Source organism: Panthera leo, chromosome D1, assembly GCF_018350215.1.
Source record: "Panthera leo isolate Ple1 chromosome D1, P.leo_Ple1_pat1.1, whole genome shotgun sequence".
Taxonomy (NCBI): domain Eukaryota; kingdom Metazoa; phylum Chordata; class Mammalia; order Carnivora; family Felidae; genus Panthera; species Panthera leo.
In genome coordinates this window covers 71953189-72241546 of record NC_056688.1, presented here as the reverse complement: position 1 = coordinate 72241546, position 288358 = coordinate 71953189, and the positions used below count along the sequence as shown (strand labels likewise).

General features: G+C 43.6%; 1 protein-coding gene and 2 long non-coding RNA genes across 17 annotated transcripts in view; 2 read left to right on the top strand and 1 right to left on the bottom strand.

Annotated features, from left to right (window-relative positions):
- The window catches only part of SOX6 (SRY-box transcription factor 6), a 377057-nt gene extending 328360 nt beyond the window's left edge, over positions 1 to 48697 (top strand). For 5 of the 14 annotated variants that reach the window (XM_042907313.1, XM_042907307.1, XM_042907312.1 and 2 more), the window contains 4 exons: positions 2472 to 2580; positions 27448 to 27681; positions 30334 to 30550; positions 41903 to 48697. In XM_042907313.1, coding sequence (XP_042763247.1) covers positions 2472 to 2580; positions 27448 to 27681; positions 30334 to 30550; positions 41903 to 42206 — 864 coding nt within the window. In that variant the 3' untranslated portion in view covers positions 42207 to 48697. Of the gene's footprint in view, positions 1 to 2188; positions 2270 to 2471; positions 2581 to 27447; positions 27682 to 30333; positions 30551 to 41902 lie in introns of all 14 variants that reach the window. The other 9 variants (XM_042907310.1, XM_042907309.1, XM_042907303.1 and 6 more) reach the window with 3 other exon arrangements.
- A 34146-nt stretch (positions 48698 to 82843) lies between these two features.
- LOC122200918 lies at positions 82844 to 237809 on the top strand. 2 transcript variants are annotated; one of them, XR_006193988.1, is made up of 5 exons: positions 82844 to 83020; positions 97242 to 97312; positions 222485 to 222632; positions 237018 to 237217; positions 237602 to 237809. It is a non-coding gene; the product is annotated as an uncharacterized LOC122200918 (long non-coding RNA). The 2 variants fall into 2 exon arrangements; XR_006193989.1 differs by lacking the exons at positions 82844 to 83020; positions 97242 to 97312 and adding an exon at positions 159236 to 159306.
- Positions 203130 to 208554, bottom strand: LOC122200919. Its single transcript, XR_006193990.1, has 3 exons — positions 208334 to 208554; positions 204747 to 205085; positions 203130 to 203908 (listed from the first exon to the last, which is right to left on the bottom strand). It is a non-coding gene; the product is annotated as an uncharacterized LOC122200919 (long non-coding RNA).
- Positions 237810 to 288358: the final 50549 nt, after the last annotated feature.

The window sequence follows — 288358 nt, the reverse complement described above, 5'->3', positions numbered from 1 at the left end:
AGACTAGGTAGAAATTTATATGAAAGGGCATGGCTTTGCAGGGTCCTTCTTTAATCTCAAACACAAGTGCTTAATATTACCAACTATAAAATGCAGCCCACTGCCCAAAACAATTTTTACCATTGATTTATTTTCTGCCTGTTTAACGAGTGTTTCATGGGATATTCTTCCTTGACTTCTACTCTGTCAAAATATTGATATTTTATAAGGAAAGTAGCTCTGCAGAAGAATGTTTTTTTTCAATGAAGTCAGAAAAATGTATGACTTCAAAGGCACTGTGAATGTGTTGTTGAATGTTCCGAATGTTTTTTGTTATGATTAAAAGCAAGCTGATAATACTGAATTGTGAGTGCACTTCATTTTTTGTAAAAGAAAAGATATTATCATCATGTAAGCTTTGTTGTCTTAGGATTTTACAAACCATGGCATGTAATTTTCCCTCTTCTCCTTCCTTGTCAAAATATTGATATTCTTTCAGGAACTTTATTTTTTTTTTACTGAGAATATTTTCCGGTAAAATCAAAGAGAATGAATGACTAGAAAGATACTTGAAATATGCATATTGATAGGTAGCACGGTCTGTTGATTTTCAGAGAAAGTTGTTTTCCCCCCATGAAAATACAGTTAAAGGTTGTTCTTCCAAGAAGATTGCAGGTGTCACATCAAAACTCCTTTTGCATTTAACATAGGGAGAGCATTCACATGCAAATATTTGAAATGCGAAACAATGTGATAAAACAAAGGTTGAATATTTTGCTTTCCCTGGTACTACTCATCTTCACTTTAATTCTTTTTCTTTACATCATGACAACCGAAAGTACTACTCAAAAATAGAAATTGGCTGATTAAAAGCAGCTGTCCTCCCCCCTCCTCCCCCCCCCCCCCCCCCCGCCCCCGACAATGTGTGAAACTCCCACATGGCTTGTGGTTGCTTTTTGTTGAGGCCTGCATCTGGGTTAATTTGTTCTCGTGCAGCGGTGTTTTCACATGAGAAAATATTGGGGAACTGTGCCTAATTTGCTTTTTATTTTCCATTCTGATTTTTATAAGTGTGGTACTTCGGAGGTTTCCCCATATCCCACTAGTGTAACTAGTTAGGATTGCCCAGTGGGGGAAACTCAAGATTACAATTTTGTTGCATATCTTTCATAGAGTTGGTGCTACATTAAAGCAAGGTTTATGCTGCGTTTTCTTCCAACACAGATTTCAAGATATTCCATGATGAAGGGGAACTGGAAGACTTCCTGCACAATTTGACTGATGGGAATTAATTATAGAAATATAATGATATTCAAAAATAATCATATTAGAAAGCACAAATGTAGTGAGGCTGTACAAATGAGACACAGCCTCTATCAAGTAATTGTATGTTTGCTCTTTAAGAATATTTCCAAGTTTCTAAACATCTTACAGAAGAGAACACTCTGAGTGTTTCCATCTAATGCCGAACATGCTCAGTACAGAACTAGGTCATTGAACAATAGACTGAACAGCAATCAGCACTCTACTGCTGCATAATGCATTAAGTATAACATGCAGAAACCATTCCCGGAGCTGGAAGCTGCTATTTCATGTCTGTAAATTCAAGCTGACATGACATTTAATATTGTTTCATAGTAATGAACAACAAGGTTTCATTCATTCATAAGCACAACACAAAGCCAAGTTTGAGTCTGGAGAGTAGCAAGGAGGCGAGAAGGGGACACGTGCTCTGTTTTTGCAGACAAGAACACCGTATTAGTGATGGTCAGTGAGCCCTCTGCCACTGATCCGGAGAGCTGCAGAGGGAGAGTTCACTGTGATATTTCAGGCTCCCTGTCCTAGAGGACCTGGCTAATAAGGCAAACGTGTTTGAGTTTCCCTCCTGTAACGGCACAGATATTTAAATTTCCTGACTCCATGGCTGGCTAGGAGTAATCTTCTTTTTACTTCCCCAGAAGTTACAGTTGAAACTCCTAGGCAAAATAATAGCATCAATGCCATCATCTAGTCTGCCCGCTCTGAAACATTTGTTTTTGAAATCCTCCTGCCTAAAACTCCGATTTGTATTTTCCCAGGAATACCAATGCAAACTGCGATCTCCAAATGAGACAATTCCTCTCCCGTTAACTAGCAGTGTATTTTCACGGGAATTGCTCTTTCAAGTTTTGCACTTTGGGCTCAAACCTTTCAATTGCATTCCTTTTAGATTACTGGAGCAAATCCCACTGAGAGAAGATGCGCAGTGCCGCCCGGCAGGCTTCCCGGCACAGGTTTCCTTTCCTTACAGGTACTGTGCTTTAGACGCTGTCAGCGCTCTCAGTGCCACCACCAGGCTTTAGTGGAATCTTCCTGAAAGATTTTCTGATCCCCAGTTGGTCAGAAATGATGTTTGTAAATCCGAGTTTTGCCCGCTAAGCAAGATAGAAACTGGAAGGAAAAAGTGGCTGCTTCGGAAGCTAGAATAAGCCTCTGATTATTCTTTCCTCTAGGAAAGAACACGCTTTGAGAATTTGGGGCCCCAGTTAACAGGAAAGTCAAGTGAAGATGGAAAGCTGGGCCCAGGTGTCATCGATCTTACTCGGCCAGAAGATGCAGAGGGTGAGTGGCTTTTCCGTAGCTCTTTTCTGCTGCTCCGGGCGTTTGTGAAGGTGCATCTGAGTTAGTTATAGGATTATACAGTCTTTCTCAGGAGTACCAGCTGGGATTTTTTTTTTTTTTTTTTGGCAAAGCAGAGGAACTCTTAGCCTTCATTATATATTATAGTTGAGGACGTTGAGATGTAGCTAGATCCTATATTACCGAACACGTAGCAATTCACGTACTTCAAGGTGCCATTTCAAAGTTTTTAAATAAAATGACCCTCTGCGTTCCCATGAATAACAGAATTCTGTGTTTCATCCACGTCATTGCATACTCGTTTAAAAAAAAGGGCTAACCTACAAAGGAGGATTTTTTAACCCTGAATCAAGTAAGTCCCAGGTGCAATCAAACCTTTTTGGGAACTCAGTGATGGTTTGCAGCAGATTTAGTGTAAAATTAATAATTGCTCGGCCTGTGCCCAAGCACTATCCATTACTAAATTCTTGTGAAAGTCTGGATAGAAAGACCAGCTTCACTCTCAGTGGGTTTATCCACAGCAATGTCAATGCCTGTCCACTCCTTGTCCCTTTTTGTTTGTTTGTTTTAAATGCACAAGCAGCAAATCAGCAGAAATTGCTCTCCAGAGGCTGGGTACAATTTATGAGTTGGGTCAGCACTTCAGTAGTAATGTTGCCTGGTTATTTACTGTGTCATCACAGAGTAAGGACTGGTTTTCCCGTTAGCTGTTCCTTTGGCAGAATCCCTCCCACCAGTCAGGGAAGATTAATTTGTTCTCTTCAGAGTAACACAATACTTTGCCCATCTTGGGTCCCTGCTAAAGTTCTTCTTTAGCTTGAGGACAAGAATCTTACTATTATCGCTTTTACCGGCAGAATTTCTTCCAGGACCCTAATCCCTCGAAAACACGCGGAGACATTTCATAGCCTCATCTGAACTGGACATGACTTCTGGTGATAGCTTGGGGCCGTCCCAGGCAGTTCAGAAATCCCTGGCATGAACACTTAAAGATGACCAATTACAGGCTTTAGGAAGCACTTCACAGAGTATTCAAAAAGCAGATTTTTTTTTTTATACGAGTAGGAGAGACTAATGGTTAATGATAGTCCTGGGGACAAGGTGTTAAATTCTGATTGTTGTGTGTGTGGGGGTGGGGGCAAGGAAAGGGAAGAGGAAGGGGAAGAGGAAGAAGAGGAGGAGGAGGAGGAAAATTAGGAGAAGGAGGAAGGGAAGGGATAAAGAGGATTTAAAACCAGAAATACACTTGCTGCCTTTCCTGAAGAATGTGTACCGAGAGCACAGTGACATTGAGGTTTTATAGGCACTTAGAAGTGTAGGTTTTTCCTCATGAGGGTTGAGGTTCCTTGGCCTAGGGAACCAATTTATTCAGGCCAGGCCCATCTCAATGTTGTTGCAAGATTGTACCATAGAGTACCTAAATCTTTGACCATACACAATGAAATAGCATTTTTCATCACTTCGGAATATTCAGTCTGTTCATTTTTCCATAGACTAGGAGGTGCAGAGTTCTATCACTCTACCCTCGTTCCGACAGTTTTCTTAATCTATCATTCTTCCTTTTTCATTTGGCTTCTTGACTGTATAATGGGTATACATATAGTCAGTTACCTCTCAATAATGCTAATAATTAATTGATGATATTATGTGCCTGGTAAATTAAAAAGCCTGATCGGAGTTATTAACCATTATGAAAGGAAAAAATGAAAAACTTAATTATAGAGCACAATATTGTATAGAAATATTCTTAGAAATTCCATTTAATACCCAGATTGTCTGGATTCAGACCAATTTCCTGGTTAATTTGTTTTTTGTTGTTGTTGTGTTGTTTGTTAGCAAACATTTCTGAAGCACTTACATGCAAGAGAATGTGCGAAGCTTTTTACACATTTTGTCTCATGTAAACCTTATACAACTCTGTAAAGAAGGTATTATTATTTCTTTTCCATTTTACAGATGAGAATATTAAAGACAAGAGTAATTAAGTAACTTGCCGTAGGTCACATAGCTAGTAAGCGCATTGCTGAGAGTCGATCCCAGGCAGCCTGGTTCCAGAACCCAAGCTTCTAAATACTGTGCTATACGGCATGCCCTGCATATAAGATAAATCCATGGTGCCTTCACTTTTCTGAACAAACTCCTTGTGACCTTCCCCAGTATGGCCCATTTCCTCTCCCCTAAATATAGCAAGTCATGCCATACACCAGCTCTCGTGTTACCCTGTCACACACAGCAGCAATGCCTGATGAGTGTAACAGTAGAAGGGCTGTAGTGGCCCAGGAGCTTAAGGAGCGTGTGAAAACCTCCCTTCAGAAGCTTGCCCAGAGTTGCCATTGAGACCTCATGTGCTTTTGGGGGACTGTGAGTTCATGAATGGAGTCAAGTTACTGGCTCTAATATCGACAGAAGCACACTGCCTTTGTGAGGACTGCTGGGATGGGTAGCAGCCTTCTGCTGACTTTAGGATATTTCCTGGCATCTTTTCAAGTAAGAGCTGATTGCAAAGCCTGCTGGAGTTACAGTTCATATGCAAGTCAGAGTAGATAACAGGTACACATAATACTTTCTCTACTTTGCTCCTTCATATTTCCCTTCACAGGAAGAGTAAGAAGGAACCGTAGTGAAAGAATAACTACAGCTTGTAAACTCCTTCAATCAGTGTGTGGTCTCAACAAAACGAAATGAAATGAAGGAAAACAAAACATTTCTTAAGCATCTACTGTGTGTCAGAACTAGACATTAGATAAACCGAGGGAAGCAAAACGGATATGTTCTTGACCTCTTGGAGTTTAAAGTCTAGCGAAGGAAGACAGAAGATTAAAAGGGAAATGTGTATGACAGACAGACAGACAGACAGACAGGCATAATTGTCATTGAGAAAAGTGTTAAAAAGATCAAGACTTGGTTGTGCTGCCCAGAGCTTCAGAGCGAAAGCTGTTTAGGTGAACTCAATGGCCAGGTGAGTTCTGCAGCTCTAGCCTAGCTCGCCACCTCTTCTCAGTCCATGTGTGATCATGTCTATGTTTCCTCCGGCTTGGAACAGCAATTTAAATGTTTTTCCCAGCTTTATTCAGATGGTGATATATGGCACTGTGTAAATTGAATGTGTACTATGTGATGATTTGGTACACATGTATATTAGGAAAGGATTACCACAAGGTTAGTTAACACATCTGTCACCTTCCATGATTGCCTCTTTTTTAATGAGAAAATTTAAGATCTACTTTCTTAGCAACTTTCAAGTGTATAATACAGTATTGTTAATTATACTCTCCATGCTGTACATTAGCTCCCCAGAGCTTATCCATCTTATAACTAGAAGTTTATACCCTTTGACCAACTTCTCTCCCCTTCCCCTTCCCCCTAATCCCTGGAAACCACGACTCTGCTCTGTTCCAGAGCTTTTCCTTTTCCGATTCCACATATAACTGAGACCATACAGTATTATTTGTCTTTCTCCGTCTGATTTGTTTCACTTCGCATAATGTCTTCGAGGTCCATGCATGTTGTTGCAAGCGGCAGGATTTTCTTCTCTTGTGGATGAATAATATTCATCTACAAAAACGCCTTCAAGAGGAGTGTGTGTGTATCACATTTTCTTTGTCTATTCATCCATCGAGGTACACTTAGGTGGTTTCCATGTCTTGGTTATTGTGAATAATGCAGAACAGCAATCTTAAGGGACTATGCCCTCCTTCCACTTGCACCCCATCCTCCTGTGAGGCTTCTGAAGTGACTAACGTACGTCAGCCTAGGAGATGAGGGCCTGGTCCAGCTGGGCTTCCCAGGAAAATGTCTGGCAGTCATGAAAATGCCAATATCACTTACTAAGCAACTTGAGGACCTGCTTCATAGCTCTGAGCATGGAAGCCGCAAGGGAAAGGTCACCCAAAGAGGCAGCTGTGCATGTGTGTATTAAACACTCATCAAAATCAAATGACAAAACCATAAGCCAGGAAAACAGAAATTAAAAATATAAAAGGCAAATGCCTTCAAAATTTTATTTTTAAAGTCCAGCTGTTATTTGGCTTGAATATGACAAGACAGCATTTCTTGTTCACCATGATATTTATAAATCTACAAATTCATTGGTGCTGGGGGCTTAGGAAACATGTGTAAGGTCTTGTTATACTTTGAAGCAGTTGAAGGCTTACTATGTACTGAGCACATAAAATGTGTTAGCTCCTATGCGGGACATGGAAGAGAGGACTTGATTAGTGGAGTCAGTCACCATGTATTAAGAATGATGAACAGCTGTTTAACTTCTTATCGACTTTTCCCCTCTCCTTGTTCTCTTCAGGCAAGATGCGATGGTTGTCCCAACTCTCCTAATTTCAAGGTTGCAAAGTACAGTAGGAGGGGTGATGGCCCAGTTATTGGAAGGTTTGGATTAAGGCTCTTTTACTAAAGGATGGCAAACAAGTGACTAATGCCTCCTTATCTTTTAAAAGATGTGTTCTATATTCCATTATCTCTAAAAATGGTCCCTTCCAATTCCAAGATTGTCAGTAAGGTCTTTTTGGACACAGAGTGTGTTTCTTATAAGAAAGATGATCTATGCACAATAGCTTCCACTTAGTTTTTTTCCAGAGAAATAAAAGAGGAGACCAGTACCTTTGAGAGCATATTTGTGCCACTTGTTGAATCCAGTTTTCACATCCCTTTAACTTTTCTTTTTTATTAATGAGCAGCTGTCTCTCATTGTATTTCACAGATGGGCCCCTCCTTTCTCTCTCTCTCCTCTCCTTCTCTTCTCCCAGCGATAACTGTTGTGACTTGCCTTCTTTTTCATATTCTTTCTATCCTGTTTCTTCTCTCTCTCTCTCTCACTGGGGATCTCTAAAGAGATACTTTTTTTTTTTCCATTTTGCAGACTATCTTGAGTAAGAAAACATTTTCCTAACACCTCTTTTAATTCCACAGTTCAATCATTGTGTCCCAGCCTCAGAGGAAGGCTGCACCATATTTTGATGTGGGGAATCAGGGAATTTGAGCTCCTAAAGGGATGATCATTGGCCAGACTTCTAGACCCTGGGTTGAAAACTAAGTGGAAGCTATTGTGCACAGATCATCTTTCTTATAAGAAACACACTCTGTATCCAAAAAGACCTTCTGGACCCTGGGTTGAAACTGTGGTGATGATCATTGGCCAGACTTCTGGACCCTGGGTTGAAACTGTGGTGATGTGTCCTCCATGTATAAAAAACTTGCATTGATTTGAGTGGAAATGGATACATGCACCCAGAATAGTCCCTTTTAGAACTGTTGCTCTCAGATCCTCAGATTTGCTTAGAAGACTTTTATAGATTTGTACTGAATTGTGAATTGGATCCCAGCCAACATGGCCTTAACCTTTCTGAAAGCTTTATTTTTTGGCAAACTTCTGATTGCTTCTATGTTTTATACCTCAGGTTAGCTCTATTATTGTCAACTTAAGCTCTCTGATTGTAGACCAATGAGAGAGAATGCAACTTTTCCTCTTTTTTCTTAAAAATGCACCACTTAATACTAATGTTTTTCTCTTAAAAATTCTACTTACCCTTTGATTCGCACTCTGATAAACCTGTGAAACTTTTCTCATTCCCTTTCCCCTCCCTGGGTCCTTCTTATTCCTGGTGGAAAGGGAAGATTGGTTTGAAGATACATGGCTCATTCAAGGCAGCAGAGGGGGGCTGTAGTGTAATCTAGGGTGGGGTGCAAGGGCTACAACTGCTTATACTTTGGAATATGAAAGTCATTATTATTTCAAGTCCAGAATACAGTGCTTCCCATGCAACACTTAGATTCTCAGAATTGGAATAAAGGAGTGGCATCATCAAAATCACAGTTCCAGCCAAGAAATCCCTTCATAGAACCCTAACAAGTGGCCATCTCTATTCTGTTCAAACGCACCTATTAGTCTATTAACAGAAAGCTACTTCTTGAGAAGCTCATTCCAATTCTAATTATTAATTCTTTGTTATTGGGAGCCAGAATTTGTCTCTGTTTCCTTATAACCTCTACCCAGTGGCTCTAGTCTGACTTTTAGGTTCCAAAAAATAAAGCTTACCATTTCTCCACATGACACCCCTTCAGATATTTGCTCACGGACTAGGAGACTTAAATTCCAGTTGTTCCACACTTGGCAGGTCACTTTCCATTCCTGAGTGTTCTCATCTGTAGCTAAGGAAGTTGGTCTAGGTTATTTCTAGTTGGCAGTTTTTTAACTGTCTTATTATACTGCCATGTAATTGAAATCATTCACCTTTAAGTCAACTAGAATGTAACAAGTATCAATTCTGGACTACACCATCCTTTAAAGAAATGAAATTATTATAGAAATATCCCATCTCTATAATGAGATGTCTTTGCTTACGAAGGAATCCAAACACTAGAGTACATATTAGGCAGATAAGGTGAGGAATCCTATATATTAAAAGAAAAGACTGAGATAAATCAGAAGGGAGCACTAATCAGAGCTGTGCTTATGGGTCTGACCTTCCATAGCTGCCTAACACAGTGTTTCCAGGAATCTTAGAGAAATGAATAGACAAAGCATTTTCTATGGAACCAGCAGGCTGGGGTCTGAAACCAGGATCAGTAGCCAGGGAGGCCCAAGGCCTGATGAGGAGTGAGTAACAGCCACAGGCTGGGAGATAAGCAGAGTTCACAAAGCCCTTGGCTCTGGACTAACTCTGTTGTATGAGTATCACAAAAATGTATTTTACTGTGGATATAAACAGTTTTAGAGGATCCTGTGCACCAGTTTATATCAGCACTATATATAAAGTACCGCTCTCTTAAACAAGCAAATAAACTTCTCTTAAAGAAATATATTTGCTGTGTCTTAAAAGCTCCCAAATAACTTTTAATGTTGGTGGAAAACAATTTCCATTGAACTCTCCAAGTGATGGATAGTCCTGATGGGGCAAGAGAGTGAAATGTCAAGATTCTTGTATAACTCCATCCCCTAATACTTCATAAAGGGAACTCAACCTGCTTCTCAGAGTTGCTTAAGCTAGAAAGCCCAAAGAGCTAGCCTTCCTTTACTGAGGAACCTAGCTCTGGCCAGTAGCTGGTTTCTCACTGGCCTGGCTTCTTCTCTAAAGAAGTGTCAATGGCAATATATATATATATATATATATATATATATATATATATATATATATATATATATATAAAACCAACGCCGCTGCCATCACCACCACCACCACATGCACACACACTCAAACACACACACACACAGTCTAGTTTTCTGATTGAATATCATCCACCCTAGTCAAGAAATGCTTGTCTATGCTATTACTGAATCACACAGAAGGACTTCCCCAACTTGTCTCAGAAACTGGGCCACAAAAGATTAACAACATCTTCCATGAAAATTAGACCCAAGATAAGAACAGCCAGCATATGGTCCCAGTGGGACTGCAAAATCAGTCCATGCTTCCTCAGTATTATGTATGTCTACTTCACATATATTAGAGTAAACCCTGGCTGATAGAGGTCTCTCTGTCATGTTTGGACTGACTATGTAGCCCTTCGGCTATGCACCTTGTCTGGTTACCTGTCCCAGAATCATCTTCTCTTGGCAGCAAGAGCCATTTGACTTGCTGTCTACAGGCTATTGAATTCAGCCCAACATTAAGCTGGTGGAATTTAAAGAGCACCAGGCCAATTTGGAATACTTTTTAAACTCTTTCTGCCAAACTTCCCCCCGCCCCACCCCCCAATTGGTCCTTTCCTTTTTTTCAAGTTCTGATAATTGTGCTTATAATTTATTTCAAAAAGTTGATAACCACCTAGCTAGCTCTTTCTCATTTTCTCTTACTGACTTCTTAGCTTTTTTCTTTAAGATATTTTTATTTTTGCATATATCCTTCTTTCATATTCATTGTCTCATTTTACTCTGCTTGTCTAACACTGTTTGCTTGTGCCCACTACCTATCATTTCGTACTCTTTAGCAATAGTTCTTTGTAGACTGAATTGCCAGTACCAATAGCCAGGCCTTTCTAAGCAGGATCTGCCCATGTTCGGGGGCCCCCAATCTTCCATTTTACCTTCATGTTTAAGTTATAATTTGCTGATTACCTCTTATGTGTACAGCACATATGGGCATGGAGGGAAGGATTTCTTAACAGATGGACTTCACTCTATTGTCCAAGAGCTAGTAATGTGGTTGGGATTATAATATTAGCACACACAGAAAGCAAAGCAACCTAAGGTGTTACATGTTCAAGTGCATCATTAGAGAAACAGAAAAATAAAAGTGCTATTTAGAGGAGGAAGCTACAGTGCTTTGTGAAAAACAGTGATTGTTGGAGTCCTGATAGAAATATAGGTAGAGATAAGCCCAGGTTTGGATGAGCAAAGAGAAGGGGAAGAACTTTCAGTTGAGGGAATAATCCAAGCAGATGCAGGAACAGTAAAGCATACAGATATTCATAACAAAGTTCCAGAAGGGAAGAATGACTTTCCTCACCCTTGTGTTCCCTACCAAGCCCAGCAAAAGTCGTGCATATATTCATACTCAGTAAATACTTAAGGAATTGAGCAGGTTATAGAAATACCTGGGTTCCATATTGTGAATGGCCTTGAATGTCAGGCTCAAGAATTTGAACTTTGCTACCAAATAAACAGCCATTAACCTTTAATTGTTCAAGATTGACTTAGACTACAGAAGTTAAAAATAATGGAAAAGCAGCAGTTCATTTAGTCTGGGGAATCTGTTAATCTCTTTATTCTTGTGTTTTGTTTAATATTGTTTCCGGGCGGATGTTCAATGGGCATCTTTTCATATAGCATCATCAGAGAGCTGAGTATGTGTTGGGAGGGTTTTCATTCAAGTCATATTAAAAACACTTCTTTTCTTCCTGGGTATATTACTCATTAAAGTATGATTTCACTTAGTCTGATGGGACTGATGGATGTCTAACAGATTGTTCTCTCTTGTACTTACTAGTGGAGAGGGTTTTTTTCAGTTGTTTTTGTTCAATGAATACTTACCCGTAGACATGATGCCCCATATTGGGTCTTGGTACCAGAGGGAAGCAAGTGTGTAAGAATCCATTGACATTTGCATTATACTGTAGACTGTTAAATTTAGGAGTAGGCTGTAAAGAAGTAACTCCGAACTAAAACTTAATATCCCAAGTCTCAGCCCCAGAGATAATTTCATAAGCAATGTATTCAACCATTTTAAATTTATACTAAAAATACAAATTGCAGTTTACTGGTTTACATATATATTTCATGGGAGAGAAATCATTTTGTGCTGCTTCAATATAAGCTCACTTTTCACTGGGAAGGCCAATCATACCTGAGGACAAAATGGAAAAGTCTACTCCATGTTGCAGACTTACAGAACTACTAGTAGAGGAAAAAGAAAAACAATTGTCAAATGTCCCTGAAACTACCTTGCCCTTCATTTATTACAGTATCTCGATCAAGAATCCTAATCCTTTGTTATTCCAATGAGTCCTTTATAAAAAGCTGATCCATAAATTCTGGCCAGGACTGAGCAGCATAGTCAGGTTATAGTTTCCACATGTGGGAACTGGGGGATATGAGATGGTCTTTTGAGGTTAGGTCCTATGCATATTCAGTACATTTTAGCTTTTTATCATAGAGACTGTTTTAAATATTTTTAACTTTGGGGCAGAGGACACTCCATTAAGTAGTAAATTACACTCCCCAGCTAACTTGTGGGTCGTTTTATAACTACTCTGAAGGACAGGACTATGTAGTATAGGACACATCACTCAGGTATGGGGAAAGACTGGAAAGGGAACAAATATGAGTTGAAAGCACTTGATATGTCCTAGGTACTGGAATAGACTCTATTACTTCTCTCTTGCCATTATTACTGCTACTATTTCTACGGGCGACTACTGTTTAGTGAGTGGTTCCTGGGATCCAGTCACTGAGCTAAGAAATTTTACATTCCCATTTAATCTTTACAAGGATCCTGCCAAGTAGAAATGATTAACTCTCTTTTGTAAGGAGACGAGATTACCATTTTAGAGAAAGGAAATAATTTTCCCAACTTAGGGAAGATCAAATATAGAGTTAAAACCCAGATCTAAGCCACACTGACTCCCATTTTTCTGCAAGATGAGCTGATTGAGTTGGTTGCTTTTGTTGGAGTAGCTTTTCCCTGTTGGTTTTCATTAAAAAGAAGGAAAAAAAAAGAGAACTAGAAACTTTTATTTAAGCTTATTTATTTATTTTGAAAAGGAGAGAGAAAAAGAGTACAGGGGAGGGGCAGAGAAAAGAAGAGAGAGAGAGAATCCCAAGCAGGCTTTGCACTGTCGCACAGAACCTGACACCGGGCTTGAACCCATGAACTGTGAGATCATGACCCAAGCTGAGACCGAGAGTCAGATGCTTAACCAACTGAGCCACCCAGGCACCCCAAGAAATAGAAACTTTTGAAAGTTTTTTAAATCTTTCAAACCATACACATATTAAGTACCTTTCAAATACTTTCACCAGATTCTCGGGGCAAAGAAGTTTTGGCAGATTATGGAAATGAGTTGAGTGGCCAAAATCCTTCTAATATGATTTCCATACAATAACCTAATAAAAAATTTAGTTACTACTGCACCCAGTATCTACATCTCTCATTCTAATAAAAGGAAAATTCCCTGAAACAAATGAAATGGAGAAGAGAAACCAATTAAATGAATTTTGTGGAGTTTTAAAAGCCAAGTCTAGATGCTATTGAAGCAATTCAGTTGACCGTTTTAGACATTTCTTCTGATGGCAAGTGTGAAACTTAAGAGATAGTTGCATCTGAGTTTCTTGTGATATTTGCCAGTTACTAACTGTGAGACCTGGACAACTTAACCTCTGTAAATCTCAGTTTCCTCATGTGGAATAAGGAATGTGAATTAGATGATCTTTAATATCCTTCTCGTGTTAAAATTCTCTGATTCTATGAGCATGTTTCATCTATTTCCTAATGACTCTGCTATCTAGGGAAGCTCCCATCATAGGTCTGTTTGAATACCTGCTTCAGTTGTATGTATTTATGCACACCCTACAATGTTAGAATAGCTTTCAGATTTAATATTTCCAAAAAAACTCATCCTTTCAAGATTACCCAGGAAGTGAGGAAGCTGGGATTTCAGGACTGTATAACAGGGCAAGTCAATAAAAGAACTAAGATCGGAACCAATGATCTCGGAGTCCCAAACAACTATGGGTATATTTTCCCTTCAAAGCCTTATTATTTTACAGATGCTCAAGTAAGGCAAGGTATTTTACAGAATATAAGAAATAAAATAGGATTTATACAAAATCCGATTTCAGAAATTATCAGTTTCTAATGCAACAGGTAGCCATCTGAGTCTCACTCTAAAATTTTCACAGTTGAAGATGTCTACTTCTCTCCATTGTGACATATGAGTACTTACCATATGCCCACTTGTGTACCAGACCTTGGGGAAGCATCCCTGCCCCTTTTGGGGCACACAGTCTTGTGAAGAAGGTGGGCACACACAGTTGATAATTTGGGTAAAACATGGTAAATGTTAAAATAAAGGTATGCATAGGATGCCATGGGAGCCTAAAATACTTAGCCCAAACTGATACACTAGGCAGGACTGCCTAGAGAAGATCATCCCTGTCCTGAGTCGAAGAATAAGTGATTTTAAAGGTGGACAGAAAATTCTAGGAAAAGAAAAGACTGAATGCTTAGTATGAAACAACATGGGGTATGGATAACTAAAAGTAGTTCAATATTATAAATCAAACAAAGTTTGAAGTGGAGAAGCCAAAGTTGGAACTGGAGACATAGGTAGAGGACCAGGTCATGGAGAGCCTAGGACTTCATCTTTTGGGCAACGGGGAACCATTGAAAACTTTTACATATAGAGTAGTCTGGTCAGAATTGCATTTGTGATGGTATACTCCGGCTGAAATTAGGAAGAAGTATGTAAGTAGGGACTGGAGACTCAAATCTGGAAGTAAGCACATCAGTTGGAAGGCTAGTATTTATAACAGTCCAGGAGAGACAGTGAGGCCAAGGCAATCGATGAGTAATAAGGATGGAAACAAGAGGATGGATTTAGTAGTATCTTTGTTAACTAATTCTGAGATTTCCTTCATCTTGGTTTGTGCTCCTTAATTTCATGTAGAGTCTATGGTAGTATATTGAGTTGGATGAAGCCAGAAGCCTCTGAGCAACATGAATTATTTAGTCTACCAGCTTTTTACCAGCTTCTGTATTCTCCAAGGGAATCTACTTGAATCTGAGCCTGGTGCTCCTGAAAACTTAGGAAGCCAGAACCTATTATTGTCTTATTTCATCCACAGTGGTCTCTGGTTCAGACTTAAATGATGTCTTTTTGCCTGGGCTCAACAGCTTGTAAGCTGTCCTCCTGTGCATACAAATAGCAAACAGATAATAAGTAGAATATTTGATGTTCTCTGCCACTTTCAAGTCATTAAAAAGAAAGAATCACATAAGTTATCCCAGTTGCCCTTGGATCCTACAGTTGAAACAAGATAAAGGGCTCTGTTTAGCTATCTGTGTAAAGCAAATATAACTTGAGAATTAAAAAAAAAAAAAAAGTAAACACGGGCACCAAACTGAAAGCAAGAGACTCTTGAAAATACAGACTGGTATATCACTGGTTAGAATTTCCTTCATTTTGCAAAGCCACGAGCCACATGCATCAGCTCACCACAAAGTCATTAAGCCTTTTTAAGCTCAGATGAAAAACATTAACAAATACCACAAAAGGCTTTAGTATAGCCCCTTTGTTCATTCACATATGGCACTTTATAACTCCTGCGCCACTCTGGTCGTGTGTTTGTTTAAGCTGCCTCCATCAGGCTGGTCCTGAAAGAACAAAAGACATCTTGAGCAATCCTAAGCAGGAAATGGGCTAATCTAAACATGGTTTGTGACACTTTAAGTAGAATAGAAAGGGGAGGGATTGATTAGTCATTAATGTCCAATTGGCTCCATATGGATGTTGCAATAATAAAGCCTTTTTTCAGAGCAGTAGCAGAGTTATTGAATTAGAGGTTTATGTTTCCTCAGAGCTGACCTTAGGGAATTCCCTTTTGGTTCTTCTTGTTGATCTTTTAAAGAGAATGGAGTTTCCAATAGGAAAAAAATAGAAGCCTTCTCCACAATAACACTTGCTCATAATCCCGCAACTAAGGAATGTATTAATACGGCATCATTTTAATTCCTGCTATAATTTCAGTCCTTCGTGCTTTCTTTGCATCTTTGGTGGGGCAGTATTTCAGAGACCAATTAGACAGTGGCATGAACTTCATAACTGGTAATGGACTCCTCTAATGTGCTTAGGGAATGGTGGGCTTTGACATTCGGTTATTTCAGATCACTGAAATAATCAGTGACTGGGGTAGCTTTCGGGTTGGGGAAGTGAACTCGACTGAAAGTCAGACGGCCTAAGTTCTAGATCTGGCTCCACTCCTTATTAGCAATATATCGTTAACTGGTTATTACAGAGGAAGGTAGCACAACCCTCTGAGCCTTGGTTTGCTCATCTGTCAAGTGAGGCAAATATATCTACCCTCCTATCGATTTCAAAGCATTGTGAGGAGAATTCAGATAATGTATTTACTGAAAGCACTTTGTAAATATCATTGTATGTAAAACAACTTAAAACGCATGGTATGTCTGTCCTGGAAACTGACCTCCAGTTTAGTCTAGTGAAATGTCTGTTTCCCAAATTCCCAATGGAATTTTTTCATTATGTGTATACTATTCCTATCTATCTATCTATCTATCTATCCATTTATCATCTATCTATCATCTACTTATCTATCTAGTTTATTCAGTGAATTACTTGCTATAAAGTTCAATAGTTGAACTTTAGATTCAACTTAAGTAAGGTAGTTGTTTTTAGTGGGATTAAGGAACTTTAAGATGAAATCAAGGAAATGAAAATTTACCTGTGGACTTCCCCCACATTGAACAAATGAAGAATTAACACCTTAATCAAAGTACCACAGGTAATTTATCTTTTGTTCTTGTGCCACTGGTTCCTATTTTTATACCAGGCTCTAGCTCAGAAGACCTATGCATCCATATTTTGTATTTGCCTTCTTCAAATCATGGCACCCATCAGTAGGTTTCTTTGCTAACCTATCCAGCTAATCTTGTATAAAAGACACAAAGAACAAACCATAGTCTCTACCCCTGGCATCCCTTCTCAGAAGATGAACACATCACCCTAATGATTAAGACTCTTGTTCAGCCATGGAATGTCTTTTCCTGCCAAGTAAACCACTAGGATAGTAAAATTGTTTTGTGTTTCATTTTGTTTTGTTTTTGTAAGAAGAAATCAAATTTGAATTCCAAGCAGCCTTCATATGATGAAAGTAAATTCACTTTCTGGCAATAAGCAGGAATGTGAAGTTAGCGGAACTTCCATAATCATAGACAGACAGTTGTCAGCCATTCCTACAGCACAGTGAGTTGGATTTCTACAATAGTAAGATTTGATGGGATAAACATGATGAAATTAATACCCTCCATCTTTCTTAATTTTTCAAGCCCCCTTCTAAAATTCCTTCATCTTCTATATTTTTGTTTCTGATGCACTCATTACCATTATTTCTATTAACCCAAATAAGGGACTATTAACTGTATCATGTAACTCTTTCCAGAATCCCACATGTGAAAATCAACTATTCTGTTGATAGACTGAAGTAGCCTAAAATACTGTGATTATCAAGCAACCCAATGGTATATATTTATGTTGCTTTTTACCAAGATGCTTTTTGCCCTACTGAATATATATACATATATACATATATATTTATCATCACTATCATCATCATTATTTTAGTCAATGAGACCAACTTTTTGAGTTCACAATGGCCAGAGTATGCTAGGTCCACAGAGGGGAAAAAAACCTTCAGGAAAAATCACTTTTGTTTCTTTGGTTTTCTACTTTATTTTGGTTCTTTGTTTTTGCTTTTTTAAAAAACTAAGTGTTAAAACAATTTTATTTTGAATAATGTCCCTTTGCATGAGAATACTACAATTTGTCCATTCTCCAGTTATTTTCATTATTTGGTTATTATGAATAAAACTGCTATGATATTCTTGCATAAATCTATTTCTGGACAAAGTTTTTATTTGTTTTGGGTAAGTACCTACAAGTGGAAATCCTGAGTCACTGGTAAGTATATATTTTACCTTATAAGAAACTGCCAAGCCGTTTCCAAAATGGTTACACCATTTGACACATTCACCACCAATATATTAAGAGTTCCAGTTGCTCCATATTCTTGCCAATGTTTAGTGTTGTAAGCCATTCCAGTGTGTAGAAAGCGGTATCCACTGTGACTTTCATTTGTATTTTCCTGATGACTAATGATATGGAATACCTTCTCATGTGTTCATTGTTATCAAAAGATAACTATATCTTTTGTAAAGTGTTCATGTCTTTTGCCATTTTTAAATTAGATTGATATTTTTCTGTAGTTCTTCATCTATTCTTGATATAAGTTCTTGTCAGATATGTGTATTCTGAATATTTCTTCCCAGTCTGGGCTTTGACATTTCATTTTTTAACAATGACTTGTGATGAGCAGAGTCTTAATTTGGTAAAGTTAATCTTATCATTTTTCTTATATATATAGTGCTTTATATGCTGTATCTAAGAATCTTTGCTTATTCCAATGTTACTAAAATATTCTCTTATGTATTCATTGAGTTTTTGCTTGTGGTTTGTTATGATTCATCTCAAATTAATTGTTGGGAGTAGTATGTGATAAGAGGTCAAGGCTCACTTTTTTCCACGTATTTATCCACTTGTTTTAGTACTACTTGTTGAAAAGACTATCATTTCCCACTTTAACAGCCCAAGTCTTTATTGAAAATTGACCATATATGTGAAGGTTTAATTCTGGACTCTCAAATTCTGTTCTAGTGGTCGATTTGCCTATGTCATGCTGTCTTTTTAAGTCTAGTTTGTTTGTTTTTTTACAAATGTTACAAAGTATTTGTACTGTAAATCTTGAAATTGAGTAGTGTGACTCCTCCAACTTTTTCAAGTTTGTTTTGGCTGTTCTTACTGCTTTATTTTTTATGTAAATTTTAAAATCAAGTTGTCAATTTCTAAAAGAAATTGTCTTTCAGAGATTTTTTATTGAGGATGGGTTGAATACGTAGATAAATTTGGAAAGAATTAATATCTTAACAATTTGGACTCTTTTGATCTACGAACATGGTGTATTCCTCCATTTATTTAGGTCTTCTTTAACTCAAAAATGTATTGTTTTTAGTGTAGAGGTCTTGCATACTTTTTTGGTTCTATCTATTTGTGAGTGTTTTATTTTCTGATGCTATTATGAATGAAAACCTAAAAAAATTATTTTCTAGTTGTCTGCTGCTAGTATATAGGAATACAATTGATTTCTGTACTTTTATATTGTATAATGCAGTATTGCTAAATTCACTTACTAGTTTTAGTAATTATCTTGCAGGTTCCTTAGGATTTTCTATATAAACAATTATATTATCTATGAATACAAATAGAATTACTTATTCTTTTCCAATTTGATGCTTTCTATTTCTTTACCTGCAGAAGTGTGTTGATAAGCGATGGTAAGAGTAGACATCCCTTGCCTTGTTCTTCACTCTTAGGGGAATAAGTATGATGTCCTACAGGTTCTTTTTAAATGCCCCTTATCACACTGAGGAGGTTCTCTTCCATTACTAGTTTCCTGTGGGCTTTTAACATCAGTGGGTATTGAATTTTGTTAAAACCAGTTTCTGAATCTATTGTGATGATCATGTTTTTTCCCTTTGTTTTGTTATATAGTGAATTACATTGCCTGATTTCACAAGTTAAATTAATGTTATATTCCTGAGATAAATTCTACTTAATCATGATTTATTATCTCTTTTACATATTGCTGGATTTAATTTGCTAATATTTTATTAAGAATTTTTGCATTTATGTTCAAATCTTTGTCAGGGTACGATGCCACCTCATAAAATAAATTTGGGGCCACTCTTTCCAACTCTACTTATCCTATTTTGTATAAAATTATTTTAATTTTTCTTTAAGTGTTTGAAAGAGTTAGCAGTGAAACAATTTGGGACTGAATTTTTCTTCATGAGAAGGTTGTTGGTTATAAATATAGTTTCTTTATTAGCTATACTAGTATTTAGGTTTTCTATTTGTTCTTGAGTAAATTTTAGTAGTGTGTGTCTTTCAAGAAATTTATTCATTTTATCTGTTTTTAAGTTTATTGGAATTAAGTTATTTACAATAGTCTTTTATTATTCTCTTAATGTGAGTAATATCTATAGTAAAATTCCCTCTTTCAATCCAAATACTGGTATTTTTGTTTTCTCTCTTCGTTGATCAGTCTTACTAGGGGTTTATCAGTTTTATTGATCTTTTTGAATGATTAATCCTTGGCTTTGTAAATTGTCTTTATTGTATCTGTTTTGTATTTCATTGATTTCAACTCTATCCATGCTGAATCTGTGATTTTATTTGAATTATTTAATTTGTTTATATTTAAGGTCATTATTGAATTTGATGGGCTTAAGTCTTACAATTTGCTATTTTTTCTTCTGTTTTTGTTATTGTTGTTATCATTATTATTACAGTTTTATTTCTCTAGAGCAGTAAGATTCACAGTAAATTTGAAGGAAAGATACAGGGATTGCCCTTTCCCCCACACATGCATGGGCTTTCCTGTTGTCAACATACGCCACCAGAGTGGTACATTTGTTGCAATGGATGAACCTATCTTGACATATCATAATGACCCAAAGTTCATAGTTTATCTTAGTGTTTACTCTAAGTATTGCACATTCTATGGATTTGGACAAATGTATAGTAACATATATCCATCATTAGGAATCACACAGAGTATTTTCGCCGTGCTAAAAATCCTCTGTGTCTTGTCTGTTCATCACTCCTTCCCTGACCCATGGCAACCACTGATCATTTTACTGTCTCCTTTTCAGTCCTTTTTCAGTCTTCCATTTGAATTATTCTACTGGCATGTTAGCTATACCTTTTTGTATTTTGTTTACTTGTTGTTTCTAGTGATTTACTATGAATCTTTGAGTCTTCTTACAGTTAAAATTATACCACTTTTTATAAAATAAACCGTTAACAACTTAATACCAGTTAGTACCTTATCCTTTGTGCTAATGTGCCATTGTTCTCATGTTTTACTTCTTATAAGTCCCACAGTACAGTGTTATATTTTATATTAAATAGTTCCTTGTCTTTTAAAAACATATACAAAATCAGCTGTTTATTAATGAAATCCAGAGAGGAAACAAAGAGGGATTTTTTTGTTTTTATTTTTTTAGTCACATTTATCATTGTTGATGCTCTTCCTTTCCTCATGAATATCTAAGTTTCTGTCAGAAATTATTTCCCTTCATCTTGAATGATTTTTTTGAATATCTCTTTTGGTATGAGTCTGCAAGTAATACATTTTTTCAGCTTTTATTTATCTGGAAATATATTTCACATTTGTCTTTGGAGAATATGTTCTGAATTTGAGCCATCTCTGAATTGATTTATTTAATTTCAGCATTCTAAAGATGTTCTTTAGTCTTCTGGCCTTCATTGTTTCTTATGAATAATTAGTGATTATTTATATTATTGTTACTTTGTATGTAATGTGCCCTGTTTCTCTGAAATTTTCCCTTTGTCTTTGGTTTTCAGCAGTTTGACTAGTGTCTAGGTGTGGTTTTCTTTGTATTTATTCTAACTGCACTTACCTGAATATCTTGAACCTGTAAGTTGATGATTCTCACCAAATTCAGATAATTTTCAACCAGTGTTTCTTCAGATATTTTTCAGTCATGATTCTCTCTCTCTTCTACCTGGAACTTCAGTTACACATATTCTAGGACTCTTAGTGTTGTTCTACATATTGCTGAGTCTCTGTTTATGTTTTTAGCTTTTTTATTCCTTTTGATTTTGATGTTTTTTCTTTTTTTTTTTTAATGTTTGTTTATTTTTGAGAGAGATAGAGACAGAATGTGAGCAGGGGATAGGCAGAGAGGGAGGGAGACACAGAATCCAAAGCAGGCTCCAGACTCTGAGCTGTCAGCTCAGAGCCCAACGTGGGGCTCAAACTCACAAACTGCGAGATCATGACCTGAGCTGAAATCGGAAGCTTAACCGACTGAGCCACCCAGGCACCCCTCTTTTGTTGTATTTTCAACTTCACTGACCCTTTATCTGCACTCCAAACTTCTGTGAAATCCAGTGAATTTTCATCTCAAATATATTTTGCAGTTCTAGAATTTCCATTTCTCTTTCAAGTTTCATTTCCCTGCTGAAGCATCCCCTGACCCTGTCTATGTATTCATTATGACAATCTTTTCTTTTAAGTTCTCAAACATATTTATAATGGTTACTTTAAAGCTCTTGTTTGTTAATTACACTATGTGAGTCATCTCAGTTTCTCCTTCTGTTGAGGTTTTATTTGTTTGTTCTGTTTTGTTTGGTTGTTCTTATCTCTGGGTCATATTTTAGTGGTTTTTTTTTTTGTACAACTAGTAATCTTTTACTGTATATTGCATATTGCAGATTATAAATTATAGGTTTATTATAAGTTCATTAGTAATCATTGAGATTTATTGAGAATTATTCAGAGGTAATTTCTCATTTGATTTCCATTTTGATGTCTTCTTGAATATATTTGTTCATGTCACTACCCCACTTAAAAACTTTGAAGACTTCTTCACTTGGCATTCAAGGTACCTAGAAATCTGTCTTCTACTTCTCTAATTTCATCTTTTGGTGCTCCCCTATATTCTTCTATAAGCCCAAGCCAGAGTCAGCTTCTTTTTATTCCCTAAAACTCTACCACCATTTTGTTGTATCTCTGTGTCTTTATTCACACAGATTCTCCAGCCTAGAATACTTTCGCACCCATACCTGCTGGTAAATTTTTCCTCTTCCTTTAAGATGCTGCTCAAGCACCACTGCATCTCTGAAGCCTCCCTGATATTCATCTCTGTTCCTTCCAACAACATTAGTAGCCCCTCTCCTCTGCTTTCATAGTACTTTTAAATTACCTTTGTTGGCACTTATGCTGTTTTGTAATTTTCTATTTATGTGTCTGTTTCCCTCACTGGACCAAATCCCTTTTAAAAAAGGCACATGTGTTATCATTCTTTGTATACCCAATCACAATGTTGGGTCTATCTGAAATTTGTCAGAAGTGTTTGCTGAATTAATGCATAAATAAATGATTACTAGGCACATTATAGAATTAGCCAAAGTTCTTCTTTAGGGAAGAACACACATACCAAACACTTACCACTTACTCATTCACTCACATAACCCTTGGAATTTACCCAGGAAGGGGGCCTCTCTAGGATTAGTTCAGGACCATTGCCATAGGCTATGATGGTTACACTGGCCTTCTTTCCAGCCCACCTGGAAAAACTCAACTTTCTGTCTTCATTTTAAATCATTTAAATCACAGATTCCTAAGGAGGTCTTTGCCTTGGCAATTTCTGTTTTCTACCCATAGACTATCTTTCTTTGTCTAACTGAAAGTTTGCCTTTACTGAACTATGATATGGGAGACAAAGGATGAATTAATCAAACCAAGCCCCCTGGAGAAGTTGAAGAGAGCAGGAATTCCTGGTGTACAGGGAACAGTTCTTTCCCGTGGTGCCTAGTGTGGTGTTATTGACCTCCTGGCCTTTCAGTACCTGTCATTTATGATTTCTATTGCTTTTAATTAAAGACACTTAGGTCGGCCTGAAAGTAGTAGTCTCTAGGTACATAGCTTTTGGTCTAGGCTTTCTCTAACTGCTTTCCATGAGGAGATGTATCATGAACATTGAACTCACAAATGATTCCTCTGCTCTTAAAAGTAAAAGGCACTCCATCATAGAATTGTGAGACATTCCCTAGGACCATTCTGGATTCTGACGGAGAGCACTGACTATTTATTTATTTATTTATTTATGTTTATTTATTTTTATGAGAGAGACAGAGTGCAAATGGGGGAGGGACAGAGAGAGGGAGACAGAATCTGAAGCAGGCTGCAGGCTCCGAGCTGTCAGCACAGAGCCAGACATGGGGCTCGAACTCATAAACTGTGAGATCATGACCTGATCTGAAGTCGGACACCAAACAGACTGAGCCACCCAGGCACCGCTTATTTATTTATTTTTGAAGTTTGTTTGTTTGTTTGTTTACTAAGGGGGGGGGGAGGGAGGGCAGTGGGGGAGGGGCAGAGATAAAGGGAGAAAGAGAATCCTAAGCAGGCTCCACACAGCACAGAGCCTGACACAGGGCTCAATCTCACAAACTGTGAGATTGTGACCTGAGCCCAAATCAAGAGCTGATGCTTAACCAACTGAACCACCCAGGTGCCCTAGTATTGGCTATTTTAGAATGAAGTGCTTTTTTTTTTTTTTTTTTTTTAGCTTGGTGTTATTTTCAAAAATGAATGAAGCAGTATGAAGTTACACTTGATATGTAGATTTTAATTATAACAGAAAGTGGATTTTAGTCTTCAAATGTTCAGACTAATAATAGCACACCTTTTGAAAACAATTCTATAGTATCCTATAGAATCTTCCTCATGTGTTTAAAAAGGTTTATATAATATACAATCTTCATTTTAAAATTTTGGACTTTATACACACATATCCAGTCATATGTATTTCTACTGCTGCCACAATAATTCCCTAATCATTTTGTCTTATGAAGCAAAGTTTAGGTAAGTTAAGGAGCACTTTCTAAATATTCTTTTGGTTTTGTGCCCTCTTAATACTTTCTTAAAATTCTGACTCTGATCACATATCAGTCCAGTATAAAAGTGGTTTCAAACCTTGGTCTCCCTGGATAAGTCTCTACTCAAGTCTTGGTTCATTGATACAACATTCCTAATTTAGCTCATTCATTTCTATGTCCTCATTCATTTTTACTTGACTTTCCTTGGAAGAGAGGAGAGGAGGCAAGATAAAAGAGATGCATTTTCTATTTTCTATTTCTTCATTCACATTTTTATACCTTGTACTGTGCTTGAATTTCTCAATTTATGGTGAGTCCCAGATATCTGCTCTGTAAATGAATTCAATGTCATGTAGACAACATGCACTATGGGAGAAAGGGGCAAGGTTGATGTAGGGTAGTTGGTGGGGTGAGACCTGAGCTCTGTTCCTTGAAAGAAGAATAGGAAGTGTTTGTTAAGACTGAGGTACAGAATGAGAGGGAGAGAGATTGGGCATATGTATGGCATGTCTGAGAGAATCAACTGGTATGGAGTAGAGGATCTACTAAGAGCCGAGTCTGAAAAGCCACCATGATTTCCATCAGTCCATAGGAGACTAAAACTTCCCATTCACAATGAAATACATCTTTTAAATGAACAAATAAATGGAAGCTGACTATTTGGTTTTGCTAGAGGTAGAGAGAAAGCTATGACGGTAAAAGCAAATCTCAAATGTTAATCACCTGTGGCATAGTAGTTACCTTAGAATACTATTGAAATGTTTTTGCCTCTGACATTCTCCACAAGCCTGTCTCCTTTTATGTGCATGCATGCAAGTATATAAATTGCTGAATCCATGTCAGTTGTAAACTAATGGCACTGAGGGCATCATAAATTACCATGGTGATCCTCAGGAGAAGACACTGTCGTATCTGAATGAGTGTTTCACTTCCAGAGTAATGTATGCCTTCATCTGGCCCAGCAGTCAGCATATTGCCCTGTGTTGATGGATATTGTCAGCTGGAAGCTACACTACATTTCACTGCACAATAAACATGGCTGTCAAACCCATATAAAGTGAAATCAATTTATCCTGTATGGTCAGTGCATTTTAAATGAAATTAATGTACTGTGGGTATGGTGGCAAAAAGGTAGCAGATTAGTTATGCATCTTGGGATCCGAGACGTTTCATGTAAGGGATCATTCTGTCTAGTAGGCCTAAAAGAAGGGCTGTTTATAAAATATATTATTTTTGCATGGTCTTCGCAAAGTGGCCCCTCTGCCCTCTTTCATGTTTAGAAAAGAATTGAGAATATTAGCCAGTCGGGGCCCCTTTATCCTGTCTTTTGTTTGCTATAAATGATGATCATATTTGTCAAATAATAGTGCACTTTAATGTTCTAATTTATTACTAGCTCTGACACAAACAAATTTCTACTTAATCAAGGTATCTAGAAATAGAGTAGAAGGGCCAGAGATTGATTGGGTCATGTTGTTCCTGTATAATCACTCCACTGAGCTGAAAGGCTTTACTTTTTCCAGAAAGTGGAAATGTTGGTTTTAATGTGTATTTTGCTTCTAAACTTTTGGGAGTTGGCTTTCCTGTTTATACAGCAGAAAACCTGGCTGAGGCCATCAGTCGAACCACTTTACGTTTAACTATAGAAGTTTTCAATCTATAGGGGGATATGTCGTAGATGCCACACTGCAAAGCGTATATCAGTATGTGACACTAGCAGCGTTCTTGAAAACAAGCAAGAGCTGTGTCCATTCATTTATTCACTCATTTACTCATTCACCAATTTAACATATTTTACTAATTCAGTCTCTATATGCCAAGTGCTTCACCAGAGCCTAGGGAGACAGCAGTTGAAGGAGAGCCAGTTCCTGCCTTATTGTCAAGGAACTTTCAATCTAGCATGTTACTAGCTAGAGTCATCCCTTCAGAAACTATAAAATATCAGAGGTTTAGATAGAGTTTTATAGGGGAATGTTAAAGGACTATGCTTAAACAGCAGACAACTGTATCAGGACCCTTGAAATAAATGCCTTTGAGTCTACTAGTTTGCATATAAGTTGAAAACCAATCTTTTACTTAATAAATATTTATTGAATATCTACAATGTGGGAAATCCCGGGGATACAAGAATGAGTAAAACAGAAACACCAACTTTAGGGGTTTCATATTCCTTTGGATGGAGTGGAAAGATTAGAGAGAGATAGTTACATAAACAAGTAATTTCATGTAGCATAAAAGAAAAAGGAACGAATGCAGCCTGGGGAACGTCATTGTGAATGCTGCTCCAATGGCTTGAATTACCCTTCCCGTCTGCCTCCCCCTATTCACGCGATAATTTTTATTCATCCTCCACAAGAGAGCTTACCCTTCACCTTTCCTAAGAGGCATTTGCTGACTGTCTTGTCTGATGCCCTTCTGGTACCCTGTATACTGCAGTATTACAGCATTTATCACACACTATTATAACTGCCTGGGGCCCATATCCCCTCTGATCTGTGCGCTCCTTAAACGCAGGGATTGTTTTTATTTACCTTTACATCCCTAACCGCTGCCATAATGCCTAACTCATAGTAATTGCTCAATTAATATTTTCTATTGAATTTGCTAATTCATGAAGCACACCACACGTGACTAGGTCTTGAAGGATGAGTGGGACTTAGTGGGACCTAGTGAAGGAGTAGAAAGGGCTTCCAGGCAGCGAGAGGAGTGCTGGAGAGGGCACAATATTGTGAAAGAGAATTCTATTTGAGGTAAAGAGATAGTTTGAAGTGGCTGCGGTTTTTGGCAAATGAGGCTAAGATGATAGGTGAGAGCCTGCTTTTGAAGGGAAGACTCGCATCAGGAAAGGTTACCATAAAATAATGCCAGTCATTGCACAATCACCACCTGCAAGTGCCTGTAGTAAAAATGTACTAGGTGCACAAAACATACAAAATTAATTCTGCCCAGTGTGTCTTTGAGGCCTCCATCAGAAGGGCCTATAGAATTGTCATTTGAAACTGTCTTCTTCCAAGAGGTCACTTAAAACGAAGAGAAGGGCGTAGGGAAAACAGCTGAACCAGGCGGCAAGCTGTGTTACGTTACTCAGATAATAATGTTTGCACCCATCTTGTTCTTCCTGCCCTGACATTACAGGAAGTAAAGCAATGAATGGCTCTGCAGCTAAACTACAGCAGTATTATTGTTGGCCAACAGGAGGCGCCACTGTGGCTGAAGCACGAGTCTACAGGGATGCCCGCAGCCGGGCCAGCAGCGAGCCACACATCAAGCGACCAATGAATGCTTTCATGGTTTGGGCGAAGGATGAGAGGAGGAAAATCCTTCAGGCCTTCCCCGACATGCATAACTCCAACATTAGCAAAATCTTAGGTGAGTGCAGTCGCTGATGCTGACCTCCTACCCATCGAGTGCCCCCCAGAGTGGAAAACAGGGGCATAACTTGTCACCTAAGGGAGACCGTGGTTTGCAGAGGTTAGATGTAGCTCAGCAAGCTGCCACAAGAGACTTCGTCACCATCTCTGTGTCCCCCACCCTTCAGTGTGGCATTTAGGTTTAGGGGTTGTGTATCCACGAGGTGCCAGGGAAGGACTGACTAAAAAACTTATTTTAGAGACAAAACTATTTATAGTGTGTTAATACTGTGAATTTGGCAACTGTGAAAGGTACTGCTAAACCGGATTGGTGGAGACAAGCCTTATCTCCTTTTCTTATTCAGTCTTCTTAAATCCCTAAGTTGCTCCGAAACCTTGGAAACATTCACAGATCCTACAGTTTTCTGCTTTAGTGTTCTTGGGTTCATATATCCTTCTGAAAGGACTCGTCAGGAACTAGGGTGAGCCCCAAAATAGTGTGAAATTCATGGAGTGTTGAACAGTGCCTCTAATGATAACTTTAAAACTTGTAAAATGAAACTACATTTACTTTAATAAGATATGACGAGTTCAAATTTCATAGCAGTGAGTTGAACACATAGACCACAGGGCAGAGGCCCGTTTTGTGGTAAATTGCCAGAGTGATTCTCCCGTTTCTCAGGATTAAACTCAAACCTCGTTCTATTAGTGTAAAGCTTGCTAGTGCAGATTATACAGTTTGGAATTATTACGTTCAACATATTGAACATATTTTATTCAACATGTAGCATTACAGTCAACATGTTTCCTCTTTAAAAAGAAAAAACACAGAAGGCACTGTTCTATTTAAGCTGTCATGATGTGACAAAATCTCAAAGGGAGCCGTTTAAGAAGCTGAAAAACATTACAGACTTAAACTGTGGTTTTCATTTTTTAAATGTTTTGTTCAAAAGCAATAAATATTTAACCTTAGTAAATATCAGTGATCTGGACATACACAAATACACGTTTTGTCACTGTATAAATAATTTAACTTGATTCTGAGACATTGTGAGGCAGTAACCTCTAAGAAAATTTAAAACACACATAAGATCAAATAGTGGTGAAATGTTAAAAAGTAAGTTTTTCCCTTTTATTCCTTGAGATATTTGAATTTCAAGATGGATGCCAAATGTCACTACAATTAGGTAGGGTTTTATTTTTAGAGTTTCTGAGATATACACAGGGATAGTATTATTCTTTTGAATTTAAGTACCTTTGAAACCAAAAGGTTCCTGATGGACATGTTAATTTTGTTTTTCTAATTAATAGACGTTTAAAAGAAAATCAGTTTCTCTGTCCTTGAATTTGATACCTAATTTTGAAATTTTCTTTTCTCCTTCTTCTTCTTCTTCTTCTTCTTCTTCTTCTTCTTCTTCTTTTTCTTCTTCTTCTTCTTCTTCTTTTGCCATTTTAGTAGCAGCATGAGTAAGCTCTCAGATGGGCATAGAAACTCTCTGTTTCCATCTTGGCAGCTGTAGGGAATCTATATTCTTGGTGTGCACCCTGTGAAAAAAAATTATTAAGAATATAGTAAGTGTATTCATTAAAATATAAACTTTGAAGCACAAGCATTTCAAGAGTGCCAAGAATCCTCTGTTAACTGGGGCTTTAAGCTACTGGGAGTCAGCAGAACACGGAGAAGTCTGTCTGTGTAGACTTTCTACACAACTTTTGCACAACAATCAGGAAAGAACAGGGATGGATGTGCTATTAAAGCAGACCAGGATACTGCTGGCTACAGAGAAGATTTGTACGACTTTCCATTTGTTTATGTATGAAAAATCTCCACTGAAGATTAGCTAACATCCAGTCAGCACAGCTGTTACCGCTTTATTCACCAGCGACACACAAAAATGCAATTTGATACATGTAAAAAAACACATCCCTTCTTCGTCAAGTGTTTAGGTAATTCTTTATAAACAATATTAGAGAAGTGAATACTTTTCCTTCTTCCTCTATAAACCACATTAAAAATTTTTGTGCTGTCATTGGTACAGCTCTGAATGAACATTTGTAGTACTTGAAAATGGTATATATCATTCCAACTGTACCTTCCGGTTCGAAAGCTAGAACTTAAGTAGAGTTTAGGCTTTTTAATTACCCTAGGCCAGGGGAGACAGTGCGCACAGTGGGTTTTTATATATGGAAGGATACCAACATCCGCCGACACCTTCTCAGTAAGTAGCTTCCCTAAAGATGCCTGGACAAGTTGACAGACGTTTGAATCTCTGAAAGCGGGAGAGCTTTTTCTGAGAATCCTGTCAGCCTTGAGAGTATGCTTTGGAAGTTTCAGTTTTTCACCCTTTGAGAGAGATAGACGACCAATAGATGGGGGAAGGACATTGGGGTAGGAGGCGATCTTTAAGCAGCAGAGACATGTTTTAAAATAATACACTTTTTGTAGCACCAGCTTTAAGTCATTGAAAGAAATAATGTAATAAATGTTGCCATATACAAAATTATTCTTTGCTCTATGGTCTATACAAGACTGCTGGGGAGGCTCAGTGGGATGCGGTGGTAGGAGCTACCCAGAGCCACAGGTGAGTAAAGCGGTGGGAAGGTATACCCAGTAGTTTCCATGAATATGTTGCCTTGACCACTTGGGTACTTAACGGCTGTTTTTGTTTAGGGTCTCGCTGGAAATCCATGTCCAACCAAGAGAAGCAACCTTACTATGAAGAGCAGGCCCGGCTAAGCAAGATCCACTTAGAGAAGTACCCGAACTATAAATACAAACCTCGACCGAAACGCACCTGCATTGTTGATGGCAAAAAGCTCCGGATCGGGGAATATAAGCAACTGATGAGGTCTCGGAGACAGGAGATGAGGCAGTTCTTTACCGTGGGGTGAGTGTTCCTGAATGTGGCCACCTGGGCTTTCCCCTCCCACTAGGAAACCACAGGATGGCTACTGGCAGTGTATTTGGGAAGGAGATTGGGGAAGGAAGGAGATCAAGACCTATCCAGGGACTAGGCTGTGGTGATCTCTGCAGTGTCTCTCTCTCTGTCTCTGTCTCTCTCTGTCTCTGTCTCTCTCTCTCTCTCACACACACACACACACACACGCACGTGCGCACGGTCTTGCAGCCTGGCTCCTGCTCAACACCTCAAAACAAACCTGGTCGCCCCTCTCCTTGTCTCGCAAACTAATCTTAGATGTTCAGTGCCCACACACAATGTTTCTGGTAGTTTATTTAAGCAGACATATGGGGAGAAAAAATAAAAACTAACCTTAAGAAATCCCCAGAAGCTTTCCAGCTTCTCTGGGTGGTGCTTCTGACTCTAATCACAATAGTCTGCTTTTGTTGTGGGATCTACCACAAGATAATTGGCCTTGACATTGGTTAGAGGACCTCATTTTTGGCGTAAGATCCAGAACTCCTGTTGCAGTAAATTATTCTGTGGTGGAAGCAATAACAATGCGGATTTTCTTGCTTAAATCAGAAACTAGACATGTTTTTGATATCTTCAAGTCTGATTTCATGTCATTTTGTTTAAAAATTAGGTAATAGATTTCTGGTATAAATTTCGAGTTGGCTGACTGGCTGTCTGCATTTAAAAGAGGCCCTCTGTAACCACAGCCATGGGGATAAGCGGGGATGCAGACGCCTGTAGGTTCCAGCACACCCAGACCTAGAGGCACAGGGGTGATAAACCAGAGGACCTTGCTGGAGGCACTGGCCTGACGCGGCTGCAGTCAGCTTGGGAAGATACTTGGCACGGGGCTTGAGAGAGAGAAATGGAGTTAGAGGCAGCTGGGCTCACTGTTAGCTGGGAGGAGCCATGAGGCGCTATGCCGCACGCCAGGGCACATGGGACAGCCTCACCTGGAGCTGAGAGATGTGCCTCAGAGGAAAAGTAAAGACCTGCTTAGTTTTAAAGACACTGAAGACAACAACCTCATGGAACAAAAAGTTGGTTTCAGAAGCATGTATTTAAAGCATAAAATTAATTTGGAATAGTAAATTAAAAAAAAAAAACAAAAACAAAAAAAACCACGCCAATGCAAGCGGTCTGGGCCATGAATCTGTGCCATACGTGAGAGTGCTCTAGAGAGGAGCACTGGAGTTTGACCACCAAGGTTCAAACACTGGGCCACCTGCCCGGGCAAGTTATTGAACTTCTCTGAGCCTCTGTTTCCTCGTGTGTGAAACGAAATGAATAGTGGTACTGATGTCGTACAATTGTTGAGAGGATTCAATGAGGCAGTGTTTTTGGAAGTACTTTTATGGTGCTTGGTACAATATCAGTAAAGGTGATATTTTACCACTATCATCACTATTAAATACAGATTTACTATCACAATAAAACTATATTTTATTTCATACCATATAGTCAATGAACTTCTTTACTCTGTGGCAGAACTTTTGCAAGGTAAGGGAGGCTTAAGCCACTTTGTTATTTGAGAATCTCAATCTCTTAACAGATGATGACATATGCCAAAGTAGGTTTATCGAATTCTTCTGTATGGTAAATGTTTGTGTTTTTAAAAATAATACTTTTAACATCAGTAATACAATGCAATATAAGTAGGCTATTTACTGGCTATTTAGACGATTTATAAAAAATACCAATCCATAGTGCACTTTGGGAAGTAGGGTCACATGAAACAAAATACAAATTTATTTTAACTGTGTGATAAATGTCTCCTTTTAATCCTGTCTCTGAGACCATATGCAATCTCTTTTGAGCAGAGAATCAAAAGTTTAAGTTTGAGAACCTTTGCGATCCCCTCTGTTTGTTCCAGTCATGTCCCTATGTATCAAGCGATACGTAATGGGTGTCTCTTGCCATAGTCTGGAAGGCTGTCAAAGGTACCATTTTAGGTCGCTGATAATTATTTGAAAATATGAGCTGTAGCAACTCTATTTAATTTATTTCCCCTTATCAAAGGGTACATTGAAGTGGCTCTGGATCAAAATAATTCAACACACAGCAATGCATGTAAAATAAAATTTAAAAAAAACAACTAAAACAACTCCACAGCATCTACCTTTTATTGAAGATCTACTGCACACTAGACACTTTAGGTATATAAATCACATAATCCTCTAAATAAGGTAAAGAAAAGGTTCTGTGGCTGCCAAAAGGTCAGAGAGAGCAAAGGTTTAAATCTAGGTCTCTGCCTCCATCATGCCTAATGACTGAGGGATTGTCCTCAAAATACATTTCTATTTTGTGCCCTATTCTGGCACAGTTATGAGTTTGGCTGTGCTATTTGAAAAAAGAGTGCCTACAACCTTTGGTTGTGGTGTATGATGGCATTAGAGGAGCTCTGAAATTTAGAGACTAAGGATTCTGTTTCCAGTAGTGCAGTGGGTCCTTTATGGAAGGACCATTTAAGACTATAGAATGGAGCTACGGATGTGCAGGCAGTGACCAGAATGTCTTATTCTTTAATTTTCAGTGCTGAGTATTTTCCTCTGCCCAGCTTTGGTAATACTTGCAATGTGAAGCCAGGTATTATTTCTACTTAAGGATTCATATTCTCTTTTAAGTAGTTGTATTTGATAGATTATTAACTCCCTGGGGTTCATCTTTGGAAATTTGTCTTCATTAGATGTGAGGTTATTACAAGAGGGAAAAGAAACAAGAAATTCAAAGATTGCTATTGACTTCTTGAGAGAATGGGGGTAAGATCAATTTTTATAGCTGATTTTGAAAAGACATGCATAACTTTTGAGCCAACAAAATTACGTATATTGCTCAACATTGTCATGCATTTTATTGACAATACAACTAAAAATTTTTTAGTAGATTTTTTTTTTACTCAGCTATTATGAAATAAATTTATCAATAATATGAAGTGGAGTAAGGTTAGCTCTTGCCTTAGATTTAACCCCTTCGATTGACAGGTTAAGTATTAGAACTTTTAATCATTTTGATGAGCACTATTAATGTTGAAATGATATTAATTAGGGTACATGTAGCTACAACATTGTCTTTTCCCAAAGAATTATGGCCAGATGCATTTCCATTTATTTGAGGTTTATTCAATAATTTACCTGTGAACTAATAGAGAATTATGCAGATACTATAAAATATCAAATTTGGGGCTACTTTTTGAGTAATAATGATAACTTTTTGAATACTTACCATATACTGTATACCGTGATGAGTGATTCATAAAGATTATTGCGAATACAACAAATAATTACAAGACAAGCAGTATCATCCTCTCTGTGTGGTTGAAAAACAACAATGTTCAGAGATGTTAAATAATTTGTCCAAGGCCACACAGCCAAGTAAATTGCACAGCTGAGATGTAAACCAGGCTTATGTGAGTGCGAATGTGAAACATATGTCCTTTTCACCATTACACATACCTCTCAATTGGAGCCTACAAATTGTTCAGAGGCTGTGTAGTATAGTGGTTAAGAACGTCAATTCCGGAACCAGACTGTTCTGGTTCAAATACTAGATCTGCTATTCCTGGCTCTAGGGACTTCTACATAGCAATCTTTATTCCTCTGAAGTCTCCACTTGCCCTTGGGAAGCTTATTTAAACTCTCTGTACCTCGATTCCCTCATAAATAGAGTGGAGATGACAATAATACCTATAATACTGGGCCTTTCTGAAGATTGAATAGCTTAATATATCTAAAGTGCTTGCTTAAAACAATGTCTGGCACATAGGAAGCCCTGACTTAGGATAAATATTATTATTATTATTATTCTAGAAAAGTAATGCTACGTGCCAAGTATATATTTCATATTATAAAGAATTATATTCTAGTGCCTTATGCTGTAAGTGATTTGAACATTTGCCATTTTGATCTTAATCCTTAAGAGGTTGAATCAAACCTGTACGATACTTATAAACATAATTGATTAGCATAGGCTAGCCATACTCTTTTCAGTATGGAACTCTGTAGAGAAAGCTGGATTAGGATCTCTGATAGGCAGCATAAAAAGATTGCTATCATTTCCATTTCTTACTCTAGTATCAACTACAGAGATGTAGAACATGTAGGCTTATCTCTTCATGAAACAGACCTCATTGTCTTCATTTGTAGATGCTGTAAAAGTCTGAAAGATCAGCAAACAAGGGGAATTTGCCAAATTAATATGTAGGTTTTTGTGGGGTTTTGTTTTGGTTTTGGCTTTTGCGATTGGTGAAGCTAAACTGTACTCCACAAATATTCTTGTGATTTGGAAGCCATGTAATAATGCTGAACTCTACCAGGGTCAGCTTTATTCTCTACTTGGGCTGGGAAGAGGGGTTCTTAGCTTATCTCTGCTCATATCAGCTGCATGTATACACTTTTACAAACATCTACAACTTTTGTTTTGATGTGCACATTCATTATTTGTAAAGCCCAATACTTGCCAGCTATTCCTGTTTGTGAAATCTGCAGTGTTTGAATTTTGACTTTGCAATTGATCTGTAAAGGAAGGAAAAATGCTTTTTAGGAAAGTAATTTCCGATAGACAAAGCTTGAGCCCGCTGGCTGTATTTTCCATTTTGTAATTGATTGGTCCGTCAATTGGTGAGGGCTTATTTGAAACCAGTGATGTGCCCAGCACTGTACTAAATTAATACAGTACATGAGGCATTAATTCTGTACACAGTGAGCTTTCAGAGAGTGCTGTGGTTAGAGAAACCAGACACATACACAAACATATTAGCAAATAAGAGTTTGTTACACACACACACACACACACACACACACACACACACACACATATGTATATACACACACACACACACACACACACACACACACAGAGGGAATGCATTGCATAGTGCTGCACACAATGTATAGTGAAGTACTAATTTTGACTTTATGGAGCAGAGCAAGTAAAGGTCAGAAGAGAAGAGATTACTATTCCTTAGGGCCAGCCATAGGTCATTTTTGAGGAAGGGGACCTGATGTTTGGGTAGGGTCAGGCTGGTGGAAAGTAGAGGTAAAGATTCCTGTCTTAGCATAAAGATTAGCATGAACACATGGAGGGAAATGCAGAAATGTTAAACATGTAAAAAAATGAAGCTAGCCTAGGAATAATTATTCCTGGCAGTAAAGAAAAGTAAGAGAGGTAGGGTGGGGCAATATTTTGGAAACTCTTGAAAGCCAGGATACTGCAACTATAATTAGCCATGCTCACTTGATTTTGTAGTCTTTTATTATGCTGGTAACAACAATGAGAAAGCAAGACCAGCATGATAGTTAGCTTATGATTTTGCATCCATAGAATCAGTGGTAACTTAAAAGGGGCCTCAGAAGTCATGTACTTCAAGTAGCCAACCATTGTAGGAGTCCTCCCTAAGTTCTGCTTGAACTGTTATAGGGCTAGAGAGCTCACCACTTCCCAAGGAAGCTGGTTTCTTTGTGGAACATGTCCTAATGCTAGCAAGTTCTTTTCTCTTAACTGAAATGTGGTCTACCTTTCTGCTACTTTGTAGATCAGTTCTAATCCTCTTCTTTGGTCCCTTTTCTAGAGTAAGTCTCTTCCTTATTTATAAAGACAGCCATTCAAGCCTTTAAAGATGGTTATATTCACATTCCTTCTCCACTATCTTCCCTCTCATATATCTAGTCTCATTATATTTTTTCTTCTCTTAAGTAGGTTACCCAACTTTGTCATTTGTTTTCCCCCTCATTCACTAGTTCACTCACTCATTCATTCATTCATCCATTGCATGTATACATTATGGAATGTGCCTCCTGTGGTCCAGCCATTGCCGAAATTTTAGAGCTGTATCAGTGAAAATTCCTGTCCTCATGAAGCTTACGTTCTGGTGGGAGGAATCAGACAGCCAACCAATCAATCAATAAATAAATATCAAATAGTAGTAAGTACCTTAGAACAAAGCAAAGTAGAGAAAAGGTAGGGAATTTCAGGGGATGGAGTATAATTTTAAACAAAGTGGCTACAGAAAGCCTCACTGACAATCTCATACTGGAACCAAAGGCCTGCAGAGTGAGGTAGCAAGCTGCATGGGTCTCTAGGAGAAAAACAAGGCAGCAACTGCAGAGGTCTGGAGGGAAGGTTGTGATTGGCTTTTTCAAGAATTAATGATGTCAGAGTGGTAGGAGCAGCATAGGTAGGAAGGAAAAGTAACAGATGTCAGAGAGGTAGTAGGGAGTCAAACTGTGAAAGGACTTTCAGCCATTGTGAAGACTTTGAATCTGACCCTGAGTGAGGTGGAAAGGCATTGAAGGGTCATAGGCAGAAGAGTACTCTGATCTGACTTGGGTTTTAAAAACGTCATTCTTTCTGCCATCTTGAGTATTGTCTGAAGGAGGCATGGCTGGAATAAGGAGGCAGGCTTTTACAATAAACCAGATTAGAGTTGACAGTGGCCTGGACCAGATCTGTAAAGGTGGAGGGAACAAGAAGTGGAGGGATTCTGGATATATTCCTGATAGCAGACTAATAGGATTTGCTGATGGATTGGATATAGCATTTGAGAGACACGTGGTTGCCAGGGATTGGCTCAAACAGCCAAGGATGAAGCAATCATTAACTAAGATCAGAAAGGCCACGAGAGGAGCAGATCTATGGAGAATGATCAGGAGTTCAGTTTCACATCTGTAAGGTTGAGATGGTAGTTTGACATCCACATTGAATAAGAAGTTATATATATACATGACTCTGGAATTTAGGAATGTAGTGCCTACCGGGCATCCAAATTTGAGAGTCATCAGCACCTAGATAATATTCGAAGCTGTGGAAAATGGACGAGATCACCAAAGGAATGAATTTAGATAGAGAAAAGGTCCTGGGGTACTTCAGAGCTTAAATGTCAGGTTGATGAGGATGAGGAGGGTGCATCCAGGGACCTAGAAGGAGCAGCTAATGAGATAGGAGAAGACCAGAAGACAAGGGAAGAAAGCGGTTCCCACAAGGGGAAAAGTGGTCAAATGCTGCTCATGGCATAGGTCAAGTAAGATGAGGACCAAGAACTGACTTTTGAATTTAACAACACAAGATCATTGGTAGCGTGACCTTTACAAGCTGTGTTTCATTGACGTGTTGGGGAGTGATTGAAGTAGACTTAAGAATTTAGTAGAAGAAATGGAGAGAGTGAATATACACAATTTTTCAAAAAAGTTTTGCTTTAAAGGAGATCAGAGAAATAGAGCAGTAGCTGGAGGGGGATTCGGGTGAGTCAAGAGAGAGTTTTTGTTGTTTTCTGTTTTTAAAGTGGGAGAGATTATGGCATGTTTATGTGCCAATGGGAATGATCCAGGAAAGAGGGAAAATTGATCATGCAGATGGGAGAGACAATTACTGGAGAGAGATCCTTAGTGAGAACAGAGATTCAGTGCACACACGAAAGGGTTGGCCTCCCATTGGATTATGAGTTCATTCAAAATACAGAAAGGCAGGCAGAGAGTTAGGAAAACAGAGGTAGATGGGTACATGTGATGATGGGAGCTTTTGAAAAACTTCTTCTGATTACTTCTAATGTCTCCATGAAATGGAAAGTCAGGTCATCAACTGAGAGTGAGAATGTGGGAGAAGTTGGACATTTGAGGAGAGTTGAGAAGGTATGAACTGATTATCTAGGAGAGTAGAAGAAGGAGTGGCTTAGGAAATAGTACAACATGATGGCTGAACAGCACCAGAGACCAATTTAAAATTCATGCTCAAAAATTCAGACTAGTAATCATGGAAATGTGCTTTCTGCAGCCAAGTTCAGCTGTGTGGGAGTGGTCACAAGTAGGCAGGGAGTTCAAGATTTGCCATGTAAGAGGAGAGAGTATGTACAAGATAGTGACTAACCACAGAATTGATATTGGGTAAAGAGATAAAGTCAAGGCACAAGAGGGAGAGAGAAGGGCAGTGAAAATTGGTTGAAGAGATCAAGGAATTGTAGATGCTCATAAGGTGGGAGAATTGTTGAATTGTTCTTCTAGAGAAAGAAAACTAGAAAGAGAAGATGTGGTGGTCAGACAGTGGGATGTTTAAAATAGAAATTAGGGGGGCGCCTGGGTGACTCAGTTGGTTTAGCATCTGACTTCGGCTCAGGTCATGAAATCACGGTTTGTGAGTTCGAGCCCCGCGTCAGGCTCTGTGCTGACAGCTCAGAGCCTGGAGTCTGCTTTGGATTCTGTGTCTCCTCCTCTCTCTGCCCCTCCCATGCTTGGGCTCTTTCTTTTTCTGTCTCTCAATAATAGATAAACGTTAAAAATTTTTAAATAGAAATTAGGGTGGGGTTACAGCTGGAAATGACAAGGTCTGCTGATATAGGGAGGAGGCCAGATCATCACAGCAGAGAGGAGGTCACAAAATTGAGAGAGCAGGGTGTTGAAATTACCACTTTTGTAGATAGTGAGACATCAAGAATTACGGCAGGAGTAATGTTGGAGAGCCAGTGGCAGTAAGCCAGGAGCTAACATCGTTAAGGAATGAGGGGGGCTGACCAGGCAAGAAGTAAGTACATAGGGGGTCAGTGGGTGACTTAGTCTGGTATCTCTCTACCACCAGTAGTAGGCTTTTGAATATCATGTGCCTCACCACAGAAAATAAGTAATATGGATGTTTTGTTTGTCTCTTTGTCTGTTTTTAATGTTCCATTACCGACTTAATGTCCAAATACTGTACTGTTAAATATGTGGAGCCCAGTTTAGAAGAGTTTGATTCTGATTCATATTGCTAAATAGTTTTCTGATCGTGTGTGAGCTTGCCATTCTCACCCTTGTCTCGATATCCAGTGGAGAATTTGCAACATGAAGAAAGGGTTCAGCTCCTGGCTGTGGTATGTATATGGCCTTGGACAAACCGTTTAAACTCTCCAACTTTTCCAACCATTTAAACCAACCAACTTGGTTGGTTACTTCATCAATAAAAGAGGAGAAGTAATATTTGCCTCTTAGGCTTATTGTGAAGGTCGAAGATAATGTGAAAATATCTAGTCATTGTCCCTAGCACTTAATAGGAGCTCAGTTCAAATGTATTTAGTAAATAACTACATCTAGATATTTTGATTGTAAAATACTGCAAAACTGGCCATCTATTCTTTCTGAAAAGAAAATGTCCTTTATGAAAAGAAACTACCACTTGGTAGTTGGTGCATGGTATGTAGAGTTTATGTTATAGATTAGCTCACCAAATCGGGAAATCTGTAAAATGGGTTAATATTGCAATAAAAGTTTTTACTCTACACTCATTAGGTGATTAAGGCAAAAATATTTTCATTGCAATTATCCAAGTTCAGTAAAAAATTTAATAAGGCATTCCCTGCCTTGGGCAGGCTAGCATGAAATTTAATTTGTGCTAATTTGCCCAAAAGTTAGGAAGCAGACGTATTCTGTTTTTAGAATTTGATCCTATGAGAGTGAAACCAGTATTTTCTGAGGTGTCTCTATGCATAGATATGTATTCCTCTATCATCTCCTTCAGGCGATCAAAGAATCACCATGAGCCTCATAAAAATGGATCAACATCAGGTGCTTAGTATCAACTGGGTACAGGCAGGCTCTATAGAAATCGGGAATTTTTATGAGACATACTGAGCATAGTGTGTTTGTGTATTGAATATCTATAAAGGAAAGAGTGATAGAATTCAAGTCAGGTGACCTAGATTCAAAGGCTGCCGCTGCTGGTTATTGCTTGCTTTTAAGCAAGGCCTTATTTTCTTCCTCTGTAAAGTGGGCATGACAGTACCTCATGGGGTCGTCATGTTAGTTGAATAAGGTAATATTTGCTATGAAAGTGTCTGCTATGTTATGTTGGTCAGAGGTTAAGGAATCCAGATTATGCCTTCTGGGGATAGGAAGAGGTTGTCAAAGATAGCATTATCAGGTATCTCCGAGTGATTCTAGGTCATCTCCATCATTTTTCCTTTGACCAGGCTGGAAGACATGCAGGGCTCTTTGAGAAAATTACTCTGGACATGTCAAAGAATCGCTGGTAACTGAGCCACTTCTTCATGGGTTGAGGGTATTTTTCCGTCAGACTGAGGTGGTTAGAGAGTTTCAATGATATTTTAGAGGGTCCGTAAGAACCATTCAAGTGAAGGACTGGCCTGAAGTGTCGTGAGTGTTAAAAGGTGAGAGGACCTTCCAAGACTTCCCTGACCCCAGCTCTCATAAATATCTGGAAACTGAAGCTCAGAAAGGATAGTCATCAGAAAGGAGCCTGCCAGTACCCAGTTGATACTAAGCACCTGATATTGATCCATTTTTTTATGACGCTTATGGTGATTTTTTGATTGCCTGAAGGAGAAGATAGAGGAATATATATCCATGCATAGAGACACCTCAGAAAATACTGGTTTCACGCTCATAGACTCAAATTCTATGAAATGAGTTTAAATTGTAATTACTGTCCATTAAGGCCGAGGAACACTTGGTAAGCATTTCACCCGTGAGAATATTGTTTCAGTCATAGTCTCTGAGCTAGGTAGTAGGTCTTCAATTCTTTCAACCCATTACAACGTCTCAAGGGAGATTGAGAGGCAGATAGCCATGTGTCCCTGTAGAGGGAGAAACTGACCTTCATAAAGGGTTTGGTAAGTGTATTTGAACTAGAGTACCATTGGGACCCGGCCTTGGCACCTGCTGGCATCCAGGATGAGGCAATGGGTGTTATTCTGATAGGCTCCCTGCACTTCACTCCTGACTCCTCCAACCCAGCTCCAGCCCAGACATCCAACATGATCCTTCCATGATAATGAAAATAGAAGCTCCTTAAAGGAGCATCCTTACAAGTTCAGCCACAGAAATAGGTAGATATTTGCATGGATACCAAATCTATGCTTTGCTAAATCTGACTCCCTGGGACATACTTGATCCTTTCTCGTCTTGATCTTCCCTTTGTACAGTTCTCAAGCCAAGGTGGAGACACAAGCCTGCTTACCGGTGTCATTAAAATATGTCTAATGCTGCGGATCTTAAGAAATGATCTCACATGTAACTTTGTGGAATTGACTACAGCATTTGTTTCAAATGCACTTCAAATGCCAAGTGTTAGTCGAGCTTTGCCATATTTGTAATGCTGTAAGAACCCTGCTTTTAGGTTTCGAGACCATCAATAAGTTGCTCCATTGTATTGCTTACTGCCCAACCGTAGCATCTGGGCGATTTGCAGGACTCCTCCAGGGAGCACCTTTGTCACGTTTTGTCATGTGCTTAGAATGTCAACAGAGCCCCCTTTTGGAATGTGTGGGAGATGAATTCCAATGCCACACGGAAGAACGTGTATACAGATATTTCCCCCTGTTTCATTTTATTTTTTGAATCTATACAGGCAACAGCCTCAGATTCCAATCACCACAGGAACAGGTGTTGTGTATCCTGGTGCTATTACTATGGCAACTACCACACCGTCACCTCAGATGACATCTGACTGCTCTAGCACCTCGGCCAGCCCAGAGCCCAGCCTCCCAGTCATCCAGAGCACTTATGGTATGAAGACAGACGGCGGAAGCCTAGCTGGAAACGAAATGATTAATGGAGAGGATGAAATGGAAATGTATGACGACTATGAAGATGACCCCAAATCAGACTATAGCAGTGAAAATGAAGCCCCGGAAGCTGTCAGTGCCAACTGAGGAGTGTTTGTTTGCTGAATTAAAATACTTTGACATTTCACCTCCCCTCCCCCAACAAAAAGTTCTTAAAGAGCCCGCATGCATTTGTGGCTCCACAATTACATCAGCAGAATGGTCTTAATTGTTTCGTAAAGTGTGAGACAGATTAAGTTTTTCCTGATTTTTCATGAACTTGAGTTTTTGTCGTTATTGTTATTGTTGTTGTTGTTGTTTTTTTAATTTAGGTGAAGACATATTAAATATGAGACACCAGGACTTGAAAACTTATCTCAACCCATAGCTGTCTTACAAGTCTTATATTTTTGTCTTACTTTTTTTTTTTTTTTTCTTTTGGATGTTGATAAAGGTTTAAGTTACTGTTTTAGATGGGGTTAAACATTCTCACTCAGGTATGCTGTGCCGGCCTACAGGTTGTGAATGTGTTTTTATTCTGAATTCTTTTAGAGAACAACTAAGGATTTCCTATCGTGAAACAGAACCAGTCCACAGCGTGCGCAGCTGCGTGCAGAGCATATTCAAAAGGCCTCAGAATTCCATTGTTTCCACGTGTAGAGTTCAACTCTGAATGTGCCAAACTTTTTCATAACTTTTGAATCTTAATATTTTGAAAGTCTTAAAGGAGACACTGCAAAGTCTTAGACAATCTTTGGCATCTTAAGATAACACAACAAACCACACATTTTTCTTTTCCAGAAAATGGTAAAGTACTCAGGAATCTGGAGACAAGATATTGTAAGGAATGAACAAGGTTGCCACAGTGCAGGTACCCAATTGTGTTTGCCTCTTGACGTGCCATCCACGTGTGACGCGTTATACCGCGCGCGCACCAGAGCGATCACCACACCAGATACCAACCTGGTGGTCTTCTCTGCCTGAGACCACCTCTCACTACATCCATTATCCCTTTGCCTTTTAACCCTGACATTCAGTCTTAACACGTTTTCTCTTAAATTATTCATTCCAGAATGTCAAGGGTCCACTTACTATTTATTTGAAAAAAAAAAAAAATGTTTGTGGCATTAATTTAATAATTCTTGTTTTTCACCCTCCTTTCCTGAAGACCTTTTCAGCCCCTTTCACCTCCTTCTCCTGCTAGACACAAAAGATGCACACAGTGATTTTATGTCCCCAGCGCATCTGGACGCATTTCTGAAACAAGATACTATTCAATACTTCTACTGGTTTTCAATGTAAACGTATATCTGGCTGCAGGGCTGTGTGTTTGGATACAGGTATAAGGTCTTACACTTCAACAGATATGCCCCCGAGGTTCTCTGTGACCTCAGAAGCTTTGCCAGAATCCCCTCTAATTCAGTTGAGCAGCAGTGGTAGGATCTGCGTCAGCGGTGTTTCCCCAAAATGCCATTCAGCAGCAAGGGTCAGCAGTGGTGACCGCCAGGCAGGAGAGTCCTGCAGCCAAACCCAAAACCCAAGGTTGTGGACCATGGAGGAGGCTACAGTGATGCTGTCACGGGCTGGCATCTTCGCATGGAGTTGCCTTGTCACATCTGGTGCATCTCGGGAGTTTTTTGTTGTTGTTGTTGTTGTTTTGTTTTTTGGGTTTTTTTTGCAAAATCCCCAGGATGCAAGAAGCCACATGACAGCCTCCAGGCAAAGATAGAGGCAAATAGTCATGATACATCCAGAGAATGAAAGAAAACCATAGGGAAGGAGAAGGAGGGGAAATACATTCCCTATATGGGATGTTCCTACTGTTAACTCTGGGGAACGGACGACTTCTGGGGCAGCAGCTGAGCTCCTCTGGCTCACTCCCTCCCTCCATCCATGGCCACATGGGGGGCATGCCTCCCTGTGAACCAGAGTAACTGCACTGGTCACACAAGGATTTCTCTGGAGATGTGCTGATGGGCTGGGAGGCAGTGAGGTTTCATTCCCCATCTCCTAACTCCAGGGAGCTCGGCCATGCCATTTTGACCTTCCTGAAACCAGGACTGACTGTCTGTGGGGTGGGGGAGGGCCTCACCCGGAGTGGTTCAATGGGAAAATGTCAGTTAATGGGACAGTTCACTTCATGGGACAACCCAGAATCTCACCACCAGGACATAGGAACGGCCCCATCAGATTTCTTGAGCCATTTTGTCACTTGGAAGAAAATAGTGTACCTTCATATTTATTTAAAGAGTGCTCAAGGCCATACCTAATAGCAATAAATAGGTCTAGCCAAGATGTTACTGGCTATGTCATTAGCTGGGAGTGCTCTCCATAAGCTGATTAAGGTACTGATAGGAATGTTTTGTTCTTAGTATTGGTTGGGGATTGGAACTTTGTTTTTGTACATTTATTTCAAATGAGGAGGAGGTCATTTTTTTCTCAAAAGAAATGAATATTTATTATTGTTTTACTGATTTCTGTTGATTATATATACCTCTCCTCCTCGCTTCATTCTCAACGTTTTTTCCTTTCTCTTGGACTCTTGCGTTTGCTGTCTCCTCCTCTCTCTTCCTTTTTTATTTTGTCGCATAGGTAGAGTGCTGTATGGCTAGCATTGTATTGTATGTAATTAATTTTGCACAAAGGCAAACATTTAGAATAGTAGGTTAATTTTGTTTGTTTTTTATGACCATGCCAAAATAATATTCTGGGCTGGTGGAGAACAAAGGACTGTTCTTTAGGACTGAAACTTGATTTTGCTTGTAGTTAAAAAAAAAAAAAAAAGAAAAAGAAAAAAAAACAACAAAAAACACACACACTCACAGATGTTGTTTCGTAAGTGTTATAAGCACTGGATATAAATGGTATTTTTTATCACTTCTGACTAATGTGAAACTTGTACGAAAACTACACGAACAAAAGTCATCTGTTTCGACTCGTGTGGGCTTGCCTCACAGTTGCCGGATTTGAGTCATTTTTATGTCTTGTTATTTCATTTATTTATGCAAAATACATGTGTGTATGAACACTTTGTTTTAGCTCCAGCTCTGCCTCAGTACTGGGGTGCAGTCACTTCTGGCCATGTTCTTAAAAGTGAAGGCTATTCAGGAATGATCTGATTGTAAACGTCTCTTTCATTGGGTCAAACGGCGATGCTGTATTTGAATCTAAATTCTGTGCATAAGCAGTTTACTCTATTTATTAGCCAAGTTTGGCTCTAAATATCCATGGAAATTAAGAATGACAATCATAGGGATCACTTCGTTTTATTTTCAGTGGGGCTTAAACAAAGTTTTTATGACTCTACCATCTCATTTTAGATTTTTCTAATTGTGTAAATATAACATAGAAATAGAATTTATTTTTGGTTCATGAATACGTAGTGAAATATAAGTTACGTATTTCCTTTTTGTTCTCTCTCCGTATACCTTGGTCCAGACTAGAAGTTGACGAGTCAGTGTACCTCATGGGGATAGTGAACTAGCAGCCGCGGTGAGAGAGCAGTGTTCCACCCGCAGCTGGGGAAGCAAAACCCTTCACTCGGGTTCCCAGGCAGTTTAGAACCCACTGTCCACAGGCTCAGACTTTTACTTATTTTTTTCTCATAGAAAGTCGATGAATTGATTATACTAAATTTCCAGTACAGCTGGGGAAGAGTCAATTTGCTTTTGTAAATCCACATAAATCTTCTAAGGTAGTTCTGTGACCATTTACTAGCAAGAAGCATGAATGCCTCCGAGATTGACCATTAATAAAAGTCCTACCATGCCAATTAGATTAAAGAATGCTAATCAACTGTTTTCAGTGCTTCCTATTTCACAGTATCTTCACATCAAAGAAAAACCATCTCCATGTTGTTAAAGAACTTACAGGATCAGGATTTTCCTTGTCACTTAGGATAGGGACACTGGCGCACAATCCTCTCCTAAAAAAAAATGGACCATATGGGACAGGAAGGAAGGAAGGGAAAGGAAGGAAGGAAGGAAGGAAGGAAGGAAGGAAGGAAAGAAGGAAGGAAGGCAGAGAAAGGAAGGGAGAGAGAAAGAAAAGGTCAATCCATGGACAGGAGCAGCCAGGCAGGCGGTTTCTCTATTTCCTTGGCAGAGGCGATGCAGTACCTTCTCCAGGAAGGTAAGAAAGTTATGTCGTTTTCACGTGTATTCAGCTCAGTCTTCCAGGAGCACATCAGTCTGCTTCATTTGGTGTTTGAGACTCGCCAGCCTTGTCCTCAGGCCCGATTCATTATGCCAGGGTCCTGACACAGTCTCCCAGGCCAAGTTCTAAATTGAGGTGTGGGCTCACAGTGCTGTTGAGCTTGTCAAATTCTGGCCTCCCCTGCACATTAGCCCCACTGGAGCCTGGGGTGTTTGAAAAGGGTGTGATCACTCTAGGGCTGAAATTAAAGGCTTCTTTCTTTTCCTTATGAAGCCGGGCTGCTTCTTCGGAGCACACCCTCCCAAGCCAGGAGCACCAGGCACTAGCTGAAAGCAGGGATTATTCCGAGGAAGCCCATCTACCCCCAGTAGGAAGGCAGCCTGGTCACTTGAACACCACAGGCAGAGGCTGCTTCTCCCAATTTACTCATTCTGCAAAGAGCTGACCTCGACCTACTCATTAGGGAAAGGAGAAAGAGTCACTTAGTAGTTTTAAACCATATGAGAAGTCCTGTTCCAAGTGCCAACGACTACAACGAATGCAGCTAGAGGAATGTATTGAAATTATTACTGGGTCTTCCTTTCTAATGAGAAAAATGACAAAAATGGTTGCTGTAGCCTTGCCTGATTTTGTACACGTTTGTCCAAGGACTGAGTTGGCACTGAAGCTCACTTCTCAAAGTATAATAATATTGTATGACCTCATCTGTCCCTTTACAGAAACACCTGCATCATTTCCTTAAGCCATCTGCCCCCTGACATGTCTTCTTCCTTAATAAACAACTTCTATCTGTTACTCCTGCTGATGACGTTCTGTTTCTGATGCCATATACTGTTGAGCGTAACCCTCTGCTAATATCGTTGCAAATATCGATACGCAAGCACATTTCCTTTTCATCCCCATCCCATCTTTCCTTCTGGGGACAGATTGCTTTCCAAAAGCTCATGAACAAATAGTGGGAATGCTGGTACCTTTGGGGCAGGGCTAGAGGAGGGGGTGGGGGTGGGGGACAGAAAGGTAATGCTGAGTTCAGATACTCTTCCGATTGGAGTCCGTGGCTATATGAACGCTTGACGGTAACTCAGTGACATATCTTGCTCAGTAGTTTCTTATTCCTGAAGAACCACAAGCATAAGGTGAGGCCTCAGTGCTGGTGCTCTTGGAGTATGGGGAATGTGCAAATATTTAACTGTTTTGTATGCTGCACATTGCAGATCTGCTCATGTGCATTCTCCGTTCGTCTTCCTTTGTCATACGTGTTTTTGCTTTTTTTTTTTTTTTTTTTTGGAAAGTGCAGTCTTTATTGTACCCTTCTTCAGCTTGTAGCAAATTAGAATGCTTAGCATTTATGTTCATTCATTATTGTATTTGCCATGTAAAATTTTTATTACCTTAGACAAGCTTATAAGCTGTTACTACATAACTTATCTTACTGTAACTCTTTTATTTCCCGACCTTGTAATTTGTTTGTGATGTATATTGTGAGATTGTATTCTATGTTAATTTAATCAGCACAATTCACTGACATGCTGGACTGACATGCTGGCTGCTGTTTCAAAGTGTAAAGTTTGTGTAGGGCTGTTGGGACAACTGTGGCTTGTTGTTGAGGTACTGTGCAACACTGCGGGTGTGGCCCTTAACGATGCTAAGGGCATTCACTACACCCTCGAGCAAATTTAACTGCAGATTTTCTTTGTAGAAATTCTATGTATAACGCAGGTACCTACTTGGCCCATGGCTGGTAACTATTTGGGCAATTAGAAAAACAAAAAAAACAAAAACCATAAAAACTAGTGTCTATTGCTGCTTTGAATATGTTTGAAAGTCTGAAAATGTAAATAATTTATCAAAAAAAAAATCTTGTACAGTCCAGTGTAAAGTTTTTAAATGACCTTAAGGGTTACCATCACATCTCTCTCACACTCTCCTCTTAATCATGGAAAAAAAAGTTTGCTAAGGATTAAAGAAATGGGGGAAAAAAGAATATCTTCAAATTTAAAGGAATGAATCATTGTTCTTAGCTTTGTTGCATACACACATTTCTTGGATTTCGTTGTGCAGTATTGACGTGAGATAAAACTCAACATTGAATAATCTTTCAGTGGTACTTTTCAAAGTCTTCCCCTCCTCTGCCTCATAATTAAGGGAAAAGACAAAATTGAAAGACGCACTGTCTTTATCTATCCTGGTGTACGTTGGCACCTTAGCTACTTTTTTTTTTCTTTTTGCACAAGGTGCTTTCCTGATATGTTAAACATGCCATCTTTGGGTGATAATGTATATGCCATGAAGGGGCCCCGGCCCCTCAGGGGAGTGTCTATAAGAACCTGCCTATTTATGCTCATTTACCTCAAGACTGTCCTCTCTACCCTTAATCTAGTCGTCATCACTCCATCTTTTGTACTGCTGTTGACACTTACAAATTAAAGATAAATTTTGTTTTATGACCTCTGTGTACGGCCTTGTCTGTGCCCTGCAAAGTGTTCCCACCATGGAGCCCGGTAAGCCCCAGGCTTGCCCCCACCTGCTGCTGGAGCCTGCAGAGCTCTCCCTCTCCCTGCCCTTGCTTCTGCCCTGCTGGGAGGTAGGTCCCAGAAAGCCTCCAAACCCCTGAGAGCCTGGAAAGACTTGCCTGCTTTTTTCACTGTGGAGCATACACTGCTGTAGCAGGAAATGCTTGTGGATTGAGACGGTAGGAACAGGATCCAAGGTGGATTTTTGTCAAGAGAAGATGAGAGAGAATGTCACTTCCTATTTGCCTGACTTCTGCGTGACAGTGAAACAGTTTATAGAAGCTCCCAGCATCCTGGGGTATGAACAAATCTCAAGGGCCAGCCTCTCATCTGACACCAGCCTCCACAAGCCCAGCAGCCAAGAGTGGAAAATGCCACACTTCTGGAACCTTTGCCTCCACGGTGGTTGGGAGCAGTTGGCTGATTATTTCTCAGTCGCTTCTGCCTCGGAGGAGGAGAGCTCCCATCCCGTTGTGCAGACCGGAGCTGGACCCGGCGTGAAACTCTGCTCCAAATGATACCAGCTCCTAAGAGTCTAAGGGATGGAGGTGGGGTAGTGGGCTGAAGGAGCCAGCCCAGCAAGGAGACTGGCCAAACCAGCCCCACCAGTGCTGTGGATGCCAGAGGTTAGTTACCAACACCCGAAGAGAGAAACAAAGGGTGGGGTGGGGGTGGGGGGTGGCCAGCAACTTCTTTTTTGGTATTTCCTATGAAAACTGAGTCGTTGGAGAAACGACAAGGATTTGTGGAACTTTTCTTTATCACAATCAAATCGTAAGTTTGGTACAGCTGTTAGAAGGCCTGAAAGCTTAACTTTCCACGGCCCTCCTTCCTGGTGTGGGTCCTTCAAAGGCCTGGTAAACATAGGGCAATGCTGTGGAGTCAAACCAACCTGGCTCTGCCACTTGCCTGCTGTGTGATCTTCCCCAAGTGACTCCAGAGTTTTCTCCTCTGGAGAATGGGGTGAAAATCCCTACCTCTCAGGGCTGGGGGAATTAAATAGCACGAACAGGCCTGCACACAGAGCGCATGGAGAAAGCCTGCCTCCGTTGATCAGAGGATGTCTGAGCCGGGGGTGGGGTGGGGGGTGGGGTGGGGGGGGGAGCATCAGTGTCACTGGCGGAGCAGAGTGAGGGGCTTGCCTGAGGCCTAACTTCCTGGTCACAAATGGTCACACAACCTTCCTCCCAGCTGGCGCCCGGGGCCCCAGGTGTTCTCCTTCCCAGGGCACCCTTGCTACTGCCTCGGGTCTTCTTTCTAAAACACAGATCTGCTCCGTCTCCCCTCTCTTCTCCTCTCTTAAAGTCTCCCGGCTCTCCAGAGCTGACCGGGCCAAATCCAAACTTTCTCCCCACACGGTCCTGCGTCTGCGCACCTGCTGGCCTTGTTTTCTGCCCAACACGCCTGCAGCTTCTCCCCCTACCCTCGCACCCCTCAGCCTGTCCTCCTCCCTGGGGCTCTCACTTCTCCCTTCACGTGGATACATCTGTCCCCTTGTCTCTTTGGGGAATTCCCACTCGTCTCTCAAAGCTCACCCTAGATACCACCACCTCATCAGGCCTTGCCTCGTTTGCCAGTTTCAGGCTCTCCCTCAGGGCTCCCAGGGCACACTGAAATGACCTCTAGGACCGAGTTTCCTGCATTGTAACAATTTGTTTCTGTGTCTATCTTTTCTGCTAGATGACGGGCTCCTGAAACCAAGGACTGTGCCTTGGCCCTCCCAGCTTCCAGCACAGTGCTTGGCGTATAGTAAGTGCTCAATGCTGTTTGTGGAATTAATGTGTGAATGGGGGCAACCTGGCCTCCGTGCGTGGTCTAGATGCCTGTGATTATCAGGGTCTTAGATGGTGGGGATGAGGGAGCCTGTGTAAGTACCTTGGCACTAGTCTCTTTATCTGGAGGAAAATCTTAGTTAAAACATCTCTGATCGTTCTGTGGGAGCCATTGCCAGTCAGCATGATGGGTTTTCCTGGTCAGGCATTAAGAACCCCCATGCTTTGGGAAGGACCCACACTATTGGACGGTCAAGTTTCCAAGCCTAGAGCCACTGCTGTGTCCTTCCTGTGGGTATCGGAAGGACAGAACAGAAAGAGGAAGTTTTATTGGTTTGCCCTACTCTTCCTTTGACATCGAGGGATCTAAGAATGCCCTCCACTCTGCCCAGGTTCCAGGGGTACTGGGATGCCTGGCCCCTGGGCCCTCATCGTGGGAAGAGAGGGAAACGTAGCTGCTCTACCTGCTGAGGAGAGCAAGGCGGTGACCGTGCAAGGTGTTCCCTTAGTATTCTCTCCCTCTTTGACCGAAGAAACCCATGGTCCAGGGAATAAGTGGCTCCTCCCCTTACTAGTGCTCTGGAGTCTTGCGTCCTCAAGATGTGACCACAGATCAGCAGCAGCAGCATCACCTGAGACACAGGACAGCACCACGTGGGCCCCCCTGAGTAGCAGGGTCTGGCACGCAAAACACGCTGATAACAATTACCCACCTCTTCTTAGTCAACAGTGCACCATGGGATGGAGGCGTTAAGAATTTTTGTCCTCATGTGACCCAGTGTCACACAGAGATTAAGTGGCAGTGCTAGAACGCACACTCGTTCTAATTCGAAACACGTATTGCACACGGCTCCCAGTAGTCCGTGGGGATTGCCTGTAGTGGTGCGGCCCCGGATCTCGACCGCGAGTACTGCCGGGTGTCACAGGCTGTATCACCGTGGGAACACTCGGGCATACGGAGGGACAGCGGCCTCTGATATTTCCAACACTCTAATTCCCTGCTGTGGCTCAGCCTTGGTGACCGGCCCTGACTGAGGTCCAAGAAAGACCCAGGCCAATAGGATAACTCACTTAAGCCCTTGTACCACAGCCCCCTCTGTCCTTTGTCCACCTACCGCCAAGTAGCTGTTGAGAAGATCGGCAAGGAATTAAGTGCGTGGATTCTGGGAGTCGGAGAGACAGAGGGAGATACCCAGTAAAGAGAGTGATCAGGAAAGGTGTCTGAGCCACCTGTCACCTTGGCATTAGATCCTAGAATCATATGTGGATTATTCATTCGCTAGGCCTTATAAACCCACCCCCTGGCAGGCAAGACTGACCCTGCCCCGTCTCTCCTCAGTCACTAAGACTGTGAGCTCTGTCTCTGTGACCCGCTCTAATAGTTTATCCAGTTTCCACCCCGTCCTCCATTCCCACCCTACCCCGTCTTCATTGCCGCACAGAGGGGTCCTCCTCTCAGAGTCAGTCATGGCATAAAACACACATGGCAAAGCCCAAACTGTGTGCACTCCTGCAGGCTTTTCCTCATGCACGCTGGCCCCGATCCACCTTGCCGGTCCACAGCCCATCACGCTGCCAGCGTGGGCACATTGCACATTCACCTGTTCACGCTACGCTCTGAATTGTCTCCATGTACCTGGAGGTTCCTCTCTCTCTTCTCCAGCCACCATCACCTCGCATACGTCAGAGCTCAGCCTGAATGTCACCCCCTGTGGGAAACCTCCTTATACCCAGAAAGTGAGAATTGCAGACGCTATATGATTGCATTTGTCATGTGTCACATGCCAGCCCTGGCACGTAGCAGGTACCTAACAAATGTGTGTCTTTACGAAGAAATGAAAGAATGAATTCTTTCTCTTTGAGTTCAAAGTATTCCAGGCTCTGCCAGTGGCTATTTTTTTTAAGCCTGCTCTCCTAACTCCATGGCTTCTAGATCTCCACATTTATCAGACTGTCAATGTGTTTCCCCACGTCTTTGGGCTTTTGGTCAGTTCATGCCCCTGTTTCAATTGTCCTTCCCCCCGTATCCTTCTTTCCTTTAAGGTCCAACTCAAAGTCTGTCTCCTTCGACAACCATGACAAAATCTTAAGAGCAGAAATACTACCAGCATTCCATTTGGCCCTGACCCACAGCTCTGAATATTGGGTCTTCTTTTCTCCATTTCATAGAAAAGAAACAGAAACACACAGAAGTCAAGTGGCTTGCTCAGGGTCTCCCAGTTGGTCAGAATGGATTCTTCCACCTCTCAGATTTCTCCAGCCCAGAATGAATCTTTCTTTCCCTCTAGGTTAGTTTCTCAACCGTTTTTTCTTCCCACTATCACCACTTAAGGGGCCTCTTTAGACATCCCTTCCACAGCCTCCCACCCTTCAAGAAATGTAAATACCACAAAATACTATCTGCTTGTGTACTCTATTGATATCTGTGCTTTATTCATTAAAAAAAAAAAAAAAAAAAAAAAAGATTCATCACCCCCTAAGAACCAATCTTTCCCTTTTGGGGGCATGATCTTGCCCTCATGGAGGAGGCAAGCTCTCTGTCAAGTTCGCTTTGAGGTTTGACCCTTATCATTGAGTTTGTAACTGGCTCCCTACTATATTGTGAGTTCTGTTCTGGTTACGGTGGCTTAGTAACAATTTCCCCCAAAACAACCATCTGTTATCCTCACAAAATCTGTGAGCTCACCGATTTGAATGGGGCACAGAGGAAGGCCTTTCTCCATTCCACACTGTCGGGGACCTTATCTAGGAGACTCCAAGGCTGAGGCTGGAGTAAACAGAGGCTCCTTTGCTCTCGCACTTGGCACTGAATGCCAGCTGCTGGTTGAAGCGACTGGCCAGAATACCTACACGGGCCCTCTTCCTGTGCCTTGGGCTGCCTTACAACATGGTGGCTGGGTGTCGAGGCTGAGCAGCCCGGGAGCAAGACAATCTTCTTTCATGGCCAGTCCCAGAAGTCCTACAGTGTCACTCCCACTGTGCTTTGTCAGTGTCACAAAGCCGCACCCAATTCAAGGGGAGGGGTAATTAACTCCACCTCTCGGTGGGAGAGTGATAAATGAGGTTCTTAATAGTGTATGGGACTGGAGATGTTGTAGTAGCTACTTTTGGAAAATACGATCTGCTGATCTGTGACCCTTGTGCCCCTCCTCCAGCCACCACTCCATCTTCATAGGGCCTTGCACATGGTGTAGTTTTGGTATAAGTGCATGAAATGTATTTGGATGCCCTAAGTGGAGAGGATGAAGCCCCAGATCTTGGTCCATCCCTGCCATTACCAGCATGTGGTTACCATCGTCCAGAGATCCTGGAGAGGCCAGTGGTGGGCAGGAAGCTTACTGATGCACCACGGTACCCTAGAACAAATGGTGAGTAGCAAGCATTACGAGATCCCGAGGAATAGTTCCTTTTTTTCCTCTCAGGGGCAGTCCAGTTATTTCTGGAAGTGTTCACACCAGTTAAATTCCTATCTATATACATACATTATATATGCAAATATGTCTATAGACAGATATATATGGATAGACAAATAGATTGATCGATATACATACATACATACATAGAAAGTGAGAGAGTAAGTCACTCAGAGTATTTGCAATAGAATTTGACCTATATTCATTTCTTGAGAAGCCTGTCGAAGAAACTAATGTTGTCACTAACCAGCAAAATACTGATCACTCCCTCTTTGGCAATATTCTTTCTATTTGTATTGATATTTTGTCTACACTACTATCATGAATACAACAAAAGATGTTTTTAAGTGACAGTAATCAATACTAGGAGCCATAAAGTATATATGAGAATAATTTAGTTTTTTTCATGCTCAGGAAATAATAGTTTTGATGTTCTAATAGTCTCAAGTATGGCCTACATTTTTAATCAAACCCAGAAAGTTAGGTTGAGGAAAACAATGTCAGCCTTAAAACAATTTATTAAGTTTGGACTTTGGATTAACAATAATCAGCTAATGGATATTATTATATACTCAAACTAGGTCTAAATAAGCAAGAATATTTAGTACATTCTTTTATTTGAATATTATCAATAATTCTGTTTTGAAGTATTATTACACATTAATTTTAATAAAAACTCAGTATTTTCATAAGTGTTATTGTATGAAAAGAATAAATGAGGCTGGATTTGCAAAGTGTTGAATTTGGACATATTTTTGGAAATGAAAGAAGCAGTAATGTTATTAATGAACATCGTGGGCAGGTAGGAAAGTTAGGACAAAACAATTATAAAATGAATGCAGAAGAATAGTCAGGATTCTGATTCATGGACAAACCAGTTGTTCATTCATGATGTGACACACTGCCCTGATTCTAACCCTATTAGAGTAAATTTAATTGCAAAAAGTACCCATTTATTCTGTATTTGGATAAAAACCTTTATGAAATCATTTAGATGCATTTATAACACACTGAAAATTTTTTTAATGTTTATTTATTTTTAAGTGAGAGAGAGAGAGCACGAGCAGGGGAGGGGCAGAGAGAGAGAGGGAGAGAGGGAGACACAGAATCCAAAGCAGCCTCCAGGCTCTGGGCTGTCAGCACAGAGCCTGATGCGGGGCTTGAATCCACAAACCATGAGATCATGACCTGAGCTGAAGTCAGACGCTTAACCGACTGAGTCACCTAGGTGCCCCTATTGCACACTTTTTAAAAAAGGAACTCACTTTAAAAGGGCACTTATTTATTAAAACTGAGGGGCTCCTGGGTGGCTCAGTCGGTTGAGTGTCCGACTTCGGCTCAGGTCATGATCTCGCGGTCCGTGGGTTTGCGCCCCGCATCGGGCTCTGTGCTGACAGCTGGGAGCCTGGAGCCTGTTTCAGATTCTGTGTCTCCCTCCCTCTGACCCTCCCCCGTTCATGCTCTGTCTCTCTCTGTCTCAAAAATAAATAAAAACGTTAAAAAAATTTTTTAAAAATAATAAAACTGAAAATAACAACACCTGTGCACTATATTGGTTTGAGCCACTGGAGAATAAGAGGTAAATTCACAACCAGCCATCTCTCCTTAGGCCTGGGTCTGGGAGCACCTTTGGTTCTCCACCTGCAGAAGTAACCTGGACCCTGCATGAATTCCAGGAAGCAGGTAGTTGATGTACTAGGGGATGTCAGCCAAGCAAGCATACTTGCCCTGGACAGAGCTATGGAAAAGACAAGTGGTCTGGACCTTAAATTGTGTCAGATAAGACATACCAAGGGATAAATACTGCAGCTATAAATACAACTCAAGAAACTGGATCATTTTTCAGGCTGTTGAATTTCAAATGCCTGCCAAACAGAGTGCAATATCTGGGACTATTTCTGCAGCTCTACTGCAAAGAGTGGCTAAAGTCCAATTAATGTAACTAAGAAAATCTGGGAAGTGAGGACCAGAAGAGTTAAATTGCCCAATCAAAACTTGGAATTGAAATTAATTTCACAAATGTTAATATGTTTGGAGGAAACTCAATTTAACCCTGAATTTCAGTCAACTCCACAATGATAGACTAAAGAGATACAGGAGACACTAAAAAAGGTTGAATATTGGTTACCTCTGTCGCAATCCTAGGGGCCACACCACTCAAATATATGAATTGCATCAAGTTTTCTGATTGGCCTTCTTGCGGGTGGGGGGGTGGTGGAGATAATTCAGAGAGTTGAAGTCATCTGGGAAACCCCCTCTTCAAAGCAAAACAAAGCAAAACAAAAACCCACAAAGCTTTAGAGAGGTCAGGTATTGCATTATTTAGATTTCATTGATTATAAATGACAGAAATCTGATTTAAGTGGTTTCTGTACCCCAAAGGGATTTAGTGGCTTATGTAACTAAAAAGGTGCATAGATAGCATGGCTTCAGGCATGGCTGAATACAGGTGTTGACAGGGGAGCCACGATTTTGTATTTTTGTGTCTCTGCTCTCCTCCAGGTAGTCTCTTTCCATGAGATATTCCTCTGCGGCTGCAGACTTACATTCTCTGTTTTAATTTCTTCAGAAAGAGGGCTTAGAGAGCTGCTTCCTGGTTTTTCAGTTTGAAGAATTAAGGACAGATTTCTTACTCTGAGTCCACACATTGTATACGTTGTATACTTTGCAGTCCGAGCTCACAGCTTGAAACCTGTAGAAGATTATGACCATTTTTTTTCTTTGCTGCATTAGTTATTTTCCTTGTAGGTCAGAATTTTATGTAGCTTTTTTCTTTCATTTATGAAGTTGTCTATGTCATTAGTAAATCACGAATTTAACTCTTCCATTTATGTAGCTCTCCTCTCGGTATGTTCAAGCACACTAGTCGTTTATCAATTTTATCTTCTCGAAGAACTATTTTCTGTTCCAACATAGATCAGTTGTTTGATGGCCCTGCTGCACAATTTTGGTCTTGGGCTCTTCCTTCTCCGTCACACTGCATACGTATTTCTCTGGTGTTAGATACATTGTTTCCTAGACCCCGTGTCTTTTTCATTGTTTACTCCCTTGTTTTGGCGGAGTGCATCTCCCAGGGGCTTCTTGGGAAAGGGTGTCTGATGGGTACTTGTGTTTTTGAGACATTGTCTAAATATCTTTATTCTGCTCTCATACTTTGTTAATAATGTGTTTGGATAGAATTCTAGTTTGGAAACTATTTCGGGTTAAACTTTTGAAAGTATTGCTTCATTGTCTTCTTAGCTTCCAGCAGACAGGGCTATTGAAGTGTCTAAGGCCACACTGATACTTGTTCCTGGGTATGAAACACTCCCCCCCCCCCCCCCCAGCTTGGTGTGGGTACGCATTTATTTATGTATTTATTCATTGTACTGTACTAGGCACTCTCCTTCAAACTGGAAATTCATAGCCTTCAGTTCTGGAAAGTCACCTTGAACTATTTGGGGATTTTCTCAGACTTCACTCTTAGTCTTTCTCAGGAACTCATAGATTCACGTGTTGAAAGTTCTGATGTGGTCTTAATTTTATTTCTTCTTTCCAGAGTTTGTTTCTTTGTATTTTTGCTTTATGTTTTGGGAGAATAGCCTCAACTTTATCTTCCACGTACGTATCATTTGAGGTTGTTGTTTTTTTTTTTACTTCTGTATCATACGTTTAATTTCCAAATGCTTTTCTTTGTCCTCCAAAAGTTTCTTTTCTCATAGCATCCCGGTTTTGTCTCATGGAGACTATAACTTTTCTTATCCCTCTGAAAACGGTGAGGATACTTACACATTTCTTCTCCTTACCTGATCACCGTTTCATTCTAATTGCTTCATTCATTCAACTTCTATTGGACATTTACTATATGCCAGGTGGCTAAGAACTTGGGATAATTCAGGAAACAAAACAAACATCCCTGTCCTTGTGTGGCTGCATTTGGTGGCTTATTTTGTTGTCTTTCTTTAATATTAGAGAACTTGCGGGGCGCCTGGGTGGCTCAGTCGGTTGAGTGGCCGACTTCAGCTCAGGTCATGATCTCGCGGTCCGTGAGTTCGAGCCCCGCGTCGGGCTCTGGGCTGATGGCTCGGAGCCTGGAGCCTGCTTCCGATTCTGTGTCTCCCTCTCTCTCTGCCCCTCCCCCGTTCATGCTCTGTCTCTCTCTGTCTCAAAAATAAATAAAACGTTAAAAAAAAAAAAGAAAAAAAAATATTAGAGAACTTGCTAATGTGTTTGGTGAACCTCAGTTCTCTGTCCATGTTTAAGAGTAGGATACAAAAAACCCAATGGGAAGTTGTATGTAGGAGAAAGAGCTTGTCATTTATCTTTGCTCTAAGTGACATGGCTGGGCTGTTTTCTTGGAGAACTTCTGATGTCAGCATGTCTATATCTTCCCTAAGGTTCACCCAGAAAAGATCTTTGAGCACCCTGCCCGATAATTCTAAGCCTGATGGCCAGCCTCATGCAGACAAAGCAGGGAAATGTTTGGTCCATTCTGTCCTTTTTCAGGCTGATGTCTAGAGATTCTCTGGTTTACCCCTTGTAAAGACCAAGTTTCCAGTCTTCTGCTAGACTGGGGAGAGTCAGTTACTGTGCAGAGTTAGGGAAAGGATTCATCTGCCTCTCAACCAATTCTTCTATTTTAGCCTTACCTTTGTACTTCCAGAGACCTCAGAGCCTGTAGATGCTAGAGCTAAGAGTGTTGTGTTAATAGAAGTCATGTTGCTTCTGTGGTTCCCAACTACTGGCTTAGGCTTTGGCTTGCTGGGCTGCGAAATCCATTGCATTTCACTGTCTGCTTTCCACCATCTAAAATTTTAGTGCTACAATCTTCTCTACTGTTCCCTTTGTCCTCTGGGTTTCTGCCTTTAACAATATCTCTTTAGAAATATTTTAGTAATGTTTTAGGAGAAAGCAAAGCTAAAATGTATGTGTTCATTCTGACATTTTCAGCTGTCCTCTGAATCCTTAGTGGATTTTTTTTTTTTTTTTTTTTTTTTTTTTGAGGATGAAGAAATGAAAGCTGTTTTGTATCTACTGTGGACCAGATACAGAGCTGGACATTTTTTTAAGTTTTTATTCAAATTCTAGTTAGTTTACATCTACAGTGTTATATTTAGTTTCAGGTGTATGTTACAGTGTTTCAACATTTCCATACAACACCCTGTGCTCCTCTAGATAAGTGCGCTCCTTAATCCCCATCACCTTTCACCCGTCCCCAAACCCACCTAGAGCTGGGCATTTTTACTTACACTATTTTTTTAACGTTTATTCATTTTTGAGAGACAGAGAAACAGAGCGCGAGCTGGGGAAGGGCAGAGATGGAGACAGAATCCAAAGCTTTCGGCACAGAGCCTGACGCAGGGCTCGAACTCACTGACAGCAAGATCATGACCTAAGCCGAAGTTGGATTCTTAACCGACTAAGCCACCCGGGTGCCCCTTTACTTACACTATTGAGTTTAATCCTCATGGCAATGAATCCTTTGGCAATGGGAAGAAAGGCTCCTGGAGATTAGTTCATTTGATGATGATCTATTTAATTCAACCTAGAAATCATTGGTTAAACTATCACATGCCTCAAACTGTACCAGGTACAGAAGATGAAGGAGTAATGTTGACATGCAGTCATCTGAACCCGAACTTGGGAGCATCCTGGGCTCTCACCATTGTCATTTCCATATGCTACTGCTTGTATCTCCTCAGTATGTGTCACCTGCGCCTTCCCTTGCTTCCCAGAGAGCGCTGCCTTGGTTCAGGGCTTGAAGATCTCTTTTCTGGGCCTCGCAGTGATGGACTTACTACCTGAACTTCATGCTTCCAATCCCGCCACTGCATCTGCAGCCAAGGTGGCCTTTTTAAACTGCAAAGTCTGATCACATCACTTTTGGCTTAAAACCTAAATGCCACGGACAGTGCTACTGTGTGCCAGTGTCCAACAGAGCCTGGCAGTTATCTGCACTCAGGGAAGAACCTAATTTGTCTCTGAGTCCTCGGCACCTACTGGAGGGCCTAGCATCCTAGTGAGCATTCAACCATGTTCACTGTACCGGACAAGACATAATAATTCAAGACATCATGAACTTACGCTCCACCCCTTACGTAGACTGGAATCCACTGGGATTCCAACCCAGGTCCAATGACTCCAGGTCTCCAGATGGCTTCCTTGTGAGCCCAGTGGTGGCACCCCATGACTTCTAGTCTTCCCTCTCCCCACTCTTTGGATGCCCTCAGTGAGGTCCATCCCAGTGCCCTCCAGGCCTTCCTCTGCTCACATCCTTCCTCTTCTCCTCCTCCATCCCTAGAGAGAAAGCAAAGTACTGAGCCTGATATTTTATCCAAATACCAGGGGGTAAGAAGGGAAGGAGCTACGATTCTTTCCCCTTGGACACAGTAGGAAATACATCTCCTGCCTCTTTGAGTGGACTTGGAGACTCAGCTCAATTTCATCTCCTGAATCTTCCAGAGTCGTCCGTGCATTTAACCTCCACCCTAGGAGCACTTGCTTAGATCGTCAGGGGACAGGGAAGGGTAGAAAACGTTTATTTGGTTTTAGCATTACCCATATAGTATTAGGTGGGAATTTCCAAGAAATTATGTGGCAATGACGTTATAACTTTCACACGATGGCTGGAAACAACATTATAAAAATATTACCTAACACGACTCCATATGGACATATGAAATTTCATTCCATTTTATACATGTAATTAAGTGGCCCACATAATGAAGTACTGTGTGTGCAAAGAAGTAGATGGCTTTCGTAGGTGAAAGATAGCTGGGGCAGGAATAACACTAGCATTTTAAAGGAGAATAATCAGGCAATGGTGGCTAAAAATTATTGCACTTCATTCTATAAACAACTTAAACTTGATGGATTTCTTTTCCCCTTAAAGCTAGTCTTCTGGTTGTAAGCAAGACAAATACATTCAATAGCCTTCTGCTAAAACACTCTCCTACCCTGTTTACTAAAAGTGGTGAGCAGAAAATGTTCTGAGCTTGGAATCAGACAGAGCTAGGTTCAAATCGCAGATTGCCACTTACTAGCTAAGTGACCTTGGGTACTTGGCTAAGCCAGTGCTGCTCAGAATGTGGTCCTTGAACCAGCATTATCATCTGGGGGCTTCCCAGAAACTCAAAATTCAAAGGCACTACCTCTGAGTCTCTGATGGTAAGGGCCAGGAATCTGTGTTTAAGCAAGCCCTCCAAATGGTTCCAAACACTAAGAATGAGAGCCACTCCTTTCAATTATCAAAGTCTCCATGTCCTTCCCTGTAAATGGATCCTTTATGGCAGAGAACCCCACACAAAAGAGCTTGAAAAGAATAAGAATTCACTGATACACAAAACCAAAAGTTCAGAGTTGGAACTACATTCCCATGGGGCTTGATCCAGCATCTCAATGTCACCCCCCCAGTTCCTTTATTTTGGGTTCCTGACATCCTAGCATAAAGAGGGCTCAAAAGGGAGATTCAAGTGAGGTCTCAAGCTACAGTTTCTGCCCACCTCAGTTTGAAAACCAGTATTCCTATCTTTTACATGTTTACTGAGCAGCTAGCCTATGTCAAGCATTGTGTGGGTGCTGAGACACGATGTTAAGCCGCTCCGCACTCCAGCAGTATTGACTATGTTCCCAGACACACTGTGCTATGTCTTACCTCCTTGTGTTTGAATGTGTTGTGCGTTTTTTTCTGAATTGCCCTTTCTGTCAGGACCATCGGGGGAACTCCCATTTATCGTTAAGAAACAACTTGGACAGAGACTACTTTCTAAAGCTGTCCTCAGCTCTCCTGCCAGCAATCACCTCCACTCACTGCACTCCCAAGGCCCCCTAGCATGTGCTCTTTCCTCTTGCTGGGATCCATGGGGCCAGTATGTGTTTATAGGATCAGCCTTCCACCCTCGACAGTGAGCTCCGTGAGGGCACAGCCCCTGTCTCATCGTTTAAAAACTTCTAGCCCCTGCCTGGCTTAGGGCCCGGCACAATGCAGATGCTTCACAAATCATCTTGAACTCAACTGACCCTTCTCAGAATCGTGGGTATCAGTGGAAGGCCAAGCTTAATCCTGCGCAGGACACAGTGAAAGATACGGGCCATTAGCCTACAGCCTCTGTGGAGCCCCCAGAAGATCAATGAGTTCAACAGCAGTTTGAAGAGACTCAGCAATTATCTAGATGAGGACAACACTGTCCAACCAACAGAACTTTCTGCAGTTACGGAAACGTTCTCTTCTCTATCTGTGCTTCCTCATAGGGTAGCCGCTAGCCAAATGTGGCTATGGAGCCCTCGAAATGTGATCCGTGAGACTGAGGAGCTGCATTTGAAATTATATTTAATTCTACTTAATTTAAATGTAAATAGCCATACGGGGCCATTAGCTACCATCTAGGACATTGCAGACGTCAAGGGTGACTCAACATAATGTGGTGAAAAGGGGAGTGGAGAGTTTATTCTAGAAGTAGCAGCATATACTACTGAAGCATGTTCTGGAAACTTGCAACCCTAGCTGCAACCTCCAAAGCAGGCTCAGTGGCTGCCTGCCTCCTAATTCTGCCCTCAATGCCCTGCAGCTGCCAGGGTCTCTGCATCGAGTTACACAGCAGATACCCATAGCTACTTGTAAGCTGGATTCCAATAATCAATTCTAAGGGCATCCTCTAGGGCTGAATTGGAATGAGATGAATTATGCCAGGAGATATCCATTCAAGCCTTCCCTTTAAGAATCTGTTCCCCCATCCCAGGAAAATTCAAGGCGGCTTATGCATTACAAAGGTGCTAAAACATTTTTCTTGGGTAGTATTCCCTTTTATAGGCTCTGTTCGAACTTGGAAATCCACAGAGGCAAACACTTCAGGAAGAATCTGTGTGAGATGTGCTCAGTGGAGTGTGAGGGTAGTGATAGGCTCCTGTAGGCCAGTGGATAGGAAGCTATCTAGTCTGTCTTGTTGGGACTCCCTAAAACAGGTAAATGAGAAAGTAAGAAGGGTCCTTCGAGAAGAGCCTTTCCCACCCAGGCCTCTCAGCCATCTGTACCAACAGAAGCCGGTATCTGAATGCCCCTCCTCCTCCTTGGGAGGATGGGGTTGGAGGGTGGGGCTCACCTCCTGACAGCCTCTTGGCTGAGCAAAGTGGGAATTTTAATGGGCGAGCTGAGAACTGAGAAGCCAACAGGGGCTAATGGAGAACAACGAGGAACTGACAGAGGTCTGGGAGGGGGAGGCTGGGACCAAAGGTGCAGGGGTCTGGGAGGCAAGCTCGAGTGAGCCAGGAGCTGACAATGGATGCATGTGTAAGATGGTGACGGTATAAGTCCTAAGTGAGGAAAACCAAATGTCAGTTCTTATAGGCCACTGAATAAAATAGTAGCTTTGGGGGGAGTGGGGAGGAGTATACACATTGACTATAAGAAGCATAGAAATGGTGAATTATATTGATTGCTTTTCAAAACTTAAACTAACCTTGCATTCCTAGAATAAACCTCAATTGACACTGATGTGTTTTTCCTTTTATATGTTGTTAGCCCTGATTATGTTAAGGATTTTTGTGTCCATATCCATGAAGGATACCAGTCTGTGAGTTTTCTTTTCTTGTAATGTCTTTGTCTGGTTTTGGTACAAGGGTAGTGCCAAACTCTTAAAAATGAGCTTGGGTAAGCGTGTTTGGTTTTATCTTTTAAAAAAAAAAAATATTTGAGAGAATTAAACAATGACACTTTAGGCCCTGGAATTTTCTTTGGGGAAAATTTTTCAGTACAAAATCAATTAACTTTAAAGATAGAGAACCAGTCCTATTTTCTATTCTTTTGGAGCAAGTTTGATAATTTGTATTTTTTAATGAATTTGTCCTCTTCATCTTTTTCAAGTTTACATTATTTCGTGTGTATGTGTGTTTATTCAATTCATGTAAACTAAAATGTAAAAAAAAAATCAGTTTACCCATCTCTCCTTCTCACCCCTACTCTGGCAACCACCAATCTATTCTCTGTATCTATGAGCTTGGTATTTTGTAAAATTCCGTATATAAGAAAGACCATATGGTATTTGATCTTTCTGACTTAATTCACTTAGCATAATGCCCTCAAGATCCGTTCATGTTGTTGTAAATGACGAGATTTCATTCCTTCTTATGGCTCAGTAATATTCCATTTATTACCCATTCATCCATCAATAGACACTTTATTGTTTCCATATCTTGGCTCTTGTAAATAATGCTGCAGTGAACACAGAAGTACATATATGTTTTCAGTTAGTGTTTTCACTTTCTTTGGATAAATACCCAGAAGTAGAATTGCTAGATCATATGGTAATTCTATTTTTAGTTTTTGAAAAACTCCCATACTGTTTTCCATTATGGCCGCACCAATTTACATTCCTATCAACAGTGCACAAGGGTTCCCTTATCTCCACATCCTCGCTAACACTTGTTGATTCTTGTCTTTTTGTTAATAACCAATTTAACAGGTGTGAGGTGGTATTTATTGAGGGTTATATTTGCATTTCTCTTGTGATTAATGATGTTGAGCAACTTTATGAAAAGATGTCCCTGTTAGCCATCTGTATGTCTTTTTCTGGAAAAATGTCTACTCAGACCTTCTGCTCATTTTTTTTTTTTTTATCAGATTGGTTTTTGTTTTGTTTTGTTTTGTTTTGTTTTTGCTGTGAAGTTATATGAGCTCTTTATATACTTTGGACATTAGTCCCTTATCAGATATGTGATTCACAATTATTTTCTCCCATTAGTAGGTTGGCTTTTCACTGATGCATGGTTTCTTTTTGCTGTGCAAAGCTTTTTTAGTTTGATGTGGTCTCACTTGTTTATTCTTGCTTTTGTTGTTTTTGGTTTGGGTGTCAGATTACAAAGATCATTGCCAAGACCTCTGCTGTTTACTACCTATATTTTCTTCTAGAAGTTTTAAGGTTTTAGGGCTTTCATTCATGTCTTTAATCCCTTTTGAGTTGAGTACGGTATACAATGGTGGTCCAGTTTCATTCTTTTGCACGTGCCTGTTGAAATGTATATTACTGATCAAAAGTCAGAGTCTTGTCACATTTCCTTATTATCCTTCCCTCTTTCATTCTTGATATTTGTAGCTTTTGCTTTCTTTTTTCTTGTTCAGTCTTACTAGAAGTTTATCGCTTTTATTGATCTTTTCAGGAACCAGCTTTTGGTTTTATTGATATTTCTCAATTGCTTGTCTGTTTTCTATTTCATTGATTTCCACTCTCATTTTTATTATTTCCTTCCTTCTTCTTACTTTGGGTTAAAAGCTTTCAAACTTTACATATGTGGTTCCCTCCTAATGGGACCCTCTTCCCCAAATCTTCTGTACTTCATTCTTACCTGCCTTTTGGACAGACTTAATCATCACTTTCTAAGGGAAGCCTTTGAAAGCCTCTTCAGCAGATGAGACTGGCTGGGATTGGCTGAATCTACGGCAACTGTGGCTGTCATTTTGCTGGCATGGAGAGAAATGCAGAGTTTAGTTCTTTAGAAGCCCAAGGAGCAGACTATTTTAGGGCAGTGGTTAGCCAACACCAGAATCCCCATGAATCACCTGGGAAGCATTTTAAATGGTACCCATGTCTTTGTTTTTTTGTTAATTTTATTTACTCACTTGTTTTTAAGACTTCTTTCCAATATGTCTTTGGATTAATTTCAATATATCCTTTCTCTGGTCACAAAGGGCCCTCACCAGGGAAGAAGTCAGATGCATCAGACGGGCAAATATTGGCTTGTATGTCCATGAGGGTTCTGCATGGTTTAAACAGGTGCTGTTTTTGATTTTTAAAAATACTGAATTCAAACATTATTTATCTTGATTACTGAGTTTTTTAGACACCCTCTTAAATCTCACACATAAAATGAGGGCCTCATCTGCCTCACCCTAGTCCCGTCCCTTAGGGAACACGCAGATAAAGTACGTATAAAGTGTCCATCAAAGTATGGGACTCAGAGCAGGCATCAGTGAAAAGCAGCTCCTAAGGTCATTGCCATAATTTCAGCAGGGCTGAGTGGTGCAGGGGAAGCCCCAAGACAGGAGTGCCAACTCTGCCTTGGGGAACAAGAGTTGGCGATATTTGAGCAAGTACTGAAGGCAGAGTAGGAGTTTGTCAGGCAAAAAGGGGGAAGTGTCTTCCAGAAAAATATTTTGGAAACCAGCAAGATATTCTGCATGGCTAGAGCCAGGATGGGTGCAAGGGGCTTGGTGACAGGTGAGGTGGCTCAGTGTGGAAGTCCAGTTCAGGTGGGCTTGGAAAGCACAGGTAAGGGCCCACGGCTTTGACTAGTAGCTGAAGGCCTGTCCACAGGCATTTGAGGAAGTGATCACTGACTTCTGCATAGCACACTGCCTTAGCCTCAGTCTCCAAGGTCATACGATAGAAATCTTAACCTCCCCTGGAGGAACTGAGTGAGATGACTGTGCAATCTGGAATCTTTAAGCGTGTGCTGGTGAGACATTACATAATGAGTCCCTCCCACTCCGGGATGTTCCCATCCCCCTGCTGATTTTGAGAAGACCTCTGCATAAAAGTTCACCTCAGATGGGGGAGCCATTGTAATGACCCTGAAAAAGCAACTTCACTGATCTGAAAGAGGAAGAGAAGACACAGCCAGAGCTAGCAGAGTGCTAAGAAGCAGTACTACTGTCCCCTCTTCCCTTCTTGCTCCCAAACATCCTCCCCAGCCTGTCATGTGTCATGACACTCCCTAGAATCTAGTCCTGGCACCCGACCTCTGTGGGTTCCATCACCATGATCCCGTGCCTAGAGGAACAGCCAGACAGTGCAGTGGGGGAAGGGGAGCAGGCTATGCCCTCTTGGTTTCTCAGAAAGGAGACAGACGTCGTGGATGAGTCAGCAAAAGTTGCAGCGGATCATCGCAGGCACAGTAAGCTATTAGAGCAAATGTGTTGACCTCCATTAGCTGCATACAGCCATCGGCCTGTTACCAGCACCCTCCCTAAGGTGTTAGGCTTCATTCAGTTGCACACACATCCTGGTGTGGCACGCTCAGATATTGGATTGCTCATTCACGTGGGCACCCAGCGATACATTCCGCACTTGCTCAATGCCACCTACACTCATTGCCATTCGTATTCAAGGGGGTCCAAGCTCCATGACTGAGATGCTGCAGGATGGGGGGAGGGGGCAGCAGGGGGAGTGGGAGAGGAGAGGACCCTCGTTTTCTGAGGGACTCGTTTTCCTTTCTCAGGGAACTTCTGTTGATTTTTTTTTTTTATTGGAGGCCACTGTCTTGTTTTTCCTTTTCTCTTTTGCCTCTTCCTATTCAGTCATGGAACAACTTCCATGACAGACTTGCTCTTCCAAGGGTTCTTCTTCCCCCTCAGTTTCCTTCCCTGATTCCTTTACACCACAGCCTGTATCACAATCAATTCTGGAGCTAATTTACATACACATCACTTTAGAGTTTCTGAACCTCACTTGACTCTCACAGAGATGAGAAGACCATCTCAGATCAGTGAACTGCCCTGTACCAGCTCATACAGTAGGGAGAACATCTACTGATGTCGCCCCCTATTGGTCCAGGACCACTCTTCTTCCAGTCTATAGCCCTCCACCTTCTTAGAGACTTGGTCTACTACCAACACCTGGGTATGTTTTCTTATCTGAAAAATGGGAGCTATTACCATAGTATCCATGGCCAGATGATGGGACACCCAGAAAAGTTGACAAAACTGTGTTTCAAAGGAACATGCTTTAAATATTTGTGCTTTAAACATTGTTTAAATGTATAATCATTTAGTGGAGAGAGTTTACAGGATGGGGATAGTGTAATAGATGATGCTGAGATTTCCACTGGCAAGGAAATTGTGGGCCGTGGCTGGTGCTCTGCAGGGGTCTGGCCTCCAGACCCCTCTGGAATTACTCAGGGAGGTTTGGGAGGTAGGCATTTGAGTGACAGAATAAGCTGACACCTCTCTCTGTGTGGGGACCTCAATTGACTTTATATGTGTCTAGTTTATTCTAATAATTTTTTAGTGCCCCTTAAGGATGGGGGCCCTGGGCACTGGCCTGGCTGAACTTCACGGAGACTTGTTGGCTGTGAAGATTAGATAAGAAGATGCATGGAAAATGCAGGGCAGTTCTGGGCACATAGTAGATGCTTCATTAAAAAAAGGGGACAGGAGGGCAGTTGAGGCTAGAGTGTAATTTTCCCAGCCCAGAGTAGAGGCGTTCAGTGCTTGTCCCAGGCTCTGTAATCACAAGCCCTGCACAGCCAGGCCGGCCTTGCCTCCCACTGCGAGGAGACCGCTCTGATTTTCCAAACGAGAAACTCTCTGAGCCCCCAGGGCCAACAGAGATCCTGGTTCCCCGCCCAAAGGTGGATGGTTTGGCTGCCGAGTTCCCCGAAAATTGGTTCTGCATGTTGCCGACATCAGGCCGAACGTTTGCTCAGCACACAGCAGAGAGGGCCCTCCAGGGAGGCTGAAACCCCACACCAGCCCCACCATCCGCCCCCAGCCACAGGCTGCCAAGCCGCTGCCCGCAGCCAACTCCCAGGGCCAAGTGGTGGGAGAGCAGGGCACCACGGCGGGCAGCACGTCCTGGAGCCCCTCCCGGCCCCCCTCTCCCCACCCTCGCCCCCCAGGTGGCAGCCCTGACGCCACCTGGTGGCTGTATGGGGAACTGCACCAGCATGGCAGCGCCTCTCATGCCCTGGCCTGGGGACTCCGACCTACCGTGTTGCTGGAGGGCTAAACCCACAAAAAATGGCCTTCCTCCCATTCCAGGAACTCCCTAGGGCTGGGAAATGTGGTTCCCAAGACTAGGTTATTTTTAAACGTCAGTATCCACCATGCAGATGCTCTGTTTATGGCTGATGTTCCAAGCCTGTGAGAGTTGCTGTGCATTTAACCAAAGGCAGATGCCAGAATGGGAGTAATTAGGGTGGGCTGGGCCTGTCTATTCCCAGGCCTGGGCAGCTGGGCAGGGAAAGGGCCAACGGGCCACCCTGAGGCTGAGGTTTCTACTCAGCAAGGAGACTCTGGGCCCTATCTAGTCTCTGAGAGGCCTCTGGATGACTTGGGGAGACGAAGGCAGGAAAAAAGAGGCCACTTCCTATTCTCTTTGTAATTGTTGTCATCATTACTGTCAACCACATTTGCCTAGAAGTAGTGCTTTATAAATGGTAAGAACGATTTTCCCCATTTTGATGATGAGGAACCTGAACCTCAGAGCCACTGAGATACTCACCCAAAGTCACCTAGGCACTGAGGTCTGCAGTGTTTTGAGATTTTTCCAACAGGGGAATCTGACGAGATATACTGCCTTTCATGGCTTCTGGTCACTTTCAGGACCAAAGCTCCTCAGGGGCTATTCAGTTTGTCCAATGAGACCCTGGGCCTGCCTTACAGCCTGACCTTCCTCCTCTGTCTCTCCCTCTCCCACGTGCTCTTTAGACAGCCCAGACTTGTGTCAGCCCTTTGTCACTGCCATTGAGAATTTTCTCGTGAATTCTTTCTCGGAGTTCTCTTCACCCTTGCCACCACCTCAATGGGTCCTGGTCTCAAAAAAACCTACAGTGTGGTTTTAGGTCTGACAATCCCTTAACTAAGGTCATCTTTGTCTCTCTTAGCATATGCCTGGCTCAGAAAAGGCTTTGCTGTTGTTCAGTGAGTGAGTGAGTGAATACGTGAAGACTTCCCAGCTGCTCAGCCCTGTGTTGAGTGGAGTGGACTCAAGAAAAGAAGGTTTTGTGTGAATGCTTGAGGATGCTGAGTTCTCCTTTGAGAAAAGACTGCCTCAAATAAGGCAAGGCAGTGTGAGTGACCTACCAACCAGGCCTATTAAGGTGGGGGGGGGGGGGCTGCCTGGAAGAGGAGGAACAGAAAGGTGGTTAATAGGAAGAACAGATTGAGTCTTGAAAAATGAGTGCCATTTGGTGAGGGACCAGGAGGAGATACTGCAGCTGGGGGCAGGGAACACAGCAGGAATCTCCGGCATGTAGGCTCCAGTCAGTGTTCGCACAGGCTCCTGTTTCAACTGGCAGGCTGCACTTCAGAGACCTCAGACCCCAACCCATCCTGGGAGGAAGGAGTTAAGGGAGGCAGCAAACTAGGCCCAGGTAAGGACTAATGGGAAGTTTTCCACCCCATTCTGTCTTAGCAACTCATAACTGCCTTAGCTTCCCTGAGTAGCCCTTAGGATCCCTCAGGAGCTAGGCCCTCGCCTGAACCCCCAGCAGCTGGCTTAGTCCCAGGACCGAGCCAAGCTCCAGTTTCTACTGCTGCTCCAATTGTGCCTGACCCTGGCTTTGAATGCCTGACGCACTGCCCAACACCCCAATGCCAAGAGCTCCCAAGAGCTGGATCCTCAACCAAGCCCAGCTGCAGCCCTGGCCCAGGTCAGTCTCCATTTCCTCGCCTGTCCTGGATCTAGCTTCTGTCCCCCTTGTCTAGTCCTCTGGGTCTGGCGCCCAGCATGCTTTGTGCCAGAGAGCGGGGACCAGACTTTGAGAGGCCTTGAAGACCCAGCCATAAGGTAGTGGCGCAAGTGGCCGGATACACAGCCCCTGTGGGCTCCTATGGGTGCACCGTGGCTGTGCCTACTGCAGACAGAAGCAGCTGGAGGCCAGTGCATCAACCTTGGGATGGGTGAGGAAGCCTGAGTGAAGACATGGGTGTGTTCTGAAGGGCAGAACGCACCATGGTCAAGTGTGAGAGGCAGGGCAGCCCTAAGGGAATGTCAGATCCATGCCCTTCCCTGAACAGATGATGACACTGTAGGTCAGAGAGGAGAGGACAACTGCCCAGTGTTACATAGCATATGCATGGTGCCATCCCCAGTCAGCAAGTGTTTGGGCTTCTTAAGAAGCTCTTTTGAGCTCCCTCATTTCCTCCCAAGAGGCATCAGGAGGCAAAAGCCTGAGCTTGGGGTGAGGCAGTTCTGGGTTTCTGTCCTAGCATTCCCATTCACTAGCTGTGTGACCCTGGACAGGTCACTTAACCTCTCTGAACGTAACTGTTTTTGCCTTTCAGATGGAAACCATGCTACCCTCTCACAGGGCTGTTAGGAGGATTTAATGAGGTGATTGCCATGAAAGTGCCCAGTACAGCACCTGGAACCTGGCAGAGCCTCCACAATATCTCTCTTAAACATATTTAGCTGTTGGGGAATCCAGGGATCACTAGAAAGAGGCAATAGCTAGTTGGATGGGCCAGAGGGGAGGGGCCCAGAAAGGGGACAGGAGGCAGCCAGACCGTGGACCTGGCCCTGGAGTCCTCTCTCTAGTCCGGAGGCTGGAAGAACCCACACAGTGGGCAGCGGACCCGGCCGGGGGCCCCAGCAGTCACGCTGCACCGTCTCCTGCGTCCTCCAGAATCCCTCTGGCTCTGCCAGGAAAAGCGACAAGGCCTTTGAACTGCGCAGGCTCTGGGCTCCTTGCTGGGCAAGGGCCGGGGAGGCGAATGTGTGGGCAGCCCTTGGGCCGCGTGTGGGGCTTTCTGTCCTCGGTGCTGGATCGGCATGTGCCAGGGGTGCCCAGCTGCGAGGTTAGGCGGCGGGCGGACGCGGCGTCTGCGGCTCCCAGGCGCCTCCAGCGGAAGCCCCTGGCGGAGGGCGGAAAATGCCACTGGGGCCGCACAATCCGTCCTGTTGTGATCCCCGGGGCTGGCGTCACCGGGGCCTGTCCGAAAAGCGTGTCGAGTAGGGACTGAACTCATACTTGTGTGTCTGCCACGGGAGCAGGGGGAGTGGGGCGCGGGGGCTGCCGAGGCCCGTAAAAACAACCCCGAACGTTTCCTTTGCTTTTTTGCTTTTTGGTTAGACCACTTGGCCAGCCGTGCCAGCTGGGGAGCCGGGGCCCAGCAAGAGCGCAGAGTTATGGGGCAGCGCTAAGTGCTCTGTTTGTACGAAACTGCCAAAATGTTAGTACAAAGTGGTAGGTGTTTGTGCTGCAGATAATAACTGATGGGCTCCCGGGCGGGGAGGCGGACGCCTTGTTATTATGGCCGCGGCTCTTCTGAGGAACGCTGCAGCCGCCTGAGAGAGGCAGCAATATTTTTCTGAGCACACAGGGCCGGCCTGGCAGTTAATGGGCACGCCTGGGCCTCATGAATCAGCCCCCAGAGGGGTGGAGGCCGGGCCGCTGGTGTTTATCTGATTCTTGGGGTTTGCCCTCACCGGCCAAAATAGCCCATTCCTCAGAACGTTCCAGAACCCACTGTACTGTGGAAGGAGCAGAGGCCTGTTCAGAATGCCAAGAGCCTGGGTGTCCTGCTTCGGGGAACCCGAGGAAGCTGTCATCTGGGGGTCTCACAGCCTTGGCAGCTGGGGCGTGGGGGCCGGGACCGGGAAGCATGGTTGACCCTGCTGGGAGAGAATGTTTTCCCCAGGGTGAGGCTCTTCTGGAAGGGAATGAGAGGATGTACCTGATCTGTGGTGTCTGGCGGGTTCCTCTTTTGCTTGAGCTGTGTCCCTCTGAGCATGTCACTTCTCAGGTTCTCAAGGGGGTTACAGGCCGACCCGCCAGCCTGAAGGTTTTAAGACCCGGCGCAGTCTTCCCCTCACAGGGGCCGTGTGTTTGTGTGCACAGATACACAGAGACTTTGTTCGGCTCATCCCTAGGGGCAGAGAAAAAATGAAGACATTTGTACAATCAGCTAGACATTGACTGATTCATTCGTTAAATTTACTGGGTGCCCATTCCTCGCCAGGTTCTTATCTGAACATTGAGGACAAAGCAGTGAATCGAACCAGGATGAGAAAAAACCCTGTCTTCGCTGAGCCTACGTTCTAGTGCACCGTGACAGATGAAGTACAGATGAATGCACGGACGTGTATGAGAAGGGCTGAGGGGGCCGTCGGAGCAGGGTAAAAGGAAAACGATGGAGTGGGCGGAGCTGGGGAGGTGGGAGATGCCACGGTTAGAGCAGTGAACGAGACATCCAAGGTCCCCGGGGCGTGTAGAGCTCACAGTCCAGATGGCAGAGAAACAAAGGAAGGTCATGCTTGTCCAGTACGTGTTATTCCTTGAATGTTGAGGAAGACACTGGGCACCTTACATGTTACGTCAAGATCAAGGCAGCAGGCCAAGTGGGGGCGGCTGTTACCAGGCCCTTGAGACAAAGGGGGAAATCGAGGCTCAGAGAGGCAGCTGGTGGGAGTGGAGGGCTGACATTTGCACTGAGGACTGCCGACTCGAAAGCCACACCTCTGAGTTTGCTTCTGGCTGTGGTGGTGGTGGCAAAGCTTGCTAGCCTTGGAGTCAGATGGAGCCGGCTTTGAGTCCTGCCCCCCACCTCTTGCAGGCTATGTGGTTTGCAGCATCTTATTTCTCTCTCTCTCTCTCTCTCAGCTCCTGTTTACTCACTCCTCATAGGGTTTTTGTGAACAATAAATATAGCTCTCTATAGAATATATGCATAGAGCCCTTAACATGATGCATGGCACAAGAGGCTCCCCTATCAACTGTTAAATTATTATCAGCCTTCTAAGTTTCTCCTATGCACGAGGGCCCTGAACAGTGGAGTGTTTGCCCAGCTACCCCAGTGCAAGAGGCTCTACTCTGCCCTTGGCATTGGGCAGTCAGTCTTCCACAGTGCTCTGCATCTTCTTGAGGGACTCCTGCGCCCTGGTACATCCACCTGGACACACGCTTTGACAGCTCTGGTATCCCAGAGGCCCTGTATCTGCCACTGACTCTGATGGCACAGCCTCTCACAGAGGGTGAGAAACTCCCTGAGCCCAGATAGGAGCTCTGTGTCCTGTTTCCAGACAGTTCTGTCATTTCCTTTCTCAGACAGAAAAGCAGCTGGTGGCAAACACTAGTAGAATGTCCAGATCTTCATTTCTGCTCCCAGTTGGTAAAAGGCGGGTTGTCTGAGGGCAGGACATCCAGGGGCTGGGGAGTCCTCCTGGATGGATGTACCTCTAGCTGTTAGGAAGCCGCCTTCACTGACACTGTGAGTGTTAAGCTTTGCCTCTGTCCTTTAGCAGGATTCTCATCTGAGAGCAGTGACGAGGGTTTTCCTAATTGTACTGTGGAGTCGATTGGTGTGGGACTCTGTTTCTTTGCTGAATTCTCTGTCTCCAGATCGAGCCTCTAAAGGTCATTGTAAATTCAAAATGGTGCCAGTCTAGTACAGCGCTAGAAAGCCCATTTTCAGTCCAAGAAGTGTCTCACTCCCTTTAAGTGTGGAGAAGTGGATGGCCTGGCACAGACTAAGAATCATATCCCAGTGTCTGGGATATCCCTTTTTCATTATTAGTAGACTTTTTTATTGCTCACCTAAAGGCAGTATGCCCCGGTCGCCCTGGGAACTGGGTGTGGTCATCCACTAAGTCTTGTCCAATGGATTTGAATGGAAGCACTGTGAACGATTTCTGAATTATGTTGTTAAGGGGAAGGAGGAGCTCTTGGTTTGTCAGCTGCTTCCTGGAACACGGCAGTGGTGGCAGCCATGTGGGCCATATAGTGAAGATGACACCTAAGGGATGGCAGAATAACAGATGCCAGAATCCGGGGCCACCGACATGAAACCATGACATCAAGACTGGATTGCTTGTTGCATGAGAGAGAAATACACTTCTAGCTTATTTAAGCTACTGTTATTTCAAGGTTTTGTTACAGCCACTGAACCTCTATCCTACTCAATACAGAGAGGATTTATGGGTCTCTTGGCCATCACCAAAAAAGCTAGTGCTGAAGAATGGCATTAGCAACAGTGGCAAGGCAAGAGGGCAGACCTAACTCCTGGAGTGAAAAGTACTAATGCTGCCAAGAGCATCTTCTTACCTTGACACTAACACATCCCTCTACATCTAGCACTTTGAGGTAGCCTCAGGGCCTGCGTTGTGGCTGAGACTCCGGAAGGGTGGAGTGGTTTGCTCGAGATCACAAGTGAGTGAGTGACAGAGCCAAAATGAGAACTCAGGGTGTCTGGTTCCTAATCCAGTCCTCTTTCCCTACAGCAGAGCTTCCTGTCCATCTATAAATCTATAAATAATGTGTGAAATGTGTGTGTGTGTGTGTGTGTGTGTGTGTGTGTGCGCATGCATGTGTGTATGTGTGTGGTGTAGGGAAGGGAGGAAAGGAGAGCTGTAATCCTGCTCCAGTCTTTAAATGACAACATCAAAGTTGCACACTAGGGGCTCCTTCCGGGGACAGCTTGAGGAATCAAACTTGCTGAACCTGGCCTGCAGCCCTTCACCCTCCTGGGGCCTCTCAGAACAAAGCTGTTTCTTGGTCCCAGACACACCTGCAGAAACATGAAGATTTCCCAAAGGCAACTAGTGGTATGATTCTGCAGGGAGCATGTCTAGGGACCCAACAGTGGCTGAGATCTTTAGAGATGAGTAGATGGCCAAAGTAATCCAAGAGGCCAATTCTAGCTTCCTTTGCACACTTCAATCATGCTACCTACCTCACTGGGCCTCTGTGAGAATAAAGGAATAATGCAGGTCAGGGTGCTATGCAGAGGAAGGGCTGTCCACATGCTCATGAAGTTAGTAAGACTAGAAAATCAAGGGCTTGTCTGGTTTCTACTCAACTCAGAAAAATGGAAATAATTGATGTGTAACTGTAAAGGGTGTGGCCCCTCTAAGCATCCTGGCTGCTTTACATGTCTGGGCAGAGTCCAAGGAGGTAGGGTGGAGGTGGGAACTTGGAGCCTTCAGCTTGCTATGTGACCTTGAATGAGTCACTTAGCTTCTTTTTGTCTTCGTTTTTTCATCCTCAAGAATCCACTGACTGCAGAGCCACTCTGAGGTGATCATTAAAAAAATCTGTTAGAATGCTTAATTCTGTTTATATACTTTCTCAATTAATGGAGTAAGATTTTTCCTGCTTCTGTCTCAGATTTTTATCTCTCTTCATGAGTGAGATTGGCCACCAATTTCCTTATTTTTTTTTTTTCCTACTATTCTTTGGTGGTTTTGGTAACAACATTATACTTCACGGAATGAGTCTGGGCCTGCAGCAGCAGACTGCCGGTTTGTCCTCCAGCTCTGATCTCTACATTTTCCTGGACACAATTGCAGAGTCAGAAACTACATTTTTCAGCCTCCATTGAGCTGAGTGTGGCCCATCCATGTGATTAAATTAGCAACAAAGCAACACGAGTTTAAAATAAAATTGCTTGTTCCAGACTCTTTCTCTCCCTTTCTGCAAGTCGGCAGACAAATGTGTCCATGACTAAGCTTCAACCGTGCAGATGAAGACAATATCCTAAGGAATGATCAGGAATCAAAACAAAAGAGATTGCAGTCCCTGAATAGGTTGGTCGAGCAGAGCTGCCTAGCCAGCCTAGTGGTGGTGATGGTTTTGTTTGGTTGGTTATCTTTTTGTTACTGACTTAATACCAGTACAATAGGGATATGTTGGAAATAGGTTGAAAACTATTTCCTGGCTTAATATGTGGTTGACTTTTGTAAATGTTTCTATGTGCTTGAAAAGATGTGCTCCAACTAGTTACTGGGTACGGAGTTTTAACTAAGCTAGTTTATTAGGTTGTTCAAATGTCTGTATCTTGCCTAAATTTTTGTCTGTTTGATCTGTCAATAATTAGTTGAACCTTTCCACCAGGAAGGTAATTTTCCATTTTCTCTATTTCTAACAAGTATTTTATTAGGGGAATATAAGCCTTTATAACTTCCTGGAGACTGAATCTGTTCTAATGCAATGGCTCCAGGGCTTTTTATATTCAACTATATTTTTCTATTAGTATAGCTACCCCAGATTTATTTAAATTTGTTCTAGTATCTTTTTCCATCCTTTTACTTTCAACCTTTTTATATTTTTGCTTCATATCTATTTTTTCAAACAGCATATAGTTATATTTTTTATTCAGTCTGGTAAGTTCTATAAGTTAATTGATGACTTTAGTCCTTTTATATTTGTTGTGGCTATTGATACATTTGTGTTTCTTACAGTTTACCTTGTACATTCTCTTTGCCTCTCTTTTTCTGTACTTTGTTTTTTTAAATTGATTTTTATGGCTATTTCTGCTTTAACTTTTTATTTTTTTACTTCTACCATTTTACAAGCTATACATTGAATTTATGTTCATTTAGTTATCGTATTTGCTTTTTACCTTACATACTTCACATTGTTAAGCAATACCTAAATGTTTCTCCTCAACAGTATAAGACACAACACAAAAATGTTCAAATGCTTTAATACAGTTACCCTTCTCCCGACTTACATGGCGTTGTCATTGAATATTTTAGGTCTGCCCTTTTTTCACCTCATTTTTGTATATTATATTGTTGTTGTTATTGTCATTAGTATTATATTTTCCATAGAGACAATGTTACCTACATGTTTACCAATTTCTTGGTACTTTGTTATCTTCTTTGGAGGTTATCTTCCTTTTTCCCTGAAGTTCATTACTTTGAAGTTATTTTAGGGGCACCTGGGTGGCTCAGTCAGTTAAGCGTCTGACTTCGGCTCAGGTCGTGATCTCGCAGTCTATGAGTTCAAGCCCCTTGTCGGGCTCTGCGCTGACAGCTCAGAGCCTGGATCCTGCCTCGGATTCTGTCTCCCTCTCTCCACCCCTCCCCCACTCACGCTCTCTCCTTCTCTCAAAAATAAATAAACATAAAAAAAAAAAAGCAGTTGTTTTAGTGAAGGTCAGCTGGTTGTAAACTCATTTTTTGTTTATCTGAAATGCCTTTATTTGCCTTCATTCTTGAAAGTAGGAGTTTGTTTTATTTTGTTTTTGCTTTTGTTCTTGGCTACTTATTTTCTCCCAGAACTTTCATGATCTTATTCTACTATATTCTGGCTTCCATTACCGTTGAGAATTTTGCTGTCAATCTAATTGTCATTCTGGGGGGATGATCTGCCTTTACTCTTTTGCTGCTTCAAAATTTCCTTTTCAGTGGCTTTCTGAATGCCCATACAATATCATAGATGTGGATTTATCTATTTAGTGTCATTTAATGTATTTGTGTTTCTGCATCTGTAGATTTACAACTTTTCAGCAATTCTGGGAAATTTCTCAGCCATTACTTCTTTGAATATTGTCTCTTTAATTTCTTATTACTCCTTCTCATTTTATCCTTCATATTACTTACCTTCTTATATCTTCCATATCCCCATCTGAACTACATTCTCATAAATTTCTTCAGTTCTGTCTTCCAGATCACTAATTCTCTATTCAGTTGTATCTAATTTGCTGTTTAACCTAACCACTGAATTTTTAATTTCAACAGCTTTATTTTTCACTTTTCCAAGTTCTAAGTTACTCATGTTCATATTTTCCTGGCTATTTTTGATAGTTGCTTGAACCTTACACATTTTTAGCTCCATATTTTAGTTCTTTATTTAATGTAGGGTTATTTTATAGTCTGTATATTACAATTCCAATATCTAAAATCTGTCATTTTGCTGATTCTCACTTGTTTCATATCTGTCTGGTAGTTTCTATTGTGAGCTCATTTTGAATTGAACTTATCTGAGAATCTTGTCAGACCTAGGTTGGTAGGTGATTATTTCAGGGAAAATTGATATATACCTTTGTTGAGAGAAAAGGAGCTCTAGAGATCTGGATCCCCATTTCGTCCCCTTCAAAGGCCCCCTGATTAAAGGTGGAGTCTTAGGCTCAGATCTCTGACCTTGCCTTCTACGCAGGGTTTAGTCTCCTTATCAGCATTGATATTTGCCTTCAAAGAAACCCTGCCTTTTCCATGTGAGTTTCAGTTTGCTGATCTTGCTCTTTTTTTTTTTTTTTGGTCATGTGTGCCCATGGAAATTTCCATATATTTTTTTTTTTTCCTAGGGAGCCCAGCAATACATTAAGAATTCTGTTTGTTGTAATTAGCGCAGGATCCAATGGGAGGGCTTTTCAGAGTTTATTAGGGCCTTACTGTCAGGCAGAGAAGCAGCACAAACATTCTGTACTCTGAGTCCCTTTGGGGGGAAAAGGAGAGACAAGTAGGCCAGGGCATTGGGAACCACATGGGCGAGAGACAGGACAGGGTCCTGGATACTGGGTGGCTCAGGCATAGGCCATACTGGTGTGGACAGAGGTACTTTCTGGGTGAGGTCAGCAACGAGGAAAGGATCAGATGGCAAGCCTGGAGGGACGGGGAGGGGTTGAAGGCAGAACCTGTGCCACAGGGGTTGTTATCCCTGGAACTGGGATACAGAAAAAAAGGCTTTGAGGTTATAGCAGTTGTTCCTCTTGGGTATAGGCTCTGTTGCACAGCACTGGGGTGGGACACTTGGTTTAAAGAGGCAGAGAGCAGCCACATAAATGTGTCTCTGTAGATACAGAGGAGACCAGCACAGCTCCTGTCGCTTGGGCATTTGATCAGCCTGTGGGCATCCCCAGTCAGTGCAATAGCGTTTCAGAAGAGAATGACGGCGGCATGGGCTGGGAAAGGCACACCAGGCGTTCATCCTTGCACACCTTTGTGTCTGTTCCCTCTGTCTATGATGATTTCTCCTTCACTTCTACCTTGATGAGGCCCTGTACCTCCTTTAAGGTCCAGCTCAATGGCAACCCTTCAGTGAAGACTTCTCTGCCTGTCCCGGGAGTTGGTGGCTCCTTTTTGTGTGACTCACAGTACCTCCTGCATGTCCCTTCTCTGCTAATCTCAACGGTTATCAAGAACTTCCTGCTCTACCGTCTCATCACTGGACTCGGGGACAGAAACCAGGCTTATTGACTCCTGTGTCCCGGACCAGTATGGCCTGGGGTTATAAGCGTGGCCTCTGCAATCTGAGGCCGACCCCTCTATTTAATGCTGGGCCACCTCGGCACAATCGCTTAACATCTCTGTGTGTACTTCAAGCTCCTCATCAGAAAATTGACATAAATTAGTACTTCCTCAAAGCACTGCTATGAAATTTCAAAGAATTAACAGTTGGAGTGTGCTCAGCACATAGGAGGTGCTTAGTACATGTCACCTCTTATCATCCTGTGTTGGCACTGAGTGCACAGAGCTGGGCAGGGGCACAGGAATGAAAAACTTGAGTCAGTCCTTTTAGACAGAGTCAGGTCTACCCGGAGGGGACGCACATTGCTGGAAAGGATTTTCAAGTTGCACGAAACTGAAACCCACCCAATCTAGTTCCGATACAAGGAAGGTTTTTCACAAAGGACAGCTGGGTGCAAGATCCCACGGCCCCTCCCTAGCTACTTTCTCTCATCTGTTTCATGCTTGGGCTTCATTCCCCTCTCTGAAGGCCCACTTGTTTATACCTCCCATATCTGGGGCTTGTAGCTGGCTCTGGTGTGAGCTCCACTGCCAATGGATGCTAGAGTTCTGTAGCCTGACCCTACAGCTAATAGACTCAGTGTCCCAAATCAAATCCTCCAGAGACATATTCTGATCATCCTAGTTTGCCTCAGGCACTGTAGCTCTGAGTGAGCTGATGCCAGGGAGAAGAGGGTGGTATTAATCTGATGCTCAAATGGCACAGGGAGGTGGAAGGTGGATGTGGTCAGGGATGCCACTGTGGGGACCGCTAAATGAGAGAGGGAAAGCATGGTCATGGACTCAGAGCCAGAACCCCACCCTAGAAAAGGCAGCGGAGCACAAAGCACCGTGTAACCTCTATCCCTGGGACTCCCAGGGTGGGTGATGGGAGCTGAGAGCTGAAAGGCAGGCCTGGTAGACCTGGGTCAGGGAGGAAGGCCTCAAAGTCCTTTGTGTCGGGACAGGGTTCCAGCATGGCCTTTCTGGAGCCCACCTGCCTCCACCTTCCAGCTTTGGGGATGAGAAACCCCTACTTCCCTAAGAGGGACAACCACACAGTGTGTGAGCAGCTGTGGAGGCAGCTCCGTGACTTGTCACGGAAGCATCATCCCTGACGCCGCCACAGCCAGCAGCTGCTCTAATGCCAGATGCGTCATTGGCGTCCCCCTGAGCCTCTGGCCTCCAGGCTGCTGAAGATGCTAACACAGCCAGCCTAGCTCTGGGCCCCTACTCCTTCGGCACTTTAGCCTCCTCAGATCCAACTCCTGTTTATTGGAGACTGCATATGGCAGGCCACGCACTGCCTGAGGTTCAGACATTAACCTGTGGTGTTTATGACGGTGATGATTATTTCTATCGTTCAGAGAAGCAAACTGAGAAGCAGAAAGTGAAGAGGTTGCCTGAGGTCACAGAGCTCACAAGTGGCAGAACTGCAGTTTGGACACAGTCTCACAAACATGAATTCTGTACTTCATTCCCACACTGCCTCTCGTGGGCGAGAGCTGGAGGCCACCTGCCCTTAGTAATCACCTTTTCAGATCATTCATTAAATAGAACATAGCTGCCGAGGACATACTATGTGTTTGACACGAGCATTGTGCAAAGGTAAATCAAATGTGAATCTTGCCATTAAGTAGCTCACAATTTACTATTTTCCAAGACTGCAAAGGAAATGCAAACACCCATAAGAAAAGTTAAACTGAGTACTCACTCACACAGAATAAACTGGTTCCTTCTTTGGTGGATTCATGTTGCCCACAGGATCAAGTCTAGGTTCCTTGGCAAGGCTCTCAAGCCTGGTTCCACTGTTCTCTCCAGCCTCATTTTCCATCGATCTCCCTTCCATATCCCAGCCATGCCACGCTGCTGTTAGTGTCCTGAAGGTGATGGCTTATCCTCCTGGCTTTACTTCATCATCTGCTGCTTCCTGGAATATTCCTTTATAAACTCCTGTTCTCCTCTTGGAGAGCTCAACCATGCCCTCTTCTGTGAGGATAACACTGCCATCACAGAAGGCAGAAGGGACAGAAAACCACTCCCTTCTCTGATGCTTCTCTGTACCCTGCACAGTGACTATTGTGAATGGAATGGTGACCCCCAAAGTATATGCCCACCTGAAACCTATGAATGTGGCCTTATTTAGAAAAAGAGTCCTGGCAGATGAAATTGTTAGGGTCGTGCGGTGATAGCATCCTGGTTTAAATATCATCTGGTCTAAATCCAATGACAGCTGTTCTTATAAGAGAAAAGGCAGGGGGAGACTTGACACGTACAGAGAGGGGATGACCCTGTGTCTTGGATGTGCCTAAAAGCTGAGGAATGCCAACAATTTCCAGCAATCACCAGAAGATAGGAGACAGACATGGAATGGTTCCTTCCTTGGAGCTTCCAGAAGGAATCAACCCTGCCAACATCTGGATTTCAGACTTCTAGCCTCCAGAACTGTAAGAGAATACATTTTTGTTGTTTTAAGCCATCCAGCTTGTGCTAGTTTGCTACAGCAGCCCTAGGAAACTAACACAAAATTTTCTCAAAACACTGAAAACATTCGCTTACAGGCCTGTCCCAGCCACTAGGCTGTGAACATGATCTGGGTCATCTCCGTCTCTGCATTTCCAGCCCAAGGGTCTCTGACATAGTTGGTGCTTAATAAATGCTTGTCGACTTGAACCGATCAGCTTCATGGAGTCAAACTTTGCCGAGTAATGAATGAAATGGCCTGTTAGCACTGGCCCATAGAGACGCACTAGATTTGGAGGGTCAATTAATAAATCATCAAATGCCTCTGGCCCTGAATCCACATCCAGATATATGTGTGATGCCTGTTTGCTCCTCATTAAGGGATTTCAAGAAGAACAAAACCCATTTGGGAAAGGAATAAGTGGGTCCTACAGAAGCCATTTTTCCACGGGCTGGGCACTTGTCAGTGGTGGGGCGGCTTTGTGTCGAGTGTTTACATAGAGAAGTGGTTCCCACGGTGGCCAAGGCTGAGGGCCTTGGAGGCGCAGTGCACGCTCTGGGAACTCGGGGGACGCTGCTGTTGCGCCCCCGACATCCTGGCACCTTTCTTCCGTGGATCCGCGGAATTCGCTTCGGGAAGTATCTCGTCAGCGTTCAGCTGTTTTTAAGGGGACGTAACCCCACCTGCAGCGCTCTTGAGGCCACGGTGATTGGGTCAGGGGTGGGCACGTGACTCGCCCAGAACCAATGAGAAAAGGCTTTTGCGGAGAATTCTGGGACAAAGATGCCTGCTTTTTCTCTTTGTAAACCCCGGGTGCTCGTAAGTTAGAGCGGTTTCCCAGGTTGCTACCCCGAGGTCTAAAAAGAGGCCAAACGACTGAGAAAAACGAGCCGTGCTGATACGGTGTGAGCTCCCGTGAAGCTGCAGCTGAAACTACTCTCAGACTTTTCAGTTTCCTGAGCCAGGTAGCTCCCTTTTCTTACTCTAATTTGGGTTGGAGTTTCTTTCATTTATAACCAACAGCTAGAGCCTTGCCTGTTAATAAGGATGATGATGTAGGTCCAATTACTCCAAAATCCAGGTAAATGAAATTGCTTCATATAGTAAAATAGTGCAAGCTGTGTCATTGGGGAGACCGGGATTCAAATTACAGCTATGCTCCATCGGCTGTGTGACTTGGGGGAAAATAATTGAATTTTTCTGAGCTTCCTGTTTACTCGTCTACGACATGGAGATGATACCTGCATTTGGGGTTTATGAGGACTAGAGATAGCATATGCAAGTCACTTAGCCTGGTGACTGACCAAATATGCCTTGCACACATGGCACATTAAGAGGGGCATCAGTCCTTTCTTTGCCCATTCTGGCAATCCCAGTTATCCTCTGGACTTTTGAGGTTTCCGCAGAGGGATTTCTATGTTTTTTTTTTTTTTTTTTTAATTTGGGCTGTACCAGGTTATTTTTTCTTATTATTTATTTATTTATATTTATTTATTTTTTATTATTTTAAATTACCAGGTTATTTATTTTCTATTATTGAGAGTAATAAGTGCTCATTGAAGGAAACAAGAACATATAGAAAAAGGAGGGCATAAAAATCACCCATTGTCTTATGAGTGAGTTAATTACTTTTGCCATATTCAATACTTAGGTTGTTTATAACACACATTTTTGGCTCGACGAAGGTTATACTTTATATAAGTATGTACATATATAATGTACATTCCTTTGGTCTTCAAAGGCTACGGAGGTAGTTGTGGAGCAATATGCATAAAAACCATGGAGCCTATTGGGAGAGGAGGAGAGGATGGAGAATCTGACCATGTTCCATTTGAGGGCTGCTGGAGATGATGCCAACTGAGATTAGTGGGCAGGAATGGGACCCTGTGTGGGGTCCTGCTGCAAAATGACAGGGACCCAAACAAGTGGTAACTTAAAAAGCATAGAAAGGAAGAGAAATTGTTATTTCACTCTCACGTACAAAGTTTAGAGGTAAGAAAGGCATTTGTTCATAAAATTTTCTGCTCCTTTAAGCTCCTACCGGTTCATGCTTCTCCGTCCCTAGAATGTGGTTCTCATTTGAATGATCCAAGGTGACAGCTAGAGCTCTGGACAACATATCTGCATTCCAGGCCGAGGACAGAGGAAGGAGCGGATGAAGAGAAAGGGCATCCCGGCTATCTTTTAAAAAAGGTTTAAGGAAGTTGTTACCCTTCTGCTTTACACCCTAGTGGTCAAAGCTTAGTTTCAGGGCATAACATGTTTTCTGAGAAGTACCTGGATCTTAGGAGGAAGGACAAAGGGAGGGAAGCAGAGGAGGACATTTCCTAATGGAACTTAATGTTTTACACTTAAAAATGAGAGAGAGAGAGAGAGATTCAGAGTAACACAATGATAGTCTTATCCTCTGGGTTCACTGAAAACGTTTCTCATCTTTATTTTATGGGAAATAAGATGACATACAAATAACTTAGAGAATTAGCACTGAATGTTTTGCCACATCTATAGCCATGTTCTTGCTCTACTGCTGTGGCTCAAGAAGAAACTGAGAAAGCTGTAGCTCTCGTGATTCTCTGCCTGTCAAAGGGCAGGGGATGCACATGCGAATGGATCAAATTAGTCTCTGTTTCTAGAAAACAAACTCACTGGGGAAATTCTTGTGCTGGGTATGGGGTAACTTTGTCATCCGTTGGCCTTGGCTTTGGACCTGTGAACTGGTTTGATGTATGGAGGATCCCAGAATGTGTGCCTTGGAGCAATTCGTAGTTGGCCAAATACGCAGGGAACAGAGCTTTCATTCTACTGCTTAATAATCTCTCTTCCTAGCCCTATGATGCACTTCGGTCATCAGGTCTCATCTGATTGACCTTATGGCCACAATTCATTGTCTGTTATGCCTGGAGACAAGTACAAGCAGTGCGAGTTCAACAGGACAAGACCCCAGAAGCTCTTGCCAAACTATGTTGGACCTATTGCAGCTCATTGGTGGGGGAGAGGAGGCTCTCAAGATGTCTCACTCTGGGGGGATTCAAGTCTCGTGTCCACTCTGCAAAAATTTTGAACCTCTGGTGAACATTTGACTCTTCCCCAGTCCCCACCCACCCTCCAGATTCACCTATTAATCAACTGCAGTGTGCCAGGCAGTTTGCTAGGCTGGACAGGTGTAGTTTGGTTCTGACAATCATTGGGTGATTGGTCAAACATTATTAAGCCCTTACGCTGAGCTGGGTGCTGGAGAAATAAAGGGGAAGAGAGATTCTACCTTCAAAACCTGACAGACTGACAGAATAGCCAAACATGAGAGGGGAAAAGAACACACAAGTATTATTGAGCCTCTAAGGAGAGGGGAAACCCAGGAGGACTCGAAGGAGAGAGTGGTTATTTGAGTCTTGGGACAGGAGGAGGAGAGCAGCTTAAAAGGCTCCATCAAGAAACTGACACCCAAGTTGAGGCAGGAGAGAGGAGTTGACATTTCCTTGGTGGCTGAGGAGGAGGCAGAAGAGGGAAGTGAATGGCATTGTTGCCGTGGGAGCAGCCTGGGTGACTTCTATAGCATTTGGGTATGGCTGGGGCACAGGAGTGATGCAGGCTAGGGACAGTGAGAGGCAGGACAGGAAGGGGGATGCCGGGAGGACTGAGGAGGAACTTGTGGGCCTGGGCAGGCAGGGGAGCAGGGAGCTCTGACAAAGAAGAGGGGTTGGGACGGGTGGGGGCCCCCAGAGCCAGCAATACCAGCTCAGGGCAAGCAGGAGGCCAGGTCCCTGGGCCTGGGTGTAAGGGCTGCAGGAAGAGGGCAGGGCTGCAGGAAGAGGGCAGGGCTGCGAGGCCAGGGTGAAGGGCCATTTCTCGTGGTCTGGGGGTCTGATGGGGTGTCTGGAAGCTGAAGGTGGGTCTATGTATGGAGGTCTGTGGAGACTGGCACTTTGGGAAGCAAAATGGGCCCACAAAAGGAGTGGCTCCCTGATGAATCTCATACTACCTGGCCAGCCCTTCTGGACGGAAGAAGTCTCTGTAGACCCCTGACGGGGCTCCTTTACTGTCAGATTCCTGCAGTAGGGGCAGCATTATCTGGGCACTGAGGACCTGGGATTGAATTAGAATTCTACAGCCTACGTGACTTCACTGAGCCTCAGTCTCCTCATCTATAAAATGGGAATAGTAACAAAATCAGCTACTGTGATGATTAAATGATTAAATGGTAGGTCGTCAGCAGGGAGCCTCAGCCTGACTGGCTGTGAGGTGCTAACAGGTCCTAGAGAGATGGGCAGGAGACCAGGGTCAGTGCTGACTTCCTGAGGGTCAGCAACAGCCACAGCCACATCCCTCTGCCTGCCCTGTGCATTCAGGAGGGCCAGCCTGTGGAGAGGTAGCTGTGCTCGGGCCCTGCGTGCATGCTGAAGTCTGTGCTGATTGAACTGCCTCCTTCTCTAATCAGGCTGCTGCTGTGGAGTGGAGTAGCTGGGCCTGGGACGCACTCGGCTAATCAGCGTGCATTCTTAGCTCTGCAGTTGAATATTTTAACTAGGAGCTTTCTTCCCTTGAGCTGTTTGAGGCACATCCATGCATCAGCATGGGACAAGGGTTGCCAGGAAGCACAAGAGATAGGCTTGTTTTTTAGGACTTTAAGCAGTGAAGGGAGTCCCAGATGGGTAGTACGTTCACCCGTTTCCTTTATAATTCAGACATCCAAGTGGCCAGTCACTGTATTTGGGCTTACCTAACTGTAGGTGGGGAGATAGTGGCCAGTTATCCATCCACGTTTCTGCCCATCCACCACCTCGTCTGTCTCTTCTCCTATCCCTGCATCTCCCCGATCCACCCATCTACCCATCCACATAGCCATCCGTCCACCCCCCCACCCATCCACCTCGCATTCCCCCATCCATCTATCCATCCATCCATCCATCCATCCATCCATTAATAATCTGTTCTTCTTGGGCTCTTACAGTCATTCTTTCCCTTACTATTCTAGGAAGAGGAAAGGAGATCTCTGCCCTACCTGAATTTCCCAGAGGCTCTCTGGGGAGTGTATACTTGTGGTGGTTGTTGCTTGTCATCCCCTCGTGTGAGCTGCACTTGCGGGCTTGTCCCCTCATGCTTCCCAGCCGTCCTTGCTTCTCCAGATCCCTCTCCTCCCCCCACAGCAGTTGGTCCCAGGCATGGGCACAGCAGCCTTCCCTACTCTCTGAGGCCCCACTGACATCAGTTGTTGTGGGGGAATGGATTACATCGAAGATATTCTAAGGAAAGTGTGGCACACAGAGAAAATTTAAAACTAGACCTCCTACATCAAAATTCACATGGCCTGCTATGTACAGCTCATCCTCAGAAGCCCTTTCCCCGCCTCTTTCTTCCTGGTGCTGGTGGCCAGTCATCGTGGGCAGGGCCTGAGGAGGGGGGCTGCCGTTTCCACTCAGCCCAGGGTCTTCTCTCCTCTCATTCCCTTCCCTGGACCTAAGACCATGAAACCTCTACCTCCCACTCATCAGGAATAACAAAACAGAACCAATGGAAAAACCTGCCACTTTTAACATTAAAGAACCAAGTATGGAGGTATGTCTTTGTCCACGGGGCAGATTCTTAATAATTATTTTGTAAAGAAATTTTTTTGGTAAAAATGCTGGATTTCCTTAACCCACTTTATTAGATGAATCCTGGGGGCCTTGCCTTTGTAAAACCAAAAGACTGAATTTGGGGGGGGGGTGGTTTCCCTCCAAGAAAAGAGCAGTCTGTCCGCAAGAAGAATTGGCCTGGCCTCTCTAGATTACAGAACTGACTGCATCTTTCTTGCCTTTACCCTGCTCCCCCCTCACACATCTATTGGTCCTCCCTTTCAATATTCGCCCAGTTTTTCCATTTCTACAACAAATATTTACTGTGTACCTCCTAAGATCCGGGCTCTGAACTGGGTACTGAGGACATAGCTGTGAATAAAACTGATGCAGGCTGAGTCTTCACGGAGCTCTCAGGAGAGTGGAAGAGGAGATAGTAAATAAATATATAATGCATATTTGAACGGAGATAAGTGCTGGAAAGGGAAAAGTGCACCCAAACAGACTTCCCTGTAACTGGCTATTTATTTCTTCACTTGTCTCCTTTTGCTCATTCCTCCAGTCACCAGCAAATACTGACTCAACACTTGTCATTTGTTTGGCACCAGGCCGGGTGCTGGAGACCCAAATATAAAAAAGACCTCGACCCTTCCCTCAAAGCAGGCACAGAGTGATGGGTGAGAGGAAATAGATAAATATCTCACAGTGGTGCAGAGGGGCTGGAACCAGAGCAGAGATGCTTAAGGCTCACTGGAAGCCAGAGGAGGAAACCGCCACTGTTGTGAGGGGGCCAAGGGACAGGCTTCCTGTAGGAGGTGTCATTTAACCAGGACCTGGGATGGGAAGGAGGTTGCCAGGCAGAGATGAGGGTGAGAGCTTTGAGGGCAGAGAGAACAGGCTGTGAGATTGGGTGTTGGGTGGCGTTCCTGGTGGCTAGAGAGTATGTGCAGGGAGAAGTGGTAGATGAGGCCGGGGCAGTGCTCTGGGTCTCAGGAACCACGCCCCCCTGTCCCCCCCCCCCCCCCCCCCCTCGAGAGGAGCCTGACAACTGTGCCTGCAAAGGGGCACAGAAACAGGGCTAGTGCTGCGGGAGATAGAGTCAAGAGAGGAAGAGGCTGGCTCTGCAGAGCGGGAGAAGGAACATACTCAGAGGCATTTGGAGGCCCCCACCTCTGCACTCGACACCTGCTGGGCTGTGTTTGGCTTCTATGTGAGAAGCCTGTTGCTGAGGGTAAATTCTTCCTGGTTGCCTGCGCTTACCTCCCAGCATGCTAATGAGCGTGGAGCCTCAGGAGATGCCAGAGCCTGTTACTCAGTGTTTGTTGAGTGGAGCAGGGCTAGGTGGAGGCGCTGCCAGTTAGAGGGAGGCACGGATTCCAGGGCCAGGTCTGGCACCTGGCTCTGTGAGACCAGCCACAGGCCTAGGGAAGGGGGAACTGGAGGCAGAACCAGAGCCAGGAGCTCCGTGTGAGAGGAAGGTGAACATACTGGGCTGGAGAGCGGGGAAGGCGGTGTTCTGAACCTGACTAGTCAGTTCACAGAATTCTTGGAAACACCCAGCGGAGTAGCTCATGTGGCAGGGTGGTAATGTGAAGTATTTACTTCTGCATTTTGACCCCGGGACCTTCCCTCTTCTGGGCTGCTAGACATGAAAGAATGCTTGCTGGGTAATTTTTTTCCCCCACCTGAGAAGAGATTAAAGCAAAGCAAAACAAAAACAAATTTCCTTGTGCTGGAAAAGGAAATGCTGGAGCATATGTTAGGGGAAAGTCTGGGCTGGGGAAACAAAGAGGGTTAAAAATGCAGGTGTCATAAAGAAAGAAGATGGAAGTGATTTCATTCTCGCATAACAGTCCTGGGCAGTGTGCAGGCAGTTCTGTTCCACGAGGACTCCCAGGGACCTGGGTGCCCTCCATCCTGTTGCTCCATCACCCACACCATAGTTACCTCACTGCACAATCAGGTGTGGGCACAGGTACACCGTGTCCTGGCTTGTGGGAAGGGCAAGAGCACGCTGGGAGATTAGATTGTTCACAAAATTTCCCTTCTTTTTGATCTGCCTTCATGGGGGGCAGTAGACTTCCTCTCTCCAGTTCCAAGTTTAGGCCTTAAGAAGCTTCCTCAGTTTCTGTTTGATTTTTTGGGAGCCTGTGACCTCAGGCATGAGCAGAACCTACCCATGGTAGCTGTTGTCTCTGGAGCTTGTCCCCTGGTTGGGAACAGAGCAGCTGCTCAGAGCCTGTGAACAAGAAGTAAATAATATGCATGTTTGTTTGCCTCTGAGTTTGGGGGTGGTTTTATAAAGTATTATTGCAGCAAAAGCAGACTAATGACAATGTATGTATTGACGGCAGGTACTTTTCTTTTAAAGAAGTATCAGTAAAACTCAAAAAAATGAATTTTTCTCACATTCTATTAATCATGTGACTACACCTAGCCTCAAGGGAGGCTGGAAGACAGTCTGCAGTTGATCAGTCCTGTTCCCAGTTTAAAAAGGATACACAGATGGCAATAAGCACATAAAAATATACTCCCTAACTTGTACCCCAATGTTTATAGCAGCACTTTCAACAATAGCCAAATTATGGAAAGAGCCTAAAGGTCCATCAGGTGATGAATGGATAAAGAAGTTGTGGTTTATATACACAATGGAATACTACGTGGCAATGAGAAAGAGTGAATTATGGCCTTTTGTAGCAACGTGGATGGAACTGGAGAGTGTTATACTGAGTGAAATAAGCCATACAGAGAAAGACAGATACCACACGTTTTCACTCTTATGTGGATCCTGAGAAACTTAACAGAAGGCCATGGGGGAGGAGAAGGAAAAAAAAAGGGAGGGAGGGAGCCAAACCATAAAAGACTCTTAAAAACTGAGAACAAACTGAGGGTTTATGGGGGGTGGGAGGGAGGGGAGGGTGGGTGATGGGTTTTGAGGAGGGCACCTGTTGGGATGAGCCCTGGGTGTTGTATGGAAACCAATTTGACAATAAATTTCATATTAAAATATATGCTCACTAATCAGTAAAGAAATGCAAATTAAAACCATAATGAGGTGCTACTAAACTCCCACTAGAACTGCTAAAATAAAAAGGACTTATCAGACTGTGTTGACGAGGAATTCTCACACACCACTTGTGGGATCGTAAAACATACGATCGCTTCAGACAATAGCTTGGCGGTTTATTAGATGGTTAAACATACATCTGCTGTATGATCCAAGTAATCCACTTCTGCATATTTACCCAAGAGAGTGTGTGTACTCAAAGACTGATAATGTGAATGTAGCAACCTTATTTGTAATATTTGTATTAGTTCCAGATGGAAACAGTTGAAGTGATCCATCAAGAAGTGAACAGATAAACAGACTGTGGTACATCCATACAATGGAATGCTATTTACCAATAAAAAGTAATGAACCATTTGTACATGCAGCAACGTGGATGAATCTCAAAGCAGTTATACTGAGTGAAAGAAGTCAGACGAAAAAGTAAATACTTACGATTCCACTTACATAAATTTTTAGAAAACACAGTCTAATCTGTAGTGACAGATCTTTCACTGCCTGGGGATGAGGAGGAGCAAGGAATGGCCTACAAAAGGGCATAGAACATCTTTTGGAGTGATACACGATCACTGCCTTGACTGTGGTGGTGGTTTCAGGCATGGGTATATACATGTGTCAAACTCATCAAATTGTGCACTTTAAATGTGTGCAGTTTGTTGTATGCCAAGAATCTCAAAGCTGTAAAACAAAAATAAAAGCTCTTACTGTGGGAGGAAGAGAGGGTGGATTTTGGTGAACAACTGGCAGTGTCCCCCACAGAGGGGAGAGGGCATATGTAGATGCTGGTGGGGGGTCTCTGAAAAATGGTCTTGAGTCTTCCCTGGGGCTAACTCTGTCTGGCCTTTTGGACAGGTTTGGGGGTTGAGAAGGTCCTATGTCTATTCTGTAGTAGAGCCCTGGGGGTCTGGAACCTTATTGGAGTTCCCGGGGCCAGTGAGGGAAGAGTGGAAAAGATGTGGCCACAGAGGGGAGAGGGTGGTGGTCAGAGCCACACAGGGCTTGGACAGCTGCTCTCAGTCTTCCCCCACCTCCGTGTGACCGGAAGGGCAGGAAGATTTTTACGAACCCTCAAAAGGGGGTCTTAATTCAGACCCTCCAAGAAATAGATGTGAAGACAAGAGGTGGTAGTATACTATACTCTCAGCCCTCACTTCCTTGGGCTCCAGGCTCATGACTTCTGGCTTTGGAGTTTCGGGTGGGTGCTTAGGGTGGGGGACCAGGGGGACAGGTGCTCAGGGTGGGGGACACCTCTTCCTCTACAGTGGACAGGGAAGTCTTACCTGTCCCAATTCTTCGCTCCTCCCAATGTGGGCGGGTCTCTCTGCCATATCCTTGACTCACTGGAGCCTGGCCCAGATCATCAGAACTGTCTAACCAACCTACAGATTCCTGAGAAATACCAAATGGGTGTTTTTCCAGGCTACTACCTTTGGAGATGTTTTGTTACACACAATAGCTAACAAATAACCGTGACCAAACCTCTACCCACGCCCCTGTCTCCATCACTCAGCTGTGAACACTCATTTCAGCCAATGCTGTCCCCTGTCTTGGCCCTTTCCTAGGTTCTGAGAACCTTTTGCACAGTAGAGGCCGGAGAGGACCTGGCCCCACATGCATCCCTCTCACTCCCTTCGGAGAAAGTGGGGGACCAGCTGGCTCAACACAAGCCACTGCAGAGGAAGCAAAGAGTCACAAAGAAGCAGGGAAGCAGCAAGGACGTGCATTCCACTCAGAGAAATACACGACTTGATTACTACTCAACATTTGCGGTACCCAGATACTCTAATTAAGAGAAAAGGTCAATAGGTTAAATAAGTAACTTAATCAGAAAATTATGCAAAGTGCCACAAGTCAAACATATTACACAGTCCTTGAGATCGATACAGTATGCAAATCGATCGCCCTCGATCAGGGCAGTTCAGCAACTGGAAGGTGGAAGTCAGTGGAGGAGGCTCAGGAAACCCAGCCTGAGCCGGGGAGTGTGGGTACCTGGCACCCTGGCATGGGGGTGGGTGGTGCGCCCCATGAAGAAGTGTGACCAGTGGGAGAAGATCAGTCTATCATGTAGAATGGTGAAGGGAACAGGCATAGAGTGTGGGTTTGGAGGCCCACAGACCTGGGCTGGAGCCCCAGCTGAGCTGTGTGGCCTTGGACAAACCCCTTAGCCCCCTGAGGTTCATACTAATACTGACCTCTCAAGTGTTAGGAAGGATAGATTATCAGCTCTGATGACCCTTGTGTGTGTATGAGTAAGAGAGAGCGAGAGAGAGAGAGAGAGAGTGTGTGTGTTAGGGCTTTGTGGTCATGTGTCCAGTGAGATTTCCTTCTTGTCTGCCACCTGCCTTCCTGTTGCCACAGCCCTGCAGCCAGGACTAGCAAAAGGCCTTTAAATCCATTTAGGACAGTGGTTCTCAACTGGGGGTGATAGGTGGCATGTCTGGCTACATTTTTGGTTGTTATAATGGGTGGGGGTGGGGGTGTGCTACTGACATCTAGTGGGTGGAAGCCAAGGATGTTTCCTAAACATTCTCGAATGCACAGGACAGCCCCTGATAACAGAATTTTCCAGCCCCAAGTGTGGGTAGTGCTGAGGTTGAAAACCCTGGTTTAGGAGGTTTGGATAGCTCATGAGAGAAATCACAGGATGGCTGAATCAGCCAGGGCACCCTTTGGGGTGATCAGAGAACCTACTGATGTAGCCTGTCAGGGTTTGGGAACCTCTGAGGGACCCCGACTGGTCCTGGCCCCCCAGGAGCCCCTGCCCTAGGCCCATGAGAGGAAAAACAGACTCAAAGAGGACAGATTTGTTCGGAGCAGCCCTGCCAGCCCTGCTGCAGAGGGGCCGGCCACTAGGCAGCCCTTCCAGGCCTGGGCTGGCCCTGTGGGAAGAGGCCCCTGTGGTGAGGCTGCCCTGGTCTGGCATTCCCTTGCAGCCTGAAGGAATGTTGTAGAAATGGACCCTTATTTGGGCTTGTTTTTAATCCCCCAGGAGCTTTGGAGCTGCCTGGCTTTTCCCAGGCTTTCCTGCTGCTCAAGGGGGGGGAAGTAGGACCTTGGGGACCGTCCCAGGCCTGGTGTGGTGAGAAGGGCACCCATCCCCCACCTGGGGTACAGAGCCAGAGGCCCAGAGCATTCCTGTTGCTTTGCAGGAGGCCTGTAATGCTGCTGGGGTCTCTGGGAAAAGAAGGGAGTGGATGTTTGTCTCTGGAGCCTCCTTGTGGCACCTAGGCCCCCTGAGGGGTACTCTCCTTGAGGGTGGCTGAGTTGGGTGCCAGCTGGGTCCTTGAGGGGACAGGAGCCGGAGGAGATCAGGAAAAAAGAGCAGAAAGGGTAGTGCTGGGTGGCGAGGCATCTTCGCTTTACCCCCTTCCTCTTCTGACGGCCAGGGCCTCAGGCCGCACTTCCCTTCCCTGGTTCTTGACTCACAGGCAGTTAGAGATGCCACAGAGTCCTCTCCAGTGGTATGGTTACAGCTGGGGAAATTAAGGCCCACAAATGGTGAGGGTCTTGCCTGAGGCCATAGAGTGGGGTCAGTGGCAGGGCCAATAATGGTGCCTAGACCTCCCTACTTTAGTCCAATACTAGAGTGTGACAATCTCACAGCTGCCTCTGCTCATCCTTCTCATGAAAAGCAGCCTTCCAGAAGGGACTCGGTGTTAATAGCACTGTAACAAATTATTCCACAACCTTAGCGGCTTAAAACAATGAACATTTCTTATGATGCAGTTCCTGTGGGTCAGAAAACCAGGCAGGCAGAGTTTAGCTGGGTCCTCATAGGGATCAAGGACTCTCACAAGGATACTATTGGCGTGCCAGCTGGGGTCGCCATCATTTCAAGGCCAGGTGGGGGTGGGGGGTTGAAGATTTCTTCCAACCTCACTCACGTGGTTGCTGACAGACCTTAGGTCCCCACTGGTTGTTGGCCAGAGACATCCTTGCCAGGAAGGGCTCTTGGCACAGGAAAGCTCACAATATGGTACCTCAGACACAGGGTGGAGAGAGAGTAAGTGAGAGAGGATGAGCAAGGCAAAAGTAGGACCTTTGGAAACTTTATTAATTAATTACTTAATTTGTTCCATATGCCATACTTTGATCCCCATGACTTATAACATTGTACCTCTTAATCCCCTTCACGTGTTTGTCTATCTCCTCATCCTCCTTCTCCCCTCTGGCAACCACCAGTTCTCTGTATTTATGAGTCTGTTTCTGTTTATTGTTATTGTTGTTTGTTTTGTTTGTTCATTTGTTTTGGTTTTTAGATTCCACATATAAGTGAAATCATGTGCTATTTGTCTTTTTCTATATGGCATATTTCACTTAGCATAATGCCTTCTGGGTTCATCCATGTTGTCATGAATGGTAAGATTTCATTCCTTTTTGTGGCTGAGTAATATTCTATTATATGTATATTTATATATACATACATACCTATATATATATACATGTGTATACATATGTATATGTATACATACGAATATACCACATCTTCTTTATCCATTCATCTGTCAGTGAACACTTAGGTTGCTTCTGTATGTTGAGTACTGTAAATAATACTGTAATAAATAGAGGGGCACATATATCTTTTTGAGCTAGTGTTTTTGTTTCCTTCTGGTAAATACTCAGAAGTAGAATTACTGGGTCACATGGTATTTCTATTTTTCATTTTTTGAGGAACAGCCATACTGTTTTCCATAGTTGCTTAGAATCTCCTTTTTTATAACCTAACTTGGAGTGACATCTCATCACTTTTGCCATATTCTATTTGTTGGAAGTGAGTCATGAGGTCCAACCAACATTGTAAGGGGGGGTTTACACAAGGGCATGATACCAGGAGGCAGGGAACACTGGAAGCCATTTGAGACTCTGCCTCCCTCGTGGTGGGGAGAGAAAGCCCACTGGCTTGATGTGGGCCCTTGGCTTCTTCCCTAGTTAAATTGTTCATTGACTTTAAAACTCCTCGGTGAAATCCCAATAAATTTGATGATTTAGGTGGAGCGGGAGCTGGGTTGGGATCCTCTTCTCTTCTCCATGCCCCCAACTCCAGGTCCAGAGCCTCAGCTGAGATGAAGTCCAAGTTTCTTTCCAATTGTACCACCTAGATTTTAAACTCATCAAATAAATGCCAAAGAATTTGGATATGGGTCAGAAATGTCAGGTCCCTAGTCTTAGTTCACCAATGTTCTTACCTGTGAAAGGAGGAGCCAGGATGGGGGGGTTTCTGGTGGAACATTCTTTTTATGTTGAAACTTTCTTTCACTCTGGGGACAGAAATTCCCACGTTCCTGCCTTCTCTTACCCTTCCTGGAATGCCACACTAGGAAGATGCCTGTGTATCAGAGAGGGATTGTTGCATTGCTAGATGAGTCTAGAGGGAGGGAGGGGGGCGCGGCAGGGTGGAGAAGGTGCTGGAAGCTGGGCCTGGATCTCTAAAAATATGGCACCCACCCAGGCAACTGCCTGAACCTAGCAATGGTGCCTGGAGTCCCTGGAGGTCAGGGAGGGGCCCAGGCAAAGAAAAGTGGGAAGCTGCATGCAGAAGGCCGGCTTTCAGCCCTCCCAGGAGACCCTCAAGAGGTCAGGGATTGTCCAAAATGGCTTCCTTCCCCAGGAGCCACATCCCAGATTTGCTTCTCTGTCTCAGCCTGGCTTCCCCCATCATTGCCCAGTCTTGGCATTTCCTGCCTCATCTCCTTTCCCACACCTTGTGCTCAGCCCTCCCTCAGCTCCATGGCTCCCACCCCAGCCCAGGGGCCAGAGCCAGCGCATCCTCTGTGGAGGATGGTGGCGTCCCAGGGAGCATGTGTGCCTGGGCTCCCACCTCCAGGCTGGAAGCTGCTGCTTGCTGGCCTGGGGGCAGGGAGGAGGCGGTGAAGGCCGCTGCCAGCGTCTCAAATTCATTTCTAATTCACTTTCCTTCTGAAGTGGTTTTGAGGAAGCGCAATATCTGAAAAGGCAGCTAATGTAGGCCCTGTAAATAGTGCATTCGAGGGCTGTAATGGAGGGAGAGAGAGAGAGCAAAGATGGATTAAGTGCCCACCTTGGGCTTGGGGAAAAAAAATCTTTTGATCTCGCAGTACTGCACAATGCCCTATTACCTTGTTGGCTTGCATCAGCCAGAGAGAGGATGTTTCTTATTGTGATTGCTGCAAATTGGCACCTGTTTCCTGGAGAGTAGCTTTCTCCTGAATTAAGTAGAGCATCGGGCTCCATCCCAGGTGATAAGGACCTCCTATTAGAGGATAATGTCAGCTGAGCCACCTCCAGTCGGCCTCGCCTGCCTTGGGGAACCCTGGCTTGCCACACTCTCTGGGTGCTGCCTCACAGGCCAGGGGCAGCTGGGAGCCCTTCTCTGCAGGGGCCTCATCTTTTCTACCCCAGCCATGTGTCATTCATTGCTCCTACCAGATCTTTCTGACGGCTATCGTGGGCCACAGAGCCGCTTGGAAGGCACAGTGCTGACCTTTGAATTCATTGTCTTTCCCCAAACTTGACCTTCCTAGATTCTCCCTTATATTTAATTAATGAATTCATTCAACACATATTTACTGAGCAACTACTATGTTCCAGGCATTCTGATGGGTGCTGGGGACACAGCAGTGAAAGAGACAGCCCTGCCCTCATAAGGCCTGCACAGTAAGGTAAGAATCTTTGTGATTACATGGGACTCATCCATATTATCCAGAATAGTCTCCCTCTTTTAAGATTAGCTGACTAGTGACCTTGATTCCATCTGCAACCTTATGTCTCCTTTGCCATATAACCTAACAAATTCACAGGTACAGGGATGAGATGTGGACATATTGGGGGTGGGGGTTGTTATTTTGTCTATCCTACCTTTGAACTGGTCTCCCAGCCTTACTCTTATCCCCCGTAATCCAGATTCCAAAGAATAGGCAACAGGATCTTTTATTTTTTATTAAAAATTTTTTAATTTCAGTGTAGTTGACACACATTGTTACATTAGTTTCAGGTGTACAACGTAGTGGCTAAAATCTCTCTCTGTTATGCTGTCTGTGCTCACCACAAGTGTAGCTACCATCTGTCGCCATATACAGGGCTATTTCAGTATCGACCGTATTTCCTGTGCTGTGCTTTTTATCCCCATGACGTATCCATTCCAAAACTGGAAGCCTGTACCCCCCACTCCCCTTCACACACTTGTCCATCCTCCCCAACTTCCCTCCCTTTAGCAGCCATCAGTTTGTTATCTGTATTTGAAGGTCTGATTCTGCTTTTTGTTTGTGTGTTTAATAATTTCCTTTGTCTTTTTAGATTCCCCATATGAGTAAAATGATATGGTGTTTGTCTTTCTCCGTCCAGCTTACTTCACTTAGTGTAGTACCCTCTAGGTTCATCCATGTGGTTGCAAATGCCAAGATCTCATCTTTTCTAGCGGCTGTGTAATATTCCATTGTGTGTGTGTGAGTGTGTGTGTACATACGCCCCACATCCTCTTTGTCCATTCATCTATTGATGGACCCTTGGGTTGTTTCCATATCTTGGCTATTGTAAAAAATGCTGCAATAAAGGAGACAAGCATATACATTGGGGATAGTCTCTTTAGTAAGTGGTGCTTGCAATACTGGACAGCTACATAAACAAAATGAAACTGGCCTACTTTCTAACACCATATACAAAAATAAACTCAAAATGGGTAAAAGGCCTAAATATGAGACCTCAAACCATAAAAATCCTAGAAGAGAGCACAAGCGATAATTTCTTTGACACTGGCCAAAGCAGAAAGGCAACCTCTGAATGGGAGAAAACATTTGCAAATGATATATATGATAAGGAGTTAATATTCAAACTATAAAGAACTTATAAAACTCAACACCAAAAAAATATCTGATTAAGAAATAGAGGACCCCAATAGACATTATTCCAAAGAGGACAGATAGCCAACAGACACATGAAAAGATGCTCAACATCACTCATCATCAGGGAAATAAATGCAAATCAAACCATGATGAGATATCACCTCACACCTGTCAGAAGGGCTAAAATAAACAAGGTAAGAAATAACAAGTGTTGGCAAGAATGTGCAGAGGGATCTTTTAAAAACACAAGTCAGGTAATATCATCCTTCTGCCTAAAACCCTCTTGCTGTGCTTAGAACAAGATCAGAAGTCATCACCTCCACCTGCAGGACCTGGCAGGCCCAGTCCTCTGCCCCCTCCAGCCCCTCACCTGCCTCACTTCCCCTTGCTCACACGGGCTCCCTGGGCCTGAGCTCCTAGGGGTGACTTGGTACTGGGTTCTTTCCTCTGACTCCTCTGTCTCTCATGTTTTAAGTCTCAGCTTAAATGTTTTGAGAAAAGGCTCCCTTTACTTGTGGCTGAAGTGCACCCGTTATTGGTTCATGCAGCCCCTGTTGCAACCCTGTTCACGGTCCGTAATTATTTCGTGTTGGTCTGTGAAAGCCCTGATGGCAGGAGCTGGACCTCCCTGTGCTCTGGTCAGCCTCCTGGCCCTGGGCCTGGCACGCAGTAGGACCCCAGTGAATATTTATTTTTGGGTGAATGATGATATTCACCATATATTACTGAGTGAAAAAAAGATCATGCTGCCAAAGAATATATGTAGCCCTTAATTAAGAAAAAAAGTCCTATACATGTGAATAACCAGGTATGTTTGTGCCACTAGAAAAATTCAGGAAGAATCAAGTTTATTTCAGGGATGACCTCTAGGAAGGGAAATAGATGGGGATATACAAGAAGGTGACTTCCCCTTTTTACTTCATACACTGACATTTAAAACAATTTTTTTTTTGTTATAAGCATGTATAACCTTTTTTTAAAGGAAAAAACTTGAAAGTAAACAAAGTTTTTCTAATTGAGTATGATCAAATGCCAGAGAAACTGGGCAAAAAATATATTTTTAAAAACTTATGTCTCCTAAATGCCTCCCAGAGGTGTCCTTCTGTCCCTCGGCATTGCTCCCACCCCCACTGCCATTAATGGTGACTGACCTTGGCCTTGACCTGCCCTGGCTCCAAGAGGTCCTTGAGGGATGGTGAGGGATGGGTCTCCAGTCAGATCTGAGCATTCCCCACTCCTTCCTATATCACAGCCCTGGCGTTTCCCCACCTGCAGAACAGAGACTGAGACTCTGGACCTAGTGGGGTGTGTGTGTGTGTGTGTGTGTGTGTGTGTGTGTGTGTGTGTCTGTCTGTCTGTCTGTCTCTAAGGGGTTGTGGCTCAGTTGTGCTGCCAGAGTCTGGCCTGACTGTCCAGCACTATTCCTCATATCCTTCTCACACCCCACATATAGGAACCCAGAGCCAGGGCCCTATGCCATTTTGCCTTTCTACGCTTTTTTACCCACTGTGCTTTCCATTGGGAAGGCTTTTTGTATTTACCTGGTGGACATCTGTGCATCCTTTACTACCTGGATCCTCTGTGGAAGTTTCCACAGTGCCTCCTGACTCTAACCCCTCCCCCAGCAGAGCTAGCCTCTCCCTCCCTGGGAAGCTCCTAGAGAGATAGGAGAAATGGTTCAGGGAAAAGCCTCTGCCTCCACACTGCCCACTCCCTGCTTCTAAATCCCAGCTCCAGTACCTACTAGCTGTGACTTTAGGCAAGCGACTTAAATTCTCTGAGCCTCAGTGTCTTCATTTTCGACATGAGTGATGACACACATAAGGTGGTGGTGCCTTTAAATGGGGTCACCTATCTGAAGCTCTCCTTTCAGAGCCCCGTACCTGCAAGGGCTCAGCAAACAGTAGTCCTAAGGAGCATGTGGCACAATTAATGTGTCAGGACATGCAGTAGGATGTCTTGGAGGGCCAGGGAAGCTTTACAGAGGAAGCAGTGTCTGAGCTGAGTTCTAAAGGACAAGGAGATGGCTCCAGTTGGTGGGTGGTACCATGAGCGTCAGCCACACACAATGGGAGTCCAGAAAAGTGGAGTCATGGAGGAGAGAACGTGCCCAGTGGCCCAGAGGACGAGAGCCCCCAGGCATCAGGCCAGTTCCCTGCTGGAGGGATGTGGGGACTCACAGCCTTTGTGCTGCTTCGGTCCAAGCTGTTTGGGGTTTGGCGTGAACACACAATAGTGCCTGAAGAGGTGGCTGCAATTTTCCCCTTGAGCTCTCAGATGTCTTGAAATTGGTCTGAATAATTTTTTCCCCTCAAATTGTTCAAAATGTTCTGTTTCTGGCCCGAGCGCTTGGGTTTCCTGTTGCCTCATGGAAAGGGCCCTGGGGCAAATTTGGAGGTCTCGGGGAAACTCAGTGAGTCAGGGCACCCTCATCCACATGCCCTGCTTCTCTGCCGAGCCAGCACCCCAGGGGCTGGAGGGGCCGGTGGCTGGTGGGTGCTAGTAGGCTGAGCTCCGAGGCCCCACACTCAGGCTGCGGCCAGCGCCTGTGGGCAGGCTGGGCTGCAGGCCAGCGAGGGCCAGCAGGAGCTGCTGGGAGCCTGGCCAGCTGAAGCCTGATACCTGGCTCCTGGCTCCATGGGTAGCTGCCCAAGAGGGTGGGACAGAGGCGTGGGCCTTCTCGGGCGGCCAGCCTGGGGGTGGCTCTGCGGCTCTGTTTGTCTTGGCGCCAGCAAAGCAAGAGCGAGGAGGTGCCGATAGCATCGCGGGGTCCAGCCCGTCTCCAGGGAGATAGTACTTGTGCTTCCCCAGCATGGGCGGGCGTGCACACACACACCATTCACCCATCAGCCCCCTTCTCAAGCTGGCCTTAAGACAAGCTCCCACGCAGACATTCCAGTGAAGGAGAAGGTGTTAAGGGAAGGGGTGTGTGCGAGGAGTAGGTGTCCAGGCCAGGGGAGTCTCTTGGACTGTGACATCTGGGGTGGGCGGCAGAGATGTGGGTGCTGGCAGGCAAGAAGCTTTGGGAGGGTGGGAATGCTCTGATTATAGAAAAGTCCTTTCACACTCCCAGCCGGCGTGTACCTCCCAGTGCTCTATGGCCTGGATTCAGAACTCTTTTCTCAACTGCCCCATGATGGCCAGGCCGCTGGCTTGCACTTCACAGCTCTGGGGCGGCATTCACCCTGCTCTGTGGAATCATGTCCCCGAGAGTAAAGGCGCTGTTTTCATAGAACGGACTATAAACGTGCCCCCCTGGGCTGTGCAACAAGGTGGCACGGAGACCCCCTCGGACTTAAAGGCTGCTGTGGGGAAGGGGACGCTAGCTTTCCCAGGGCTTCAGAACTTCGGGCTTCTATACCATCCTGCAGATGAATTCCGGGAAGTCAAGAATTTTATTATTTATTGTGTAAGAGAAAGGGGTGGGGAGAGTGGTCTTGCCCATTGATGCTGATAACCAATGGACACTACTCAGTTCTCCACAGGGCGACGTGTCCATGGTGGTTTGTTCCTTCCTGAGAACCTCCTGTCTTCCTGTCCCTCCTCAAACCAAACACACACAGGCCTCTGATTCAGGCCTGGCTTCTGCCTTACAAATACAGAAAACAGCTCTGGGTAATTTGGTAAAAAATGGTAATTTATTAAAGGGTGTTGGGAACTTGAAGAATCTCTGGAAGGGCCAGGGCTCCTGGCCTAGAGGCCTCCCAGCCAGAAACAACACCAAAGTCACTTTGTAGAACTGATGGGTCTGGGGAGAGCTCTGTGGCTGTCACTGCAGGGTGCTGACACTGTAGTGGGCACTATGTCACTGCCAGCACTTGGTACTGGACGCCTTGGAACATTAGTCCTAGTTCTTGTAGAACCTGGTGCGGTAGCTGCTACACCCTCGCTGGAATGGACTCCAGGATACATCTGCTTTGTTACATCATTTCCTTTCCATTCCAGGTTTGATGTGGGTGAGTTGGGTCACCAGAGTGAGGTCATGGGCTTGAGCTTTGGCTGCAAGGAGGCTGGGAAGGCGGGGGTCTGGCTTCCATACAAAGAGGTGGTCTCTGCCTCCAACCAAGACTTGGAGAGGGGGTTTCCCCCAAAACAGAAGGCGGTGGCCGGGGGGGGGGGGGGGGGTTGCTGTTCAAAGGTGACAAATGAGCACCTCTGCGGTGTGCAGAGCCCATCTCAAAAGAGAAGCACAGAGGTCTTTTTCTTTCTTTTTTTTTCCTTTTTCTCTCCTAAGGACAGCGACAGTAAGCCTGGAATGCACAGATGCCTCAGCTTCCTCTCGTTTCCACACAGCTTTTCTGCCCAAAGACCTGCAGTCAGGTGTCCTTACCTCCTTTACCCTGGAAGTCACATCTGTCCTAGGGGAAGAGGTTCCCCAACCTTCCCCACTCTGGTCCTGTTTCCTTTCCTTTCCCTTTTTCTTTCCTTTCCCCTCCCCTCCCCTCCCCTCCCTTCCCCTTCCCCTTCCCCTTCCCCTTCCCCTTCCCCTTCCCCTTCCCCTTCTCCTTTTCCTCCTTCTTTTAACATTTGTGAATTTTGGCACCTTCCAGCTTTGAGCACATGGAAGGAAGGCTTTCCTCTGCTCCATCCTGCAGCTCAGGGGTGGCCTTGGGATCTATCTAGTGAGCAGAGGAGGAGGGTGCCCTCAGAGTCTGCTGAACCACAGTTGGCTCCCTCCTGGTTGACACTGACAATACCTGGCCCAGGTGAACATTCATCTTTCCTGAAGATAACATGGTCTGGTGCCAAGTGGGGGATGGCTGTTAGCCCTCTTAGCTTGACTTTGACCCTGCCGCCAACCCCCCCCCCCCATGCAGTCCCCCAGGGTAGACCCTTCCTTTCACTGGCTCACATAAGGATAGTCGGTGCTATGGCTGGGAATGAGTCACCCTGTGTTGGGGGATATGGCCTCGGGGCACATCAGGTGTGGAATTGAACACCCACCCTATCCCCCAATGTCCACTGCTGTGGTCTTTCCCTCAGTTTATGCCACTGCTCCACCACACGAAGGGCTTTTGTTTTTTAAACGACCTTTGATTTATTTTTAATTTCAGAATAGAAATGTCCATGTTGTTCTGTATTGTAAAAGTAATGCATATCCTATAGAAATGCAAGCAATATGTAAATACATAAATTAGGAGGTGAAGAGTCGTCTTACATGAAACCCCACTTAGATAACCATCACTGAAAGTTTTTTTTAAGCCTACAAATAAAACTGTTCTCATATGTAGATCTAAGGATGAAATGAATGTGTACATGGAAAGATATTCCAACATGGCGTGGATTTGAAAAGGCAGTTTGTGTTAGCATCTGACGGTGGGGGAGATGGGAGGAGCTGTCTAACAGAGCGACCACCCCTAGGATGGAGCTCCCTATAGTGGAGCTGTGTCAGCTGAGGCTCACCAACCAGGCACCCATCTGGAAGCTGACCCAAGTGGCAGTTCTTGTCGTTGTAGCCCAATTGTTCCTGGAGTCCAGTAGTTGGCAGGGCCAGGGAGGGCCAGCCATGGTCACCCCTATGGAAGGAAGTGAAGAGAGCAGTGGGCACACAGGCTCTGAGGGGCCTGGCCCTGGGTCCCCCGGTGCACCTGCTCCCCTGACCAGACCAAACTGAGGGAGCAGCTGCTCCTCCCTGGGGATCCTGAGATGATGGCAGGACCTGTTGGCCTCCCAGAGCTGTGGTCCTCTGGGGCATTTACAGTTTCAAAGGCCAACCTGAGGAGTTTCAGGGTCCTGGGATAGACAGAAGGTGGGGGGTCAGCAACTGCTTACCATTAGTGCCTCGCTGGCTTCCTCACCAGAAGACACTGAATGGATATCTGCCAAATGAATGAATGAATGAATGAATGAGTCATGACATGTTACCTTGTTCCTTCAATATTCATTGGCTCTAGCTATATTTCAGAGTCTCAGAGAGCCTCCCCACCCTGTCCCCTTCAGGAGTGGACTTGCTCTTAGGAAATCAGAGTCCTAAGCTCATGGAAGTCTGGCTTTCTGAGGAGGGTAGCCCCTTGAGGTCACCTGTCCTCTCTCCTTCTGTGCAGACCTCTGACCTGTGATTGTAGCCCTGTGAGCAGGGACTGTTCCAGACCCAGCTTCCCACAAGGGACAAGGCAACCTGCCCTGTAGAGTGACCCTGCTCTTCATGGAGGTGTGTGAACAGGCCATTGACCTAGAGGTTGCAGGGCCCACTCTGCCCTGGCTGGGACCCCACTCCTCATAGTTCAGGGGTATGGTGTGCTCAGGGAAGCGGGGGATCTCTCACGGTCTTGGGGTCTGAGGTTCATTGCCAAAGTTTCCCATGTGCTGTGGGAGGGTCTGCTGGGCCCCTGCCTTCACCCCGAGTCCTCATTCCCTGGTCTTGCTCAATAGGCCTCCCTCCCCTCCTCTACTTCCTCCCCTCCCATCTGTCTCCCCTCCCCACAGTTCCCAGAAGTAGGACCCAGGCCACCAGCTGCAGCCTGTCCAGGTTCCCTATCGGATTATGAAGCTTAACATTTTTGTGAAGGAAGAAGAAAGCTTTCCCTCTGGGAAGCGATAAGAACATTCCATCCTCCTCTGGCTCCGGGGAGCCTGGGAAACAATCACCAAAGGAGAGAGACTCCCCAGGGACAGGCTCCCTGGACACAAGGCTGGGCTGCCTTCTGCCTGCTCCCCCTTCTTTTCTTCTCCTTCTCCCTCCCTTCTACTAGGTCTGGTCTTGCCTGTGGTCAGCCAGGGAGACCCTAGGGCAGTGAGCCTGGGGAGTAGGGCAGGACTCAGGCCCCAGGGACCAGGGCCCCTCTATGTGGTTGGCTTCTTCCCAGCCTGGGGCTGCCACTGAAAACCTTGGGAACCAGCTCTCTTGAGGGAAGGTTGTACAGTCTGAGAGGTAGGCAGCTTCCACCAAGAGGAGTACCAGAAAAGATGGTCATGGTGGGAGTTAGTAATGTGGGGTGGGCCCCACCCCTGGTGATGACCTAGAGACCCTGATGTCTGAGGTGGGAAGCTGAGCTAATCACCTAATGGGCACTAAGCCTGAGAGAGGCTCCTCCAGTTGACACTGTGGTAAGAGCATTGCCCAACCAATGCTCTGCCTTTCCTCCCCTTTTCTCTCTCTCAATGGCAACATTCCCTAAAGCCTCCCTGGTGCCTGGTGCTGAGAGAAAGAAAAGGCTAGGGTGTGCCTCCTCTAATTCCTTGACCAAGAAGGACTCTGCCTCAGGGCCTTTGCACTTCTCTTCCCTCTGCTTCTCTTCTTTCAGAAGCCATACCCCTACACTTACTTCAGATCTTTTCTTAGCCTTACCCTCTCAGTGAGGTCTCCCTTGCCTCCTGATCTAAAATGGCAACCCATCCTTACGCACAATAATTCCCATCCCCCATCTCTCAGCTTTTATTGCTAATATATATTTTACTTACTGACCACACTTCTTGTCAGTCTCTTCCCACTACAATGTAAGTTCCCTGAGGGCAGGAATTGCCTCCCTTGCTTCAGTGATTAGAAGGCTGCCTAGAAGGGCAGGCTATGTGGCTGGAGGACCTGGCAGAAACCAAGTGACACGCCCTGTGCCAAACGTAGGGGAAGGGGTGAGGTGGAGGGTGAGTTTTGAAGGAATTTAATGAAGAGCCTGTGTATCAACTGTATGCACGGTTAAGGAAAACCAACAAGGGTGTGAAGCACCCCAAGGCTAGTGACAGAGGGCTGCTCACTTGCCCCAGGTAGGAGAAAGCAGATTGCTTTGGTCTGTTCTTGCCCTTTGGTCTCATGAAGCCAAAGGACAAGGGCACCTGGATAATGCAGTCCATGGAAGTCAGGCCCCTGGGACCTGGAGTTGGGTAAATGAAGCCTAGATTTGCAGGACCACTTGAGACGTTTCACACACAATAAATCTGTTGGATAAATGAATGAATTCCCTTATAAAACTCACGTATCAGTGGAGAAGACACACACATTCTTTCATTCATTTCCTTCATTCGTGTATTCATTCATTCATTCATTTAAGGCATAGCTGCTGAGCACTAGGTAGGCATTAGCACCCATCAGAGACCAGGGTGGAGACATTCCTAGCCCTCCCTGAACCCACTGGGAGCAACTTGCTGGAAAAATGGACACTGAGGGTGGGTTTCAGGACCTGGACAGGCTGCTGCCTCACACACCTGACTCACCTGCTGGCAGCATGCTGGTGTGGCCATAGAGCACCAGCTGGGTGGGGTGCGCCCAGCCGATGCAGGACAGAGCAGAGGAGAAAGCTTTGGTTCTTTGGGGGACCTGTTAAGTCAGGCCAGAGCACATGGAGTCACTGGGTGTGGGGAGACATCATTTGTCATTTGTTTTTCTAAACCCTGACGATTTGAAGCTTGGTGAGGAGGAAGTCACAGAGAAGGGCAGCCTATGGGCACTTTTACCCCCTAATCACTCACACTGGGGAGCACTCACTGTTCCAGGGCTGTAGCACTTGTCCTCACTTAATCTGTGTGACAGCCCTATGAAGTGGCATTACAATGCCCATCTGACTGTTGAGGGAACTGAAGCACAGAGAGGTTAAGTAGCGTGCTCAAAGTTCCACAGCTACTAAGTGGTGGAGTTGGCATTTGAACCTTGGCAATTTGTGTCCAGAGCCTATGCTACCATCCCTTATGCAGAGACCTTTGATGGAAGGTCCATAATGGGGGAGTGTGGCAGTCCTCTAAAGATCTGGGGAGATTCTTGTTGCCCAGCTGGGGAAGGGACCCTCTGCGGGAAAGGTCTTAGAGGGAGGGGACTTGGTCAGAGACAAGTGTGGACTTCTGGCCTGATGGGTCAGAGCTGAGTGGGAGCCCCAGGCTCTAGAAGCTCGCCCTGACCTTCAGCCTCACCGCCACCATCTCTCTCATACTTGTCCTGTGGCAGCTCCCCACTGGCTACCCGGCCTCCTGTCCCACCATTGCCCCATTCATTCTCCATGTCATATGTCTCCAGAACTCAAACATTGTCATGTTGACTCCAGGATAAAAAGTCCAACCTTCTCCCCTTGGCCTAGAGTGCCTTGCACGATCTTCCCCGTCCACCCCACTAGCCTTGTTTCTGGTCATTTCTCCCTTGACTTCTCCACTCCAGCCCACTGGCCTTCTTGCTGGTTGTAGAGCATACACTGTCACCTCATTCTACCTGCTGTGTCCTGTGCAGGGCCTTAGTCCTTCCCATCCAGACGTCTTTCCTTGAGGCCTTTCCTGGCCACACCACCTGAATGGATGTCCCCCTCTCCATACTCAGCCCCTTGCCATCCCCTTACTTAGGGGGTTATTTACTTACTTTCTCACATTTATCACTATGTGAAATTATCTTTTTAAATTTTATGTGTTTACTATCTGTCTTCCTCCACTAGAGTATAAACTTCATGAAGGGGGAAATTATGTTTTGATTAATGTTGCATCCTCAGTGCCTAGAGCAGTGACATACAGTATCTGCTAAATACATAACTCTTGAGTGAGCACTTGCTCTCCATTTCTTATCACTGGGCCTTTGAACATGCTGATCCTTCTGCCACCTTCTTCACTCAGCTGAATCCACTAACCCTTTAGTTCTGAGCTCAAAGACCACACCTTCAGAGAGCCTTCTCCCTTGCCTACACTAGCCCATGTCCCCCCTTACCCCCTGTATATCTGCCCTCCCAGAGGACTGCACTTCCATTGTTGTGTATCACTCCTGGTCAATTTCTATGTCTCCACCAAAAAGTAAACTGTGAGGGCAGGGACTGGCTGTTTTGTTTACTCCTGTGTCCCTGGTGCTTAGTACAAAGCCTGATACTCAGTAGGTGCTCCAAGATTATGTGTTGAATCATTGAAGGGAAAGGGGGGGGGGCCCTCAGGTGGCCATCAGAGTGAGGGCACAGGTCATTCTCATCTGTTTGTCCCTTGACAGGTCTAAAAAGCTCTGCCAGGTATTTTCACATATATGATCTCAATCTTTCTAATACACTCATGAGGTAGGCATTGTGATCTTTCTTTACAGACAAACAGAGGCTTAGAGAGATTAAGGAACCTTCCCAAGATTATATACTCAAGAACAGCAGAGCTGGGACTCAAACCCACGCCTCCTGACTTGAGTCTTTTTCCTGGTATCCCTTGCAGAGGGTAGATCCCAGGTGAGGTGGGAGGCAGCCCTACTCCTGCCCCAGGTTCTTTGCTTACCTCACAGCCTACATTAGTTATCTACTGCTGTGTAACAAAACCTGGTGGCTTGGAACAACAGTATTAATTAATTATCTCACTGTTTCTGTAAGTCGGGAATCTGGGTGCAGCTTCAGGGTGTTTCACAGGCATAGTCAAGGTGCGGGCTGGGGCTGCAGTCATCGAAGGCTCAAATGGGGAAGGGTCCACTCCAAGCTCCCGTGGCCATTGGCAGGATGTAGTTCCTTGCTGGCTGCTGGCCAGAAGATGTCCCCATTTCTTTGCCACAGGGGTCTCTTCCTCAAAGCGGGCAAGCTGAGAGGGTCAGAGGCAGCCAGAGAGATGGAAGTCACAGTCTACCACTTCATCATGGAAGTGACATCCCATCACAATTTGCTGTATTTTGTCACGAGGAGCATATATCCAGGTGCCCGCACACCCAGGGGAGGGGGCCACTGGGAATCATTCCAGAAGCTGCCACTGCACAGCCCTGTTCCCTTTGGCAGCTCTCACCTCATGAATACCTGTGTGGCAGCTGACCTTGTCCTGTTCACAAATATCCGTGGGGATGCTGCCTGCATTCATTCACTTATGGACTCATCTATTTGACAGACATTTACTCTGTACCTACTGTGAGGTAAATCTTTTTTTCTTTTTAAAAAATTATTTAATTATTTTCAGCTAATCATGTATTTACTTATTTTATTTATTATTGGAACATAATTAACATACCGTGTTATATTAGCTTAAAGTGTACAACATAATGATTCAACAAGTCCACGCACTACTCGGTGCTCACACCGAAAGTGTAGTCACCATCTGTCACCATACGTTAAAATCTTACTGACTATATTCCCTATGCTATACTTTTCATGTCCATGAAATACTTATTTTCTAACTGGTAGTTTGTACCTCTTAATCCCCTTTATCTATTTCACCCATCACCCCATTTCCCCTCTGGCAACCACCAGTTTTTTCTCTTATTTAAGAGTCTGTTGGTTTTGTTTTTGTTCTCTTTTTTTTCCTGTTTATTTATTCATTTTTGTTTCTTAGTTCCATATATGAATGAAATCATATGGTATTTGCCTTTCTGTCTGACTTATTTCACGTAGCATTCACCCTTTAGGTCCATGCAGCTTGTTATGAATGCCCAGATCTCATTCCTTTTTATGGCTGAGTAATATTTCATTGTATATATACACCACGCCTTCTTTACCCATTTATCTACTGAGGGACACTTTGGTCGCTTCTGTGTGTTTTGTAAAGAATTCTTCAGTAAACACAGGGATGCATATATCTTTCCAAATCAGTACTTTTGTTTTCTTTGGGTACATACCTAGTAGTTGAATTACTGGATTGTACAGTAATTCTATTTTAATTTTTTGAGAAATCTTTATGCTGTTTTCTACAGTGGCTTCACCAATTTGCATTCCCACCAATAGTGAACTGGGTGCTAAATCTTGATTACTGGAGTCACCAAACTGAATAAGGCTCATTTCCTGCCTTGAAAGAGACAGGTCTGTAAAGAAATCAATGAGATTTGTGCATGCTTACGTAGACTTTGGGAAATAGCAGTGCTAATGCTCATTTAGCACTGTGTACCAGGCATCAGTCCAGATGCTTTCAATGTAGTATCTCTTTTGCCCCTCACAGCAGCCTGTAAGGTAGGTACTGTTACAATCACTCCATTTTATAGAAGAAGAAACTGAGGCACAGAAAGGTTAGCTCTTTGCTCCGGGTCAGCCAGCTGGCAGGCCAGGGTGGGACTCCAGCCTGGGCGATCTGACTCCTGAGTCCATAGGCTTAGTCGCTTAGTTGCTGTGCCATCTTTTCTCTTGAGAGGCAGGCTCCTGGGGATGGGCTGTCGGAATGATGGGTGTTGGGGAGGGTCCTCAGGAGCACTTCCTCCCTGTTCTTCAGGAGCGGTCTATAGACAGATATTTTTTATGGGTCTTGGTGAAGCTGCCCGCTAGATTATCTGGAATGGGAAGAATGGCTGGGAAGCCCACTGGCAGTCTAGGGAAGAGACTTGTTTTGGTTTAAAAGATTGACATTTTAATAAACTGCTCTTAATTAACAGCACTTTGAAATTCTGAGTGATGTGCTCTCCATCTTAAAACACGCGGGCGGGTGGCTTCCTAGAGAGGATGATGCTTGTGGGTGATCTCCCTTTTTGAAACAAACCCAGACCCTCCAGTCACAATGTATTTTTCATTCCAAAAATGATCTTTACTGCAAATGTTGCTTTGGTTCGAGCGAATTAGAAAGCCTTATTACGCAGGCAGGCACTTCAAACAGTGCCCGGCTCGCTGCGCCGGCTGTGGCATCAAAGGCTCGGCTGGAATCCCTGATTACCACCCAGGCTCTCGGCCACTCGGGAGCAGGCGGCATCTGAAGCGGGGCCCTGGCTCTGGGACCAGCGGGCTCAGGGTGCCTAGGAGCCGGGCAGCAGTCTCCCCGCCAGGCTTGGTGCTTTCCTCCCATCGGGGGTGTGGAGGGGTGCCGTGGGCTGAAGGGGAGAATGGCTTAGTTGCCCTTGGCTGGGCACTTACTGTGTCTCACACACACTTTTACATGCATTATCTTATTTAAAGTTTCCAATAGCCACTTATAGCAATTGTGGCACTGGGAGATGATACCCGTCTTTTTCTCCCTTATTCTGGCCTAGTTAAGAAATAAGACAAAAGAGCAAGGCAAATAAGAGACCGGATGTCCTGTCTATTATTGATACCACAGCTGATATTGGAGAAGGTGGCTGGTATCTGCAGGCAAGCTGGCTTTCTCAACCTGAAGCTCACAGTTATGTCATTCCTTCCTGGGACACATGCACAGGCAGCCCGGGACAGGCTGCCTCAGGTGAGAGCATGGATCTGTCAGTTGTTAGCCGAGAGCAAAGTGCACGCCCCCTGCAGGCAAGCCAGCTCTCCCCAGATACAGAGAAGGGCTGAAGGGGGCATGGCCATATTAATCTTACCAAACTCACCAGTCAGATAATTCCTTTTTACTTTTTGAGGCCAAGTGAGTGAGGACAGAGGAAGGGGTGTGTGGGCCCCTCCATAAGTAAGGGAACAACGAATTCCCAGCCCCTTTCCCCGGCCACTGTTATTATTTTCTTTATTCTCTGGCCGGGGAAGAAGGGCTGAGTTTCACAAGCTGCCCAGCTAGTAGGTGGTGAAGCTAAGATTCTGTCTGACTCTACTTCCTCTCCAGAGCTCGAGCTCCTCAAGTTCAGAAGTGAGTCCCAGGCATTCAGTGTCCTTAGGAACTGGCACAGCGTCTAGCTCAGGGTCTTTTAAGTGAACAAAGGAGATCCATTCCTTCATTCAGCATTTATCGCATTGCTATATGCTGGGCGCTGTACTTGCTGTTGATGGCATTAAGCTGGTCACGTGGGTGTATAGTGGCCCATCCCCCAAGAGACAGGCCTTCCTGCTAATCTCTGGAATCTGTGAATGTGACCTTATTTGGAAAAAGGATTTTGCAGATGTCATTAAAGATCTTAAGATGAGATCATCCTGGATTACCTGAGTGGGCCACAAGTCCAATGACAACTGTCCTTATCAGAAACCAAAGAAAAGGCAGGAGAAGGGGACAAGGCCACTCGAAGACAGAGGCAGGAGTGACGTGGCCACCAGCTGAGGAACACTGGGAGACTCCAGAAGCTGGAAGAGGCAAGGAAGGATTCTGTCTTTGGAGGGAGCACAGCCTGGCTGAAACGTTGGTTTTGGACTAGCATTCAGAACCACGAGAAAATAAATTTCTGTTGTCATAAGCTCACCAGTTGGTGCTAACAAAGTACCACCTAGGCAGCCCTAGACGTTGGAGGATAGAAAGACACCTTGGGCCCTTTCCCCTCATTCCTGACACATATGGGGGACGTGGGAAGAGGTGGCCAGTCATCTCATCAGGACCTGGGTCTGGAGTGCTTGATTCCCCCTAGCTAAGGCATGAAGGCAGGAGGCCTCTCTGCAACTTGGATGGCATTGTACACAACATGTTACTAATCGAGTAAACATAAATGAAAATGAATAGCCACAGGTGCACATGGACCCCTCTATACCAGGCCATGGAGATATGGGGCTGGAGGGTTTGGTTAAAATCTGATGGGTTTTCCCTGTAGCTCTGGCTGTTGAGATCTCTTGGCATCCAGAAAGGAAAGATGGAGAATTGCCAACTGGTTTTTGGAGGGAACTTCAGGAGCCACCAGCGCTCCTTGCCAACCTTCTTCTCAAGGAGACATCCAGCTGCCGTCCCAATGCCTCAGAGAGTTGGCACAGCATTGGGCCACCCTTCCCGGGGCACTTCTGTCAAAGTACTTCCCTGCACGGAGCCCCCATCTGTCTTCCCGTGATGGCTGCTTTCACTTTTATTTCACAAATGAAGGAACTGGGTCTTGGCAACTTTCTAGGGTCACACATACGGTAAGTGCTGAAGCAGGTACTCTGAGAGATGAGAGAACCTCAACGATCTTTGCTGGTAGTGAAAATAATGAAGCACAATACACAAGTAAGGCTTTGTAGTTGTCACCATTATGCTGTGAAGCCTCATCGTTGGTTATCATAACAAGCACGTTCATAACTGGGCTTGGCTGTGGTCCTTGGAAGACTAGGTTTGTTACCTAAACGAGGGGCTTTCTTTCTGTACCTCCACAGATATATGTATTTTGGGTGGGTTTTTTTCAGAACATTTCCTAAATTTTGGTCTCCTGGGTCCATGTACAAGCACAGATTCTGCCTAATAGAGATCATCCATCTGAAACCTGTTGGCTCGTTCAAGGTAACCTTGGGCATACTACATACCAATAAATATTAAATACAGATGCAATTAGTTAGAGGCACTAGGAAGTTAAGGATTGTATTTGAGCCTGCATTCTGGCTGTCCACTCACCCCTCCTTCCATCTGGGCTCTTTGCAGAGGCCTGGGAAGACACGGTTGGGACATTGGTGGCACCTCTCTCCCCTCCATCTAACCTCAAATCCAAACCATAGCACCAACCACGTGTGCCATCCAAAGTAAGGGGTGTTCTGTAGCACAGTGATGGACAGCAGAGGCCTCGATGAACTGTCAGCCTTCTGCAGTGAGATAAGCATCATACACAGAATGTAAATCAACACCCTGTTTCCTTCATCAAGAAAATCTTGCTGGGAAAAGTCAGCTGCACTAAACAGCGTGCATAGTGACGTAGGTGATTTACAGTCTTGCCCCTAATCTCATTGCAGACTACACTTCAGCAGCACTGCTACGGTTCAGGTAAGGCATACAGAGAGAGAAAAGAGGCAGGGTCTGCCCTAAGGAGGGACAAGCGCCAGTCCCCTACCAAGCCCCCTGCCCAGAAGCCACAGGAAGTGGGAAAGAGGCCCCATGGGTGTCAGGTCTCTCCATCAGTGGTTCTGCTGATTAGGAAACTTGGCCCATCTAGCCCTCTTGGCAGAATCCTATTAGCAGTGGAGTGAGGAAAAGGCTGGTCAGAGAGATGAAGAGAGGGATAGGGGCTCTCTTTCCCTACAGAGATGTCTTTCAGTTGTGCTATAAAGCCTTAGCGACAAGAGCAAAAGAAATTTCCTGGCAATCGTACTGCAACCCTTACATGTTCTTGACTTTATGGTTCTTGATAAATGTAACAGCAGAAGGCCTGCAGGCATCTTCTAGCCTTCCTGGAAAATGTGAGGTTTTGTTTCCAGGGTGCTGGGATGCAGGTTTTTGGATTGGCAAGCTCCCAGAAATGGCCGAGATGAGCACACCTCAACCATTTCTTCCGCTGGGCAGAGTTAATCCTTACTATTAACTGACTGGAGGCCAGAGTCCTTGGGGCATTCTCCTGCCACTGGGCACAGTGGCCCGCATTTGAAGGGTCGGGATTCCTGAATTTGTGTCTTCAGAACACATCAGGGACACTCTTGGTTTTGGGGGTCCTGTTGCAAGGGGTCTGTGACAAAGCAGTCCATCCTGTCAGAAGGTGGGGAGTGAGAAGACAGAGGGTTCTCGGGGTCGCCTTGAGATCTTCCCTGTTTGCACTTGAGCTGGTCATGAAAGGATGCCAGAAAGGACCCAAGTTGCCAGCCTGCTGGGTTCTTAGGGAAGGAGCTGGCCCAGGCCGGACTCTGCCTGGGAAGCACTTGGCTGCCTAAAGGAGCTCAGTTAACGGACGCTGATACAGCCTTACCTGCCAGTGCCTCTTTTGTGGTGGGCTCTGCAGGGGGACGCAGAGCCGAGGCAAGCACACCGAGCCGAAAGCAATACTAACGAGAGCTGATAGTACGTGTTCACCACGCACTGTGCTTATGCTCAGAGCTTGATGCGCGTTATCTAATGTAAGCCCTTCGCAGTCCTCAGAGGAAGTGCCGTGTGATCCCCTTTGACAGTTTCAAATATTGAGACTTGGTGGTGACTTAGTCTGTCTGAGGTCACCCAGCTAGTGATGGTGGAGCTGGAACTTGAACTCCACAACCGGGCTCTGGATCAGTGGTTTTCACCTTGGCTGTCCATTTGCATCACCTGGAGAGCTTTTACAACGTACCTGCGTCTGCATCTCTCCCTAAACCAATGAAACTGGAATCTCTGAGGGTGAGGCTAGGTATCGATATGTAATAACTTCACCCCAAGGCTGCATGTATTCAACCAGGTTGAGAACCTTGTCTCTGGAACCTGTGAGCTTAACCACTGCACCGCACTGCCCTAGCCCTGCTCATGTCCACAGCAGCCCCTAACACAACACCTCTTGGTGACACCTGAGCACTTGCTTTTTCCCACTGGGCCATGCCGGCCCCAGAATGGGGCTCTCATGGAAGTCTCTGACATAGGAGGACCATTACTGTATCATAAGAGAAGTATCCTCTCAGCAGGGAAGAATCAAGGGCAGCCTCATGGAGAAGACAGGAGAATCCAGGGAAGAGTAAGAGGGAGAGGCTGCTGGGAGCTTAGCAGGAGCCCCTAGTCTTTGTTCATTCATATGAACTTGATTCCCTAGGTACCACAGTAGAAGGGTGTCTGAGCAGGGTAGTGACCCCAGCAGGAAACCATTCCCTTGCTGAAGACCTTGTAGCTCCTATTGTACCCTCTTGCCCCAGGGGGAGGCCAGGAAATGGAGTTTGCTGAGGAATTCATTGAAAAATCAAGTGTAAACATATCAGTAAGAAAAACCATCTCCTTGTTTCTCCCCCATCTCCCTGTCCACACTAGCAGTGCCAAGGTCCCACAGCCCATATACTTAGTGCTTCATTCCTCTTGGCCTTTGTCCCCACAGTTTCGTATGCCTGGAAAGGCCTTCTGTCTTCATCAGCCATATGAGCACATTTGCATTTATAGTTCAAAACCTGCTCCTGAAACCATTGTGAACTCTCCCTGGATAGACTTAACTCCTTCCTCCTCAACCCTGCCATAGCATGTACATAATTCTGGGGTTGCACGGATCACCCTGTCATTGTAATTGCCCATGCCTGGTTCCCTGCAAGACTGGGAGCTCCATAAGCAGAGGGTCTAGCACATAATAGGTGCCTAAGTCATGATCAGATTAAATTTCTCTCCAAGGTCAAGAGTCTTGGAACAGCAGAATTTTAGGAAACCAGACATAGTGAGGTTTCTCTATGTCTGCCACTGCTAAGCAACATTATCCACGATCTTCGCTGCCTTCGGACCAAACAATTGCTTAGAAAGGGTCTCTTTTGGAAGACAAAAGGATTACCTGTGATTGTGATATCAGTAATTTTCTGGCAGCCATTCACAACTGAGCCTGGCCAGCTCAGCTTGTAATATTAGCTATGCCAGCTTGTGGAAGAAAGGAGGCACAGATACAGTAAATTTTGGAGCAGATACAAGAGCAGGAGGGGCCTAGACCTGAGGGCGCAGTGTTTTTATGAGAGGTGGAGTGTGTGTGAGTGTGTTACTGAGGCCAGGGGTAGCATCTCTGGCGATGCTGCCAGATGGCCTGAGGGAGGCCATTGGTTGTGTGTGCATAGAGGGGAGAGGGAGGCCTAGGGGGTGGCTAAGAGGCCTCTGATGAGGAAGGGGGAGAGGGAGCCATCCAGGACTCATGGGGGGCTGGCATCATTTGGATGTGTAAGGGCATCTGCCAGAGTTAGTGGGTGGACCGTGTGCACAGGCGCTTGTGTGCAAGTGTGAGCTACCAAGTCCTCCCCCACGACTGTGGGCAGACCCAGGCTCCCGGGGCCAGCCAAAGAGGGGATTACTTTCTGGTTTAGTAGATTAAATGCTGAGGTTTCTGTGAATTAAATCCCAAAGCAGCTTTGGAATGTTTTCACTATCTGCACTGAGAAAATGAGATCTTTTTCATCTGGTAACATAGGGATAATAATACCCAGATCCCTGGGCTACAGTGAGGATTAAATGAGATCCTGAATGCCCAAAACCCTGGCCTGTGCCTGAGACACAGTGAGGCCCTAATCAATGGTGGTTCTCAAGTGAACCGAGGCTCAGAGGGGCTGGCGAGGGGCAAGCCTGAAATAAGAGAGCTTTATTCCTTAAAGACAGCAGCCAGTGCCCTTGTCTTTGGTGTCCTTTGGTCTGTGAGCCTTCAGTCCTGCCTGGGGCAGCTCAGGCTTGGGGTCAGATGTGGGCTCATTCTCAGGCTGTCCACGTCCTGGAGTGAGACCTGAAGCAAGCCCTTGAATCTCTCTGAGCCTCGTTGTCTTGTAGTATTAGGACTTACAGGGTTGCCCAAGGATTTGCTACTTTCATCTGCCCCTTAGCTCCCAGCCTCTGCCTGTGACCGCCTCCAGACTGTTCGCCCAAGAGTGGCCGGATAATAAGCTCTTTAAAACTGAAGTCAGAGCTTGTTTCCCGAGCACACAACTCAGTGTTTAAAGTCTGCAGTCCTTGCCATGGGCTGGCAGGCCCTCAGTGATCAGCCCCCTGCCGTGTCTACTCTCCAGTTAGATGGCCTCGTGCACTGGGCCAGCAGGCAGCTTCCTTGCTGTTCCTAAATATCCCAGGCTCCTGCCTCAGAGCCTTTGTACTTGCTCTTCCCTCTGCTTGAATGCCTTTCCCCCAAGCAGTGGCATAGCTTGTCGCTGGACCGAATGTCTGCTCCAGCCTCTGCCGCCTCATCCTGATTTCCCTGTCCACACAGCCCTCTCAGCCCTTCTCTGTTCCCTTATCTGGATACAGTTTTCTCCTTGGCACTGAGCCGTGGCTGCCATTGTCTTGTATGTTTGTCTGTGGTTGGCTCCCAGGCTAGGATGCAGGCTTCTGGAGAGCATGAGCTTGGTTCGGCTCACTGCTGTCGGCCCAGCAACTGGGTAACTTTTGGCTTAGTAGCTGTTTGGTGGAGGAATAGATAGATGACTGAGCGAGTGCCTGCAAAGCATTGTTCCCACCACCCAGTGAGCCCTCAGAATTATTAGTGATGGAATGAAATGACCTTGAATCCATAGCCCCAGGATTCATTTCTTGCCTTGTTGTCAATGTACTGTGCAACCTCAAGCAGTGAACTTACCCTCTCTGGGCCCCTGGGAGAGCATTGGGCAAAAGGGCATTCCAGCTTCTGCCTTGGCTGAGGGAGATCAGGGTCACGGAAAGGGTAAGTTGATAAGGGTGTAGTTTGCCAAGCAAAAGAAGCCCCCAAAATATAAAGTAGAGGCCCGTTTTCTCTGAAGAAAGACAGTCACTTATTTCTCAGTATGCGGCCAGCTGGCCTGTGTCAGGTGGTCGTGTGTAAGAGAAGAAAAAATCCCTTTGACTGAAATGGTGATATTTTACTGAGGCCACTTGGTTTTGCTTTCAAATAATTTCTTCAGGGCTCCCAAGTGCCTCCTCTTTCTTACTCATTAGCAGTCTACAGAACTTAGAGGGAGACTCTAATTAGGGAAAACTTTCGTATCATTTGCTAGAGAAAGAATGAGGAGGGGCTACCTTACAGGCCAGAGAGAACTTTTTGCATCTACGTGAGACCCTTTGGCTCCAGGCCTTTGACTTGAGCTCAGGAGCAAAAACGAAAGCCACAGGTCAGGAGGACGAACCTGCCATTTGGAATAGGCAATCATTGTTATTTCTTAAGATATAAATTCTGAGAGAGTACACAGGTCTGGGGCGTCTGAGGTGTCTAGGGATGGGTCTGACTCTTGCTTGTCGAGGAAGTGCAATTATTGATTCTGCTATTAATGAGGAGTGTGGAGTTTACAGGCTCAGGGCAAAGGAAGAGCAATGGGGACAGCCTGCACTGGCAGAGAAGATTCCAGAGACTGCTCTGCTGTACTCTAACTCAGACCCCATAGGGAAGGGGATAGGCCTACTATCTAAATCCCTCTGGAAATCTGTGAAGGTGAAAAATATTTATGCTCTTGTGCTAGTATTAGCTCAGTGTGTGTCAGCAGGGGGGAAGATTGCTGATGTCTTGGGTCATGTCAATGTAGGTAGAGTGTGCTGAATGAGGGAGGTCCTGCCAGCCACCATATTGATCAGCTCCACTGAAGTTGGGGTTTTTGGCTGTGGTTCCCATATAGAATATAGACAAAGTGTAATGAAAAAGAGAAAGTGGTAGAATGATATGATTATTTTTTAAAACCACTTAATTAATGGTTAAGCAGCAGGATTAAGAAGGGTAGGGGGGATCTATCTGACAATGACCATGCTTTGGGCAATGCACAAGGCAGTGTTGGGGAGGTGAGCCCTGGTCTATGCGGATGGCAGCCTTCTCAGGTTGCTCTGCTGTGTTTCCTCATCCTTCTGACTCTGCCAGGATGATGGTTGCATGTGATGTTTGTCCCATGGGTGTCAGGCAAGGGCTATTCTTAGGTGTGGCCCTTGAAAGCCTTCCTAGGCCAAGACGTGGAAAGCAGTGCCTTGGAGGGTGTTTGGGAGTGACATGGACAATGCCAACTCAGAACAAGATCACCTGGGGCTGTTGACTCTAATCCCAGAGGCAAAGAACTCTGGGCCTCAGTCTCCCCTGTGTGTCCTTTGGTCTAATCTGTACCATCACCCCAGCCAAGGCAGTTCTCTTTGAAGCCATTGGGACCCCGGAAGAGATATGCTCCTGAGCCCTACCTACAGCCATTAGCATGAGTCTGGGTGGTAGTTTTAGCTAACGCAATGACAGGAATGAGTTGGTTTAGGTGCTGGGTATCTGAAGCCCCTGAGTGATAAGCCTCTTTTTGCACTTCCCATATCCCCATGGCATTCCTTACATTACTGGAGTCAGCAGGCCCCAGGTGATCTTGTTCTGGGTTGGCATCATTCACATCATTCCCAAATGCCTGGGTCCCAGGCCTGCTGGTCATTGATGGAAGGTGGTGAGAGAAGGGAACAATGTGTTAGACATCAGACACATATTATCTCATCAATTTATGAGGTAAATGTTATCAGCTCCATTTGACTGATGAAGAAAATGCCGCTCAGAGAGGCTAAGCAACCTACCTAAGCTCACACAGGTAGGGAGTAATGAAGCTGATTTTTGTACCTGCGTCTTTGTAACTTCAAAGTCTGTGTTCTCTCCATCAAGACATGTTTTGTCCCTGAAGAGATTACAGACCGGGAGAGGGAGTGTGGCTGGCCAAGCATCTGCCCCTAGGTCTTGGTTTGAGAAACAGGACAGGATAGCCCCCTTGAGAATGGGAATTGAGGTTAGGGAGTGAGGTGTCAGAGACTATTCCTGCCCCCAACCCAGTAAATGTTGATATGGAAGTCAGAGACTGGTTTCCTTTCGAAGGGGTCCGTGTGGGAGAGTGAGCAGTAGGAAGAGCCTGGGAGAGCCACGCAGCAGCTGCCTCCCATCATCAGACTGTAGTGGTGAGAAAAGCCACAGCCCCAACTCGGTTGTCACAGCACAGATGGTGAGACACTGTCACTAGCTCTCCGCTGGCTTTCTCTGTGGCCTTGGCCACACCACTCCTATCACCTCCATGGGCATGCATAGCTCGTACTTCTGTACCAGGACGGTGCCTGGGACTGTTTGTTAAAAGTGAGATTCTGTTTCAGGAAGGCCGCAGAGGGCCTAAACATCAGCCTTTCTAACCAGCTGCCAGACAAGGCTGCTGCTGCTGTCCAGGGATCACACTCTGAGTAACCCCGTTCTCGTGCTCTGGACTCTGAGCCATACTGTGTAGACAGTGTCACAGGAGCTTCCTTCAGGAAGTCTTCTCTGACCTGCTCCCCAACCTGCAACTCCTTTAGGTGCAAAGTGGTTAAGAACATGGACCTTGGAGCTAGATGTTCTGAGTTCGAATGCTGACTCTGCCTGTGTGACTTTGAGCAAGTTACTTGAGTACTCTGTGCCTTGGTTTCATCATGCGTAAACTGGGGCAGATGATAATAGCATCTCTCAGGATTGGGGAGTGAAACAGTTGCTATGTGTAAAGCTTTCAGGGTGAGCCCATTATAAATGTTAGTTCTATCCTCTTCATTATTTTTGTCATTATCACCTTCTCTTTCCTGTCAGCCTCCCTGTCTTGTTCCTCTCTGAGCCCCGTGCCTAGCACAGAGAAATTGCTCAGAAGTCAAGTGGGGAACACTGATGGGCAGGCAGAGCAGGGTCACTTCTCACAGGATGCAGATTTATGGCCTAGAGGCCAACACTGGGGCCGAAGGAGGGATTCTGTGGGGATTACCGGCTCCTCCCGGCAGGCCCGACCTTTCCTCATCTTATCTGGTTACTGACAGAAAACAGAGGGTGTCCCAGCCCCACCCTGCTCTGGCCCTCTGTGTTCTGGACCTCTGCCTGTCTGCTGGGTTTTGCTCTGAGGGCAGACGTCTCCCATAAAGCAAGCCTCGTGAGGGAGGGATCTATAGGCCCAGGAAGACGGGGGGGTATGCTTCAAAGCTGCCAAGACAGGGCCCCTGACGAGGTCTGTTTCATCAAGGACTCTCCTGTCTTCTTGCCAAATGCTGGGGATGCCATGCCCTGCCGGGGGCTCTAGGGGTCGGTGCCACATTTTGACAGAATGCAGTCCTCTCTTTAGATCCCTGGCTAAAAAGAAAAATGCACACACACGAAACAAAAGCCCTGCTGCCTAACATAAAATACTGCTTCCTAATCCCAAGTGTGGCCAAGTGGGCTGTTAAGATATTTAGAAGGCCTTTAAATTATTTCCACTTTAGAAATGGTTTTATGTCTCCCATTTTGTTCACTTGGTTGGCTAAGGTGTAATTGCTCTGCTGGCCCAGACTTTGCTTCCTCACCAATGGGGACCCTGGTTTTGCATCTTGATATTAAGAACAGATACTGAGAGCTGAATGGGGCATTGTTTCCTGGCCAGATCAGTAGCTGCTGCCTGCTTGGAGGAAGTGAGCAGTCCGAGATTGGCAGCCCGACCTAGCCCATGTTGTGGCTTGCTTTGATTATTTGATTCTCTCCGGCTCCAATCGGGAGCTGATCACACACATCCAGGTTTTCATTTCCGCTCCCTCCCCCCATCCCCTGCCATCCATTTTCCACAGTTGCAGGTTAAAGGAGTGGGTTTGGCCATTGGCAGCCTGTGCTGATTTTTTAAAGAGACTCTGTTCAGGTAGCTGGGCTGGAGGGACAGGGGATGTCCCCTGGGTGTCCTCCAGTTAGATCTTTGGGTCAAAGCAGAGGCCTGGAGTCTAAGTGTCTTCTGCTCTGTTTCCTTACTTGAGACCCGTAAAGGTTCAAGAAACTTCTCTCAAACTCGGAACAGTAAGGAACACCCATTCTTTCCCCAGAACATAGAAATCACTTGAAATTTTGCTCCTTTCACATTTTAATCAGAGAGGTTGAAATATAGAAAACCACAGCATCTCATTTTAAAAAGATATAGAAAAACGTTCTACTGGTTACTTAAAAACTTTTTAAGTCTTTATCATCCTTCCCAGTGTCCCACTGCTTCCCTCCCCCTTGATCATCATGATGTTTGGTCATAAACGCCAAAAACCCAAATAGAACCCCCTGAGCAGTGGGACCCAGCTGAAGAACAATGACAGGATGTTGGCTCGCAGGGTGTCAGCATTTGCCAAATAAGTTTATCCTTTATTTATTATTTTCATTGTGGTTTAAAACACACAGCCCCCAAAGCCAAGTCTCTAAACCAAAACGTATGGCAGGCCTGCCTCGGCCCACAGCACACAGTAAACTCAGAGACTTTTCCCCTCCCTCCTCATCAGCGATTGGGACAGAAGATAGTATGTTTTGAATTTACAGAGAGATCTACTGCTTTGGGCCCAGTTTTAGTACTTTTAAAAAGCAATCAATAATGGCCAGTTTGTAATAAGAAAAATTTATGAACTGACAGGCAAAATGTAATTACGGAGGGGATTCTTTGCAAGAAAAAAGAGGTGATGTTAACAGACATCCCGACAATCTGTTTGCGCTCATTTCATTCATATAAATGATGAAGTGCTTCTGGGTTAAAGCAGCATTCTCCAAAGACTTCCCGGGAGCCTGGAAAAGTCACTGCCAAATTCTCTGCTAACAGAGGGCAATGAGTCTTTGCATTAACTTCTCGTTGTTACCCGCAAAATGGGTTTTTCACGGTGTTACTTTTATGACTATGACTGTTCCCCAGCAGCAACTTACACACCTCATCTTCTCGGTCCCTGAGGAGATGCAGGGCACTTGTGAGCTTTCCAGAAACCAGGTGGTGTTGTAGGAACCTCAAGAGCCTTTGGCTCCTCCCAGGCCTCCCTTTCCTGCAGCTTTCTCCTTTCAGCCACCACTGCTGAGGACAGAGGTGGAGCTTTCTGAGTGTAAAAGGTGCCTGGAGAAAGGGAAAGCAAGGCTCATGGGAAAATAGCAGAAGTTGCTCCCAAACTGCCTGATCATCAGGCCCATGATAGGTCTCCACAAATGCTTGAAGGACAATACTAGTGACATCTGACATCTACATATCACTTTTCAGTTCATAAGGTACCACTGATAACAATGTCCATTTTGACCATCCCAGCAATCTGAAGGGACATTTATTGTTACACCCATTCTACAGATGAGAAAATTTAGCCTCAATGAAATTACTTGGCTTCCCGTGGTCACACAGCTTATTACTATTTCAACCAGGATTTCAACCCACATTTCTCTGTCTCCTAAGCCTGTGTTCTTTTTGAACATGCCAAGAAGAGAGAGACCAATTCATTTAGAAAGAATGAAGAACAGGACAGACGTTCTTGTTAAAGAAATGCAGTCCAGTGAAATTTTATGTAAATATGTTGACTTTGAAAATGAGACCAAGGTTGCCGGAGGTAGAACCGTTTTTACTGTTTTGCATTTGCAGGTGTGATGATTTTCCAAGTGTTTCCACATCTCGACTTTATGTCATTTGCAGCTTACAGTGACTCTGTAGGGAAGGCAAGGAAACTTCACCACTCCTGCATTGTGGAGGAGCTCAGAGAGGCTGGGCCACCTGCTTGGTGCCAGAGAGCACGTACCTGACCATGTCACCACAGCTCATTGCCATATAAGAGGGGTCCTTTGTATTGCTTTTACAGAAAAACCTCACTGTACTAGAAACAAAAAGTAGGGCCCTTAGTGATTTGCTTTTTTTCTGTCCATGTTTTACCTCTCAGTTGAAAGTTGAATGATCACAAGTCATGTTGAAATCCAGGAATCAGGGCAAGAAGCATCCGAAAAAGGGGAAGTTATTAGAAAGAGTCACCCAGGGGAGGTGCCAGGGTCAGCTCAGCCTCAGGGCAGCAGGACCCCCATCTTGACCTTCAGTCCCAGCCCCGATGCCGTGGCCTTGGCAACACCAAGTCACGGAAGCAAAGGGTCACATTTCCCAGAGATTTTTAGGAACATAGGTGGAAATGGAAGGGGTCCGAGCCTTCAGTTACCTTGGGATCCAAATGCACGGCATCTTGCATGGCTGCTGGTTGCAGGTTTGGGTGTGTTTGGCCCTGTGCCACCTCTCCCGACACAGTAATGGGTGATGAGAGTGGCCAGAGACAGGTGTGGCTGTGGGGGAAGATGTCAGGATTATCCAGTCAGCCTTGTTGGTTAGAAATTTTGTTTTTGGATCTCCATTTATATTTCTCATTTGTTGCTGTAATAAAGCTACAATCCTGTAACAGTGGTTTAAAACAACACTTTCTTCTTCCCCCTGTGTCTGTGGGTCATCTAGGTGTTGGCTGATCTCACTGGGGTCGGTCTTAGGGCTGTAGGGTGGGTTCACATCTGCCCCCTGTATCTTTTCTTCCTTCAGGGCAAGAGCCATGGTGATGGCAGAGGCACAAGACCCCAGCCAAACTGCTCAGTACATGAAGGTCTCTTCTTGGGTCACTTTTGCAAATATTCCACTGGCCAAAGCCAGTCATGTAACCAAGCCGAACCTCGGCAGGCCGGGGAAATCTGCTCTGCCCTCTCCAATGAACTGAGAGGGGAGCGGATATTTACTGAATTATCCAAACTATTCACGCCATCCGCCTGACTCCAGCATCCTAGTTGTTAATTGACTATAACTCAGAGGGAGAAGAGATGTAGCTAATCATTATTGAAATGCCCCTGATCTCCCTGCATGGGAGAGACAGGCCATGGGAGCTGCAGGTGCAGAGGCTTAGAGAAGGGGGTCCGGCAGGTGTGGCTGCCTCCCCCAAGGGGCAGAGGGTGTGGCGCTAGGGACCAGCACATCCTGGGAGTCCCCTGAGTACTGCAGGGCAGGAGGACAGGACAGGGGTGAAAGGGAGAAGCACCAGAGCCTGATTGAACTGGGTTCCAATCCCAGCTTCCCTATTCTCTGAGCATGCTACTCCCTCCTCTAGGCTTTGGGTTCCCCATATGTTGTCACAGGACCATAACGCCATACACCTCAAGGCGGGTGAGTGTGCAGGGACAGGAGGCAGAAAGCCAGAACCCTTTGATGAGGGAGTTTGGCTTTTCAGGAGGGAAGGACGGAAAACAATATTTGAGAAGTTTTGGGCTTCTTTATAGGAAGGGGGCTGTAGGCTGAGTCTGTAAGTAAAACAGAAGGAGGTAGTGAGAGAGGTTGAATGGGGTGGGCTTCTGCTTCAGCTCATTAGAACGCCCCCTCAGTTCCTTCATTCCCGCAGGAAATGTTTACTGAGCTGCGGCCAGGCGCCCCCCACCCCCACGTGCAGCGACTGCATCAGTGAATAAAAGATGAAAACCTCCACCCTCGTGGTGGAGTGGAGGCTGCACTTATTAAGCATTTACTATCTTTTGGCCCTGTGCTGGGCTAGACATCCACCCTTGCAAGATGTTTGCTACCCTGTCTTATTTGAGGACAAGAAAACCAAGATTGGGAGTAAAGATCATCCCTCCCAGTGGGTACCTACAGCAAGTAAGAGGCACAGCTGGCACCATTTGAGCCCAGAACCCTCTTACTCTGTGGCTGTCCTGGCCCCAGATAGCAGTTTACAAGCAAGCCTGAGACTCTCAGAAGGCAGGGGGACCAGATGAGAGGAGATGGGCAACAGCATGTGGAGGCGGTTTCCAGTCTACCGATGGGGGTGTTTGCTGATGTGAGCAGAGGCACTGGGCCGGGTTCCAAGGTAGGTGTGTGAGCATGGGTGGGTGGCCTGCCACAGGGCGGTCTCTCTCCTGGCCTGGCCAGAGGGGCCAGAGGGGCCCAGCAGCCCTTTCTTAAGAGTTAGGGAGCAGGGGTGACTCCAGAGGTCTCTGAGCTGCTTCACCATTAAGACCAGTCCGCTCCCATTACTGGTGTCAACTGCTCAAAGATAATGGGATCAAAGCTTGCCCCAAATCTGAATGAAATCTGGAACAGATGTTATTTAGGAAACACTTTTTTTTGTTTGTTTGTTTTGAATGTGACGATAAGCCTAACAATTGATTATTGGCAGAACTTTGGCTCATATCAGAAACAATCAGCTGCCTGGCCTGAGACTGAATAGAATCCCCAGCTTCCTTCTACTTCCTTCCCCACTCGAGCCTGGATGTGGACTTCCCATGAGGTAGATGGGCCCCATGCCTCCAATTCAGTCTCGTCTTCAAGGCTCTCTGCTCTGCCCCTTTTGGCCCATCATCTTTCTCTCTTCCTGACCTTTTCTTTCTAATGCCTCCTACGAATCATGTGAGCTCGGCAGGTGCACACATACACACTCACACCCACCAGATGCTGCAGCTTCCAATCTTGGCAACGGCCAAGGGTTCATAATGGGGGTCATTCCCAACCACACAGGGCTAGTCAGATCCTGTTCACCAAGGCCCCTCAAGGAATCTTTCTGTGGGGACACGTGTGGGGGGCTCAGTAGGTTAAACATCTTGATTTTAGCTGAGGTCATATCTCACCGTTTGTGAGTTCAGGCCCTGCATTGGGCTCTGTGCTGACAGCATCCTGCTTGGGATTCTGTGTCTCCCCCTCTCTCTGATGCTCCCCCCCAAATATAAATAGACATTAAAAAAATAATCTTTCTCTAGACTTCACTCTCAGGCACTCCAACTGAATGGGCCTTTGGCTGCTTTGAAAATTCTAAGAGTGTGAGGTTTAAGGACACCATTAGTTTAGTACCTATTATGTACCAGACATTATACAAGCATATTCCAACTTTGTTCAGGATCTCTCTAGCCTGTGGCCTAGATGAGGGTCTCGGGAGTGGTCTTATCTTAGGTTTCATTGGCTCTTGCCCCATCCTGCAGAATTCCCTGGTCCTGTTTGAAGGGACCCTAGGATGGTGACCCAACTCTTAAACCAGCTGGTTGGCTGTTATTTTCATGAAACCTGTGTTAGAGTCTTCCTTTCCTACTTTCCTGCTGATGGCAGTCATTAAAGCTTTGACATCAGTAACTAGAGCCAGGTCCCCAAATTCTCCTCAGTTTGTCACTCTTCAGAGGCTGGAATTCGACCGTACTCCACAAAAAAATACCCTCCCCCCAGTCTGTGTTGCTTGGGTTCCAGACTGTGTTGGTTATGGACCATGTTTCATCAAGTCCCTCTGGAAATTCATTCTTCCCTCTTCTGCCTGCAGCTGCTGTCTCCATGGGCTCACCCTAAGATTCCCTTAGCTAGACTGGGTGACCAAGATCCCCAACATGTGTCATATTGTCATAGCCTTCCATATTTTGGCTGCTACCTCCTTGCTGCTTACGTTCCCCTTCTCTCCATGGAAAGAGTTATTCTGTGTTCCTTGCCCCAAGCTTTTGGCTGTGTCTGATTCTAAATCCCAGTGATATGTTAGGATAAGTTAGAATGACTCTTTACAACAACCGTGTGAGGACATTGACCATATGATTGTATGGTCCAAATCACGGGATCCAATCAGGAGACTGAAAGTCATTGAGGAAAGATCACTGAACTGCGTTCTAAGAGTCCTGAGTTCTAAGGCTGTCTTGCCATGAATCCTGATATGGCCTTGGGCAAATGGGTTCTCCTCTGTGGTTTTCTGAGCTCCTACTCATGATCTGGAGGCAGCAAGAAGATAGCTCCCCAAATTTCCTTCCTGCTCTAACAGGAGAGATGCCTAGTTTAAGAATAGGCTGGTTTTCTTTGCCCACCAGCAACTGGTCATGCACTCCTTGAACATCCTCAACAAGGACATTCAGTGCTCAAAGGACAGAATCAACTCAATACCTGTCTGCCCAGATGGTCTTGTTGCTGTCTCCATCGATCTCCATCTTCACTGAGGCTTTACTTAATGAGCAGGACCCTCACTACCTGCCAGACCTCCTCTGCTATTGCTATCCTTTGCTCTCTCCATTTCAGCCACACTGGGCTCTTTGTGGATGCTTGACACATAGACATGCTCCAGGCTCAAGGCTGTTACCTCTCCCTGAGACACTTTCACCCCAGATACTGGTACATATCTATCCCTTCTCCTTCTGGTCTTTGCTCACATGATACCTTATCAACAAGGCCTTCTCTCCAGCTTCTTTGTACGTACTCCCCACACTACCACTCCTCTCCCCTTTCCCAGCTTTATTTTTACCACCTCAGTTATTACTGTCTGACATGCTATATATTTTACTTATGTTTTTGAAATCTGTTGTCTGTCTCTGCACATTGGGATGTAAGCTCCAGAAAGGCAGGGGACTTGGTCACTTTTGTTGAGTTTTGCACAATTCCAGAAGGCACTCTTCATGTAGGATATAATGCAGAATATGATGTAGTGGTTCTACCTGAAACAGTATCTGGCACACAGTAAGCCCTTTATAGATTTCTGTGGCATGAATAAGCCATGTATCCTTGGCACAGTTAAATCTCTTAGAAGTAGAATGGAATGCACATGTGAGTTCCGCATTCAAACAAAATAGAGGCATAAAATAGGATGACACAGCCTTAGATATTTAGGTGGAAACTTTTTTCCCCTGAAGTTTTAAGCCAGTCTCTTGCTCCTTCTCCATCCTTACCTCTGAACCAAGAGATTTAATAATCAGGTATTAGAGAAATAGTCTGGAAGCCCATTAGAATGATACTTAATGCAGAGAGATTCAAGTTTATTCACTAAGTCATCATTGGAAAACGGGTCTCTTGAATTTTTGCAGATCTGGTGAGTAGAGGCCATGACTGCTCTTCCTCTTTGTACAGCTAACAGCCTTGCTAGACAGAGACAATGCCTTCTTCTGGATGGAACCAAGGTCAAGCAGGATGGGTGGGTGTCCCTTATAAAAGATTGGGGTTTCCTAAGCCGAGGGTTGCTCTCCTCAGCAACCTTTGTATCCATCCTTATTACTCTATACCTAGAGAGAAGGAACGATGTCTCATATTCATGTACCAAAAGTAAGATGTGGTGCATTCTGGTGGGTGTGCAGATATCATCTGGCCCACTTATGTTACCTCAGGAGAACTGGAGACATAGGGAAATGCGCAAATGCTAATTCTCTGACTAGTCCCTTGGAGTCTCTTCTCTTCCTGCAGCATCCATGGAACAATGGCCGCCCAACTCCTAACTTGCTGGCTCATAAGTAAGATCAAATCTCGACCTTTCTCAGTTCTTGGCACTCATTCATTCCTGTATCCCTTTAACATTTTAAACATTTTTTATTGGGTTAATTACAAAACTAATACCTGTTTGCTGTGAAAACTTTAAATAATACAGAAAAGTAAACAGTTTTTAAAAGCAAAAACTCCTTTTCTTATTTGTCAGTAGTTGGTACATATCTTTCCAGGTTGTTGTGCATGTATACATAATATCCCTGTCTCATATGCATGCTATCTCTGTTCTTCTCCCAGACTTATGCTCACACTCACTGACTGAATTCATATTTTTAAATTAAGAAAATGGACACTAGAAAGGCTGTTATGGGCACTCCACTATGTCAGTCTGTTCAGACCTACCCCCTTCCTTTGAATGATGGCATATTCTTCCACCCTATGGTTCTACACAGGGAGGTGGCTTCTACGGACTGAGTTCTTAACCAAAGCATGGGAGATACACAAAGTGGAGAATGTTCAAGTGTTCCATTTTGATCCAGGCATTTTTAATATAACTATTTAAATCAGAATTATGTAATGATGATGAATTTCTATTGTAAAACTATTTTCTAGCACCAAAAGGCCTTAGGTCAACTCAAATCCTTGACTTTGTTGTTGTTGTTGTTGTTGTTGTTGTTGTTGTTGTTAAACTATTAAATAGTTACGGAATCTTTATTTTTTCAGTTTTCACTGTAGATTACTAAAATTATGCTTATTTTTGTTCACTCCTTTTCCATGAAAACTTTCCAATAGAGGTCTGGTTTACGGATCTGTTTTTGATTCATACCAAGTATATTGATTATTGACTTGGGTTTGGTGAGTTGTCTTTTCTAGACATTATTTCTGTCAAGTTCAGTTTTCCTGGGTCAGATTGTGTATATCTACATGTTACCATTTTTATCCATTACCCATTTTATTTTGTTAATTATTTTTACAAAACATTCAATATCTTAATTATTCATTAAGATAACATTCATTAAGATTTAGATAAAGACTCCATAATAATTTTATTTTATTTTATTTTTTTTTTATTTATTTTTGGGACAGAGAGAGACAGAGCATGAACGGGGGAGGGGCAGAGAGAGAGGGAGACACAGAATCGGAAACAGGCTCCAGGCTCCGAGCCATCAGCCCAGAGCCTGACGCGGGGCTCGAACTCACGGACCGCGAGATCGTGACCTGGCTGAAGTCGGCCGCTTAACCGACTGCGCCACCCAGGCGCCCCTCCATAATAATTTTAAATAGCAAATCCTAGAGAAAGTTCTGAGTAATTCCCTTTGGGGTTCCAGAATGGCTTTCTGGCCCTGGACTGGTCTATTATATGGCTAGCCCAAATCACCTTCTCTTGTTTCCCATCTCTTTGCCTTATGGCATGGTCTTGTTGTGCCCTTGGCTAGGCCATTAGTAAATGGAAGCCATGACATGTGAGATCAAACATCCTTGTGGCCAAAATAGGGGGTCTAAAACATCTTACTTTTGGTTCATGACTATAAGACATCATTCCCGCTCTCTAGGTGTAGAGGAATAAGGATGGATACAAAGAGCAATCAGTCACCTAAGCTACGGGCTAACAGAATCTAACTCAGTGGTCTGGGAACTTAGAGGAAGATTCAACTACCCCTTCAGGAAGTTAAGATGGGAGCAACAACCATGTTCACCAACTCACTCTAATATGGAAACGTGTGATTTCATAAAGTGCTTCAGGAAAAAAGCTGAAATATAGATTGGAGGGGTGGGGAAGATTTTTGGCTAACTTTCCAGTAAGCTGGAACTTTACAATTACCTATAATCCTCTCCCCCATCCCCTTGCCCTTTCCTGAACACTCTAGTTAATCAAGGTTGAACTGTGCCTCCCAGGGGGTCTCAGAGAAGTACCCTTGAGCTTACTGAACATTTGGCTTCAGGGACAGGAAGACACTTATATGGTGCTGTGTCTTTCAGACACAACAGGCTAAGTCATCTTCCTTTGTCTCTTTTCTAAACTGAGTATCTATTAATACAAACCTTGCCTGGTGCTGGGGCACAGAGGGCTGGGCAGGAGAGTCTGCACGTGCCGCTGAGAAAGCTTTTGAGGTCATTATCTCCAGGGGCACAGCAGGAGCCAAAGTGGGTGTCATTAGAGGCCTCTAAAGGGCTGGTCTGCATCCCCCCAGAGATATAAAAAAGGGTTAATTGCGAAGAGGAGCTGACTAGACAAAGGACCAAAGACAAGAAATTGTAAACGGTAGAAAAAAAGGACACAGTGAAGACAAGATAGCGTGGGAGCAGATCACAGTTCCCCAAACAATCAATGCAGTGGGAAGTTTCTGGGCTCCTCTGTAATTTTGGGAGCTGGGAGGGAAAAGGAGCTTTTAGAACACGATTAAGATAGCAATCTTCAAACTACATCTGGCCCTAAATCCTGCAGAGCCAGACCTGGAAAGAAAGGGGCACCCCCAGACTTCCGGCAGCGTTCTTTCTGTACGCCCCACAGGCTCCCTTATCTCTTCCGGCATTTATGGACAATACTGTAAGTTTTTCATCTTTTGACATCAGCCAACTTAATAAGAGTAATTAACTGTATTGCGTCTCCTGGCTTGCTTGTATGTGACATTTGTAACAGGACCCTTTCTTAGCAGCCTCTTCCTACATGGGCCTGGGACAGGCCAACCAGACCCACCATGGCCTGAAGCTGTAGGCTGAGTTAGGTACCGGGACACAGGCCCAGCCCGAAATCGTTACTGGTCTGTGTGCTGTAGGCAAGTCCAAGGTGCAAAGAATACCGCAATCAAAAAGGACCTAAATCTCAGCCTTGCTAACTTATTATCTGTGGGAACTTGGGTAGTCAGAGCCTCTGTTTCCTTCTCTGTAAAATGGGACCAAGAGTAGCTGCCACCAGGGCCTGTGGGATGATACAGTGAGATGGCTTCAAGTCTGGGAGACCCTTTTCACTATGTCACAGCTGTCTTCCCCTGCTTTCAGTGTCCTGGTCACATTCATGGCATTAAGGGAGCTCTTTAAACATGGTGATGATGTTGTTGTCGTAGGAATGCGATGACCAGGACAGGGGCACAACCTCGAGCTTAGATTTAGCTCTCAAAGCAGGATATTGTACAAGTGGGCATATTAAAGTCTCCTCAGACACTGTGGGCATATTAAACCAGGAAGTTTTAGAGAGGTCTCTGTTGCTTATCTATCTGGTGAATGTGGCCATTCACAGTCATGCTTGCTGTTTATATAGGTGGACACCTCTCTCTCTGCGATTTCTCATGGATTGGCCAGATAATTAATTTCATGGCATATGTCATTTACCAACACCCCTGAGAAATCTGAAATACAAATAAATGCTTTTACCAGAAGTTATATTAAATATTTGACTAAGTGGTTAATAGATATTTAACATTACATGGCAAGGCTAGAGATAAATCTTGGGAATTTCTGGGTGACTTTCAGTCTGTAAAATTTCTTTGTAATCCATGGCCATTTTATTTCCTTTCCTAGGGGCATTCATGCACGCAAGACACCTTTACTCTTTCCCCCATTCTGGGCCTCCGCCACAGGCTCTGAGTTTCCCCAGAGGGGCAGGAGTTCCCGACAGCTGTGCCTGAAGTCAGCCTCTCTTTTCTCAGCCAGCATCTCCCACCACACCCACGATGTCCTCTTGTGATGGTCTCAAGTCTGCCCAGTGGCCTGACGTATAGGGGTTGAATGGTGGTCCCCCACAGTTATGCCCACCAAGAACCTGTGGATATGAGCTTATTTGGAAAAGGGGTCTTTGCAGATGTACGTAAGTTAAAAATCTTGAGATAAGATGATCCTTGATTACCTCAGCGGACCCTAAATCCAATGACAAGTGTCCTTATAAGAGTCAGGGGAAGAGAAGACACAGCCAGAAAAGACAGGGAAGGCATGGGAAGACAGAGTCAGAGTTTGGAAGTATGCAGCCACAGGGAATGCTGACAGCCAACAGAGCTGGAAGAGACAAAGAAGGATTCTCTCCTAGAGGCTCCAGAGGGGGGCACTGCCCTTCCAACACCTTGGTTTGGGATGCTCAGAATATGAAAGCGTACATGGTTGTTTTAAGACACCAGTTAGTGATAATTGGTCACGGCAGTCCTAGGACACTAGGACACCCGCCTGGCCTGCTTTCCACCGGGCGCTGGTCTCCTAATCCTCTCTAGCATCGTCCTAGGAGGGTGTTTTATGTGCATACTGGGGTCCCCATCTCCTGTATCCTTTCTACTCACTTTCACTTTTCCTCTTTACCTCAGAAAATTGTTCCTCTCGCAATGTTCCTCTGCCCCCCCGGTTGTCCAGGTCCACTCTTTTGTCTGTTGTATCCTTACATTCAACTTTATTTCGTTTGCTTTAGCTTTTAATATTCAGGGGGTTCAGACACATGCCTCTCAGCTTCACCTTTTCAAAGGTACCTGTGTTTTGAGGCTGCAGTTAACAGGTGACTCCCCCATCCCTGTGCTGTTGGTAGACGGTCCTCTAGAGCAATGGCAGCTTGGCAGGGGGTGTTTCTAGCACCTGCTCACCTAGCTGTGGGGCTCACCAAGCCCAGGGAAGCTTGTCTGGTTAGATTCTGTCTGCCTGTTGGGACCTTGTATTGGCCAGATACTTGAGCCAAATTTGGTCGTTGGCCTGTCACTTCACCCTCTGCTCTCTCTCCCCTCTGGAGTTATGTATGATAAGCAGGCCTCTGATATTTGCTATCAGCATCCCTAAGCTCTCTTGGTGCCCAAGTGAACAGCCGCACTTCCTCCGGGTCGCTTAAGCCATATGTGTTTCCGGCCTTGCGCAGCACTCTCCTCTGCAGTGTCTTCTCTAGCCCATCCATCAAGGCTCCTGATGATGATAAATGTTCTCTCGTCCCTCACACCACAACCTTGGGTGAAGAGCTGGCCAGCCACTACCCTTCTGCCTGTTTGCCTCTCTGCCTCTCTCCCTTCTGGGAAGAGTCTGTGCCCCACTCCTTGTGATTCTGACAAGGCTGACCAAGAGTCCCAACCTCCTCACCACAGGGAGAGTGCAGATCCCCAGCAGAGCACCTCATACCCCTCGATGACTCTTGCAGGGATTCACTTGTGATCATGGGTTGTTATTATTTAAGCCTGAGCCTCTCCCACCCCCAGGAGAGGCCCTAGTAGAGAATGCTGCCAGCCAAGTAGAAAACGAGAGTGTGTGTGGGGGGGGTGGGGGGTGGGGGGGTGGGGGGGGATTGATTCTCTGGTGATATACTTGAAGTGTCTGGATTTAGCTGTGTTTGATGCTAACCCACCCCTGGATTCTTCAGTGATGTGAGCCCCAAAATTCCATCTTTGCTTGATCTAGTGTGACTTACGTTGCTGCTTTTTCAAGCAAGAGTCTTGACCAGTACATCCAACACAGCCAATGTTCTCCTATGGGCCACTTTGGAAGGACACGCTATATTTGGTCATGGCTATTGCCAAACCTCCCTGCTTCTTACTGGCTGCATTCAGCCACGATCATGCAGCATTCTTCCTTCATGACATCTCAACCATTGCTGTCCCTTGTTTCACATTGGTCACTTTCAGCCCAGCTTTCAGTCTGGGTGTCCCATCCTTTCCTGCCTCCTGTGCTCTATCTCTGGGCTCTGCTCCATTAGACAGGTCTCTTGTGCAGAGGGATGTCCCTGTATTGTCACCAATGTCCTTTCTTCCTCAAGCCCAAAAGGAATCCTTTTGGCCTGTGTGATATTTCTGCGTTTTCTAACATGGGACCCACACGGCAGAGACTCCAAGAAAGATTGTGTGCATGATGTAGGAAAGATCACCTTCATCCAGTCCAGTTTAACTGTAAGAATAACAGTGTTGAAAAACAATCTTTAGCAGTCAATGCTGCAATGCATTATGCAGCAAATCATAAGCATCACCCCCAAATATTATGTCTACAGGAAATGGCCTTATGCAGCTAATTGTTAACTGGGAAACTCTTTCATTAATTCAAATGGGTCAACATTTTAAATGATACTGTCATATAAATGCGGTGTGAAGGTTTACGTGCAGATCACTCTAAGGTATCCCCCCTTTTTTTTTTGGTGAAGCCGACTAATGCTGCATTATGTTTTATTGTGCAATAAAATTATGTGCTAAAATTATGCTCATAAATGTACGCAAATGTAAACCAAGCTATTAGTTATGTTTTCACAGATAAAAGTCATTAGCATAGCTATCAAACTCTTCTCCCATTTGAATAACAGAATTATGTCTGGAGTCTCTGGCTGGCTTGCTGGAGTTCAGTCTCAGGGAGAACCAGCGTAAATCTTGCTGCCTGTCGGGTATGTGGGAGCAAATATTTCGACCTGACTTCACCCACCGAGGCCAACTCCGCGCCACGTCTGCTGGGGTCATGGGCTGAGGAAGGACCCTTTCAGTATCCCCCCGCATCTTACATCCCTGGGAAGTCATTCTTAACACCTCCCCACCTACTTCCTGCTAATTAGACTTATCGAAAAACAATTGCAGATCTTTTGAGATTGCAGGAGGCTGACAGCATCTTTTAGCAAACAGTCTCGGGGAAACAAAGTTTCATGTATAATTCATGAGGTGCGTGGTCATCCTGGTGGGAAATTATCTCCTGACAGACTCTGCGGTGGTGGTGTCCTGTCAGAATGGCCTACAGTGTATAATTAAAACCTGAACAGAACAAATTAATGCTGATTACTTTATAAACACTTTGAAAGCTTGAATTCTGTTCCCTGTCTTGCAAAAAGAAAACAGATATTTCAGAAATGTGTAGATCTGCCCCCCCCACCTCACTTATAGTTCTGCTAATAAAGGACCTTGAATAGATATTACAGTTAACATTCTTTGTTGTCCAATTTGCTCCCATGAAACACAACTGCACTAAGTCAGAGGCACCAAACCAAAAATTTGGCAGGTGCTACATTTCCATGCTGACAGTGTCTCTGCCCCTCTTCTGTAAATGCGTGTTTGTCTGTCGGCCTGGGCTGACAAAAGCTCTAGCATTCACAGAATGTGAGCGCCGTAAGGGCCCTACCAGGTCAGCGAGACCCACCCCTTGTTTTAGAGACAGGGGAACTGAGACCGCCGGAGGAGGGAGACTGGCCCACGGTCAGGCAGGCAGAGCTATGCTGAGATCCCAAGGTCAAGATGGCCAATCCAGAAGCTCCTTCCAGAACCCTGCATTTGGAGCAACAGCAGCTGCAACATTAAACTAACGTTTTTGAACACTGATCAAACACCGGGCACTAGGCAGGCAAATCTCATTGAATTCTCACATCCCTGTGAAGTACATTTCATTATTATCCCCATTTTATGCGTGAGAAACCAAGGCTTGGGGCACCTGGGTGGCTTAGTCAGTTAAGCGTCGAACTTTGGCCCACGTCATGATCTCGCAGCTTGCAGGTTTCAGCCCTGCATTGGGCTCTGTGCTGACAGCTCGGAGCCTGGAGTCTGCTTTGGATTCTGTGTCTCCCTCTCTTCCTCTGCTCCTCCTCCGCTCAGGCTCAAAAACAAACATTTTTAAAAAATTGAAAAAAAAAAAAAAAGAAAAGAACCCACGGGTCGATTTAGGTGTTTGCCAAGGTGCCTCAGTTGGTTGAATGAAGGGCCGATGCCTGGATTGTTTTAACTCTCCCCCATCATCCCAGATGCCAACCTCACCCAGGCCCCCTCCACTTTTGCCTGAACTGTGGCCCTGGCTTTCTAAGCGGTCTGTCTCACAGACTCTGACTTTCATCTCTTCTCATCGATTCTCCACATCTCAGCCAGAGCTGGCTTTCAGAAACAGGAAATAGATCATTTTGCCTCTAGCATGAAATAATCAGTTCAGCAAATCTCTATTAAGCTCCTACAGTTCTCCGGGCACAGGGCTAGAGGTGGTGTGTCAGTGACTAAAACAGACATGGTGCTCACTCCTGTGGAGCTTGCTGTTAGGTGGGCAGCTGTTAGTAGTGGCAGCCTCCCACCACTCTTGAATCGAGGTCCAGATTCTTAAACACACTTGAAAAGGCTCGCCAAACCCTGGACCCTGCCTCTTTCTCCAGCTTTACCTTCAATAGTCCTTCCTGCCTTAGATGAGTTTAGAAAAACAAAGAATTGGGTCTCAGCTGGCTTTCTTTACTGCACAAACCTGTGAGGTGAACTTTTGTCAGTCCAGTCTGACCCACAAGAACCCATCGCTAGAGTTCTCTTTTCATTAATGGAAGTACTATCGCACAACCTATCACATCCCTCCCAGCTGGGGATGGTGTGACTGGGTGAAATAAGCCTAGGACTGAGCCAGGCATGGGTCCAAATTCTAGCTCAGCCTCTTAGCAGCTGGCTGAACTTGGACATGGTAACTTTCTATGAGCCTTAGTTTTTTCATATGAAAAAGGGCGTCTTTTGGTTTGATGTAGTCCCACTTGTTTGTTTTTGCTTTTGTTGCTTTTGTTTCTGGTGTCAGATTAAACAAATCATCCCCAAGATCTATGTCAGAGAACTTTCTGCTTATGTTTTCTTCTAAGAATTTTATGGTTTCAGGTCTTACATGCAAGTCTGCAATCCACTTTGAGTTAATTTTTATGGATGGTGTGAGAAAGTGGGTCTAGTTTCATTCTTCTGCATGTGGCTGTTCATTTTTCCCCGCACCTTTATTGAAGAGACTGTCCTTTCCCCGTTGTATATTCTTGCCTCCTTTATCATATATTAATGGCTATATATGCATGGGTTTATTTCTGGGCTCTCTATTTTGTTCCATTTGTCTATATATGTCTGTTTTTATGCCAATACCATACCTCTTTGATTACTATAGCTTTGTAACATAGTTTGAAATCAGGACATCCCTTTTCATGATTTTCCCCTCTTGACCTTCAGTATGTACACCTGAAGAGGTACAGAAACTGGCTCGCATGCAGTCACTTCCATTTCTGCAGAGGTCAGTGGGAGTGTGGTCTTGTCTGATATGGCCAACTCCAGGCTCAGGGGGAATTCCATTTTTCACTCAACTGTTTGGCAAGGGGCTGGGCTCTCGCAAAGGCAAGGCTTTGGTTTTTTGCAGTGTTTTCTGATTAGTGATCTCTGAATCTCACAGAATGTAGGAAGGAAATCTGTTTGGCCCATAAGACGTAGTACCCATGTAGGCAGAGAACTTGAAGGCAAGAAGCACCATGAAGGATGCCTGGGAGTTAGAATATCTTGGGCTCCATTGGTTCTAGGAACAACACCTGCACAGCTAGATTGAGGGGAATAAGGTAGCTCACAGGCTGACTTGCACAGTTGTTCTGGATGTGCATTATACAACTCTAGGATGTGCCATTCATACACTATTCATTGTAGACTTGTATATTTATTTACTTTTCTGGCAGATGGCAGGTAGTAAAATATCTCAATAAAGGAGTGCCTTTTTTGAACTGGTACAAAGTATTCCATAGGCTGGTGATGGTGCTGATCAGATATTGATCCCTGCACCCATCTCCTAACTATAGAACACACTCCCCACCTCTCCTCCTAGCCTGATATATGGTTGTTCTTCCCCTTAAAGCAATTCCTGACCCTACTGTGGCAGACCTAGTGGGCTGGGCTCAGACCTGCTTAGGGAGAGCCATGCTCTGCCTGAGGGGAGAGTGGACTCAGGGTCCAAACAGCCTGAGTGAAGTTCCCAACTTCAGGGTTTCAAAAAACTCCTTTCCCTCAGGACAGTCTGGGGAGTGAATGCTAGATGTCAGCGCCAGTTCACCCCCCAGCTTCTCCAAGAATAGGACCTATCTCACTGTACCTTGTAGAATGTGGGGTGAGATATTCATCCCTCTCCTTGGAGCCAGGACTCCTCTTGAATTGCCATCCTCCAGCAATGTGGAAAGAGCCCTGACCAGGGAAGCTGGCACCTGGGTTCTCGTCCCACCACTGCTTCCAATCATGTTCAGTCCACCTCACCTCTCTGAGACTCAGCTTTTATTTTTTTTAATTTACATTCAAGTTAGTTAACATACTGTGTAGTCTTGGCTTCAAGTGTAGAACCTAGTGATTCATCTCTTACATATGACATCCAGTGCTCATCCTGAAAAGTGTCTTCCTTAATGCCCATCACCAATTTATCCCCCACCGCCCCCCATTCCAGCAACCTCAGTTTCTTCTCCATAATTAAGAGTCTCTTATGGTTTTATATATAGACATTGATGGCAGAGTAAAGTGTATGGTCTCAAACCATCCCTTCTCTGTTAAATTATATCCCAGGAGCCTGGTGCATTTCTTCACTTTTCTTGGGCTATGTGTTGGAAGTCCATACTGGCCTTCCTCCTCCTCCTTTGAATTCTCTTTCTGCCTGGCATTACCCCTCTCAGCCTCTGACTTCATGTCAGTGTCTGGGGTAGCAGTGGGGTAGCAGTGAGTAGCTAGCTCGTGTTTGCAGCACAGACAGCCTCTCCTTCCATTGCGTCTTCTGCACGGTAATTGATGCTGTCATTTTTACATTTCTTGGCACCAAATCCTTACCAGCACTTTAAGTGAAATCTTTTGATTATTTTATTCCTTTTTTTTTCCTTTTAGAAAGTGTGAGATCTTCAACACCCTACCAGCAATATTTAGTGTCAAGACTGTGTAGTTTTAGAGGAGTGTGTGTGCTCATGTGCTTGTTGGGGGTGACAGGAAGAAAGACGCAGAAGGGGCCGGAAGGGTATCTGTTCTCTGTCTTAGCAAAGAGCAAGCAGAGATAGGCACACACTTCAACCCAGGCATAGATATAAGACACCAGGGAGAATTTACTAAGAAAAGGGAATACAGACTTGCACAGTGTGTCTGCATGGAAGGCCTTCAAGCCTTCCTGAATGCCAGCTCCTTGCGAGGCACTATACTGAGGGACTGTGGATCCGGAGAGGAGCAAGGCTCAGAGCCCCTGCCCTCATGGAACTTACATTGGAGGTTAGGAGAAAGAAATAAACAAATACATGTTTATGACTCTGAGGGAGCAAAGACCTTTTTAAACAAGACTTGAAATTTAAAAGCCATAGAAGAAAAGATGTGCATGAAATCTTTCAAATGAAATTCAAATAAATGATTTGAAGACATCAAAACTTTGAAGTCTGTATAATAAAATACACAAGTAAACAAAATTAATAGTAAGCAAAAGATTAGTAGAAAATAGTTGTGAGATGTATCACACACAAAGGACTTTTCAACTGCATTGTATAGAATGTCTACAAATCAAAAAATTTAAAAAAACATGGGCAAAGGATATACATTAGTGATCTATTGCCACATAACGAATTATCCCCCCAATTTAGTGGCTTAAAACATTTATTTTATCACTGCTTGGGTAGGTCAGGCATGCAGCCATGGCTTCGCTGGGGCTCCTTGCTCAAGATCTCTCCCAGGCTGCAGTGAAGGTGCTGGCTGGGGCTGTAGTCATCTTAAGCTCGACTGGGGAAGGAACCGTTTCCAAGCTCATTCACATGATCGTTGATGAGATTCTGTTCCTCATTGGCTATTGGCTGTTGGCCATGTGGGCTTCTCCACAAGACAGCTAAATACGTGACATCTTATTTCGTCAGACTGAGGAAGAGCCAGGAAAAGAGAGAGAGAGTGCTAACAAGATGTTAGTCACTGTCTTCTGTAACCTAACATTGGAAATGACAGACTATCATCTTTGTCGTTTCTATTCATTAGAAACAAGTCACTGGGACATTAAGGGAAGGAGATTATATAAAGGCATGAATACCAAGGGATGAGGACCATTGGGGGCCACGTCTGCCTACCACAGGATACAAGTGGGTAGTCCATAGACAGAGAAATGACCTCTAAACTCATGAAAAGATGCTCAGCTTCACTAATCATGAGGAAATGCAAATTAAAATAATAAAGAGGAATCATGCTTTATCCGTCACATTAAGGAAAATTAAATAATGATGACATCTAGTTTTGGTAAGGGTTTGGGGAAATAGGTACTATTATGCAGTCCTGGTAGAAGAGAATATCAATATAAAACGTGAAGATGTGCATAGCTCTTTACCCAAAAAGGGAACTTATAAGACTCTACTGCAAACAAAACAAAACCAAACCAAACAAAAAAAAATACAAGTATGCAAAGCCCTATGTTCAAGAATGCTTGTGGAAATGGTGTCTGTGATAGTGAAAAATGAACCCACAGGCATGCCCATCTGGAGGATGGTTAAGTAAATTATGAGACATCTAATCCATGGGATTCAAGCCAGAGATGACAAGAGTGAGGTAGATGAAAGATCTTCAAAACATATTTTTAAGTAAACAAAACAAATTGCAGAATAGTTAGTGTAATGCCAGGTAAAAACAAAACAAAAGCACACAATACAGCAAAACCATTATTTTTCTATATGCACACATGTGTGTCTAGATCCCTATTGAGACTATGGAAGGACACAGATCAAAGTGGTTACCTTGGGGGTGGGAGAAGAGTTGGGCAGGAGGAAGGATGGCTAAAGGGGGCTTCTTTTTATCTGTGTAGTCTTAGCTTTTACAATAAGAATGTGTACATGTATTCTTTAATTTAAAAGTAACTGAAAAGCATGGGTATTTTTGGAACACACAATTATCATGAGTGGAAATAACATAATCAGAGTAATCTTGGGAATTCAAAGTCCATCCTCCAAGAAAAAGAGAACATACGAGGAAAGAAGAAAGTCCAGGGGCTCCTTGGTGGCTCAGTTGGTTAAGCTTCCAACTCTTGGTTTTAGCTCAGGTCATGATCTCACAATCATGGGATCGAGCTCTGCATTGTTGTTGGCTCTGTGCAGACGCACGGAGCCTGCTTGGGATTCTCTGTCTTTCCTCTCTCTACTCCTCCCCCACTTGTGCGCTCTCTCTCTCTCTCTCTCTCTCTCAAAATAAAGAAAGAAGAAAGTCCAATAGACAAACAAAAATAGAGGAAAATCTACTCCCCCACTTCTCTGACATTGTCTCCTTAAAGAAAAATCTGAAACAGTTTGGAAACGTCATAGATCCTAATAGTCTGTGGGCACCATAGCTTGGGATCAGTTAGAGCCTCAGTAAATAATGGTGAGATCAGATGAGTGTTTAAATCCCTTTCTGATCTATAATATCTGCAAGGCTGTCATTTCTGATTAACTGCGGTTAAAATATTAGAATATTTCTGTACTGGTTAGTAAATAGCAACTGTCACATGGACCAGACTCCTCCCCAACCACCCCCTGCACCTGACACTGTGACCTCCCCCTGGACCTGCACCTCCCACAAATCAGCAAGAAAAAAGGAAATGTCTGTCATACCAGGAGCCCAGGACCTTGCTTGACAGGCCAGCATCAGTTCTGATTGGCCAGTGCCAGGCTGTTGTAGTGGTATATGTATATGCGTATAGATATAAAGTTTTAGGTAATTCAGGATGTTTGATGCATGACATGAGGTGATAAGGAAGCCAACCTATGTAGAACATTAAAAGCAGGTACAGCATTAGTGTTAATGATAACACCTCTTTCCCTCTCCCTTAGGTCATGATGGTAATGGGAGGAATAGAATTGGATGGAGATTAGAGGAGTTCTTGAAATATTGGGGCCTATGAAATTTTGAAAAAGTGTCCCCTCTGGTTGACTTGGCTTACACATGTCAAGTTGTAGATTCCATGCTCTTAACAACCCATCTTAAGATTTCTTTTTGTGAATCAGGGGCGCCTGGGTGGCTCAGTCGGTTGGGCATCCGACTTCGGCTCAGGTCATGATCTCGTCCGTGAGTTTGAGCCCCGCATCGGGCTCTGGGCTGACAGGTCAGAGCCTGGAGCCTGTTTCGGATTCTGTGTCTCCCTCTCTCTCTGACCCTCCCCTGCTCATGCTCTGTCTCTCTCTGTCTCAAAAATAAAAACGTTAAAAAATTTTTTTAAAGATTTCTTTTTGTGAATCAGTATAGATAGAATGGCAGTACAGCATAGGAGTGCTGTCTGAATGGGCATTGAGTGCCTTGGGAACAAAGACAACAGTATGGATCAGGGAAGGCTTCCTGGAGGAGGTGATGGCTGTGCCTACCTGGCCTTCGGAAGACAAATAAGAAATAACCAGCTGAAGAGAAGGAAGGGTAGGTATTTCAGGCAATGAGAAAGGTGACCAGAAAAGAAGGAGGAAGAGGAGGAGGAGGAGAAAAAAAGAAGGAGGAGAAGGAAAGGAGGAGGAGGAGTGGGAGGGGGAGGAGGGACAGGCGGAGGAGGGGGAGGAGGGGGAGAAGGAGAAGAAGCAGCAGCCTTGAAAGCGAAGTTTAACAAGGCTGGAGAAAAGAGTGTGGACAATGGGCTAGGAGGAAGCTGGCACAGAGGCCAGGACAGATGTAGGAGGAGACCGTGGTGACATAACTAATCCAGGGAGAAATGTGCCTTGCAGGGTCTAAGCAAAAGTGCCACACTTCCCACCTTTTCTATACTGCCTGAAAGTATCTTTCTTTAGTCTTAATTCTTGATTCTCCTTCTCCAAAATCAAACTCTGTGCCTTGCCACCTCTAGCCCCAGGAAACAGATTGACTTTTGCACAAAAGCACTAGCAGAATGGGAATTTTTTTAAGTTTATTTATTTTTGAGAGAAAGAGACAGAGAGAGGGAATGGGGGAAGGGCAGAGAGAGAGGGAGAGAGAATCCCAAGCAGGATTCTGTCAGCCCTGCTGACGGCACAGAACTCGAACCCAGGAACCATGAGACAAGTCAAAATCAAGAGTTGGATGCTTAACCGACTGAGCCACTCAGGCGCCCCAGCAGAATGGGAATCTGCAGCAGCTGTATTTGAGCTTCTCTGGCAAAGATATAAACCATGGCTTCAAGATGACCCACTTTGGATCACAGGCTCTTGGTCCTTGACACCAATGGATAGACAGGAGTCACCTGAGTTAGTCACCACAGGTGAATAACCTGTGGACTGTGGAACTCTAGGTCTGGAAGTGCCGGTCTCAGGGAAGAGAGAGCCCCTGCCCCCACCTCAGGGTCAGAGTCCTGAAGGCCACCCTGTCACCTTCACCTCCTCTGCTCTCTCCTCCCAATGAAGGTACTGGGATGGGCGGGACTCACCAGGTTCTCAGGAGGCCTGCGGGTTGTGGTTCATGTCTTCTAGGCGGAGTTTGGTGGCGAGAAGTCTGATTTCGTGTCTGCTGGCTACTTTAACGGTTTCTGACGTGGGTACCATGGACACGATGTCTGCATCCTCTGAGCCTCAGATTCCTCCTCTGCAGTATGAGGAAAACAATAACCATACAGAGTCCTAACCAGTGAAGCCCCCATCACTTCCTGTTACAAAGGGATGGACCAGTGGAAGTCAACATTCTCACCCAAACTGCCAGTCCCCTGGCAGGGAGCTTAGGAGAGGGTGAAGCAAAGAGCAGAAGGTTTCTTCCTAACATCTTGAGGGAGAGAGAGAATGGCTTCCACTACAGGTGTTAAGATTAAAGACCATTCTTGAAGGAGGGAGGACCCGGAGACCTATACTTAGAATGAACGGTAAATTATGACAAGCAGATATGGGAGCAGTAAAGGTGCACACAGAGAGGTCATCCTGGCGCTGTCACCAACTAGCTGTGTGACCTTGGGCATGTTGCTTAGCATCTCTGGGACTTGGTGTTCTCATCTATAAAATGAGGGGGGATGATATTATCAACTTAATTTTTGTTGGGTTGAATCTGCATTATTATAAGGATTAAATAAGTTAATACAGGTAAAATTACCAGATCACTGTTAACTCGATTGCTTTAATTCTTATGATGCTTCCATGGCCCTGGTGGTTGAATCCTCTGTTTTATCTTTGGGGTAAAAATCATCACTAGTTACCCTGACAGTGAGTGGGAGTGGTCATTGGGAGGAACAGTAGTTCTGGGCACAATCTACTTTTCAGAGAAAATATAATAGATTGTTGCCATAATAGCATTTGGAGAGAAATTCCTGTCCCAAGTGGGGCCAGTGATTTACTCTGTGGTTATGAGTATATAATGTTACTAATGTAGTGTGTGTGACCCTAGCTCTTCTAAACTTTCATTGTCGGTGGATTTTAGCAATCCCCGGCCTCTCCTAAACGTCTGGAGTGGGGTGAGAGTCGGGGGGTGGGGGCTATCTCTCTTTCCCCCCTGCCGCAGCCCCTCCCTGTAGCACTCTAATGAAATGGCAGCCCTTGGGTGGAAATTCTGAGCTCTCAGGGCCCTCACCCATGGGAGGCTGGCTCAGCCTGCCTGCTTCTTTACTGAATGCAAGACGAGGCAAGAGGCCAAGGCGATTTCCTCTCTTTTACTGCATCATAAAAAAGCATCTCATTCTGCATGTGACACCTCTTGAGTGCTCATGCCCAGGCCATGATTAACAGATAATCTCATAAAGGCCTGTGGTCCAGCTGCCAAGACCCACCTGGGGAGAAAGCAAAGGCCTACAACAGAGACCCTTCCTATAGCCTCAAAGACTTGTTTCCTTAAAGTTACTCTTTTCCCATCTGGGGATAATCTAGGCTCTCCTGCCCCTTGCTGGCTTGGCTCCCTGGCTGCCATTTTGCTCTTTCAAAGGGAAGCTTGCTGCCAAACACCCAGACCCTTCCAAAGAGAGGACGTTATTCTCTGACTAAATTAGAGAAGTATTGAGCTGGAGACTTTGGGAATTGTCCAGTAGCGAAACCCTTTCATTGTAGTGATGGGACAAATGAGGCTCAGAGACATCAAGTGATTACCCCAGGGTCAAACCACAAAGGAATGGTAGAAGTGGACTTGGAATCCAGATCTCCTGACACTCATTTGAAATAGCCATTGTCTGCATTCCCACGGACCATAACCCAGTACTGTGTCCTGACTGAGTGTTTATTGTGTCTGAGCCATCCAAGAATGGCCTGCTGAGATGGGGCCTGAGCTCCCAGACTGGACTTGGATTTCCATCTCAGGAAATCACCGGTGCTCCTTTTTGCCTGTTCAGCTCAGCAAGGACACCCAGGAGGGGACAAGGGGATTCATGACTGGCTGGTGGCAGAGCCCCCCAGCGGGAGCCTGACTCTCTGTTAGATCCCAGTGACCAGCACAGGCCGCTCCTCTTTCAGCCTACAAGGACCACGGTGCAGAGGAAATAGCGTGGGTGTGGGTGTGGAACAGACCTGAGCTCCATTCCTGACACTGCTGCCTTCTAGCTGTGTGACGTTTGGCCATACAATTTGCTCTGAATTACGTTTCAAAAATAAGAGTAAAAATTGCTAGCGCCACAGGCTGTTGTGAGGGTTAAAAGGGATTCTTCGCAGATATGCTGAGTATGGAGCCTGACTGTATGTACTCAGTGTGCGGTTCTTGCCATTATTATTGCCATCCCTCCTACTAGACAACATCAGGCAAGTCACAACCTATGTGAACTTCAAGTTCTTCATTTTCTCTAAAATAATGAGACTATTCCTACCCTACAGACTTAACCAAAAGTTTATGGCAAAGCACCTAGTGGGTTCTCCAGTCAGCTTTAATTTCCTTCCTTCCATCTGGCAAGTCCACAGGGGAGTTCTGGTAGACAGAAAGAAAGGTATGTTAACTCAAGGTTAAGGCTTGAGTTCTGTTATTTCCACCACGGGTGCTAAACATCTATACCTGTATCTCTATCTGATGTGTCTCTATCTGTCTCTGTATTTCTGTGTCTATCTCCATGACATATGTGCTTCTAGTTTTTCTCTTACTTTTTTAAAACAAAGGGAAGTCATTCAATTGTATTTGAAAAAAGAAAAAAGAAAAATATGTTCATGCTCCTTATAAACAATTAATATAATAGAGAAAAGTTTAGGGGGCGCCTGGGTGCCTCAGTTGGTCAAGGATCTGACTCTTGGTTTCCAATGAGGTCATGATCTCACAGTTCGTGAGATCGAGCCCCACATTGAGCTTTGTGCTGACAGCGCAGCACCTGCTTGGGATTCTTTCTCTCCCTCTCTCTTTCTGCCCCTCCCCTGCTGTCTTTCTCTCTCTCTCAAAATAAATTAATAAACTTAAAAAAAATTTAAATAGAGAAAAGTTTAGAAATGAAAATAGTAAAATAACCTAAATAATAATACTCTTAACATATTGAGAATAAGCAAACATCATCACTGTTGTCTTTGTATTTGTATACATAGATAGAAAAATAAATATCTAAAAAAACTTTAATAAAAATGAAATCATAACTCTAAATACTATTGTAAAATATGAAGTATTCCCTTTAACTTTCCTGGAATTTAACAGAAGAAAATATACCAAAGAAAACTGTAGATTATTGAATACATGCTTCTTTACCATAGGGTAGTATTTCATGAAAAATCCTTTCAAGGTCGATGGAAGTGATTATAGAAAGCATCAAGAGATGGCAGTCATCATGTCTTCTGAAACCATGTTTCAATGTTAATAGCAATAACGTTTGGGCTGTGGAAGATAAAGACATTAACACCCTCACACGTTCTCAGCTCCCCTCTCCACAAAATTTGGATTTTGTTAGTTATATGATTATTTGTACATTGTTCAGACTTACAGCTCTGTCTGCTCTCTAACTAGAATAGTTCCCGTATTTCATGCAACCGTTCAATTCCAGCTCCCATGACTTACCTTGTAGGTAGGGTAAGTGGGGTAGGGGCAGCTAAACCGCAAAAGAGTAAAACATACGGTGTATTAGGAAATCATACATGCTATAGAACAAAAGCAATAAGTAAAGCAGACAAAGGGAGGTGCAGAATACTGGAGTAGAGTGGAGTGGGCACATATTGCCATAGTAAATAAGGCAGTTAGGGCGAGCTTCATTGAAGATAGTGTTTATTACCACTATAAATATTAACTAGACCTACTGCTTACCACTAGTGCACCTTCATGATGTTTCTGTCCCTAAGTTATTTTTTTCTTTATTTCTTAATTGCCTGAATGTCACTGTCACATAGTTTTGTTCAAGAAGGGGGCCATATTACTGATTTCTCAGCTTCGAGAAAGTCTATTGCTTTTTATATTTAACAACACTCTTGTGCGGTTGTAACACCTGGGGTACATTTTCTCTCTCTTATTGTGAACACTGTCTTTTGGCCTTAAATGTTGCTGTGGAGAAAGCTGAGGCCAGCTTGATTTTAACCCCTTGAAATGATTTGCTTTTGCTGATTAAATGTTTGAAGTGTCATTTTTTTAAAACTTACATACCTCTATTTTGAGTTGTCTGTATTAAATTTTCCTGGAACGTGGTGTATCTTTCAATTTGCTTTTGCAAGTTTTTAATTTATTTAGATAATTTAAAAAATTTTACCTTTGGGTTTGGAAACTTATTCTTTTTATTTACTAGGCTTTAAAAAAATCTATTAGTTTCCCTGTACTTGTTTTTAATACCGTTGTTTTAATCTACATTTACTGTGATTATCTCAAGCTCCTATCCATCTAATTCATTTTTAGTGAAATATACCTGTTACTTGCTCTAATTTTTTTTTACATTTATTTATTTTTGAGAGAGAGAGACAGAGACAAAGCACAAGCGGGGTAGGGGCAGAGAGAGGGAGACACAGAATCCGAAGCAGGCTCCAGGCTCTGAGCTGTCAGCACAGAGCCCGACGCGGGGCTCGAACTCACGAACGGTGAGATCATGACCTGAGCCAAAGTCAGACATCCAACCGACTGAGCTTCCCTGATGCCCCACTTGCTCTCATTTTTATATTAGTTCTGTAGTGATGTGGTTTGTGTCCTCAGTTTGTTTCTCTAGATCCTCCATCTCCTAATTTGTCTTCAACCTCATTATCTTGTCTCTCAGAGCTTCTGTTCCTGAATTTATACTCTTACTAAGATGTTCTATAACCTGAAAGGCTATGAAGATTTCCTGTTGTTCTTTTGTTATGTTTTCTCCTAGGTTGCTTCTTTATCTCTCTCCCCTCCTCTTTCCTCCCTTCCTTCCTGTCTCCCTCCTTCTCTCCTTCCCTTTCTCCTTCCTTTCTTTCCTCCTTCCCTCCTCCCCCTCCTTCTCTCTCTCCCTTCCTCCTAGCCCCCTTCTTCCCTTGTTTCCTCCCTCCGTCCCTTGCTCCTCCCCTTTCTCCCTCCCTCCTTTCTCCCTCCCACCCTCCTCCACCTCACTTTCTTCTTTCACAATGTTTGCATAGCTCTTTCATAAATAAGTGAGAAGTTCTTATGATGCTGTTTCAACTCACCAACATAACATTTGTAGAAGCTCATTATAAAGTGTCTGATTCCACATCCCTGCCTTAGAAAGTACCGCCTGGGGAATACATTTGAATCTATGTTTGTTGCCTAAGACTCTCTGGAAGACACTTAGGGCCTGCACTTCTGACTGTTTCCCCTGCATCCAGTATGGCGGTATGGTGGACTGAGGCAGTGAATTTCGACAGGAGACTCTGAGGGGCATCCTGACTGGCTGGTGGGCTGGGACATGGACCAGTGAGGCTAATGCTACGACTAGAAGCTGTAGGAACCAGAAGAAACTGACTTGAGGGAGCCAGAATCCAACTTTTAGTATCCAAATTGAAAACTTGGAATCAGTATCTACAGTGGCTGAGAGAGCTTATGTTCTGAAGGGAAGCTGGCATTTAGTCCAGGCTCTGTAGCTTCGTGGTTTTATAATCTGGCTCCTCTGCCTTCCCATCTGCACAAGGGTGGTAATGATGGTATCTTTCTCATAGAATCGTTGTGAGGATTAGATGAGGCAATGAATCAACACTTCCCTCAGTGTGGGCAGCTTTCATAAATGCTAGCATTTTCTATCATTATAATAGTGAGACACAAAGGACACAGACTTCTGACAGGCATCGATACCACAGAATATCTGATCAGAAGGCAGCACTTAGCAGCGAAAATATGATCGAAAGTGGCACAATGTTTGGTGTCAGGAACAGCACGTAACGCCTGTGATTAATCGCTCACAATGAGACCCCAGGCTGTGGCTGGGAGGCCTTGGGGCTCACACTCCTTCCTCCAGGATGCTGGCAAGAGGTGAGGGGAAAGGAGGGAAGCATGAGAGCCAGACAGGGTGGCTTGCCACAGTCCAGTGGCTCCCAAAATGTGGTCCCCAGACTAGTGGCATCAGCATCACCTGGGAATTTGTTAGAAATGTGAATTCACAGGGGCGCCTGGGTGGCTCAGTCGGTTGAGCGTCCGACTTTGGCTCAGATCGTGATCTCGCAGTTGACAAGTTCAAGCTCCATGTCAGGCTGTGTGCTGACAGCTCAGAGCCTGGAGCCTGCTTCGGATTCTGTGTCTCCCTCTCTCTCTGCCCCTCCCCCACTCATGCTCTGTTTCTCTCTGTCTCAGAAATAAAATAAACATTAAAAAAAAAAGAAGTTGGGGCACCTGGGTAGCTTAGTCGGTTGGGCGTCCGACTTCGGCTCAGGTCATGATCTCACAGTCTGTGAGTTCAAGCCCCGCATCAGGCTCTGTGCTGACAGCTCAGAGCCTGGAGCCTGCTTTGGATTCTGTGTCTCCCTCTCTCTCTGCCCCTCCCCCACTCATGCTCTGTCTCAAAAATAAATAAAACATTAAAAAAAGAAAAGAAATGTAAATTCACAGCTCTGGCTCCACACCTAGTGCATCAGAAACTCCGGAATGGAGACCTGGACATTTGTGCTTGAACTAGTCCTCCCAGTGATTCAGAGGTACTCTTAGGTTTGAGAACCATTCTGACTTCTACTATTGTGCTAGTGTTTGGAGAATGAATGGCCAGGATGGGAAGGCAGTGACCCTAGAGTGCCATGGCCAACATCTTGGAAACTTGAAGTAGGCTGTGACTTTGTGGGCAGAATTAGACTGAGTTGTGCTTGTTAACAACCAATGAGCATTTTAATAGACATATCATCAGCCTGCATACTTATTCCTCTAAGTATATGTCATTTGTGTATCCTCTACATACATGTGGATACTGCTATGCTTAACCTATTCTTTAGTGAACCATAATTTTGATTATAAAATGGTAAAACATAGAGAAACACTTGAGTCTCATAGTTATGGTAAAACTCTGGAGCTTACGTTAAACCAGAGTATCATCTGCCATCTGGTGGCAGCATACCCCACCGACAGGTTCCACAGCAATACCACAAATGAAAGATCTCTGGGAGCTAGGAATTGGGGAAGGGGGAGTACATCTTGGGTCTGAAGAAATTAGAGGAAGATTCCTCCTCATGTCAGCTTATTTATGATGGTTCCCTCTCAGAGAAGTGAGGTGGAATACGGATGTTAGCAGCAGACAGAACTGGGCTAGAGCAACTTTTGGAAAGTTACTTAACATCTTCGAGCCTCAGTTTCCTCATTTTTAAATGGAGGTAAGAGTAAAATAATGCTTCAATTTCAAGATTATCGTGGGGGTCAAATGAGGGAATTGGTTGAAAACAGCTGGACATGTTTGGAAAACTGTTAAGAGCTGCCCAGATGTGAGTTGTTTATTATTTATGTCTGAAATTTGGTCTTTAATTGTGGAATGTAATGTTCTCTGTTGGAAGAATTCTAGATATTAGCAAACAGGTGGAGAAGGTATTTTGGTGTTTGGGTTTGTCTTGAAAAAAAATTTTTGAAGGACTTAGGGCCAAGAGATTCTGCCCTGAGATTACCCCAACTATGATTTAGGAAGGAAAGGGGAATGATCAACTCTACGCCCCAGCAAGGTGGTGGGGCAGGAAGTTGAAGAGCCCCTGGCCATAAGCCATTCAGGTGCCTTTTGTCCTTGTGTCATCTGGACTTGGGAGAAGGAAGGATGGAAAGGAAGACAGAAGGCTGGGTAGAAGTTTGCAGAGACAAAGGTGGGAATGAGGAAAAGGGGGAGAAAGATAAAGACAAAAAGAAGACAGGAAGGGAGTCAGCAACCAATAGAATAAGAGATAGAAGAAAGAGTCCTTGGGGGAAACCAAGTTAAAGGAAGCTTCAACTAGAGGGAAGAGAAAAGGACATGCACCCTGGTGCTGTTGCCCTAGAGGGTTCCAGGCCTTTCCAACTGGCAGTACTTTTTTATGAGTCCACTTTTGCCACTGAGACACTTATTTCTTCAGGGACCTTGTGTTTTTGTACACGTGAAGTGTTTGGATCCAATGTGCTTAGTGAAAGAGAAGAGTCCTACATCGCTGGAAAAAGAGACCAGATGTCTTTGAAATCATCTAAATTGTCTCTATTTAAAAAAAAAAAAAAAAAAAAAAGAAGTTACTCTTTCCATTGCTGCCAGATCTGAAAGTCCAATTTGCCAGGATAATATATCCGGTGTGGATAAAGATTTCCAAAGTTGAAGTGTTTGTTGCTTAGCAACCTGGAGGCATGAAGGGGCCATTTGGGCTCTGCCATTGAACCCTTTGGGAGACCAGGCTTTACTCAGCAGCAGGCATGGGCTGAGAAGGAACCAGGGCTCACTCGGGCCTTGAGCCCACACTGTCCCTCCTCTTGTAGGTTTCTCCCCAGGTACTTGAGGGTAATAAAGTGTAAACAGAGGAGGAAGGGGAAGCAGAAAGAGGCAGAGAGAAAGGGAGCCGCCTAAAGAGAAAGGTCCCAGGCATTGAGTGAGTCTAAAAGAAAATACCAATTGTACCTATGACTTGATCGTTGGCTTTCGGCACACATCCAAATATCTACTACTCCAGTGCTGTGGAACAAGAATACTTTTGTACTTTGAAAATGCTATTTTTACTACTAACTGTAAAGAGAAACTATGTACATTATTATTGTTATTGTTATTATTATTATTGCTGTTTTCCTGGTCTCAAGTTTCAATGGAAACCTGCCTACCTACTCATCTGTGCTCTACATGAGGGGTGGGCACTGCAGTAGTTCCTCCAAATCCATTGCCCCTTCTCCTGGTAATTACTCTGGTGTTTGGTCCAGTTTGCACCCTGCCTCTACACAGTTCTAGCAACAGCAAAGAGGTGACTCTATACATAGGGCCTGTGGCCCAGACCGAAGCTGGTGTGCTCAATCTCGTCTTCTGGCCATAGTTATTTCTTCGGGGACAGGACTGTGACCCCATTCTGACTACAGAGCTACAAGAAGAGAAGTTTGCTGGGGGTTCCCAGCAGAGCTCTTCCTCAGGCATCTGGGGAAATTTCTGGGGGTAACCCTGTTTTTTTCTCTCTGGATACTTGCAGCCATTTGGGGGACCATAAGAGGGAGACAACCTTAAGATGAGTCTGATTCTGGGAAGGGCAGGGTGAAGGGAGAGAAAATAATGAACAATGAAAAAATCCTTGATGGTACACGCTACTGAATCAAACTGTTCCTGAAGCCCAACTTGATCTTCAGTCTCCAATTATGTAAGCCAATAATTGTCCTTTATTGTTTAAGCCAGTTTGAATTGGGTTTTCTGCTACTTAGAATCCAACATTTTTTATTGATGCAGTAACCTTTATTGAGCACCTATTCTATGCCTGTCACTCCATAAAATGCTCTTATATGTGTTATTGTCGCCTAATCCCCATGGTAACCTGGCAGGAAAGGTATAACATCCCTATTTTTCAGCTGAAGAAAAACCCCAGTTCTAATACTGCAGTGGTTTGTAGTAGAGCTGGGATTTTGATCCAATGTCTGACTTCAGAGCTCTCAGGCTCATCCCCAGGCTCAGATTCTCTGCTGGCAGGCGAGGAGATCTGCTCTCAACAGAATGGGGAGGGAGAGCAGTAAGGGAAGTCAGAAGTGAGTCCGGAGCTGACAGCATTGACAAAGGCCAAGACAAAGGCCCGAAGTAGAATCTGCAGTGGGTTCAGATGATCTGGCTGGTTCAGGGTCCTCGTGTGGTAAGCCACCCTCTGACAGCACGTGGCCCCCTCTCTGGCCAGGCCACAGCTTGCTTTAAATACCAGCACCCTGGACACCACGAGGAATAAAGACTTAATGACAACTACTCATCCCTATAAACATTTGCAAAGGCTTGTGAAATTTTATTTTATGTAACTTGTGTTTCCTAATTTAATGGCTTCCTTTCGGTGTCCCTCTTCCAAGTTAAGACATATCAGCAAACTGCTGGAATGATGAGACCATGGGGACATGATGGCACTAGTTAACTTTCAGAGTATTTACTCCATGCCAGCCACTCTTCTGAGAGCCTTCCACATGCAGTTTGCAGGTTATGAGTTAGTGCATTGTCACCCCTCTGTTGTGAGTGTGGACATGGAGGCTCAGAGAGGTTAGATCCCTTCCCAAGGTCACACAGCTACATCCTGTGCTCTCAACCACTACCCTATATTGCCTTTTCATGCAGACAGAATGAGGAAAACCTCTCACCAAGGTTCTTGGCAAACAGGATATAATAAGTCTAGTGACAGATCGAGCATGCTTGACTTTAAGCACCAGAATAACCCTATTTGGTGTGGAAATGAACCAAGTGTAGCTATAAAGTTGTGAGACTGATCTTTTAAAAACACACACACTTTATCATGCATATGACTGCCACACTTTTAGAAGTTATCCCTCACCCCATACTCTCACTTTTGAAAGAAAGAAAACCAGAAAAAAGATTCATATAAATAGCTTTGAAAAAGAAAAATGATGAGAACAGACCAGCACTGCCAGGCATGCAATATACTATAAGGCAGTATTAATTAAAACAGCATATGGTCCTGCGGATGAAAATAGACAGATGAGTGGGAAAGGACAGAAAACCCCTCCACACTATTATTTGGTATACAGTAGAAGTAGTATTCCCTATGTGGAGGTTGGGCAGAATGTGGCACCCAGAAACATACTGATTTGGATTCTTTCCTCCTATCCTATACCACATTAAATTCTGGCTAGATTAAAAAATAAGATGTAAAAAGTAAGTCCACAAAATATCTAAGAGAAAATTTAAGTTCATGATTAGGAAAGGCTGTCCTAAATATTGCACCAACAACCAAAACCATGAACAAATTTGTAGATTTAACTGTATAAAAATTAAATATTTCTGTATAGCAAATATACCACAAAATATACAAAAGACAAAGGTTCCTAGCCTTGACACACAAAGAACTCTTATAAAATCAGCAAGATAAAATGGAAAACATAGCAATGTCAAAAAAAAAAATCAAGTCGGGGCACCTGGGTGGATCGGCTGGTTGAGTATCTGACTCTTGATCTCAGCTCAGGTCATGATCTCACAGTTCATGAGTTTGAGCCCCGCATTGGGGTCTGCATTGATAGTGCAGAACCTACTTGGGATTCTCTCTCTCTCCCTCTCTTTCTGACCCTCCCCAGCTCATTCTCTCTCTCTCTCTCTCTCTCTCTCTCTCTCTCTCCCAAAATAAATTTAACTTTAAAGAAATGTCAAGTTGCTTTAACAAATTGTTAGTGGAAGCATAAACTCACACATGATGAAATACAATCGTGCAACATACATCAAAGACCTTAAACATTTGACTCAGCAATTCTCCTCCCAGAAATTTATCTTAAGAGAATGACTGACATATACAGAGACATTTGTGTGAAAGATAGTCATCACAATGTCATTCACGATAATTTTAAAAGGTGAAATTAAGCTAACTGTCTGAAGAGAGAATAGGTTAAATAAATGAGGGGGTCTATCCATTCAAAGAGCATTTAACAGTGATTAATGAAGATGGTATACATGTATATTAACTGGCATCGAAACATGTTTTTGATCTGCTGTTAAGTGGAAAAAGGAACTTATAAGTATGTATCAAAATATTGTACTTGTGTATAGATATAACCCTCTTCCTCTAAGAATCCCTAGTAAACTATCTATCTAATTATATACACACACACACACACATATATACACACACATATACATGTATATATATGTATATATGTGTGTGTATATATATATATATATATAATATCTATGTTTTCTAATATTTTCTAAAATATACATTTCTAGGTAATAAACTTACATGCATTAGCAAATTGTTTTGTATATATAAAATATCGCATAATAAAAAGCAAATACTGAGGGTGTGCTTATAGTAACAAGACTGTTTCTTCCCTTTTTGTGGCCTGAGTGACTTTTGAATTGGCCCAGTAGGTTGCAAGGAAAAGCATGGGCTTTGAGAACCTCAATGACTTGGTTTGAAATTTCAGTTATCCTATACTGGTTGTAAGATTATGGGCACACTTCTTAACCTTCTTGAGACTCAGGATTCTCATCTTCAAAATAAGAATAATATCTACTTTGCATGATTATTATATGCCATACATGCAAATACTTAAGCCCCTAGCTCGGTGACTGGTACCTAGAAGAGTGTTAGTAAATTGCAACAACTATTATTCTCCTTTAATTAACACTCAGCTCGAATGCCTCTCTGGATATCTTCAACTACCTTAGGCAGCTGGTTCTCTACTCACCATTTTTTCATAGCTCTTTGTGGGCACCTGCTATTGCTTACTCTGCATTGACCCACTAGATGTGAGCTCCTGGAAGCCAAAGATCAAATGGGCCCATCTCTGGATCTAGGGGCACATAAATATTTGTTGAATAGATAAAGGAGTAAATGAATAACAACTAAGATCAATGACAGCAAGGCTGAAATAAGTAAACATTTCCCTAAGAGAACAACTTTTGAGGGCTACACTCAATGGTATATATATTATGGTTCATGTTTTAAGATGTTTTTTATTTATTTAGAGAGAAAGAGCATGCATGTGAGCAGGGGAGAGAAGGAGAGAGAGAGAGAGAGACAAAGAGAAAATCCCACATAGGCTCTATGTCCTAGAGCCTGACGCGGGGCTGGATCTCACCACCACGAGATCACAACCTGAGCCGATATCAAGAGTTGGCTGCTTAACTGAGTAAGCCACCAAGGTGCCCCCATTTTCTTAAAACTACCTGAATGTTATTTGGAATCCCACCTCATGGGAAATGGGACTCTAAGATAAAATATATAATACATCAGATATATTATACCAGTGGCAAATGCAAATATTTATTGAGTACTTAACTGTGGGCTTGGCACTATGCTAGGCACTATTTATTTATTTATTTATTTATTTATTTATTTATTCATCTCAAAAGATAAACAGTGAAGAAACTAATGATTAGAGAGTATAAGTCACTTGCATCCAGTATCTAGAGTGGCAGAACAAGGGTTTGAACCCACGTCTTTCTGGCTGGTTTTGATTCTTAACCTATGCTCTTAACCATGACTCTCCCCGGCGTGGCATTTCAAAGGCTTTATTGAGGAGAATGTTGAAAATCTTGTAACCACTGGATCCGTGGGCCTAAAGGGCTCTGGAGAGATGCCCCCAGCATGGATGGTGAGGAAGAGGAAGGGTGTTGTGATAAGAGGAGATAACCGAAAAGAATGAGAGAAGGGGGGGATGATGGGGACAAACAAGATGGGGTGCCAGACAGATTGGGGGGAAAAACCCTCTGTTGACCACCATGGCTTGCCATGTTGGGAGGCAGCATTTTTAATACTTGGGCAAAATTTTGAAGTGGGCCGTACTAATGGCATAACCGAGGCAGGGATGATGGGTATGCAAGTGAAATTTTGTTTTGTTTTACAGTTTTAAAAGAACAACCATTATTGAAATAAGAATATTGATTTGTGTGTTAAATTAAAGCACATTGACTGTCTAGGAAAACATTGGCAGTAGGAAGAGGTCTTTTACCTCCCTTCCCCACAAGCCTTAACCTTCCCCCCCACGCCCCACCCCCAGCCTTTTTGGGTGTTCTATTTCTGCTAATCCTTGCTAAGAAGTAACTGGTGAGCAAGAGGTTAGCTGGTGGGGTCTCAAGGTGCGACCTTTCCCAGGGGCATTTGCATGTTAATAGAGGATACTGGGAACTCAGGAACAGCCTCCAGGTCTCAAATGAAAGAAGTCCTGAAGGTGGATGAGAGGCGTGGGCATGGCCCCCAGGGCCCCCTGCTGTGTAGGCCACGTTGATTCGGCCTGTGTGGATGGCCGCTGCTCTGGGCTTCTCTCCAGCTGCTTTTACAAAGAAGTGGTTTGGAGAAGAACAAAGAGATTGTGTTTATCCCCAGGCAAGTGTTCCCTTGCCAGGGCTATGTGCACAGTGCCCAGCTCAGAGTCTGCACCCAGACTCTGCTTTGCTTAATGGTTATTCGTTGAATGAATGAAGAAAGCTCTTTCCTCTTCCTCCCTCCACCCCCTCACACCTTCAGCCCTGTTGTCCATAAGCCCTTGAAGCCCAAGACTGAGGGCCCAAGACCGGGGCAACTTCTTTCTAGTGATAAGAACATAGCCAAGAAGAAATTCCTACCATTTGCATTTTATTATTTTTTCCTCCTTATAACTGGAAAACCTCAAAACTTGTGCTGAATTGCATGACCTCACTGACCACGTTTCATGTTCCTCGTTGAACTGCGGTTAAAACAATCTCCTTCTTAACTACGGCCAAACTGCAGAAAAGAAAATTCCTATGTGGACGTGTTCTCAGGCACAGGCACATTTCAGGGTCCTAGGGAAGGAAAGGGGCGGGGGACGGGGAGGGAGCCGTGAGGACAAGACTACTTTTCTGTTTGGCTGAATTCATCAAAAATGTCCAAACCCCATACCGAACATTCATCACTAATTAAATCCTAGCACCATAATTCAGAGAAAACAATTACAGCATTTAGAATTTTTAAAGGAACTATTATTGCTGCCTTGGCCCTTTTAAAAATTATGCTCCCCAAAGGACAAAATGTGATCCATTAATATGTATGTATTATTACTTTTTTTGTGAGGGAAGATTGCTGATGCCTGTGAATATGGAAGCATTTATCGGTTGCCGACAGCCGCTCAGTTGACTTGCAGTTTTAAGTGCAGTATTTTCTAGAATCTAAAAGGCTATAACATTAATTACCTTTTTGCCTTTAGCTGGTGGCCTGCTAGTTTCTGTCCCGTGTTCTCGTCTCTTACCTTGTCACACTGGCAACCTGCTTATGGAGTGAAGGGGTCGTTCAGACCCCAGAGTCAAACGATTGCTGCGAGAGATCGCACAATAATCCATTCAGTTGAGGGTGGTTCCTCCCAGTTACCCTTGGTGCCCAGATGAGTTCTTGGTTTTTTTCATTTTTCAGGTGAGGCCCCTCTGCGTGGAATCCTATGCTCGCCCCTGAGTGAAAGGCATTCTGAATTTCGAAGTCAGGTCTGTGACTCTTCTACAGCGAGTATGCCCCTGCTAAACTGGGATCTGATTTTGTTTCTGTTTCATTTTATCCTTCTTTGTCTTGATAATTTAACAGAGTTATAGAGAACCGAGTTAAGCCGAGTCTGGCACCAAGGATCACGGTTGGCCTCTGTGGAGCTGTAGTGCTTACTTGTGCATGTGCACGCGTGTGTGTGTGCGGGCACAGAGTACACATATGTATGTATATATATATATATATATATATAAAAATAAAAGCACGACTCAGAAACTTCCATTCGGCTCCCTGATCAGTCTATTGTCACATGCATTTGGCATTCATTATCCATGAGCCTCCGGCGCCTCTGGTCCTGTGCCCTGGCTAACAGTGATTTGGTTTATAGAGATCATATGGCAGGGAAACAGACCTTGAAAGACAGAGCTCTGAGAAGCACACTTGATGAATTTCCTATGATTTGAGTCTGGGTTTATTCTTCCCTGTGGCGGGGCAGACACCCCAGAGCACACGCGGCCGGCCTGGGAGCGCAGCGAGGAGTGGAGGCTATGACAATACCCACACTGTTTTTTTCTTCACACGTCTCGGGTTGCATTTCCTATCTGGGAAAAAAAGAAAAGGGAGCCTTGTAAGGGATCCAGAATCTGGGCAGGAAACCACACAGAGTGAAGGTTGCCATTGTCATTAGCAATTAATGTAACCACCAGGGCTGGAAGGAGAAAGCCCTGCCAAGGCTGAGGGGGAGGGGAGGGGGCGCAGAGGCTGTTGGAGGGGAGGGGGCCGCTTCCCCCATTCACCGGCTACCGGCTACCAGCTACCGTTGGATCCGTTGGTCCGAGGAAGGAGCAGGACATCTTCCCCAGCATTCACAAGAGATAATACGGTGCTAGAAGTTTTTATTTTAAAATAAGGTGTCTAGGACTTGATAAGTTAGTTATAAAATGTCACTGCCACCCATTTTTAGTTTCTGTGGCTCCAGGTCTGATTCCTTAGTCCCTTTGATAGGCTGTTTTTTTCTTCTCTTTCAGTCTGTTGAGACTCATTTTTTTTTAACAGTATTTACTGAGTGCCTGCTCTGTGCCAAGTACTTGGGGTGCTGAGCATGAAGTTGATGCTAATCTGCAACATGTGTTGAGTATATGTGTACCAGGCATGGTGCTGGGTATTTTCTACTCATGACCTCATCCAGGCATCACTGCAACTCTCTGAGCTAGGTTTTCTTCTTACCCCAATTTACAGATGGCATAGTTGAGGCCCAGAGAAATTAATTTACTCTCTCCAGGTCATAAAACAAATGCATGGGCTAACTGGAATTTGAGCCCAGGCAAATTTGTCCCTTCAAACCTATGCTCCCAATACTTGTTTTATGCCCTCAAAGAGCCCATAGTCAGGGGGAGTTTCCAGCAAGTTAATCAATGATTAAATGACAAGGTGAGGTGGGCTGTGACAAGGATAAGTTTAGAGTCTTCAGGTGTCCAGAGAATAGACACCTAATCTACCCTGGGGAGGCACTCAGGGAAGGCTGCCTACAGGAGGTGAGTTTGACATTCCTCCTGCCTTCTCTTGTGCCTCAGTAGTATGTTGGCCAAACTAGTCAGTCTGGAAGTGGACATTAATGTAGTAGTATCTCTGCCCAGCTTCCTATACAGGCGTCAGAATGTTCTGTAGCTCTGTCTAGTCACCAAAGATTTCTGCTTCCTGTGTCCTACGCAATGAAGTCCCAATTGGGACTGCCAGTATTTCTCCTACACTTGAAATGGATACCAATCTCTCTCCTATTCCTCCTCCCCCTTCCCTGTTTTGTCTCTCTGCTTCTTCATCCCTCCCCTTTCTGCCCCCACCCTCTTTCTCTTTCTTTCTGGTAGTTTAAAAAACGCCACTTTTCATTAATGTGACCAAAATGTCATCAAGTAGTTTAATGCTCTTTAATGTCCTTGTATCGTTTACGTTTTGCGAACAGTGTGGAAATGAATCCCATCTGTGGGTTCAAGAACATCAAAAAAGTTGGACAGGCTATTTAGACGTGCTACTTCACATTGCATTAGCGTGTACAATGTCAGGGGGCCGAGCCAAGCACGGTCTGTCCCAGCCTCAGCCCGCCCCTTCCCCAGCCTGGGAGGGACAGATCGCTTACCTCCAAAACTCAGAGGCAGTCTGGGGATGGGTTCTGGAAGGCTGCCCAGAGGCCCCAGGAAAAGTGTGAAGCCTAAATAAAAGATGAGAAATGATTCAGGAAAATCTCAATCTTCCTTTCTGGTGCCAAGATGCCCTAACAATAGCTTTTTCATCTCTCGGGTGAGAGGCTGGTTATAATGCTGTTTGACTTCTTCAAAAGTGATTAACTAGTCTCTCTGTCTCTCTGTCCCTGTCTCTTTCTTTCCCCTCCCCACCCCACTCCGGCTCCCCAGGGAAGGAAGCTCTGGGGCCCACATTAAGCTGACAGTTTGCAAGAAGGTGGCTATAAACCAAAACTGACTGGAGGGTGTCAAGTTCAGGGCCAGCAGAGCTCATAAAAGTGGTGCTCTCTGGATGGCCTTGAGAGGGTCTCAAAACCTCAATCAACAGCGTTGGTGATTCCTGGATGACCCTGTTGCTGTGGCATCACCCCGGCAAAGGGCACTGATGTTGGAGTCACCCCACTTGAATTCTGGCTCCTCTGCTTTCTAAAAATATGCTCTTGAGCAAGGGAACCCCTGTGTCTGTTTCCTTTCCCGAAAACCAAGGATACCAATTGTTTCAGCCTGCTTAGATGAGCTAACGGCATGAAGCGCATAGACTCCTGTCTGGCCATAGTAAGTCCTCCAGCAAGGTTAATCATCAGTTGTTCATAGTATTACTTTGTTATCCTGCTCTTGCAACCTCACCCCACCTACACTGTACCCTTCAGGTGTGCTTCCAGGTAGAGTCAGCCCCTTCTTCCCTTCCAGCTGAGTTCTCATCTCACCCTCCTCTGCAAGGATCGCAGTGAGTGGGAGGGGCAGGGGACCTTGACCTTGACTCCAAAATATCCTGACTTTTTCCCAGCTCTGTGGAAAAACCCCTCATTCGACTGCATTCCCTGGAAAGAAGGATGTGGCTTTTTATTTTCAGAAAAACAAAAACAAAAAGCAAAACAACAGAAAAACAAAAACAAAAAAAATGAACAAAACAAAAACAAAAAGCCACCCAAATCTTCTATTCCTCCCCAGATATGGGTAACAGCCGAGAGTGGATTTTGAACTGTTAATCATTATAGCTGAATGAATGATGACCCACCTCTCTAAAGGCTCTCAATCGGTAGCCAGTATTGTAAACCCCATCCCCCTTATTTTGCATTTGCTTTTATGAATGAATATTCTATAATTTTAAATGTAAACATAAGCAAATAACCTGATTGTTATTTCACAATCTTCAAGACAAGGTCATTCTGTTTTAACTTCTAAGTTAAATAAACAAAAACATTCCTTTAATGCAATTACCAGAAAAATAATTGGCTTCTAAGTTCCTTATAGGATGTGCTTTATAAGATGTGCGCCCATCAACCTGTTGGTTATTTATGCTAAGGCAATTTGGAGAATGCCAAGGGTGTTATAAGTGGACTTTCCTGGAGGCTTGTGAACACAGCTTATAGCAGCCACCGCTCCAGCCTTTGGGCTGAGACTGGTGGGAAGGACACTGGGTTCTAAGAATCAGCAGGCCTGGTTCTAAGATCAGAATCATCTCTTCTTGCTGTGTGAGCTGGGACAAGTCACCCAGGCTCACCCAGCCTGGACTTTTTCGTCAACGTAAAAGAGTTTCTGCCCGAAGAAGCTCTCAGTATCTTGTCATTGTGACCATAACATGAGCTCATCCTTCAGGCTTCATGAAGAAGGTCTTTCCAGACCTCCTGACTGGATGACATGCTAGAGCCTTCCTTAACCCGTCTACTTTCCATCTGAACTCACGGCACTATTGTTGGCTGCTGGTATAGCACTATGGCTAACAGCACAGACCTGGGAGCCAAGCTCCGTGGGTTTGATTTCTGGCTCTGGGGCTTGCTGGCTGGTGACCCTGGATAAGTCACCCAACTTCCAAGGCTAAGAATAGTATCTATCTCAAAGGACTATTGTAAGGATTAATTGACTTAATATGCGTCAGGCACATAGCCCAGTGCCTGACACATAGAAAATGTTCTGTATGAGTACATCGGCTTTTATTCTCTCCTCAGTTATTTACTGTCTCTCTTTAGTCCTTCACTGAGAGTTCTCTGAGGACAAGCACCGCGTCTGCTTCCACTGCTGTAGCTCACCCACCACTGAGCACCGTGCCGGGCACCTGGAAGATTCTGACAATTATTCTTTGGATTGTGTTGAAGTAAAATAATGTAAAAATGCTTTGTAAACCACTGTGCAAGGAATTTTTTTTTCTTACTAGTTCCGGAAGGAGTTTATTTGATGAAAGATGTCCAGGGCTCTCTCAGAATTGCTGCTGCTGCTGTTGAATGTGACAACATTTTGATCAGTTGACTAGTCAGTTTATGAATCACACTTGTTACCAGTCTTCCCTACATTTAGTTCTTGTCTTCCTGGTTTGTGCCGAGTGGATTTGCCAGAAAAAACCTTTGGGTTTGCTAATGCATACGACTCCACCACTCCACCGATGTTTACTGAGTGTCCCTTACAGGGCGGCCCCTGGCTGGGAGAGGCTGCAGACAGGAAGCAGAGTGGGACTCATTTTCAAGCTCACAGTCTAGGAAGGGAGGCAGATGTATGAATCCAGGCCTAGCCATGCATATTACAATAAATGAACACCTGATTCAACCTGGGCCAGAGTCCTTCCTTAGGATTTTATATATGGTGACCAAGAGATGCAAGGTCTCTCTTTCCTTTGGGGTCAAAGGCTGGTTAAATAGAAGCCTGGACATGTCTGGAGACCGTACTTACTCTTTCCATGTTGTCTGGGGAAAGCCCATGTGACATTGCAAAGGATGAAGACAACCCACAAAGTGAAATGGGGTGGGGAGTGAGGGAGAGCTTTGGAGATTCTTTGTCATCGCAGCAAAGCCAGACTACTCAACTCATATAGATGCCATCTCACTTAAAGGTCTTTCTGATACCACATACCATGGCCTGCAATTCCCACTCTTCGGAAAGCTTGGGAAATGAGTTAAGGGATTCCAAAGCCATGGATGTGCAGGAATCTTAAGCAGGGCTCTATTTGTATCTGTCTTGTTGTTGACATCCTAGTCCCTAATGAGGTCATTTGAACATCTGTAGCGTATCTGCCAAGAGCCAGTTAACTGGAAATGACATTAGTCACTGTTAGCACAGTGTCTCTTCCCCTTTCTCCCTTGGATCTGTGCCTTGGGGACACTCCGACACAGCTCAGAGGTTCTTAGGGGCCAGACATCAAAGGGAGGGATATAGTCACCAGCAGACCCCTGTCAAAACATTCAACATTTTACTTGTTGGTTCCCAACCTTTCTGATACTGAGGACCTCTTTCAGTAATCCTTATGTCTGAGTGTTGAAAGATCAAGTCTTCAAACATAAAGTGCTGATTAAGTCATAGTATACTTACTTGCTCACTTTCTATTAATCTGCCTTTGTATGTAGTACTGATCAGATCACACTAACAAGACAGAATTGATTTAATTTCAGACCAAAGACCTTTTAGTTGGGCTAGCCGGCATTAACTATGGTAAGAGGAGTGTTCCTGGTGGGTCTTTTATTTTCTTTTTAATTTACTTTCAAAAATGATCCATTATTGTTAGACCTTTGAAATGAATGAAACAGCTCAGGAATCCCTACTTTTTAGCACCTTAAAAATATGAGATCTAAAACTCCCTTACAGTCTGTCATTAATGCTCACTTTAAGAGGTGCCTGTGGGGCATGGGACCTGAGGTATAACACTGAGTTTGCACGATCACTGCCTACCAGACCCTGGGCCAGGAGCTTTGAAGTCCTAATATCTTTTGCTTATCCCCAGGCCCTGCAGAAGAACCAGAGGAGGGTCCAGCAGGACCAAGCTCTGGGATTCTTAATGTAGCTCTTAGCTCTTGGAGATGAAGTGCCAGTGGAGGCCAAGAGCCTCCAAATTGACCAGTACAACCAATTCACATCAAGATCCTAGTGCCCACTGCAACGAGATTCAGTACCCAGAAGGAATGAGGACATGGCTGTTCTGAGGGGAGAAGATTGGTCCCCCTCCCAGCTTTGTGTGTGTGTGTGTGTGTGTGTGTGTGTGTGTGTGTGTGTGTGTGTGCGTGTGCATGCGTGCGTATGCATGTGCACTCAGGAGTTGGTTTCCTCATAAATACTGCTTTCCTAGAGGTTTTTCACTATTTCCATCAACACAAGTAACCAGGCAACTGTGCTGTGACTTAATGGAAATGTTGGAAGGGGCCATAAATCTTCATTTTGGAGATGAGGAAACTGTAACCAAGAGGGGCTCTGAAGTGCTGGAGGTCACACATCAAGTAGGGGAAAGCCAACATTTCTCCCAGAACTTCTGGTTCCAGAGACTATCTAGCTCAGTATCCTTGGCATGCAGATGGGGAAACTGAAACTCAGAGAAGGTATGCCCTTGCCCAGGGTTATGATCAGTTCATGAAAGAACCAGGGGTAGAACCCAGGCCTCCTAATTCTAATTCCAGTGCACCTAAACACTTCAGATGCCTGTTACAGATGAGTGGGAACTTGGAAATTCACTCATTTATTCATCCACTCATTCATTCCACAAACCGGCTGGCCTTTATTACCCATTAGAAGTGATGACACATTTCCCAGAGGCCCCTTCAGCCATATCTCAGTGGGTGGAATTTCACCCCATGCTGAAGCCTAACCCAAGACTTTATCTCAGTGCCTAGAACTATGTCCAACACAGAACAGGTGTTCAGTAACGTTTGTCGAATGAATAAACGAGTGATTAATGGATAAATAATTAGCTTACACCATGAGGATCCACTGCTTGTGGATGGGGATGGGCAGTTTTTTGTCGTGGAGGATGCGTATGTGAGAAAAATTGGGTTCTACTAGCTCAGGGGGAAGAGTAAATGGATGTCTACTGAGTAGATGACCAGATGTCTACTACATCAAGCTTGTCCAGTTTCTATTATTACAGAGTCACCGAACACTTTTGGATGAGCTCAGCCTGTCCCACTCTATTTTGTTCACGCAAAACAGCCAGCAGGAGGGTGTGTACTGGCTCACTGGGGCTTGGCCAGGGTGGGAACACAGGGTGTCTATTCTTTTGGTCCACAGCAAAGCCAAGAAATGAATTGTGACTTCCTGGGGCAGCAGGAACTCAGGGTTAGGCTCCATTTGTTATCTCCCCTGGTGACAGGCTGGTCCCCAGTGATGTCATCTGAGCATCTGCAGGCACCTCTGCCAGGAGCCCGCTAACTGGAAATGACATCAGCTACCAGCAAAGTGACTTGGGCGCCCAGCAGACACGTCCCGCTGATCCCCTGTCTGGAGCTCATCTCCTGCCTACCTGGAAGTTTTCTGGCTGGCACTTTGGCAAACAAAGAGGCATTTGAGAGGGAATTAAGTTGACTTTAAAAGATAGCCTCAAAGTGTTTCCCAACACATTGATGCTTACATTGAATTATAGGTGCTAATAAAGCTGTCAGAGCCTTGGCGCGAGAACCAAACTCAAGCTGAAGGATCCCTGGGAAATGAGAATTCATCTGGGCCTGGAAAGTCAGTCCCTGGTCCAGCTGGAGGCTCACACACACACTACAAAGCTAAAAAAGGGCTGGAATTATCCATTTCCACCACCTTATGGATTGGCCCAATGGGCTTGCCATAGACTTGAAGCAGAAGGCAGATTTGGGGACTCCTTCATGTGCCATTGTACTCCTGGGACTGTCTTAATCCCTTCCTTTATAAAACACTCAGTGTGGCCATCACGACTGAGTGACTATCAGAATTTGCAGTTAGAAGGAGCCATGTTTAGAGTGTTGAGGAAAAGGACCTACCACAGAGCACTTCTGGGACTTGCCTAAGATCAAGGACTTTAGTGTCTGTGATTTGGTACAAACGACACACAGATAAGTCCTAGATCTATCTCACATACAACTCTACTTAACTAAGAATTTATTATATGCCAGTCCCTGTACTAAGCTCTATGCATTCATGATGCTTTGAAAGCATCCAGTAGTCCCTTGAGCAACTATGTGTGCATTCATTTCAACAAATACTTAAAAACTATGAGAATAGAGATCCTCAAACATGAGAACCTATGGCATTCTAGCCCCTGCACTGGACTCTCAGGACACAGTGGGGGACAAGACAGACACGTACTATACCGTCACTTGGGCTCAGTGGAGTGAGCAACCACCATTAACAATTGTAAATGCAGTGAGTATTAAGGAGAAATCTGGGGTGCTGTGTGAGGATATGTTGGGTGAACCCAAGGCTGAGGTGAGAAGGCAGCCTGCCTTGAGGAGGTAAAATCGGAGCTAGCAGCCAAAGAATGAGTGGGGGTCAAGGAAGGCAAAATGTGTGCCAGAAGAGCCAGGCTGCGCTAACGCCCCTGTGTGAGTTTCCTATGGCTGCCGTAACAAATTATTGCAAACTTGGTGGCTTAAAACAGCACAGATGTAGTCTCTGACAAATTCTGAAGGTCAGAAGTCCAAAATCAGTTTCACTGGGCTAACGCCAGGGTGCTGACGGGGCCGGTTCCTTCTGGAGACTCCAGGGAAGAGTCTCTCCTTGCTTCTTTCAGCTTCTGGTAGCAGCCAGCATTCCCTGGCTTGTGGCTGCATTACCCCAGCCCCTGTCCCAGCGCTCACAATTGCTTTTTCCCCTTCTCTCATCAGACCTCCCTGGCTTCCCTTTTTGCAGACATAAACTTATGATTACATCAAATCCCCGCCCCCCACCCCCCACCCCCATATAATCCGGGACCATCTCCTCCTCATCTTAAGGAATGTAATCACTTCTGCAAAGTCCCTCTTGCCTAATAAGCTAAGATTCACAGGTTCTGGGAATTAGGATGTGAATATAGTTGGGGACCATTATTCCATCTACCACAGTCACAAAATGAGGAAAAGCCTGGGAATGCATTTAGAGAAGTAGCATAGGATAGCGATGGACATGTGCGCTCCGAGTGCTGACTCCTAGGTTTGTAACCTGGCTATAGCAGTTCCTTGCTGTTTGATATTGGCTAACTTATTAAACCTCTCTGCATCTCAATTTTCCCATCTGTGAAGTGTGGCTAACAATAAAACCTACTTTATAGGATTAGAATACCGATAAAGTGAGTTATTTCAAGTAAAACATTTAGAGTAGTTCTTCATATGTTTATGTGCTTAGTAAATGTTAGTTTTTATTATTAATTATTATTAACTATCTTTATTTAGATATAATTTAAATATCACAATGTGGTATATAAATTATATATAATTATATTACATTATGTTGTATATAATTGACATATATACACACATAAATTTGATATACTTATATATGGCAAAATAATTGTCATCCTAGGTTAGCTGACACCTCGATCATGTCACATAGTTGCCATTTCTTTTTTTGTGGTGAGAACATTTAAAGTCTACACTCTTAGAAAACTTCAGGTACATAATATGGTATTAGTGACTATATTCACCACACTGTATATTAAATCCTCAGAACTTATGCATCTTGTACCTGGAAGTTGTGCTCTGACCAACATCTCCCCGTATTCCCCACACTCCAGGACCTAGTAGCCACCATTGTAGTCTCTGTTTCTATGAGTTTGAATTTTTTATATTCCATATAAAGTGATATTATACTCTGTCTTTTTCTGTCTGACTTATTTTGCTTAACATAATGCTTTCAGGGTTTTTCCATGCTGTCATAAATCTTTTTAGTGTTTATTTCAGAGAGAGAGAGAGAAAAAGCACGTGGCAGAGAGAGAGGGGGACAGAATGTCTGAAATAGGCTCTGTACTGACAGCAGGGAACCCGATGTTGGGCTCAAACTCAAGAACTGTGAGATCGTGACCTGAGCCGAAGTTGACGCTTAAACGACTGAGCCACTTAGTTGCCCCAATGTTGTCATAGATTAATTGACTGTATATTCTTGGGATTATTTCTGGATTCTCTGTTTTGTTCCACTGATCTGTGTGTCTGTTCTTATGCTGCTACCACACTGTTTTGATTACTATAGTTTTGTAACATTGTTTGAAATCAGAAAGTGTGACGACTCCAGCTTTGTTCTTGCTCAAGATTGCTTTGGCTATTCGGGGTCCTTGTGGTCCCATACCAATTTTAGGGATGTTTTTTCTATTTCTATGAAAAATGCCCTTGGAATTTTGATAGGGATTGCATTGAATCTGTAGATTGTTTTGGGTAGTATGGACATTTTAAGAATATTTGTTCTTCTAATCCATGAGCATGGAATTTCTTTACATTTCTTATGTCTTCTTCAATTTCTTTTATCAATGTCTTATAGTTTCCAGTGTGCAGATCTTTCACCACCTTGGTTAAATTTATTCCTAAGCATTTTATTCTTTTTAATACTATTATAGATAGGATTCTTTTCTTTTTTTAATTTTTTTAATATTTATTCATTTTTTTAAATTTACATCCAAGTTAGCATATAGTGTAACAATGATTTCAGGAGTAGATTCCTTAATGCCCCTTACCCATTTAGCCCACCCCCCCCTCACAAAGCCTCCAGCAACCCTCTGTTCTCCATATTTAAGAGTCTCCTATGTTTTGTCCCCCTCCCTGTTTTTATATTATTTTTGCTTCCCTTCCCTTGTGTTCATATGTTTTGTGTCTTAAAGTCCTGATATGAGGGAAGTCATATGATATTTGTCTTTTTCTGACTAATTTTGCTTAGCATAATACCCTCTAGCTCCATCGACGTAGTTGTCAATGGCAAGATTTCATTCCTTTTGATTGCCAAGTAATACTCCATTGTGTGTGTGTGTGTGTGTGTGTGTGTGTGTGTATGTATATATATATATATATGTATATATATATATATGTGTATATATATATGTATATGTGTGTGTGTATGTGTATATATACATACACACACACCATGTATTCTTTATCCATTCATCCATCCATGGACATTTGGGCTCTTTCCATACTTTGGCTATTGTTGATAGTGCTGCTATAAACATTGGGGTGCATGTGTCCCTTCGAAATAGCACACCTGTATCCCTTGGATAAATACCTAGTGGTGCAATGGCTGGGTCATAGGGCAGTTCTATTTTTAGTTTTTTGAAGAACCTCCGTCCTGTTTTCCAGAGTAGCTGCACTGGCTTGCATTCCCACCAGCAGTGCAAGAGATACTCTTTCTTCACAAAAATAGGATTATTTTCCTAACTTCTCTTTCTGATAGTTTGTTTTTAGCATGTAGTAATGGAACTGATTTTTATATATTAATTTGGTATCTTGCAGCTTTACTGAAGTTGTTTATTAGTTCTAACAGCATTTTGGTGGAGTCTTTAGGATTTGCTATATACAGTATCGTGCCATCTGCAAATAAAGACAGTTTTACTTCTTCCTTTCTGACTTGGATGCCTTTTGTTTCTTTTTCTTGCCCAAATCTCTGGCTAGGATTTCCAGTACCATGTTGAATAAACGTGGCAAGAGTAGGCATCCTTGTCTTGTTCCTGAACTTAGAACAGAAGCTTTCAGCTTTTCACCCTTGAGTATGATGTTAACTATGGGCTTGCCATATGTGGCCTTTATTATTTTGAGGTGTATGCCCTCTATACCCAGTTTGTTGAGGGTTTGTATATTTTTTTATTTAGTTTTGTCAAATGCTTTTTTCTAAATCTATTGAGATGGTCTCATGATCTTTATCCTTCATGTTGTTAATGTGCTATATCACATTTATCATTAACCATTATAATTTTATTATTAACATTTTTTCCCCAAGAAACAGAGAAACAAGGAGGACAGTATCTAGGAGGTCAGGATGGTAAGCAGGATTTAATTGTGGATGATGCAGAGACTTACTTGAAGCCCATTTGATGAATTTGGATCACCATCCTAATGATGATCAGAATCATGGAAAAGCTTTAAGGAGAGTGAGTGGCCCAATCTGATTTGTCCTTAAAAACATCATTTGGCTGCATGGTTGAGGATGCATTGAGACCAATTAGGTCGTTCAAGTGAGAGACGATGCTGGGTGTCACCAGTCACATTTACTGAGGAAGAAGCTGAGGCTCAGAAAGTTGAAATTACTCATTAACATGGCCTTAAGCTAGTTTGAGCCTTTACTTGTTAAGGTCACTGAGTCAACAAAAAGGGGCACTGAAAAGCTGGTGGTGGGATTTGAGACAGGTGTGTCTGATTACAAAGTCTGCACTCTTTGCTGAAGTACATGAACACCATAACCATGGCCATAAGAAAGACCTGCTGCTTCCAGACCCACCAGGGGCAGCTGCCTGAGGACCCGATGGGAGACCCCTGTATAGAAGAAGCTTTTCCGTGTCTGTTCCAGCTCAGCTCCTCTCACATTAGCAGAGAAATTTTTCTTTAACTGTAATAAACTGGCATCTCTATCTAAAGACTCTTCCACCCTGCTCCCAGACTCACTATTGCCCTATCCTTCCAGGCTAAGTTGTCTTGATCCTTGATAGCTTGGGTTTTGTTCTGAAAGCTTACCCCTCAATGGTTACAGTGGCAGTCATAGCCATAGAGAGCATCAGTGGGTAAGGGGCATAGAGAGAGGGACAGAGATAATCCCAGTGTGGGGCTTGATCCCATGAACCTTGAGATCGTGACCTGAGCTGAGACCAAGAGTCAGACGCTTAACTGAGCCACCCAGGTGCCCCAAAAGGGAATCTTTTTAAATTCATAAAACTAAAAATTCCAGAAAGGGATGCTTTCAGGTGTGGCTGGATCTAGGTGCTCACATTATATTGAGAATTCACCTTAAGCACTACTTTGATTTCCTTCTGAGAGTGATTCATTTCATGGCAATACATCAGTGACTCCTAGCTAACATTCCTTCCCAGTCTAAGCTTTCTTGTGTAGTAGATCCAACAAAAGTTTCAATATGAGTCTCACTGGATGTCCTTGAGTCCACATGCTCATCCTTAAGCCAAACACTGTGGCAAGGGGGATGAAATATGCTAATTGGCTGGTTTAGCACCATATAGTTCCTCTGGAGCTCAACGGTGTAGGATCGGTCTTACCCAAACTAGATGCACTGAGAGTTGGGGAGTGAGAATTCCCCAAAGGTAAACTTAGGTGTTATTAGCCAACAAAAGGAAATCAATGATTGGCCCATGAAAACTCAATAAATATCCACTGTTTTTATAAGTCCCAAAAGCTCTCTACCTCAGCCCACCTGATCTCTTCCATCTGAAACATCTTCCTTTGATGCTTTACCAGTGGAAATCTTTGTCTCAGAGCCAGACTCGAGAATGTCCTTCATCCCAGGGTTAGGCTCCCTGTCTCACTCTTCCCCTAGATCTTTCTATACACATTTTTCTTTAGGTTAAAGAAACTGTGCATTGCAGTTATCTGGGCTGGTCCCTTCCCACCTCTCCTGACTGGGCACGGCCCGAGCAGGGACTGAAACGTCAGCATGGAAGTTTCACTCCTGGGCCAGGCACAGAAGAGATACTTACATGACATTTGCAAAATTAGTGACTGCCTCTCATGCAGTCCTGATAAAAAATATTCTAAAGCTGAGTTTAAATAAGATAATTCAATGCTCCTTACCCCTTCCTCTTGGCTTTCCTGCTCCCCCATCTCCTCTCTGGTGTCCCCCCCTTCATAGAATTAGAGACTCCCCACACTGGGAGAAGCCTCAGGGAACACTCAGTGCAGACACAGGACTGGACTAGACCAGAGTCTCCTGACAACTGGTTCACTAATCTCATTCTGGCTCATTTTTTTTTTTCTTTTTTGGAGTATTCGTTTGTCCTCCCAAACAATCTTGCAAAGAAGATATTCTTTTTTTTTCTGTTTCATGATGTGACTAGTGAGGCTCAGGAAGATTAAACAGCTTGCCTTCCTCCAAGTTTCATTTTATAATCCTACCTTTTGTATTCCTCTCATTCCTCTGATCTTCTTAATATGTACGCAACCTTTATTTTAATATTATTTCCTTCGATTATGTTAAAAGTGTTTAGGCGAGCCACTGGCAACAGTTTTATAGGGAGGGAGTGTATAAGCAACTGTTGATGTAAAGAATAACGCACCCAAGGACCCATAGCCAGAGCTGACTCCCTGCTGCCAGACTGTCCCCACACACGGGGACTGAGAGTGGAGGTCCCCTGGAGGAGGGCAGGAGGATAGGGTTACACTTGGAGCCGAGAAACAATATGATTCACTTCCCATCACCCTCAGATGCGTTTTTCTTTCCCCACTAGACATGAGCTCATGGAATTCTGTTTCACGTTCCTTTCAATAGATTTTCCTTTTCCTGGAGTAAGGTTAAATGGAGCCATCACAGGGACACATTCATCAAGAGCAGCCATTGGACAGTAATAGGATAATTGTGCCGGCCCTGGTACCACAGAGATGATCACTAGCATTGCTTTAAGAATGTGCAGAGGCCGCATTTACGTTTTAGGGCAGCCCCTTTGAAAACTTTGGCAAAGGTCCTCAGTGCTGTTTTCCTTCCCGCAGTGTGATGTGAGAACACTGTTACAGTGCGTGCCTTGTTTAAGCACAAGCCAGGCACTGTGCGGCCTGGGAGGTGGATTATGTCCCAGATGATGGCGGAAAGCCTTGGCAGGGATGGATTCAGTTCCTCCAGGCTCAGTGTATATATATTATGATAATGTGTGTTGCCCACAAACTCTGTGGTTATCATGCCAATGTAAGAAGCAGCTGAATGCGAAGGAATAAAGCAAATGTTTTGATTATTCATATTCTTGATCTTGACACTCAAGGCCCTCTATATTTTGGTCCAGCCTTCTTTTCCGCTATGGACTTATACATACCTTGAATCCAGAGGACAAAGAGGCTCATTTTATGTACCAACTGTGATCGCTTAGGAGTGGTTGCCTGGGACAGTGTTGAGAAGGATTCTGAGGCCATCCTGACTCAGCAGAATGAAGCTTTGTGATTGATTAGTGAGACCTGCCATAGGTGAGGATGATGAGTTAGCAACACACACATCTGTCACCCCCATCTCTGTCCAGCCCATTCTCTTTATTAGATAAGCTGCAATTATATACCTCCCTGCCTTTTCCCACCCTCTCATTGTTTCCTTGTGAATATCTGTTAACATTCTTCGTGGATCATTGCAAACTTTAGCAGTTTTTTTAGAAGGCTGTTACAAGTGCCCATAAGCAGGCTTCTTTTTCTTTCTTCATCATGCCAGTAGCCTTTGGTAACACTCTTAGCCAAGTTTCATTTTCTTGCTTGCGTTAGAAAGTTACGTATGTATGTACCTTATTTCTCCTGCAGGAGTATAAACTCTTTGATGGTAGAATTCAACCTTCTTTTATCTTTGTAACCCCGTGGCCAGTTGCTCAAAGAAAAGCTGGAATCTGAGAATGGGTCTTAGCTCCTTTGGTCTAGTGTCCACGTTTTACAGATGGGAAAACTGAGACTAAGAGAAATTAGGAGAGTTTCCAAAGGTCGCACCGAAAATTAGAAATATTGGTTCTGACACTGAAACTCAGACTCCTGGAATGTTAGAGCTGGAAGGGTTCTCAGAGGTGCCTGGTTTAGCTTTGGCAACCAGGAAGCTCTGAGTGGAAGGACTTCACACTCTTCCTGGCTATTTCCTTATTCTGGGCTTTGATGGTCTATGTTCATTGTGATCACTCTGTGGTAAACATGAATTTATTGTGAGCCACAACAAATCATTTTTGGAAACAAGCTGGGAGCAAATAGTGAACAAATAAATTGGTCCCTTCTATTCATTCATTCCTCTGTGGAAAATTATTGACATTATTTTACATCCTAGGAATATAGTAGGGTACAAATCAGACAAAAAGCTATGCCCTTATGAAGTTTACATTCTAGATGTGTGTGTATGTGTGTGTGTGTTTGGTTCTACTTGTATTAATTCATTAAATACAACTCTTTGTGATAGTTAATATGATCATCATCCCCATTTTTTTTTTTTTAAATTTTTTTTTTTTTTCAACGTTTTTTATTTATTTTTTTGGGACAGAGAGAGACAGAGCATGAACAGGGGAGGGGCAGAGAGAGAGGGAGACACAGAATCGGAAACAGGCTCCAGGCTCCGAGCCATCAGCCCAGAGCCTGACGCGGGGCTCGAACTCACAGACCGCGAGATCGTGACCTGGCTGAAGTCGGACGCTTAACCGACTGCGCCACCCAGGCGCCCCACATCATCCCCATTTTGCATGTGAGGAAATAAAGTCCCAGAGAGTTAAGTAATTTGCCCAGCATTGCACAGCTAGAAAGTGATGAAGGTAAGATTTGAACTCAAGTGCTCTGGCTATTTACAAATAGAAAATTGAGACTCAGAGAGGGTAGACCACTAAGTTGAGGCTACACAGCTGGCCTAGGGGCACGCACAGTTGGGCTATCTGACTCTCAGATCTGGTCCTTTTCAGGCGACCAGTCTTCCTTTTTTCCCCTAAGCTGTGAGAAAGGACGGGACAGACAGAATCAATGGGTACGATGCCCTTGTAAGATGTGAGAACATACAATTTCTCTTGTAGGATAGACATGGGCCGTTTGTTTCATATACTGGTGAGATGGCAGGAGGGTGGGGAGCAGATTTCCAACACACCAAATATTACCCTAATTGGCTCAAAGGCCATGATTGTATCAAGTTCCAGAAATTATGAGTGAACCAGACAGGCCACCGCAGCTGGTCTGCAAATTATTGGCTCAAGTGTTGTAATTATTAAATGCAGCAAAGAGAGAGAGAGAGAGACAGAGACAGAGAGAGAGAGAAAGAAAGTGAGCACGCAAGAAGCTCAGACACTTAGTCCGGGATAATTGATCCAAAAATTATGGGTTCCAAGAAGGCCAACACTTGCTTAAATTTAGATTTGGACTCAACTCCTGTCACACGCACACAAATGACTACTGTTTCCTGGACACCCACTCAGCACACACAATCGGCCCCTCAGTTCTGCCAGCCCGCAGGAACAAAAGGGATTTTGATTCTGATTATTTTTAAACTTTAATGACAAATCCTTTCCTTCTCCACATTAAAAAATAAAGGCTGTGCGTAGTACCATTAAGGGACTGCTCGCTGCCGCTTGATTCTCGGAGGCACTTACGTTGTTTAAATTTTAATTTCCGGGTTGAAATTTTTATTGAAAACATCACTATCTTTCTAAACAACAAAAAAAAGTTTCTTGTCTTGCCACTGTACCGGTTTGTTCTTTTACCTGCTCTTACTTCTCCTCCACAGGAGGTTTTCCTCCCGGAAGCCTTCCTCTAACCCGGTGATCAAAACTGGCTATTCCTGCCCTGGACAAAAGGTTTTTCGTCTTTTTTTTTTTTTTTTTTTTCCTTTGGTAAATAAGAGTTTGTTTTAGGGGCTGGCTGAGGACTTGACAACTGGGGCAGTGTCTCTCCAACAATGACAGCAACTATGAGGATGGTGGTGAGGTGGTGATGATGATAGGAGACCCCACTCACTGAGCACCTCCTGTGTGCCTGGCACCGTGCTAGGCACTCTGTGTATATTGCCTCCCATATCCTTCAGCACACGGCAGGGAAGTGATTCTTACCCTGTCTTACAGAGGAGAGACAGAGTCTGAGAAATGGCTGCATCAGGGAAGGGGAGATGGAATCCCTTAGCCTCCTAGAATAATGTTCACAGTGACAACTATCAGTACAAGGTCAGATGGGGAGGACTGAGTGAGATCAAGACAGTCATGTTTTAGTAGGTGCTGGGGTAAACCAGGGAGTCTTCATGGCAAAGAGGGTATTTGGGCTAAACGTGGGAAGTGAGGTTAGGCTTTTGACATGCAGAGAAAAGTCCAGAAAATGTCCTTATTAAAGACAAGAAAACTGCGGGTGTGTTTGGGAATAAGTGGTTTGACCAATTGGGAAAATGAGGAGTGGAATTAAGGGCAAAAGATTTAAGATGTGGTGATCAGTTCTTGGAGGGCCTTGAATATCAGCCTAATGGTAATGGTCTTCTCCCTGTGGTCAGAGGAGTCATCCAAGGGTGTTCAACAAGGGAGCGACCACACTGGAATTGCAATTTTGAAAGATCACTCCAGCAAAGGGTGATTAGGAAATTGGAGGAGGTAAGGCAGGAGGCAAGGAGGCCAGAAGAATGGCTGTTGGAATAGACTTCCTAGCTCTATTCCTTATCTCGCCACGCTCTTCTTGGTGGCCGGCTTTGGGTCCCATCTCTCCACCTTGGACTCCCTGTTGCCCACTGGTCCCAGCCTGCCCTCAGATAGCTCTCTGCTGCCCCCACCTGGTCCAGGCAGCCCCTGACACAGTACACTTGCTGGCCTGGCTGGAGGATTGAACACAGGGGCCAATATTGCTATCAAGAATGTAACTGCTGCTGTACTAGCCAAGATTCAGAACACGTGCTATGTGCCAGGCATCGTTCATGTCCTTTACAGGTTCTAAGTGTTTACCTGTCATAGTAATTCGCTGAAGTGGCTGCTGTTAATACTTTTATTTCTCAGGAAAGGAGACTGAGACATAGATCTGTCCCATCTTAAGAGTTTGCCTGGAGACTGCCCATAATTCCCGCATTAGAGTCACTTCTGTCTAGATCCTGTGGGAGGAACTGGTCAGAGCCCCACTGAGTAGAGATGCCCATGGGGGAAATGAAGGTATGGCTACTTTAGGGACATGACCTGGGCTGGAGAGGGCATGAAGAATTGGTAGAAGGGAGAAAGTAATCCTGTCCAGGGTCCTAGCTCAGAGAGCTGGAACCAAAGGGAGAGACAGAACTTGAGCTTGCAGGGGCAATGGAGGCAGGAGACATGGAAGACAGAAGCAGAGAAAGCCAGAAAGAAGCCTGGGGAACTCCAGAGCAAGGCTTCAGGCCCCTGCTTGTGACTGGAAAGTGGGTTTGGGGCTGCTTTGTGACTTCATTGGTTTCTTTAAACAGACAAGTTTCTTACTGCTCAAAGTAATCTTTCTGACTTGACAATATTTTGGGGTTCAGGTTCTGACTCTTAGGAGATTCCTGTTAAGGAAAACCTGCTGGCATCTTTCAAGCTGAGGAGGGGCCCCTGAGGAGGCCAGAGACAGACAGGGCAGTTTTTAATGGGAAGATGGAGGGCATGGGCGCAGCTGGTGGTCAGCAGGAGGGAGCAGCCCAGAGAGGTGTGTGGGGAGCCAAATGCTAACTTCTCCCACTTTCCAGTTTTGCCTGGGGCCAGCCCTGGGCCAAATGATAACGCTGCTATAAAACAATCCTCAGGAAGGCCGGTTTGAGAAGGCAAAGCATACCTTTCCACAGTTAAGTACCTTCTGCCAAATTAAAGACCTCTCTGGGATCCACTGAGGTTGTGATTATATTTCGAATGCACACAAACATCATTCTGCAGGTGGGAGGGAAAGCTGGGCATGTGGGCACATGCACACGTTCTCCGTGCCACACCATCCTTGTGTCCAGGAGGACCTCTCACATCCCCAAACACTGCTTGTCATCTGGCTGCTGGCAAAATGCAGCAGCAGCTGAGCCCTCCCAAGACAGACTAATGGAAGGATGTGAATAAGAGTGAGAAGGAGACCATTCAGGGAGTGCGACTCAGGTTATTGTTGGCAAGAAACAGAGACCATCTTCAGACAAGAGAGGTTTATTGTTAGGACGTGTGTAGACCAGAGCTGGAGCCTGCTAATGCTTCAGACCAAGACAGTCCATAAACCCACTTCTCTCCCCGTCTCTCCCCTGGGTTTCATAACTTCATAGCTTCTATCTGCTCCAGTCAGATCCCAAGGTCAAGTGGGTACATAATTGTGTCTACATGCTGCAGCCTGAGTTTTGGAGGGAGACCACATGATTGGCTTACCTAACTACCATTGCTTCCACTGGAGAATGTCCTTCATGACAGCTTCATGGGGTGCTGCCCAGCCAGTGGACAAGCCACCTTGGAGGGGATATCCACCTTTGAGCCAGTTGCTGGTCACCTAACACTAAGAAGAGCTTATGGCTGCATCCCTCAGCAGAAGTGCAGACGGGTTGATTTTAGACAAGAGACCATGTAGAAGCTAGGGGTCAAGTACCACAAGAACATGCAGAAGACAGGAATCCATCTGATTCTGGTCTCTACACAGGTCATCTTAGGAGTAGGAGGAGGAATGGGGGAAAGAAGAAAACAGAAGGACATGCACAGAAACAAAAATGTATTTTCTGGAACCACAAAAGTCAGAGCTGAAACATAGCTTAAAGAGAACCTAGTCAAACATCCCTATGTTACAAATGGGGAAATTGAGCATAGGAGAAGGAAATTAACATCAAGATCATAAATCATTTCTTCTTTATATCTGGTTGGCTTCTCTCCTTCAAGCCACCCATCTAGGAGAAGCGATTTCTCAAAGCAGATGATTTAATGGGTCAGCCATTCTCTTTATGTATGAAGGACAGGTCTGTGCTGTTATTGGGATTCACTGAGAAATGTTTAAGTAAAGACCTTGTCAAGGAAGGACACTTGAAGCACATAGGATTAGGAAATAAGTGTAAAAAGATCAACCAAAAGAATGAAAGAAAAATTAAAGTTAAATTTTGATTAAATATCTGAATTAGGAATGGCTTTATAATCTTAAAACCAATATAAATACCAAAAGGGAAGATTGATATATTTGACTACATAAAAATATTATACTTCTGTATGTGAAAATTAACATAAACAAATAAAAGTGGAAAAACTGGGAAAATTGGCACAAATATCAAAGAATTAATATCTTTACTCTAGCATGGAGATTTCATAAAAACTGGTAAGAAAAACACTAAATTCTCTTTCTAAAAAAAAAGTTTATTTATTTTGAGAGAGAAAGGGTGCAAGTCGTGGAGGGACAAAGAGAGAGGGAGAGAGAGAGAATCCCAACCAGGCTCCGTACTGTCAGTGCAGAGCCCAACACAGGGCTTGAACCCACAAACTGTGAGATCATGATCTGAGCTAACGTCAGATGCTTAAACAACTGAGCCACCTGGGCAACCCCAAAACACTGCGTTCTTAATGGATAATGGAGAGAGGATATGAGCATGTGTAAGAAAGAGGAAATATATGATTGATAAACATTTGAACAAAGTATCTGCTGTACTGTTGGGAGCAATGAAAATTAAAACAGCAACCAGATGACCCCACCCGCTTTCTTCCTACCAGAATTAATAGCTACTACAAACAGTACCTGGTGCAGGTATAAAGACAATGGAACAGCCACCGTCCTGTACTGTGGAGAGTAGATAATAATACTCATTTTGGAGAATAACTTGGGAATAAGGATCTGGGAATTTGTCATTAAGGAAATAATCTAGAATTCAAAAATGTTCATTAAAGTATTATTTATCATAATGGATAATTAGGAAAGCCTGTTGTACCCACCACTGAGGAACGTTTAACTAACACATGGTCCCTCCATATGCAAGAATACACAGCTGTGAGAATATCTCCAACAACTTGTGGAAATCCTAACGTCGTGGTGTTAAATCAAGCCAGTGTGTATGCTGTGTGAATACAGTCCTGTACAAAGAAAGAAAGAAAGAAAGAAAGAAGAAACAAAAAAGGCACAGCAGAAAAGCATACATGCCAGAAGGTTTGTTTCCTGTGCTTAATGAACATTCTGGATCATTCTATTTTTATTTTTCTTCTTTTTTCTTCAATCAAAATAAACATGTATTATTCTTATAACATAAACAAAATAAATCAGAAAATAATGGGTATGGGAATGCATTTGAACTTGAGTGCAGCAAATAAAAGGAATTGACAGAGTAAGGAAAGAATCGTGTAGGGCAGTGTGCTGGGTCCCCCATGTGTCAGCCTTGCAACTGGTGGGGGGGGACTGATTCCTCCAACTCTGTGGGTGGGGCCTGATGGGTTTACGTCACTCAGTATAACCCCCCACCACCTTGTTACAGTTCGGTTTTCGTAACCCAGGCCCTAGCCAAAGAGACTGTGATTGTTGTCCTGGGGGTCCCAGCAGAGTGAAGTGAAGCAGCTTGAACTGATGTTTATGGGGTCTCCTCTCTCTGAGGAAGCACGTGAGCCCAGCTGCTACCAGTCACCACCCTGCAAACTTAAGGGAAGCCAACGTGCAAGCAAAGCCAATGCCAAGAGGAGGGTAGGACTTGGAGGGCTGCAGAGGGACAGCGCTGCCGCTCCTCTACCCCAGAGCTCTTCTATCAAGTGGACTTCAGTGCATTGCAGCGGTTTGAATGTTTTGTTTTATGTTTTATAATGTTATTTAGAACTCTAAGACTTTCTGATTCAGGGAGATATCAGAGATTGCTTCCCATGGACAGATTTTACTGGAAATAGAAAGGAATGTAAGAAAAGGTGGGGGCATGTGTCTGACTTCACCACTGGGAGAATGGAGCCTGAGAAAGGGACCTGGAAATCAAGCTAAGTCCTGGAAACATGCACTATAAGAAAGAGATAGAAGTGCCACCCCCACCGCCCTCCCAGGGAAGCTCTTTAGAATGAGGATCAGCACAACCCAAACACAGCCTCATCACTTCTCATCTTACCCACCTTATCGTCCTGACGGTCCTGCCAAATCACACTAGAGGCAGAAAGAATGATGTCCCCTGAGAGAGATGTTTTTGTTCTCTCCTGACATGCTGGCCAGATGCTGGATGATCTCTGGAAGTTGGGGTGTGCTTGGCTGGTTATCTGGATGAACCCTGATGCCAGCAAACACATAGTACCTGCCCTCAAGTGCCAGTGTCCGTGCTCTGCTGGTGACTGATCCACCAAAGAGAGCCCGGTTAGGGATGAAGGTGGGGCAAGCTTAGCAAGATCTGTATAGTCCCCGACTCTGTATTTGAAACAGAAAATTCTCAGCTCTGGATTTGAGGGAAGAAATCCTCAGCTCATCTCAGCAATTCTCACTTTGAGATTAAATGCAAGTTGCTGCCCAGGTTTTGTTGAAGAGTTGAAAACACACACACACACACACACACACACACACACACACACACACGAAGACGCACACACACAAGCAAAAACCAAAACGGTGGCTTTTGTGTTTGATACTAGGGTTTCCAGGAGGTCTCTGTGTAATCTGTACGTCTTCTCACTGTCCTCAATCACCCAATGAACTCAACCATTCATTTAATCATGTATTCATTTAACAAAGGTTTATTGGGGAACTACTGTGAGCCATACATGATAATAAGGCTGTGGAATATAAGAATAAAATATATTTATTTAACATTTATTATATGCCAACATCATAGCTAGCACTTGCTTGTATTATCTGTTGCATATCACCCACTGAGATAAGTCTATAGCTTAGTACTATTATTTATTCCATTTTGACAGATAAGGAAAGTAAAAACTCAGTAGGTAACTTTCTCAAGACCATACAGCCTCCAAAGAGTGGAGCTAGCATTCAAACCAAGAGCTTAAACACACTTAACCTTTATGCCAAAAGGAAGACAGAAGGCACCCCGAAATAAGTTAAATTCCCATGAGATCATATGTATGTGGTGCTGGGGAAGCTGAGAAGGTAGCTCTCAATTTTGTTAGGGAAGACTGGAAGAAAAATTATTATTTGAGCTGGATCTTGGCAAATATGGAGAAGAATAAGTACTGGACAGGAAGTATATTTCAACAGAGAGCAGAGCTGAACAAAGGTGGAAATGAATGAGCATGGTGTGTGGGTGCCTGGGAGCTCTCCAGGTTCAGTGTGACTGGAGAAACTAGTTCAGTGGGGCAGCAGTGAGGTTCGGGGGGTGGGGGACGGGAAGGATGATGAGAAAGACTTTGTTTGCTAAGCTAAGGAATTTGAACTTGACTTTGCACATAAGGGGAGCCAACAGAGGTTTAACTCCAGCTTGGGGATAATAGGATTAGATTTGTGTTTTAGAATATTCTTGCGGGTAACAAGTGTGCTGGAGGAGGGGCATTATAAAAGGAGAGACCAGATGTACAGCAACTTGCTGGGGAGGTCTTTGTAAACTCCAGGCAGCAAAAGAAGATCTAAGCCATTCCACCCCCACTTCACAACCATTAGAAGCTAGTCCTAATTCTCTGTTTTCCTAGAGTTATGGCTACAAATGGAAAGGCAATGTAATGTAATAAACACAGCTTTGGTGTCAGACCTTCCTGCTTTCAAATCTTGACTCCGTCTCTTACCTAGTGATGTGTGACCATCAAACCTCACTTTTCTCATGTGTACTTTGGTAATAAGATTTAACTCGCAGGATATTGGACGGAGAGGGTGCAGTAATATATGTAAAGTGCCTAGCATAAAGAAATTGAATAAATTCTACTTCCATCCCCTACCCCTTCATACTAGAAATGACAGCATAGGCACGCATATTGGTTAGAAGACCTGCCACATGCTGATAATTTCCAAGATTGAATAAAACATTTAGCCTAGCCTTCTGATTTTCTTTTTTACTACATTGATTTACTAAATTGATCAATTTTAGTACTTTTGCCTACCACTCTAGTTATATTAGTCAGGATAAACTAGGATATGCTGCAGTAACAAATTAGCTCTGGAATTTCAATGGCTTAATAACATTAGAGTTTATTTTTCACTCACTTGAGATGATCAACACCAATCTATGTAGTCAACTTAGGGACCCAAGCTGACGAAGACCCCACAGTCTTTTAACTGTACAATCTGGAATGCAAGGTCTGTAAGGATCCTGCAGAGGTGGAAGAGAGCGATGGAGGACGTACACACGCTTTTAACTGCCTTAAATTGGAAATGACACGTGTCACTTCCATTCATGGCCCCTTGTTCTGAACTAGCTGCATGGCCCAAGCCTAACTGTAGGAGAAGCTGGCAAATGGAAGGAGGACATGGATTTTCAGTGAACTCTAATTGCTCTGTTACACTAGTGATAGTCCTACAAATACTGTTTAAAAAAAAAAAAAGATGTATTTTCTTCTAGTTAAAGTCTCAACTTCTCCTTGATGAATGAAGTCATTCTTCTTTGTGTTAGTTCTCATGGCAGTCATTGGCTTTAGAGTAACTCATCACAGAAATGTCTCCCATTCTCTGAGTCTTCAAATAACAGAATCAGAGGAATCTCAGAAAGAACTCACAGATCAACCTTTGCCTGGAATTGGTGCTCCCAATTGGTAAGTGACCCACTAAACCATATATTTTTTTTCTTTTGACTCTCACTGCTTTAACAAGACAGTGACAAGAAAACTTCAGTAAATGCTTAGCATGGGGTGGGCTAGAGCATAAACGGTCTGCTCATGGAAGATAGTCCCCCCTTCCCCACATAAATTATGAAGGTAAATAGGCTTTTTGCGTGTGTTTCTAAATCACTGTTTCTCCAATTTGGGGACCCAAAACATGCTGTACCAGAATCATCTATGGGATCCAAGTCCTACCCTAGATGTACTGAATCTGTGAAAAAGGGCTCAGGGATCTTGAACAATGCTTAGTCTTTGACATTAAGCCCAGAAAACTTTATCTATTTGTGTATTATGGTCCATTCGTGAGCACAGCATCTCTGGGGCTGGACAGAATGAAGGTGGGATGGCTGTGTGTGATTGCAAAGACTGGCCTTGAAGAACTACCACATGCAACATACACTGAGGAGCAGATCCTTGGGTCAGGGTGGTCTTGTAGGAATGGAATCACGTAGGATCCACCCTTCCTTGAAGAATCACATTGCCCTGTGCCAGAGATGAGACAAGCTGGACATTATTTGCCATGCACCAGCAATGCCAGGGACAAGGAACTGGGCCAGGGCTTTACAGTGGTGCCATGTGGGAGGAAGAAGCTTTGCCAGCATGGCTGGCAGCTAAAGAGCAGACATGGCAGCCCTTGCTCATAATTGGCTTGTCTTATAGACCCTGTGTAGACTGTGTGAACCCTCAAGATTCTTAGAAAATTGAAGGGTAGCGTGCCCAAGGTATGATCCTGAATATCTCTGTATATGGTGGCTAGAAACTAGCCTGTTCAAAATTGAATTTGGAGAAATGAAAGAGATATGAAGGAACCTGGCCCAGAGAGTGTGGAGAAATTCATACTGATTATAACCAGAAGGGAAAGCTGAGGTCCAGACAGGCTTACCTGAGCTAAAACAGTGAAGAGCAACAGAGCCAGCTCCATACCCAAATCTCCTTACTCATAGTTCAGTGCTTTTGCTACGGAACCAAATAGCTCACAGCAAAATTTTTAAAAGTCTACAAAGTCTCAAGGTTCAATTCTAGCCTCATATTTTCTTCTCTAGTATCCCCTTCTGTTTCTTGCCTACCTTTCTCATCTTTCTTTTCTTGCATCTGATTCAAACAGACTACTCTGGACCTGGGAAGGGATAGCCCTGGGCAGGACAAGGGTAAATAATATACCTTGGGAATTTAGGGACATTTGTAGGACAAAATTGGAGTAATGACATCAGAATTGCCAAATTCATACAGATGAACTCATTTGGTATATCTGATGTCATTGCTCAAATCTGGCCCCACAGGATTCCTTAAATCACCAAGATCAAGTCTTGGTCTAATAGCAACTTTGTTTACACAGTTTATACTCCTTCTTATCAGACATAGAAAACCATGTAAATGAAGTTATATATATGAGAATGATGTGAGAAAAATCATTTAAGCACTCTGAGCTTAATTCCATTATCTGTAAAATGGACATACTCATAACTATCTCATGGGATTAATCAAAACAATGTAATATTGCGCCCCTTAGAGGGCCTGACATATGGTAGATACTTAAACAATCTTTGGTTTCCATCTCTTTCTGGCTCACTCCTGTTCATGAGAAATGCTGACACAGGAAGAATCTAGGAAACAGAAACCCCAGGACTCTTGTTGCACTCTTGCCAGCCCACCTGGGTGCTTGGCAAATGTCTCTACACTTGACATGGCTAATTCTGAAAGTCAGATGCTATGATAAAACAGTGTGGGAGGAAAAACTGTTGACCTATTTCCTGGAGAATAGAGAAAATTCTGCCAAAACAAAGATGTTTCCAGAGAGTGGGTTGGTTTTGATAAATAATTAACTTGGTTTGGTTTCATTGTGTCTGGAGGAGTAATTACAAGAGCATGTTCCTGCCCCTGGAGTTTTGTTGTCACATTTTCCACGATAAAATCTCCTTTGAAAAAACGTGTTCAGAAACTTGGCTATAAAATGGTGCTCTTGTCTGAAGAATGCCATGAAAACTTTCACAGTTTATGGGCAACATTTTTAATTGGTCAAAAGATGCTCTATTGTTTCCAACTGGCCTCAAATAAACCAAGGAAAATGGAATGGTATTCCCTTGGAGGCATTTCTTGGCCACCAAAGTAGAACATCCTGTCTGGTGACCTATTGAGTATATTGCTCCACTCAACAGTCATTGAGTATCCTGTCACCTTGACATATATCTTTCTCTGTGCCAGGTGCTGAGGCTGGTTGGGAGGTGGATGCAGCAGCAGCTTTCATCTGATGTTGCACTCACAATCTAACTGAAGAGATGGCAGTTCATGGTGTAAAAGAGTGCTGAGCTCAAGATACTGATTCAAATTTAAGCTCCTCCACTAACAAAATCTGTGAAATGAGATCATTGGATTATACGGCGGATAGATTTGAATTTTTAGGCCAACACTGGTGGTAATGCCTGCTGTACTGAGTAGCATTCTGCAGTCATGTCCATGACTGGTGGGAAAGAACGTTACCAAAGAACAAAAGAATGCTTAAATTATTCTGTATGAGATAATGAGAGGTATGGAGGGAAGGAAAAAGGAAAGAGAGACGTATGAGGGAGGATTAAAAAGATGATATAGCAGAAACCATGCTGCATGTCCCTTCTGGAACCGCTTATGACTGCATTTCCCAGCTTCCTCTACAGTTTGTGTGGGGCCACATGACTAAGTTCTGTCCAATGAAATGTGAGTAGAAATAATGTGTGCCAGTTCTTGGCTTGGCCTCTGAAACATCCAGTATGGTTCTGCATGCTCAATTCTCCACACTCATTTCCTTGTCTCTTAATTGGATACAGAAGATTCAGAGGAGAACTCTGAGATGGAATCTCTAGAGAAAAGGAGATTCAATTCTTGGGTCACTATGTAAGACTTCCCTCTAAATATGCAACTGACTGTGTGAGTAAGAAAGTTTTTTTTTTTTCTTTAAGCCTCTGAGACACTGAGGTTGTTTGTCATAGCACTTAGTTTGCCCTAATACAGACTATGGGAAACCATGTAGGGAGTGGCCAGAGGATACCCCTCATAGTGGAATGGTAAAGGTGATTTTTGGAATGGGCATGCCTAATAGCTAATTTGAAGTGATTAACTCAGCTGTGATGGAAACCCTCCTTCATTTCAGCCCCACCCCCAAATCACAAGTGCTTTGGGAGAATCAGTTTTTAGTGAAATTTCATAAAGAAGATGAATGTCAGGTCTGAGTTGATACAGAAAAGAGACCACATCCACAAGAGTAGAAACCCCAAGGCAAATATGACCAAAGTACCTAAGTCCCTTGGGGATTTGCAAGAGACTCACACAAGATATGAAATGAGATTTTGACTCATTTTTGTCTAGACTGTAAAGAGTCAGGGAGACTCCAGTTGACCTCAGGGTTACCAGGACATCAGTTTCAAAACAAACTATCAATTCAGCCAGCACTGAAGCACAGGTTTCCCTCCAGGCCTTGCCTGACTTCCAACTTGGTTCTCGTTGCCACCTTCTCCTCTGACTTTCTCTGCTTTTTTATGACCACTTAGACCACAAGAATGCCATGCTCTATGGAATCTTGTCAGTCAAGAAATCTAAAGGCCCTGCATCCTTTACTGACAGGGTTAGAGAGTCTGGCTTCATTTTTTGGATAAGTGGAATAAGATGAGATCTTTGTGGAGCACAGCAGCCTGTTTCTCATCCTTGGGGATGGAGCTGCTTATAAAACAGGATTGGGTTCTATAAAATTCTTGGGATAGATATTTGCCTATTTTCTTAAACTATATTTAGATAAGGTTGGATTGGCCGTGATTGACTCCCAATGAATCAGTGCCAAAGGACAGTGGAATGATTTTCGTTGGATCAAGTTTCTCCACAACTCTCAAATAATACATATTTTTAGATGTGAATTTCAGATTCAGAGCCTTCTCCTTTTGCCACTATTTCAGGAGTCTTGCCAGGTGGATGTGTTAACTTTCCAGGCCAGTGGCTGAAATCTGAACCATTGTTTTCATTTGGGATTGTTTGTCAGACTGCTGAAGTGTCAAGATGTATCCCCTGTGCTGTTCACAGTTTGTGTGCTCTCGGATCCAGGATGATTTAGTTATAGGTTAGAATCCAACACCTTCCTGCTCTTCCAACCCCTTCTTGGGCAGTCCAGAAATCAAGGATGATGAGAATTTTGAGAAATCAAGGTTTACTGTTTACCATTTCATCGACTTCTGGCACTGTGAGAGCACCTGATGCAAACTAGTCCGGAGAGGTGAAGTGATATGAAGAAGGTTATATAGTGAGTCTGAGTCATCAACAGAAAGTGAAAAAATGATGGTATGTTTCTGAGTACAATCTAATTTTATTAAAGTACAATGTAAAACAATACAGGTTGAACTGAAGAATAAAAAAAAGAAGAAAAGAAAGGCTTTGGAATTATAATATAAATAACATTGATGAAAGACATCCTAAAACTCCCTTCTTCCAAAATGAACAAGAATGAAAAAAAAAAAAAAAATGAAGGAAATATACCCAGAACTAGAGTATTCTAGTATCATACCCTGAGTGTTGTAAAAAGTGATTTTCAGATGCAGAACAATTTGGACAGAATTAAAAAACAATGCCTGGCATGAAGGAAGAAAAACTATTTCAGATTTGAAGAGATTAAGTTTGAAATGCAGGTCCTTGCAGGGAAAAAGTGGGGACTACTGCCTGGGAAGAAGCTTTTTCCCATTGTTGATTTTAAAAAGCACTACGAAGCCTGGGCTGGAATTTCTGCCAGCTTTTCCTTTGACCTCTGGCAGGGCAACTGGTATGAGAGGCATGGAGAAATCATTTCTTAGGATTCCTTGTTTGGGCTGATCCAGCAACAGCAAACATAAGCTCATTAGGGTGTGGAGATCAATGCATGGCAGACTCAAATCGAAAGCAAGTGAGAAACAAGGATAACACTTTCTTATAGCCAGTCACCATGAGAGAGGAGCAAGCCCAAGCCCAAAGCTCACCTCCCCCGGTTCCTCCACAAGACAGAGGAACTGAGTCACCAATATGGTGGTGCTATCCTCAGTCATTTCCAAAAATTACAGAAAAAAAGAGCAGAGACAAAATTCCCTAATTGTGGTTACACAAAGCCCCAGCTCCTTGTCCACACCCTTTGGGCACTTGTGTGGCTAGAGAGAAAAAAAATAAAATAAAACAAATAAATAAAAAACATCCAGTGCTCCAGCTCATATTCCAAAGAAGAGGATCACATAGTGCTCAAGGCAACAGGAAATCCACACTAACTTGGGAAAGGAACAGCTTCAGATACAATGACTCTGTTCAAAGGTGAGTGAAAAGAAATCCCTGCAATAAGAAACCACCATAAGAATTAGCAGAAATAAATCCATGAATAAATGGAACATAACATGAAAAACATAGAGTACGCTTTGAAAGAAGGCATACTCAAAAAATAGAGGAACATTTTAATTACATCCACTTCACATTCTCACGTAAAACATAGACTTTATAGAATGTGAGGTATATTGATAATTTTGTAGCTGATTAAAACAGAAAGGAGCTGATACACATAAAGAAAGGAATTGAAGTGAAAAATAATATACCATAAATTTGAATATAAAGCATTCACTTCCAAGGACCAAAACTAATATCTAAAAATATCAAGTCAGTGGTGTGGAGACAGCACTGAGAAAATAACAGGGTGAAGAACTGATCAGAAAAGGTGAAAGTATATTCACCAAGATGGTAACAGAATACAGAGTACAGACCTTGCAGAGCAAAACATGATATTTGAAGAATAGAAGCACTGTAAATGAAATAGAAATGTGATTCTAAGACCTAAGAGAAGAAAACTTCAGATTTGAAGAAATAACTGATTTTCTAATCTGAAGGCCCCTGTTGCAGGAAACTTAACAGAGAACAAAAACCTCTCAAATAGAGTCTAGTGATGCTGTTAGGTTTCAAAGAAAGCTAGAAGTACCTTTTAAACTTTAATATAAGCTACCAAGGGGGAAGAATAAATTAGGTTGCACTCAGGATGCCAGAACAGAATTGTGCAAGAAACAAAAGTCCTATAACTAGTTAAGCTGCCACCAATATAGAAAACCAACAGAAAAGTATTCTCAAATAGAAAATGTTTGGGGAAATATCTTATTCGTGTACTCTTCCTGAAAAGTCTACTTAAAGATATAACTCAGACAGCCAGGGGAAATCTGAGTATTAAAATGTTGAATTGAGCATTAAGTCTGATAAACATATAATTATATGTGAAAAATTGTTGCAATTATAGTTAGAAATGGTTTGTAAATGGTATAATTTTTAAAGAAAAATAATATTAAAATTAAAAACAAAATGATAACAGCATATTAAAAATAACATTATAATCGATTGGGTGGAAAATCCCAGAGTGTCCCAGAGTAATTACATTTCGTTCGTTATTTTGTCATGGGGAGAAGGTAGAATTGAGGACTGTTAATATATTTGGTTGTGAAAAATATAGTTTGATCTTATTTGTAAATATGAATATAAAAATCCAAAACAAGTTAAATATTACCAATTCAGTTACATTAATTTACCAAATATTCATTGAGCTATTATATTCATGTTCTAGGAATATAACAGTGACTATAACAGATAATATTCCTATCTCTCATGGATCTTACATTCTATACCATGGTCAAGAATTGTTTATGCCAAGAGGGCAAGCATGGGTTAATACTATGGCATCCTCTAATGTAATTCAGAATCTTGGAGAGGATTCTGGTTCCATATGTAAGGAGCTTGGAGGTCACCACTCCATCCTAAATAAGGAAAAAACTGAATAGATTGAAAAATCAAGAACTCTTCTAGGATTCCTAGGAGAGGTGAAGACACAGGACAAACCACTGCTCCCAAGATTGGAGAGACAGTCAGGTGAATACAGGGAGTAATGGCTTACCACAGCAGAGACTCACAGGGAAACCTCAGTGGGAAACAGGGCCAGAGAGGAAAACCTGAACTGTAACTGATGAATTAATGGGAGCTCAGCATGGACAGCTCTGAGCTTTAAAAAATCCAGGGGGAACCAATCATAAGAGACTCTGCAATTTTATGAGATTCACCTTCAGGAGCTTGACCAGGTTCCCACAGTAAATATTGGAGAAAAATCCCTTCATGCTTCTGGCAGGGGGGTGGAAAAAGGAACCAGAACATTCTGTTCTTAGCAAGACCTGCCCTCAGTAGAAACAGGTAAACTAAAGCCTAACCTATGAAGTATTATCAGTGCCTAATTGACCAGGGGAAAGGGAAAGACCCAACCCCAACCACCCTAGCAATCCTCTCCTACATAAGGAGGGAGGAAAAACTCAGAAACACTTGTGAAATTCACAGTTCAGGGGCACAGGCTCATGTAAAACTGAGCAGTAATCACAGGATTGTGATTCCCCTCCTCCCACATCTCACACTTATTACACACCTGTACATTACTGCAGGCCCATATTACCACAGTTCTTTTTACCCAGCACATCGAGTCTGGCTATCGAGAAAAAATTACAAGGCATACTAAAAGGCAAAAAAATACAATTTGAAGAGACAGAGCAGGTATCAGAAGTAGATGTGGCAGGGTTGTTGGAGTTATCAGACCAGGTATTTCCAACAACTATGATTAATATGCCAAAGGCCCTGGTGGATAAAGTAGAAAGCATGTTATAACAGATGGACGATGTAAGCAGAGAGTAATCATAAGAGAGAAGCAGAAAGAAATGCTAGAGATCAAAAACATGGTAACAGAAATAAAGAATGCCTTTGTTGGGTGCATTAGTAAATTGGACACAGCTGAGGAAAGAATCTCTGTGCTTGAGTCAGAGGAAGAGGTGACTGCAGAAGAAAGTCACTATGAGATGCAGTGTTGCTGACTTTCAAGATAGAGGAAGAGCCGTAAGCCAAGCAGTGTGGGTGGCCTCAGACTACAGCCACCAGAAAGAATGCAGTCCCCCAGTGCCTTGGTTTTTGCCTAGTGATACTTGTGTTGGACTTCCAGCCTATAGATCTGTAAGATAGCAAATTTGTGTAGGTTTTAAACTGCTAAATTTTAGTAGATGGTCATGGCAGCCATAGAAAATTAGTATGTCAACCATCTCCACTATGATTATGGAATACTGTGCATATAAATATTAGAAAGGAAATGGCAATCATTGCTTTAGAACATATGGTTGTATGACTGGAAAACTCAAAGTAGTCAATAAACTATTAGGAAATCTCAAGTGTTAAGAGGATCATTGAAAGATTTACATAAAAAGAGACAACAGCTTTCTTATATCTCAGCAATAAACAGCAAATATAATGTGATAAAAATCCCACTTATTGTAGCAGAAGACCATGAAATACATAAATCCAACAAGAAAAGTGTGAGGTGTGCTTTAAGAAAATGGATATGCAATACTGAGCAACATAAAAATGTGAATAAAGGAAGGTATGTCCTTGTTGTGACATTAATAGTCTTACTGTTGTAAAGAGTCTGTTAAAAAATTAAATTTAACAAAGTCCAAAACAACTTGCCCACTCTATTGGTACTAGAAACTTGTTAAAATTACTCTAAAAGTTATCCCTGGGAGTTTAAATACACAGATTTAGGAAGAACAATACCATACAAAAAGTTTGTTTGAAAAATATAAAGCTATATTAATTAAAATAATGTGGTATTACATTAGGCTAGAAAGTTCAGTTAGCTATGATTGATTAGCTCAGAAGTAGATTTAAATAAATACGGGAATGTGTTTATATGGTAAAATGGTATTTCAGATCAGTGATAAGAAATATACACTGTTTAACAAATAGTGTTAACAGTGAAAAAAATGATCAGTAAAAACAATAAAGGTAAATTAATACTTTGTTTTATATAAAAATAATTTCAGATGGCTCTTATTTAAATTTAAAAATTAAAGTTATAAATATTAAAAATTGATATTATATTCAAATATTATTTTTTTAGGGATAGAGAGGCCATAGCACAAAACTCATAAACCATAAAGAAATAGATGCACTATGGTAAACATTTCTGTATAGAGAAAGATATATAAAGTCACGATTCAGAAATAAAATTGAAACATTCTCAATTAAGAAAAATACCATATAGGGGCACTTGAGTGGCTCAGTCAGTTAAGCGTCCGACTGTTGGTTTTGGCTCAGGTCATGATCTTGTGGTTTGTAAGTTTGAGCCCTGAGTCGGGCTCTGTGCTAGCAGTGCGGGGCCTGCCTGGGATTCTCTCTCTCCCTCTCTCTCTGCCCTCCCCTGCTTGTTCTCTCTCTCTCTCTCTCTCTCTCTCTCTCTCAAAAGAAATAAACTTATGGCACAAAAACAGACACATAGACCAATGGAATAGAATAGAAACCCCAGAACTAGACCCACAAACGTATGGCCAACTCATCTTTGACAAAGCAGGAAAGAACATCCAATGGAAAAAAGACAGTCTCTTTAACAAATGGTGCTGGGAGAACTGGACAGCAACATGCAGAAGGTTGAAACTAGACCACTTTCTCACACCATTCACAAAAATAAACTCAAAATGGATAAAGGACCTGAATGTGAGACAGGAAACCATCAAAACCATAGAGGAGAAAGCAGGAAAAGACCTCTCTGACCTCAGCCATAGCAATGTCTTACTTGACACATCCCCAAAGGCAAGGGAATTAAAAGCAAAAATGAATTACTGGGACCTTATGAAGATAAAAAGCTTCTTCACAGCAAAGGAAACAACCAACAAAACTAAAAGGCAACCAACGGAATGGGAAAAGATATTTGCGAATGACATATCAGACAAAGGGCTAGTATCCAAAATCTATAAAGAGCTCACCAAACTCCACACCCGAAAAACAAATAACCCAGTGAAGAAATGGGCAGAAAACATGAATAGACACTTCTCTAAAGAAGACATCCGGATGGCCAACAGGCACATGAAAAGATGCTCAACGTCGCTCCTCATCAGGGAAATACAAATCAAAACCACACTCAGATATCACCTCACGCCAGTCAGAGTGGCCAAAATGAACAAATCAGGAGACTGTAGATGCTGGAGGGGATGTGGAGAAACGGGAACCCTCTTGCACTGTTGGTGGGAATGCAAATTGGTGCAGCCACTCTGGAAAACAGTGTGGAGGTTCCTCAGAAAATTAAAAATAGACCTACCCTATGACCCAGCAGTAGCACTGCTAGGAATTTACCCAAGGGATACAGGAGTACTGATGCATAGGGGCACTTGTACCCCAATGTTTATAGCAGCACTCTCAACAATAGCCAAATTATGGAAAGAGCCTAAATGTCCATCAACTGATGAATGGATAAAGAAATTGTGGTTTATATACACAATGGAGTACTACAGGGCAATGAGAAAGAACGAAATCTGGCCCTTTGTAGCAACGTGGATGGAACTGGAGAGTGTGATGCTAAGTGAAATAAGCCATACAGAGAAAGACAGATACCATATGTTTTCATTCTTATGTGGATCCTGAGAAACTTGACAGAAACCCATGGGGAAGGGGAAGGAAAGAAAAAAAAAAGAGGTTAGAGTGGGAGAGAGCCAAAGCATGAGAGACTCTTAAAAACTGAGAACAAACTGAGGGTTGATGGGGGGTGGGAGGGAGGGGAGGGTGGGTGATGGGTATTGGGGAGGGCACCTTTTGGCATGAGCACTGGGTGTTGTATGGAAACCATTTTGACAATAAATTTCATATATTGGAAAAAAAAAGAAATAAAAAAAAGGAAGAATATCATATAATTCAATGGTAAATTGGGTACAAAACAGGCGGGCATTGAGGAAATAATTTGAATAGCCCATAAACATCAGAAGTATTTCAATTTAACCTCCAATAAAATAAATACATATACAATCAATTACATACTTTCATTGTTCCATATCAGATAGGGGAAGAGGGAAAATGGAGATAATATCCAGGGTTGGCAAGTATGTAGGAAAATGGAGACATTCAGGTATAAGTTGATAGGTGTCAAAGTTTATACAACCCACATGGATGATAGGATATATAAAGATTTAAAACCCATATGTCCTATGATCCTTTTAATATCAACTTACTCTATAGGGATAATTTGAAAGAATTCAGCTACACAGCCATGTTTATTGAAGAGTTGAATATAATGGTGAAATAGTAGAAATAATCCAAATATCCAGAGAAAATGAAGTATGGAAGTAAAAGTTGGTGCATCCATACAATAGCATACAGGTTAAAGCTAATCCTATGGAATTATCATTCTATCGAATGGTTTTTCAGATTCCATTTAAAACCTATGTTACCCTTAAAAACGTATATGTGTCTATATAATATTGTTGGGTGAAAAACAAGCATCTGATATTGTGGAGTCTAGAAAAATGTTCGACTTAAGCCTGATGGTGGTTTCTCTGGATCATGACAGATTTTGTTGTGATTCATTTGTTTTTCAGATTTTTGTTGTCTTTTGTATACCTTTATGTAATTTTGGATTTTGCACAGTGAAGATTCACTTGCTATCTTGTAAACAAACAAAAACTCCATCAAATTTAAAAGAATGTTGGTGAACATTTAAAAAAGAAAAAAACTTCAGATACCTCATTGCAAAGCAATGATACTGTTAAAATCATTTTGTGAACAAAACATTTCATTTACTTGGAACTATCTTAACAGGAAAAATGTTTAATTTTCTCCCAACAGAGTTCCTGTAATGCAAAGATTTTAAAGTAGAAACAATTGCTTCAAGTTATGAGTTGTACAAAGAATTGTGCTTTGAGCTGATAAGATTATTATATAATATAGAGTCATCCTTTCTTTCCCCCCCACCCTAAATATTTCTACTAGTATCATGGTGGAGAGGCCATTTTCTGATGGTCCAAATGTAATCACAATGAGGACCACTAGATTTAGTGATATAAGGAGGCAAAATATTACTGAGGTGAAACAAAGCATATTTCTATTAACTTCATTTTATAGTTAGGGAAAATCATACTCAGAAGTAAAGTGACTTGAGCAGAGTCACACAGCAAGTCAATGATAGCCCTGAGACTTATTCTGAAGCCATGATTTGTAAGTTGCTCTCTGATGTGTTTCTCCTGGAGTCTGTGGAGTTGCCTCGGGGGTCTCAGGGGTGGGGAGGGGTCCATGTAGATGGGATTCAACCAGAGCATTTCTGCCTTAGCCTATTTTATATATTGGGCTTCCAGCAAAGTCTGAAAATCAATCCACCAGGTCACACTCTTCCTTCTCAGCAATTTGCCCCTTGAATATGAACCAATCCACCAGTGATCCAGTCCAAGGCACTTTCAGACTGAGGCTCAGTGTTGTCATAAGTCCACAGCCTGATTTCCTCAGAATCCAGCCTAAAGGCTTAAGCTGGTTGGCCAAGGCCAGCCGATTGAATATTCCTTTTTTCTTAGTCTTTTCAAAGTCTTGCGTGGGAGGTCCTGCCTCTGGATATGCCACAGCTCATAGACCTTTAGGGAACATGTCTTATGTGCATACGTGGGTTGCATATGTAGGTGAATGATTCTATCTAAGGTATCTGAGAACAGGATAAATGCAGGCTCTGCCCTGGTTACTGTTCAGTTGACATTTCAGCTGAAGTCACTGATGAAGTCATAGATAATCATATCCCCCTGCCCCATGCAGTCAGCATTTTTTAAAAGGATCGTGAGAGGTCAATAGATGAAGTGCCTACTGTGTGCCAGACGGTGGGCCACCAGAGTGTTAACCGGGAGGCATGCCTCACAAGTCTTCATTCATTTGTAGCAAAGAAAATGTCAGGCTCAATACCTTTTAGAAAAAGCTTGAAAAGAAGCAAAAGTGGAGAACGAACACACTCTTTGGTTGGAAGTGCTGGAAACTCACGGCCAGCAAACAGAGTCCTTAATGCATGGTACCTCTTAGAGTTGCTTTTTTAAGGTCATGTTCAAAGGTAGAGCATGTCATTTCTCTTTCCATTTATGGCAGGGGTCCGCCAACAGTGGCCTGTGGGCCAAATCCAGCCCCTGGCCTGTTTTTGTAAATAAAATGTTATTGGAAGGAAGCCATAGCCATTCATTTATATACTGTTTATGTCTGCTTTTGTGCTACAATGACTGAGTTTAAGAATTGTGACTGAAATGTATGGCCTGCAAAGCCCAAAATATTTACTATCTATAATATTTACTATCTGCAAGACTTTATAGAAAAAGTGTGCTGACCCCTGGTTTATTGTATTTTTCAGCTCACTTCAGCACTTTTTATTGAAATCTCCCCCTTTCCCAAAGCCCAGGAATGAATATTAATTCTATCGCTGGTTTTTTAAACTTTTGGCAAGTTGGCTATTTGTACACGTAAATATTCTGGCACAGTTTCTAGCACACATGAGCCCCTATGTATATATACCATAGTGATGGAATGATTTCTTGGGTTTCACACCCTTTTTATAAGGTTTGCCTGTGGCTGTGGGGTGGGGGCGGGTGTCAGGCCGTCTCTCAGCAAATTCCAATTCAGGGGAGAAAACAGGAGAGCTGTGTGGTCCAGGGGTCTGCTTCCCTTGCCGTTACCACTCGTGGACTCATTAAGGACTAGTTAGGGCTGGGGAGCAGGTGCCCAGACAAGAATGAATCTTTGACTTTATTGTATAGAAGCTCTGAGGTCTGAAAATATTAGGTTAAAGCAGACGTCTCAGGTGTATTTCCAACGTTGCAAAAACTCTAAAATGAGGCCCCCTTTCAACAGTGAAAACCAAAGAATCGACTTTATTTCCATTTTTGCCCTGTGTTGCAAGATAGTCTTGGTAAAGTAAGGTGCCCTTTCATGGTACTCATGCTGATCCTAAAGATTGCACATTTATAATTTTCTTTCACTTGATCATGATTTTTCGTGTATACACATATTTCCCTAATTTTTCATTTCACTTTATTTTTATTTCACTGTTTGCATTTATGCTATACAGTCATTTCAAACAGTGGCAAGAAATGAGACATGAGTGCATACAAACAAATATTCAGATAAATAAATAAGCCTAGTGAAAAGTGTACACTTGCCCAAAGTAAGGTCAAGCAGCCTACAAATATGTTCAGGTTCTGCACTTTGGGAAAGAATTTCTTTGACTGTGTCCAGTAATTCTGGATATCTCATGTGAATCAGAAATTCTGATTGTCTGTTGCTGCCATTGTCGGGCTTCTTGAGGTCTTTAGGGGAAAACATGAAAAGTAGTTCTTTGCAATAAAAAGCGTGAGCACCACTCTATTAAAACACATCTTTCAGCCCCTGACCGTGGCCACATTGTGAACGTATTTTCCTTGGCACGGTCTGTGAACAGCTACTTTGCAAATGCATGCAGGTGAGTGACGGAATTCCTGGGAGGAGTGAGCCAAGGCTCATGGAGAATATTGGGAAGCTCATGGGTAATATTAAGATTTGGGGAAGAAGAGTGTGGATCTAAAAATTATACATGGAAGTGACTTTGGGAAACAGGTGTGGTATTCACAAAGATTGTGCCTAAGTGCTCCTTGGCCCTTAGCACTTTGCCCACCTTCATCTTCTGGGTTGTTGCTGTCATACCTTAGCCTAAATTGATTCCTTGTACCTTTGACGTGTCCCTCCTCCTGCCCCCTCATGACAACTTATCTACTTCTTAGAATTTTGGTCTTTGGGCCAATCTGATAAGTGATTCTGCACAAGTCATAAAGAAGTGCGTCCCGTTGGCATTAAACCAAGTCCTCTTATAGGGATCCACTCAGATGTACCTCTTGGGACACTTAGTCATTCTGACAACCAAATAAACTTGGGTGGGGTGAAAGTAAGAGTGCAAAACCAGCCATCACAAGACCTGGGTTTTATTCCTATTCAGTTATTGATTATGTGGCTTTGAGCCCATCATTGACATTCTTTAAGTATCAGGTTGCTAATCTGTAAATATTGGCTTAGGAATCCGAGATGGATGGGGTTGCTATAAGCAACAGATGTATGCATACCAAAGTACCTTATAAACCCAGAAAACCTGCATAAAAATTAGATACCAGTATTATTATAAATAATTACATCTTTAATTTTGTACATTGTGATAATCGATACAAGGCCATTGTGAAAAAGTGAAAGACAGTTAAAAATGATGTTTCAAGTGCAAGTCTGAGGGGTGTTCTATATTCTGGGAGACTGAACAGGACTACCATTCTGCAAGGCTTTTAGCTAAATGTGGGGCTGATTATTGTATGGTTGCATTGGGTCCCAACTATTTGAACACTTTTCCCGAAGTATGAAGTGGAGCCAATGTTAAAATACACCCTCTATATGACATTTTTCAAGGCATTATCTTCAAATTATTTAATTTTCGTAATAATCTCAAAAAGACTAAATGAAAAGTCATGACATGAGGAAACTAAGACTTGCATATGGTAATTAACATTTTCTCTCCAGTATTCTTCCCAGCAAGTTCAGGATCACGTGGGTTAGCTTAGAGGCCAGTCCCTCCACGTAGTGAGTCTCCTGACCCGTCTTAGGCTTGCCAGTTTGGAAGTATCACACTCACAAATGACGCAAAGCTCAGAGTAATCGCTGAGGGTCAGATGGTGGGACCAGGAGTCAGAATAATTTTAAAAGGCCAAATTAATAGTCCCAGAGTATAAGGGGTAATGTGAAAAGATGAATGCCATGTCTTTTACTTAGCTTTGAAAGATCAGTTGCTCAATAACAAGATTGAAAAAACTTGTTCACGTATGTGTGTGTTGGGGGATATCCTAAGAATTTAGATGGACAAAGTCAATAGAAACTGAAGGTGTGTTGTGATTGCTAAAAAGTTAAAAGGCTGTATTTATAGAAATAGATTGCTTAAATTAAAGGAGGTGATACCGCGCTGTTATCTGTATTGAGCAAACTCATACTAGCCATATTGTATTCAGATCCAAACCACTATTATGTATAGCTGGTGGACTAGAGATCATCATCAAGGAATCAGAAATTCTACGAATTGAGGAGCAGTTCAAGTGGTTACATTTAGAAAGGGCGGAGGTGGGGCGCCTGGGTGGCGCAGTCGGTTGAGAGTCCGACTTCGGCCAGGTCACGATCTCGCGGTCCGTGAGTTCGAGCCCCGCGTCAGGCTCTGGGCTAATGGCTCGGAGCCTGGAGCCTGTTTCCGATTCTGTGTCTCCCTCTCTCTCTGCCCCTCCCCCGTTCATGCTCTGTCTCTCTCTGTCCCAAAAAAAAAAAAAAAAAAAAAAAAAAAGTTGAAAAAAAAAGAAAGGGCGGAGGCAAGAATGCACTTGGTACTTTAGGGAATATGACTGATTCTCACAAGGAAGGATGTTCATTGATCAAATGGTAGAACAAAAGCCCATGAGGGAAAATGTTACAGATGCAGAATTTGGCTCATACAGAGAAGAATTTTCTTTTCCAACTTTTAAAACAATGAAGTTTACTTTTACTGAAATTGAATAATATTTTCTCATTACAGAATTTTTATAACATATGAAAACAAAACTATAAAAAAGAATTTAAAAATCAGCCATGACCTTAGCATCTAGAGATTATTGCTATTAACACCAGGGTTGACTTTGTAAGAACAGTGCAGGGGCACCTGGGTGGCTCAGTTGGTTAAGCATCCAACTTAGGCTCAAGTCATGATCCCATGGCTCGTGAGTTCTATCCCCACATCAGGCTGTCTGCTGTCAGCATGGAGCCTACTTTGGATGCTCTGTCCCCCTCTCAATCTGCCCTTCTGCTTATGCACTATCTCTCAAATAAACATTAAAAAAAAAAGAAGAACAATGTAAAGCTGAGGAGTTTTTCTTGGGGGTTATGGTAGTTTGAGCAGATAGACTAGGAAACATCTGAGGGACTATTCTACATGTTGAGATTCCATTCTTTATAATTCTATATAAAACAAGGTCAGGCTAATGCATGCTTCCCAGAAAGCTTATTTGCATCATTTCCACAGGACCGTCTATAGGTTGACCCAGGGTCAAGACAAGTGTTGAGCATTCCAGACCCTAGGTCATGATCAGTATTAGAAGAAGAGGGGAGAAGAGGGCAATTTTGTATCTTTCAAATCACACTTGGTGATAGCTAGTACCTGTCAACCTGATTATGTTATACAAACACCCAAGTTTAGAACCCTATAGCATCTTCTTGGCTTAAGGAAAAATTGCTCCCCTCCATCTTAGCATCAAAAGACTAGGAACTCCACGATGTCCCAGCCTTAGTGGACTGAGTATGGCACAGTTGGGTGTGGGTCCTGAAGTCAGAGCAGGCAAATGTCATGACCATCCAGGAAAGCACGGGAGGCCTCGGGAGAAGCTATAACTGGTGGACGACTTAACGGCCTGAACCATGACTACCAGAGGTAGCATTTAAGTGAGAGCCAGGGTGGAAAGCTAGCAGGAGCTAAAGTGGTAGCAAAAAACAATCACTCGAGGAAGATATCAGGGCAGACCAGTGAGATCCTGCAAAATGTGTTTTGCCAGCATTAGACTGGTTCCCCCTTCTCCCTCCCAATAATAGAGCTTTCTATCAGGATTCCAAATTCTAGTACTAATCTGTAAATAGCAGATATAAAGTGGGGAAATGTGATTTAGAGCAAGGATTGAAGAAAGGAGTCCTTGTGAGTGGAATTGGTTTCATATGGCATTCTAATGACACAGGAAAGTATGTGTGCGCCCCGTTGGCTTGTGTACCAAACAAGAGGCTGGCCTTTGATTAACTGAAGCTAACGCGGGTGCTGGGAGGTGGCGGGTACTGAATAGTCCCCCTGCCCCCAAGACACGCCAGCACCGACATGGAAACAGCAACAAAATCTCACTCCTCCCAATTCACACTTTTCAAACAGTAGATCAGCACACCAAATTCTAAAAGAAAAATAAAAGGGAAGACATTAGAAGAAGGGAAAGATTTAGTCTACATTTAAATTTTTTCTTCCAAGGCTTACGTAGAAATAATGACTCGGAAACGTCTTAGAGTTTCCATGGCATATTCGTGGCTTCGTTGGTCTTATTGTTGCTGTTTACTTATAAGCCACTCGGAGTCAAAGGTCCTAATAGCTGCTTCTCATTTTACTTTCATTTCCCCAGTCACTGGCGGGATCGGGATCAATAGTTAGATGCCCACTTAGAAGGGAAGGTAGTATTTACCGTGGTTCTCTGCGTCATCATGATCCACGGCCTCTTTTGAAGGCTGGGAGTGCACCCCGAGGCCTGTGATGGTGTCGGGGATACACAGAGGCACAGAATCGAAAAGCTTAGAGTCGCTGATTCAGTGGAGCTAGCAGTTTTAGAACTGTGGAGTCCTGGAATCCCAGATAGGGAAGGGCCACTGAAGGTCACGCCTCATCCACCCTGAGCCCCTTGCATGAAAAGGATTATGGTAGAAAGAGAGGGACGGCGAGTCTAGCCAAATTGCAGTAGCTAGCTCTACTGTACCAAGAGAGGTTTAATCCATTTCACTTAAATTTAATTTATGACTACTTTGGATTGGTAACATTGTTGGTAACGAAAGCTTAAAATATGACTTAGTCTTTGATTCCAAATAATATCAGATTTCTTCATCCCGCAGAGTGGTGGGTTTATTTTTTGTTGTTGTTTTAAGGGCTTTGTTTTAAGGGCTAAATCAAAACATAGCCAGTCTTTTTTTTCTTTTTTTTTTTTTAATACGTATCAGCTGAGGCTTCAGAACACTTCCAGTAGACTGTAATAATGAAGAGAAACGTTTAGCAAGGTAGACTACTTAGCAAGGCATTGGAAGCCACATACCATTATAAAGAAGCACGTCTGGTTTGGCCGAAATCCTGCCTTTGTCTCCAGAGCTATTTTGCTGTAAATTTAGAACAGAAATACCCTTTCTGGAATAAAAATGTAGCTTTGTTGGCTACAAGTGCATGTTTGCTGCCTCACAATTTTAGAATTAGACGATGGACTTATTTAGTAGACATCGGAGGGCAAAAAGCAAAAGCCCATAATTTAAAACATTCCACTCCACCACAGTCCAAGAAAAACATGGACCGGTGAACAAAACCAGCAGTATTGTAATAAGAAAACAACTAGGTGCATTTTTTCCAAAACCTAAAAACCAGGAATCTAAATGTATGAGTTACTGGCTAAAAATTCCATTTTCATGTCTCAGTTTTGAGCTGGAAAAACAAGCTAGGCCCCGTTTTAAAAAATGCACAAGTTCTACTGCGGCCCGAGGTGTGGACAGCAGCCTCGCATCCATCTTTATACACTCAGGGGCACTTTTCTGTTGCCTGGAGGAATCCTGTGCTAAAAGGATTTTACTTTGCAAGGATTCATAGGCCTCCAGTCAGGCCTGCAGTGACTTCTGAGGCTCCCTCCCCACAAGTTATTTGGCAGTGCCGTTAAGGTATTTTATTTTACCCCTAAACACTTTGAATATCTGTTCGAGGTCCGTGGAGTTTTCCAGGGCAAATGATGTGGTAACTTTTAGTAATGCAGGTGGGCTCACCCAGGCTGAAAGGCAGGAGGGATTGGCATTTCTTCAGGAAGAGAGCGGAGGCCTCTGTTTGGAGACAATTACAAGCGTGAATCAACCAACCTGTGGCACAAATGGTTGTGTGTGTGTGTGTGAGAGAGAGAGAGACAGAGACAGAGAGACAGAGAGAGCTGGCACAAATGTCTGAAAAAGGCTACAAGTGACTCAGAAGCTCCCAAGAACACATAAAAAAGACAACAGTCAATCTACCAGAGAGCTAAGACTTGATTCTACAACTGGTCCTGGACTGGTAGACAACAGACAAGGCTGCAGCTTGTGAAGACAGAGTTCTGGCCCTAGGACAACATGAGACATGGTAACATAAAATGATGAGAGAGACGAATGTTTTGTGAACCAGGAAGAAGAAGAAAATAACTTTTTGAGAAGAGGAACTTTTCGGAAGGAGAACTTTTCCTCGTTGGTGGTTGGTTACCCACCGGCAAGTGCCTCAGGCAGCAGCTTGCAGGTAACCGGCGTGATGCCTGAGTGAACAGGTCTATCACTGGAGCATATGTGATGTCAGAAGAAATACATGCAGTATCCGAAGGAGTATGTGTAGGGAGTTTGAGCCTACAAATTAAAAAATCAGGATATCATAACAATCATAATTTATATTGCATCCACCCAAGAAAATCTCCTGCTTAAGAGTTTTGACAGAAGGAATGTGTGGGGACAACGGAAGTGAGGAGACTCATTGATGGGCTCTATTTACACATAGGCTGTCTCTTCTAATTCTTGCCTCCCTGCCCAGGAATCAAGTCAGGGTTATTTTTCTTCCCTTTGAATCTTTTCTTTTACCCTTTTGTGGAAGGTAAAAATGAGCAGGGCTAGTCACTTGCCATTTAAATAAGAGGGGGTTTATTACCTTTAACCAGTTGTTATGGCAAGAATGCCATACATGTCAGTGGTGGCTAAGTTCCCAGGTGTCCTGCTGGCTTTTCTGGCTCCCAGAGAATTCTTCTTCTGTCTGCACTGCCTACGTGTCTGGGGACTGGACCTCTGGAACACAGCCAGAAGAGAACCACACGCTGAGGCGCCGCTGTGGAGACGCAGGCACGTGCTTCCTGCCTCTGGCGACCCCTACCATTTTCTTCATCACTCAGTTATGGCTTCGTCAGAATTGAGTGTTGAGTGCAGAATAATGCCTCTTCCTCTGCTACTCACTGGCTGGTTCTCGCGTGGCTACACTCACTCATTTGCCTGTCTGCATGGCAGTCAAAGGGGAGGAAGACCACTACGGGTGAGAATTTAGGCAACTGATACCATCTTGGGATACAACCTGATGATATCATAAGCATCAGGGGGACGTATCAGGGAGTTGATACAACATGTTCTCTCAAGACCTCACCAGTACGTCTTTTGTCTGAAGACCAACCGCAGCCATTTCTCTGGTTGAGAGCCAACCTATCAGGGCATAATGTGGGGCACATGCCATCCCAGGCATTAAGAAAGGTGTGTATCAAATATTTGAGGGCTTGAAACTATCCTGCTAGACTATTACAAACAGTGCCTTAATTTCTCTGCAGAGCTGTGAAAAGGCTTGACCACTTCCACACAGCTTTACTAAAGCTGGAGACGAGAAAAGGGAAGTGCATCCAGACCATAAACTGGAAAACAGTCATATCTGGCCGACAAGCCATGGTTTGCTCACAGACCCTACCTATACCATCCTACCTCCAGACATGCCTTTTAGTGACAAAAGCCATTTCACCACTCACCTCCTAGCGCCTAGCATGAGACAGTCTATTATTTGTCAAATCTAGGTCCCCTAATGAAAGTGGGGGGGGGGCCCTCTCCACCTGCAGAAGGGTTCCTATTAACCATATGAGGACCTCGGCCTTTGCAGGATAACTGATGACTGGTAGACCATACTCATTGCCTGAGTTTCTAAGCTTCACTATAATAGCTTTGATCATATTCATGTCAAAGACGTACCCAGAGTAGTGAAGACAGAACAGATCTTTGCTTGAGGCAAATCGCTTCTTTCTGAGTCTGAGTGAATTGGACACAGGGCTGTGGGAGCACTTGTATTCTAGGGAGGCCACAACCTATTCTACAGAGATTATTTATCTGGATGCCTTAAGAAACTAACATTTTTGCATTTCACTTGTATACCTTTACTGTAAAGAATTAAATTGTAGTGTAGGGTCTCTCCATAGAGGTATTTTATATACAAATCCCATTTACTTTTTTTCCCATGAAGAAAATCTGTTAATTATTCCCATAGAAAAGATTATGGAAGTGACGTGTTCCAATTTACATAGCTATTAAGTATCTAAACCTAGGCCTGATGTTAATAGGCATGCATAGTCTACATAAAAAATTGCTGAAAAGGTAGCAAGGGGACTGTTCATTATTACTATGACTATTAAGCCTTGGTTATTATTATATTAATATACTGCCTTTTAGACTGTAAGCTTTATGAGGGCAAAGGTCAAGGTTCACTATATCCTAAGCGCCCAGCACAGTGTCTAATACAAAATAGGCATATGAATATTTATTGAATTGATGAGGGAACAAATATTTTGTCCAGCATACCAACCAATAAATTATATATTTTTGTAGTGTTGTTAATAATTATGGCCATACGTATTTCTATAGCACTTTAACTTTTCAAAGACTTTTCTTCTTCTCATTAAAGTTTGCCTGAGCACATTTAGCACAAAGTGAAAGTTAAGGGCCCAGACACTGGGAATACACATGGGTTTCCTAACCCTGCAATAAGACGATTCATTGTGATGGAGACAAACCTCACAAAATTGCTTCTGCAGCCTCTCTTTCTGGGCCATATGTTCCAGGTTCTCTGGAACATTCCTGGTTGCTATATCTATTCCATTGTCCCCATAAGGATATTCTTACTTGTCAACCATGTGTCCTGATTTTTCATTTAGGAAATATGGTCACCATATGCATGTTATAAAACTTGAGTCCCTAGACTAACTTCACTCTCTGTGCAGGTATTGCCAAAGCTCATATCCTGTTAAATTTTCTGCATGTGTTTCAAGGAAGTGCTGATTCCAGCTCTTTGCATTGATCATGACCAGATTCATTGAGTCTATTTAAATTAATAACTTAGTTTTCCATAGAAAGATGCTTTCAATGATTCATTAGAAAAAATGCATTTTTTCAAAACACATTTAAATGATTTCTCTAATGTAATCAATGTGTGCCTTTTATTCAATCTGAGTATTTTCTGGTTTTCTACAATAAAAGGTGATGATTCTGATAGGAATCCATGAAATAAAATATGCTATGACATTATGCCAGATTTTTATTTTATACATTTTCCCAAATAACGTGGGCCAAGTCAAATGGAAATATTTTGATAAAGTTAATTATCTGATTCCAGGGATATCCTGGGTGAATTTTTGAGACAGAGCAGAGAAATCTCGGTGTGTAAAGTCAGAGCAGGCATTGTTTCCAGCTTGGGTACTAATACCAACTTATTCTGTGACTGGGCAAACTCGTCCACTCCTGGGGCTCAGTGTCCTCCCTTGTAAATTAAGTGACTTGGTCTGGGTCAGTGATTTTCTTCCTAAGCCCTGTGAGCCCAAGTCCTTGGAGGTCTAAGGCTCTGCCTGGGAAAACTTCCTCCCTTCCCCTTACTTCATCCAGAGCAATTTGGTACATATCAGTTATTTATACATACCAGTCCCTGTGTAAAATACTATTTGGGAAAAAAAAAACTATATAAAAAAATGTGATAGTCTTTTGGTGTCTAGATCTATGTTTCCACCTCGTTAAAATATTTCTGCGAGGTATATGGGGTCTACCTGGATGGAGAAGAGGCCTAGACATGTTTATAAGGGTTGGATATGATAAGAAATCTTTTAGTATAACCATCTGAAGAAAAGGAGGCAGTGGTTAAGAATATTGTCAGGCTGGAGTAGAGTAATGAGGTAATCACTGACTGACTTAGAGACCTGTGAAGGGAGTACCAATGTGATCAAGGTAAAGTTTCAGCCTATGGTTATATCTCTGGTTCTAAGCATTGGTAAGAGAGAGAAATTGAGTTACTGGTCACATCATGGAAATAGACTTTCAAGTGCACCACAGATAGAGATATTTGTTGAGAGCTGGTCCTCCAGAACATGCACCACACTTTGATACGGTTTTATGCATGCAGGGATTGAATGGGTCTAATAGGGAAAGCTCCAGGAAACTGAGAGCACTCCATCACTGAGATGATCAGTCCTTGACTTCTCAAGCTCTAGGCACTAGTGTTTTTAATCAGGTCTCTCTCACTGAGGAAGTTTTGACCAAGACTGACAGAATATTTGTAGGACCAACCCCTCTATATAGTGGAGCCTGAAATTCACCTTGTTGCGCTCAGCCCCATTATTCAGTGGCCTAGAGGTCATTCAGGGTTCCATATGGCCTCTGAATTGCTGATTTACCACTATTCCTGATACACTGATCCATTCAAACTGGATTTCTTATTGCTATACTGACCTGCTGAGTAGATTTTCTTTGACAGAAACTCCAGCCTAATTCAAACTTGAGCTCACCACACCCATTTGAACATATAAAGGTCCTTTGGCATTTCCTTTAGAGCAGGGTCAGTCCTTTTTTCTTCTTCTCTATCCTTTCAAGTATTACTGCAGAGGGTCCGATATATCTTGAGATAAGTCTGGCCGACTTATAACCATTAATCTCATGCTCGGATGCTCCGAAGGCAGCAAGATTTTGGCTGGAATCTTAAAGTTCTGCTTGTTCTAGAATTCTGTAAGTCTAGAGAAGGGCTCTTTCATGGGGCAGAACCAGGCAGGTGGAAGGGTCACTGAGAGTGCTGCTCAGTGTCAGCTCTGGCAGTTTTTCTAGGACACCAGCTGTAGTGATTCCAGAAGCCTGTCCAGCCCCCCTGGCCCCTGAGGGCCACTGTGGCTACTAGAGCCTGGAGTGAATTAAACTTCCCCTCACTTAATTCCTTTTTAGTTCTTGGCCCCACACATCGTGAGTCCATGGTGCTCACTTTCTCTCTATTAGTGTATATCTACTCTTATCCCTATTGTGGCTTTTTTCCAGGAAATTTTGATCTCTCTGAGGACCTCGAAGCCATTTCCAGGAGCTGAAGCCTAATTCAGAGGATAATTGGCCTCAAAAAGGTCCCTATGTCCCCTGGAGAAGGGTAGGCCAGAATTCTAGCATCTTAGCGATAATACCACATTACTTTGCCCTCTTTGCTCCAAGATTCTGTTCCCTGAAATAAAGTTTCACCAGCAGAGCCCATGGCAAGTTAGTTGATTTTCCCCGAATGTGCCATATCAAATCTCTCTCCCCAAGGAGAAGTGGTGTGACAGCCTCATTATGTGTTCTGACCTTCAGAGGTGCACACCGCTCCCAGCCCTGTCCCCCGCCCTGACCTTTACTTCCCTTCCATCTCTGTGGTTCAGACAAGAGCTGAGTGGGACAACACGTGAGGATACAGCATTGTCTCAGTACACAAGTATGTCTTGTTCTCCAATGGCAGATCCTTAAGAATAGGGTTGATATCCCCTTCCCTGTTCTAACCATCACAGTCTGGCTGAGCTCAGCACTGAACACACACACGGTTGACTGAGTGTGTGATAGCACAAAGCTGTGTGCTTGTGCTGCTTCAAGAGCACTATTATTTCATTTGACCTTTTGTGATAACCATGGAAATCAGGAAAGGCTGAATTTGACTGGGAAGTTGAGATGGCTGGTCTTTCTGTCTTCATGTATTCTAGGGCCTCTCCCTCTCCAGCTGGCCTCTCCATTTGGTTTCTCCAAGTGTGCTTTCTAGCAGGTGGCAGCTCAGGACTCCTAAAAGTGCAAACACGGTCATCATATACTCTTAAAGGCCGGGCCTAGAAGTGGCACAGCATGGCGCTGCATTGTATTCATTAAAGGGAATCACAGACCAAGCCAGCTTCATTGTGGGAGGAGACCACACCAGGTCATGAATACTGGGAGGAATGGTTCATTGGGGAGGCCATCTTATCTTTGAAGACGAGCCACCATGAACTGTCATCAACTTCTTGGATTCAAGGCTCTTACTGCTGTTTTAGTATCACAATGTCTTGGCTAGTGAGAAGAATGGCCAGGTAATTTTAAATCAACAACATAAGGCTCTCCCTCCTGAGTAATCCTAAAGTTTAGAAGGAGGAACTAATATTTCCCAAGAAGATCCTCTTAAATCAGAGTGATGCTCTATAGCCCTGAAGATAAAGATGACCTTAGGCATGTGTCCAGGTTAGCCTTTATGAAGAAGTAGGCCATATTGCCCCTTACGGATAGCATATTTTAATGCACAGCCAGAGATGAGATAATGGCAAATTAGGATCTGTGTAGGCCTTTACTTATAGCCCTCCTGTTAGCCCCAAAGCAATGACCGTTAGAGGCATATGGTATATAAAAAAAGCAGGAGCATTCCAATGACACAGGCCTTGGTTTGGTTCCTTGTATCACCACTAAATGGCTTTGGGCACTATAATCCTTGCTTCAGAGTAGCAATTTAATAAACGTTAGATTTTCTTTTGATCAGGTACGTCTGTGCCTTAACATAAACAACAACAAACAATTAGAGAGACTACACAATGAGTCAGGTAATGTTGTGGTTGCCGGGAATATTTTTACTTGATGGCTGGAGGATGTAGGGGGTAAAGGCCAGGGAGAAGTAGAGAATTACTCATGTACCTATTTGTGGCCCTGGGAAGCCAGCTAGATGGTGAAGTCATTCACTGGATTAAGGCATACAGCAGGAGGAGACCGTTTCTCCCCTCTTGTAGGATTTCCTGATTATTATAACACCATCTCTGAAACATTAACTCTGTTCCTTTGAAATCACGTTCTAGCATAGAAGTGGATGCATCAGCATTCACTGGGTGAGGCTCACATTACACAGAAACAAAAGAAACTTCTGTTTGGAAGTCACTGAGATTTTAGGTTGTTACCATGGTCTTACCCAGTGAAAGCTGACTAATGCAGAAACTACTACCAGAAGTGAGGTGTTACTGTAACAAAACAAAATGAAACAAAAACAACCAGATTACGTGGCACTAGCTGATAGTCAAGCAGCAGGCAGGGAGGACACTATTTTTGAAGTTGGCAACAAAGTGACTCATGTTAGGCAGTGGCTCAACATTTGGTAAAACTATTTCCTGGGATAACTTCGAAGACAGATAATTTACCTAATGATGCTGTGGCTTTAGGAGAAGAGTTTGGCAAACAGAATGAGACTTGCGTGGCTTGCTTGCTCTTAGCTGCGTGTGACAAGACGCTGTAAGAAAGAAATGAGTCCAGAAGTGCTTGTCCAGTTTTCAAGCAGTAATAAAAGGGAAAAGAGAGAATCAGGAACTTTCAGGACTTGTAGGATATAACTGATTCTCATCTACAACCCATAAAAGTTAAACTGAAAAATATGTTGAGCAAAAAGGCTAATTGTATTTTGGCCTCAAGGCAAAGTTCAAATCAAGGGTGTAAACTCCACACCCTTTGTTAAAACCTTTAAATGAATTAAGGCGGTGGCTCAGCAAATTATTTAAAAAAAAATTTTTTTTAATGTTTATTTATTTTTGAGAGAGAGAGACAGAGTGCAAGCAGGGGAGGGGCAGAGAGAGGGAGACACAGAATCCGAAGCAGGCTCCAGGCTCTGAGCTGTCAGCACAGAGCCTGATGCAGGGCTCGGGCTCACAAACCGTGAGATCATGGCCTGAGCAGAAGCTGGATGCTCAACCGACTGAGCCACTCTGGTGCCCCTCAGCAAATTATTTAAATTGGACAAAATAGTTAATGGAAAGGAAACTAAGGGTTTGCGCTTTCATGAAAGCATGGCAAGTTTGAAGTACTTCTAATTAATTCTGGAAAGAGAGGCATATCTTGAACAGAATTCTGAGTATGGCTGTTGACATATAAATTTGGTTGGTGAAAATGCCAATAATGTTTTTGAGAGATTATTACTTCCAAAAGAGCTACAAGCATGAATTAAGAGACTATAACTATTATAGATACAAAATAGATTTGGGGCCTCCAAATTTCTGCCACTCAGCTCCGAAGGACAGAGTATTCTCTAGTGTCTTCTACACATGTGCCCAAAGAGGATAATGGAAAAGAAATTATCAAAGTATGGAGCAAAGAGCCATGGAGAGCAATACTGGCACCCAGGGAGCCCTGGTATCTGATCAAAGAATATTTCCTACTCCTGGGTATGGATTTATAGGATTTGTCCAGTCATATTTCAAAATTGCTATGGACCAATGACCACTTAGTACTTCTGTTTTCCCATTCTTCTTTAGAAGTGGGAGAGTTCATTGATGTTATCCTGGCCCCCTTCCACCAATTCCTGTTGAGTTTAAGAAAGAAAAGATAGCTGTCTTTTGGTTGTCTCTGGATTAAGAAGAGCCCAGCCACATTTTAATCATCTTTGGTGTAGAGACAATTATGAGAACTCAGACTTTTGACTTATTGTCATTAGCCTTTTGGCCTTTCCTTTAAGGAGTAGGTCTATTTTGTGTGCAGAAGGAAGGAAAGCAAATAGTTTTGAGCAGGGTACTTATTGTGGAATCTTGTTTTATGGTTCCCAACTTCTTCTTCCTCCTTTCCAACAAGATTATATATCTCTACCTCTTGCCATGTGCTTTGCAGAGCATTCCTAGGGGGTGAGTGTAGTTCCTTACCCTTATTCCATTCAGTCATATAATTTCTGATTAATGAAATAGGAGTGAAATTGTCATGTGCCATGTGTGAACAGAAACTTTAAGAATCAATGCATGTGGCCTCTAGCTCTCTTGATCTTTTTTCTTTGTCATGATACCAATATAGAAGGTGTTTTTCCAGTCTGGTTTCTAGGATAAGGAAGCCTTTTTTTTTTTTTTTCTCCCCAGAATGCAGACAATCTACAGTCCACATGTAGTATGAATAAGAAATAAATATCTTTTGAGGGGCGCCTGGGTGGCTCAGTTGGTTAAGTGTCTGACTTCGGCTCAGGTCATGATCTCACAGTTCGTGAGTTTGAGCCCCATGCCGAGCTCTGTGCTGACAGCTCAGGGCCTGGAGTCTGCTTCATATCTGTGTCTCCTCCTCTCTCTGTCTTTCCCATGCTTATGCTCTGTCTCTCAATAATAAATAAACGTTAAAGAAAAAAAGAAATATCTTTTGGAAGAAGCCTCTGAAATTTGGGGATTTTTGTTATTGTAAGCTTGCTGCCATCACATAGCTGACTGATACATCTTGATATTGGACTAGTGGCCCTGTGGGGCCCAGGGTGGTCCTCTCTCAGATCTCTGGGTTACAACTCTAGAATTTCACTAGTTTTTGATAGTTTTATTAATCACAGTTTACCTCCTGCCTTTCAAAATTCAAGCAAATGAGGGATACTTTTTTTTTCTGAGGATATCATCATAATTTGACTATAAGCAATGTATTACAGTATGAGAGTACACAAAATACAAAAGGAGTAGTGTTAATGGAGTGACATAAAAACTTTATTTCACATATGTGAAATAGATATGAATAGATATGAAATAGATATGAGTCTATCTGCTAATTATATAACATTTTAGAAGTGCAAGAAAGTATAAAGAAAATATTATCCACTGTGTAATATTACTCTATTTAAATTTTTTTCTTTTTAAATAAGTCAAACTTTAAAAAAATTGCAACTATAATATAAATAATTCTACATACCCTTATCTCAGATGCCCTAAATGTTTACATCTTATCACATATATGTCATCATTCTTGGCATGTATCTTTGCCTGTCATTACCTTTTTTTTCGGAGTGAATTTAGAGTGAGTTGGAGACGTGATGTCTTTTTATTCCTGAATACTTAAGGATGTATTTCCTTTAAAAAAGGATAATATCTTCCATAACAAAGGTTAATTTAGCAAAATTAGGAAATTAAACTTGGTACAATGCTATTGTCTAATCTATAGACCTCAACCAAATATCTCTAATGATCTCAACAATGTCTTTTATGACAAAAGAAAGAAACCCTGCTGTTGGATCTAATCTATGATCATGAATTACATCTACTCCTCATGCCTCTTTGGTCTCCTTGAAATTGGAAGAGTTAGTTCCTCAGTCTTTTTATTTTCTTTCTTTTATTATCTTGACACTTCTGAAGACTCCTGGTCAGTTTTGTACACCATCTCTCAAATTGGTGTGACTTTTTTCCCCCTGTGATGGAATTCAAATTATGTAGTTCTGGCATGAACATCAGAGAAGTAAAATAGTGACCTTCTCATCACATTATATCAGCCACGGGATGTAGATTTGTCCCCTTACTAAAAATGTTAACTTAGATAACTTGACTAAGGTGGTATCTACAGGCTTCATTTTGTAAAGTTACTCTTTCCCACTTTGAAATTAATAAGGGTTTGGAGAGAAGATACTTTGAGACAAGGAAGATGTTTTGTTCCTCACTAAAATTTTACCTGATAAAGTTTTAGCATATATTAATAATTCTTACTTGACTCACTTATTATTATGGTTGTCAGATAGTGACTTTATAATTTTATGATCATTCATTTGTTGAAATTCTACTATAAAAATAACTTTTCTATTTTCTTCAGTTTTTTAATTAAATTGATTAATACATTTCCCCCCATACATTTTTTTAAACTTGAAATTATACTATGCTGAACTTAATTAATTTCAGTATAAGCTCATGGATTCTTATTTTATTCTGTGGGTTATAAACCATTACCATTATTTTTTCAGATATTCAAACTGTCCTAGATTTGGCCAGTGGGATTCACATGAAACTGGTTTCTGTGCCCTTTTGACACACCCCTGTCATTTTTTTGAGCACTTACATACTGTTGGGGACAAGATGATATCTCAAGCACATCTTACATTTTCCCAGTTTCATCCCTGGAATCAGCCATTTATCTAAGGATTCCTGGTTCCTTCCAGTGGGGTATGGTATTTGGAAACCAAGATCTGGATGCTAGGTATTCCTGTTGCTACCAAGGAAGATATTATTTCAACATTTAATATTTAATTTAACATTTTGGTATTTCTTTTTGCAATTTTTTCTTGTATGTTATTTTTAAACACTTGAAATTGAACCATGCTGAAATTTTTATTCCTGATTTTTCATTTTAACGGTATAACATGAGTATTTTATGGTTCTTCCAAACAACTTTTTAGATGATTAAATAATTTTGTAAGCGGACACTGCCAAAAATTACTTTTGCACTTGGCATCATTGGGAAATTAAGTTATTTTCAATTTACTTTTGTAATTCACAATGAGTAATAATGATTACATTTGTTTTTAAGATGCTTTCACAAGCAGTCTCTATTTTAATTATCAAAACAATCCCACAAGCTAGGCATTATGATGCCCTTTTATAGTGGAAGATTTTGAGACTATGTGGCTCAGAGATACTCCATGATCCCATGCTCATTGGAGTCAGAATGAAGCCCAGTTCCCTCTGGTTGACTTATATCGCCAATCACCAGCTTATGTGTATGCATTTGTCTTACTAACTTAAATCTAAAGCTACCTGATGGCAAAGGCTGTGTTTTAATGTCATCGTGTCCCCAAAATTTTAGTACACCACAGATACTCAATAGAAATTTATCACTTAGTTCAGAAAAGTCTGAAAAGTCTTTGGCCCAAGCAAATTTTTGGGAAGCTTTTTCACTGGAAATTACTTATTAAAGCACGTCTCCCTCCTTTTCGGACATTGGTGACCAGACATCTTATTTATGGCAATTCTTTGCAGGGGTTGTCATCAGCAAGGGAGGGAGAGAAGAGCAATCTGTTTGGATAAGGAGGGGTAAACCCAATAAATTTGCCAGCTGCATTTGCTATCTTAGCAGCAAAACAAGTCCTCCCACAACTGCCTTTAACTGTAACAGAAGATAGAGGACATGATAATAAACTATCCCATGGTAGGGATCCTTATCTGCCACAGATTATGAGCCCAGATATCACATGGGGACAAATGTGTAATTAATGATATTGTTCCAATTAGGTCCTGGCTTAGCTGAAAATTAAAAGCACAAAATCAAAATCCCTCCATCCTTAGCCACTTCCTTGCAGACTTCCAGACCAAGAGGCTTTTTGATGTTGATTGTCTCCTTGCAGCTTTCAGTTGAGGACAAGCCAAATTGCACCACTTGTGCTAATTATCCCTCTCCTGAGATTGCAGATTCCTAGTTAATGGGGAATCAGTCCAAACTCCTTACTGATTTTCCAAGGTGGTTGCTCTGTGCTGGGGACCTGGGCCAGCATAGACCTCAGCTTCCACTGGCTTGAATATTTCCTCCTGGGTCCATTTACCAGGAAAGTGAAGGACTTTAGGACTTTGAAGAAAGAGTGGGAATAATAGGTGCTCCTACAGGGAAAGATAACCCATCTCCTCCTCTGGATCCCCTAACTCAGCCCATGGCTTTGCCATCTTCCTGGCTTCCTCCACCATACCCTTACATACAGGCCCCCAACATCTAAGTACATATCAATCCCTGTTGTTTGTGCTGTTTAAATGTTTCCCATGTCTTACTTCACCTGTCCTCACTGCCATTGCATTTACTTCATTGAGGCTCCAATCATTCAGGTGACAGGACGTAGAGCTGGTATTTGAACTCAGAATTCAGGTGCCAAGTCTCATACGTTTTGCAATCTGGTGTGTGTTTTATTTAGTTCACTAGTTTAATTGCAGCAAGCTAGAGCAGGATTTAAAATGGAAAATACTGAGCTGAAATATTTTTATAAGTCATGTTCTTGGTGGGAAGGCATAAGGAACAACTACCCTCCTGATTATGGTTACGGTCATATTGTTGCCATTGGTAAATTTTCTATAGGACCTCATAGCAAAGTGAGAAAGAGATTGTGCTGGTTCTTTCCACTGGCTCCACTGTAACCTCTACCAGTCCGTGCCCAGGAGGCTAACTTGTTTGCATTGCTTTGCTCAGATTCTCTTGCTCCCCAGCTGTGGTTGGGTTTGGCCTATGGAAAGCACCAGCAGGAGAATGCTACATGGGACCTGGCTCCATTTCTACCAGAGAACTTTGTATGGTTATATCCCTTTATGAAGGGTAGAGCTCCTATCAAGTGACCCTATTTGACAGCTGTAGCTCTCTCTTTTCACTCCCCTAAACACTACCTAACTTGTTCTTTCAGACCAAGGAGTGGCCGTGGCTCCCACCATTGCTAGCCCTGGGGTGCTGCACACTCCTTGTTAGTTTCCTTTGATCCTTCCCACACCTCTATAAATAGTTCCTTCATTAAATTCTCCTTTATTACCTGTTTGAGTGTGCCATTTCTTTGCTGCGTGACCATGATTTAGGGCTTTGAGTAACTCAGACCCAGTCACAAGGAGTAGAAGTACACGGACAAAGATATGGCGTGCTTGATTCTAATCAAATTCTGAGCCCTTAATATGGAAATCAAGAGCTTCTACTAGGTAAAATTACCCTATTAACTGATGATAATAAGAGTATCAAGCTTTTACTATACTTTTATCATGCGCCCGACACTGTTCTAACCATTTAATATGTATTAACTTGTTCTATCCTCACATCTTGTAAGATAGGTACTATTTTTGTCACTATCTTCTAGATGAGGAAACTGAGATATAGAATGGTTGAAGATCTTGCTTAAGGCCTTGCACTTTAGTGTGTCAGTCAAAACTAGACAGTCTGGTTCCAAGTCCTTGATTTCTACACTAGACGTGTCCAGATGGACAGAAAGTCAGTGCCAATGGATACATAATGAGAATGCATTTAATTGCCCAAATTATACAATCATCTGAATGTAACTTTTGAAGGTAAAATCCATAATGCTTGAAAACTATTTTTAACTTTGGTATTTCTAACATAAATGCTAACACCCAATAGTGCCATTTTTAGAAACCTATAATTTATTTAGGCAGATGGAAATGGATATTGTGTATTGATTTGAATGTTAAACACTATTTAGACAGTGCAGTGCTATGAAAAGGACCCAGATGTGGGGTCTCCCCATTTGTTAGCTGGACCACCTTGGGTAAGTCACTTAATTCTCTTGGAAATTTGCTTCCTTGTCTCAGGTTTACTAGGTCTCTAGCCCAGCCCTCATCTGATGGACATGGTCATCCTCAACATGACTGCCATGAACACAACATCAACAACTAACATTTGCTTACTGGTGTGATTTATAATGCCCAGACATATGTGTTTATTTATCATATTTCAAAAAAGAAGACATTCTGCCTTGGGTTGAATACTTACTGGGATTAGGATCTTGTTACCTTCTCAGGAGGCCAGTCTTGAAGGGTGGCCTGACTACTTACAGGGCAGTTAAAACACCTGCAGGAAGTCCAGGTAAATAGGGTGTTATAGTTGAGAAGGAGAACAAAGAGGCTTTAACTGTTGGTGAAGTTTTAGGAGGTGAGATGTGACAGGTTGAAGGACACAAAGGATGCTTTAGGATAAAGTCTCCAGGAGACCCCCTTGAACTGAAGACCTGTTACCTGCAAGGGATTTTGTGATTGCCTGGGTCACTGTTCCCTGACTTTCTCCTCTACCCCTTCGTACTTTTGTTCAAGCCATGCAATTTGTCTAAAACGACCTCAGCCTGTCCAGTGAAACCCTTAAGGACAGATAAAACCTCTGAAGCCCCAGAAATTCAACCAGAGACTTCTCTCTCCCTCCAGAACTCTGTGTGTTCTGTTTGGACATCGTTCATGGCATTTGTGTACGTGTGCCGTTATTATTTGTGTACATACTGAATCTCCCCCACTAGGGGTGAACTCTGTGCATATGAGTGATTAGACTGGCTCTTATAATCTTTGTCAGATAGATGGCGTGGAGGTCTCCAAAGCCAGTTTCTAATGCTTAGCACACATGCATATGTGCACAAGCAGACGAACCAACTGCAAATTCATGCACACAAGTCTGGCATGAAAATACCTGCAATGGCATGTTCGTAAGTGGACCTTTGTAATCCACAAATTAGTCTTTGTTCTCAGACCTAAGACACTGGAAGCTATTTTGGCAGACAATAAAGAGCTCGGATGCCGTTTTACGCATAACACTGTATATGATTCCTTAATATTAGATCCATATTAGCTTTCAGGCCCACAGATAATGCCAGCCAATGTAAAAGGTAGTAGCCAGTTCCAAAATTATACTGTTGCCTAAAATCCTGTTAATTGCTGTTTTCACACACCCATCCTTGCTTGCCAGCCACTGCTAAGGGTGCCTGCCTCCCTGGTTAGACACTTACCAGCGTATAAATGGCCAGACACATTTTTTAATGGCAACTCCTTCCACTCTGTAGAAATACTGAAATTATTGTCAGCAAAGAAAACTCTGGAATTGTTGGGAATCTGGAAATGGGGGGCGACATTTCACCTCATCAGCAGATACCAGCCTCTGAGTTCTGTTTTTTTGGCTGCATGCTGGGGAACAGAAGCCAGCACTTGACAATCTTATATAATTGTGTGTGTGTGGGGGGGGGGGGGGAGGTGCATTGATTGTGTGTGTGACTCTTGATGGCACACCCAGCCGATACCTGGAAATTATCTGTACTTGATAAGCACCGAATTTTTGGTTAAAAGTGATCAGTCTCCTCTCATTTAAGCAATTGAATTAAAAGTTACTTTTTGTCTTCTGGAAAAGACAAAGAGGAAAAATCCATTTGTACATCTTGGAGGCGAGACGAGTTCAGAGACTAGGGCTGCTGGGACTGAACCCTTGCAGAGTTACAAGGGGAGGCCCCTCTTGCCCGGGATGGGTGGATAGACACACAGTGGAAGGAGTCCTGTGTCTGGTTGGGTAAAATCAGAAGCCCCAGGGGAGAGCAATGGGGACCCTGGGGTGGCTGGAGCAAGTTGTTCTGACTTGGTAATTGTGCACTTGTCTGTGCAGATATTGGGTTAGACTCAGATTCCCTACCAGACCATCAGCACTGGGAGGGCGGGACACTCTCATGTGACTTATCTTTATATCTTAGAACCTAGCACATGCCTGGGGTGTAGTAGGCCCACCCTGACTACTCCTGTGCTAAATGAACCTGCCTGCTAATCAAGTCCCTGGCTCAGCCTTTGCTCAGCCCTCAACATATCCCTATGGCCTCCCTTCCTCAGCCTGATCCTGGCCTCTTCTCCCCACCGATCCACAGGGGTTGGAATGCACAGGGACCCAACTTGACCTTGTCCAGCCTGGTGTTGGGAGTGGGGAGGAGCACTGCTCATTGACTTGCTAATTGCAGGCCAGGAATCAGTGTCCTCTCTGGGAGGTAACTTAGCAAGTGGCCCTTCCTCTTGAAACTTCATCTGCACCAGGAGACTTTTTTTCCTGGAGCCCTCAAATGTTCGAGGAGGGGCAGGTGTGGTGCAGGACTGCGCTTGCCAAGCCAGCTCCTCGCGTCCTGTGAAAGGAGCACAGAGGGCCTCTCCCTTCCCTCCGGCCCTCAGGTGCAGGATCAGAGGACCTGACAATCTTCTGTTTATCAGGCGGCTTTGTGCCTTTTAAGGGGGAGCTGGGTGGCATGTAAGCCGACCTCTGAAAGGCAGAAAGCTGCCAGCTGTGCACAGCTCCAGCCAAGCTGTCCCCCAGCACTGTCCTCCAGGGAGCTGTGAGCTGGTGGCTCTCCTCCCGCCCTCACAAGGACCACTGACTTGAAATGAGAAGTCCCAACCCTGAAGACTCAGCTGACATAAGGTGGCTCTTCTGCAGCTTTATGCACAGTTTCAGCCTTCCCACCTGAGCCTTTGTGATCAGCAGAAGAGAATTCTGGCCATTTGTGACTTCAAATTGAAATAATAATAGTGATTATACTACCATTTATTGAGAGCTCACACTCTGTGCCAAGCATTGAGTTAATGATTATTAACTCGTTCCTTTCAACCCGGGAGGAACACTATTATTAAGCTCGTTTTTAGGTAAGGAAAACAGGCTCAGATCACAACTTGCCCACAGCCACGACATGGCTACTAATTAGTAGAACCAGGACTTGAACCCCAGGAGTTGGATCCAGGCTACTCTACTCTAGCTCTGGTTAAGCTACTCCATTCTGCCCCTTGCATGGATCTTTTTGGCCTGGACTTTGTCTCTCCTCCTACCTACAGAAGTCAGATTTTGGCGTGTGTTATGTCTCTTGTGTGGCTCATCCCTCTTTGCAGTCTCAACATAAATGTGACATCTTCAGATTTATTTACTGTAACAAGAGTGTTCTCTTACAGTTCTGGAGATGGCACTCCCTGTGGATGTTCCAGGGGAGAGAGAGTATGTTCTCTGCTTCTCTCCTAACTCCTGGTGGCCGTGGCAACCCTTGTGTTCCTTGCCTTTTAGACAATCAGTCTGATCTTCACATGACTGTCTCCTCTGTGTGTCTGTGTGTCCTCTTCTGTCTGATCAACTCTCCTTCTGCCTTTCTGTTAGAGGGACATACATCATTAGATTTAAGGCTCCCCTGGATCATCCAGAATGATCTCATATCAAGATCCTTAATTTATCACATCTACAAAGACCCTTTACCCAAATAAAGCCTTATTCACAGATTCTGGGTATTAGGACATAGATACATCTCTTTGGAGCCACCATTCAGACTACATTAGCCAATGCAAAGTGGATCCTACTGTGCCCTCCATCACATTACCCTGTTTTCTTCCCTGTGTAGCATTTTTCACTGTCTAAAGTCTCCTTATTTCTTTGTGTGTTTTCATCCATTGTGTTCTCAACCAGAGTGCTGTTGGCTTTTGAGCAGGGCAAATCTTCAACTTTGCAGAAATGAATCCTTGATTTCAGGACACTTAGCATTTTACAATCCTGGTACAACCTGAATGCCAGAGCAGGGATGAGGTGTGGAGAGAAAGTCTTCTCGACAATCACCCCGCCCCCCAGTCCACCATATCTCCCACAAACACATGATGTCCCCACGTGGAAGGCAGTACCAGCCCGGGGTCATAACCACCAGTCTATGTGTTTATCAGACATGTCTTTTCACAGGAACAGAAGTTCCATGGGGCCAAGGACCTTATTGGGCTTGCGTACTATTGTATTCCCTGAGTCCCCAACAATGCCTGGCTTTGAGTAGGAACTCAAAATATATTCTCAGGGCACCTGGGTGGCTCAGTCCGTTTAGCGTTGGACTTCAGCTCAGGTCACGATCTCACAGTTCGTGAGTTTGAGCCCTGTGTTGGGCTCCAAGCTGACAGTGTGGAGCCTGCTTGGGATTCTCTCTCTCTCCCTCTCTCTCTGCCCCTCCCCCAATCATGTTTCTCTCTCTCTCTCTCTCTCTCTCTCTCAAAATGAACAAATTAAATTCAAAAAAATATATATATATATATATGTGTGTGTACATATATATATATATATATATATATATGTACACACACATATTCTGAATGCATGTAGAAGATAGGGATGCTCTTTCTGGAAATGTGTGACAGATTTTTCTCTTTAAGTTGCTCCAGCTTAAGAAGGAAGGGTCACATGATAGGTCTCAATAATAATGAAAAATAACCAGGGAAGTCTATATCCTCACTCCAGCTTCCCTCACTCCCCATCCCCCTGCCCCACTCCCCCTTCTCCTTTGCAGGCTTGTGGGGGGACTCAGACCCATTCTTTCCCACTTCTCCTGCTGTCTGCCATGTGGTTCTTCGCCGTCCCCCTGAGGTCACCTTGGGTCTCCTGTCATCCCCACAGGCTTCCTCCCCGGTCACTGCCAAAGAATTGGGGGATGAGGTCCAGACCAGTGTCTCGTGATCCTGCCATCTGGCTAAGTGGCTACCCTTCCACCCTTGCTGGTCTCCAAAGCAAGTTGCCATTTTATTTACCACCTATGTGAACACAGGTAAGTCACTTTACTTCTGTGATCCTCAGAAACCTCATCTGTAAGCCAGGAATGACTTGGTGGGATTATTAGCAACTATAGCCCCTAACAGATATAGTTATATAAAAATTCTTATTTTATTTTCCTTGTCTTTAATAAAGAAAAGAGAGACTGGAAGGGGTATAAAGAAGCTCCCATCTTTACCGGGATTACAAAGACATCCCCAGTTTGCTTTGAAGGGAGTGGCAGCCTGTGGGGTGGACGGATCTAGGCAAGGCCTACAGGTACACACTCCTGTCTGGAATCAGATTGGATTAATGCAGAAACGAGGAAGGCAGTATTGCCCAGTGGTCAGACAGAAGGGCTCCAGGGTCAGTAATCCCAAATGTGACCTTGGGCAAGGTTTATGTAAGGACAGAGAAAATAAATAACTCACCCAAGGTCATATGGCTGGACATGACAGAGCTGGGAATCAGCCTTTGCGATAGCAGAAGTCAGTGCTTTTCCTAGCACACCATCCTGCCTGCCTTCGAGAATGGCCCAGGAAAGATTGCTGTTGCAGGCCCTGGGGCTGAAAAGCAGCCAAGAATGGTTTTGCTCTGCCCAGTGGGTGACTATTTGAAGGACTGCTTCAGGTTTCCAGATACAGTGGGAAGCAGAGGCATAGATGAGAGAAATCGGTGTGCACTCCCCAGGCTACATGGGAGGCTGGTGGTGATAACCACATGTATACACACGCGTGCACATGCACCACCATGACTACCACCGTGCAGGCACCACTCCAGCCTGGGCCACCTTGAGAAGCCAGCACGGGGCTGGGCAGCCACTCACAAATCAGCAAGGCTGAGGCAGAAAGTTATGTGCAGGCAATCGAGAGGCGGTTGTACAAGGGTCATCGCCTCCATTTAGGTGTCAATTGTGTCATTTCCAGCTGTTCCTCCGCTCAACAGCTGGAGCTCAATATGCTCAGGGCTTATCTGGAGGCCCCCAGCCAGGGAACTCAATATTAAGCTGGCTTCCAGGATCTAGGAAAAGCAGCTACCCTTGCAGCAAACCACAGAGGAAAGGCCCCCTTTTTTCCATCCATTTAAGCAATGGTGGCTCTTTGGGAACAATATTGGTGCTGCCTAGAAGTGGCTGGCCTAAAGCAAACTGCAGCTGGGGAGGGGCAGATAGCTTCATACAAAGGTACAAAGTGTGCTAATCCCTTTACAGGGGCTGTTCCATTTTGTCCAGTCCTAGGATGTGGTGGCATTATTATTATTTCCATTTTACACAAAGGAGGTAAATAGTTTGCCCTACATCAGACAAAGCATAATCTGCAAAACCGATGGCTGACGGCAGATCTGTTTGGCCTAAGAACCTAGGCTAGGTATCACCTACAATCAAAACCAGTCTCCACAAAGGGCTCTGGTGCAGTTTGGAAATACACTGCCAGGTTGATCAGATTCCTCCACTTAGGAGGTGGGCCCGCAGTGGACCTGCTCCAGGAGAGGAGGGAGGAGCCCCCCTAAGCAGAGATCACAGGGGTCTGGGGGGGAGCGCTTAGCTAGGCCTCAAATGGAAACCAAGTGTGAATAGGAGGGAAACACTACTTAGGAAGGCAAGAACGTGTCTTCTCTCATGGTGTCAGCAACATCAGAGGAATTTGGAATGGAAATAGTGACTTTATCTTTTAATCCCACCTTTGGTTCTGCTTTCCCACCCTTTCCCCTTCCACAAAACCAAAATGCACCCTTTTCTTCCTCTCTCTCCTGCTACCTAATTATCTTGTTTGGGCAATAGCAAGTACCTGGGCCACACTATGGGGCCCTGAACCCATGCCAAGCCTTACTAATTAATTATAACATTCCCTTCCAGAAAGCCCAGAGACTGCCTGAGATTTCTTCTTAAAGCAGAACTCTAGGAATTTACTTGTAATAGTTGTTAGCTCATACGCTGAAACCTAATGGAATACGTGGTTACTCATTCATTCACTTGTTCCTTCATTAAATATTTGTGAAGAGGGGCGCCTGGGTGGCTCAGTCGGTTAAGCGTCCGGCTTCGGCTCAGGTCATGGTCTCACGGTTCATGGGTTCAAGCCCCGCGTCAGGCTCTGTGCTGACAGCTCAGAGCCTGGAGCCTGTTTCAGATTCTGTGTCTCCTTCTCTCTGTGACCCTCCCCCGTTCATGCTCTGTCTCTGTCTGTCTCAAAAATAAATAAACATTAAAAAAAAAATTAAAAAAAAAAAAAAAAATTGTGAAGGACCTGTGTATATTCTAATGATGTGGACCAATCGCCTCAAGTTAAAGATGGTGAAAATGGTCAGAGAGCAAAGGGACTTGACCTTTGATTGCTGATGGGGCAAATGTTGCAGGACATAGGAAGGTGGGCATTGCTGTGAGCGATGGAAGTCATGGGATTAGCCCTCTGGCATGTCATTCCTGACCACGAGACCCTCTGGGTTCATGGCTCTGGAAAGGTGAATCTGTCTGGTGACCAGAACCAGATATAAGGACATCTGAGCTGGGGAGTCTGGGTTCCACGGAGGACTCTGTCACTGATTTGGTGTGCCCCACGAGTTCTCTGGGCCTCAGCTCACTCTGGTTCATTGAACTGTCACTACACTTCCACTATGCGCCAAGCACGGGGCTGGTGAAACAGATACTTTTCAGTCTCCTGTTTCTCTTCTTTTAAAGACCAGTGGATCAGCTGGTCCCCAAGGCCACTTTAACCTCTGATATTTTCTAGCACTTGGGGAGGCCATCTTAGGAACAGGACTCCTGGTTCTGGCCAGGGAACCAAGTCATTCTGTATCCTGGCCTTTGATTGATGCTGTTGATGGGAAGGCCTGTGGGTCACAGATTGCCGGCCCGAGGGTGAATCCCATCCCCGTGTTGTTCCGTGTTCTCTTATGCTCAGGCTCGCAAGCACTGCAACATTTGCTCAGTTTTGGCTCAGGCCTTGAGTCATTATTTCTTCTTCGACCATCCAGAAGCCCCTGACTTCTAACTTCTTATTAGATCAGAAAAAGCAGAGACTGTGTACCTTCCCTGTCCTCTCCCTGACTCCAGGTCATCTAAGAGTTAGCTGCGGGGCACACCATTCCTTCCAAAGGAATTCCAGAAAGAGCAACTCAAGTATAAGGAATTTTCAGTGGTGGTAGGCTGGCAAATAAGTGTATACACCCAGACTTTAAGCAATCCTTTAATGAAATGAAGGATGATCGTGAAATGCCGTGCAATAAAAATAATAAAAAAAGCCACGTGCTATGCCTATGACCAAGCTGGAAGGAAAAAAATAAGAAAGACACTGTGCGTACACATATGTATTTGGAAGGTGTATTTAGGAAGTGTGTCCAAAGTACAATGCAGTAGGTAAGTACCATAAATGCATGAGTTTGGAACAGAACAGAAAAAAAGAACAAAATAGAGAGGCTATATATTAAGCTATCCTTAGATGGTGGAGAAAAGACATTGAATATTTTCTACTGAGCGAGTTCAATAGGTTGGATTTGCAAGATTCTCTCGAAACTAAGTTATATGACTATGCAACATGCCTGCAACTTGGTGAGCAGTGTGCATATGCTAAGCTAGCAGGAGATCCCCGAATAAGAAAGGCTCCGTCTAGACCCATGGGCTAATCCATTATTTTGTGCTAAAATATATCTCTGTGTTAAAATGATAGCTGTCTAGAAATATTTGTGAGTGTGTGTGTATGTATATGTGTATGTGTGTGTGTATATATCGTATTCACGCAGAATCCATATCTTTACCAGCCCTGCCCCCCTTAACAGCCCAGCACACCTTGTGGCACTTAGTTGGGGCTCACTGCTCATTAAATGTTTCTTGAATAAACTGATTGGAATGCAATTGGATCCTTTTTCTGTCATGTAATGATTCCTCCTGTCCTCAGGGTGCCGCCTACTCAAAGGTCGTACAAATGATGCATTTAGAAGTTTCTGTTCTGGCTCCGTATGTTTTTAGTTCATCTGTGATTCCCTTACCCAAATCCCTTTTAATGTGCACGGAATGCCAGGGTCCACTGCAGTTCTTGTGTGACCTAATAAAAACAAGAGCTGACAGCTGCAAAAATCGGAAATTGTTCCCACCTGTGGCTTCGGAGTGTGAAAATTGTTGTCTTTATAATAGGATTTATTGTACAACAGTAACAATAACAATGATGTTATTAGTAATCATATAATGCCTGCTATATCTTTAGAGGCTACTGTGAGGGAGGAACTATGCTGGACATTTTTCATATATGAAAATGAAAATGAAATTACTCTTATTGCTAAAAGTAATATTAATATTATGGCATGAAGCATGGTGCTCAATTCATTATGCATGTTATCGAATCTGTGCATCTCTGTGAAATAACTGTCATTATTTCCTCGTGCAGATGGTGAAATTGAGGCTCCAGGAGGGCTGAGTTACTCTCCTTGAGTTACCCAGACAGTGAGGGGTGGAGCCAGAATTCACACTGAAGGAAAACTGTCTCAGAGGCCCGTGCACTTTCTGGTACGGACACACAGTCAGGGCAGTGGTAGAAAGCGTGGAGGGACACAAGTCGCAGCCTCTGGCGGCGAAATCACCACAGTGGCCACCACCCGGGGGCGCAGCGTGGAGTGGAGGAGGTCAGGTGAGCCAGGCATCCAGACGGGTGCAGGGAACAGTAGGGACTCAGGCAACAATGGCTTCTGCCTCTCCCTGCGAGGCAGCGACTGTGACTAATGTAATAGTGTGAAATGTCTCGATTTTCTTTCTTTTTGAGTGACCTGCAGATATTTCTAAACCAGTTTTGATGGGGATTCATTTCTAGTGGCTATAGAAACACTCATAGAAATACTCCCATTAGACTTATGTGCCTGTTAATCTCACATGTGGATCCTCACGGCAGAGGTTACTATGATAGACCAACACATAATAAAGCTGATAATAGTCAAGTGGCAAAAGCCCCAAACTTTTTAATACTGTAAGCTTTCTGTCTGAAAGATGTCATTTCTTTCAACGGCTTCAAGTTTCTTCAAGGCAGAAAACCATTGAAGCTGCAGCGTAGCTGAACATCTGTCTTATCATGTGGGCAGATATTGGGATTAAATTAACTAGAAATGAATAGAATGATGTATGACAGGGTGCAGATGTCCCAGGCACAGTGTGATAATTTCATTGCAAAACTATGTAATGAATTCCATACATTATGGAAGTACAAATGTACCACTTTAGGTAATTGTGATGAAAAGGTATAATGTGCAATGCATAAACAGAGCGTGAGCCCAGGGGCATTTCTCCTCTGCTATTTCTCTTTAGTCATTTCAGAATGACTTTATTTGGTTTAATGCAAGCCTATTATTATTATTATTAGAGCCTTATTTTTTTTGGTCAGCCCCTTCAGCATTTCTTGCCTGGTTGGTATAAGAAATATTTGGAGTACAGGAATAGAATTTGGGCGGGTCAGAGCTTTGGCCACCTGGAGAGTAATGGCCGGAGACAGGATTTACAAAAATATTTTGTTGTCAGAATTTCAGAGCAGAAGCTTACTCTCTTCTCTCTTCTGTCTCTCTCTGTTTCCCGCTCTCCCTTTTCTTTCTGGTAGGCGGGGGAAATTGTTTTGCCCTCTCCTGCTATTCCGTGCATAGGGATTCAGGGTAATATAATGGAAAGAAATCCGGTTTTAAAGCCAGAAGATTGAGTTTGTGCTTCTGACTATGCTCTTAACTGCTGTGTGAACTTGGGCAAGGCACTCCACCTCTCTGAGCTTCTATCTCTCTCCTCAATTTTAAAATGCTGCTAATAATACTATATCCCCGTTTTGCCAGGTACGAATGAGGGAACTAGAACATGAGCTCTGAGAAGAGGGAGACTGTGTCTATCTTGCTCACTGCTTTATCTCCAGTGCTTAACAAAGTGATCACACAGAACAGATAACCCAATAATTTTTTTTTTTTTTTTTTTTTTTTTTTTTTAGTTTATTTGATTTGAAAGAGAGATTGCAAGGGGCAGGGAGAGAGAATGAATCCCAAGCAGGTTCTGCACTGTCAGCACAGAGCCCAATGCAGGGCTCGGTCTCATGAACTGTGAGCCGAAATCCAGAGTTGGACACTGAACCGACTGAGCCCCCCAGGTGCCCTGATAAAATGTTTTTTAAATAAGCATATCGATGATTTATATGAAAGTACCTAGCCCAATGAATGTAGGAGACACTGAATTAATATTTCTTGAATTTCGGCTGGTTTGAAGAAGTTTATCTGCAGGGTTCTTCAAACTGGGTTTTGGTAACACGTTCACTGAACGGCCCATTACGCGACCAAAGTCCCTGGCCAGGTACCTGTTACAAGCCAAGCCCCAGAGAAGGGCTGAGGGTGCCTCCTGGCACAGAGGGCAGTGGAGCAAGGCCAGAACCCCCTTCCTGATCAGCCTCATGCTTGCCTGCTATGTAACGCTGCCTGCCTGCCTGAGACAATGGGAGCCAAAGTCAGGGCTGGCCTGAAGCAGAAATCCCTGTGCTCCTGAAGAGAGGCGTAACTTCACTAGCATGGTTTTGATCAAGAAACAAGAGGAAGGTTTCATGCTGCAACAAATGCCTGGCCTGTGGTCCTGCTTCACAGTGAGGAGGCCACACCTCGGGTCGCAGCAGGGGCCAGTCCGGGCCCTGCTTCTCTCTCCATCCCACTGCTCTGTTCACACAGCAGCCCCCTGCACCCCGCTTCCACTTAAGTCTGCTCTCTACCGATTATTTGCCTGGGGTGACATCAGTGGAAAATGTGAGGAGATGGGAGCAGAGCCGAAACCCTAGCCTTCCCTGGGAGGCCAGAAAAGCCTGTTTTCAATGCTCCGATTGGTCCCCTATTTCCCCAGCTTGTTTGTGCCATGTAATGCTTTCTGCACATTGAAGCAGGGTGCCCGGGGTGATTTGAGGCCACCAGAGCCCAGGTCTCCCTGCCCACCAGACAGATGCTTTGCTGTCTGGCCTCTCTGCTTAGCCCAGACACCCCGAAACCAGGCCCAAGGAGGGCTGCTAGGGCAGACAATCCACGTGGTAGGCCTTCCTTCTCCCCTGGAGCCCTAAAAGCTGTGGATTGGGGGCTTGTCACTGCATCTCTTCCTTCCCCAGCTCAGATCTTCCCACCCCTCTCTTCTCCCCACGAGCTTCAGGCCTGTCTGCAGGCTCTGAATTTTCTGCCAAATTTGGATGCCTTGAAAGGAACATTGTTCCAAACAGAGACTTCGAGGAAGGTGCTAATCTTCCGCTGCTTATCAAATTTGAGCAAAAAATGTCGACATCCCACTTTTCCAAGTGCTAGCTCAGCTCTTCTGTGTTCAACTGCGAGAGGGACCAGCTGTGTGTCTAGCTGGGGATAAAGACCCTACTGGACTCCACAGCCCTCCTTGCGGGCCCCACAGGACCCAGAGGCCAGCAGGGGCTGTGGGCAGGTGGGTGGTCTCTCCATCCCCAGCAGCACAGACCCGCTCGATTCCAGGAGAGGCGTCCCATTTGTGGCTTCTGTCACTGCTACTGCTGAAACTCTCAAGGAAAAAAAAAAAAAAAAAAAAAATGCAGCCGCGAAGTTCCTGCTCTAAATATGGAGAGAGCTCTTCATTTTCTCACGATGAAAGACATATTTGGGATCATCTGGTTTTCCAAGCAGATGCCCAGTTTATCTCACTTTAAATCAACTCTTTCTGACTGGACCCTTTCCTGGATGAATTAATTGAGCGTGGCTAAAACCAAAATGCTCTCGCGATTAAGGAGCTAGGCATAGGGGCGCTGTGTCAAGGATGTCAGCTTGCGAGGAGGGTGTCGAGTTGTTTACTTCTATTCTCATAACAGAAGGAACAGGCAGGCTCAGCCCACTGGAAATAATTTTGAATAATCTCACTCTATTACTCGAAGCGAAATTGAGTCTGCTCAAGCTACCCTAGTGATCCGACATCTCAGTGAAACTGGGAAACTAATATCCAATTCACGCGGCATAAAATAAGTGACATAAGGAAAAGCAGGATGAAATCTGGAAGTTTTTAGTTTTTGATTTGTACGGCTTGTCTTCTATTAGTGGATCAGCTCACTAATGCGGCTCACACAGGGGAAGGGGTTTCATTAAGCTGCTGGTCATTAGTGGCGGTGGGCGTGCGTGTGTGTGTGTGTGTGTGTGTGTGTGTGTGTGGCAGCTGTTGATGCCTGACACTGATATCTGATATACATTGCCCTGCATAAATCAAATCTAAACAGAGAATTTGTCTAAGAAATGGAAGTGGAGCCCCGACTTACCAACGAAAGCTCTTCTGGCGTAGGGGGCGGATGGCCTGGAATTTAGATTTGACCCTTTAGAAAATGCTCCCAGTGTGAGGGGATCGGCTCATTAGCTTCAGTCACCCACCAGCCCTGACACGGTCTGCGCTCCCTCGTGCGTGCTCTCTGCTAAGGGAGCTGTCATCCTCCGAGCCCAGAGGAAAACCTTAACATCTCTCTTAACTCTCTCCCTCTCGGCCCTCACACCTTACCAGTAGCTAAGTAATTGGTTCTGGCTTCAAATTATGTATTGCTTCCACTCTCCCCTCTCCATGCCTGGCTAAGACTCTGACCCCATTTCTTTAGTAATCCTAATTGTTCTTTACCCTGCCGATACCCCTCCTGCTTTAAACCCTACTCTTTATGACTGTGAAGTCATCCTAGGCACAGCCCTAACATATCACCCCCTGCTCAAAAGCATCCCATGGCTTCCTGTTGTCTAGCAACTCAATCCAAGCACACAGGCCTGTCTTTCAAAACTCTCTGCAGTGTGTCTCCAGGCACTCCTGGTCACTCATCCTGAACTGAAGCCAAGTGAAAGTCATCTGGTTCTTTATTGCACATGCCATAGTGCCCTGCCCCTGTTTCTGCGCATACAGTTTCCTCTGCATGGAGTGCCCTGCCCTGCCCTGCCTGTCTCTGATTGTTCAGATCCTACCCATCCTTCCAGATATAGCTCAGGTGCCACCTCCTCCAGGAAGACTTCCTTGATCCCCTGCTTGAAAGGCTACCCTCCTCCTCAGACCCCTCATTATTCTTTCTTCTTCCACCATGGCCCTTAGGTGCCTCATTGTCTTCTTTCCCCGTGGCCGATTCTAGCCTGGATGCACTATATTGGGTCATCATTAAGTGCTAGGGCAATCAGTCAAACGCCTGAATGAAAATCCTAGTTGTGGGGCCTTGTGTCTGCCACTTACATTCCCTGTGCCTCTGTTTCTTTTTTGTGAAACCAGCCTAGTGATAGTGTTTACCCCTCAGAGAATTCTAGGGAATGAAGGTGGGGGTTAAGTGCAGTGTGCTCAGCATGGTACTGCTTACATGGCAAAAGGTCAACAAACTTTTTTCTTAGTCACTTTCTCCCCTGCAATAGTGCAAGCTTTGTAAGAATTGTTCAGACCCATCGTTTAACTCAGCATTTACTGAGAACCTACTGGAACCATATTTTTTGTTAGGATTTAAAAATGAATAGAGAACACTAAGATATGTTATGTGCCTTCAAGGAGCTCATGGTCAAGAGCAGAGGAGATGAACTAGTAACCAGAGCATGGCAGTGCATTTGGTGAAGGGCTCTGAGAGAAGTGAGCACAGGCTAGGCAGTGTGGTGAGGTGGCTTAGCTCTCAGTGCTGGAGTCAGGCTCCCCAGGCTCAAATCCCAGCTTGGTCACTTCCTACTGTGTGACCTTGGGCTGAGTAGTGTACGTTAGGCTTTCTGTGCTTTGGTTTCCTCACCTATAAAATGGAGAGAGTAAAGGATACCTACCTCAGAGGGTGTAGTAAGAATACCACAGCTTGAGAGTCAAATCACACTTAGAACAGGGCCTGGCGTGTTTTAAGAGCTCAGTAATGGCTAGTTATCATCTTGGAGCTCTTTGAGACCTAATTGATGCTATGTCTTTGGGCGATTTCTTTCTCTGCCAGAATGGTGAGTTTTTATGAGGATAGAGACATCACCGTAGAAGCCACCATCAGAGGGAGCATAAGACTTTTAGGAGTGCACTTTGAAGTGGGTTTGGCCTTCCCCTCCCCATCCCCAAAGACCCTTCCCTCCTTTTGGAACAGACACACTGCAGCCTGCCTGCGTCTTGGGCACAAAGACCCCCCCCCCCCCCCCCCCCCACTGAGTGTGGTTTAGCGCATGTCTTTGGCCAGTCTTTCGCTTAATCTCTTAAAGTTTCTGAGTGATGAGGAGTCTGCTCCTACCATCCTGGGCTTCTATCCAGAAAGTTTCCATTCAAGGAACCCGCCCCCACCCCTTCATTATGCATGGACATAGAGATCTTAGAAGATGGGAAAGGGGCGGGACTTTATCAGGCCTTTTTAACTGGGCTCAACTCTAGTACCCACTTTTGTGGCTTTGGTCATCGGTCCTTATGAAAAATAGCAACTCCTCCATGTTTCCCAAATCCTCATCTCCTTATGCCCTAGGGGGAGTTCTACTTGGTTGAGGACGGCTGGGTTTTCAGCCCTGGAACCCTTAGTCTGGGTTGCGTTGGGTCCTTTCTGGTCTGAGATGACAGCTGAGGACATTCCCAGATACCACTATCCTGGGAGACCTACCTTTTGACCAGAGCAGGGCACATCCACCTGCGACATGAGTCTGTATTCTGCCAGTCACTGAGACAACACCAGAAACAGCAAGAGCCCATAAAGCCCGGAAGAAAACGTGAGGTAAGTGTTGGGGATGGAGTGGAGAACCCAGGTGATAACATGGAGCATTATACAAATCAATCTTTTAAATAGCAACTCCAACAAGTGGAAGGAAGTGAAGGACTTAGACGTGAAGGACCGTTTTTACTTCAGAAAAGGCAGCCGGCACAAGAGCAAGACTGGGTCCAGGGCCTGTGTGTGTGTGTGTGTGTATGTGTGTGTGCGCGTACGTGTGACTTGTGGGCAGAGAAAGCAAAGTTACTCTGAAGTCCGTGCACAATCGCACATCCCTTGTTTCTCTGGCTCACCTGCACTCAGGAAAATCCAAGTGTGCGTGGGTATGGACACAGAAACCACCCCGACTCCCCCACTGGTCCCCTCACAGCTCTGAGTGAAGACCCACGTGACTTGCTGGCATCCCTTGCTGGCCCATTCCTTGGGCCTTTAGGTTCTGTGGCTCCTGCCTTGGATGCTGACCCCTTCTTTGGGTTCCTCTTGCCCTCACAAAGCGGGGCCAACCCATCATATCAGTTGGAGTTAGACTGTCATCCAGATGTTGCCCCAGCTGTGATGGGAAAGGATTTCCTTCCCCAACTCATTTTTTTAGGCTTTGGGATGGAAGACTTTGCCCTTCTCATGCATACTTTTCTGACTTGAGGGTCTTGGGGCTGAGTGATCAGAAGCCCCTTGAGGGTTATCAACCAGTGTCTCATTTGAAAGCCCACTGGCCCCTGGATTCGGTCTATATCACAAAGCAATGCCTGTCTATCTGGGAAACTCTGGAGAGGCCAACATGAATTTCAACTTCCACTGGCTGCATGGGATCACTGCGGTGACCGACAGCAGCCCACCGGTCCCTGGCAGCCCCATCCAGCCCTGTGGACAAAGCACTCACCTACCTCACCGAGAAGGACCCCCACCCCCTGTGAGGCAGCGCGAGAGCCTTGGATGTGTCAGGCAACCCAGCGTCAAACCCCACCTTTGACCTTCCCTAAGCAAGAGACTTTGGCCAATTATTCGAATCTTTTCAAGTCCTATTTCTATTAAATACAAAATAGAAGGGGCGCTTGGGTGGCTCAGTCGGTTAAGTGACCAACTTCGGCTTGGGTCATGATCTCACGATTTGTGGGTTCGAGCCCCGCGTCGCACTCTGTGCTGACAGCTCAGAGCCTGGAACCTGCTTCGGATTCTGTGTCTCCCTCTCTCTGCACCAACCCTGCTCATGCTCTGTCTCTCTCTGACTCTCAAAAAATAAATAAATGTTAATTTAAAAAAAAAAAAAAATAATAAATAAATAAATAAATAAATAAATAAATAAATAAATAAATAAATACAAAATAGAAATAATATAATATCTCCCTTGCAGGATTGCTGTGGGAATTAGAGCTGACCCATGCAAAGTGAGTGGCCTGGGGTCTGGCAGGTCGTAATGGTGATGATTGTAGCTTCCATTTATTTAGTCGCTTACTAAGTGCCAGATGCTGTAATATGTTCTTTACATATTTTAGTAGAGATAATTTTTATAGGCCACACACTGATCAAATAAACATCATCCTCTGTATTTCTCTATAACTTTATTTTTATTAATTACTTACTCATTTATAAAAGTTTTTTTTCAAGCCCCCATTCTGAGTGATGGCAGACACCCACTTCTACTCATCACTGGGGCTCAAGGTGACTTTAGTATTTTCCAAGTTGCATTGAGTTCGGTGAATTCAGAATGTTTCCCTTTTTCCTCCTTTCCCTCCGTGTGTCATCTACATCCTGGAGTTGAGTAGTGTCTCAGCATGAGTGTGGGTGGAGAAAAGGCTGAGGCTTCTGGCCCAAGGTCATTCTTTTTCCAAGGATGGTGGCTGCCCAGATGTATCTCCTGGTGTTTGGTCGCTGGTATCCTTGCCTCAGGCGTGCAGACACCACTCTGTCCCAGCTGGTCCCTGGCTGCCTGGTCTCTGCCATTCCCTGGCATCTTTCTCTCCTAAATCTGAAACCATTTTATGGGGTATAGGAAAGCCCAGCTGTTTTCCAGCACCATGCTGGGGCCACTGGAGACTCATGGGCACCCAGGGCCTCTGTCTCTGGAAGAGTATTCTGATCCCTCTTTCTTTCTGGAAGCTGCCCCCCAGGGCCAGGGAGGCTGGTGTAGAGTGTAAGAGCAGCTCCTCTGAGAGTCCCACTGCTTTCTCTCCGATGCTCTCTCCCTCCTTCCACTTTTGGAGATTTTATGGGGGTGGGTGGTGGAGAGACAGGAAAAACTGGTTCCAGTTGATCACATATTCTAAGTATTTCCTGTCTTGCTTCTAAACAGAGAGCATTGACCTCAATGGCCAAGAATGTAATGTCTCTCTTCTCAGGTCCTACCATGACACCTTTCCTAAAGTGGTAGGGGCTTCAGTCTAACTGACCTGGTGAGTGAGGGTGGACATGAAAGCAAGGAATGCAAGGTGGCCTGGTACAGGGACACTCACCCTCTCCTGGCACAAATACAAATCTTACCTAATTTTTCACACAGTCTTATTATGTAGTTTCTATTATCAGCCCCATTTTACAGATGATGAGCTGAGGCTTAAACGACTTGGGTGTTGAACCTAATTCAGTCACGAGATATTTATAGAATGTCCACTAAGTGCCAAACAGTCCTCTCGGTTTGGGGGGAATACGGCAGTAATCAATACAAACAAAACCCCAGCTCTCATGGAGCTTACATCCAAGTGGGATAGTGGGGAGTAGGGAAGAAGCAGCAAGGGAAAAGATCAACAGGTAAACCATATAGTTTATCTCACCATGATAAGCTCCAGGGAGAGACATAAATCATGGAAGGGGGTTATGAAATGCCAAGGAGGATATGGCTTTGAACAGCTTGCCTTTTTGAGATGATAAGATGGGTGAAGATGATGGAGTAGACAGACAGGAGCTGGAGGCAGGGACCATGATAAAGAGGTGACACATTGGAAGCCTGAGGGCACAACATCCTGACTTTGTGGCTTCCAAGACCCCTGTGGCTAACAAACCAAGAGCTGCAGGTACAGAACCTGTGCTCGCCTCTTCCACCTCTGCCCCAGGGTAACGATTAGATTCATTATAATTCATTTGCATAGAGGTTAGCACCCCCCCACTGTGGGGGAAAGCTGCCATGATGGCTCCCCACACACACACACAAACCTTGTAAGGTCAAAAATTCCACTTCCCAACCTGTGGGAGGAGTCCCCCAAATGATTGGAAGGAGCCTCTATTAGAAGCCACCTCATCTATTACACAAGACCCCACTCACATAAAATGAAGACCCCTGTAGCCTCAGGGCTGTTGCCACCTCTGGGCCTGCTGGTTCTCCCACCTGGAGAGTGTATGTCCTTAATTAACTGCTTTGTGCTTGGTACTTTCCTTCTGGCTATTTTGATTCAAGCCAGTTTCCTCAGGTAAATCTTTCTTGGGGGATCAGAGAACCAAGACCTCCATTCACACAATGCAGACTCCCCCACCAGTAACAAAGAATCCCATGTTGGAGGGAAGCGAATCCCAGGGAGAGGGACCAGCAGGAACAAAGGCCTTTAAGTAAGAATCTGCTTGGCTGAATTGCTAAGAAAAGGAAGGGCCAAGGGTTCTAACCCAGTTAGGCTGAATGCACCTTATGGGGCCCAAATTATGACTGCCATCATTGCTATTACTATGTCTTTGCCATCAGCCTGACATCACCAACTCTGTCTTCCATGTTAGGAATCTTGGTGGGTAGTTGGAAATACCAGATACTCACTCTTCGCTCTCCCTGTAACTAGGGATGGTTATAAGCCCCACGTGCAGAAACACCACCTGGGTTTCAAATCAGGAGTCAGCGATGCAAGGAGAGATGAAGAGGAAGAGTCTTTCGTGGCCGGCGGCCGAGGATGAGAGCATCATTCGTGGCTGAGTGGGAGCAGTGGTGGACACTGTCCAGGGCTGGTTGTGTCGTCAGCGTGAGATGCAAGGTCAGGGCGAGGTGAGCAGGACCGGTGTCTGCACTTGACCAGTTCTATGCCGTGACCTTGGGTGTTGCTTCTGGCTGCGTAGCCCTGAGCCAGGTTCCCGAGACTTGACAGCCATTCGTTGAATTAGCTATTATCCATCTGTTTTCTCCTTCAAAAGTAACATAGATTTTATTTTTAGTTCAATAAAAAAAAAAAAAAAAAAAGGACTGATAGCAGAAACATTTTCATCCTGCCACCCTATCTCTCCAAATTTGGGGTTTGCAAGTTTTATAAGGTTTGCATGATGATAAATAAGAAATAGAAATGTTATTAAAATTGAAGTGAATTTCCTTTCGGGATGTGGAAAATAATGAAAAAGCTATTTCATCTGTTTTCTTTCCTATTTCAAAATATAGAATGGAAGATGAGGCCGCTTGCTGTTTCGACATTGTCAGGCGTGTCTCAAATGCCCTCGTGTTCTCACGTTACCCCCGCAAGGTCTCCGAGCAACCAAAAGAAATGGCTCCTGTTTCTCTCCTCTGCTTTTGTCTTCCCAGGGCAGTGAAAAGACCAACATGTCCTTGGAACATTTCACGTCACCTGAAAAACAGCCTTTTTTTTTTCCTCCCTAAAAATATATTGACTAAAATAAATTAAGTACAAAAAAAAAAAAAAAATGAACACACTTTCTTGGTACACATTGCCCCCCAAGATTATACTTTAGATAGAGTCAAAACCCACATCTCAGGCCTTTATCTATACTATTTTTCCCCCCTTAAAATTCTTTTTTTCTTTTTAATTTTTTAATGAAAGTTAATTATGGACAACATTTGGGAGAATTAGCTTTATAAAGTCAATTATACCAAACTGAAGCACTCTGTCGTCATCTTCATTACCCCCTTCTCAGAGGCAACCGCTTGTCCCCAGGAAGCTGAGAATTTTGTTATTTACTCCCTTACTCATAGTGCTACTTTTTGAGTGTTCGTTATAGACACCATCTAAGGACTTTCCATCATGGAAGACGGAATTTATCTGTCTTTGCTCTCCTGAACCCACTTCACAGTCTTCCCATTCCCCACATCCTCATTATAATACAGCAATAGTATGGTTTTGAGAGATAAAAATCCAGTGTTTATATTATTATTCCATGTGATGATCTTCACAGGTGATGCATTTAGCCACCTGATCGTTTTTCCTTTCCTTCACAACATTTGGTTTTTCCTAGAACTAATATTTGTCATATTTTTCATGGCCTGGGATGGCATGTACGAATCAGTAATTAAATTCCAAACTCTTCGCCAAATGTCTACCTCTCCCCTCAAGACTTCCATTTACGTAAAGTTTGTCATCATTTTCTCCTCAGGAGCCTCCTGACCTCGTTCGGTCTGCCTTGTGCACAGCAGTCCTCCTGGCATCTGCCTCCCCAGCATCTGTGGGGCTGTCCTCACCTCTGGCCTGGTCTGGCCCTCTTGTGAACTGTGCCCTACCTACATCATCGTCTTATTCTGATTATTCCCTCATTTTGTTGGAGTGCCTCCTCTAGTGGCTTCCAGAGAGAGTAGAATGGAAGGCAATTTGTGTGTGTGTGTGTGTGTGTGTGTGTGTGTGTGTGTGTGTGTGTTGATCTAAAAATGTTTTTATTTTACCTTCACACTTTATTTATTGGATCTATTTATAGTTTGGGAATAAAATTCGAGATTGGAAATTAATTTCCTTCAGAGTTTTAAAGGCATGGCTCCATTGTCTTCCATCTCCCAGATTGACATTGGTCTATAGCTTCTCTGATTCCTGAAACTGTGTGACCTGTTTTGTTTCTGCCCCCACCGCACCCCTGGAAACTTATGGAATTTTGTCGTGGTCCTTATTCTTTGGAAATTTCACAATGTTGTGCCTTGGTATAGGTTGTTTTTTAATTTTTTTTTAATCCATTGTTCTGATGAATAATTTTAATCAGAAACTCATGCTTTTAGTCCTGGGACATTTTCTTGAAATATATTTTTGATGGTTGTATTTACCTCATTGCCTCAGCTTTCCTAGAAATTTCCTGTTATTTGGTTATAAGATCTTTAGGAATTATATTTTTATGTTATATTTTACTTTTTGGTCTTTCCTCTCTTAGCTTTGTCCACTTTCTTGGAGATCTTTTAAATTTTTCTGTTGTATTTTTCATCTTTGTTAACATGTTTTTTTATTTCCAGGATCTCTTGGGGCACCTGGGTGGCTCAGTCGGTTAAGCATCTGACTTTGGCTCAGGTCATGATCTTGCGGGTCATGAGTTCAAGCCCCATGTCAGACTCTGTGCTGACAGCTCAGAGCCTGAAGCCTGCTTCAGAGTCTGTGTCTCCCTCTCTCTCTGCCCCTCACCCGCTCACACTGTCTCTCTCTCTCTCTCTCTCTCTCTCTCTCAAAAATAAATAAATATTAATTTTTTTAATTTCCAAGATCTCCTTTTTGCTCCTTGAATATTTTGTTTCCATCTTCCTATGCATGGCCACAACAATAATTTTCAAAAGCTGTAAATGATAGGTATTCTTAAAAGTTTGCCTTTTCCTAGTCTCTATTTTCTCCATGTTTCCCCATTTTTTTCTTTTATCATCTGATGTTGGAACATTTCATTAAATACCTGGATTTCTGATCGTCCTCAGTTGTCTGATTGTATTTCAGGATGGGAGACTTCAAAGCTGAGTAGAGACTTGTCAACAGTGAAATTCAAGGTAGATGATGTGGGTGGGCTTTAGCTTACAGAACTCTTCATATCAGCATCTCAAAGTCTGTGCTTTTTGTGTTTGTCAGATGCCCCAGAGATGATGCTGGTCTCTTTCCTGGAGTCTATATGTGCTTTATCTGCCAGCATTCAGGACTCAAGGAGGAAATAATGCTGAGGGTCAGCATTTATTAAGTGAATTTTTCTAACTCCCCTTATTTTTAGTGTGCACATTCATCTCAATTATGCTTAATGCCCTGCAGTTCAAAAACCCTTTGTTTTAGAGCAGTGGTTCTCAGACCTTACCTGGAGAGATTGTTAGAAAAACAAAAACAAAAAAAAACAGATTTAAAGTTTGTGCTGTAGGAAGTCTGGGGCCCAATAATTTGCATGTGTAACAATATCTCGGGTGATGCTGAAGCTGCTGGTGCTGGGACTCTAGGGTGAGGACCACTGCTTTAGAGAACAGAACTCCAATCATCAGCTGGGTGGGCTGGAATAGTTGCCTGGCTGGGAAGGATGGTGGGGTCTAGTTGATTGTTTACTAGACTTTCATCCAAGTCCACTGGTTGTAACCCCATCTTCCTCCAGTGTTCAGAAGTTCTTAGCGGCGGTGAGTCTCTGAGCCTTTGGAGAATTCTGGGATGAATTGGGTTGTCTCTTCACTTTTCTCACCGCTGTTTAGGATTCAGCTTTCTCAAGTTTATGGAGTCAGCTTTCGATTTGTAGCTTCCACAGTTGTGTTGTTATTGCCTTCTCTCTTGTTCTTTTTTTCTTTGTTAACTGTATGGCTTTTAAAATCCCTTTACTGTCATTTTACTGAGGGATTTCGGTAGGGATAAAAGCTCAATGAATACATCTAGTCCTCTATTGTCAGCCAAAAGTCCTCACATCTGTCTTCAATCCTTTTAGTTTATCAAGTGCTACTTATCTTTCATTTATTCTATTATCAAAAACTCCAATTAGATGTATGTTGGAGCCTCTCAATCCATCCTCTGGGTCTGTTAATAGTCCTTTTTATAAATTAAAAAAACAAAACAAAACAATTTTTTTACCCTTCCTGCTGAGGTGTGATTGAATTCTTTGTTCTTAACTTCTGCTTTGTTAATTTTCATTTCAGCTGTGTCTGATTCAGTTTATTTTATTTAGTATTTTATTTCAATGACTACATTGTTCACTTCTAAGAATGTGAGTTGGTTCCTTTTCATACATACTTCACATTCATTTCCTGATTTTTTTTGCGGGGGGGTTCACTATTTCTTGCTCTTATTTCATGGAATTTATTTCTTAGTTGTTCTCTTTGAGAATTTTAAATACTCCTACTTTAATATCTTTGGCAGACTGATTTAATAAAATCAATTTTATGTGGAGAGAATACATGTTCTGATTTTTAATGTTGTTAGCTTCTTTATTAGCTTTGGATTTTTAAAATGTGTTTTATACTTCTGGTCAATAGGATCATTTTCAGGGGAGGTTTTATTTTAGGCTGTTTTTCCTTCTCTTTCTTAATGCTTCCTTCTCCCTGCAGACCGGTTCTCATGGTCACTTTTACTGGGCACCAAATCCCCAGCTAAGAATCAGGTGTGCTGTCATGTGGCAATACCTATCCCAGGGGGGACAGTGGGTTTATTGAGTGAATCACTAAGCCAGCAGCCTCCTTATTTGGGAAGCTCTGACTGTCCTCTAACGTGTCTGGCTTTGGTAGGAAGTGGGAAGCGTTTCCAGTTTTCAAAGTTTCACAGCCTCACCCCAACAAAGGACTCATCTTGTATTGAGCACTTTCAGCCTGGAACTGGTCACAGCCCAACAGGCCCTTGGGGCCTATCCACTAGGGGTTCACCTTTCTGCTCTGTTTCTGGTGCACAGCTGTGGTCACTTGTTTTATAGCCTGGCTCTGCTGCTTTGGATTCTTGAGTTTTATCTTTTGTGTAGTAAGACTCTTGGGTGAGAATTTAGTCTCTCCAGGCTTCGTGCTGCCCTGTGGCTGAAGATCCACTCGAGGAGAATGCCTGCCCTTTGGTGTGGGTTCGGCTTCTAGCTTTGCCCAGCAGAGCCGAGGACGGCAGAAAGGAATACGCAAGATTTCAGGTAGTACAAAAACTCCCTTTTTTTTTCTGTTGTGCAAGATCTTAGAATAATCCCCACTGTGGGTAAGGGGCCATATACAGACATGATCTTGTTCCTTTAAAATTAATTCTGAGGCAGGGTGTAAGTTCAGTCCTGCACTTCCTGTGGTGGCTTCTTGCAAGTCTGTAACCCATCCTTGACCTGATTTAAGAAAACCTGAGGAATAGGGTTCTGTATGGTTTTGTTCCACTTGGGATTGGGGGCGTGGGAGCTGACGCCCCTTTCCTCATTTCCCAAAAGGGGTTGTCATTCCTTATCAAATTTAGATTGGCATTGATTTGCCCAATGTTTTCCTTTTCAACAATCCTTATTGGGTAACTTATTGGTTTGTCCCCTTGTTTGTTGGTGACAGTCCTTTTGCGTGTGCCCTGGTTTTCCCAGTTAAAGCAGGCATGAGAGGCTGGAGACGGCTTCATAATAGCCACAAGAACATGTGCGCTAATGTGTTTCAGTCCCCACATTTCGGCATGCCCTAATGAATTCAGCAATACCTCTGGCTTGAGTACATATGGCAGAGAAGGTCGCCTGACAGTCCGCGTTACCGTTTCATAGGCCAGTTGCTGCGGTAAAACTTGAGCAGCTTCTTCATTATCTATTTACCTGGAGAAAACTCTGTTGCAACCTATTCATGAAACCAACATAAGGCTCAGTGGCTCCCTGCCGTATAGTGGCTATGGAACCTGGTTTTGTCTTTGTGTCTGGGACTCGGGGCGAGGCAGCAGATGCAATAGGAGAACATTGTTGGAATAACCCACGATCGGCCTGGGCTTGAGCTTGAGCTGGGGTATAATGGCCAACCATAATGACTATAACACCCTGTAGCATTTCTGTTCCTATCGGAATACCCAAATCTCAATTACGAATTGCTTGTGTGGTACAACCCTCTTGATAGTCTAAAGTCCACACAGCATGCTGAGTGGGGGGAAGTATGGTTTTTGTTAATGCCTTCCAATCCCAAAGTGTCATTTCATATCCACTTCCTATTGCTTCAGTTATCCCCTTAGTAAAGCAGCTTTGGATACCATTCTCAGGAATACTTCCTTTCAATTCCTTAAAGACAGTAAACGGGAGGGATTGATGCCTAGGTTGGTGTCCAGCAGTGGTAATGACAGGGAATGCATGAAACTCCCCAGCAGCGTATCCCTCTTGTAAACATTGCTGCGTAAACGAAGGTTTATGTCCCTCTGATACAGGTATTGGCTTTAAGGGATTGGGAGGAATAGGTACAGGAAGAGGCTGTGGAAGGGAGTCATCCTCCATTATAGGAGGTGCCATAGGAGAGGTGGGTGTTAGGCTTTCTTTCTTAATTTGTTCCTTCTCTGGAGATACATGTAATGGGCATAATGCCGTAGGAACTAAATTCCAGGTCACTAAGATGGGAGCAGGAACCTTCTCTCCTTTTTCATGTTTTCTTTTAAAAAAGTTTCCCACTTGTTCCCATAGATTTAAATCAACTGCACCATGGTTGGGGAACCAGGGCAGGCATCTCTATTGCTCATAACAACTTAAGCGATCTTTTGTGACAGTACAATGAGCCACCTTTAAAAGCTGCTGTTAAGTTTTTAAATATAATAGCTGTTCCTTTGTCATTTTTTGGCCCATGATAAAGAAAGAGAAAAGAAATACTCTCACTGAAAACTACATACGTTGGCAGCTATCCCAAGAGCACTGCTGTCCCTTACTGGGATCTGAAGTCTGGACAATTTCACTTTCTTCTCCTGAACATGTGGATTCTGCCACCTGAAAATCTTCCTCTCAAGGCTATCACTGTCACGTCAGGGTCACCAAGTGTGGCTTTAGCTTTCCCAAGAAGCAGTGTTCTGCTTTGCAATGCATTCCCTATAATCTGCTAACCCAGGAAGGATATAGCTATTTGATTTCCCACACTTTTGTCCCACCCCCTATTCCCAAGACTGGTGACTTTGGAGCCTGAAGCTGAGCATGACTAGCTCAGTCCCATCCACCCTCTCTTTTGTATCTATCTCTTGCAGACAGTTCTCTCTGTCCTCATGTCATAACTTTTACAAGAGGTGACCCCGTCCCTTAGGGGTAAGGTTTGAGGCTGTCTAATACTATCCATCACTGGATGGGCAAATCAATCTAACTTCTGGGATTCTGCACGAGCAAGGCTGTGTTGTCGCCCACCTAAGAATACAGTGGAGCTGTTATTGGTAATAAATGTGATACTTTGATTTCCATATATCTGATTGCTAATGCCTGGCTCTCAATTGGTCCTAAACTTGGATGGGAGAGGGGAGAGAAAATTACGTATTTGCCCTCTGAAAGCCCTAATATTGCCAACATGTTTAGAGAAGAAGGATCTTATCAAACTAACTTTATTAGAACCAGTTTAATTTCCCAGTAAACTTTTATCTTAAATCCAACCTAACACTCTCTATCTTTTAGGTTACAGATTTAGTATGCTTATATTTGGTGTGCGTGTGTGTGTGTGTGTGTGTGTGTGTGTGTGTATTTAAATAGAATTATACATATATATAATTCTATTTCTGTTCTATTTCTATTTTCTCATTTTACTCTTTTTATTTCCTCTGATTTTCTGCTTGTTTTCCAATCCCTGTCTTTTAATGGATTGACCATGTTTTCTTTATCCTCTTGCCCCATCATGGTTTGGAAACTTTTCATTCTGTATCTTTTCTTGTAGTCATTACCCTTAAATTTTTTTAACATGCTTGCCTTAGCACCAATCGTACTTTTCCCAATTCATGTGCTTTTTGTCCTGTATTTTAGTTCTACTTTCTTCTACCTTCAAGTTAGTCATATTATTAATTCATAATAATTTGATGTTTATTTAGATTTATTCACATGGTTTCCAAGTTCATTGCTCATCATTCAGTTTTGCAACTTGGTCACCGTCCACTCTTTCAGTGTTCTTCAAATATAGCGTTGAGTAATTTTTTGAATGAAAATCTATTAGTGGTAATCTCATAGTTTTCGTGTCTCCAGAAACGTCTTTGTCCTCAATATTATGATTGAAAAATGATATTTAGCCTGACATAGAATTCTAGCTTGACCGTTATTTTCCCTCAGCACTTTGAAGATATTATTCCACTATAGTGTGTTGTCTTTTGTTTCTGTTGAGAAGTCTTCTGTTAGTTAATCTATTCGTTTCTCTCATTGCTTTTGAGATCTTTCCTTTGGAGTTCCAAAGTTTCATTGTAATGTATTTCTTTGTGGTTATCTATCTACTATCTATCTACCCACCTATCTACCATCTATGTATCTAATCTCTTTCTTATGACTAATTGTGAATCTCAAATCTTACAATTTGTGGCCTTTATTAAGTATAGAATGTTCTCTGCCATTAGCTTTTCAAATACTGCATCTCCCCCATTCTCTATATTGTCTCTTTTTGGGACTCCTAATAGACATGTGTTGGATAGTTTCATTTTTATCTTCACATCTTTCATCTTTCTTTCTTTCTTTCTTTCTTTCTTTCTTTCTTTCTTTCTTTCTTTCTTCTTTCTGCTACATTCTGAGTAATTTTCTCAGATGTACCTTTGAGGTCACCAATTCTGTCTTCCTTTCCAGGTAATGCATTCTTTAACTCATTCATTGCTGCGGGCGAGTGGGGGGGGGGGGGGTTGTTTGTTTGTTTCAATGACTTCATTTTTTAAATTTCTATTACTATTATTTGTTCTTTGAGACAATTAATTTGTAATCATTTTTCAACATTTATATTATCTACTTTTTGTTTTGTTTTGTTTTTGGTTTTTTGGCATCAGCCCTGCTTTTTATTTTACCCACTAACCTAACTCTTGGTAGATTTCCCCCTCATTTCATTAGTTAGGATTTGCTTTTACTGTGAGTTACAGAAATAAATAAAATAGAAGTTTCTTTTCTTCTCATATAAATGTCCTGATGTGATGTAAGCAGTCTGTGTTGCTAAGGTGACTCCACAGTTTTCCTCATGGTTCCAGGTGGAACAATAGCTGTCACATCCATGACCCAAACAGCAGGGTGGGCAAAAAAAGAAGCAGCAAAGGGCACTCATCAGCTGCCCTTTGAGGAAATTTACTGAAAGCTCCCATACACCACTTCTGCTTATAAGATATTGTCCAGAATTTAGTCATATGGCTACCCCAGCTGCCAGGGAATTTGGTAACTTTTAAGAGCTAAGCAAGAGAGTGTGGAAATTCTTGATATAACTAACAAGGCAACTCTCTACACTCAAATACTCCATAATATCGAATTATGTGCACATCTTTAGTGGGGTTAGTATGACTGTATGACTCCTATACCACTTGGGTTGAAGGTTCAGTCCTCCCAAGTTTTCCAGCCTTGCTGCTGCCAGGTTCCCCAAAGTATCCCTTGTTTGGAATTTTTTTTTTTTTTTTTTTTTTTTTTTTTTTTTGTTAACTTCTCGTGTTGGGAGGGCAGGGTCACCAAACAATATGGATAATAGAAATTTGAACTCCAAACCTGTGTGAAGCATGTCCTTATGGTTACATATTCTTAGAGAAGATTTTATTTTTTCTCAACCAAGATAGACAAGCAAACCTGTACACAGAGAATGGGTTGAGTGGATTTTTAAGTCTGTTCTTTTACCCAGAGAGTCCTGGCTTTATGCTTTCACTCAAGCATCAACTTGTGCAGGCCTTAGGCTTGGCCTTTTGTTCTCATGTAGACATAAAAATCCAAGTCTTTAGGTCACCCACCTACTTATCAAGTTGCAGGGTCAGCTCACAGGGGTGTAATTTCTCCTTTATTTTAACCCCCTTGGATTTCTCTTACTTAAAGCTCTTCTAAGCTCATATGCATTTTATCATTTCTTTCTAGCATTTCTAGGTATTTTTTAGCAGGAGGATTTCAAATCTGAAATCTACCAGTCTAGCCTTTTACACTTTTAATTTGATTATAATAGCCAGAATGTATTTCCATTGCTTTCCATCAAGACTAACTGACAGATATAATTTGTGTGTTAGAATCTGCCCCTTTGGGCCTGGGCCTGATTCTTGTTGTTCCCTGAGGTTTAATGTTTTGCTGGCGAGTTCCAGCTAGAGGATGACAGACGGGCACTCACAGGCTCCCTACATGATTCCCCACTAGAGCAGTTCAGAAAGAGTATCTTATTCCAAGCCGACTTAGGCAGACCCCATGAACTCAGCACTCCCGTGTACAAGCTTCGTGGAGCTCCAGCTCCAGCACTCTCCTGTCTGAGGTAGGAGCTTGGGGATTCAGAAAACCCTAGCAAGAAGCACATTTGTTACTTAGGAGGGACTGACATCCAGCCTATTGATGCCAATTGCACTGAGGAATCAGAATTTGACAGCAAGGCTTTGGAGTATAGGGATGAAAGCATATTCATTCCATCAGGGTGGAACAGGACCCTCAGTGCCTACAGCTGGGATAGAACTGGACCAGGTGCTTCCCTGGCAGATCCTGCGTAGCTGTGGGGTGGTAAGAGGCACTGGGGTGGGAGGAGTACCCAGGGTGCATGGATAGAGGAGTTTGGTTCATCTGCCCTTTTGTGTCTGGTCTGCTACTTCCCTCTAAGTCACTTTGGGCTTACTCTGCCCTCTCTCTTAGCTCCAGGTGTTTTGTTTGCTTGTTTTTGTTTTTGTTTTTTTGCTAAGGAAATGAAGATAAGCTGGTCAGCCATGCCTAGTTGGCCATGTTGCAAGGGCCAGATCCCTCACAGTTGTTATATATATGTGGGAGAGAGGTCACGTTACCATCTTCACATTACAAATGAAGAAACTGAGGCCCAGACAGATGAAGTGAGTTCTCTAAGGTCAGAGAGTCCCCGAGTAGCAGAGCTGGGGCTCAGATCTGAGTCTTCCGACCCCAGAACTCACTCCTTTCCACAATGGCACCACTGTAGAAATATAAAGTAAAAGCAGGGAGAAGGGGATTCACAGTCTGTGAGCACCTCCTCTCTGCCAGCTGCTGAATGGGAAGATTCAGCGTCCATACAACAGTCTAAGGTGATAGGTTAGTTTTCTTATGCCTGTTTTTTGGATGAGAAAACTAGGTATCAGAGACTTCCCATGATTTACCCAGGGTAGCATAGTGATTTCAAGAGTTAGGATTTGAATCTGACATTGTCTGATTGCAAAGTCTGTGCTCTGTCTCTCTCTTCCAGTTTCTTTTTACAATACTCTCCAGATATTGGCATGCTCCCCTAAAATCCATATGCATTTAGACAAGGTTCAAATCAATTAGTTCACACTTTGCTGCTGAGGCTCCTTTGTGCCAAAGGTGATCAAGGTGCTTCCAGTTTTATGCATTCAAACCCAAAGAGGCCTCTTTCCCTACTTCTTGCATGACAGCCCAGAATTGAGAACCACGGTGCATATGGTGTTTGCAAAATGCCAGTTGTGTATGGGTGTTTAAACTTTAGTTTTGCTGCTTTTAATTTATTTATGCAAGCAAGCCGCCTTTCATGAATTTTAATCTGCGCTGCCTTAAAGAAGTGCTTTCCAAATGGGACAGCATTTGTGATCACCACTAAGCCATTCTAACTGCTTGCAGGCCTGGGGAGAGAGGCAGCGGAGAATATTAGCAAGCTCTGAGCAGTCCCTGTGTCATCCCGGGCATTGTGGCGTAAAATGCGCTTCGTGTCTAGAAGAAAAAAACCCGTGACTCGAGTCTTTGGTTATTTTTAATGCTGAGCGGCAGAACCACGGGGAATATTATGAGTTCCTAGATTTCTGACGGGAGGGATTCGCAGCGAAGTGCTTTCTTCAGGAGAGAGAGAGACACTGCTACAAGTCTTTATTCATTTATTTATCATGCTTCAGTTCCCTAAAAAAGAAAACACTTCTCCTGTGCAGGGGAAATTGCTTCAATGGATAGATTGCATTTAAATAATTTAAGTATAAAATTACTCGAACAGGCCGACTGATATTTCGAAAACGAAACAGTCACGATCACTTAAGAGCACTGGCGAAGTTCGTGATTCGGTGTATAGATGAGGTCTGAGAAGAGGCTTTTGTCTGACTTGGGGTAGAGGCTCTGTCCTGCCCCAGTAGCTGCCCTGAGGACAGGCAGTTTCTGGTCAGGTCCTGCATGGAGAGGAGCAGCAAGGAGAGGCTGGGTCTTATAGATGTCACACATGTGAAAGACAGGTGAACTGCTTGCAACTTTTGGCCCACCTGTTTGGGTTTTAGCTTCCATCTAAGCAGCGAGGAGGATAGGGGAAGGCACCGGGTTGATGTCCAAGAGACTCTTATCTTGCCTGCGTAAGCCCACTGCTCAAGCTCCTGGTCCTTGATTCCCCGTCTACATGACAAGAAGATAATGCCAACCTCACAGTGCTGTCCAGGATGAAATCAGCTTCCAGAGAGGACCTGGCACGGTGCCTGGAATGGAATGGTCCATTGCATCATGTCTACAGCACATTCTGGGATGCCATTCCCACCAAGATGCCATCTGGGCCTAGAGAGAGCCTTCGCATTCTCAGGAAGACTTCATCTAGGCCAGTGATAGGCACTCTGTGTTCTGCCTATCTATGCCCAAGCAAAATATTGTTAGACTGAGGAGTTCTCCCTTTGCGTTTGCACAGAACATTTCTTTAGGTGGGTTTTATGACCCACTAAGACCCTGCAGAGCCCAGCAAAGAAACAGCTCTGTGGTCGAATGCATTTGCAAAATGCTATGCACCACGTGCCCCTCTTGGAGATTCACCATGCACCCTGGCTCTGAGAAGTCCTGTTGACAAGAAGCCTTTTTACTTTTTGCTTTTTAACTCTGCATCTATTGGTCTTATTTGGCAATGAGAGCCTTCCCACCCCACCGTCCACATCAAATGCCCTATTCATATCTTTTGAAATAGGACTTAGTGAAATATACTTAAGGAACCTGCCCTTAGGTGGTTCTTCCTCCTCCCACCCAGCTCTACTGCTTTCTGTCTTATTTTTCTTTGAACCACATTTGGGGGTGTCCTCTTCTGTTTACTACTAACTAATTAATTAAGCAAATGCACTAAGTGCTGGGCTTAAGATCAAGAAAGCATCATCGGTATTGAATCATGCAGAAGCAAGATGGAACAGACACATAATAGGGAAGAGTTAATCCCTGGGCAGACTGTTACTAGTATGTGTGAGGTAAGTGCCAGTCTTAGGGGCATTGGAGGTGGAGATAAAGAGAGACACTTCATGACTGGCTGGAAGCAGCAGGTGGACACCCGGAGGAGACATCACAGCCCATTGTCTGTTGTCTGTTGTCTGTTGTGGGCAGTGCTTGGGGGGAATTTGCCTAGGAGGTATTCTAAATTCTATGGAAGCAACATGTATGGGTATGGGTGGCGGCTTCTCAGCAGCACCAATGTTTACTTTGAAGAGAAAATGTCTGCTTTGTAGGCAAATGTTTTCAGCATGGAAATGATCATTGCAATTGCTGTGGTTGTCACAAATGTTTCATCAGAGCCGATAAAGCAGCTGAGTGTTGGCAAAATCGATGAAAACATCTTGAGAAGTGTTCGCTGCCTACTTAGCCGTCTGTGGCTCATCTGGTGTGAGGGAGGAGGGGGGCAGGCGGTGAGCTGAGGCCACACATGAGACTGGAGAGGCAGTGTGGCATGCTGGACTGGCAAGCAGGCTTTGCAGTCAGACTGCCTTCTTTGCTCCTGTAAGCTCTGTGACCTTGGGCATATTACCTAACTTCTCTGTGCCTTCATTTTCTCACTTGGAAACTGTGGATAATAATATTACTAACTTCATTGTTATTACATTGTTATAAACGTTTAAATGAATCACTATATACTTATCATTTGGTAAATATTAGCTAATATAATAATTCTTTGAGGTTCAACATCCTCACACCCATTGTCTCATCTGATAGACTTTACACAGCACGATTTAATCAACAAGTATTTATTGAGCATCTTTGATATTCCAGACCCTGCCCTTGGGGCTGGGGACCCACTGGTGACTGAGACAGGACAGGTTACTGTTTTCTCAGAGCTCTCTCTGTACTAGGGTAGACGGAATAATCAAACACATAAATAAGATACCTTCAGAGAATGACAAGTGTTATAAAGAACATAAATCAGAGTAATGGAAAGGAGATGTAGTGGAGTCACAAATTGCCCACTGTACTCAGATGGATACAGAGAAAATGTATTTTATTTAAGTTTCTAAACTTCCCTGACACTCATCATGTGCTTCCTGATGGTTAGAATGGAAAATGACTGGCTTTCTTAGCATAATCTCCAATTTTGATCTGATGCAAGAAGCTGAGGAGCCTCTAAGATTTGGCTTCTCCACCACTGACTGCACATCAAGAAGACATCTGGGTTTATGGAGAAGGGGATGTCTTATCTGGCACCTTGTGCTATTCTTGGATCAGGGGCCCCAGGTCTGTGAGGCATTCTTATACTGTCCTCCAGCTTCTCTGGTCTCTGGAGTAATGATTCTTCTGTCTGGTGGCACTCATCCCATTTGTGTCTGAGTCTGTGAAAAGTGTTTAGCCTTGTTTTCTGTTTCTCAGCTTAATCTGGACCTGGTAGCTTTCCCTGCCAAAAGATCCTCATCTCAGCTCTCTTTGGCACTGGAGACCCATCTGAGGCTCTGCATCTGCCAAAACACAACCAGCCCTGGCCTCCATTCTGCATCCTCTGCTGGGACTCACCACTGCCATTTTTACAATGGGCTCCATGACAGGTGCATTTACTCCCAAATCAACTGCCTTTTGAGTCCCCTTTCAGGAACTTCTGAGTCTTTTACACACCCCATGGGAACCAAGAGAAGCCTAGGAGAGCTGTAAACCAGAACCTCCTTCTACTAACTTTTCTGCAATGTCAGAATGGTGGGGGTAGGGGACCAGCTGCCAGGATATGCTCTTTCCCCAGAGTCCTGTATCTGAAATGGCAGAAAATTCCCTGTCCCCCCCATGGGCTCCCCTCATGCCAATCTGGATACCTCTAAGCCACTCCCCTTTAAGGTTCAGTTCGGAGATGTTGGAGGAGGAGAAATGAAAGCCTTGGGATCAGACCTTCTCTTCCTCCCCCTCTGTCTCTATTCTTTCTCTCAAAATCCTCAGGCAGAAAAGAATAGAATTATCCATCATCCATGTCATAAACTTCTACTCTGAGGTTAAAAATGTCATGGCTGGACTCTGACATGGGAAAGAGCTATCTCTGACAGGCAAAGAGCTTACAGGCCATCACTTCCACATTTACAACAAGAAAAGCTGAGAAAAGGAAACATGAAGGACTTTTCTTAGGCCTATCAGGGAACTGAGGTAACAGAGTAAACAAACATCCCAATATCTGGAGAGACTGGTGAATCCAAAAAGATACAGGTGAGATCTACTTACCTGGAGCTGAAGTTGCTGGAACCACAAATTCATAGGAACACTGAAACAGTAAGTAATGTTGATGGATGGTCTGAGTCTGAGTATGGGTCAATATGAACATGGAAGACTGCTAGGGGCTACAGACTTAGGGGAACCACCACACATTCATGAGCTCTCTCTAGGAAAGGTTAAAGATTCAACAAGAATTCCCTGGTGGCCCTGGCAGGGAAAAGGGAAGAATAATCATTGTGAAATATGCCCAGAACGTTCTCCACAAACAAGGCTTACTTTCCAGGAGGGAAAAGATTACCAGAGCCTTATCCTGCCTTGGAGAAGGGCAAGTTGCCAATTTCAGCTCCTTCTAATTTGTTTGTCCCACCTAAAGGGGCGGGGAGCTATGCCAATGTAGGAATACTTGTGAAGACCACAACCGAGAGAGACAAGCCTACTATAGGACTCAGATTTAATCATAAGATTAGACAATCCTACCCCTTACCCATCTTAGCACCACACCAACAGGCCTCCAGCAGAATAGTAGATTTTAGCTGAAAGATTTGTTAAGACTGTCTTGAGGAAGAGTACTTGGGGAAGCTCAAAGACAACAGAGGAGACTATTACGAGGACATGGTGCTTCATGAGGACATGAAGCCTCTCATACCTACAGCAAACATTAAACATAGCCCAAATTCTAGCTAGATTAACCCAAATCCTCATACTAAAGACCTATTTATTTCAGTTCCTACTACCCAATACAACATGTCTGGCTTTCAACAAAAAAACTACAAGCCATGCTAAAAGTCAAGAAAATACATGTTTCAAAGAGATATAGCAAACATGAAAATCAGACTGAGATATCACCCACATGTTGGAATTATCTGACAGGACATTGAAAGTAACTATGATTAATATGTTAAAAGCCTAGTAGAAAAAGCAGACAGCATGCAAAAATAGATATGAAAATGCTAAGAAAGAATCAAAAGGAAATGCTAGAAATCATGACTGTAACGAAAATAAAGATTTCCCTGGATGAGTTTATTAGTAGACCAGACACACTGACAAAATAATAATTTTGCAAATAGGTCAATAGAAATTTCTGAAAATGAAATGAAAAGAGAAAAATGAGTGAATAATAATAATCCAAGAGGTGTGACAGTTTCAAAAGGTATAACATATGTATATTGGAATACCAGAAGAAGAAAGAAGAGAGTGGAACAGGAAAAATACTTCAAGTAATAATAGCGAGAATTTTCCAAAATCAACAACAAACTGTCACAAATCCAGAAAGCTCAGAGAGTATCAATAAATATCAAAAACCTACACCTAGGCATATCATAGTCAAGCCACAACACACACACACACACATCAAAAACCATTCTTGTTCCTATCAAGGAACAAGATAAGAATGCAGCAGATTTCTCATCAGAAATCATTTAGGTAAAAAGAGAATGGAATGAAAATTAAATTAAATTAAATTTAAAAAATCTACCTTATTTCCCTTAAAATCATAAGGGAAAAGAGGGAAGAATTGGGAATATTCTGTTCAAGTATACAAATGAAACCATTAGGTTAGTTTAAAATGTATATTGGAAACTTCAGGGAAACTACTAAAATTATTTTTTAAAGAAGTATAATTGATATGCTAAGTGAAGAGATAAAGCCATATAAAATGCTATTCCAATTATATGACATTCTTAAAAACTTAAAACTACAGAGACAATAAAAAGGTCAGCGGTTTCCAGGGGTGGGGAGAGAGGGAGGATTGAATAGGTGAAGCATAGAGAATTTTTTAGGGCAGTGAATCTATTCTGTGCGATGCTATAATTGTGAGTTACAATTTGTCAAAACCCATAGAACTTTATGGTAAAAGGGTACATTTTAGTTGTGCAGATTAAAAAAAATCATTTAGGAGGTCATGGGATCCCAGGATGGAATGTAGAATGTGACAAAACAATCTAACTTTTTAATATATGTGTGAAACAACTTCCTTTAAGGGGCTGGAGCCCAAAGGTGCTAGCATCAATAACCATGGAAATGAGTGGAGTCTGGAAGAACCAGAGTTAAAGGAAACTGAACATAAGCGTTGTATTCTAGTTGATGAAGTTGTTTCCCATGCTGGTATGTGTTAACAGTTTTGATATTACTATGTATGTATCTGGAATTAAACAGCTGAATGGATAATGGATGGTGGGAACCAGATTTCTCACTGTTGCAGTGTGAAGTTGGAGATAAAGGCAAGAGACAAGAATGATCCATGTGGTGATTGATTAAAGTTGGAAACATCAGTAATAATTTATGTTTATGCTTCATATAGATACAGATGGTTATGTATGGAAATATTTTTATATATGTGTATATACTTAGGTTATTATACACACGTGTAATACCTTGCTATATCAGCTGAAGGTGCCTAGAAACAATGACACTCCAGCAGCAACGAGCACTCCTGGTATCCAGATCTTGGTTTCTAATACCATTCTCCAGTAAAAGAAGAAATGGCTGATTCTAGAAGTTGGACAAGAAGTACAAGCATGGAACATCTTGTATTGTCATCAGTTAAGGAATTGCTAAAGAAAAAACAAACCCATAAATATACACTTGTGCGCATACACAAACATACACACACACACACACACACACACACACACACACACACACACCACAGTGATAGGGATTATGTCAAAGGGACACAGGAGCCAACTGAAAGATCTCCCAATGGTCAAAACTAGAGTAGTGTGGGCAACAAGTAAATAAAGTAGTATTGGATTATAACCCAAAGTATAAAAAAGTATTTGTGATTTCATACCAATATAAATAAATGATTCAATAAACTATGTGAGCTGAGAGAATGGGTAGCCAAACCTTTAGAAGGGTGAGAGTAAAAACAGGTATAAGTGGTTCCTCAGAAAGAGGGAGCATCATGAGAAAAAGTATAGGAAAACATGAAATATATGGATGATTTTGTTTGAAGAGAGAGTAAAAAGGAGAGAGGAAGGAAGTGAAAGTATATGAGCAAGAGATGGCCTTGAATGTTATTTTAGGAAGACTGAGATAAATCCTCTGGTGATGATGCACTGAAGGTTTCAGAACAGGGAGATCACATAGTTGGATTTCTTCTTGTCAATCATCATGTTGAGATTCTGAATACAAAATGGAGGGCAAGGCTGTTGTGTCAAAGGAATCAACTTTCAGGGCCCACAAATAAAGCCTGTGTTAGCCACGGTTTTCTTTCTTTCTTTTTATTTATTTATTTTTTTCCTTTCTTCCATACTTGCTTTTTGGCTGGAGTTCCTGACATTGTGGAATTCTTGGAAAGTCACCTTGCCTGACAACAGTTTACCCATGATACCTGAAATGATATTTGTTTTGCTTTATTTTATGTGTCAAAATTTACAGAGATTCATATTCAGTAACTAAGAGACAGTCATTGAGTGAGGTCTTATAGGACATTCAAAATAAGGTAAAAAAAATAAAGAAAGAAAGAATTTAATGAGATTGTTGTCCTAATCGCAAGCAAGACTAATTCTTCAACTTGGGGGGAGGAAGGGGAAAGAAACATTTTTTTTATGAGAAGGAAGAGTAACTTTTAAGCATGAGGAATGAATGGCAAAATATTCTGAAAGTTTCCTCTTTGACGAAGTTCCCTCATCTAAAAACAATAATATCAACTAACTGCCTAAGGTTAGTGTAAGGATTAAATAAAATAATCAATACAAAGAGCTTTATTATTGTCGTTGCTGTTCTTATTGTTATTATTACTGCATCTTTCTGTGTAACTTAACCCCGTCTTCCTGTTATAATTGTATCTCTATTTTCCTTCTACCTGATATCCCCCTTTCATTGTATTGCAGTATTTCTAAAAGTTGCTTAAAATCATAATTGGAGCAGTGTTCTTTATAAGTAGATGATATAAATGTAAATAAAACAAGAATACTATTTGCCAGCCCTGTGTTAAACCCCACTGTGGAAGCCTGGAACAGATAAATCTTATATACAGGTACCATCTGGTTTAAGTGGTAACTGAGTGCAAGTGGTAATTCTGTTGAGTGTGGCTGGAGATATGCCTCTCTCACACTTTACTATAGCTCATCTCAGGGCAAGAACTCAGCTCAGGACTGGGAGCAGAAATGGCATCATATAGTGCAAGGCCCCTGCCTAATGCCCTCATTCAGGGCAGAGGGGAAAAGAATACCCAGCCAAGGGCCCTGCTTTCAAGCAGCGCCAGGCCAATGGCTGCTGCTGGAGAGAATTTGGGAAGAAATAAGAAGAAAAGAGAAGTCAAGTTGAAAGAGTGGAGTGTAAAAAATCTTCATAACAACAATAGCCATAAAAAGTGAATGCCATACTTCATAACTCCTTTGTGTAGGCAAGACACCTAACTCTTTGTGCACACGTTTAATCTGTGAAATGATGACTATGGTAAGGGAAGACCTGGATTACATCTTTCAGGGATTCTTTTATGTTTTTCTTTGTTGCCATGGACCCCTTTGGTAATCTGTTGACTCATCTGTTGAACCTATCTTTGTTTGCGTTCTTCAGAAGCAGATCCCAAATGCAAGTCATTTATTCGGTAGGTGTAGGAAATGCCCATGGGGAAATGGGAAAGGAAAGGCAGCCAATAAAGTAGACAACTGGAGGGGTGCCTGGGTGGCTCAGTTGGTTGAGCGACCGACTTTGGTTCAGGTCATGATCTTGCGGTCTGTGAGTTCGAGCCCTGCATCGGGCTCTGTGCTGACAGCTGGGAGCCTGGAGCCTGCTTCGGATTCTGTGTCCCCTCTCTCTCTCTGCCCCTCCCCTGCTCATGCTCTGTCTCTCTCTCTGTCAAGAATAAACATTAAAAAAATTTTTTTTAAAGTAGACAACTAGAGCTTAGCCCTACAGGCTATTCTGGGACAAAGAATGTAAGACCACTTTTCATCATTTTCCCACCTGAAGGGGGAGGGAGCTGAGGTAAACTATACACTTGCTCCCAGGGCCTTAATGCCCTGGTACTTGCAGCCTTCCACACATGGGCACCAGGCAATACTGCTTTGCATGGTTGGTGGAATGGACAGATCTCAGGCCTCCAGAGGATGTGGATACTGGCAGTTGGAAGCCAGCTCGAGCACACAGAAAGAAAGGTCCAGGGGATATGCAGAGGGGCACCTTCCAACATCTGCTACAGACCGCCTTCTCAGAATAATGTTTTGAAATGCATAAAATAAAATTCATAGGATTACAAAGAAAACCAATTATATTGAAATTCAGTTCTATCCACAGATCCCTTGGGGGACCCCAGGTTAAGAAACCCTGCTAAGGTTTCTTTTCAATGTGAAATTATATGGTTTTATGACCTAAGAGCATGGATTGTGTTACTCTGCCAGGAGGTGGTTGAGTAAAGCTCTGCACAGTCTATGTAGAAACTATTTCAGAAGAAAAATGCGCTCACCCAACCTGACAATCCCCCACAGCTCAGGGACTGTGAATGATGTTGCTGGCCTCTCTTACTCCCTTTTTATATTTTACAGTGTTTGTTTTGCATTGTTTATGCTTTTGCGTTTTTAATGTGTCCTTTGTTAGCCCTGAAAGCACTCTGGGGCAGCAATTTGCCCACATCACCCTGGCAGCCAGTCTACCCTCCTCGGCTGTCCCCAGGGAGCTCCATCTTTAAAGTCATGCCTCTGAAGGGTGCCCCAGAGCCCTTCTGCCATGTAGCCACAGTGGGCCAGGGTCCACCCTGTGGCACGATGGTGCCAACAGGTGGCTGTGTGCGGGGTGCCAGAGCAGCCACCCCCCTGGGAGCTGCACGCCACTGAGACACCATCCACCTCCTAATGTGCCTCCATGGCTCTGTTACTCACAGCTAAATTACAGTATTATGACTTCATTGTTGAGTCCCAATTCTCCTAATTATAGCCTAGAGATCTATTATTTGATTTGGTAACACCAAGTGCTTCTTTTCTAAATCATGTAATCTCTTGTAGCTTATTAATGTCAGGTTTGCGCACACGCAGGGACTTGGTTGTTTGCCAGGCAGAATCAAATTTTCAAATTTTCGCTGTGTTATGTTACAGGGCTTTGCTTGTTACAATCTAATTATATTGGCACTGAAATACCGAAAACCAATTTATATTAGAAAGCACTTTAACTCTTTCTTTGGAGTGAATTTACATGCGTAAGAGTCTGCCACACCATTGGTCTTTTTGTTTTTCCACTGGGAAATCCCTTCTGGAAAGGAGGTAAAAGTAACCGGCCCTTTCTATTAAAAAGTCTGCCGTTTGTGGACAAAAAGCATGAATGTGGCCATTCCCTTGTTTGAAGCATGGAGAAGGAAGGAAGCATGCCTCTTCCATTTTCCTGTGTTCTATTCCAGGCCTCCCTGCTGGGAGTGCCACTTGTCCAGGCACCCAGAAACTCTTGCTGGTAGGTGTTACCTGGTGGCAGTACCATCCCCAGCTTTGGACCATTTCACCTTTCTGTCCTCTTCTTTCTTTCAGATGTATTTTCCCATGCTCTGTTTTCTACTAGGTTGCACGATGGGTCTCTTGCCCTGAAGACATTGCCCTTTGAAGACCAGGAAGGTCTTGCTGCCTAAGGAAGTTGCTTCAGCAGAGGGACCTCCTTTATTATCCTGCTTTGCCTTCTCAGAGGATCTTGTGGCTGTTGCATCTGATTGTCAGGGTATTTGTCTTGCCACTCTATCCATTTCCCCAATAATGGCCATGGCTTTCTGATCCCAGGATCACTGCTCCTTGTCAGACTGTTATCACCAGGGAATACTATCTACATTTAAATCATCCAGTATCCCACCTTTGAGAAGGAGCCCTAACTTCCTCCTAGCTTTTTTTAAGGAACTTAATTTTAGAGTAGTTTTAGGTTCACAGAAAAATTAAGAGGAAGGTACAATCTCACCCCTACACATGCATAGCTTCCCCCATCTCAACGTCACCTTCCCCACAGAGTGCTACATATGTGACCTAGCTCCAACTTCACTTCTGTGTCATTCAGGTCTACACTCTTGCTCACTCATTAACTTCAACAATGCTGTTTTGTTTTGTTTTGTTTCTTCCTCAAATTCTCCTTTCCACTCTATCTCATTTGTACACATTCTTTCCTCTGTCTGCAAATGTTCTTGGCATTTATGGCGTCCACTCATTCTTCACATATCAGAAAAAATGTCACTTCCTTAGAGAATATTTTCTTTCCTTCTATTTAACCAGGTACCCCCCCAACAAACACCTTATTTCATTTATTCTGCCTTGTATTTATTTGTTTTCTTCATTATTATCCCTCCCCACTCTTGAGAAAGACTAAGATCCATGAGGGCAGAGATTTTGTTTTGGTCACCATTGAATTTCCACTGCCAAGTCCAGTGCCTGGCACATAGATGAAGATCAATATAGACTAAGGAATATGCTGCAGAGTGAAGGAATATGGATCCCAAGAAATTTATGTTGTCTTATAATGGAGAAGAATCAACGTGTTTCAACTTTTTGGACTTAACTGGCTCTCTTTCTTCTTTCCTTGATCCAATCATGTGGACCCCCTTCATTCTCCTTGAGACTACAGGGTATGGCCAGTCCTCTGCTCCTGAACAAGAAACCAAGGAGCCATCACAGGTTGGCACAGCTGTGACTTGGTGTCTCCATCACAACTTCTGCTCGAACCTGGTCTAATGATTCAGATCTTGTCTGAACCAAATACCTTGTCTTTTACGGTGCCTTCCCTGGACTTCCCTGGAGGTGGTTCTTACATGGTGCCCGCATGTTTCACTTGACCAGTGGCTAGTGGCAGCACAGGCCTCATCATGGCCATGTCAAGGGTCACTCTTATTTAAGAGAAGGATGAAGCGGTACAAGGTCAGGAACCCCCTTTCATGGCAATCAATCACTGAGTCACAGAAGGGTTCAGACAGATGGGAAACCAACAAGACCACCCCCTGAAGCAGGAAGAGAGGTTGGTCAGACACACACTGCCCCATGGAAGAGACCCACAGGAAACACTGATGGATTGAATTATGTACCCATTATGGCTCTGAATGAGACAGCTGTGGAGCGAATCTGTGGATTAATGTGCCTACTTAATTGCAGTTGTAACAAATCATTGATCAAATTTGTGGAACTAGCTGATCCCTTTTTGCTCCTTCTTCTAGTATGCTCTCCACAAGAGTGACAAGGTAAGGGGCTCCTGATCCACATATGAATACAAGGGAAGCCCCACCCCCTGGAATGAAGAAGACTGAGGGCCTCTTTCTCCCATTCTGTGGGTCTTCTAGAATATCCAAGATGCATTAAGGATTGGAAAGGTGCCCTCTTTTTAGAAACTTCAGCCAAAGAGCACATGGCAAAGCAGATGTCTATGCCCGCTTTCTTGGAAGGAAAGCCTTGAAACACACTTCACAAGACTCTTCCATCATCTCTCATTTAGAGAGCCTGTGTCCCCAATGCTGTATCTTTGCCCCCTCTACCTGGAATGCTCTCCTGTTGCCACCACATTTCTGCTTGTAGACATTTAACCCATCCTTCACAGCCTGATAAAAAAGGCATCTGCTCAAAGGAGTAGTCTCAGATCTACATGGTCAGAATCACACTCTGTCCCCACCGGCCCCGTAATCAGGTGCTTATGCTGTTCATAGATGGGTTGTTCATACATCCCAGTTTCCTTGGGACCATCCTGCTTTATGCCTGTCATGCCAGGATTCATTAATAGCATCTTTTCACCTTCAAAACTGTCTCAATTGAACGGTAGATGGTATGGTGTAGTGGACACACCCTCTGGTGACCCCCATTGGGTCATATCTTTTTCTGACCCCTTCCCTTGAATGCAGGAAGAACTGGTGACTTGCTTCTGGCCAATAGAATGTGGCCAAGGTGACAAGATAGCCACCCTTTGGTTGTGTCACTTTTTATAAGACTCTGTCTTTGTGACTAAAGAGAGTGGGTCCCCTGCAGGCCTTGAAGAAACGGGCTGCTATGATGTGAACTGCCTGAGGGAAGGGCCTTAGGAACTGTGGGCAGGAACCATGGGCAGCCTCTACCTGCTGAAGGCCTTGGTCTTCTGGATGTAAGGAACTGAATTCTGCCAGCAGTCACATGGCTAGAGGAGGACCCCAAGCTCCAGCGAGGAAAATTGTGACTCCTCAATGACGGTCTCTGAGCCCTGAGCAGAGGACCCACATGAGCTGTGCCTGGACTCCTGACCCACAGATACTGTGAGGTAAGGAACAGGTGTTGGTCGAAGCCGTTAAGTTTGTGGTCATTTGTTAGCAACAGTCAAAATTGATCCATATGGCAGCCTTGTATTACTAACCAAGGGCTCAAATTGTCTTCTCTCTCTGACAGACTGGTATTTTCTTAAAGTTGGGGTGTATACCGTATTCGTACCTCTGGTTTCCTATAGGCAGAGCAGTTACTTCCTACTCTGCAGGTACCACAGCACCTAGTGTAGCAGAGTAAGCAAGGGTTCTGGCATCCTAGTGCCTGATTTGAACCCGGGGCCTACCACTAACTAGCTATGTGATTTTAAACAAGATGTTTTAACCTTCCAGGGCCTCAATATTCCCATCAAAAAAATGGAATTATAATATAGGGCTTTTCTCTGCAAGGTAAGATTTTTTTTTTTTTTTTTAAGTGGGCTCCATTGTGGAACTTGAAATTATGACTCTGGGATCAAGACCTGATCTGAGACCAAGAGTCAGGTGCTTAACCGACGGAGCCACCCGGTGCCCCTGTGAGGTAAGATTATAGTGAGGATAAATTGATTTAATGTCAGAAAGTGTTTTACGACCCCATGGCTCATGGTGCTGTGTAAATTTACTATCACTTGCATTCTTTGTTCTATTTCATCCTCATGTCATATCTGTTGTTATCATCCCCATTTATAGATGAAGAAACTGAGCCATTAAGTAATTTTCTCAAAATTACACAGCTCATAAGTGGCAAAGAGATTCAAACCAAATCCGTACGTGTTTTCCCCACTCTCTCCACACCTGCATCTCTCTTGTGGGTGCACATTTTTGAAAAAGAAAAACAAATGAAAACAAAAAGCACTTTTTTTTCAGAATTCCAGTGTATTTCCCAAGAAGCAGTACACAAACACACAGATGTCAAGTTTGGCTAAGCCCCATGTTCTGGAGTCACCTCTTTAGGCGTGGGTGGGTTTCTGGAAGCACAGGCAGACAATTTAGACAGTTTAGTGGAAGATGGTGACCCGTAAAGGAGCTCTGGGCCCATTAGGCTGACACACTACCTGACAAATGATGGGGGCTTTTAGACAATTCCAGGCTACTAAAACCTGGATATTTACATAAGTGCAGATTATCGGGATCCATAGATAATTTGCTACCTGCTCATTTTTAATGTGTTTGTGAACACTCATGAGAAGCTCATTAATTGTAAGTGTCTGTAAGCTTATTGGGTTGTAAACCAAGGTTGACAGCACAATAGGCACCGATAAAGGGAAGTGGCCCCTCTACCAGCCAGAAGGAGCAGGCATGCAAATCAGCCCTGGGGATAATTGACAAGATTGCTGGGATGCACATAAGCCCCTTATCTGAGCGAGTTTTATGTTCTTGTCCTTAGGTAACCAGCAGAGATACAAGCCACAGTCATGAGAGTCTAACTGCATTTAACCATGGTAGGGCGACAGGGTCAGGCACCCAGGCCCAGTAATTGGGGAAATGCGTGAAGTCCATGGCCTGACAAGGCTGAAATCCATTTGTTATTCTCTGCTTGGAATGCCCTTGCTCCTTCTCTAGACTGGCAGGCTCCGACTCATCATCTTTCAAGACAGTTCCTTCTCAAAGCTTTCTTTGACTTCTCCAGGGAGAATATTTCCCTTCTGGAGCTCCAAGAGCCCCTTGTACATCTTCCGAAATAGCTCTAACCCTACATGTATCTGAAATGCCTGCCCTTTCCTCCATGCCCAAAAGAGTGCAGAACTCAGAAGTTCTTCATGGATGCCTTCCAGATATGCTACTTGAAACCACTGGTGAGCTAAGCTAATTTTGTAAATACTATGGGGGCCATGGAGAAGGAATCACATCAGGACATACCTTGGCTTTCACCATTTAGCTTGCTTCTTCCCCCTTCAGGACCCATGGGAGGGAACTCACAGGACTCACAGGGAAGGGCTGTAGAACTGAAAGCCCTGGGAGGCCACCTCACCCTACCAGGCTTTTCAAACATATAGTTTTTTAACAAAAGTGAGTTTCTGGGGTATATTACCTTATTAGAGACTAAAATAATATACTTTTATTGATCTTATTGTTGTTTTTTAAAGTTTATTTATTTATTTATTTATTTATTTATTTATTTATTTATTTAGAGAAAGGGTGCATGCAAGTAGGGGAGGGACAGAGAAGGAGAATGCCAAGCAGACTCTGACCTTCTTGGAGCCAGATGCGGGCTCAAACTCAAACTGTGAGACCTAAGCTGAAATCAAGAGTCGGATGCTTAACTAACTGAGCCACCCAGGTGCCCCTCTATTGACCTTGTTGTATATATTCATATGTATATTATAGCAGACTTGTGATTCCAGAGAAGTAGAACATCCCTTGCACTTACTAGATACATGGTTGAATCCCTTGGCAGGATTCAATAGATAGAATACGCCACACAGATAGAAGCAGACAATGTATGATGGCTCAAATGCAATGTAATGCTACTTCTTGCTTACATGGTAATCCCATGTGGTCGACCAGGGAATAGTCAGCTCTCTTCCATGCAGCAGTTCAGGGATCCATCCTTCTTTCATATCGGGACTCATTATCTTGTAGGGCATTGTCTTTGTCTGCACCAAAATGGCAGGACCAGAAAGAGCATGGAGTGAGACATGTGGCAGATTTTATTCCTCAACCCTCAAAGTGGCCACCGTGTTACTTCCACTTAAATTCCACTGGCTAGAACTTACATAGTTATGCCCAACTACAAGGGAAGCTGGGAACCACCATTTTGCCATGTGTCCAGGAAGAAAAGGAAATGGATTTTAGCAAAGAGAAAGCAATCTGTATCACTTCCATCCAAGTTAGTTCTCTCCAGTTTCTCCCTCTTCGTATTCTGCATGGGGGACATAGATCATAACTGCACTGGGTTGCACACAGCCTCTACCACAGGCATCCCTCATATCTGAAGCATTCCTGAAGAATTCCATGTTTCTAGGTATTATATTCAACTAGGTCCCACTTATTTCTATAATAATTTTGGAGCTGGGTCACCAAACAGAATACAAGTCCCATTTATGGATTTTTATATTTACACCAATCAGGTACCCCAATTTTGCCAATAGTTGATTCCTTTCACCTAAACCCTGCCATATGGTAGCCAAATATACAATTGGTTTCTCTGACCTTGTGGAAAGATTTCAACAAATTGATGTGTTAAACATAATACACAGCAAATGGCCATTTGGCTAACTCTGTGGGGCTTGACTTACCCATCTGCCACAACTACTTGGCCTTTGTTCTAGCACATAGCAAGAATCTCTACCTGCAAGAGCCTCTTGAAGGTGTTATTCCAGAGGATGCCTCTGACAAGTGACAAGCTTACTCTTTCTAAATGAAGTTTCTGGACAATGGGCCTTTTGATATGACTGGCCAAAAATTTGCCAATTTCAGTGAGCAGAACTTCTGAAATGTAGGAAATGACTCATATGACCTACTCAAACTTGGAGTTCCTGGAACATGCTGGTGTCTGCTCTTAGTGACACCACAATTATGCCCAATGCAAGACTAACCCATTTAAGGCCCATTATCTGTCTTTCAACTATTGTCAACCCTGCTGGGAAATGTTAATAAACAACAGGGATGAGCTGAAGGGAAAAATTTGCTCTTTGTTTTATGTTTACTTAAGGATACTTTCAGCTGAATATTATAGACTGCCCATCTAAAAAGTGGCTTTCAAACATCCACTTACCTCACATAACAAGAAGTTAGGAGACAAGGCTTTGTGGTCAACATGTCTGCAATTTCTTGATTTTCTCCTCATGGTCACAAAGTGGCTGCTGCAATGCACTGTATCATATCTTCACGCAAAATCTAAAACAGGAAGTAAAGAACAGGTCTTTCTCTTGGAGTGTTCTGTGTCTTTATATCAGAAAGATCCTCTGCACACTCACATCAGCACACTGTTCCTTAAGTCTTATTACTTGTAGACCAATTATTTCTATATCAGTCATTCCCTTATGTAATACAAGGAGCATATTTGATTTAGAATTAGAATGATTCATGTTCTAGAAATTAATATATTGCCCCAAATTTTGTCTGTTACCTGGAAAAAAAATTGGGTGCTGCTAGAAAAAAGTAGGGATCATTTGTAGGTAAGCAATCAGTTTCTCCAGGAGTTTCTAGCTTTTTTGTTGTACTAAGCCTGATTAAGAGAGAACATTATTCCTGTTTTGACTGTTATGACTCACTGTGGACCAACTCACACTGTCCAAACACTGTGTCCACTCACAGAAAAGCTTTCATGAAACCATGCTTTAATGTAGTAATCTCACTTTCCACTAAAACATTTCTTTTTATTGCTAAAACAACAACTACAACTATTGAGTGCTTACTATGTGCTGAGCACTATAGCTAGGGATTTACACACATAATCTGATTATGGTCACCAAATGAGCAAGATGAGGTTGATACTGTGAAATCTTCATTTTGCAGATAAGGAACCTGAATCTTAACATGGTTCAATGCTTTTCCTTTAGTTCACACAGATAGTAAGGGGTGGAAACTAAATTTGAACCTAAGACCTTTGGCTTCAGAATCTAATTTGTTTTAACCGTTATACTCTATTGACTTTGTTTCCTATATTATGAAGTGCCCTTCATACATATACTCCTATGACTAATTCACAGATTTCAAGACTTGAAAAACTTGTCCCTACAGGGCTTTCTACAAGAATACAAAAAAATTAAAGCAATATACCTAATATGGTTTTTGGTTTCTAGGAAGCTTGGAGGCATTTTTTTTTTTTTTATTCCCTTGCTATTGTTTTCTTCAGTCAGAGATTCTTTTTTTGTTTTTAATTTTTTTTAACATTTATTTATTTTTGAGAGAGAGAGACACAAAGCATGAGCAGAGGAGGGTCAGAGAAAGAGAGAGACAGAATCTGAAGCAGGCTCCAGGCTCTGAGATGTCAGCACAGAGCCTGACACGGGGCTCGAACCCACGAACTGTGAGATCATGACCTGATCCCAAGTCAGATGCCTAACCAACTGAGCCACTCAGGTGCCCCAGTCAGAGATTCTTAATAAAGTTTTCTCTCCTCTCATCCTGCTTTTATTTTTTAATACTTAATTTTGTCTTTTGCAAATCTTTTGGTTCTAATACATCCATTCTTTGATTGGAAGCCACATATTTTAGTTTAATTTTAGGTTTTTATTTTTTAAGTGATTTATTTTAAGAGAAAGTGTGCTAGCAGGGGAGGGGTGGGGAGAGAAGGAGAGAGAGAATTCCAGGCTCCACACTTTCAGCATAGAGCCTGACATGGGGCTAGAACTCATGAGCCATGAGATTGTGACCTGAGCTGAAATCAAGTCAGATGCTTAAGTGACTGAGCCACCCAGGTGCCCTTTAGAAGCCGTTTTGAGGGGTAAGCAAATCTAATGGTTGTATGATTGCATGCATGCTGAAAGTTAAGGAATGAAAAGTACAGATGTCCAGGACTTATTTTGAAATGCATCAAAAAATAGGTTAAATTCATGCATGGATGGAAGGACCGATAAATGAATAGGAAAATATGTTATAAGCAAAGGTGAAATGCTAATTGTAGAAGCTAAGTTGTGGACATATGGGTTTCACCATATAATTCTTTCCACTCTTCTGTGTTGAACATTCTCATCATAAAATGTTGGAAATACGTCAATAAGATTTTAGGTACATTTTTATAAAAGAATCTCACAGAGGCGCCTGGGTGGCCCAGTCGGTTAAGTGTCCAATATCAGCTCAGGTCATGATCTCATGAGTTCGAGCCCTGCGTCGGGCTCTGTGCTGACAGCTCAGAGCCTGGAGCCTGCTTCGGATTCTGTGTCTCCCTCTCTCTCTGCCCCTCCCCTGCTCACGCTCTGTCTCTTTGTCTCTCTGTCTCTCTGTCTCTCTCTCTCTCTCTCAAAAATAAACAAACTTTATAAAAAAATTAAAAGAATCTCACAAAAAAGCAATTCTTTCTAAGTAACAAGAGGTAAATAGAGATCAAATAATGGGGAGTCTTATATACCAACCTGAGAAACTGGGACTTAATCCTCAAGATAATCAAGGGATGCTGGAAGATTTAAGCAGAAGACTAAAATGTAAGACAGAGCTTGTGACATGCAGGAGGAATGGGTGGGAGCAAGGTGGAGACAGAGAGACCAGTCAGAGGTTGCTGTGATAGCCCAGACTGGAGTGAATGATGGTATCTGAGCAAAGGTGGCCACAGGGATAGAAGTGAATTCAAGGAAAAAACTCAAGAGAAAAATAAGGAGACTTAATACCTGAAGACTTGTAGGGATACAGGACTATCTAGTATGACTCAAGTTTCTGGCCTGGAGCGCGGGGAGTGGGGAGGCCGTTCTTCATAGGGGAGAGCCGGAAGCACAGGGAAGCCCCCATAACCTTGGAACAGATCCATTTCTCTCTCTGGGGAGCCCACCAGCCCCACCATGGCCTGGGATCTGCTGAAACTCTGGATTTCTCCCCTGTGGATATTTTCCTTTTCTGCTTCCAAGTGGAGTGAATTCATGCTCCACTCTCCTCTACGGTCAGCGCCTGCTGAGAAAGAGCACTACAGATGGCTTCTGAAATGCTTTCCAAGCCATCTGGAGCACAGGTTGTGGGGAAGCTCCCCGCCACGGGCCCAGCTCTGCCTCCCCGCTCCTTGCCTTCACACCCCTGTCTGCTGTCTCTCAGAAGCAAACCCACACTTCATTACAAAATTACAATTGTTTCCAAGGACCTCAAAGGGGGAAAATGAAATTGTTTTCTGCTTTGAGTATAGTCACAATAAAATGACTATGGGGGTGGGGGCCAATGTGCTCTTCTTGGATAAATGAGGAGCAAAAATACTCTTTTACAATTTGTCATAAAGATCGCAATAGAATTTTTCACAAGACAAATACAACCAATGATTGAGGGAAGATGAGGGCATCCATATTTGTTCTTCCTTGGACATCACACACAGTGAGTGTCATCTTTGGTCTCTCCCAAGCTGGGGAGGTGGCAAGACAGGCTTCTGGTTTGTTCTCCCAGTTACACCAGCTCCCTCCAGAGCTCGGAACCCTGGCAGCTGGCCTCTGAGGGCCCTGCAGGCTGGATGATGGGTCTTCCTCTCATGTAGTATGTTCCATGCCACTTGTGTGTACCTCTCCACCAGCTTCCTTGCTGAAATCAGTGTCTGGAGCCCGAGCCAGATTCAGCTTATTTAGATGGAGCACTGGCCACATACACTAAGCATGCACATTTTACTCTGTAAAGTAAGGAGTGACCTTCTTGTTTTCCAGATGGGAAGACCGAGACTCGAGAGGCAAAAGTGCTTGCCCCAGGTCTCCCAGCTGGTAAGTACAGATCCCCAAAGTTTTTCGCCCTATTCCAAACTGCCTCTTCTCCCCTTGGGATCCAGCCCTTTGCAAGACACCAGTGACTGGTAAAGTCTAGCGGAAATCATGCAGGATTCAGTGACCAAGCCCTTGAACCTTGGGAAAGTCACTCAGAGATTTTTTGCATGTTGGCATCCAAATTGGCAAAAAGGAAAGAAATCGATTTGACCTTAGAGGTTTGGATTTTGTAAGGCGTAACTGTGAGAACAATTACTTAATTGTAATAGTTAACAATGGTAATTGTTGAGGAGTATAGGCTCAAAACAAATTAGTTCCTTAATGAGGCATTTGTTAGCTTGTTCTGAGATGACATAATGCCTTAACTCTAATGAAGATGCAGAAAAAAGGATTTTAAAAACGGTGCTTAATGTATAACTCGGTGTTCTACCTCTTCTTCCGTGTGACGTGTGGGTATACTCTCTGTCCCCATCCTGAGCTCCAGCCTGTGCCCGAAGGCAGAAACCAGAAGTGTGTCCTTGTCTCTCATCCTGAAAACAGGATAGTTTGGTACATTTGGAAGTGCGTTGTGTGCTAGGAGAGCACTTCCAAAAGCAAGTCTCTAATGCAGAGTGGAGTTTACCTCCCAAACGATTCCGGTGAGTAAGCCTTGTTGATGCTTGACTACTGGTTGTAAAGAAAGGTTGGGGTTTCAGCACCCTGAGTTCTCAAGATGTCATTCGTGACCAGGAGTCTCCAATTTGCTGCCTTCTAGGAGCTGTGTGAAGACCCACACCAGCCTCCCAACCGGGGGTCTAGGAGGAAAGGAGGCAGCAGCTTGTACACAGCTCTCCCCACTTGGTCACCCTTCAGATGTTGACAAACAGCTCGCGTTGCCCTCTGACACCCTTTCTCTCCTCTCCCTACCCAGTTGAATGACGCAGCTTTGCAGCATGCTGGGGACTGCAGGAAACATGCTGCTTCCTAATGCCCAACACTGCCCTTCCCAGGCCGGGTTTTGCACCTATAAGCTTGAGTTGATGCCAAATGACATGCCTCTTCCTTTAACGCTCTTTTAAGCCTACACATTTAAAGGCCTGGCTTGGACGCTTCATTGGCACAAAGTGTTTGGGATCTTTGACTTTCCAGTAATAAATAAATCAGAGATTAGAGTAAGAGCTGCTAAATCTCAGAAATCTGCCTCCAGTTTATCGCAAATCTCCTTATGTATTCAGATACTTTGGATATACATTAAAGTCTCTGGCCCATATTTATGATTCTGAATATTGCGTTAACTTTTTTACAAATACATCAATAATTGGCATAGGAATAGGGAGGGACCTACTTCAGCCGATGCCCCAACCATTACCCTCTCTTGGCAATAATTGCTGATACTTGTGAGGAATTAAAAGCGTCGTGGAAAATTCCACAGATTTTTCCCCTGTCTCCTGGGAACTCAGAAGCACCTGGAGAAGTAAAATGATCCTTGGCACCATCATCAGGAGACAAGGGAGGTAATAAGAGTCCTCCCCTACGAGACGGGGTTGAAGAGGTATGAGGTGCTTTGCGGATGAAGGACAAGTTGCTCATGTGGGGTTTTATTGGGGATGTCTGGGGGCCCACTCTCCTATCAGTATCTTCTCTTGCATTTGGATTGAATTCAACAGTATGGCCTTTCCTACTTACTCAGGGCCATCAGTGAGGAGGTGAGGTAGGGGCATATGAAGGCACAAAGAGTTTGGGGTTGTGAGAGAAGAGAAGACAGAGAGCTGTGAAGAGCTTCATCACCTCCCTAGCTGGACTTCTTTTTGGAACAGTGACACCATACAAGCATCACTCACGAGGCAGGGTGCATGCAGATCAGGGAGACCAGAAGATAGAGGGAAAAAGAAACCATGCTGTAAGGAAGAGCTGAAGAGCCCAGGGCTTAAGCTCTGTTGTCATGGTCAGAGAAACCAGAACCAGAAGACACAAAGGAAGATATTCCCACGACATTTTAAAGGTGCCCCCAGTGAAGGGAGGGACAATGGAATACTGCCATTTTCTGGGCACTTACAATGAACCAGGGTCTGTATGAGGCATTTTGTGTATTTTTGATCATGAAGTTCTCACCTTGTCTCTGAAACTTTCTGTGCTGAGAGGACTGGAAGTCAGAGAAGTCACAGAACTCACCTCAGATCCCAGAGCTAGTGAAGAGCAAGAGAAGAGCTTCGATTTGAATTTCTACTTCACGCTGACCCTATTCCGGTAAGTGATCAAGCAGAGGCTGTGTGACCTCATGGTGAGGGATTGAAGAGGGACCTACATGGACCTAGGCTCACACTAGCTGCTCTCCAAGGTCCCTTCCAGCTCTGAAGCTCTGTGCACAGCCGTGGTGGCCTGGTGAAGCGTGACTGAGGGCTGAGGAGAAGGCAGAAGGGAAGCTTTGTGGGCAAGGCGTCTGTTTAGCAGAATGAAGTGAATGACAAATGGGCCTCCCCCGGGACTGATTCCCTCTCACTGTACCCAACAATAAAATGCTTCACAAAGAAACCTGACAATTTAGTTGTTAATTCAAAACATCCTTCTCCAAGCTGCCTGTAACTATAACCTAATTGCTGCAAGATGGTGGTTTACAAAAAAAAAAAAAAAGAAGAAGAAGAAAAAAAAGAAAGAAAGAAAGAAAGAAAAGAAAGTAAAATCACATTAAATACAAATGTGCATTTCTTCTGTAATAAACTCACTCTATTCTTGTGTTCATTTTACCCTGTTGTCTTTTATGTTACCATTAGAGTTTTAATCTGCACACTAAACATTTATTTCTATAAAAACTCTAATATAATTTCAAGAATTTAGAGGTTTCCCACTCTCTCTGTCTGTTATGAGAGGCAACTCAGTGATGGATACAGCCTGGACCGTGGAGCACAGTACCTGAATTTAGTCTGGCTATTTAACTTCTCTGAACTTTGACTTTTTCATCTTGAAAATCAGATTATAATATCCACATTATAACTTTGTTGAGAGGGTCAGTAGAAGTCTAGGAGAAAGTTTTTTAAGCTCTGATAAATAATACTGATGTTTTGTTACTCTTTTCTAGTCAAAGGGCTTGGCTCATGAGGCATTGTTATGCTCCTGGGATGGGTGACAGATTTATTAATTTGTTATTCATCTGTCACCCATCCAAGCATCCATCCACCCACCCACCCACCTATCCGCCCACCTGTCCATCTGCCTAACTAGCTTTCTGTCTGTTTAACAAATGTTGATTGAGTTTCTGCCATGTACCAGATACACAATCAGGATCTAGGAATATAGGCATGAATTAGATATAGTATGATTCCTGACTCCAAAGTCTTTCTCTCCAGAGAGAGGGGAAGGCACATTTATACATAATTACATAATAAAGTAGTCATGGAATAAGACTGTACCTCTTAAACCATGGGGGAAATGTAACCATCTCAGGTTATTTTGTTTTTCTAATTGTCTATTAGAAGCAATGGAGAATATTGTGAGAATTTCAATTTTTAGTCAGTCCTGGAGTGGGAAATTGAACAAGCCTTGGATACAAAAGAGGGAGAGACTTTCTCTGGACCTGCGGGCTGGCTGAGGAATGATTCTGGTGGTGAGTGCCTCTGACTCATGGAGCAGGCCAGGTGAGCAGTACCCTTGACTTCCAGTTGTTTTCCTCTTCTTGGGCCATCAACAGGAGTGCCAGGGACAGCAACTATGGTGGGTGCTTTGTTTCCAAACTGCTCATCTTGACAAGCAACAATTCAGAAAACTGAGAATAATCTGAGGACTCACGGTGAGCAGGTACCACTCCACAGTCATAGGGGAGGAGTAGTTCTTAGTACAGTGTTACCCTCGACCCCCACCACCCTGACACAGTGGATGCATCTTTGGGAAAACACTTGCATGTGAAAGATGAGCATAGCTGGTTGCATGGGTAAGACAACCGGAAAGGGATGGTAGGACCCAGTTCCTCCTCTGCCCCTAGATGAAAACTTGAGCTATCCCTGAACTTCCTGGACTCTCTCTGTAATTAAAAAAAAAAGTTACCAGTTATTTAAGGTCTCAAAATATAGTCTCAATTTACAAATTAAATTGTCCAATCTCACATCACAGTGGAATTTTCTATCTAGATTTACAGTCATGACTTTTCTCCTCCTTCTACCTTGGGTTTGCTGCAGCGAGGAAGGCTGAAGTGAGAGAAGAGGGTCCAAGGGGCCACTCTTCCCTTTTCCATTCAGTGCTTTTACTCTTCTCTCCCTGCTCCTGCTTTGTATACCTCCGGAGCTGGAGCACAATGATTCAGAAGAAGGAAAAGGAGCACAAGAGTTCTGCCATGAGTGGTCCTGTTGAGTGAGGGCACACATCTGGGTTTTCCAGAATCCTCATTGCTGGAGGTCTTCATCTTCAGCACTTGCGATGATGATGCCTCCTCCCAGCTAGTTGCTTATTCCTTTTGCAGCCTCCTTGCATGTGGTGGTGCCCCAACTTTGTTTCTGCCAAGTTCTTCTCATCTATTCAGGTCCTCTTAGGTAAGACCTCAGATGGCCCCATGTAGGCTCTCTCTCACACGACCCCAAGCGTGGGCCAGCTTTCCTTTCCTCTCCAAATCTGAAGAGGTATCCCAAATGTAGCTCTCTGTCATTTGTTCCTCCATGCGAGCAGCTGCCTGGCCGTAAAGTCTGCCCCTATAGACTTATTAGACATGGCTACACCACTGAAGTCCCCCGATCCTCCACCCAGAAGATTTATATTAAGGTTTGCTAGTCATGTCTTTGAAGTTCTTCTCTTTTAACTTGAGGTAAAGCTAGAAGTACCTTCCAGTTCTCTCCCTTCAGGACGCGAGGTTCAAAATGCATAGCTTTCTCTACAAAATCTCCTTCTAAACTCCAACTCAACCAATTTCCGCTTTTGTTATGGGTGGAAGTTAAGAGTGAAATAACCTGGCTTTTACATACCTTTTGAAAATCCTGCTCCGTGGCTTCTCACCTCGCTTTGAAGTGTTGTGTATATTGTCTTTAGCTAAATTAAGAAAGAAGAACCAGGGGCACCTGGCTGGCTCAGTCAATAGAGCATGAGACTCTTGATCTCTGGGTCATGAGTTCAAGCTCCACATTCAGGGTAGAGTTTACTTAAAAAAAAGAAGAAGAAAGAAAAGAAGAAGAGCCAATTTTACCATTATTTAAGTTGCACATTCTAGAGGCTGATGACTCATATGGAACAAGTGTTCTCTTGAAGGCTTGGGTTCCTGATTTTTTGTTATCACTCTTTAAGACAGTAAAGAAGGTATGAAATGGCAACTTCTCTCCATTACAAATCCCAACCTGGAGAATCACATGATAATGTTCCTTCCCTCCCTCCCTGCCAAAGTGATGCTTCAAGATATAACAAGAAATAAGATGATGACGTTGACAAAACAGCCTGATATAAATGAGTAAAGTAAATGTTAAACAGCACAGAAATGGTCATCAAAGAAAATATATTCCAGGAATAAGAGGATGTTCTTTACTCCATGACTGATTCATCTTTATACCTTCCTAAGCCCCCAACACAGGGTCTGGCACATAAGGGTTTATAAATGTAGCTAATTTTGTTCCAAATACAATGTCAGGCATTGACTTCTGAGTGATGGACAAGGTCAGTTAGCTCCACAGTCTACTCATGTGCCTGGTGGCTATTTGTTGAATGAGGCCAAATTATCTAAAAGCATCCACTCTAAGGCTCATGTCCCCCACCTACAGTTGTCACATACTGTCTTCCAGGCCCTTCCCCTCTCCTACTGAAGATTTAGAGAGTTGATCACAATCTTTCCATTCCACAATACCAGGAGATTTTAATATCTACATAAGTCATCTATCAAACAGTATAGCTTCATACTTTCTGAGCCTCCTCGATTCCTTTTCAGGGCCACATCTTATCACATGGGACTGTTCCCTCAGAAAAGTCCCTCTCCTGCTTCCGAATTTGACCATAACTACCAATTCCTTCCAGCAATCTTATCCCCTGCTTCTCACTACACCTGCACAGACTGTCACTTGGTCCTGCCATTCTCTCCCCCACTTCCCGATCCATCAGGGATCCCACGGCTGATCATTGCAATTACTTTCTCAAAGCCATCCTCAGTTTCCTTGCCCTTTTGTTTTTCTGCCATATCTGCCTGAACAAACCTCAGCTCTAATTTCCTTCATATTCTACTTATTCATCTTCTATATGTGTATAGAGCTGATTGATTCTGGAGAAGAAGCAAATAACGATAAACTTTGGTACTCTACAAATTCATGGTCTTAACCTCACCTTTGGTTGATTTCATCTAGCATCTTCTTTAAAAGTCCCAATCTTCCTCAATCTGTAAGTCTCCAAGTCAGCTTCTCCCCTACCTCCACTCCCACTCTCAGCCAGTAGCATTTTCTTGTACTTTGTCAAGACTCCTCATGTGCTTGGGGCATGGACATTGGTATGTTGTAAAAGCTCCCCTGGTGACTCTGACATGCAGCCACTGTTGAGAACAAGTGATCTAAGGAAACCTGGTGAATATCTGAAACGCTGCTTAGAGAATCTGTTTCAGGCCTCTGGCTCCACATCACCTCCACTTGTTATAATCACCACCCACTCAGTATCCCATGGTCCCAGCAGCTGGGCCCATCTTGGCTCCTTTTATCTCATTTTGTTCCATTAGTATTTCATGACCTAACTGTTGACCTGGATACTGCAGTGATGGCCCCATATGATACTTGTGATAATCTCAGCTGTGCACACATAATGGCTGGCATGGGACACCATGCTTCTGTGTCCCTGTCTATCTAGGAAGGGGTATCAGACTGGAGGGACTGAACTGTAAATGCCTTTTTTTTTAAGTTTTATTTATTTATTTTTGAGAGAGAGCGAGAGAGCGAGAGCGGGTGGGGCAGAGAGAAAGGGAGACACAGAATCCAAAGCAGGCTCCAGGCTACAAACTGTCAGCTCAGAGCCCGATCTGGGGCTTGAACTCATGGACCATGAGATCATGACCTGAGCCGAAATCAGATGCTCAACCTACTGAGCCACCCAGGTGCCCCTATAAATGCCTTTTAAATGCAGAACATGACTGTGTCAGATTGGCGGTTGTCTTCTTCATAGTGCTGCCACCACGCACTTCTGAGGATGAATCTGCTTCCCTGTAGAATTTTGGGTTAGTCTGCCCATGAGAAGATGCATGGGATTTGGAAGGTGAAAATGAAGCAGTCGTTCTTCACAGGAGGTTGTGGTGGTCAGACATGGCAGGCATCCAGACCCCTTCCTAACTCTCCATGTTTGCAGTGGTTGGAGAACTCATCTGTTTCAGTTCATCAGGCTTCATTCTGGTAAGTGTTTATCTGATCCTCGGATGGTAGCCTTCTCACTTCTCCAAACTCTTCCTACATTTGTGTGGGTCCCATGTTAATCTTAATCTTTTTATTCTCATAATGTCATAGAAGCTCAATCTTTTTTTTTTTTTTTTTTTTTTTTTTTACTGAACGTTGGCTGATACCAGGGCTTAATATCCTGGACAAAGGATAGTTTCTGACAGTTCTAGGGTAGAAGGTCACACCATAAAAGGAATGCTTAAGGCAAATTGTATATTTGGAAGCCAGAAACCTATCCAACAGTGGTGTTGGTAACTACCTCATTTTTTATGTGATCCTGCTTTGAGTGCCACCTGGGGTAGGTTTGACAAGTCTGTTGTCACGCCCTTCTCCCCTTGCTCTGGTTGAGGGCATGTCAACATGTGCCTTTGTGTGGACTGGGGGTGCCTGAGGAGAAGGTGGTATAGCTCTCTTTGTTTATACTGGTTCTGTTCTGTCACGAGCCCAGGGAAGACAGCTGACGTGAGATCCAGAACACCTGGGTCCGCTCTTGTCCACCGCGTGTGCCTGAGCCTACCCCTTCCTCTGCCCATTCTGCAGTTTCCTCATCTGTTCGTTGGTCAAGAAAATCAGTTATCACAGAGGTGCCTCTCAGCCCTAACATTCTCCAAGTCCACGAATCCATTGGACAACAGTTGGAGTTCCTTGGCTCAGAATGTCTCACCATGCTGGGCCTGCGACAAGACCTGCCAGGGCAAGGCCAGGCCTAGAAGCTGTGAGCTTTCTCCTGGGCCTGCGGGGGCTGATTTATGGACATGACTTTGTTCTGGGACAGGATCTGACGGCAGTCAGGGAGGTGACAATACACAGGCACTAGGCAAGCAAACAACTCTGCCTGCAGGGTTAGGGCCCAGGGCGGGCTTGGCCACAGCAGCTGCTGGCAGACAGACAAATGGACAGACATGCCTCACTCCAACCTCTTGTCCCTACCCTCGCAGGGGCTCCTGCTGCCTCTCACTGTGTGATGAGTAGGTTAAGAATAAGGCTCAGCGTGCAGTTATGCTGTCTTTAGGCCTCCTGGGTTTCCTTAGGGCAGATTCTCTCACCAAGCCTCCCTTTCCCTTGTCCTGAGGCTCCAAGCCTCAATCAGACACAAATCTTGTTTGCATAAGTTCCCTGTTCCTTCAGCAGCTCTGGTTTTCCCTCTTAAGACACACCCTTTTCTACATTTTATTGTTCCCCCCGCTGCCTCATTTTCTCACAGGTTCCTTTCTGGGGAGCTGGGACTCAGCCAGCCTCTTCCTGTGGCAAATAGACCAAGCACCCACAAGAAAGCCCCCTTTCCTCTTCAGTGTGTCTCTTCTTGTCATTAAAAAGAGAAAAAAAGACAATAAAATTCTCTTCCTCCTGCTTCTCTTTATAGGTTTTCTGCTTAAGAGAATTAAGAGCAATCCAAGCCAACTCCATAGTTACTTCTCTTCACACAAATCATCTTGAAAGTCTTTGTTCCTCAAGTCAAAAATGAGGATTGCTGGCTGCCAATACTGAGCTCCCAGGGTCAGCTTCTCCTTGTCACCTTCTCCACAGTGCAACCAGGGGAGAGAGAAGTTAGTGGCATTTGAGGCTGCACGTTTCTACCCAACAACCATTTTCTCCCAGGGTGAAAGGGAGCTCCATGCTTGGTTTCTGACTAAGCTTCTGTAATGGGTCTGTAGGATTGCTCTTTCTGGAAACCATCCAGACCCATAATGGGTTGAGGTAGTGAGCTACCCATTTCTGGAAATGTTTGCATGGGAGACATATGATCCTCTATTGGAGAGGAAGGACACTGGATGGCTGCTGAAGTCTCCTTTTACTTGGTAGTCTCCTAAATCCCACGCCCATGTGCCACCAGTCGTATCGCAATAGCAGGTCCAACAAGGAAGGATCTGATGGGATGTAGGGCCTAGCTGCAGCCTCAGGAAGAGGTCCCCATGGCAGGCAACGGGAAACTCCAGGTCAAGATATCTATAAAATTCTCTACAGCCAAACCAGAACTTCTCAGGGCAATGGTGGGCATTGTATCAAAAGACCCACACTGTGTAATGGGTATCTTGTAGGTTCCAGTACACAAAGAAAAGTAGGATATGGTGACATTAGCTTAATGACTGCAAGACATTAAATTACATTGGAGCGTGCAATGATCTGAGAGTCAGAAGAACTTGCTTACTGTTCTCTTTCTCTGTGTGCTTTTGGGAAATTATTGTCCCTTTCTAGGTCTTGGTTTCTTCATTTGTAAAAATCCAGGATTGGTCTCTATCTCCTTTTCCCAAAGAAGTTTCCAGGGAAACTTAATCCTACTAAATAATTCACATAAAATGATTTCATGGCAAAATATGCTTGGAAACCCCATGTGAGGTCCCCCTTAGAGAATGACAATGCTGATGTGCCCATGAATGGCTCCAAAAATCCTGCAACAAAAATACCTGTGTCTCTTTGTGTAAACAGTGTTTCCAGAATGTCTTTGAACATAAAAGTCTTTTTTCCCCAGTATAGGCCTTTATCACCCAAAGTGCTAATACTGCTCAGCACACACTCAGGGAAATAGTGATCTAGATCATCTCTGTGACTCCTTAGTCTGAGGATATTCTGTGCTTTTCTAATCAGCAGGAGGATCAACAACAAAAAGCTATTTCCTTATGTGCATGAGCAAGACCCATGCTGCCTGCCTCTCTAGGTTAGCATCTCTGATTAGTGTCTGTTACAGGCTTCTGCAGACACTCTTTCTTCTGCCTGAAACACTGTCCATAATTTGTGATTGGCTAACAGCCTTCTCGTCTCCGCCTCACTTGTACTTCCACTGGGCTGCCTTCTCTGTGCCTTGGGTCTGCCTTAGGTACCCAATTGATATGTCTTTCATTTTCCAGATCATGTCTACACTGTAATAAAAGTTCCATGAAGCCCAGAGCCTTGCATGTTGTGTTCTCTATTATATCTCCAGTGTCTGTTAAAGGGTTTGACATATTGGAGCCCTGATAAATATTTACGGAACAATTAGATACAAATTAATTGACTTCTGGGATTGCTCCTTTAATTGGGACAAGGAACGAGTGATTACCACCTATGGAAGGGGGAGGAGTCTTATTTTCTTATTACACTGGGGAGGTTACAGAAAGAAAGACATCAGAGTTGTTCTACTTGGGACTGGCTGCCTCTCTTAAGAGAGAGCTTCCCATGACTGAACTTGTTTATATGAACATAAAGGAGACCATCACCAGTTAGAATTTTGAATGAAATGACTCTGACATTCCCTTTGAATGCTACAAGTCTGGGACCGAGTTCTTCCTTAATCAGTAGTCTGTGTAATTTACACATTCCTACAAATTGTGGGCTTTTATTTATTTATTTATTTTTTGGTCATATATCTTTGGTTTTGAAGAACAATGATTAAATTTAAACAATAATTAGTTTACTAGCAATCTATTATATTAATAATAGCAATCTAAAGCATTAATAAAAATGCAGTTTAAATGCTGAAGTCAAGGAACAATTAAGCTATATTATGCAGCTCTCAGTGATAATAGAGACTAATTTTTTTAAGTTTATGATCTAATGTTAATTGGAAATATGTAGACTTAAACAAGCATTATATGAACACTGATTGCAACCTGGTTGCAATACAGAAGAGAGAAAAGAAAAAAAATGGAAAAGAAACATATAGAAATGCCAGGCATGTAGGTAAAGAAGAGGGAAAAGGTGACTAGAGATGAAGTTTGTTCATTTTATAATTTGCTTCTGCAAAATTTTTTTCCAATTCTTTTCAACGTGCTTGTCTTCTTTGTAAAATTTTTTGAAGGTAAAAATAAGATTGGAAAGAACAGAAAATATGTTTGCTGGCTCTGCAAACGTGATTTCGACTTTTTTTTTTCCAGCTGAGGTGTTGGGGCCTTGTTCAAAGATGACTGGACTGTAAGGGTAATTCTGACCTCACTCTCCTTTCCCAGCCATCTTGAAATGCCCTCCAGAGCAAGACGGAATGGCAGCAGTCACCCCTGACTCAGACACTTCCTCGAGTCACTGACAACTGCCAAAGACGAGGGGCTGGAAGCTAGGCTAAGATGGAAAGATGAGAGGTTTGGACTTCACCTCCCCTCATTGCCATTTGTGACTTGTGAGTTATGTTGCTTTTTTTGGAGGGGGCGGTGGGCGGTTGTCCCAGGTCAGTAACCTTTTTCCTTTGTCCCAAGATAAATCCCCAAAGCAATTACCAAGAAAAAGAAAAAAACAAAGTTTCTGTTTGGCTTTTTACTGCTCTGGCCCATAAACAGCAGTCTGGGATCAAGGGCGTTGTGGGTGCGCAGGATTTAATCTCCGCCAGGTTTTTGTCCCATAAACATCCTTTCAGCTGTCCTGGCCCCAGACATCATTCCCTTTGTGCTGCTGATGCATGGTCTGCGATGGAGTGGCCTGCTACATTGCTCTCTGTGGACCCAACTACCACCAATTCTGACCCTTCAAGCCTGGAAAATCCCAGCTCATTCATGCTTGAGATATTTGGACCCAAGACAGTCCCTGACTTGACAGTTAAATGTAATTCAATGGAACAGAGAGGCCTGGCATAGTGGAAAGAGCACGGCTTTGGGGAGTCAGGACAATTTAAGTCTGAATACCAGTGTCATGCCTACAAACAATGTGACTTTGGTCAGACCAGTTACTTAACTTCTGGAAGCCCTCGTCTTTCCTCTGATTCCTACTATCAGGGCTGTTTTGTGGACTGAATAAAGTATCAGATGTAAAGTGATTGGTAAAGTAAAACCGAGTTCTTATCCCCTTTGGTCGCTGGTGTCACAGACTGGAGTGCTGAAACCACATTTTCAGAAGGTTTCTGGTGAAACTAAACCCAGTCCTGAAGAAAGTAACGAAGATGATGAGGGGTCCAGATCCCAGGCCCTATGAGGAGCAGGTGAAGGAACTGAGCATTTGGTGTGGAGAAGACGAGGATCTTCACTAACTGCCTTCACATCTGGGAATCACCCAAATCTGAAAGCAAGAGCAGATTTGGTCTTCCCCCCGCCCCCCGCCCCTGTTACCAAAGTTACTGGATGTCTTCCATGTGCCAGACTCTGTGCTTATCACTGAGGATAGACTGGGGAACAAGAGGCCTCCAGACCTCCTGGAGCTTTTAATCTACTTGGAAAGACAAACATTGGATGAGTACTTTTAAGTGTGATTGGTCATCAAAAGGGGAGAGTAGTCAGTGGCACCTTGGGGTTTTATGAGTGGTCAGAATTAGGACCAGTGCGCGGGAACCACAGCGTGATTGGGTTCAGCCTAGAAGTCAGAAGAGAGGCCTGTGACTGCGGTAGTGGGCCAGTTTGTGTACTGCACAAGGTTCTAACCGAGGTGATGAGTGAGGATTGAGACCTGCGCCATACTTTATTGTCTCTGCCTCGAAGAAGTGCTTTTTCTGATTTGCACAGAGCCATCACGTAGTCTGGTTGTGGCCCTGAACTGAGGTCACCAAAAGGTGGCCCATGACAGTATCTGGGCTACAGATACTCTTTATAGGCCAGCAAATTCTTTTTGTTTATTTGCTTGTGTGTGTGTGTTTAGTCTGAAGGAGCTGTCAGATTATTTAAAGTTTGGGAGATTTTACATTAGCATCTAGATTTCTGGGATCTGTGGGAAAATTGGGAAATCTGGTAACACTGGCCCCTATGTTCCAACAAGGAGGAAATTACCTGGTGGTGAGTGATGACTGCTCCCTTTAGAGAATTAAACTGTTCCCCACCCCAATCCTATCACTCAAATACTTTCCCACCCTGGACCCTGGGCAAAAGAGTTTGCTACCTCTGCTCTTTACACATCCAGAACTGAAAGGAATGGGCTGTCCGCTGATGGAGTGACGAACTCTATCCTTGCTGGTGTCCAAGCAACAACTGTAGACTCTGGGTCAGAGATGATGCAGGAGCCTTTCCTGCCTGGTAAGTTTGGGCCAAACTTTAGGCTTTGCAGGTGCCTGAACCCATATGGATGAAAGCCAGTCCTTGGTCCCATGACACAGTCATTACGTACGTGGCACCAAAGTGTATGGACCATAATGAGAGCTTCCCTTTCTGTGGTTTTTACATGACGAAGCCAAACACCTCAATGTATTCATATGGTGAATTCCTGGCATGGACCCAACATTACACTATGTGATATGGGAAGGATTACACATGAGTTTATTTTAGCTCTATTCAGTCTACTACATGGCAGAAGGACCAGCTAACTAGCTAACTAACGAACGAAACGAAACTAACTAGCTAAGTAACTACCTAACTAACATGGGCTGAATTGTGTCCTCCCCTGCTGAAAAACAATTCAGGTGTGACAGATTCCATCCCTGGTCCTGGACACAGAATATGGATTATTACCCCCTACCTGGACCTCAGAATGTGATTATATTTGAAGGTAAGGCCTTTAAAGAGGTAATTAAGTTACAATGGAGTTGTTAGGATAGGCCCTAATCCAGTATGACTGGTACCCTTAGAAAAGAGAGCTGAGCAAACAGTGAGAGGGTGACCATCCGCAAGCCAATGGGAGAAACCTGAGAAGAAATGAAACCTACTGACACCTTGGTCTTGAACTTCTAGTCTCCAGTGTTGTGAGAAGATAAATTTCTGTTGTTGAAGCTGTGGGATTTTATTATGGCAGCTGCTATAAACTGAATGTTTATGCTCACCAAAATTCATACGTTGAAACCTAATCCTCACTATGATGGTATTAGGAATCGGGGCCTTTGGGAAACGGGTAGGTTATAAGGATGGAGCCATCATGAGTGCAATTCGCACCATTACAAAAGAGACCCCAGAGAGTTCCCTCCCCACTTCCACCATGTGAGGACACAGCAAGAAGACAGCCCTATCTACGCACCAGGAAGCAGGCTTTCACCAGACAGTGAATCAGCTGGAGCCTCGATCATGGACCTCTGGCCTCCAGAACTGTGAGAAATAAATTTCCATTTTTTACAAGCCACCCAGTGGGTTATTTTGGTATAGGAGTCCAAAAGGAGTAAGACAGCAGCCTTAGCAAACTAATACACTAGCTAACTAACTAAATAATCACACACCCAATTTCCTTCACCCAAAGGGCTGATATTACAGGAAGAAAGGTTGAATTGTAAACATTTCCACCAATAGCCAGAGTGATGTTCTTATAGTGAGAACTGGATCACATCATTCCTCTGTTCTAAACCCCCCCTGATGGCTTCTCCCTGTACTTGGATCAAAACCAAGCAGTGGCCTAAAGGTCTTAGTGTGACCTAGTCCTTGAATGTTTATACTGGTCAGTATATACTGACCAGTCAGTTTATACTGGTCAGTTTGTGCCACTCTCCTTCTTGCTTATGACACGCTGCATCCTGCCACAAGCTGCCGCCAATCTCTTTCCTATCTAAGGTCTTGGTATGCTTTGCTGTTTCTACCTGTAACCCTCTTCCTCCTTTCTCATTTGACCTCACTCCTGTCACCTCTCCCAGCCAGGGCTGGTGGAGGGGAATTCAAGGAAGAAAAATGGGCATTTTTCTGAGCAACAATTGAGCACTGCAGCAAAGCAGTGGACTCAGTGCTCTGCATTCATTATCTGAGTATATACAAAGCTTTATGACATAAGTAAGATTATCCTTATGAGCAAGTGAGAAAACTGAGGTGCAAAGAAGTCCCAAATCCTGACTAAGAAGAGGCAGTGTCTGTTAAGGGCTTGGTGACATGAAAGGCAACCCAATGCATAATCCGTACATATAGAAATTAAGCTGGGGTCAGTGCCCAAGGAGATCCCAGCTGGTGAACAGACCTGTACTTTCTAAGCAGTAAATTATGGCCAAACTCCAACAAGTATAAGCATTCAGGTCTAAAGTGATCATCCCCCTGAGAGCATGACACCAGCCAAGGAGGCTGGACACAACTGATTCTCTCCTATTTCCCAAGGAGAGGGGTCAGGAAGAACTGGGCAGTTGTTGGGCCATAGCCAAGTAAGCTAAGGTTGGAGGTGGGTTTGGGTAGATAATACCCTGAAGGGAAAAGTGAAGCTGAAGACCATTTGGGTAGAGAGTATGCGGTGTGGATGCTGTAACATGCCTCCTAAGTCACCCTTCAGAGAAGAACTTGTTGCCTCAGCCCAGAGGCCCCTGTGCCCACAGTAACACCCTTCACCAAGGCCACATTCAGTGACTGATCAGTGCAGGGGTGTAAAGGCCTGGTCATCTCGGCCCACCCAAGAAAACTCTGAAGGGCCATTCTATATCCACATCTTCCAAGGGGATGGCCAAGCCTGTGGTTGGGCCTGCATCACAGCTAGACCTCTCCCTCCATCCTCTCCTACTTTTTCTCCTTTTCTTCCCTAAGTGTTGAACCCAAGGGCACTCCTTAGTAAACATCCTGTGTGCTTGACTCTGTCTCAGAGTCGACTCCCATGGGAACTCATTCTACAACATATGCCCCGTAAGGTTTAAATAAATGGATAGCGTTGTGGGAAAGTAGATTCCAGGGTTCCTCTTAGGAAGATAGAATACCAGGTCTCTGATGGCATGACTCATTACAAGTACTGTAAGCTGGTCCCTTCTGTCATCGTTAGGGTTGGCTCAGGGATTGGGCATTGCGAGGTATATGGATAGAATTGTCAATAAGTGCATATGGGCAGAGATCAGAAGATTGGCAGAGGGGCAGATGCACACGGGTTCATCATCTCACACGGCTCAGAGTTTCATGCATAGAAGCCCCACACGCAGGCTCAGTGTGTTAGTTAGCAGGCTTTGATGCTGTTAGTTATCAAAGGCTGGGTCTTCCGGGCCCAGACTGTGTGTTGCTAATGTTCCTCCTGGACCGCTAGGATGCAGGTGGACAGGGCCTTGAGTTGATAGAACCAAGATACTTCCAGATGCCATTCTGGCTTCTTCTTTCTGATCAAAACTAACAGCAACAGACCTTATAATGAACCAGACACTGTGCTAAGCACATGCCATAGATGATCTCATTTAATCCTTGCAACAACTCTATGGGGTAGATATCTCTTGTCTCCATCGTACAGTTAAAACACATGAAGTTTAAGGAAGGAAAAGAACAGATTTGCACTCCAAGTATTCTTTTGTTTGTGTAGGTTTTGTCCCAAGAGACCCTTCAAATTCAATTTCAATTTCACAAGCTGGTAAATTCGTGGGAGGTTTCCCCCTAACCTGTGCCTTGAAAGGAGCTAATGGAATTAGTTATCTGCAGGCATCAAGCCACCCTGGGCTTCCTTGGCTTTTGGACCCAAGAGCTGTTATCTTGCTTGTCCACAAAGAAGCTGCATTTGTTCCTTCCAAGTCATAGCAGCATAAATCAAAGCTCTGATCAGAAGCAATGATGTACAAAAAGAAAACAGAGACAGAATAAGATCAGTCATCAGATTAGAGGGCTTGTCTATGATGGGAAGGAAGTAAACATTTGTTGAATAAACACAAGTATTGAATGAATAGAAGAATTTACTCAAGTTTATATGAGTCTGAAGGGTTTACTATATATGTGTAGGCATGTGAATTATTGGTCAAATGCTGGTTTTTGACAAGCTGCAAGAGAAATCAAGAGAAAAGGCTGACATCAAAGCAGCATTTGGTTTGAACTGTCCCTTTGATTGCACTTATTTATTTATTCATCAATTTGATTGGCTTTTTAAGTACTGTCTAAGTCTGCTCAGGCTGCTGTAACAAGCATTATTTCTCCTAGTTCTAGGGGCAGGAAAGTCCAAGATAAAAGTGCTGGATAATTCAGCTCATGATGAGGACTCTCTTTTTGGTTCTCAGATGGCTACCTTTTTGCTATGTCCACACATGGAAGAAAGGGGGAGAGAGAGAGAGAGCACACGAGCCCTCTCTGGTCTTTACTTATAAGGGCACTAATTCTATCATGGGGACTCCACCCTCATGACCTCATCTACACCTAATTGCCTCTCAAAAGCCCCATCTCCACATACCATCTCATTGGGAGTTAAGGCTTAACATGAATTTGAGGAGGACACAATTCAGTCCATCACAAGTACCCATTCTGTGCCCAACACAGTTCTAGATAATGAAATAGTTCAGTGAATAAAACAGATAGAAATCTCTGCACTCAGGAACTCGTGTGTGTGTGTGTGTGTATGTGTGTGTGTGTGTGTGTGTGTGTGTGTGTGTGTGTGTGCGCACGCACGCGTGCAGGGGGAAGAGGGGCGATGATACAATTGACATAATAAGGTATTTTAGGAAATGAAACTGTCAAGAGAAAACAGAAATAGAGCCATGAGGGCCACCTGGGTAGCTCAGTTGGTTGAGCGTCAGACTTCGGCTCAGGTCATGAACTTGTGGCTCTGTGTCAGGCTCTGTGCTGACAGCTCAGACCTGGGAACTGCTTCAGATTCTGTGTCTCCCTCTCTTCTCTCTCTGCCCCTCCCCTGCTCTCTCTCTCTCTCTCTCTCTCTCTCTCTCAAAATTAAATAAATGTAAAGAAAGAAAGAAAGAGAAAGAAAGAAAGAAAGAAAGAAAAGAAAGAAAGAGAAAAAAAGAAAGAAAGAGAAAGAAAGAAATAGAGCCATGAGTAAGGGAGATGGTGTGGGCTGTTCTGTATTTAAAAGCCTCATTGGGGAGGGCTCATTGAGAAGGTGACATTAGAGCAGAGAGTTTAGGGAGTAGAGAGTGTGTACCACACAGATATCTGGAGGAAATGTGTCCCAGGCAGAGGGGCCAGGTGTGATAAAGCAGTACGTATGGTGAGGGTATGCCTGGTGTGTTTCAGTAAGGATGCCAGCATGGCCGTGGGGTGAGCAGCCAGGATTAAGAGAACAGTCCAAAAGGTAACAAGAGGCAGGATCACATATGCTTCATTGGTGTTTCCACTGAGTGAACTGGAGCTCATGGAGGGTTTTGTAAGAGGAGTGACGTGATCTGATGTTTTAGAAGGATCCCTCTGGCTGATGCATTGAGACAGATGGTAGGGAGTGTACACAACGTGGGCACCACTGTTCACCCTGCAGCTGCTCCCCAGTCAGAGAGGAAGGCCCCACTCATTGATGCTGCAAATGTTTGGACTCTCGTGGGATTCTGGGCTCTCCTCCAGGCTTGGGGGCTCCAGGCCCATACTGCATCTTTGGGGATGGTGTGTCCTGCTCCCCGCCTTCTGGAGGAGATCAGATCCCACCCTGTGGAGGCAAGATTGCATGGTTTGCTCTCATCCTCTGTAGACTCAGATGCTGGCCTTGCTTCAGAAGCAAACAGATCCTTCTGCTGGGTCCTCGCTGCCTTTATCACAGTTGTCTTTATACTAAAGTATACTTTGTGCTGAAATGACTGGCTTTTTTTGTCTGCTTTTCAAACTGACTCTGCAGAAATGGAAACTTCCTCATTTTTATTTTAATCTCAAGCGCCAGCGGAATGTCTAATACAAGTAGGGATTTGTCATATGTTTAAGAACTAAAAGAATGAATGAACAGAGACTGTCTTAGTCTTCTCAAGTTGCTATAGGAAAATACCATAGACTGGGCAGCTTAAACAACAGAAATTTATACCTTGAAGTTCTGGAGGCTCAGAAGTCCAAGATCAAGGTGCCAGGAAGGTGAGTTTCATTCTGATGCCTCTGCTCCTGCCTTGTAGGTGGTGCCATCTGGCTGTGTGCTCATATGACCTCTCCTTTGTGTGCTGAGGAAAGAGCAAGCTCTCTGGTGTCTTCTTATAAGGGCTCTAATCCCATCACTAAGGCCTCACCCTCATGACCTCATCTAATCCTAATGATCTCCCCAAAGTCACATCTCAAATATCATCACATTGGAGGTTAAGGCTTCAACATATGAATTTAGGGAGGACACAACTCAGTCCACAGCAGAGCCAATGGTTGGACATTATAGAAAATTTCAGCCAATTAAAAAAAAAGATTTAACAGAGCTGTCCAACAATGTCCCATCACTGGGAAGTCAAGCAAGGCTAGATTAACAGCTTGGCAGGGCTACTAAAGACAATCCAGTGAGAATTGAATAAGATCTGGAACACCATTCATTAATGATGATCTTGTGTAAGTTCCATTTGAAGGATGCAGTAAAAACTATAACATTTCATCTGTGTATTCGGAGGAGAGCCTCAGGGATTTGGAATATCCCATTTGATAGTAGAGTTTGGGGGTAATACTAATCCCACCTCTCTTCATCCTGTAGGTCAGACCGTTTAAGAGAGTAGCTAGAGTCAGAAAGATGGAGCTTATTAGAGAAAATTGCTTGGATCTTTATCCAAACTGACTCCCTAATTCCTCCGGCTCTGGACTGAACCTTTCCCTCTAGTT